Source organism: Channa argus, chromosome 13 (assembly GCF_033026475.1).
Source record: "Channa argus isolate prfri chromosome 13, Channa argus male v1.0, whole genome shotgun sequence".
Lineage (NCBI taxonomy): Eukaryota > Metazoa > Chordata > Actinopteri > Anabantiformes > Channidae > Channa > Channa argus.
In genome coordinates this window covers 19,888,100-20,140,697 of record NC_090209.1, presented here as the reverse complement: position 1 = coordinate 20,140,697, position 252,598 = coordinate 19,888,100, and the positions used below count along the sequence as shown (strand labels likewise).

The 252,598-nt window shown below is 39.0% G+C and overlaps 14 protein-coding genes and 1 long non-coding RNA gene across 48 annotated transcripts; 6 read left to right on the top strand and 9 right to left on the bottom strand.

The window, feature by feature from the left end:
• Window positions 1–2,011: 2,011 nt before the first annotated feature.
• Window positions 2,012–4,072, bottom strand: LOC137140306 (uncharacterized). Its single transcript, XR_010916439.1, has 3 exons — window positions 3,914–4,072; window positions 3,576–3,723; window positions 2,012–3,291 (listed from the first exon to the last, which is right to left on the bottom strand). It is a non-coding gene; the product is annotated as an uncharacterized lncRNA (long non-coding RNA).
• An 885-nt stretch (window positions 4,073–4,957) lies between these two features.
• On the top strand, window positions 4,958–16,874 carry cdk11b (cyclin dependent kinase 11B). 7 transcript variants are annotated; one of them, XR_010916378.1, is made up of 21 exons: window positions 4,958–5,095; window positions 5,885–6,018; window positions 6,459–6,598; window positions 6,799–6,926; window positions 7,012–7,150; window positions 7,530–7,666; window positions 8,005–8,127; window positions 8,259–8,363; window positions 8,883–9,029; window positions 9,117–9,191; window positions 9,892–10,103; window positions 10,216–10,306; window positions 10,400–10,521; window positions 10,619–10,724; window positions 10,864–10,985; window positions 12,187–12,294; window positions 12,941–13,057; window positions 13,460–13,608; window positions 15,213–15,259; window positions 15,486–15,664; window positions 15,758–15,897. XR_010916378.1 is itself a non-coding variant. In XM_067527283.1 (21 exons), the coding sequence occupies exons 2-20, from the start codon at window positions 5,908–5,910 to the stop codon at window positions 15,539–15,541; spliced, it is 2,235 nt and encodes a 744-aa protein (XP_067383384.1). In that variant the 5' UTR covers window positions 4,958–5,095; window positions 5,885–5,907; the 3' UTR covers window positions 15,542–15,545; window positions 15,758–15,893. The 7 variants fall into 7 exon arrangements, 6 of the variants coding, with proteins under 6 accessions (XP_067383384.1, XP_067383385.1, XP_067383386.1 ...); XM_067527283.1 differs by having other exon boundaries at window positions 15,486–15,545; window positions 15,758–15,893; XM_067527284.1 differs by lacking the exon at window positions 15,486–15,664 and having other exon boundaries at window positions 15,758–15,900.
• Window positions 16,875–17,177: 303 nt separating this feature from the next.
• On the bottom strand, window positions 17,178–25,054 carry mmp23ba (matrix metallopeptidase 23ba). Its single transcript, XM_067527286.1, has 8 exons — window positions 24,858–25,054; window positions 21,786–21,922; window positions 21,069–21,208; window positions 20,426–20,593; window positions 20,166–20,330; window positions 19,361–19,471; window positions 18,331–18,457; window positions 17,178–18,252 (listed from the first exon to the last, which is right to left on the bottom strand). Exons 1-8 carry the CDS (start codon window positions 24,990–24,992, stop codon window positions 18,078–18,080), a joined length of 1,158 nt encoding a protein of 385 aa, XP_067383387.1. The 5' UTR covers window positions 24,993–25,054; the 3' UTR covers window positions 17,178–18,077.
• Window positions 25,055–28,148: 3,094 nt separating this feature from the next.
• Window positions 28,149–32,151, top strand: ubiad1 (UbiA prenyltransferase domain containing 1). 3 transcript variants are annotated; one of them, XM_067528247.1, is made up of 3 exons: window positions 28,149–28,301; window positions 29,357–29,974; window positions 31,207–32,151. In XM_067528247.1, exons 2-3 carry the CDS (start codon window positions 29,413–29,415, stop codon window positions 31,692–31,694), a joined length of 1,050 nt encoding a protein of 349 aa, XP_067384348.1. In that variant the 5' UTR covers window positions 28,149–28,301; window positions 29,357–29,412; the 3' UTR covers window positions 31,695–32,151. The 3 variants fall into 3 exon arrangements, with proteins under 3 accessions (XP_067384348.1, XP_067384346.1, XP_067384347.1); XM_067528245.1 differs by having other exon boundaries at window positions 28,205–28,406; XM_067528246.1 differs by lacking the exon at window positions 28,149–28,301 and adding an exon at window positions 28,455–28,476.
• Window positions 32,152–35,387: 3,236 nt separating this feature from the next.
• Window positions 35,388–72,981, top strand: mib2 (MIB E3 ubiquitin protein ligase 2). 10 transcript variants are annotated; one of them, XM_067526557.1, is made up of 20 exons: window positions 35,392–35,546; window positions 41,301–41,422; window positions 47,002–47,397; window positions 47,815–47,986; window positions 54,914–55,020; window positions 56,282–56,476; window positions 56,882–57,024; window positions 57,230–57,337; window positions 57,465–57,569; window positions 58,229–58,391; window positions 59,056–59,189; window positions 60,333–60,481; window positions 61,039–61,195; window positions 62,064–62,218; window positions 66,943–67,069; window positions 67,232–67,492; window positions 69,288–69,466; window positions 69,556–69,749; window positions 69,963–70,028; window positions 70,380–72,981. In XM_067526557.1, exons 2-20 carry the CDS (start codon window positions 41,413–41,415, stop codon window positions 70,619–70,621), a joined length of 3,063 nt encoding a protein of 1,020 aa, XP_067382658.1. In that variant the 5' UTR covers window positions 35,392–35,546; window positions 41,301–41,412; the 3' UTR covers window positions 70,622–72,981. The 10 variants fall into 10 exon arrangements, 9 of the variants coding, with proteins under 9 accessions (XP_067382660.1, XP_067382663.1, XP_067382658.1 ...); XM_067526554.1 differs by having other exon boundaries at window positions 41,301–41,443; XM_067526559.1 differs by lacking the exon at window positions 41,301–41,422 and having other exon boundaries at window positions 35,388–35,546.
• Window positions 72,982–97,037: 24,056 nt separating this feature from the next.
• On the top strand, window positions 97,038–120,478 carry ttll10 (tubulin tyrosine ligase-like family, member 10). 4 transcript variants are annotated; one of them, XM_067526838.1, is made up of 12 exons: window positions 97,038–97,246; window positions 112,537–112,832; window positions 113,056–113,206; window positions 113,313–113,431; window positions 113,992–114,112; window positions 115,414–115,499; window positions 116,686–116,872; window positions 117,205–117,376; window positions 117,730–117,870; window positions 118,650–118,766; window positions 118,850–118,943; window positions 119,141–120,478. In XM_067526838.1, the coding sequence occupies exons 2-12, from the start codon at window positions 112,691–112,693 to the stop codon at window positions 119,782–119,784; spliced, it is 1,974 nt and encodes a 657-aa protein (XP_067382939.1). In that variant the 5' UTR covers window positions 97,038–97,246; window positions 112,537–112,690; the 3' UTR covers window positions 119,785–120,478. The 4 variants fall into 4 exon arrangements, with proteins under 4 accessions (XP_067382939.1, XP_067382940.1, XP_067382937.1 ...); XM_067526839.1 differs by having other exon boundaries at window positions 97,038–97,338; window positions 113,062–113,206; XM_067526836.1 differs by having other exon boundaries at window positions 97,038–97,338.
• On the top strand, window positions 119,844–128,953 carry LOC137139509 (probable pleckstrin homology domain-containing family N member 1). 2 transcript variants are annotated; one of them, XM_067526841.1, is made up of 11 exons: window positions 119,844–120,915; window positions 122,779–122,887; window positions 123,805–123,951; window positions 124,228–124,314; window positions 124,859–124,946; window positions 125,039–125,175; window positions 125,269–125,412; window positions 126,429–126,515; window positions 126,774–126,849; window positions 126,957–127,033; window positions 128,411–128,953. In XM_067526841.1, exons 1-11 carry the CDS (start codon window positions 120,821–120,823, stop codon window positions 128,432–128,434), a joined length of 1,071 nt encoding a protein of 356 aa, XP_067382942.1. In that variant the 5' UTR covers window positions 119,844–120,820; the 3' UTR covers window positions 128,435–128,953. The 2 variants fall into 2 exon arrangements, with proteins under 2 accessions (XP_067382942.1, XP_067382941.1); XM_067526840.1 differs by having other exon boundaries at window positions 119,901–120,915; window positions 128,407–128,953.
• Window positions 128,954–128,959: 6 nt separating this feature from the next.
• On the bottom strand, window positions 128,960–149,289 carry arhgef19 (Rho guanine nucleotide exchange factor (GEF) 19). 2 transcript variants are annotated; one of them, XM_067526827.1, is made up of 16 exons: window positions 148,932–149,289; window positions 135,543–136,254; window positions 134,961–135,449; window positions 134,475–134,607; window positions 134,001–134,086; window positions 133,643–133,899; window positions 133,397–133,557; window positions 133,129–133,281; window positions 131,873–132,002; window positions 131,624–131,698; window positions 131,437–131,526; window positions 131,172–131,335; window positions 130,545–130,703; window positions 130,370–130,449; window positions 130,177–130,281; window positions 128,960–130,089 (listed from the first exon to the last, which is right to left on the bottom strand). In XM_067526827.1, exons 2-16 carry the CDS (start codon window positions 136,231–136,233, stop codon window positions 129,935–129,937), a joined length of 2,928 nt encoding a protein of 975 aa, XP_067382928.1. In that variant the 5' UTR covers window positions 136,234–136,254; window positions 148,932–149,289; the 3' UTR covers window positions 128,960–129,934. The 2 variants fall into 2 exon arrangements, with proteins under 2 accessions (XP_067382928.1, XP_067382929.1); XM_067526828.1 differs by lacking the exon at window positions 148,932–149,289 and adding an exon at window positions 140,670–140,824.
• Window positions 149,290–151,312: 2,023 nt separating this feature from the next.
• ano11 (anoctamin 11) lies at window positions 151,313–168,079 on the bottom strand. 6 transcript variants are annotated; one of them, XM_067526833.1, is made up of 24 exons: window positions 167,581–168,078; window positions 167,112–167,238; window positions 166,811–167,004; window positions 166,587–166,694; window positions 165,609–165,745; window positions 165,456–165,513; window positions 165,256–165,366; window positions 164,994–165,159; window positions 164,303–164,393; window positions 162,657–162,753; window positions 162,428–162,571; window positions 161,630–161,767; window positions 160,776–160,874; window positions 160,489–160,591; window positions 160,197–160,308; window positions 160,062–160,116; window positions 159,782–159,879; window positions 158,514–158,650; window positions 158,158–158,363; window positions 157,929–158,065; window positions 157,555–157,645; window positions 156,409–156,592; window positions 155,701–155,723; window positions 151,313–154,767 (listed from the first exon to the last, which is right to left on the bottom strand). In XM_067526833.1, the coding sequence occupies exons 1-23, from the start codon at window positions 167,692–167,694 to the stop codon at window positions 155,710–155,712; spliced, it is 2,721 nt and encodes a 906-aa protein (XP_067382934.1). In that variant the 5' UTR covers window positions 167,695–168,078; the 3' UTR covers window positions 151,313–154,767; window positions 155,701–155,709. The 6 variants fall into 6 exon arrangements, with proteins under 6 accessions (XP_067382934.1, XP_067382932.1, XP_067382933.1 ...); XM_067526831.1 differs by lacking the exon at window positions 155,701–155,723 and having other exon boundaries at window positions 167,581–167,723; window positions 167,816–168,078; XM_067526832.1 differs by having other exon boundaries at window positions 151,313–155,723.
• Window positions 168,080–172,067: 3,988 nt separating this feature from the next.
• Window positions 172,068–189,952, bottom strand: plekhm2 (pleckstrin homology domain containing, family M (with RUN domain) member 2). Of its 4 annotated transcripts, none has more exons than XM_067527185.1 (20): window positions 189,357–189,952; window positions 187,663–187,769; window positions 187,317–187,426; window positions 187,092–187,191; window positions 186,805–186,892; window positions 186,534–186,708; window positions 184,674–184,733; window positions 182,081–182,366; window positions 181,192–181,983; window positions 181,040–181,109; window positions 180,411–180,501; window positions 180,046–180,110; window positions 179,631–179,719; window positions 179,158–179,290; window positions 178,546–178,775; window positions 178,081–178,146; window positions 177,220–177,379; window positions 176,732–176,911; window positions 176,329–176,445; window positions 172,068–176,193 (listed from the first exon to the last, which is right to left on the bottom strand). In XM_067527185.1, exons 1-20 carry the CDS (start codon window positions 189,414–189,416, stop codon window positions 176,056–176,058), a joined length of 3,117 nt encoding a protein of 1,038 aa, XP_067383286.1. In that variant the 5' UTR covers window positions 189,417–189,952; the 3' UTR covers window positions 172,068–176,055. The 4 variants fall into 4 exon arrangements, with proteins under 4 accessions (XP_067383286.1, XP_067383287.1, XP_067383289.1 ...); XM_067527186.1 differs by having other exon boundaries at window positions 178,585–178,775; window positions 189,357–189,951; XM_067527188.1 differs by lacking the exon at window positions 184,674–184,733.
• A 939-nt stretch (window positions 189,953–190,891) lies between these two features.
• On the bottom strand, window positions 190,892–195,312 carry ddost (dolichyl-diphosphooligosaccharide--protein glycosyltransferase subunit (non-catalytic)). Its single transcript, XM_067528151.1, has 11 exons — window positions 195,046–195,312; window positions 194,122–194,232; window positions 193,941–194,027; window positions 193,744–193,847; window positions 193,558–193,652; window positions 193,196–193,289; window positions 192,766–192,914; window positions 192,176–192,323; window positions 191,958–192,078; window positions 191,723–191,824; window positions 190,892–191,542 (listed from the first exon to the last, which is right to left on the bottom strand). The coding sequence occupies exons 1-11, from the start codon at window positions 195,278–195,280 to the stop codon at window positions 191,388–191,390; spliced, it is 1,401 nt and encodes a 466-aa protein (XP_067384252.1). The 5' UTR covers window positions 195,281–195,312; the 3' UTR covers window positions 190,892–191,387.
• A 329-nt stretch (window positions 195,313–195,641) lies between these two features.
• Window positions 195,642–203,210, bottom strand: zbtb17 (zinc finger and BTB domain containing 17). 2 transcript variants are annotated; one of them, XM_067528152.1, is made up of 15 exons: window positions 203,034–203,210; window positions 201,911–202,176; window positions 201,545–201,724; window positions 200,863–201,195; window positions 200,660–200,749; window positions 200,058–200,374; window positions 199,625–199,767; window positions 199,209–199,509; window positions 199,028–199,115; window positions 198,709–198,825; window positions 198,461–198,581; window positions 198,115–198,245; window positions 197,565–197,828; window positions 197,357–197,446; window positions 195,642–196,903 (listed from the first exon to the last, which is right to left on the bottom strand). In XM_067528152.1, the coding sequence occupies exons 2-15, from the start codon at window positions 202,113–202,115 to the stop codon at window positions 196,482–196,484; spliced, it is 2,802 nt and encodes a 933-aa protein (XP_067384253.1). In that variant the 5' UTR covers window positions 202,116–202,176; window positions 203,034–203,210; the 3' UTR covers window positions 195,642–196,481. The 2 variants fall into 2 exon arrangements, with proteins under 2 accessions (XP_067384253.1, XP_067384254.1); XM_067528153.1 differs by having other exon boundaries at window positions 197,357–197,443.
• A 1,805-nt stretch (window positions 203,211–205,015) lies between these two features.
• hspb7 (heat shock protein family, member 7 (cardiovascular)) lies at window positions 205,016–208,315 on the bottom strand. The gene is made up of 3 exons (XM_067528371.1): window positions 207,965–208,315; window positions 205,709–205,833; window positions 205,016–205,619 (listed from the first exon to the last, which is right to left on the bottom strand). The coding sequence occupies exons 1-3, from the start codon at window positions 208,128–208,130 to the stop codon at window positions 205,440–205,442; spliced, it is 471 nt and encodes a 156-aa protein (XP_067384472.1). The 5' UTR covers window positions 208,131–208,315; the 3' UTR covers window positions 205,016–205,439.
• Window positions 208,316–215,739: 7,424 nt separating this feature from the next.
• clcnk (chloride channel K) lies at window positions 215,740–227,988 on the top strand. Its single transcript, XM_067526950.1, has 20 exons — window positions 215,740–215,917; window positions 215,995–216,176; window positions 217,148–217,279; window positions 217,365–217,493; window positions 217,666–217,805; window positions 217,895–217,972; window positions 218,679–218,754; window positions 219,333–219,458; window positions 220,146–220,230; window positions 220,490–220,591; window positions 221,037–221,121; window positions 221,780–221,938; window positions 222,617–222,686; window positions 222,830–222,916; window positions 223,266–223,482; window positions 225,310–225,443; window positions 225,857–225,975; window positions 226,327–226,407; window positions 226,654–226,740; window positions 227,002–227,988. Exons 2-20 carry the CDS (start codon window positions 216,026–216,028, stop codon window positions 227,038–227,040), a joined length of 2,097 nt encoding a protein of 698 aa, XP_067383051.1. The 5' UTR covers window positions 215,740–215,917; window positions 215,995–216,025; the 3' UTR covers window positions 227,041–227,988.
• On the bottom strand, window positions 225,826–242,478 carry fam131c (family with sequence similarity 131 member C). 3 transcript variants are annotated; one of them, XR_010916344.1, is made up of 7 exons: window positions 240,299–242,476; window positions 238,638–238,702; window positions 236,850–236,934; window positions 230,757–231,002; window positions 230,420–230,509; window positions 229,275–229,737; window positions 225,826–225,957 (listed from the first exon to the last, which is right to left on the bottom strand). XR_010916344.1 is itself a non-coding variant. In XM_067526952.1 (6 exons), exons 1-6 carry the CDS (start codon window positions 240,327–240,329, stop codon window positions 229,466–229,468), a joined length of 786 nt encoding a protein of 261 aa, XP_067383053.1. In that variant the 5' UTR covers window positions 240,330–242,478; the 3' UTR covers window positions 229,129–229,465. The 3 variants fall into 3 exon arrangements, 2 of the variants coding, with proteins under 2 accessions (XP_067383053.1, XP_067383052.1); XM_067526952.1 differs by lacking the exon at window positions 225,826–225,957 and having other exon boundaries at window positions 229,129–229,734; window positions 240,299–242,478; XM_067526951.1 differs by lacking the exon at window positions 225,826–225,957 and having other exon boundaries at window positions 229,129–229,737.
• Window positions 242,479–252,598: the final 10,120 nt, after the last annotated feature.

The window sequence follows — 252,598 nt, the reverse complement described above, 5'->3', positions numbered from 1 at the left end:
TTGTAAATTTTTTAAATTAAAAAAAATGAAGAAAATACATCCATTGTATTTTCAATATTTATGGAATCTATTCCTCCAGTCCTCTTGGAAATATCACTGCTGTATCACTTTTTTAAAATGTATTTATTTCCAAGAACAATAAAAATATTTTGTTGATCAGGTATGAGGTTTTTGTACAATATGTGTCTCCTCAGTGTAAGCTTGTTTCTGTTTGGACACATGAGGGCAGTATGAGATTATTAGACCTCAGCCGATGTTTTCAGTCAGATTCTTTTTCAATGCTGCTGTAGGCATAAATCTGTAGGACATCTGGCATGTACTGTATAGTTTCATAAGCAGGAGGCAAACACATGCTACATACTTTATATTGCAATTACATAGTATTTGAAATGTAGATAATGGTAATTGATACAAATGTGTGTTTGATCTTTTGTTCTCTTGTTTTCCTCACAGGGGAAATTATTCTATTCTGTTCTCGATTAAAGTAAGACTTTATGTACCACTTTAGACAACAGTATAGAAATATAGAGACTGACTGATTGTTTTGAGAGGCTTTTGTCCATCAACTAATATAGCTGATTGGATGGGTTTCACAAGGAAAAACTGATTTATTGCTACCGGAATTATGCTTGCTTTTTTATTATCATAATTGAGTTCAGATAAGGGACTCTTTCAAACTATATGGTGTCCTGGTGATTTGAACCGGATACAGAGGAAATGATGTTAATAAACATAGAAACAAACTCAGTGGCCCAACTAATTTGCGTGTCAGCTTTCCTTATGCGACTTGTTTTGAAAGTTTTCCATAGTACAATACAAACATTTTATTTAGTATAATGCACATGTTTAAATGACCACACTGTTCAGAGCAGACAGTTAACCAAGGATTTGTTAAAAGGCAACTCCACCAATTTTTTATTTGGTTTCTATGGCTTTAGTTTAGGGTGTAAATGTACATTAATGGTTTTAAACTTTCCTCTGACTTCACTATATTAAACAATTTCCCTGCTTCTAGCTGAAAAGCTCCTACAGATGACAGCACCTGGAGGAGTTTTTCATCGTTAGGAGTTCAGATGATGTCATCTAAAGGAGCTCTGGAAAAGCAGGTTGCCCATGATTACAAACTCTGTAGTATGAGCAACGAGATTACATAATCTGAATTTAAGGTTACCCCAAGTGATGTGACCCAGAGGCATTTTTACAGGGAAGTTCATGTAGGGAAATTAGAGGGACATTTTCTGACATTCAGTGACACATACAATTTAAACTACAACCAAAAGAAGCAAGTTCAAAATCAGTTAAGGTGTCCTTTAATAAGTTTAATAAATTTACCTTTCACGCAGGACTGTGGAGGTATTATGGAAACTGATCATGGTAAGATATACTTCTTCTGGTCAATGAGTTTTAGGCCTTAGGTAATTGCTGTGTGAAGTATGTTACAGTAATCAGCACAGTGAAGTACAGTATTTTCTACACAGACTGCACTGTATTAATATGAGTGTCAAACTCACACAGTGGACTTTATGGGATATCTTTCATCTACATCATTACTGTTGGTCTTGATGGTATGGTCTTCAGGGTCACCGCTTTGATTTATACACATTTTTTTATCAGATTTATTAGAAATGTTTCTAAATGTGTAATGTAGAAGGTTTCAAGCACAACGTCTGTGTCTAAAAAGAATTTGGCAGGGAAATCATCTCAAGCGGTCAAAGGTCTGTTATAAAAAACATTTAAATAATCTTATAATTATTTCTTGTAGTTATAGTAATATAACCCCCGTTTAAAGTCTTCAAACTATAAAACATAGTCCTTAACAGGATGTCTCATTTGGTATTGCACTATAAACCAGTCATTTCCAGGTACTGCAAATCCTGTGCACAGTGTCAGTGATCAAATTTCATTTGTGGTGAACATTTCAGAGATGTTGCAAAAACAAACCCTTCTCTTAGCTCAAACTTGGGTCCTAGGTCTGCAGTGGGGGAATGAAAGGCATCAAAGCAAAAGCAGAGACAATGTAGTGGTAGATTTATTTGAAGCCCAGACATGACCTTTCATTTCAACAGTACAGCGTTATTGGTTTAATTAGTTTTGTTGTACACTTGTTTCACATAAAATATTTAGCAGGAGTGTTTTCATAGCATTTCATTTTAATGAAGCCAAAGGTTCTGAAGGTGGTGCTATTTTCTTGCATTAGCCACCATCATTGTAGGTGCTCTTGACTAGCTCAGTTCTTTGAAACATGATGTAAAGGTAACATACATTACTTTGATAATGATTTTCTAAATAAGGAAGTTATACATTTAAACCAAAAACCAAATATTTAATAATCTGGCTTCAGACCATCTGTTTGTAGTAAGTAAACCTTGCTTAACCTTTTCTGGTGAATATCATGCGTAAATATTTAAAGATATTGGTGTTCGAGGTTTGGTTGGTTTGGTGGTTGGATTTTCACCAAACTGACAGACCAAGTGTTGCAGATGTTAGATCAACTCAGTCATTCATTAACTTCCAGGTTGCTGCAAAATTAGCCAACCCTGCACAGGTCAAGATTTCCAGTGGGTCTGTGTGAACAAAGTCAAACTAGGACTGTTACAGCCTGTAGAAACTTCCTGCAACCAATCAAAATACCAAAAGGCACCTCTTAGAGAAGGAAACATACATGCCGCTACATAAATACACAAGATGAAATAAGCTTCACAAATAAGGGATAAGGGGAAATAAGGGTAAGTGTAGTGTAATGAATGAATAAAACACACGGTAAAGGAAAAGCCACTGGCAGCACCATGGTAATAGTCAAGAAAATATTGGCTCCAGCTGTCACTGTATTAACTCTTGGTAATCCAGACATCAATTGTAAATTAAATTCAAACATTATGTCTACCTACTGATTCTGCACAACAATGCAGTTTAACTATCACATACTATAAAAATTGAGATAATTGAGCAAAAAAGGTTTAGTTTCCCTGCATCATAATTTTTGATATGTGTTAAATGAAGTACACTCAATCCCACTGAATTGAGGAGATGTAATGTATATAAATCTTGAATGTATCATAGCTACACATTTTTAGACACAGCTGAGTTGATTGCTCTTCTGTATTAAAATGCCTCATTGTCCACATTGTTTTGGTCAAGCTTTTTCCTTTGCAGGCTAGGCTTACTCAGGCGCACTTATGGACGTAGTATCCGGTCACATAACCTATGATGTAGATGAACACCAGTGCGGCCAAAGCTCCTGCTGTTTTCACTACTATCCCAGTATTGCCAGTACAAAATCTGTTGTAGAGCCTGTGAATGTGCAAGAAAAAGAGACAGGAATGCATTTTAACAATAAAGCAACCTTCAGTAGGTTTAAAAGATACTTTTTAACATGTAATTTGTAACTTTGTAACATACTTTGAAATTTGTAACATGAAATTACCTTCTCTTCTAATGCTAGTAATGCCATGCCTCAACTTAGTCCTAGATTGTTTTATTTCATGAATATAACTTTATATTTGCTTATCTGTAACATCATAAAAATATCAATATGAATACTTAAGATTAGATTTTTGGGCATCTCTTTGTTTCACCTCATTACAGTAGGCTGTGATGCCCCCACATTCATGTTGATGTTGTCCTCATTCCAACGAGCATACTGCACACTTTCTGCCTGATTGGACTCCATTTGGGAAGTCATTCCTTTTCTCAGTGTTTCCCGCCTCAAACTAGACACACACTCTAACAGAGACAGGGTGATTACTTGTGCATGTCTGCAATAATAATTATAAATCTGGTGTTAAAATATATTTAAATATATAAATATTTTCTATTACTGTCCAGGTGTTAAACCAGAACACACACATAAAAAATCAGACTCAAGAAACAGTAATTTGATGATTGAGTTCAGTTAAACCTAAATTATGCTCACCTGTTTTAGTCTGGAGACAGTTGACAACCAGTCCATGCAGCTCTGCTCTGCAGCACTTTTAAAGCCACATCTAGCAGAGACCCATGCTTCCTGTTATGGGACCTTGGTCATAGTTCATGTGCTAACTGAGGTCATAAATTCTTGTCTTTCACCACCTTATATGACTCCTTCTCACTGATAAAGGGCAATTCAAGCAAAGTGCTTTCATTAGTCCCCAGTTTCACCACATCCTGTGCCCATTTTGCATCGCAAAGCACAAATAATTATGTTGAAAATTTTTATGACACTGATGAGGAGCAACATGTTTTAGATGTGTTAGTACAAAACAAGTGGAAGAAACACTGAACTCTGGTGTTTATAACAAAACGGAGTGATCTCGAGTTATTATCCAATAACTGTATTTTCGTAAAAAGGTAAATGTAGACTGTTGGGGAAACTACTTTGAAAGCATTGATTTGCAAGCTTCACACTAAAATAAGATGAACTACAACAACATACAAATATTTAAAATAAGAAAGCAAATTACACATCCAAATTCTAATGATTATTCATGAAAAATGTCTTCAGATGTTACTCGTGTTTTTTTATTTGTTTTTCTACTATTCATCTCTATTCTGTTTTATTCTACATACCGTGTAGAATAAATATATTAAATTATATTATGGGCTAGTCGTTTTTTTACACTGTATGTATTGTAATTGGATGTAATGAGGGATTTATGTCTGCTCCTGCACACAGGTGGGAGTTAATGAATATTGAAATAATGCTACTTTATTAACTGCAAGAAATGCACTGCTTAATAAATAATGTGACTTCTCAAATTTGGCAAAAAAACAAAGAGGTATGTTCTATTATCGATTCCAACCATCTGTATGTAAGCGAGCTGTAAAATGGGACTTACTTCTCTGTCCTGGTTATACTAAGAAAATGAAGGAACTGTACTTAAGGATCAACAGAACTCGAGTTTACTTAGCTTGGAGGGTTGAAAGAAAATAAAGAAAGTGCTGTGCTTTCTTCGTGCTGCTGGGCTGTAATGGGTATAAGCTAGATGGGACGTTCAATACGACACCGAACCTGAGGAGGACCGTCGTAGCTGCGTCTATTCTGCCAAACAGAGGAAGAAGACGAAGAAGAAGAATAAGACACTTCCGGTGTGTAGTTATACCGCTGCGCATAATTCAGGTATGTTTAGCCATATAACTGCTCACTAAATGTTGGCATTATCTTGTATATTTTTGCTTTTAACTACAAATAAAGCCGCAGCTATATTTTCGTTACTTTAAAGCTCCACATATTGCGCCAAGTGGTTATTTTAGAACCGTGGCGATAGCTAAAGTAGTTGTGTAGCAACAATCGAACATGCTGTTTGTAGCTAACTATGGTTAGCTAGATAGCTAATGTGTTTTGTAACGTTACGCTTGGCTCAACACACAGCGAGTTCATATATTTTATATATTAACACTAAGGTCAAATAACTAAATGTACTTTTAAATATACAACTGTATAATTGTAGGAAGTTCTTTACCGTTACGTCTTCTTAACTGGTCAGCTAACCAACTTGAACAACGTAACTTCAGCTAGCTAAACGCTGATTTAAACGCTATAAGTCTCATTCGTATCCCGTACATGATTGGCAGTAGATATGATCACCAAGCCGCATTTAAAATAGGTCGTCCGCACAGTGCGTTTTGGTTAGGCAGCAGTGGTAACATGAAAGATATAGTCTAGTTATTAAAGTTAACATTGCTGACATTGCTGGACGTGGTTTGTGCCTTGTGTCACGGTAATAACTAATTCAAATTTAGAACGAAGCCTCAGAATCTCACGTTTTTCAGTTAAGTTTTGCAAAGACTTAAAAAATGTCTGTCTGTCATTGAACCATTCGTTTTACTTCTACATAAGAATGGGACTTAATGATTCAAATTAAGTTGCACTGAATTGACATGTAATGAACTCTGGTGTCATGTGTAGCAGGCGGTGCAGAGTGGACGCTGATGGGGGACGAAAAGGAGACTTGGAAAGTTAAAACTCTTGATGAAATCCTACTTGAGAAAAAACGCAGAAGAGAGTTAGAAGAGAGAACAGATCTCAAGCGCCAGAAAAATGTAATGTATTTGAACAGTATTGTGTAATCCCACATATTGATAAATTGTCAATAGCAAATATGTATCATAGCTGTCACAGAATTTTTGCATTTAACTGTACCATGGCAAGACTTACAAATCTGCTTGTATATTGTTTATGCTTGAAAACATGGGAGTTGTAATAAGTAATCTACAAATACCAATATTTTTATCAGTTTGTTTGTGCTTTAATAAAAGATATTGGCAAACTCGTATTTCACGGGCCATATTGCCAGAAAATATGTAAAAGAATACTTTTTATGTACTTGTTTAGGAAAATATATATGTTCTATTACATAACATATGGTGCGTTTTTCTTTCTTTTTTTTTTTCTAATTTTAATAACTGCTTTTAATCTACATCTCTGTCTAATCTATATCGCTACAGCTTTAATCAAAAATTCAACGTTTGTTGTTTTGCAGTTTCCACAGAGCCTTGTTCCACAGGCGGATGATCGGGAATCCAAACGAGACACTCCGGAGGAAGGAGAACTACGGGAACAAAGAATGGAAATAACAATTCGTAATTCCCCGTATGCACGGGAGGATTCAACAGAGGACAGGTAGCTAATATAAACTAGTAATATATATTTGGTACATGGCTGCACATGTAGGAAAGAGTTTTTTTTTTGCGTGTGTGTTAGGGCATGTAATACTTCAACTGAAAAGTAGATATGCAATAACTTTTAAACAACCCAGTAATGTGATTGGAACTTTTTAGTGCGTCATTGTTTTTTTGTTTTGTTTTTTTCAATTTCTGCAGAGGAGAAGAAGATGAATCATTAGCAATCAAGCCTCCACAGCAAATAGCTAGGAAAGACAAATCTCACCACAGAAAGGAGGAGAAGAGAAAAGATAAAAGGCGTCATCGCAGTCACTCTGCGGAAGGAGGTAGAGGAGTACTGTTAAAGCTGAAAACATGTTTGGAACTGTTTTTCTGGATCTGGTTCCAACTCGGTGTTTTATGCTTTTCCAGCAGGAAAACATGTACGACCTAAAGACAAAGAGCGAGAGAGTGATCGCAGGAAACGTCAGTGGGAAGAAGACAAAGCCCGACGAGATTGGGAAAGGGCAAAAAGAAGGGAACAGGCTCGAGCTCATTCACGTAGAGAGAGGTGAGCATTGGCCCTAGAATGGCAACATATACTCATGGTCTCATGTTAGTTTATACAGTGATGAACCACTGTAATGTGTCAACATTTTGTAAATGTCAGCTAAATTCTTTTTAATCTTTTGGATAACATGAAACTTGATTTACAGCTCTATTTTTTTTAAATATCTTTGCAGTGCAGATTTGAAGTAGGGATATCCGAATAATCTTCACAATTATTTAGTTAATTTGTTAATAGAGCAGTAGTGTAGCCATATACCAAATGCATGTTTGAGTAAGACAAGATTTATCAACATAGGCAATGACAGAAAAGGGCTTTTGGTTGTCTGAACAGAATTTGAGAGACCTGTTTTTTGGGGGGGGGTTTTTTGTTTAACACACAGGGACCGACTAGAGCAGCTGGAACGCCAGCGTGAACGGGACCGGAAAATCCGTGACCAGCAGAAAGAGCAACGGGATTTCAAGGATCGAGAAAGGAGAACTGATGAGCGACGCAAAGAAAGAGGGTCTAGACGGGAAGGTCGGTGAATTAACCAAAACACCTGTTGGACAACAGGAATTTTTTAAAATGTTGTTTTTACTTTGGACAGAGCCAAAGCAGCTTTCCCCCTGTGCTATTATTTTTTTCTGCTAAGCATGGCCAAACACATCCTAATTCATTTTCTGTAGGTAACACACAGACAAGAATCCCACTGATAACTCTTACAAAACTTTGCACAAGAAAACAAATACACACATTTCCCAAAACCTTAAACATAAAGCATCCAGGGTTGGTGTCCTACCACCAACAATTAGGGTTGTGTGTAAACTGTAAAGTCAAGTATAGAGCGGTGAATAATAAGACATTCCCGTTCACAGTGCTGTCTCACCATCGGACGCAACCTGATGACTATGAGAAGCCAAAACAAAGTCACCGCAGCCGCAGTCCTACCCATGTTTCCCGGGACAGATCTGAACATAGTGATCCATGGAAAAGTGCAAGTGAGTGTACCATTATACCATAGTCTTTATTATCATGTTTTTAAGTTTATTCTTAATTGTGGGTTGTCTTTGTTTGCTGGTACAACGAATCTTCATTTGCATTAAATGCACTCACTGGGTTTTGTCTACAGCATTGAAGGAGGAGAAGCCAGAGAGCAAAGACCTTCTAGCAGACCTACAGGACATCAGTGACAGTGAAAGAAAAACCAGCACAGCAGAATCCTCCATGGGTAATGGTAATTCAAACTTTGAGAAACCAGCAGAAGGCATGTGCAAATTGCATATTCCTGCATACTCTTAATAGTACTTGGGAAGCGTGAAGTTGTTGGTAGTGCACAAAATGAAATGAGGATAGTCAATCAATTATTTTTGTTATTTTCAAGATTAGATCAGAAGCACAGCGGGAATATAGTGGTTGAAATAAATTAATATTGTTGTACTTCTTCTTATGTTGCACCCCAGTATGATTCCAGTAGCCACTTTGACCTTAATACTAAACATACAGTAGCATTATCACCTTACTGACAGTTTCAGCCTAAAAACTGAGAAACTATAACTTTGTAAAAGTAGAATTTATGGCAGAGCCACTGTATTGGATTGCATTAAGTTGCACAGGTGGTCATAATGATATGCCTGATCAGTGTAACACCACAAGAACCAACAATTGCAAGCTGACACGGACGTTTGAGACTTCTAGGTTGACTGCTTCAGATCATATTGTAAAATTGGTGTATAATCTTTGAATTCTTGTCTAGCATCAGCATCAGGTTCTGATGAAGAGGAGGAGGATGAAGAGGAATCCAGCAGCCAGAGTGAGGGGGAAGAAGAAGAAGAAGAGGAGGAGGAAGAAGAAGAAGAAGAGGAATCAGTGTCAGGCTCTGGGAGGTCTGAGCAGAGTGCAGGTGAGACTGTTTGTGAATAATGTGTCGCTATGATAGGTTTAATTTTACAGCATCGCAGCGGTAAAACAGCAGCTTCCTTGTTTTCAGAGGATGTGAGTGAAGATGAGCAATCAGAAGAGGACTTTGAAGAAGAGAGGGAAAATGGAAATCACATAGCAGCAGGTGAGTGATGCTGTCATGTCTGTGTAAAGGTGACATCACCAGTTCTAATTTGGCATTTTACTGAATGAGGAAGCTCCTTTAAGGGGCATTGCTGGAAAGTATTCTAATGATTCAAATGTTTTCTAGCTGAACTAAATTGTAGATGAGTCTTGAGTTTTTATGACAGTTTTGAAAGGTTGCATGGCCAGTAGCGTGGCTCCTCTCAATCCTGGACAATCCCTCCCACCCACTGCACTGCGTGCTGGCTGCACAGAGGAGCCTTTCAGCCAGAGACTGATCACAGTCAGGTTATCCACAGAATGCCACAGGAGATCCTTTCTTCCAGTGGCTATTAAACTGTTCAACGCATCCCCCTTCCCTAATAAGGAGTGAGAATGGTCCAAATTTAATTTATGTTTACTTCTCTAGCTGGGTTTTTTTCTTATTTATTTATCAATATCTCATGGGATAAGCCGAAAGGACCAAAAAAAAAAAAAAGATCAATATTTCGTATTTGTTGTCTTATTTTTGTGTGTGTGTGTGTGTGTTTTTGTGTGTGTGTGTTAGGTAATTGACAGCCCTGGTTTGTCTTCAATACCTAATCAGCAGACTGATAAATGATAAAATAATTATAAATAATATAATCATCATATTAACAATTGTTAGATGCAACCTTAAATTACCATAAAAAGCTACACTAACTTTAACTTTTGCCTTTTAGTGCCAGAATCTCGTTTTGACCATGACTCTGAGGAGAGTGGAGACGATGTGGAGGAAGAGGAGGAGGATGAAGCAGATGAGGGTGACCCTACCCCTCATTCTCAGACTCACTCACGCTCCCCCACTCCTGAAGGGAACTATGTCCCTGACTCTCCCCCAATTTCACCTGTGGAACTGAAGAAGGAGCTACCCAAGTATCTGCCTGCTTTGCAGGTTCGTAGCAACAAAGCAGAATTATCAGCATCAATATAAATTACAATCATGTATTTGTAATCATGTAATGCAAGTTAGAGATCTTCATTAACATTGTATGTTTTTTGTGCAGGGTTGTCGCAGTGTTGAGGAATTCCAGTGTCTGAACAGAATAGAGGAGGGAACCTACGGTGTGGTATACAGAGCCAAGGACAAAAAGACCGGTATTAAAGTTAACATGTGAATTCATTTGCTTTTACGATTCTCTCTTGTGGTTGTTGATGAAATAATAAATAATATATTTCATGTCATTTCAGATGAGATTGTGGCCCTTAAAAGACTAAAAATGGAGAAGGAGAAGGAGGGCTTTCCTATCACCTCTTTAAGAGAAATCAATACAATTCTCAAAGCTCAACATCCAAATATTGTCACAGTGAGGGTAAGGTCTTGAAAAATACTCAATTACATTTAACATAACATATACACACTTTAATTTGTGGTGTTTTAGGAAAATTATGTTTATTTCTCACCATCAGGAAATAGTTGTCGGAAGCAATATGGACAAGATTTACATTGTGATGAACTACGTGGAACATGATCTAAAGAGTTTAATGGAAACCATGAAGCAGCCTTTTCTGCCAGGTAATGTGAGATTTGCCTGTGTGTCATAGGTTGAACTTGAACATAGGTTGAATTTTGTTTTTCTTTCTTTTTTTTTTTTCTTTTAGGTCTCTTCTTCAATGCATAACACCTCTGTTTAAGCATGACATTTTTCTTTCAGGTGAGGTAAAGACTCTGATGATTCAGCTGCTTCGAGGAGTTCGACATCTCCACGATAACTGGATCCTCCACCGAGATCTGAAGACGTCCAATCTTCTATTGAGCCATAAGGGTATCCTCAAGGCAAGATTGAATTTGACTATTTTTTTTTTTTACAATACAACCACATCTTTTCAAATGGAAAACTAGATTTAGCATTTCCGTTGTGTTTGTTTTTGTTTTTTGTTTTTTTTAGTTTGGTTATATTGGTCACTAACTGTCCTATCCAGTATGTACCTAGCCATTCATCCAATGGCAGCTGGGATTGGCTCCAGCACTGCTGCAACCCCCAATGTGATAAACGGTTCAAGGAATTTGGGATTTTCAGCCTGGTCTTAATGAAAACTTGATTGGTATTTCAGTATTTGGAATAGACTGTTGGTCGCTACAAGTTTTCCTGCTTTCCACTGTATTTGCAAATGTTTCCACCCAGAATGTTACTACAGCATGAAAAATGTTCAGTTTTGTTCCATGAAATTGAACATCAAAGTCCACATGATACTTTCAGGTTCAAATTTCAGCAGTCCAAAAGCCAAATCCAATTAGACTGGCTTTCTCCAAGTAGTGAATACAGTTAACTTGGCAGATTTGTAATTTGCAGATTAAATTTGCATTTTGAGGTGTTGGGACACAAAAAAATGTATAAAAGTCGCTCCCAGTGTGGGTTTATTATATCTGTGTTTTTGTGATTTAATCCAGTGTTTGTTGGTTTTCATCCAGACAGCTGTTAACAGCTGGATTATGTTTGTCTTTTATCTTTTTTTTTTTTTTTTTTATTTAAAGTGCAGTATTGAAAAAAAATGACTTATTCCCTTTAATTTCGTGGATTGATCGATAGTTACTAACTTGTGCCACAATCAAATTAATGTTAAATCCAAGATGAAGATGTGAAACCTTAAGGGCACTGAAGAGTAAATGGTCTTCAGCCAGTTAGAGTCCTGTAATTAAGGTTTTGATAAATATTACCTCAAAGTGGTGTACTGAGAAAACACTAAAGAGTATAAAAACTCAAAGAATGGGTTCCTTTAATCCATCATTCAATGATGGATTAGCAGCAGCACAGTTGCGCAAACAACACATGATTACTAAAGGTCAATTAGTGCATGATTTCTGGCAAAATCCAAAACATAGTCAGACTGTGTCCATATCTTAAAAATAATAATAATAATAATAAAGCAAAATAAACAGGCTTTACAGTAATTTGTCTGTTTGTTTGGGGTTTCCCCCAGAATAAAATGTATTAGTCCCATAGTTCTTTTTTTTCTGTCATTGTCTTTTGCTGTAGATTGGTGACTTTGGTTTGGCTCGGGAGTATGGTTCCCCCCTAAAGCCATACACCCCGGTAGTGGTGACCCTGTGGTACCGTTCACCAGATCTACTGCTTGGAGCCAAGGTGAGAATTCAAGTTCACACTGCCTCCCTACATTGCAGGAGCAGATGAAATACCAGTAGTTGAGTTAGAAAGCAATGTCAGAAACTGCTGTTTCTCATTGAAATTTATTTTATATTAGTTGCCAGAGTTGTCTATCAAATGTGACTTGTGGTTAAAAAGACATGTGTGTTGGATACAGATTTAGCTCTAAACAGTATTGTGTCTGGTTGCCAGCCAGATGCTTTTTCTAAATAGTTTCCACAGTATCCTAAGCTGTTAGGAATATGAAAATGTGTTTCTACCTTAATGCTGCATGCATGTTTTGTATAAGAAACCTGTTTATGCAAAGGCCTCCACCACATACGTTAAGGAAATGTACTTCTATGTGCTAGAGTTGGTTACTTCATCTTGATTGCATGTTTTACCCAAATACATATTTCTACGAAAAGACATCTGTGAATCATTAAGCTGAAATGATAACAAATACCACAAAATAGTGTTTGAGTTTAACAGTGTATGATTTACAAAGCCATAAGGCAGAGATCCAGCAGTGTGTCGCTGCACATACACTTTCACAGAAAAGACAAATTCAAACACAGCAACACGCCAGAAAGACTGTCTACTTTGTTTCTGCAGATTGCCAATGTGTTTGCTCTTCTCTCCACAGGAGTACTCCACAGCTGTGGACATGTGGTCAGTGGGCTGCATATTTGGCGAGCTCCTAACCCAGAAACCTCTTTTCCCTGGAAAATCTGAAATTGACCAAATTAACAAGATTTTCAAGGTAAGTGCCCTCATCTGCCCTCATGCAATGAAGTAAATCCTCACCATAATGGGTGTAGCTTATATGTTTACACTGTGTAAATCTTAAGTGTTTTCTGTCAGAATATCTCCGCCTGCAGTTTGACATTGTACCACAGTGTGGAGCTGTTGTTGTCAACTAAGCTGATAATAATGTGAAACTGTGATACTCAACATACTGGGCAGGGAGACAGCAGTGTAGACTGATATCATTCAGGGCTCCTAAAATCTCCCTACAGTACTTAGCAATGATAAGTTAAAGTATTAAAATGTACTTAACCCCGGTCTATTGCCACATGTCTGTGGTTGATGAACACCTCTATCAAAATGGGAATATCTTATATCCATCTCTCAGTATGCCTGCTGGCTCATGTTTTGTCTGTAGGATCTGGGGTCACCCAGTGAGAAGATCTGGCCCAACTACAATGAGCTGCCCGCTGTGAAAAAGATGACTTTCACAGAGTATCCCTACAACAACCTGCGAAAACGCTTTGGAGCACTGCTCTCTGACCAAGGCTTTGACCTCATGAACAAGTAGGTTTCCTAAAGGCTGCTTTATTCAACAAAAGTCCCAACATTACACCTCACACACTGCACTGCTTGTTTACTACAACACTTCCAGCTGTTTTCTGTCTGCCAGTTGCAATAAAAGAAAGTGAGTAGTATTAATACAACAGCTTAAAACTATCTAGTTTCCTGTCTAGTTTCCTACATGTGGACAAAATTATTGAATTAGTCTTGCTACTATCCACACATGCGTTATATTAACAACAATTCATGACAGGGTTTTCAGTCTGTTATTGGTAGAACAATGAAGGGCAAATTCTCAACTACTAATATCAGTAACAATCAGCATGTCTCCCACAGTGGAAATTGCCTTACTTGGATGAACACAGTGCTGTCAAACTCTTTCCAGAGCGTTTTATTCACTCAGTGCATTTCTGCCAAGCCGACTTAGAACATGACAACAGTAGCAGACTGATCATTTATCAACTTGCCTCAGCAGTAATCGTGTTCCATTTCATTGTTCTGCTTTATACACACACACTATGGTGATGTTCCGCTCCACATTGAAAATGCACATTAAATACAGAAAATTAATTTCACACAATAAATTTCCTTAATATGTTTAGATCAGTATTATTTAAGGGTTCCCTCCTCTCAAATCTTCACCCACCCCCAGAGCCTTTTGCCTACACCTGTAAATGACAAAACCATATTGCTTAGTTTCCTCACAGCTGCAGAGAATGGTAACATGTCCCCAGTGCTGCACAGGGATCACGGTTCAGAGGAAGTTTGCGCCCGCCCTGCACTGCTAAAATGTTTCAGCTGTCAGAAGTGTTTACCCAGGGACATCTTCAGGCTACAGGAGGTCAACTCGTAGAGAATTGCCTCAGACAGAGCAATGGAGCAGCAGTTTAGAAGTGTGGTTTTGCAGGTAGTCACAGAACAGTTTGAAATATCACACCCCCCCCATGTAGAAAGTGTGTGAAAACCACTGCTCAGGCAGGTTACCAACCTGAGCAGTGGTATTGCATGCAATAAATTTTTAATTATTATTTTTTTTTTTAATCCTATGAATGAATTAATATTTTTCTTTTCTCTTTATATACTGTAAACATGTTTTTATGAATCAAATAAAACCCAGCAGGACTCTTTGGTGTTAAGGAGGAGCCCGTCCACAGGTGCAGAAAGAGCACACATTCTTGGAATCTCAAAAACAATAATTTTAACCCAATGCCAGTGGCCACATGTGTCATAAAGCTAATATCACTGTAATCACAGTCAATAATTCTTCTCAGGCATTCCTTCTACATAAAAACAGTATGCTTCTTTTTTTGTAAAATCTTTGCAGGTTGTTGTCATCTACCACACTCCTCATGCTTAGGGTAGATTCCAAAAAGCCAATTATTACAGTTGAGCAGATACTCATTATGCTGTGTCGATCCTGTCATGTAAAATTAGGACTCCTTGTACCAACCCACTGGCCTCTATTCTGTTCAGTGTGTCTGTTTAATTGTAATGTTATAGTGAAAGCATATTTTTACATTAGATTCCTACACTCACTATTAACATCCCATACAGTGTAAAATTCTTGTTTATTTCTTTGGGGTCCTCAAATGTCCAAATCTTAATAGGCAGACATCAGACAGATGGGGCAGAAACGTCCATCTCATTAATAAATGTATGTATCAATCCGATCGCATCTTCCATAGTTTGGCTAATAATATGTTTTTATGCTGCTGTGTTTAAGCGACTTACTATTTTTATTAAACACTTGTTTCGTACACACCGCTACATGATGCTTGTCTTTAAGATCTTTAGGGTCTTGTCCCAGTTTTATGCTTAATGTTTTTGCTCATCCTTTCCTGTTACAATTTATATGTTGTGTTTAATTGTTGTTTTTATAGCTGATTTAACATCTAACCTGAAGGACTGGCCTCAGGAAAACAACAGGTCGAATTAAATTGGTAAATAAATTAAGCCAATCAAAGCTCTGTGACCAGGTATCCTCTTTATCAAGGGAGACTCCAGTTTACAATTATAATTTTTTTTTTTTTTTACCATCACACTCCACACACAGGACTTTGTGAGTTACGTTGTCGCCCATACTTCTTTATTTTTAAACATCTCTGAAATGTTTAGCATTTCCATTTTAACCTGGCCAGTCACTGTTTTGCAGATTCCTAACTTACTGCCCCAGTAAGAGGATCATAGCAGACGAGGCACTCAAGCACGAGTATTTCAGAGAGACGCCGCTGCCCATTGACCCGTCCATGTTCCCAACCTGGCCGGCCAAGAGTGAGCAACAGAGGGTGAAAAGAGGCACCAGCCCTCGTCCACCCGAGGGAGGCCTGGGCTATAGTCAACTGGTAAGCGCATTAGGCTCCACTTTCTCCATTACATACAGCTACCAGCCCCTCCAAACACTGTTTGTGTTAAATAGAGTACAGACGTACAGGCATCACCATGTGAAGGTTTTCATTCTTTATCTCCATTTTATTCTCACTGTGGTTTCTCTACTGACACCAAAACAAAATAATAATACCAGTCATGATAATAATGTTCATGCATAATTGTAGAATACAATCAAAATACCTTGTTCAGGGTTTTCCAAAGGTAACCAGTGTAGTATTGATCAGTTCTGTAATAAATATATAAGAAATAAAACTGCATGAGGGGTGATAAAACTGTCTTTTACTGCAAGCTAACTTTAATTCCTGTTATCTCTCCAGGGTGATGATGACCTGAAAGACACAGGCTTTCACCTGACAACCAGCAACCAGGGAGCATCTGCAGTTGGTCCAGGATTCAGCCTGAAGTTCTGAGCTACAACATTTATGGGCATCTGACAAAAAGGCCGCAGAGGTTTCAAGGATTCCCCCCCCCCTCGGTCAATATCTGATCGATTCCAACTCTTACCAGATAGTCAGGACTGTCTCACAGCAAGACTGCTGGCTCAAACCTTTTGAATTTGCAGAATTCCCCACATTTTGGCTTTTCTGTGTTTTTAAGCCTTTACACCATTTAAAATGTGGCCAGTTTAGAAGAGACACAACCATACATTTGTTCAAACTATAGCTCTCATTTGTGACTTTTTCTTTTTTTCTTTTAAACTTCAAGAAGAAGGACCAGATTTTATAACCAGTAGGTATTTCCTGGCAGCATGAGCTACTGTATAATGATGCAGCACTGGCTGTGTTTTCCATCCAGCATAATGTTAGAATTTTTCTTCAGACTGTCAGCTCACTGGATGACCTGGGGACGAAGTTTTTGCTAGAAATAAAGTTTGAACTTTGTTTTGTCTGCCATCCTCTCTATATTTATAAACTCTGTCCAAGCTATGCAAACAACATCACATACGGCCAAAAGAAAAAAATGAAGAGAAGTCAAGTCCCCCCGATCCATAGTCCAAATGTGATGTCATTCTTGGCCCTGCACAGTTTGTCTCAGTACTTTGTACTCTGAGGAGAAAAGAACCTTTGACTTTGTCTGTCTTTGTTTTTAAATGGCTCTACAACTTCACTATTAACCTAATAAATTCTTTGACTTAGAGCCAAATAAAAATCAACTGTACAGTTTTGGTCTCATTAGGACCACTTGCTGCTTGTCCTGGAAGAGAGTGAGAAAACCCAACTTGTCTTAGGACATCTAGACACAGCTAAATGGAAATGTTTATTAATCTGTTTTAACTATTCTCTGCCCCCACCAGAGCCTTTCTGCAGAATATTGCACCTGATGTGTTGAATAAGCTTGGAAGAAAAGCTGCTAGTGGAATTGACTGCTCAGTCTCTGGAGACAGACTGCTGGCTTCACTGCGAAGCTAGTAAAGTAAGCTAGATGTCTGAGGTGTTCCATATGTGGTGTAAGATCCAAATGCTTCCAAAGGCTGTAGACAACATTGCTTATTCTGGCTTTGGTGTCTTGGTTTGATCAGTGTGTAAATTATGCGAATGGCATGCAGGGCTTCTGTAACTTTTTCAAACCCATAAGGGACATTTATTTTTTGGATAACCTTTTTTCCATGGGACCTGTAGGAGTTTATGGAGTCAAAGAGAAAATTCCCCAAATGTGCAAATATCTTTTGAAGTTAATTATTCCCTATTTTTCTGGCTACACCACAACAATGCCTGTGTGGCCTTGGACCCAATTACGACATTTCTAGCAAAAGCTTTACAGAAATCCAGGCTTGACGAATCCAGAGTAGACAAACCGCTGACGAGGGCTGCAAGGCTTTTTCATCACCACATAAAATGCAAACCGCAGTCTCTGTCACAAAGAGCTTTTAACTGTATTTTAACAACAACAAAAAAAAAACAACTATTTGTCGTGCAACATTTATTTGCACATGTGAAAACGCACTTACACAACGACAATAGACAGCAGTGTGCGGAGGATACATGAGAGACGTCTTTAACATACAGAAATATGTGCCCTTTTAATGAGGTCTGTTGGTGACCATTTGTGCGAGTGTCCTGTTCAGTGTGCAGAGGAAATGGCCTTCAGAAGCGCACACGCACCCTCCACGAGTAGTTAGTGAGGACTTTGTCTTTTTTCTTCACGATGCAGGTGTACGTGCCTTCGTTAATGGCATTGGCCACTATAGTAATGTGGTCATCTTTCAAGGAGATGTAGTTTGGGTGAGAGAACTCCAGCAGCTCCCCATCTTTGTACCAGCTGGAATGGGAGACAGACCTTAGACAGTGTCTCAGTGCAGTTAGGTGGACTAGGGACAGATCAGAGACAAATACTCACTATACTTTGCCTTTCCTTGATGCTATTTTCTTGCCACAGCGAAAAGTAAGCTTCTTGCCCTCGACGACCAGCTTGTGTTTGGTCCTTGGGGGAGTCGGGGTAGGAGCCACGGTGGGAAAAGGGAATTCTGAAGGGAATTGAAAGGAAACATTGTAACTGGTGTTTCAAAACTGAGAGAAAAAAAATGAATTACAACTTTAAGAGTGTTAAAATATTCCTGACCACTGTTTGCTGGAAAAAGTTAGTTAAGAGAAATATGAGCTTGCCGTGAGAGTATATTTCATTACCTGGAGATGTCACATTTATCACTGAAAATTATTACAATCAAAGTTTTTGATAGAAGCCAGTGCCGTGGCTCCCTTATCGATATAATCTCCCCCATCTGGTTTCTGACAAACACAACAGGCCGCATTGTGATCAACTCAGATTCTTCTAAAAAAAAAAAAAACAGTCGCTCTCGTTAATGCCGCAAAAATCCAAATTGACCTTGTGTGTCTGTTACCCTCAAGCCACAGTCTGAAATTCCAGCGGTTTGGACTCGCACAGGAATTTTCCACAGCTATACAGCGTCTCCCAATCAACAATGAGGAACCGATCGCTGTGAGCCAAGAGTCGTATCCTCTTGCCACTCTACACTGTTCCTTGTTGCTGACAAAAGTCTCAGACAGCCACAATATTCTAATGGCTTCGATGGTTACGAGGAGCCATTTCTTGTGCAACAAGACAAGTCAGCACTAGTGCGTCCCACCATGAGGCTAAAGAGGCTCAGGCTGTCAGTGTGTTATCAGTAGCAGGTACCTGCTCTGGAAGCGGTTATTCCCCAGAATTGCACACAAACTGCCTCATAGGCGACAATAAGCCCCATTTAAATGAGTTTCTTGAAACCCACCCCCCCATCACAGCTCTGCATGGCTGGACCTGTTGGCTCCCGTTGCGCCATCGGCGAACGGTTCACAGCAGCTCCTTGCGCTGCTCAATTGAAAAATCTTTTTTTTTTTTCTCCTCTTGATCTGCTGCTTCTGTATCTTACCGTAACAGAAATCACAGCTGGAGGGGCAGTGCTTCTGCATCAGCCTCCGCTTGCTGTCGCAATAGCCTTTCCGAGCCCAGGCTGGGCAGATAAATAACCGGTCCAAACATCCTGGAAGAAAGGAAGAGAAGGACTGAGGAGGAGGAGGAGGAGGATCAGTCAGCAGCAAAAGAATTTGGATCCCTGATCTGCTTTTGGTTCCAAAGACATTGACTCATCATAATAGGCACTAATGATGACTCATAACTACTTTATACAGTAATTAATAATGCCACGTTGGGCTTTCAGTGTCATTCGGCAAAGGCAGCCACTGTGGTCTACATTCAGGTTGGTTCTGAGCAAAACTGGATCACGACCTTTTACTGATGGTTTTTCCCAAATAGGTTTATTCTTCCAAAGCTGCACATACACAGCATATAACATCTGTGGCACGGGAGATTGCTACTTTGTCAGATTTTACGCCTCACTTTAAAACTTTGTGGCGCAGAGACATGGCAGACATCCCCCCCCCCCCCCCCCCCCCCCCCCAAAAAAAATAAATAAATAAGGAAACACAATTATGTTGGTGGTCTTTTTGTCAAATAAAGTGAGATTTTTCAGGTCCTGCATCATTTGTCGTCCTCTATGGTATATGGTGCATTCAATGCTCAATTTTGTTCCTGACACTTAACATTTGTCGGGCCAAACTTTCGAGCCTAATCTAGTATGATCCCAGCATGAGAACTGAGTTTGCTCTGTAGGAAGTTGTGGTAAGAATTTTTAAATGAATTGACAAAAAAAATGTAGGAAACGTTTGTGTGCATACCATAGAGACGGTGCAATCCCCACACTTCATCCTGAGTGATTAGCTTGCGCCCCGTCAGGGTTGCATTCAGGTGCATTATAGCTTTCTGGTCCATGGAGTGCATGAGCCCCAGGACGTGGCCAATTTCATGAGTTGCCACGTGGACAAGATCTGTCAGCCAAACCCCTGCAACAAAGATACTGCTCACTGACTCGATCTGTTTTCAGCTGCAGCATCACTCACCTATGGGGTTTCACCAAAAACACGATAAAGGCACACACCCTTCTTCCAGCTGAAGCGCATGTTTCCAAGAATCCAGTACTCGTGATCGTCGAAGTGGATCTCGCCTGTTGGCGGGAAGAATGCATGAGCCAATTCTCCTGTGATGCCGTCGAAACAATGGTGCAACTGAGACTGCAGGCAGTCTGTGTGGTTGACCGGGTAGAAACCTACCAAAACAGAGAGTGAGAGAGAGACATGCCTCAGAGCCAAGCAGGGAAACCCTCACTCAGTTATATCTGGTTTGTGCAGACTACAGTGGTGGATGATAAATTAGAAAAGACAGAGCTTTTTTTCTTCAGCCTTCACCCTGAGGCAAGACAACCATTGCTTTTACTGTCACGGGGAATTTATGTACGACCCTGGAGTTTGTATCCAAAGGGACAGATAAAACTTAATTTAGACTGGTTCACCATGTGCTGACATGTATGGAAGTTGTTAAGTAGTTAAGTGAATAATGAATCATGCTGGATATAAGCTTGGTAATATAGTTGCGGTTGTGTGATTTAATGAGTTTGGAGCCAAAGACATTTCGGCGATGACAGCACGGAAAGAAAAATAGAAAACGACAAAGCAGAGACATCTTGAGCTCCAAGCCAGTGAACATCTGCTGGACACTGACACGGCCACATGCTGGGGACCCACCGATCTTAATGTCCGCTTCTTGGTCAGCTGGCACCTCTCTGAAGCTGAACGGCGAGACGTCGCTCCACATGCCGAAGGCCTTGGCGAGGCCTCGACGCGTGTCGCTGGCATTTATTAGGTTTGTCGGGAAGGAGAGCAACCTGCTCAGAAACAACAGCATTATGTACTCAACACCGGCCTGTGCAGACATTTAAAACTGCCAAAACCCTATGGCTACTGTTCCCACAAGCTCCATTACGGACTTGATATGTTTAATACATATAAGTTAGTAAAAGAAATCTAGTTGTTCTCTACTATGCTGCCAGATTAATCTTTAATAAAGAATGTAGGATCAGTGAACACAGTTATCAAGTCTCCTTACGTCTATTTTTTAAAGGAATTAGGTTTATGGGATCATCTTTTTACTGCTCTGGGAAGAATCAAATCACTGGAACATCTCCAAACAGTGGAGCACAATCCAAATGTTTTGTAGCCAAGCAAGTGCAGGTCTACTATTTTCCTGTCTTTAAAAAAAAATGCACAGAGTTCTCTAAGGTGATCACACTAACTCCAAACTTTTTTTTTTTTTTGGTCACCTTCATTGGTAAGGAATAAGTAGACTGCATACTTCTATTTTAAGCATTTTCAACTACTTTCCCAAAAGGGATTTCTCTACCATTTCTCTACAGATACAGGTTTACTTTGCTGCTCTGTTGACTAGACGAAAAACTGGAATACTTGTATGTTAGCTTGAACTTGTCCCATTTGAGCTGCTCCGGCGTGAGGGTGTAGCGCTTGTTTCTGGAGAGGTGAAGCACTTGCGACCGGGCCTCTTTGCGGATCCCAATGAGCAACACAGTGGTGTGAGCTTCTTCCTTGGACAAAGAAAAACCTTTAATTAATCACCTCACACTATGAAGTAAGGTTAGTCAATTGAACAATGGCATTAGGCTGAGAGATGAGAGCTACACTCACATGAATCTCTATCAGATACACCTTTCTAGTACCAGGTTGGACCCTCTTTTGCCTTCAGAACTGCCTTGCACATCCATGATGCACATCTCCTGTGTTGGACCAGATCCTAAAAGCGCTCTATTGGATTGAGATCTGGTGACTGTTGAGGCCATTTGACTACAGTAAACTCATGACGATCTTAGTTTTGTGGCATGGAGCATTATCCTGCTAGTAGTAGCCACTGTGGTCATAAAGAGATGGACACAGTGCTAAGGGGCCCAAAGGGTGCCAAGAAAATATCTCCCACGCCAATACAGCATTGCCACCAGCTTGAACCACCGATATGAAGCAGGATGGATGGATGCATATTTTCATGTTGTTTAGGCCAAATCCTGACCCTGTTGCAGCCAAATTTGAGACTCTGCAGACTCATGTTTTTGGTGTATCCCATCTGCTTTAAGGATTTGACATCTTGTGCATTGAGAGGTTCTCTTCTGCATACCTCAGTTATAACAAGTGTTTATTTGATCTACTGTTGCCTTTCTAACAGCTTGAACCAGTCTGGCTATGCTCCACTGACCTCTGGGAGCAACAAGGCATTTTCGCCAGAGAACTGCTGCTCACTGGATAGTTTTCAGACCACTCTCTGGAAACCCTAGAGATGGTTTTGTGTTAGAAATCCTAGTAGATCAGCAGTTTATGGAATACTCAGACCCGCTTGTCTCTCGCCACCGACCGTAACATGTTCAAAGTCACCTTTCCTTTCCATTCTGATGCTCGATTTAAACTTCAGATTGTCTGGACTATGTCTTTATGCTAAATCCATTGAGTGGCTGATTTAGATATTTGTGTTAAGGAGCAGTTGACTAAGTGTAAACAGGTGCTTTTTTCATTGCAGACAAAGAAGGTGAACTCTTGGAAAAACCTAATTTTACTGGGAAGTTGTTCATTTTAGCAGAAGATGGTCTGTAAGTCAAATATGGTAAGCAAAAAGGTTGTGTGGTTGGGGTTAAGGGAAGCATTTGGTCAGGATAAGCTCCAGATAACTAAAAATAATGCAGCAGTCTGATGTTTTTCAGTTAGGCTGTTCTTTTTTCAGGTAAAGTTAGTTGAACATTTGCACTAGGAGGCTTTGCTGAATGATGGAGGGAATAACAGGTCTTATAAACAGAGCACACTAGGTTAGTGTTTGTCTCTGTTGAAAACAAACTCAAGCATTCTTATTCTTTATGTCTTGGTCACTCAGTCCTGTCATGTGTGGATATACAGATATACAGTAAGTGTAAAGGCTGCTGTATGTATCCAAAGTGCTTGGGTAGGTTGTGGTTAAATTAACTTCAGAGACTTTCTTCCACCACGCCTTTTTAAAACACCAGAGCCATTGGCCAAATCTGTATCTCCTGATTTTGACAATCAGTGTTTGGTTAAACTCGTAGACCTAGACGTACATGCTTGAGATTTTTCTAACTGAGGAAGAATAATGAAGATAGAGAGAAGTTTTCAAAGCCACTCCTTCACTTTGTATTCTATACTCTATCCTCTGGTTTCTGTTCCCGCTTCACCCAGTCAAGACAAACAGATGCAGAACTTCCTTCATTTCCTTATACAAATAGTGAAAAAAGGGTCAGGGAGTCTAGGAGGCTGTCACTGCTGCCGATTTGAAAGATGCCTCTTGGGTTTCTGTATTTTATATGTACAGGTCAATTGCATTCCTGACCTCAGTTGATTCACCTGAGTCTTGCAGCCAGTAATTTATGGGATGTTTAGGCGAGTTCATCTTTCTGTGTTGAGTCTTGTTGCATCCACTGAAAATGTATCCTCAGACTTTGGCACAAATCATGATGAACTATAAACCACGAGTGGTGAAAAAAATGATAAATGTATTCTCTAATCTATTTTTTACTTGTACCATATTTTATTCTGGTAACCACCAGTTTTCTTGACTGACATATTATGAGAATGTGTGGCAAAGGAAATGACATTAAGCAGTCCCACAGACTCTGTATCAAAGTGGGTGGGAGGCAGTGATTGAAGTGGATCACATAAGATATTAGTGTACAGGGATCCATTCAATAGCCTAGACAAACCCTGTTCATCTAAACTTACCCCAGTTAACAGATCATTAACTTATTGTGATGCATATTCCCTTGGATAAACTATGAAAGGGATTTAATCTGATAATGGCAACATAGTGATGCGTATAAGGAAACTAAAAACATTATTCAAAGTTTAAAAGTCTTTAAAAGCAATAAACATCAACATAAAGAAAGAAGATTATGTGAGTGGTTCACAAACATCTCTATATATTCATTCAGTCTTTTAATTCTGTTCCCTGATGGTCCTGATGGCTTTTATTCTCCACTGGGGATCATGCTTAAGTAAAAACTGCAATATATTTTATATTTTTTAATGCTGTTTAATATATACAGGGTATATAAGAAACAATAGGACAGATTATTCATCTTGAACTTCTTGTGGCAACTACCAGTCACCACTTTAAGTTTAAAGTAAACTTAATCATAGTGGGAAAAAGGAGCTTACCAATTTACTTGCAAAATTTTGCTGCTTTAAATAAGTTTGGTACCATTTAACAACAAAACCGCGTGTGCCGAATTGAAAAGTTACTTTCATTAAGTAATAATCATTTAAACTCATAGTATTACCTGCATGTACCGTTTCAAAAAACGCAGGGCAAATATTAAATGGCCAAAACGTAGTTGGGGTTGGTTTACCGTTTTTTACAATGATTCAAGACACAGCAACTGAATTATGCCAATCATTACAAACCAGACTGTTTATAGGATTTCACAGCTGGACTCCGAGCTTTATATATGTCATGAAGTGGTCACATCCTACCTCTAACCTCCAGGACGGAAACGCTGTGGTTTGTTGCATCTCTGCGAAGAGAAGACCGAGCAGCGCAGCCGCCAGCAAAGGAGCGAAGCCCCGATCGCTTCTTTGCAAACTTCTGGGAGTCTGACAGCCCATCATGGCTGCGATATCACACCTCCCGGAGAAAGAAACAAAGAATCCCTCAGCGGACTCTGCACGAGTTTATCATCTGTCTCACAGCTCACTTCCTGGCCATTGCACGTTTCAACAGTGTGTCTGCTTGGCGCAGAGTGCGGCAGCGCAGTCCAGCCTGCAGACCGGGTAGTGAAAGCAGAGCAGACTGCATCAGGGGCTGCTCGGCTCTCTGTCGCACAGTGCGCCTGCCAGAGGGCTGGTTTCACGTTTCTGTAGATGGGGCAGGGGGTCAGTGGCGAGACAATCTAATGAAAACCAAACGTGCGTCAAACCGCTTGCTGCAACCACTGGAGTTCAGTTAAAGCAGAATCAGATGACTTATTTTGAACACGTTTTTCGGCGGTTTGTGTAATGCTGATGGAAAATAAGTCGTTTAGTCTTCTCCATATCCTGCCGTGGCATGCAGACGCGAAAACAGGACATTAGACTGTGGAGAAATGGCTGTCCAAACAACCCAGGACTCTAAACAATGTCAAATTTACTAAGTTATCACATGAGACATTACACAGACTAAATAGAAAAGCAGAGTCAGTGTGTTTCCGCAGGATTACATTATTTTTAAGGCTTAAAAACTGAAGCCTCAAATGTGCTTTGGCTTTTATGTAGCAAGACAAACCTGGTCTCTGAAACAAATAGCATTTTGCCTGACAGCGTGACTATATGTCATATTTGGCGAATTTTTAGTTGAAATGCATATTTTTTTCAATCTGATGCTCAACAGTACAAATTAGGACTTTTTGTTCAAGTCTAACACAACTGATGCACAAATCAAACTTGTGGTGAACAGCAAGTCTCTTTCACAGCATAAATACGAGCATTTTATGTAAAACCTATCAAGTGTTGAAAGTCAGAAACTAGACTTTTTTCGGGGTGGGGGGCTTATTTTGAATTTGAAGCCAGCAATGTGTTTCACGAAAGAGATTTCTTTGAATCTTTTAAATGCAAGGGACAAAGCCAAAAACAAAAATGAATGGTCATAATCTTTGGGCTCTGAGGCAACACTGTGTTACAAACAGACATGATTCCATAGTGGAAATCACCCCTGAAAACCACTGTCAGTGAACAGTTTGTTGCTACATTCACAAATGCAAGTTGATACATAAACAAAATCCAAAAACACTGCCTCCTTTTTTGAGCTCAAGCTCATTTGGTCTGAGATAACGTGGAAATACTGTCCGGTGATCTGACGAGAAATCATGGACACTGCATCCTCCATTTTAAAGAGTAGGAACCATCTGATTTGATACCAGTGCACTGTGATAGTGCGGGGGTTGCCCTTATGTGCATGACCTATGTGTGTGTGAGCACCATTAATGCTGAACAATATATACAGTTTTTGGAGCAACATGTGCTGCCATCCAGATCTTTTAGGGAAGGCATTTCTTATTTAAACAACACATTGTCAAGCCACATTCTGCATGTACTCAGCTGAAATTCAGCTGAAATCCTGTATATACGAGTAATGATAAAAGGCTTAATGAACTATAACTGTTGGCTTCCTCTGTGCTTAAATGCTTACAGATTGTTGTTAAGGAAAGACGTGATCTAACACAGTGGCAAAAATACCCGGTTACCCTGGAATCAAATTCAAATTAAGCACATATTTTTCAAAAAAACAATCAAATTTCTCAATTTCAACATTTAATTTGTTGTAATATTAAAAATCACAAAAGAGATTCTAAATAAATTGCAAGTCATTGCAATCATAATTTCACATAGGCTTAATTTACCACAAACTCTGGTCCACATCCTGAAAGGTTTTGTTGGGTCCTGTACTGTGGCCTGTCACTGTCCCGATTCTAACCAGACAAGCTGTGCAGCCTTTCTCTTCTGTGGTTGTTTGGATGAGTTGGATCATCTCCATCTTTAATCTTCTGACATATATGCTATATCCACATTGCCCCATCCACTGATGTGCCCCCAACTCTCAATACAAGTCAGCCAGAAGAATTTTATTAGGGAGAAACATTATAGCAGCAGAACTGGCATAAGACAAAAACTTCAGAAGAAAGTTGGTACCATGCGTTCAGTTTAATCACGGAGGCTGCCCAAAAATCCATATCTGAACAGTTTCAAAGAGGACTGCCACATTCATTTCTGATGACATTTGTCAGTTGTTTTGGTATTGTGGCTACACCAAGACATTCTGGAAAGATATAATAAACATTGTCTCCTGTGTATCTCCACAAATGTCAGCTTGGTTTAAAATTTTTAGTTTTTTAAAAAGAACTCCTTCTCTTCTTTGTGACTAAAATAGTCCTGTTTCCAACTAAATACTATAACTATAATTCCAGATCTAATAAAGTATTTTTGTTTTTATGAAAGATGACAAACATTGTACTGCAATCATGTAATTTAAAACAGTGCAACATGTTACTAACTAAAATTAATTTTGTTTTTGCATGAGTTTTGCAGTATGTGTGTTTATGTTTAATTAGTTCGTTTTATTTGTCTACATTCATGTTCCGTTCACAAAATGTTTTCAGGTTTATCTGAACCTGAAAGGGTTCTGGGTTAATGAAATCAAGTCCATATAGTTATGTTCTTTTTGAAGAGAAAAGTCCCCTTTGAGTGTCCTGGGATACTATAATTTCAAGTGCAGTGAAAGACAGTAACAAAGGGGAAAGGATGCAACTTATAAATATTCCTACTTAGTTTGTCCAACACTGCATTTCCAGACTGTAAGAGACACAGTGTAAGAGACTGGTTGTTTTTCAATTGTTTTGCACCTTCATTTTGTCATTTTTGAAGTGTCTGTGGTCATTTTGTGTTGTGAGTTATTTAAGTGCAGTCTCTGAATACTTCTTGATTACTACAGCTGGTCACGTACTTTCTATTCGACATTTTTCTACGGTTTGTGGCCACTTTGTGTCTATTTTATTTTGTAACCTATCACTTTTTTAAATCAACGTGGCATTTAAAGCTGTGTGTCTTATCTGAGCTCTTTAACTTTCAAACGGGAACGTTTAACACTCAAGCCATACAGTGGACCAGGGGCCCAAACGGGACAAGAGGGCCTGGACCCTTCCGTTCGGTGATTCCTCCACTGGCAAACGCTCCAAGCAGCAAACGGCAGTATTGCACTTCAACGCTGGTCGACTCCTGCCAAATAACGACAGAGGAAGAAGGAGAAGAAGAAGCCGGAACCATTTGTACGAGCTGCCGTTTCTTCGACCTTTGTGTTGTGTTGCACTTGTAGCGCAGGAAATGGCGCCTATCAGGTGTATCGGGGTTTACTGTAACCAACCAGTGAAGTAAACTCGAAGTTGACACGTAAGATAACAAATTGCCTCTCACCGTTCCGGGCTCAGCGAGCACAGAAATATGTTTTTAAGCGAAGAGAAATCCACTTTGTCTCAGATGTTGAATACATAACAGGTAGGAAGTGCTGTCAGACATGTCCTCCTCTCTGTCCCAGGACACAGACCGTTAGCTCCGCGGCTAACAGGTTAGCTTTAATCTCGTAATCTCAGTTGTTAGCCTCAGATTGTTTGTCTCTCCCCGGGTTGGAGATTTTATACTGGTGACAGGTTTGGTCTCTCCCGACTGTTGTTTGTTCAACATTTCAGTGTGGGTGATATGAAACCAAAAGCCACGTGTTTTGGAAAGCTAAACAATTAGCCACTGTTGTCCTACACGACTGCCACACACAGCACCAGGGGCGCATCTAGGTTTTTGTTAAACATTATATCAGGACCCACTAAAGGGTATTGTTTTATACAGGCGGGGTAATTATGCGTCCAATATTATTTCACAGTGTTTTATTCAGACAGTTGTTACGTTTCACCAGTTATTCCCTGTTTGTTGCCGGCTCTACTTTCTTAAAATACATCCCACAGCACAGAATATGTAAATTTTTGTTATTATTTGTAAATTATTATTATTTGTAAACCTCACTAAAACTGCCCAACATTCATAGTAATAGTACTATTATAACATAGTAATCGATATGGGACCAAAGGCCGAAGTACCAAAGTACATCATTAGGTAAAGGTTATGGAAAAATGCCACATATCAAGAGTGATAAAGAAAGACGGAACAGTAACACAGAGAAAACAGTTTCTCTGAGTAGCTCTCAGGGTTCTGCCAATTCACACGCATACCCACAAATCAATCTGACCCAAACTGTTGGTGGGATCCTATGATACTGGATACCTTCACATATAAAATGCTGTAGGCACATTTTAATTTGTACTTACAATGTCAGTTTGCTGCTGCTTAGATAAATGTTACATCCTATGTATAATGTCATAATATTGCTGATATCTATCTATCTATATATCTATATCTATATATATATATTCTTTCTTATTTTTTCATTGCTACAGGAACACCAGAGTGACATTCGGAAGCATTGCTGTGTCTGTAGATAGCTTGCAGCAGGATGGCTAAAGCGCAGAAACCAAGCAAGGCAGAAACATTTGTACTGGCTGGATCAAATGGACACAATGGCCAACAGTGGCAGACTGGTATAAATAATTTGGTCAGTCACCCTCCAGATACTAACCACATGTCAAGAATGGCCCGCGTTGCTTCGGATGTGAGGCATAAGTGTGCAGCCTATGTGCTAGCTCTGAGACCATGGAGCTTCAGTACCTCACTCACACCAGTGGCCCTTGGTAGCGCTTTGGCATACAAACTAGGGGGCTCTGTGGATTTGGTCATCCTGATGGTGTGTGCAGTGGCTGTACTTGTAGTCCATGGGGCAGGCAACCTTGTAAACACCTACTATGACTTCTCCAAAGGCATTGACCACAAGAAGAGTGATGACAGGACTCTTGTTGATGAAATATTGGCTCCACAGGATGTTGTTATGTTTGGAGCATTGTTATATTCTTTGGGATGCTTGTGTGCCACCTTGCTCTACTTCCTGTCTACTCTTAGACTGGAGCATCTGGCCCTTATTTACTTCGGGGGACTTTCCAGCTCTTTTTTATACACTGGAGGTGAGTTAAATATAAACTTGGATTTCTTGAATTGCTGCCGCACTGTTGAAGTTGCACTGGAAAGCTTTGCTTGTCAGTGGCTGGACTTTAGGGTTTGCATATAGTGCTGTGAAAATACACAGCACATTCTATTCAAATAATTATATTGTCCTTATTACTAAGGACCTAAACATTTTAAGTATAACATATTCGATTCAGTTTACTGATATTTTTTAAAGCGCAAATTCACAACAGAAATCATCTCACTTAACATAATGTCAAGACAGATTTACCAAGAAGAACTTAACAGTTCCCTCCCTTAGCAAACTTGTGGGCCACTTTGCTGTACTTCCTGTCTTCCCTGTGGACACCTGCGGAAAGTTAGAGAGAGAGAGAAGCACTTATGGTTTCTAGCTATGCAATTTATTGTAGTTTAATGTTTCAGGGTTTAAGATTATCAACTCTTAAAGTCTTTCCTGCAAAAAGGCTTAGAACATTTTAATTTTTGGTGCTTAAAGCACTGAACATATTTCAGCAACGCTATCTGACATTTTACAGACCCTGTTCGTGTCTTAAATGTTACTTCACATCAATGTCTGATGGCCAGAGAATTGTTTATTGTACATGGTTCCTCAGAATTTCAATTGGCAACAATCTTGCACCCTATTTTAATAATGGATGCTTTTTTTACTATTGCAGCTTCACTTTGCAACCTAAGCTAATATTTTGTCAGTGTGTTGTTACATAAAATTTACTGCTGTAAATTTTGAGAAGTGGTTCGCTGTCACACAAAAAACACAGTACAGAGGTCAGTTTACTTGTCACCGTTACTCATTCTTTTGAGGCGGAGCTTTAACAAATCTGAGAAATCAAGAAGGAGGATGTCATCAGTGCTCCCTCACCCTGGACCCTGAGATAACAATTATACAACAAAACCCTGTGTTGTAACTTAAGGGCATGAAATTTGAAACCCTCTGGATGTAAAGGTCTAATGAAGGGATGACATATTTTCTAATCTCTGTGCATATAGGGAAGTAAAAGTCAGAACATCTCTGCACTATTGAAATTGACCAATCTTTGTTTAGTGTCTTGATGAGTTTGTCAAAGTAAATTGCATAAATGCTTATTTAATCAGTAGCACGCTCTCAATTTGACTTTGCAGATACTTTTGTGCTTTAGGGATTTGATCAGCAATTAGCTGGCAAGCCCTGATCAAAAGGATAAATGTGGCATCTTTTTACTCTTCTCTTCAGGGATTGGTCTGAAGTATGTGGCCCTGGGAGATGTGGTAATCCTCATCACCTTTGGCCCCCTGGCAGTGATGTTCGCTCACGCAGTGCAGGTTGGCTACTTGTCGGTGCTGCCACTGGTGTATGCCATCCCACTGGCCCTTAACACAGAAGCCATCCTCCACAGCAACAACACCAGAGACATGGACTCTGACAAGCAGGCAGGCATCGTAACCCTGGCAATTCTCATAGGTCCTACACTTTCTTATGTTCTCTACAACCTCCTGCTCTTCATTCCCTATGTGCTCTTCTGCATCCTCGCCACCCGTTACACCATCAGCATGGCGCTGCCTCTGCTCACTTTGCCAATGGCCTTCCCCTTGGAGAAGCAGTTCCGCAGCCGATGCTATGCCAAGATCCCCCAGAAGACAGCTAAGCTCAACCTCCTTATGGGACTATTTTATGTCTTTGGTATCATTCTGGCACCTCCTGGCAGCTTGCCAATACTGTGATTTATTAGCTTTGAAATTTCAAATTTTGTTATTTTATTACTAGTTTATTTACTTTTTCTTTTGTAACAAGTGATCTAAGGCATGTCAGGCTTTAATTTATTGTTACATGATTATGTTGAACAGAGATTTAGTTTTGGTCCTCTGTGTCAATGAAGGCATAATGGAATGTATTTGTTTCAGTATTAAACCCACTGTAATGTGTCGGTAAAAGAGAGAAGTGCTGGTGTCAATTTGTACAGGTTGGCAACATTTTTATCATAGGGACAGACAATAAACCTACAGTTGCCATATGTGTAGTTGTACAAACACAGTGAAACACTAATCCATAAAACATCAATAAATCTACTTTCACAGTTGTACACTGTATTGTACATACTGTTTATTTGTTAATGTGATTTTTGTCTTTGGAGAGACAAATAGTATCTCATTGAATTTTAATAAAACTCACTGATGCTGATGTGCCTTGTCTTCAATTTGCATCATATGAAGTCCACTTTTCTTTAAGCCTAAAGAAAATATATTGATACTTCAAAACATCAATTTTACAGTGAAGTAATGTTTTCATGACAAATGTAATATTTTCTAGTTTCATTTCTGATTTACACAGTTTCGTATTAAATGACATGTACATGCTCAGTCACAACACATTCCCTGTGTGTTGGCAAAAAGAGGCACAACAGCTTAAAAACTTGTGACATTGTGCTTCAGGAAAAGCTTCACAGTTTATCCCTGTGTAATTGATATGTGCTGCTGTATTTGACATTACAAATCACACTTTATAGCATCCAGAAATATTTATTTCTTCATTACATTTTGCAAATTCATTTATTAGGATAGGAAAAAAAATTCTTAAGAGCACATCATCAACCTTCTTTTATGCAGAACAATGTTCGATCTTTGAATATATATATAGTCAGATTATCAAGTTTAGAAGTGAGCTTAAAAAAAAAAACTTTCTTTGTGGTGCCAAACATTTCACAATTGTTCTGACCAGAAAACAAAGGACAATAATGAGCATAAAAGAAAAGCATATTTCAGATTGGAGTTACAATATGTGTGGTGGTTAGTTTGTCAGTAGGGGGTGGTATTTGACATGTGTTCAATAAGCAGTATCACAACAGGCTCAACTAGTCTGTAATTGTCAAACTCTGTATAAGTACAACAAATTTGATAAGGCTAGATGCCACAGCGGCTGTACAATGTCCATATGATCATATTTTGTTGTGTTGTTTAGAAACTTTATACTTTAATCAGATTAAATGAATTGTTTCAACATCTGATATCTTGTTTATGTTCTATTGTGAATAAAATATGGGTTGATGACACATGCAAATCATTGAATTCTTATTTTATTTACATTTTACACATCGTCCCAACTTTTTCTGAATAAGGGTTGTATTTTTATAGTCCACTATCAAATATCACAAGTTTGGGTCATGAAGCTTTAAATCCTAAATTTGGACAAGGTAAAAAAAAAAAAAAATCTTAATGTAAAAAAAGATGAAACTAACTTCAGAAAGAGCAATTCAGGATGGACCCCCTTGTCAGAGAGGAGCCACAAAGTAGATTTACATTATAGACATTATGGATTCATGTGAAGAATACGGTCAGGGAGGATGTCAAGTATCTTCTAGGTGCCACCAACAGGCAGGAGTGGAGCAACATGACATGGAAATTAGACTACACAAGCACATGAGACACAGTAACACCATCCACACATATGTACACACAGAAGAGAGACAGAACAACAAGAACAGCAGTTTACCACCAAAAATCACTGAGGCCAAATCATACTCAAATTTTAGAGCATGTATTTGTACTTACAGCACATATTTTAATATGATTTAGATTTAACATTGAAGTGCTCTATTTTGGGTGTCTTATTTAGTTTATATTCATGTGCAGGTTTTTGGGAAGACAGCATTTTAACAATGAGTGCATTTAGACTCAAATCCTCTAATTGGGAATGATTAATTTCTTAACTACCTTTTAGGATCCTCCTACATCTCTGTGGGTTGTCTGTTTTCCACCTATGGCAAGACATGTGGAGTGATTGACTCAGAAACTTAAACTTATTTTGATAAATTTGTTATTATGGTTTACAGTCAGCGCTTCACCCTGCGACTCTCAGACAAAATGAAAACACTTCATTCATTCATTTTGCATGAGGAGTATGAGAAAGAGGACACACATCAGGCCTGTGGCATGAATTGATTAAATAGTCATTATGGGTCCAACAAAGGAAAGATGTTGGGAATTGCTACTTTTTTTGTTGAGTTTATATTTTTTACATGTCATCTTTTTATGCATTCCAATGCATTAAGCAGTCTGTTGTTTTGGTGGTGATATACATGACAGTTGTTATAAAAAGTGATAATTTTTTAGTACCATTAATGCAACAGTTTGTAATGAGTCAAATGTTGCATTGAGCTATAACTGGGAAGGTCCTTGTGTCTTCTCAGAGTGCGGACAAAAAAAGCAAAATTAAGAAAGTTTGCAGATGCTCATCATGAATATAAAATCTAATTAAATGATGATGTATTATTATGAATTAGCCACAGTTTATGGCTGCACATAAACTGGCTAAAATTAGCTCCACATGTGAAACATTAGTGATGTTTACACATGAAAACGTCAATAAGTACACTGATAATCCACAACGAGATGTCTTAATAATGTAAGAGAGGACAAACACGGCCACAGTCCCATTCACAGCAAAATGTGATACAATGTCCAGAGATGTTAGAAGTACACAAACTCAGTATTCAAGTAAAAGTGCTAGTATCAGCCTAAAAGTACAGTTTAATTACTCAGGAGAAACCACAAAGAAGATCATCTACTTAAAGTACAAAAATAACTGTACTCCACTGAGGAAACAATGTATTTTAAACAATACTGATTATAGTAATTATGACAAAACATGCAAGGTAATTATTTAAAATTGAGACTCAAAGATCACTGTTGGTTAAGTTGCAGCTGATTTTAACCACTTGATATGCTGATAGATGGTTAACCTATAATGATAGCATTTATTATTATTTATTATTATCATTTATCAAAAAAAGTACTCTTCTTTTAGTAGTACTTGTACTTCACATGTAAAGCAAATTTCACAGCATGTAATCCATCACAAAGGAATCTGGAGTACTTTTAACCATGTTTTTACACGATAACTTTAGTATTAAGTTTTTCTGTTTTTTTTTTTTTTTTCCTTTCGGCTTATCCCGTGAGGTCAGGGTCGCCACATGTTGATTTGGCAGTTTTTTTTTAAGCCGGATGCCTTTCCTGACGCAACCGTCCCCAATTTCTACTGGGCTTGGACCGGTACTGCACAGCTAGGGATTGGAAATGGGCTGTTGGGGGTTCAGTGTCTTCCCAAGAGAAACTTCGACATATAGCCAGCACTGGGGATCGAACCCTAACTAACCCTGTGGTCCGTGGACGACTGTGTTTGTAGCTTCACACGCACGTTACTGAAGTCCCTGTGTTTGTAGCTCTCTGTTTGTATTGTACTAATTATGCATATGCAGCTAAATATTACTTCAGTTTTCTCCTTAAACGATGTTTATTCAATTTTGTGCTAAAATCGTGCAAATCACACCCGCTTGAATTTGATTTTAAACATAACACACTTAGATAAACTGACTTGACTCTTGTTTATTACGAGGCGCACCTGAAGGCGTCATTCGTAGTGACGCAAGGCATGGGCGTGTTGTCATGGCTGTGAGCTGCAAAACCTTTCAGTGTAGTAAATACTTGCATGCCCTAAAACAAGTCATGTCAGTGTTAGTGGAGGACACCTTCGTGGAGCTATTTTTTTAGCAACAAGTAAACATCCTTGAGAACGATCCGGTAAGTTGCTACACCATGCCATAAGTGTTTTTTAATAAGCATAAAGAATGGCCAAACATGAGTTAGCTAGCTAGCGTCAACGCCACGCACAGTCATCTTGTTTAATTATAACGCCACACAGAACTCAGTTCACTGTTTCGCCAATTTTACTCAAGCGTCCCAATTATCATTAGCTATAGGTCACAACATGTCGCTGACCAGATACGCTTGAATGTGATCTGCCCATCAGCGCCCCACTCCTTTCTATCAAGACGTATTAGGTAATTTCCCGTTGGAAAATAACGTTACTTTACCCCAAAAAATGAAAATCGTGGCAATTCATAGGCACGGTGGGAAGGTTGATAACGTCATCATTTTAGAAACTGGCATTTAAAATATTACAGGAAATCCTTTGGGTACTTATGTATTTGTCGATTAAAACGATGGATTTCTTCTAACGACTCGCCATTGATATGTCAGATTTATATAATAAGTTATCGGTGCCCTTCACGGTGACTACAGAAAATGTCTACATGTTGAATTACGTTTGGTCTTACTATGTCATCAAATGACAGGGTAGAAAGCAACTAGGCTTTTATTTGACAGCCCTGTAAGCTAACTTAGGCTAGCTGTCTGGGTGGGGGGTGGGCTCGTAGGTGTTAAATTGTACCTGTCAACACTGGCCAAGTTGTCAGTCTCTATATTACATAGTGTAAAAGGGTTAACAGTCGTGAAAGAAGCAGCACACTTAAACCCATTTGATCCCTGATAGGATCACTATTACAGAAGGAGTTGGCCCACTGTTGTTTTCTGAGGCCACTGTTGTATGTCTTACTGAAATGGACTGAAGTGAATCTAAGGCTTCACACCTGGCCATCTCTCTGGCCAGCTGGTAGTGATGAAACAGAGACAAAGTCCAAGTTGAACTCTCAGCCACACGTACTTGAGTAAGGAGAAGTTTCAGTTCTCGATTCCTTTGCTTGTTGTTACTTCTTGGATCCACATTTCTAAATATAGCAGATCAGTCAAGCTTGAAATGGTTGTTGGATTACATCCTAGAAATTACTTGGGATTCAGGGAAACAGAGGTGATCGGCTCGTGGTTGATAAGAAATTGGGAAAATGTGTGAAAATTCTCAGGGTAAGACTTGTAATTTTTTGGAAATGACTTAAGGTGGTGTTAATAGCTCTGTGGGTAATTTGAAGGCAGCATGTAAAAATGAGTGGCGATTGTTTAATGGCTCCTGTTTTTGTCTGCGCTGTTTTGCATCTAAATATTTTGCCGTAAATTCTTGGCATGTCACCAAACATCTTTATTTTATTCGTTTAGGACTGGAAGGCAAGTACCTTATAAATAATTTCTCCGATCTCTTTCTACACAGGACATATGTTTTCACATTTTCTAATCTTGATGCATTTATATAAAACACAATATTTGCAAATTGAAATGTTCATCTTGTGCATTATGTGTGTGACCTTGTGTTGCATGTATTAAAACTGACAGCGAGAAAAGCCTGTCAGTTTTAATACATGCAGTTTGTTTGTTGATAAAACTATCACACTAAAATTGAAAAGCAGAGGCATTCCTAGCTGGCAGGCTCACATAAAATTAGAATGCACACCTACCAATGCAGCCAATCTTAGACCCAGACTGTTGACCAGTGAGCTGCTGCACTGTTCCTTGCCTACTGCTGGGCAACATGACAAAATAAATGAGATCATAAAGATACTATAAACATCTTTTCTAATAACATATTTTGTTGTAGTAGGCCACTGCAGACACAATTATGAGTTAACAGGATTACTGTATGGTGAAACAGTATTTTAATAACCATGTGATGAAGCACATTGATTTTTGTAGTATCAAAATCTGCCATAACAAATATTCTGCTCTTATTTTTGTTTATAAACCTTTATCCGTAAGAATTCCTAAAAAGTATAAAATATATAGTGTATATCAAAAAGACAACACCAGATTACATATACAGTTGACACAAAGTGCAGAGCTTTAAATGTCCTTAAAATGTGTTTGTTTTTAATTTATTTTTATTTCCTTACCAGGATCCTTCAAGCTGGAAATAAGGGTCTGTTATAGTCAGATACATTACACTTTGAGATGCAGTATATATTACTTCAGTTAAGTACAGGGGGATGATGTACACTCAGTTGCCAGGTACACATCTGACAAAAACTAGGTCTTTCTAGTTCTGCATTACTGCAAGAATCCCCCACTGTATCTGTGAGGATGCTCAGTTGTTGTGTTTTAGAGAAGTGTCAATTTAACCGCAAAATCATTTTGGACAGTGTGGTGTCTAATTCTGTTTCATCATTGTTGTATTGCATCACATAACAGGGGTTTCTGATATTTCGTCCACCTTGCTTAAAGCACCCAAGCTAGAAACTGCAAAAATAACAGTTCAGCAGCCACACAAACTATGACATATGAACAATTGAATCAACTTCTCTCTAAGGCACAACTGAACTTTATTATTTTTTTTAGACTCCACGGATTCTAGCTAGGTGTACCCAATAAACTGCCCACGTAAACTGAATAAATGCCATTAATATCTGTGAAAACATTTGGTGCTTGCAGCAGAGGATACAATCCAATAAGAATAAGAATACTTAAAGTAGCAATAGCAGGTCTGTTTCTTTGAAGTTTGTGTTTTGTTGGAAAGAGCCATCCATCCATTATCATTAACTGCTTGTTCTGTTCATTGGGGGGGGGGGCATTGGAGCCATACAAGCTGTCATTGGGTGAGAGGCGGGGTACACCATGGTTTGGTCACCTGCCTATCTCCGGATTAACACAGGGAGACATACACAGACAGACAACTCTTGAAACTCAAATTCACACCTACAGGCAAACATTCAAACTCCACACAGAGAGGCTGCAGCTGATAGTGGCAAATGAGCCGAAAACCGTCCGAGATGGCAGTGCGGGTCACTCTACCTCTGTGCTGCCCTTTGTTTGAAAGATGACTGTTATATAATAATTGAGTTGAAGTGTAACTACATAATGCTGGTGTGTGTGTGTGTGTGTGTGTGTATGTATATATATATATATATATATATATATATATATATATATATATATATATATATATATATATATATAATTCACAGATGGTAGGGATAGATTTTTGCAATAATGGAATAAGTATCATATAATGTTCAATGTTCCAAATGACACTAGGTTACTTGCTAAAGGAGTACGTTGATCAGACACAGTTTTTCCCCAGCATCTAAGCTTTGTGTCTTTCCTGGCCTTCAACAAGGCCATATTTCATCTGTCCTCCCCATGTGGTGACTGACATGTTCTTCGTTCTGTGTGTCAGTGTCTACTGGAAGATGAGCTGTGTGAATGAATGTTTCCTTTATGTGACAGGGACAGCAGCAGCTTTGTTTACAAGATGTTAGAGTGGTGGATAAACTTCCCCTTTACCATGTGTCTCAACAACTTACTTAGCCCTCATTCATTCATTGTCTAGGGGCAGTAGCCGTATATTTATGCTTTTTTTTTTGGCTTTAATTTTAGAACCATATTGTTCATGTCTGCAAAACCGTAGCCACATTAAAGAGTACTGTTTAGGGCTAAACACATTGCACACACCAACCTCCTCTTCCCGCTTCCCTGCATGAGCCTGGAGGAGACTCGAGGCTGGTGTTGCCAGCTCACCAGCAGCCGTTGCACAAAACAGTTTGCGACTAAAAATGAACATCATGGCAGGTGACCATTCATCAAAATCTCCTTCAACCCCACCCCTTTTCTTTTCCCTGAGCACCCTCTCCAACCCCCAGAAAAAAAATCCAGACCCTCCCCCTCTGAAGCATGTGCCCCTCCCCTCTCCCCTCTGTCCTCTGCTTGTCGGTTTATTGCCAGAAGTGTGAATGGTGTCCCCGCAGGCTATGAAAGACAGGGCTGTGCATCCTTATGCAAAGCTTCATGCGTATGTGTTTGTACATATTGATCAGTAAACACTCTTTCGGCTTCACACGCACGTTACCGAAGCTCATGTAACCCTGGTGTGGGAATATAGCATCAGAGGAGTCCCATGCAGAGCAAAGCCCATTGGCCTGTTTTCATGCGAGAGCAGGAGAACGTCGACCTGAATGCAGCGCTCATCGTGCAGCCGCTCTCACTGTCCGTCCTCCTCCCTCTCCTCCTCCTCCTCCTCCTCCTCCACGGCGGTAATCCTTGCTGACACAATGCACAAAGGACTAAATGCTGGCTGCATCCTCCGGCAGCAGGGCTTTCTCCTCTTCCTCCAGCTGTGATCTTCTATCGCTGGGCGATTTTTCTGTACAGTGGGACACAATTTCTGTAAGGCTACTTGCAACTGTACATCACTTTTCTGGAATACTGGCCTGTCTGCCTCCTCTCCTCCTCCGCCCCCCTGTATCCCCTCCTCCTGCTTGTCCGGTTCATTCAGGGAGCACATCAGAACAGGGCTCTAGCCCTGGGGAGGTGTTTTTGTGTCTTGCTGGAAGCTGGAGGTAACACTGGTAGCCTTTTCTTTCTCCCCTTTCATCATCTAATGTGTTTATGTAGCAAGAGGTAGGAGCTGCTTCCTCTCTTTCTCTATTGTTGTCGGTCTTTGTCATTCCAACAGCAAATAAGTAGACCAACAGGTAAACCAGCATTATTTATCAAGTGATGCAGCTCAGGCTATTTGGGTAATATAGGCATGTCTTTCTTTGAAGACCGTATAATTATATTTTACAATTGAGCAGAATAAATTCTTCATACTTGTCTGAATCTTAATAAGAGTGGCATGTCACAAATAAAATATTCAGTGTCGCCCTGTCTTTAAATAAATCATGTTTACTTTTTATTATCAGATTGTCAGAGTGGAAAAATTTGCTTTACTCCCCAGAAAGGAAAATGATCATGTGCAAAAACAACACATATGCAGCTGGTGTGTGTCCATGGCAGTGTTACTACAAGTGTGCCACATGTCATTACAATCTGTCGTAAAGCTAGCAGACATGCTAAGCAGGCAGGCACACACCTGGCTGGCTTGGCTGCCGTTGTCACTGTTTGATCATCAGCAGGCTGTTTCACAAACAGGCAAAATGTTTGTCCTGACCTGTCGAGATACCAAAGTGTAAGCAGCTTCTGGTTTCAGTGTGCGGATTCTTGATTGCAGATGGCCTAATCACTGTGTGTTTATATTCGTATTTAAGGTTATTAGAATAAACTAGTACAACATTTGCTACTTGGTATGTAAATATATCATATCCAAAATGGCTATGGTCATAGATTACAGAACAAGCCCATGGGCCCAAGAGATTATGGGAGCCCTGAGTCTAATGTGAAGCAAGTATTAAAAGTTTTACAAATGTATGAAAAAAGACCAAAAAGAGATTTACAAAAAAACAACAACAAGATACATGACCAAACAAGCCCAAAATGACTACTGACTGAAGACATGATGGCTTCATTCATTCATAATTTCTTTCTCTCTCCTGTCTCTCTTTCAGTCTGGGGGACCTGTGGGATGATTGTATTTCTGAGAGTACTGCAGAGTTTCCCCTAACATGCCAAGAAAATTATTTACATGTAACACCATAGTCTTTTAGGAACGGTACTGCTAACAGTATGCTTGTTTCTTTTTTGTTTTAATGGCAACACCCTTGTTAAGTCCTTGAGCAGCACCAATCACACACAAAAAAACCCCCAAGAAAAATCATTTGAGCAGAAGAGGAAAAAACACTGCATGTTCCAAAACAAAGAGCAAAGTTCACCCCAAACTGTTCACTCCCCTGTTTGTAGGATGACTGCTTCATTGTGTTGAGGATTTCAGATGGTCCTGCTGGTTGACCTGGGATAAAAGCAGCAAAAGGCTCGTGGTGTCATTACAAACTGGAATCTCACAACTGTCAACATGTTCAAAAGTGGGTTGAAGATCATAGGGAGTGAGTATGATAATTCATGAAAATTTGATATGATAATCTCAGCACAGTGTACAGTACAGTCGGTGTTCTTAGGTAACATGGTTTGCTGCTGTCGAGTTTTTGTAAAACACTCCAGGGATAAAAGTTGCTGATCGGAACAATTCTGCTGCTTTTTAAATATACAGTTGCAACCAACAAGCTTCGTAAGGATGTAGTGCACTGTATATTTCTTGCAGTAGTTGATTGTGGAAATTATATATGATCACTCTAAAAAGAGTCTTGGTAAATGTGTTATTTACTTAGGCTACTTATTGATTTTTCTCTATGTCCCTGGCTCTGTTCTCATTAAAGAGTGAGGAAATAAGCCAGTCACACCATGTGTCACAGGATATAAAGCCCAAGTAGGTCTTTGCTGCTTCACGCACTAGCACATATCTGATGGCACTGGCTCTGCCAATAATAATAGTACTCATAAGGCTTTTTTTTCCAATTTGTAGCTCCTCAGTGATTTTTATCACAGTGCATAACAGAACTGGATCTGACTTAAGTGAGGTAACTTTAGCTGCAAATAATAGAGTTGATAGTTAATTGACGTATCACGGGCCCAGATGCTACACTGTGCTGCTTGGTCGCATTTTAGACATTGCTACTTTTATTTTCATTTACAATTAATTTACTTTGCGTTGAGAAAAGCTATTTTTGATAACAGTACCAATATACCTTCACTGTGCAGGTTCCTTAATGTTGTTTTTATGAATACCAATAGGTAAAAACTTATAAGAAATGGTATCTTCATGTTGTGATTTTAGTTTTCTTGTTTCCTCTCCTTCAGTGAATTTTAACAAGCTGATTTAAAAATAGACCTATTTACCACAGCTTGAAGTTGTCTGCTAACATATTATCAAAAAACAAATTTCCAACGGGAAACCTTCACATTACCCAATGACTGATGTACCTCCTGCCCCACTGCTGCCCCAACAAAAATATTACAAAAGGAACAAAATGTAATTTTTGGTGCGAACAAAAAGTTGTCAGTCTTTATCTAATGCTTGATACTAATGGCTCACTGACACTAAGTGTCTTCTTATCCAAATTAGGTACAGAATGATGAGGGCTTTTTTTTTTTACTACTACTACTACTAATAATAATAATAAAAAAAAAGCAATTTACTTGGGGACATAAAAGTATCAATACCCAGCCTCAGTGTTGAGTTATTTTAGAGATTTTTAAAATGTCATGTGTAGCTCAGTAGAACAATTTACCTATTTTTATGGCAGTGTGTGCCTTTGTTTGTGTGTATTTGCTGTTGTGACCATACGTGTGGTTGTTCGTGTGAAGGAGGCTGACGTTGCTTTCTCAGATTGGCCCTCAGCTGTGTGTCTGACGGAAGCCAGCCCATCTGTTATTGTAGGAAGAGCGCTGTAATCCTGCCTGTTTTAGCCCTTGGTCGCAGATTAACAGAGACATTTCTGCACCCCAGGTGGCCCTGTCTTCATGCCTTCTAACCCCCCCTCGTGTGCGTACACACACACACACACACACACACACACACACACACACACACACACACACACACACACACAGAAAATAGGTAAGGGAATGTACATTGGAATGCAAATCCAGAGAGGATGATACGTCTACACCTGGAAATAATAATGTCTATCACAGTTTGAACTCTGCATGGTAAATTTGATAAAGTTTACCTCTGTATAAACTGGCAGTAGGTTTCTTGTTGTTCTTTTCTTAGTTGTCTTTTGCTACTGTGAGACACTTGAAGACTAAACGGAAAAAGAGTACTTAATGATACATGAACATATTTTGGACAGACAGATATTTAATTTTGTTTAGTTTTCAAAGCCTGTGGCAAAAGTTTTGAATAACATTTTTAACGTCTAATGAACATTTGTATATGTGTTTTAAAATGTATGTTTGATGATAACTTTATTCATGGTGAGAGCTGCATAAAAATGCAGCTCAGGTAGAAAAAAAAAAAAACTGTACTTGTTGTCATCTTTGTTATCTGCAGCATCTTATCTATGATGTTTAGTTCAACATCTAATGCTAAATAGAAGCTAAGGTAACTAGAAAACATTCAGAACAAATTTTATCATCAAGTCATGTAACATTACACACAAGATGTGTATGAATGAAAGTAAACACATTAACATTTTCAAATGGCAAAACTTTACTTAAAATGTACTGAGTTGCTGCTTTAATGGTTCCAAAAATTCAACAAGCTGTAACAGCTTCGATGTGAAATACATCATGCTGTTTAAGATGCAGTTTTGGTATTCACTTCTTAATTTCTTCACACGTTCTGTGTGAATAGGATTTACTGGCCATCTGCCTCACAAAAAAATGATGCACACTAGGATTTTTATTTTTATTTTTTTTTTACCAAAGCCAAGTCAAGCTTGAACTGTGTTTTCACTCCTCTTTCTGCAGTATTCATATTTAGTATGCAATTGTAAATATGCTTCTTAAATATAAGAAACAGGTTTCCCTGTAGATTGGGATTGAAGGCTGTTGTGTAAGTTGGTTCATCCTTTAAATTCCTCATGTTTCGTCTACTTGTCTGTACCAGTCCTGGTTTATTTAATAATGATAAGATATCAGTTTGCTGGGGCTGACTTTCCCTGGAACATGCAATGTGGGGGCAGCATAGTGGGTGGAGCAGGAGGCAGTACTGTATGTGTGAATAAAAGAGTTTTAAAAGTAGGTGGTAGTTAAGTTTAGTTGGTCTGTAGAAACTAGTTTGTACGCCTGCTTTAATGCAAATTTTGATAAACATATTCTATATTCTGTATATTTATCAAAATATTCCCTGCCTGGGATTTCAGTGATTTGATGTAAATGAAAGTTTCATTATGACTGTATATCAGTTATTGGTAGATCCAGATTAACTTGGCATTTCCTGCATCCCTTCACACCCAGAACACTTGGATCTGTGTGAAAGCCTTCCGCCACCCGTGACATATCTCAACTGTTTGCACGCTAAAATGTTGATGATGACTAGCTGGGATATTATTCCAGTGCACAAAAAGTGACTAAGCTGTCATTTTGGACAGAATAATGGAGTATAAGCACCCTGCTTTTTTTCCTTTGAGCTGCTGTATCCCTTATGTTTTATGCTTAAGCAGATGCTTTTATACCTAAATGACATTGTAATCTTGATAAGCATGAAAGCATAATCTCAACTACATTGCAGACATTTATCTGTCCGACCTATTATTGAAAGAGTTTTTTTGAAGTAATCCCTGTGGCTTAACTGACAAACTATATACTAAAAACCATATTAGGTTCAAATTACTAGCTAAAATGAGGGTATTCGGCAAGATTAAGGGTATTTTATATGAATGTAGATAGACTTTCAAATAGTTTAAATGGTGAACATTTTCTGTGTACACCAGCATTGCTTATGTCCCTTAACTGTCCCTCGAATTTAGATCAGTGCTCGCCTTAAACAGGGAAATGATGGATTACCAACACCACCTGCTAAAGAATGTGGTCACATGTGGGACTGTTGTGACTTTTTAATTATTTATTTTGTTATGCAGTACAGGCAGGCAAACGATATACAGTAGATGCTCATACTGGTGTATCTATCTGAATCAGTTGCCTTTTTGTGCATTAACAGATTTAAACATGCAAAATACTGATGAATACTGAACTTTTCTGCAAATTCCTGGCATGTTTTTTGTTTTGTATTGTTCTTTTTTGGTAACATGTTTTTGTAAAGAGGTTAATCCTATTACAATCTTAAATCAGCATTTTCAAAAAGTAAAATTTCCTTTTCTACTCTACAACATAAAGTCTGTGGGGTAGTTCTGACACACACACACACACACACACACACACACACACACACACACACACACATATATACATATATATATATATATATATATATATATATATATATATATATATATATATATATATATATATATATATATAAAAAATAAAAAAAAGCCAATGCAGGACCTGTGAGTGTGAGCCTCTCTCTAGTGAGCGTTATCATAAAGTGAAAGGTGACAACAGTTGAGATGTGCGCTCCACTTTCTGGAGACTATGTATTAGCCTAGTTTAAGAGCTTCCCCATGTGGCTTATGTCAGATATAGTATGTAAACCTTCCTCTTTCTTTAATCCAGTTTTAGAAAAGTAGCTTAAACACAGACAGACGATCAAAAAAAGCATTCTGTGTGCTGTTATTTAAAAGATTTACTGTATTGTTGGTAGTGTATATTGACTGTCCTGCAGTTTTTTACTTTTATTTAGTTTTAAATCTATTTAATAACCTTAGTGTTGAAGGAAGGACACTGCACCAGAATATGTGTAATGTGTCACATGATTTTATCATTAAGAATGTGATTGGTTGTCTGCTGATATTCATGCTCCTCAGCAAAAGTTTCTATTCATATTGCTGACTCAAGCTGCCAAATAAATGCTGCTTGTTTCCTGTGTTTGTTCTTGTTTTTAGCACCCAATTGAATTTATTCATAAACTGGAGTCATCAGTCAGGGGTGGGAATGTGTGAGTTCTTGTACATCTGTCATTTGGATTAACTTTGCCTTCAATACTTTAACCCCAATTCTGGCTTTTCATGTTATTGTTGGATTGAGAATAATATGTGTACAATGCTACATTCTGCATAAACTTTTTTTTTTTTTACCTTTTCTATTCGTCTACTGTTGGTTATAGGTTAACACTAGATATTCTCAGTGAAGAATGTTCAATATCACAATTTTTCTACAAGATAATTTGCAGCCTTTGACACCTCTTGGTCAAATCTGAGAAGGACACTTCTACCAAATAAAACCTGTAGAAATCAGTTTGCTATTTTGTTTACTGTAGGATACCAGTAATGAATTATTATACATTTGAAAAAATACTATTATGTTTTGTTATATTACTTGTTAAAACCCATTTTTAGTTGCTCTGGTTGCATGTTTATATTCCATATTTTATGTATGTGGATGTTTGCTCTTTGTACTATGACATTTCTTCTAAAATCAGATGTTTAAAAAAAAAATATTGCCTTGCTTACAGTTTTGCAATAGATCAAATCGTAATGATACGTGATAGGTATCGTATCGCCAGGTAGACACTATAGACTGCTAAAGGTGTGTGTGTGTGTGTGCACGTGTGTGTGTCATGTCAGGGCTTGATTAGCTCAGCAGGGCATAGCCTTCGTGTCCAGCTGCTCTCTCCAGAAGTGTGCCATGACACACAGCAAGGCCTCCAGTGAATGATCTACCAGCAAAGAAAAAAAACACTGCAGTGAAATTAATGAGACATATGGCATGTTGCTTCATGATTCCCTCAGCAGCCACTGACAGACGAAGTCTAACAGCACACAGGTTGTGAGATTTCCTTGGTTAAAAGCAGTGGAATGGACCCAATATTTTCTGAAGCTTTCATGAAGCTAGGACATGAAATTTGTACAGTTTATAAAAAAGTAGCACTTTATACTGCATTGTAATCCATTTGTTTACCTAATTTGTACAGTATTCTATTGTGATTTTACTGCTGTGTTTTCTCTGTTTCTATTAAACCCTTATCTTCTCTTACCCCCAGTCACTCCTGATCTGTTCCCGGAAACACCCCTGGTGCCATCCCTGCCTGCAGTATCGTCAGCGCGAGCTGGCTCTGCCCCTCTGAAGCCCCAGAGGCGCAGCAGTGGAAGTAAGAGCGTTGCCAGGCCTCGCCAGTTGCGCTCAGCCCCCAGGGCAGGCCCCGACAGAGGCAGCATGGAGGTGGGCATGCGTGTGGTGCGCGGCCTGGATTGGAAATGGGGAAACCAGGATGATGGCGAGGGCCACGTGGGCACTGTGGTGGAGATCGGGCGGCAGGGCAGCACTACAACACCAGATAAGACGGTAGTGGTGCAGTGGGACAGTGGTACACGAACCAACTACCGCACTGGCTACCAGGGTGCCTTTGACCTGCTGCTTTATGATAACGCTCAAATTGGTAAGTATAACTTATAATTAAGCCAAACTGCATCTGTTAAAAACTTTCTACAAATCCAAGATGGAGAATCAGTTGTTTCAAACTTGTTTACCTTGAACATTTGGTATTGTGGCAGCATTTGCAAAGGATATTTTGAATATGCATGTTGCAATAAAGACTATTCTGACTTGACTTTTCAATTATTGGAATAATAAAGAGCAGGAGAAGAGATGATAGGATGGATGGGCTTTTTTTTATGCAGCTTGTGCAGCATCTCATGATATCATATGACATGTCTGCTTCAGTGACTTACTTATGGGAGATGCATAGTAACGCAGAACTTGCTATAAAGGAAGTAAGTTATTCCGGAATAGAATAGGAAGCGTGTTAAATTTAGGATCAAACTCACATCTTTAGCCACCTCTTCTTCCTCTCCAGGGGTGCGCCACTCCAACATCATCTGTGACAGCTGCAAGAAGCATGGCATCATGGGAATGCGATGGAAGTGCAAGGTGTGCTTTGACTACGACCTGTGCACCCAGTGTTACATGAACAACAAGCACGACTTGAGCCATGCTTTCGAGCGCTATGAGATGGCACACTCCCAGCCGTAAGTACTGCACTGCCGTTTTTCTTGCTGGTAGTCAGTATATCTTCTTATTTATCTGCTCCGATGCCAGTTTTATCATCAGTAATATTTATTTTCTTAAAGCAAAAACTTGCCTGCAACTTCACTGTTAGCCTACAGTGTAAAGATTTAGTGTCATATTTCACATGTTTACACTACAACAGAGCGGTTTCATCTCAGCACAAAAGCCTAGATTCAAAATTAATTACTCTGATCCCCCCTAGCACCTTTTCTTGCTGCTCTGCTGTGCTCTGCTATGTTTGCTGCACTCCACCACATACCTTGATATTGTTATGGAATTACATAAATAAGAATGGTGCAAAACTTACTAATCAAGCAGAAATAATGGCAACTTGGTTAAAAGAGCAAGCCAAGCACGTTTTAGAAGCAAGTATCTCGGCTGCCAGTAGTGTTCAGTGAGTCTGTCACAGGAGGCTTTGGCAACACTTTAACATATTACGTTTTTTAGCATATTTGCAAAAAAGTTTACATATCGTAGCTTTAATTTGGGTTGAACATAGGCCTTCAAAACATCAGGAAAAGAAACCAGCGGATTTTCTTCAGCTGTAGCTTTAATTTGTGTAAATAATGTTTAGTATTACATAATCAGCACCTAACATTGGTGCAATGATGGTTATTAGCATTAATATACTGCCAAATAACCACAGTCCTCATGTACACCATCAGCAAACAATACTAAATTATTTTTAATTGAAGCACACTGGTAGCTGCATGGTTGCAGCACATGCCACGTATCTACATTACTCAGGGTTTGGAGTCTGGCTGGGGATTGTTGCTGCATGTCACTCCCCCTTTTTTCTCCCTGGTTTACTGTCATATCTTCCCTTAAAAAGAGCTATCAAATAAAGGCATAAACACCCCATCTTCAAAAAAGTTTTATTGCCCTTAGCAAAGATTTCATTAGAATTTGCAAAGACACAATGTGTGTGTTTGTCAGTACTACGTGCTCGGCGTTGCTGTGAATAAATGTTCAGTGAGCTGATTCCAAGTGTCCCATGTATCCACATTTAGTGGAGAGAGTTCTCCCTTCAGAATCCACTCTTCTGCATCAGTTGACAGTAAAGCTCCAAACTGCTTTGGGCGCTGTCTGAATGTCAGCTGTATAGCCTGTTCTCATTTTAACGAGGTGATATGTATGACCCAGATTTGTTCTATAGTTTAGCCTGATACAGGACCAACACCACTTATTTTTATTTTTATTTTTATTATTAGTAAAGAATGCAAATAGGTGAGTGGAATCATGCATGGCCTGTTACTGTTCAGTTTTGAGTTGATTAAATCAAGCAATAGGGTTCAATTCTGGTTAGAAAAAAATAAACAGTTTGGAAATCAATATGAAAATATCGTTTGATTTATATAGTGATAGTATTTTAGGAATCAAATGTATGATTTAATATGTTGTATTAAACTTTAATCTGTGCAGCAGTGCTACAAATGACTTCTTGCTCCCTAGCTTCAAATCTTAACATTGTCACAACTGGAACTCAGTATCTTTGCCATTTGTCTGCTGTGTTTGTTTGCAGTCTCTGAAGCATCTTTAATAAAATCTCACATCTGACTGTGATGTGGAGTCTGAGGGTAGAAATGAAGCAGCAGATTTTTGCTTAAAGTAAAACCTGGTCTCTGCCAGTGAGACAAAATAGAGCAATAATCTTTTAGCAATATAAAAGTAGGTGGAATCTCATTTTGTTTCCCACCTCAATTTCTATTGAAGTATTGATTTGTTTTGAGTCCCAAACACATTATTGCCACTGCTTAGAGCAAATGTCTTTTGTTTTGATAAATGTTTAAGTATTAGTTATTTAGAGGTTGGGTTTTTGATGCCTTGGAACTCAAGAGATTGCCTATGTTCTTAGGATTAAGGATTTCTATCAGTGCTAATATTTAAATCTGCAATGTAAAGTAGTAAGTCATTAAAGTCATGCTATAGTGTAAGTAAGTGGCATTGAGTAGATAGAGGTCACAATAGAAGCACAATTTGAACGTGGATCAAACTACAGTTACATAGTTGTTGTTTTTTTTATGAGTACCAACATACTTAAAATGAGTGACTTCAAAACAATTTAGAGGGATTTTTTGTCAGAGATGACAAATCTGTTTAAAACTTTCTGATATTGAGAAAATGGAGCTCGAGTAGTTTAAATGAGTTGATGTCAGTGCCTCTTTGCACTGTAGCTGTCTTCAGGGACTGTGAAACTGGATGGTATACTGATGTCCATAGGTGGCAATAAAGATGGATTTAGCTGAAGTCCTAGTTTCTGTTGGATTGATGTTTATCATTGACAACTTTCGGTGTACTGATTCCATATTTGACAGCAGTGTTATTAACTCGTTATAATACACTTCTTTATGATTTGCCATATTTTTGCAGCTGTTTGGCTACATTATTGTTTGTTCTGCTCCGCTCAGTAATCATTCATACTACTTCCCCAACAATTTTCTTGCACATTTCAATAAAGTGTTGCATATCAGTAAACTAAGTGGATTTTACAGACTCAGTCAATCTTTGTTGAAATTGCAGGCTTTAGAAAAAAACCAAAAATCCTAAGTGCAGATATTGTTTGTGCAGACTTGTTTGTAAGGCTCCTGCATGTTTTAATGTCTGCTTCAGGATTTTAAAAACACAAGAGCTTTTTAATTAGAGAAAAAACTTGTTTGCTGTTATGTTGCTGTTGAAAATGCCAATGTACCCCCAGTTCTCTAGTCTGATACTAGTCTCTATTACTAGTTGTTAAAAAGACATTTCATTTATGCTTTTTCTATCACAATATAATCAGTGTTTACCTGGTGTGATGAAGAAACAAGTGAATGTCTGCAGATTTTCCAGCACAACAAAGAAAATAAATCAAGAAAGAGCTTGCAATCAGTATCATTCTCAGTTTGCTGCTCATAATGAAACAAATGATCTGTTCACAGCATTCAGCCTGTGTCTTCTCTCTTCATCATTTTTATCTAAGAGGCGCTTGCATAATCAGTGGAAAAAAAAGGAGTAATGCTTGTCATACAGCACTGAGACAACGTGTATATCTTGGAGAACATCACATGAAAGTCACTTATTTTCCTGTCAGTTGAATAAAATAGGGGGTCATGGTACAGTGTGTGGTGTCAAACACAGAGTACCTCTTTATTTCCAGACCACATTGACCCATATTTCACTGACAGCACTTCAAAAGACTAATTTATAATCTGGCAGTCATGGGACACACTGATATTTGCCCGGAACAGCAAAATTAGCTTGGTTTCATAATTAGCATGACATCTTGTTGTGCCAACAGTGATTTATATGAGGAGATTTGGAGTTGGGCTTGGACTCCTTTCATGTGGACCAAACATGTTTTAGGGTTTAATAGCCATTTAAAAAAGGTCTTTTTGAAGTTTATAGACATACTCTGGGCCAGGACTTTATTAGTGTTCTAAGGACACAATGGGAAATTGGCACAAACGCTATAATCTGCTGCAGTGAGCTGACACTAGAGCTACACAATCAGAAACACAGTCATAGATCTGAGCTGGATGTGCTGTACATGAGTGTTCCATAGTAATTATAACAGATCTTCTGTAACTGGATTAGCAGGCTAGCCTTCTCAGCGTGTTAATGTTTGCAACTTCCTGGAATACATGTATTAGAGAACAATTATTGGATACAAACCAAATTAAGGTGCAGGTTATATGTGCTGTTCATGAGGTATTAAACTGTTACATTCTTTGAATCCTCAGGATTTCATTGTTATTAAAATATTGTTGCAGTGTAATAATTCTAATGTATAATAGATGCATGTTTACTGCGTTGTGTTCTTAATGGCTTAGTGTCCTGCATTTTGTTAAGACTCATATGTTACATTAAGATGCACGTGTGCATGCAGACAGTACTCGGGGCAGCATATGTGTGCACCATATGTTTACGAGGAGAAGGTTGGTATGCAGTCGGGTAATCGGCTCTTCACCACTCAAACAATGCACATGCCGTTCAGCTCATCTCAAAGCATAATCCTTTCCTTGCACATCTTGCATTCCTTTACCTGACCTTTTCAATTCTCTAACCTGTAGTCCCCTTCAAGGCACATACAAACTTCCTAGTACTATGTGCATCAATGATGGAGGCTGCCCTGGTCTGAGACAGCAAAGCTGAGTCGAATCATGATCATCATGTTGATGGACAGCAATGTTATTTTTTGGAAGTTAGTGGCTTGCTCCTTGTACCCCTGCCATGTACACCATTCTTGTTCAGGAATGTTCTTGTGATGAGTTCATTACCCACGATGAGAGCCACTGCAAAAAAGGCGTTTTAAAATTATTTTATAGACATCATCTTAGGGATCCGTGTGACCTCCCAGAATATTTCACACTTGGTTGGTCCTTGGTAGAAACCTTGCATGTTAACCACTCCTACATTCTCCATCTGTACAAGATCTTCCTGACAGTATTTCTTTATTTTTGTACCCTTTTCCAGCCTGTTCCGATGCTTGACGATCAACAAATCTTTCTAAGCTCTTTAGAAATCCCTTATGTGTGAGCCATGACACACTTTTTATAGATTTGTGTTGTCAAGATCAGACTTTGATAGTAAAGAATGCTCTTCTTTAGTTGGTGCAGGACCTCCCAGACCAGTAATGGCATCACAAAAAATTAATTGATCCTCCAGGAGAATCACATACAGTGCATTTGTTACACACAAATACTGTACGTAAGGTCATATTCCTTGGTAAAAGTGTATTTTCTTTGTCACATTTGTGTAAATGGGTTTATTTGGTTTCTTTTGTTTCAGAAGGTGCATTAAAAGCTTAAAAATTCTGAAGCTTTCGCAAATATTCAAGCACCACAGTAAATGCATAGATTCACTGTGCTTTTTTAATTTTTCTTCTGAGACCATATTGGCAATTTGTCTTTTCTGTAAACGGATCATTTTTGCAGATTTATTTATATTTTTTTTCCCTGAAATGTAAATCCAACCCATGGCTTGTTGTCTGTAGGCTTTTGGTCCTGATCCTGTCTGGATGCAGGATATTTGACATTTGGTGGAGAGGGATTAGAAATCTTGATCCCTTGAAAGAGCTGCTCAGAGTAGCTACACCAAGAAAAACATTTCAAACACTGAAGTCATGTTTCATTTGTTTTGACATACGGACATCTGTCACTTTTCATCTGCTTTTTTCATGAAATAATTTGGGGTTTTAGGAACAGTCTTAGTAGTTCTCTCATCAGTTTTCTTGGTAGCAATTAAATACTTTGGGACAGAGCTAAATCTGCTTTCATCTATCCGGAAATTGGCACAGCTCTCTACATTTTCTCCCTGACCTTTAATACAAGTTCAGGAAGTCTATCACTGTAACCAGCTTTGTTTTTAGTTGGCTTGATCTCAATTGTAGCACGTACATCCCGAATTCCTTGAAATGCTCTTAAATCTCCTCACCAGCAATTTTCAACATCAGAACAATGCAGAGCATTGTTTACATTCATATTGTTTTGTATCTAGAGTATTTTATTTATATGTTGTTTATATAAACACACACACACACAGACACACACAGTACAAAGTTTATTCGTTGCCCTGAGGTGGCCTGCTTTCTGATAGCACTGCTGTCCAGGGATTAGACTACACACAGTTATCAGCACAGACATGTCTAAGCCCAGTCCCACACTGAGATTTACCGTTAGTTGGCTCTAAGAACAAATGTACGACACTTCCTGTTATAGCACCCAGGATCCTGAAGAATCTGGCCAGTGTCGAGGGATGAAGTTAAACAAGGTTAATTTTAAGCCAAACCCTAATGCTAGAGAGACACGTGGGAGTGAAGTGAAGACAACAGCTTCAGGGCTCCTTTTTCTTTTGATCACTCTGGATTTTCTATGATTTTGACTTTATCCAAAACCGCTTGTTTGAAATGGAAGCTGGTGTTTGATCTCCTCACAAAACTATGGGAATAGGCAGCTCCTTTGCACCAAGATCTGATCAAATCTTTACAATAAGGTACGTCAGGTTTTGAGGATATGCATTCTTAGTGAATGTACGTGAAGCTGTAGGTCAGCGTACTAGATAGTAGATCATGGATGTGTGATATAAGGTTGAGTTTATCTGTTCAAAGTCCTAAAATCCTATTAGGAAAATATCTTGGCTATCCTGCTTATTTATCCCTTGACCACTTTTTAGAGAACTACCACAGAAAAGTTATTGTTGAGCAACCTGTGTGCTGGAAAGTCATGGTATTAATGGTTAGAATTATAATTAACTAAAAGTAGTAGTAGCAGTAGATTGACGTAATGAAGACCATGTGTTTCAGAATCTAGTGTTTCAATCCCTGCTGTACATGCATAGCCAGTAGGACACTTCAGATGGCTTTAGATTCTGGGGAGAAATGTAAAGCTTGTTTACACAAAATTTCTATCTTTCAGTCTCTTGTCAGGAGATCATAGCAGCCTGATTTATTTTCAGCTTGAAGTACAGCGAGACTTTTCTTTGGCCCAAAATGGATTAGTCACATCATGCGCATTTGTTCAGGAAAGCTTGTAAGCTGTATAGTAGTAATCTGTTGTCTATCTATGGATTTTTTCTCCCTCTGTTGTTCAAAGTGTGCCAACATAATTTTGTTGATTTGATTCCATGCACTAAATTGTGTTTCATAAGCTTCCAGTGATGCAGTGATTATTACTTTGCAACCTAATTGAAACCCACATAGCATCCAAAATCATGACCTGTGAGTTTTATATTAAATGTATTTGCTCAAAAATATTGAGAAACCATTATTTTTGGCTTGGGTGCTTGCAGATTGTCACATTTGGCATTTCTTGTTGTAACATGTATTTTTGATCAAAGTGTTGGATTGTCTTGACATTGTCTCAGATGGTCCTCAGAGCAGTTTGTTCAGCTGCGTCTCCCTGCTTTTATCGCAGAGTGAGCTTGGCACCGAGGCAGAACCTCCCGAGGGTCATCCTTAAAGGAATCTTTCAGGGGGTTAAAGTGGTTCGTGGACCTGACTGGGACTGGGGCAACCAAGACGGTGAGTGGTGTGGGTGAATGGTGTGGATGCGTGGGTGTGTTGAATCCTGTTCTGCCAACTCAGCAGGCCCCCTACCTTGTTGTAGCTGTGCCTCTTCAAAGTGTTTCACCACCCACAATCCAAAATAACATTCTAACCTCACATCTCATTAATCTACAAAATGTTGAGTCTGTGTGCAATTAAGTTGTCAGTGACACGTCTGAGTCTGTTCCACAGATGTGCTTGTCTGAATGTGTCTTCACCAAGTCCGTGTTTTAATTTTTCCCTAGCCATTTTACTTGTTGAAAAAGTAGAGTATGGAGATTTGTTCATGGCTTCCAGGAATGTCTGCATTTTTACATGCTAACCACGTGCCTACACTACTGGTGTTTTGAAGAATGCACGCTCTTTCAGATACAAACAGCCTGCACTGGTAGATGTTTGTAGTTTAAGTAGTAGTAGAAATAGTGTTCCAGCTTGTGAGCTAAATTAAAACCCTTAAATGTTCCCTTTAGAGAAGGAGCAAGTTTTAGTATGTCTTTATGTTTCCTGGTTTGGGGTCATTGTTGTCTCAGAATAGCAGCGCTCCCTTTTCTGGGCTAGAGCGAATGAGTCAAAATGTCCTTTTGGTGTCTTTGAATTCAGCGCCCTGGGGTTTGGTTAAGTCACTCATCAGGCTTAAATGGTGTATGCAGTAAGTGCATCCAGGATGTTCTGGGCATGCTCAGAAACCCCCCAGCCCAGCATGTAGCCTTACGGGTCACTGGTTTAGTTGGTGTGGCTATTTACTGCTACCGCCAGATGAATTTACTGAGGGTTTAAGGGTTTTGTTTTTTTATTTTTTTTAATTTAACATCATAAAATCTGACATGAACAACACAGCACAGATATTGAAAATATATATTTTTAATGTAATTCTTATTTTGTACTTTTTATGTTTTGCATTTGAATCAAAAAGGAAAGTGTTACCTCTAAAAAATGGAAGTGAATGACTTTGACGGCTTACAGTATGTCCAGGCAGGCTAAATGTTTCTACTGTAACTCGCCTCTGTGTTTGTCAACTCATTGTCTCATATGTTACAGTTTTTGTCTGTCCTTCTTACTAGATGTGTACATATCGTGCATGTCAGATTTTCATAATGGATGACTACATGTTCACGCATTCTCTCCCAAATAAAACAAACCACTATCTTATCTAACCTAATTTTTTCTTTGATGAGCTGATGTTTTATTGTTTCCTGCATATTTGTGTGTGTTTGTTTGTATTTATGTGTGCGTGTAGGAGGGGAGGGTAAGGTTGGGAAGGTAGTGGACATTCGAGGCTGGGACACAGAGTCTGGGCGCAGCGTGGCTAGCGTCACCTGGTCTAATGGCACTACCAATGTCTACCGAATGGGCCACAAGGGCAAGGTAGACTTAAAATACGTGTCTGATGGCCAGGGAGGCTTCTATTACAAAGACCACCTTCCAAAGCTTGGTAAGATAGACACATTCCTCTTATGATTTCATTATCATGTCATTGTTTACATAGTTTAGTTGATTACAATGCAAAATTAGGTGTCAAGCAGTGTATTCAACCGATTTAAGCCTTGTCTGTTATTTCGCTCCACTGTAACAAGTTGAGTTCTTCTTTGCACTTCATCACTAATCTGCTGTATGTAAACTTATATGTGTGATGGAGGAATAGATAAATCAAAAACATGTGAGAATAGGTTTCAAATTCTTGGTTTGAAGAGCTTCCCAGAAGTACTTAGAGTTTTTTGTTTTGTTATTGTTATCACAAAATAAGAATGTCCGCAGAAAATAGAGACGTTTTAAAAAAGTTTAAAAAAAACAACACAAGTCAAAGCTTATTTGTTGATTCTGACACGTGTCCAACCAGGAGAACACGCAGAGCTACAGCGTCAGGAGAGTGCCGACGGCCACTCCTTCCAGCAGGGCGACAAGGTCAAGTGTCTATTAGAGGTGGACATCCTGCGACAGATGCAGGAGGGCCACGGAGGATGGAACCCCAAAATGGCAGAGGTATTTGAGTATTCCCCAGTTTTACAAATGTTATTGTACTGTGCATACAGAATATCTTTGCAAGTGGCTCAGATAGATGCTGGTGTGCAACAGAGTGAACATAAGCAGAGCATCCAACTCCTAAACTGCTAAAGGGAACATTAAGGTCACAACCATGTAGAGGGAGACCCAGGGTGAAACGGCCTGTTTGTTTGCTTGTTTGCAGTACATTTGCCGGATTGGGACTGTTCATAGGATCACTGACCGAGGAGATGTCAGAGTCCAATACAGCAACAACATCCGCTGGACGTTTCATCCTGGGGCCCTCACCAAGGTACTAAGTTCTAGATCAATATTACAATAGGCTCTTCCACAGTTCAGAGCTGTGGTTCAATCACAGCGTCTTCAGTGACATTTTTAAAAGCTCATCAAATTAGGTAATATGTCTGTCTTCCCTGTAGGTGAACACTTTTGGAGTTGGTGAACTAGTACGAGTGCTTGAGGACATAGAGAGCGTGAAAAGACTGCAAAGTGGCCACGGAGAGTGGACAGACAGCATGGCTCCTGTATGTTCATTTAGCCTGATAATGCTAACTCTGATGGGGTTTCACCTGGACTGAAGTGACTTTGGACTTGACAAACACATGGTTTTGTCAAGGTCAAATAACCTCCAGAGACATGGTTTTGTCTGTTACACTAAACATGTGACTTGACTTGGACTTTAGTCTTTAACTTATGCATGTATGCAAGCAAAGAAAACATGCATGTAGGGGAGGACTCTACACAGAGAGGCCGCAGCTGTCCGGGGATTCAAACCAGTGACCTTCTAACTGAGAGGCAGCAGTGCTAACCACTCAACTAACATGCTGCCCGAGACTAATTTATCACTCTAATAGACTAATTTATTTATTACGCTTCTCACACTTTATGTGCATGATGTTAACTGTGTTACTCGCTAAAGTAAGGCATTTATTTGGCAGACATTCCTCTCAAACTAACAGTGACCTACTTTACAAAAATTGGGTGCAGGAAGTAATCAAGCTTAGAGCTGCCTGGTTATTTATTTATAATTAAAGAGGAAGAGAAACAGTAAAAATGTGACTGGTTGCTGGTAAGAGTTTTTTTTCCACTCTTTTATTTCTTCATTTGATCATGTAAACCCTTTATCCTTTATTTATTCCACATATGCTTTATGTACTGTTCCAATTTACTGTTGTTTCCCTAGGTGCTTGGTCAGGTCGGGAAGGTGCTAAAAGTATATGCAGATGGTGACCTTCGGGTGGCATTTGGAGGTCAGACATGGACGTTCAACCCAGCGTGCCTCTCTGCCCAGCCTGTGGAAGTAGATGCAAACCTCATGACGACTGAGAATCCCAACGAATCTGGAAGTAAGGCCTCTGCTTGGACGAGGGGGCTCATTTCGATCACTCCAGCCCCAGCTTTTCCTTCTGCGTGCAGTCATTCATTCTTCACTGCCCTCATTCCAGCACTGTCTCTGCCATGTGTGCTTTTCACATACAGGCCATAAATGTGGAATAATGGCCACGGTCACAGCCATTTGCTCTATTTCTTTTCCAGCAGTATGTGGACATGGTGTCCAATTCTTGAACTGTTCTTCTCTGTAGCATGTCATGATCCTACATGTTGACAGCACAAGGCTTTAGCAGCACGGCAGACATTTGCCATCTTGTCAGTAGTTTTTACCAGTCTCTTAATCATGACTAAATCTATTATATGCATGTGCTTGGTGCAGCAGATAGAGGTTGACTATAGAGCTCTCTGTGTGTGTGGTCAGAGTGTACTGCATGGAGGGACATTTTGACTCATTCCTGTGGTTTTGTAGCTCATCCTTGACAAACCCATTAACCTGTGTGACCTTGCAGAGGGTGAAAGTAGGACCACAAAGATTTGTGACACAATTTCTAATCAAGTTGTTCACATTAGACTGGTTAAGCTAAATTAATCCTTTTGTCTCTCTTGCCTCTCGCGTTTTCACATCCATTTCCTCTCACATCTCCCCCCCTCTCTCTAATTTACTATATCTATGTTCAGGTACTGTCATCTCGGTGCTGGAGAAACTGCTGTCTCAGTCCACAGAGCAGGACAATCCTAGCCGGCTGGTCATTGAGGCAGCACACGGCAGTGCCAACAAAGTGCGGGAGCTGGTGCAGAAGTACCCTGACAAGGTTAGTGCAGCACTCCTTCTCTTTGCTGCAGTCCACTGCCTGTTCCAAAAGTTTCTTCCACCAGGGTAACAAGATTGTTGTTGGGAAATGTAAAGAAGTGACTCACTGAGAAAGATATAGTACTGTAAATTTCAAGGACTCCCAAATAAAAGATTAAGACACAAAAAGACAACAACTTCTTTCTTATTAGGATGATGATTAAAGGTATTGTAGGGGACAAAGGATGCTCTTGTTGTACAGACTATGAAACCCACTGAGGCAAATCTGTGATGTGGAAATTGGGCTATAGAAAGAAATTGATTCTATTTCATATACTGGATGTCAAAGATAACTCTGTCTATTAATACATTATGTAACTAATTCCCATAATTTCCCCAGCCTGTTTTGGTCAAGATACTATGAATAGAGTTTATAACCAATGGTGGGAGAACAAGCGAGTTGGTGAACTTAAGATGAGAATTTAGATCAAGCTGACGATTGAGTGATGATGTTGCCTAAAAAACAAACACTATAATAGTTGTATATTTTACCTGATGGAGATTTAAGATTAATTTTTGATAATTAAATAGCATTACTCATGCTATTGCATTAAATGACATACTGTACAGTTAACACATGACCTATCCCATGGCGCTGTGCATGGCATCATAACTGACACGACACACACCCAACCACTCTCAGGTTTCAGCTTCTTTCATTAGTTAACAACCAGTACTGCTAGATATTACAAAATATTTTTATGGTGATTGTGATTATTCATAATTACTTATTTGAGGGGTTGTTATACTTGTGCTTAGACGTAAACAAACTGTCAGACTCGAAGAATCTCAGTCAACTGACAGGTTTCTGACAGATGAATCGACCCATCAACCCTATTGGGGCAGCCCTAATATATTAGGTAAATCACATTACACACATTTAAGGTATTTTTTCATATTGATCCAAAAATTTCCTGTTGTGTGTCCTCAGTTACTCATCTTCTTCATCATGTTGATAATTACTCTAAGGATTATGTATTAAGTGTATGACGAACGTGGTTGTTGTTAATGCTCGGATTATTACCAGCCAGTCAGTCTAGCTCTCTTAGTGTCCAGGCTGCAATCATATCAAATAAGTCTTCAACCATATCTCTGTTCCTGGCAGGTGGATATTAAGAACCAGGGAAAGACCGCACTGCAGGTCGCAGCTCACCAAGGCCACATGGAGGTGGTAAAGGCCCTGCTGCAGGCTAATGGCTCCATTGAGGTCAAAGATGAAGATGGAGACACAGCATTACACTACACAGCGTTTGGGTAAGGACGCATATGCACACACAGTTTTACTGCACACGTACACAAAGGTCCAAAGATGTTTGTGCCTTTAAAAAAAAAAAAAAAAAATGTCACTGACAAATAGATTGATAGCTAGAGATAGTATGTTAATAATCCTAAAGAGAAATTGCAGCTGTACAGCATCCTGCCCGCCTTTCTTTTTCAATGTAATGTGATAATCCATTCACAGTAGTGACAGCAGTGTTGCTCAAACAGAAATCTTGTCACCCCTTTAGTACATGTTCGGAAACTCAACAGTTGGCAGAATCTCTGTTTTATACTTAAAATAAACTTGTTGTGTAAACCTAGCAGCACTGGTACACGATGTAAACAAAATGGGAGGATTTAAAAAGATGTGTGTATGTTGACGTGCAACCCGCAAGATTTCTGATACTTCCAGTAGGTTTACACAATAAGCATGTGGGACTTTATAGGAACTTATTTAAAACACCATACAAACAGTCACTGAGTCACTCATAATAAATAAAAGATGGTGATGACTTATCTGCTTGTCTTTTCTGTTCTGTCATTTGGTTTAGTAATCAAGCAGAGATTGCACGTTTGCTGTTGAGTAAGGGGGCAAATGTCAACCTCCTAAACAACTCTATGTGCACGGCGCTCCACATCGCCGTCAATAAGGGCTTCACTGACGTGGTGCGAGTGCTGACTGAACATTCGGCTGACGTCAATCTACAGGTGAGGGGCCCTAGCATGCTCTGTTACTTAAACTAATGGTCCTACAAATCACAGTCTGAGATTATGGTTATTCTTCACTCAATGTTGAGTGTCATTCCATATGTTTTACTAACTAAAGCATATGATGGTCCTAAGTGATTCTGTAATTTGTTTGTTTTGAAACAATAACCAATAACTCATCCAATTTATAGTTTAGCCTGTACATTTGGTTTGCCATGGACAAATATGTATACGAACATTTATTAATTACATCTCCAGTTTCATTTCTATTTTGCCTTAAACTAATGTTTGGAAAAAGTATTTCTGAAGAAATAACTACTTCCATTGGCAATCCCAGAAACAAGCTTTTCTGTCACTGTTGTTGTATGCGTCTTAAGATGCTCACACGTTGCCCTTTCCGACGTTTACATGAACACAAATTGAAACATTTATGATATTTGACTGTGTCCCTGTTTCACTTCAGCCTCGGCCTCATTAAGGCAATTAAGAGTCTCTTTTAGGGCATTTTTCAGACTGTCTAACATGCCTGCAACCAGGCTCAGAATTCACTAACTCAGTTTTTTCTGCTTGAGTAGAGTTGCTACTAAGCCAAAACAGGCCAGCCCAGAGTTTGTTTGTATGCAGCAAATGTGAATTATGATCTTGTCAAAAAAAAGCAGCATTATGGTTAAATTCCAGTGAAGACAATTGTGCTTACAGAGGATAATAGTGCAGATATGCATATGTGATTCATGTATTTCGCATAATAACACAATTCCTTGTTTTGCATTTTGCTGTCGTGTCACAAGAAAAGGCTCAGAGTCCTGCAGCAACATACAACAGTCACCCACATTGCTGTATGTCCATTTATTTCTTCTTTTCCAATCAGGATTCATATGGGGACACTCCTCTCCATGATGCCATTGCTAAAGATTTTCGCAATATCATCGAGATCCTGGTCGTGGTCCCAAACATTGACTTCACCCAACAGAATCACAGAGGCTTCAACCTGCTGCACCATGCTGCCCTCAAAGGAAACAAGCTGTAAGTAAAAGGAAAATAAAATAAAAAATTGGAACTAGATTTCAAGCTTGCATGCTGTTTTGTCCCAGAAACCAGGGGCTTCTTGGAGGGGGGCTTCTACTTTCATTGTGACATAGACAAACACAGGTGATTCCAGCCATACATAAGTGTCCCGATAATTTAAACAGACACATCTGATGTGTGCATTAGAAATGATGATTATAGGTGTATGTGTGTGGGAATCTCTTGTGTGTTCAAATGAGGACTCAAAGGTCAACTCTAAACACAAATAGAGTGTTCATCTCCCACACAGTTTCTGCTGTTAGCAGGCATGCAGTCAGTATCAGGCATTTCCCTAAACATTTACTTATTCTACAAATATTTCCCAAACTACATTTAATGTAGTCATTATTCTGGTCTGCAGGTTTGGGAATTATGTTTATTTAATAATTTCAAAAAGTGCCTAAACAGTGTGCCAGATAGTATTTGCCAGAAAAGATTTGAAGCAATCTCAAAAGCCTTCATGACTTGGCTACAGGGCACATGGTTTATTGAGAGGCAGAAGCCACATTTGTTTTTGTGGAAAAAAACACAAAGTTTCTGAATTCTTGTGAGAATTGCAATTGCTGCAACCCAGTCCAAAAAGATAATAAAAGATAAGCTCAGCCTATCTTCAACGTGGGGCTTGTGGCCAGACATCAATGCTTCCTCACTGACACCTGTCACAAACCCTCCATTGTCTTCTAACTGTGTTGGTTTTAGTTTGGTTGACACTGAAGCTGATCCTAGGCAAGGCACTGAAGGGCAGACAGAAACGCAGTAGATAACTGAATGTTCTCACAATGATAAGATTTATCCCTCCAAAGACAATTGTAATGTCTGGCTCCTTTGTGGTGCGCCAGCATCGTCCTCTGTGCATGTTGCATCATATCAGCCTCCACACATCCTGAACAGCCTAGAATAGATGGGAAAAAACGCCAAAAGTGCCTGGTCGCTAGTGTCTTTGTTAAATCTTTTGACAGTGGTACTCTGAGTCTATTTCGAAACCAGGCTATTCATAACTTTGATATAGAATATTATGATTATGTTTTCAGCTGTGCAGTGTTTGACTTCCAGTACAATCACACAACAGGTGAATTATTCATTATTTATTAAATATAAATTCCTATTTTTGAAATTCAAACTGAGTCAAGAAACAAGCCAAAGTAGGATACAATCAGTCACTGCGCTTAGATTAGGAGAAAAACATTTTTGAATAATAAGACAGCAAGTGTTTTTAAAGGTGATATTTTTCATAATGCATTACATGTCACTGTGAGCATAAGGTTCCTGCTTCCTTGCTTTTCTTTGCTCTAGTGACTTAATGACCTTGCATGAACTTTCCATTCCAAATTAAACTATGCAGTGGAAAAGTGTCCCTAGCTGTTATTAAAGAGGTGAATGAAAAGGAAGACTGGAAACCGCAGCATCACCATAGATTTCATCACTAAAATGAAGTAACTTCATTCAAGGTTTCAATGAGAGACTTTTAAATTGTACCTTATGTAATTTCATGAATAATGTCCTAGAATTTTCTGTTTCAAAGAGTGGGAGTCCTGTTAGTGTTATCAGTGAAGATCTTCAGTCTTTTTGAGTACATTGTCACAGCTCGGTCTTCTGATTATTTGCTGGCAGAGCAAGGATCAGGGCATTATTCATTTTAAGAAAGGCTCTAAACTGTTGAATCTAGATTTCCAAACTTCACCTCCTACATTTGCTCATCACCTGCTCCTTTCTTATATTGTACACACCTTGAAAATATAATCTCAGGACTCCCCTGTAGTTGAGTGAATTATGTGGATAAATGTCAGCTGTGCATGGGGGGAAAGACGGTCTGCAAAGCAATAGCTGCAAGTGAAAGAGGGAAAGGAATGGGACTGGAGGGTGCAGTAGACGGTCGTTTAATAAATGTCTGATCTGTTCTGGCAAGTGTCATATGTGCACTGCTGGGAGTTCAGGCTGCACTACCCAACCTTCATTTAGCCTGATATCAGCCTCTGTGCCAGAGGTTCAGACACAGGATTTACAATGGTTAGGATCAGCTTAATTTATTCATATATCATTAATTAGGACTATCGATTTAGCCCAAGTGCTGTGTGCGTGTTGTATTATTCCCTAGTTTGTTTTTGGCTTAAGTGTAAATCAGAATGACAGCGGCTTTAAACCTTGTGAGTTAAAAATCAATAGTAACTTTTAAGGGTTTTATTTATATTTATTTATAGTTCGCTATTAGTGTTAGTAATGTATTAATGTTAACTGGCAATAATTCACCTTTTTATTTACCTGAGTACAATCAGTACATCTGTCTGCAATGTTTCACCTTTGGAAAATGGCTGGTTGTTTTATTGTCCTCAGCTTTGAAAGCAAAGACAAACCCATAAAAGTGGATTTTTTTGTTTAATGCTTCTCTGTTTGGAGTTCATGTGAGCAGTTATGGTCTTCCACTGTTTTTTGTGACAGAAAAATAAGAATGCTTTGTTTATTAGAGTATTTATTTATTGTGAGGAAATGGAAAAAGAGGACCAGGGGCCAAGTTCACAAACAGTCCTGGGAAAGAAAAGAAACAAGGCAAGCAGCCAGATTTCTTCTGGAGTTTTCAGCTTGACAGAAGAAGCAAATGAATGCACAGGATGGTTTAGTCTGTTTACTGTGTACTTGAAACGAAAGAATACTTGGCTGGATTTCTCTGTTTTCCTGTAGTTTGTCCTCCTCAGACAGTAACCTCTTTGTTTTCTCCAGCCTTTCACCAGATTGCTTTTGTTCCCAAACAGTTTCTTTCCTTTTTCCTATTCTTCCAACAGTCCTCTTCTAATTATCTTCTGTCTTTCTGGACACACATTGTTCATAATAAAAAATCTAACACACACCATATAGATTTGATAGCACACACTTTTATAGCTAGCTAAATGCTAGAAACCAATATCCTTTATTGTGATTTCCAAGGACATGACATTAGAACTTCTTGGTGCTTTCATCAAGTGTTGTAGAAAGCTAGATGGAAACAAATGTTATGCAAATAACCAAATGATGACCAGAAAGGTCATCACCACCATGCCTGAGATGCCCTCTGGCTGTTTTGTGTGAAGGCATGTTTGTACAAAACATCATGAGGGATGATTATGAAAATAATGCAGAAAAGTGAGGTGCAGCGGGAGGAGAGGAGACGCCAATATTGCTGGTATCCATGAGAGAGGCTAATTGTGAGGAATTGAATTACGAGGGCAAGCTCTTTAAAGATAAAGAAGGTGCCCTGGTGCTTCCAAACCATGAAAGACATTTCCTTCTGTCAATACCGCCACCACCAACACACCAACACACACCCATTCACACGGACCTGCATTGCACTTACCAATGACAACTGTCATCCTTAGTAACACACCAATAGGTTTATCTCAACCATATGTGACAACACATGAAATTACGCAGAGTTAAATTGTTATCATCAAGCAGCAGCTAATGATCATGTAAAAAGTTATCATAATTAAAGCTACATCAAAAAGGTTCCTGTTGACCTGATGCCAAAATAATAGTTTTTTTATGTTTTCTTCACTGGAGTTGGAATGTAAAACAATAATAATAGGACTATCTGCAGAGGTGGCTCCGAATTTGGTTTAATACATCTGTCATCCAGTTCACGATGGTTGTAACTAACAACACACTACTCACAAATTTACCCGGTTCTTATTGTTTCTGATTTACTCATTAGGTAAATTTTAATTGTTAAAAATAAAGAAAGAAGAATTAGCAGATAAAACTAGGCCATACTAGTCATTTTTACCTATAAACATTAGGGACACCAGTGTTTACGAACAGTGAAATCCATCAGAGCTAACATTAAAATTCATCTAACTTCCATAAAAACATCCATGGGTCACATCACACGGATGCCTCCATGGTTCCCTGCAATTGTCCTCTGTGCTCATGAATGCTGCCAGCTTCACTTTCACACGTCATAAAGCAGACTTGATAGCTACAGAGCAGAGGACAACTCAACAGCGCAGCACCAGCTCGCTGCATGAATCACAATAAGAAGTTCTAATAGTTGAACTTTACTCAATATGGCCCTGTAATCCACCTCAACTGTGCTTCGTCTTGTGTTTGCCCTAATTAAAGACAAAATGCTGTAATCTGACATTACTAGTTGCATGCCAAAGAGGATGGGTACAATTTTTGCCCTTGAAACCAGCTAAAGTCCTTAGGTATGTCACATGTCAAACTCTGAGACATTTCTTGGATTGTTTAGGATATTTTGTCCATATTATTGTACAGTACACAGGTTAAATGCTGTTGGATGTGGTGACGGATACAATTAAATTAATGGTCTATTGTCAAAAAATTGACCTTCAACACATTGGGTATAGGAAGCAGGGAAAGGTCCGACCCTTTTAATGTTGGTTAGCTGCATCTTGTGGTCAGTTTGCTAAATTTATTGTGCACTTGCTGCTTGTTGTGCCTCAGCATTTTCTTTTTAGAGTGTCTTAATAAAAACAACAGCTGTTTCACTGTCCATGTCAAGAGCACTGTGACACAGGATAAAATTAGCATTATATTCTAAAATCTTTCCTTCACATGTTGCTAATGGTGATGTTGCACTATCACTGTGTTGTACATAATGCTATCACTATCACTGTTTTTTTTTTCTTTTCTCGATAATGGCAACATTTAGAAGCCTGCAATTAAATTTTGTGGTTCTTGTCTTTGGGCAGGGCCACAGAGAAGATCCTGGGCCGAGCACGGCAGCTGGTGGATGTTAAAAAGGAGGATGGCTTCTCTGCACTTCATCTTGCCGCACTTAACAACCACAGAGACGTTGCGGAGATTCTCATCAAGGAGGCGAGTTCAGGACAATAACAAATCAGAGTCTTACTATTGTTTATTAATGCTTAGATGTGCGCAGAACAGTAGTAGCAGTGTGAATGCAGCTACAAATATTCTGCAAATGTAACATTTAAATAGTAGTTATATATAATAGTTTCCCCTACTTGCTCTTTATAGGGACGCTGCGACGTCAACATCCGCAACAATCGCAACCAGACGCCACTGCAGCTGGCGGTGACGCAGGGCCACACTGACCTGGTGCAGCTGCTGGTGGCTGAGGGCGCCGATGTCAACATGGAAGATGAGGACGGTGACACAGCTATGCATGTGGCCCTCCTTCGTCCACAGCTGGCCAATGTCATGCTTAACCCCACTGTGGGAACCAGCAGCACTGAAGAGAGCAGCGAGGGGTGTTCGTCCACGTCACTCTACTCCAGGGTAAGAACCAGCAGGAGAGGCTTGAGGGAAAGAAAGTTGTTTTTTTTTTAAAGTTGTTATTTATCTTTAATCAAATAAATATTCAGGTTTGTTAACTTGCATGAATTGCAATTACTGTCAATATGATTTGAAAGAATCATATTGTGACTACAGCTGTTAAGTGATGTTTTAATGCTGAATTCTGGGTATTATTGGGACAGAAGAGAGACGAGGGATGTGAAGGATGTGAAGAAATAATGGCTAAATACAGACTGGTGAGTGGATAAATTAAGGCTGAAAACATGGTTACAAGGGAGAGAACAAAAATCATTTAGCAAGGGCAAAGTACAGACTGAAGGCAGGAAGAGGAATTAATACAGTCTTAAAGAGGTAAATACAAATTGAAAGTCGGGTAAATACTGTTGAAAATAATAATACTGAGTAAAAAAGTCAAGCGTCAGGTGGGAATAGAGTTATCAATACACAGTTAAATCTGTTTTGATCTACAGCATCAATGTGCTGTCATAAATCTACTGCACCCTGCTGGATATAATATTGAGTTAAAAGAGTTTGTGGGTGTACATATGCAAAACAGAGGTTCGTTTGAGTACAGATGTTCATATGTAGGATTGTCTGAAAACTTTAGGGAGGGTCCAAAGCTTGTTTTTGGGATCTGCTGAAAAGCCGTGGGGATGAAAGAGCAAACACAATATTTTGTTCTTGTTTGATTGCTTTTATATACACAGCTCACATTTTGAAACTTTTTTTTAATTCTATACATCAACATAAGAGCGAGGTTACGACAAAAACGCACAACTAAAGGCAGCAGCCGACACACTCAACACAACCCTCCATGAATTCCCTATAGTATCCCCAGCCACTAGCATTGTAAGAAACCACACATCTCAGCATGTTCAACCCATCCAGTAACCTTCAGATCATCGTCAGCTACGTCATCTCAGGAAGAAACAAAGCATCCAGCTCTGTTTACCTACTTAGCCAACTAAGCTTATTAGCGCCTGAGCAACCTATTAGACCAAGCAACAAGAACATTAAAGAGAGGGGTTAAGTGAGGACACAGTAAAGGGCTGTGTTGTTTTTCTTAAAAGGCACAGAAATCACTGCGTGACATTTTGGATTATAGTCTGGCTGTAGACATGTTTGGGGATAAAAGGTTCAGCTCTTCACCTCTGCAGGTACAACATCTTATGGACCTTCACATAGTCATGATGGAAAGCTAGGACAGCAAAATCCAAAAGTAGTCTGCTTTACATATAGACACTGATTAAGATGAACTAGTTTAATAGTCCTCATTAGACTTTGAGTTCTTGCTTTGTGCAGTACTTTTTATACAAACGCTCTAAATACTGTACGGTTATATCAGCTGGTGTTCATGTCATTGTGCCAATGAAGAACGTCCTTTCAAGTCTACATGTCCGCAAACGCTGCTGATCCACTTCACATCCTGGACACCTGCCAAGCCAACACACACACAGTTTTTAATGTGGTGAGACTTCAGTGCTCAGAGTTGTTTCGGCCACTGTCAGCAGATCAGTTATAGGGGGAGCTGTGCTGATTAGATTTGGGTTTATGTGCCAGCTTTGGCTGGATTGTGCTGGCTTTACTTCTTTTGCAAACAACTAGCTTTGTCTTTGAGACAGAATTTTCCAGTATTATGAACTTAGACTTTTAGCACAAGTTCTTAGTGTTGTTCTTAGTTGTTTTTTGTAGTAGGGTCTGATTTATTTTTATTTTTTAGAGGTGTTTTAACTCCTCCTTTCTTCTCTATTCCCATCATCATTATGTGTATCCACAGCTGAGTGCTTCAGGTCTTCTGGGGAATGCCGAGCTTAGTGTTGGTGCTGCTATTGCTTGTTTTCTGGCACAGGAAGGTGCTGACATCACCTATGCCAACCACAAAGGCAAGAGCCCTCTGGACCTGGTGGCAGACAGTGCCATGCTGCAGCTCATTAAGAGCTTCTCTGAGAAGCACAGGTAGATCAGCAAAAACAGGGATAAGAGTTATTAGATTATTTTGTTAAATATGTGACATTACAGAAAAATGTTTTGAATGTTTATGTCAGGTTGCAGCGTCTTCAGGCCATCACATGTGGACAGGGCCTGAGCAGTGCCAGCCTGCGCCGGGTCCACACTACACCCAACACCATGACCAACCTGGTTCTTCCCACACCACCGGGGCCCAGTGAATGCCTCATCTGCTCTGAGCTGGCTTTGCTGGTTCTCTTCTGCCCCTGCCAGCATAGTGTGGCTTGTGAAGGTGCGTAGATGTTGGAGTGAAGTGGGTGGAAGTGAGGATTGAGCTAGTGATAGCAAAATGTGGAGGAAAATATTACAGTGTAAAAAGGGAGAAAAAAAAAAACAGGTATAATCAAATTCACAAATTAGTTCCTCAAATCAGGTCTTTTAATTGTGTCATATTGCACTTTTGTGTTTCTTTGGTTTGTCTTTGCTGACCTGGTTCTCTGAACAGAGTGCGCCCATCGAATGAAGAAATGCATCAAATGCCAAGTCACTATCACCAAGAAAATCAGACAAGGTGACACTAAACACATATTTTTTATGTTACGTTATCTGCATGTATTTTGTATCATTGTATTATGACAAATTGTTTTCCCTAATGTTCATTCATGACTTTGTGACTTTTAGAGTCACGTACAATATACACTGCATATTTCTTTCATTAGGAAAGAATTAACCACAGGCCTTAAATAAGCATTAGCGGAGAAGTTTTGAATGGTTGATTAAAGCCCGTCTGTGTCAAGATTTTCATTTTTTTCAACATGCAGTCTTATTGCTGCTGAACAGATACCAGGACACTGTTGTCTTTGCACATGACTGTACATTGACAATAAGCTACAGTTATATACTGTGTCTGTGTCCTCCGTAGACCAAACGGAGGTGGATTGTAGCCCTGGCAATGAGAACTCGGAGCAGCATAACCTACTGGAGCAGCTGCAGTCTCGCTACAGGCAGATGGAGGAGCGAATCACCTGTCCCATCTGCATTGACAACCACATCAAGCTGGTCTTCCAATGCGGTCACGCCTCCTGCATCGACTGCAGCGCCGCGCTCAAGACCTGCCCAATTTGCCGGCAGACCATTCGCGAGAGGATCCAGTTATTTGTCTGAGCATCTCACCTCTTAACAACCCAAAGAAGCTGTTGGAGGGGGTTGGAATAATTGGAAGGTTGGAAGTGGGGGGTGGGAGTGGGCCGGACCCAGTAACCTCTATGCCTCTGGTACCCACATGCTCATCCCCATCCCTTATAAAACAAACATAAAAATTAGTCATTGGGCCCATGTTGCTTTACATTGAGAAGCTTTACTTTAAGTTTCAGTGCTTAGATTCCACTGTTTGTTACATTTCATATGTGTCTCTCAAGTGGTGCAGGCAGTGTTGTTGTTTTTTTAAGAGTATTTTCACCATCAGAAATGGTGTTTTGCCAGTCAGGGCAAGGTTTGCCAATGGGGGGGAGAAAGGGTCCCCTGCCTCTTCTTTTTCTCATTCTCACCCAGCCTCCCCCTCTCGTAATCTGTCCTATCTTTGCTGCTTTATGTGGATGTCTGTTACCCATCTAGCTGTCTGGCCTCTTCTGTTTACAAGGGTGCACAGAATATGTCCCCATTTTCTTACCCCCCCACCTGTCCTGTGAATAATGTTTGTTCTCATTTGTATCAGTCTCTTAATAATCACTGTTAGTCTCTGCAGAGGGCATTGGTATAAGTGAAGGCTCTCTATATAGTCCCCAACAACTCGCCTGTATGCAAGGGGAAATACGCACTATATATGCATGAGTATATGCATATTGTAAAGCTAAAATGACTTGTGTTATCATGGGTGATTTGTTGTTATTTTCTCTCTGGTTACATTTGTGGTTTTTAATTTACAGATAAGTACAGATTTTTATTTATGTGTGGGAAAAGTATTACTATGTAAGTTTTAAGTTGTTTGCATTGCAAAGATTATTTTGTTCCTACTGAATTTCACCCCAAGCCTATGTCCTCTACTCAGGGTATCAAATTATTGAAAGCACTTGTGGCATCCATCAATGGTTAAAGATCCCGCGCCCAACACCTCCACCATCACCAAGCTACAGAGCTTTTTAATGGAAAGTCACAGAAAGAAAAGCTCACACATAACTAAAAGTCACTCAATTCACCTTATTAACCCTGAACTTTCTTTCAAAGTAGTGAAATGAATAATTGCAGAAGGATTTCTGCAACAAAGCTGATATTTATTTAAAAAAGAAAACGTCCTTAAGCATCCCAGGATTACCAGTCAGCTATGTTTCTGTTTAATTTTGAACTTAAAGACCACGTTGGTCTGGCTGTTTGTGTCTGAAGACCACAGTATGTCTGTCATCTGTCTGGTTTAGAAGATGATCGTGTTGTGTTATTTATCCACCAAATGTATTATTGGTTCTAGAATCAGAAGGGCAAAAACATGACACTGTTGTGTTACATCTGTAGTTCCTTGTCCACCTTCCTAGTTAAGTAATTTAATATGAGACCTCTTCACTGGAGTTCTGGATTGTATATCATCTTCATTCTTTCTAATGTTTTGGTGTTTCTTGAAGGGCTTATGAATATGAAAAAACGTATCTATATCAATCTTTATTTAATTTTATTTTTCAAAAAAAAAAAAAACCTTCCAGAGACAAGAGTTTTTTGGTTTTCATTAGATCCCAAATTTGGGAGAGCCAATGTTAAACATGTACATTTGAATGTTGGGGGGGATGTATCCTGTCTTACTTTGCCTTTTTTATGTGTACAAAAATGTAAGAGAAACAGCTGGAGAGTCTGAAAACGAGAACCTCGAGGAAAGAACTTCTACATCCGTGCCAAATCGCATGAGGATGTGCATGGGCATGCACACCTGAATTATCTAGACACCGTATGCTAAACCTCTCCAAGCTAACAGCTATTCTAGGTGTGTGAAGTAAACTAAAACAGATTTTATAAATGAATATTTTAAGTTAAAAATCAGAAGTATTATCTCAGCACATTAGCAATCAGGCTAATGGTGTTAGCCTCCTAATTGTAGCTGTAGTGCTCTGAACCTCCTCATGCTCTCAATTCCAAAATAATTCAGTCCTATATTGTTTGAGGCTTTTTACAAGTATATATATTTATATTTTGTGACACATTATCAATAGAGTGACAAGTTTCTTACAGAAATTTCAACATTTTAAGGATTGTCTAGTGATGTTGTAAGTCGGTGGATTTACAGGCAAAGGCAATAACGTTTTAGAAAAATGAGGATGATATTTGAGTTCTTTTTCTCCCCCTTTAAGGTTGCTGCAAGGTCAAAAAACAATTTATGTATGAAAACACAAAGCAGCAGATGTTGGTTACTATTGGTGTTTGTACAGTTCAGCTCTTGAAGTTCTGATGTTGGCCTTACTGTCCATTCCTCCTCCGTTGATGTTTTTTCAGTTGTATTCTGTACAAAAATATTTTGCAATAAATATAAAACTGTTTTCTAAGCACTTCGTGAAGATTTTTGCGTTTTATTCATTTTTTTTTTTTTTTTACCTTTTCAGTTGTAGCATTACTTATTCAAACTAATGTTAACAGTTGAAATCGGAAAACATATTGTCTCATTTTGTCTGAATTCAGAAGTGACTGCACCAGCTTACCTTATGTCAAGCACTGTCAAAGCTTCTCTAATGTTTTTGACTTGCATTTTATCCAACACAAACCAGAACACAACAATTGTAAAATGATCAGTGAAGTAATGTTAACTCAACGTCATTCTTTAGTTAGCAAATGCAAGGTCCAATTGTTTAGCTAACGCAAAATTTTAAGTGTTTTACATTTAATAAAGGTCAGCGTTTGTTAAGTTAGCTTTTTGTTTGTAAGAAGAATTTATTTCCTCTTTTAAAAGTTTACATGCACAGATGCTGATTTAAGAGCCATCGAGCCACCATCTTTGTTTTGAAAAAAAAAAAAGAGAGTAGCAGTGCGGGATATAAATGAAAATCTATTTGTCTTTGAGTTGGCAAATTACTTATTTAATTATCCAGGTGGTTAGAAGAGTTTATTGGGGATTTTAGAGATAACTTCCTGTTTGTAAGTGACATGTACAGTTCTCAAACCAAGTTGTTTAATTACCTTATAGAGAAACTGTTGGTTTCTTCTTTGAGCACCAGTGTTTCACTAGGGGCAACTAGTGTTGGATCATTCCAGGGAGGGAGTTTAAGAATGCAGATAATGGTGACAATAATAATAATATGCATTAAAATAAATATTTTTTGCTGTGCTAAGATGTTTTTCCTCTATCAATATTTCATTTTATGAGATATTTATTTGGAGATTTATTCTGGCTTGCATCTCATGAAAAGCTCTTCTTCTCTGCAGTTTGCTTGAATGTTTTTCCTTTCTTTGGATTTTTTGTTTGCCTTGTTCCTCACTTGTCAGTTGCCTTGGATAAAAGCATCTTCCAAATGTCTAAACATAAATTTGTTATTTATAGTAAATAAAGTAATTTGAATTATCTTTGTTGTAACCTGCTATTTTCCCTCTAGTGATGACAGCTGAAGGCAGATAAATACAGTAAACAATGACAATAGTTAAAATAATGGTTTCCAAATAACCATTATTTAACATTTTTAATAGTGTTGAGTCTTGATTCTTAGAACCCTCTAATTTTTGTCCCCTGCCCCATTAAACCCTACAGCAAAACTGTTTTTATGTCATCTGTCCTTTCTTTCTTTTTCTTTTTTTTTTTCACCTGGATCTTCTCGTGAATTTCTGACCCATTAGCCTACACCTTGAAAAATTCAATAGGTTTGTAACCAAATAAAAATGAAAAATGCTTGATTGATTGATGATGTGCAAGAGCATCAAAATTGATGCTTTAATATTTTGTTACACTAGAATATTTCTTGAGCTATTGCATATTTACACCCCTACTTGTGTTTCTCACCAGGTAAGCAGTAGGCAAACGGACTGTGTGTTGTGTAACCCGTTTAGACTGACTGTTTTCGTTCAGCAGTCTCCTGTTAAATGCTGCGGTGTGCCACTTCTTAGTCCTAATTGTCTTACAGCTCACATGGCTTTGGCATATGACTCAGTCCTTCAGCAGTGACGTGTTTTCTGAGGACAGAATGGCAGATTTAACACAGTGGCAACAACCACAAAACCGCAACACATTTCATGTGTTTTATTTTATTATTCACAAAGCTAAAATGACATTATTGTAAATGTAAAATATACTGTTACAAGTGATGCATTCAAAAGTATTACCAGCTAAATATACTTACAGTACTAAAACCGACCCTTATCACAGGGGGCCTCATGGGTCAGTGGTGCATTGGGTTGTAATGCAGAAACTGTGAGGGTTCGAATCCCACTCAGCCACCAAGGGCCACGAGCCCGGATAAAAATGGGAGGGTTGTGGCAGGGAGGTAAAAACTCAAACTGAATCAATGTGCAGAACACGTTCTGCTGTGGCGACCCCTGAAGGGAAAAGTCAAAAGCCGTTGATCTTCTGATCTTAGTTTGCTTATCATATACACTGTTGCTGAGTTATAAAATTTCCCCCCAAGATCAGAAAGTCTTAGTCTTATCATAAAATGTCATCATTTAATTGTTGATTAAATTGTGTTTTATTGACACAACCTCAACTATCATACAGTGAAAATGTTGTTGAGTAAAAAGTGTAAAACATAATAAAAGGTAAAAACTCAAGCACAATACCTGAAAATAGTACTAAAGTAAATGTATTTAGTATATGTATTTAATGTATTTAGTTACTTTACAGTATGTATTCAGTTAGTTGGTTCTGCTAATACACAGCACTGGGAATTGATTTTTTTTTTGGGTACTATTGTTTAGTGACTTTAAAACGTGAAAAGATGATAAAATTGTAACAGATTTGTGCGTAGAATTTGAAAGCACAGTTGCATCGGTGTGACGGGACATCTCCTAATGATCAAAGCACTGGCCTAGATTTGCTAAATCCCTCTTAATGTGGAAAATTATATGCACAGATTCCACAAGAGTTATTCAAATGAATTTAACGGTAACCAAATCAATGCCGATACCCCTTTGTGTCTTTAACCTTGCTGTATATTTTCAGTCGTGACATAAAATGAAACATGAACCATGTTAATCTTAGATCAAAGAGAAAAGCTGGTTATTTTTCCATACACATTTCAACAAAACTATAATCCTCAAGTTTTGCCAGGCAATAGATGATTACAATAGGGCCTGGACCATTTTGTTTTGTAAGAGAATACAACTATGATAACTAATCTAACTTTTCTAGGAATATTTAACTTATAAGTTGTGTGAAACTCAGACAGTTTTATGATATTCTCAATAATTGTTGTATTTTACCTTTTCTTTTGCTACCCATTAAATGTTTTGGGAATTACTTAGGCATGACTTTAAAATATATAGGTAGGCCTTTAAATGAGGATATGACGTCATTAAATACAACAAGAGGCAATGTTATGTATATTTTTATATTTCATCCTACCCCAGTAATAAAATCTTCAATAGCATGACAGAAATAAGTTAAAGCAGCTTAACATTTATTTCACACTTTGTTTCAAGTAGATCAATACTTTATAGTTTTAGAAAAGTATATTTATCTAAAATTTACACCCACCAAAATCGAATTTATTTAGGGGGGAAAAAGAGTCGTTATTTTTTTCCATTCATTACAATAACATTTTCCAGGGTGGTAAGAATTTAGCATGTATTCATAATTCTTTAATCCTTCCGTTTTACATGTTTATATAGAAATAAAAATTGAAAACAATCACAAGTAGCTAAATCAGCTCCTCCTGCATACGGGCTCGACAAAGCAACTTCCCGATGCGATGTTTGGAGGTAAGATGTTCCCATTTTTGCGTGTGTAAGAGTAGCAGAGCTTGTGTCTCAGGATGCGACGAGAGCACCATCTAGTGGTACATGAAAAGGAAAAGATTTAATATCGCTTCCTGGTACTGATCAAACCAACGGTGATGATGGGTAAGGTTACTGCTATGAATGTGACTGTGGGGGAAGGAGTACAGCTACTCTCCTTAGGTAAAAGCCGTAATACCAAAGTTTCAATATACACAGTTACAAGTAAACTGCTGCATTTAAAATCCTACTAAAATCAAAGTGTAACCAATTCTTATCAGAGAAGCAGAGCAATGTCAACGCCTTACAGTCAAGTCTCCTTTGGGGGGCGTACCTGCTCACAGATCTGCTCTCTGACCCCCTGGGCTGAGGTGGCCTCATCTCTGCCTTCTTGTCTCTGGGATGTTGGAATAAACGGCTTCTCTTTATTGGCATTTTTCACTGGGTTCGAGCTGATGTCACTTTATTTTCAGGAGGTGGAAACAAATGTTGGTATCGTTCTGAGAGTGGAGCCAGGTCTCATAAACAGCTGAGATGGGCTTTTGTTCATATAACTCATAATAAAAGGCAGAAAGGTGATGATGATGACGATACTTTGAACACGAACACTTTGTTTATGTGTGAAACTGAGAGGACTGATACCATGATTTCATTTGTAGTTAAGTTAAACATGAAACTACACCTGTAAATCTGTTAGATTAGCTAAGCACTGTTGACAAAGACTTAACCTAAATGTAGCCAGTTACCCTAGTGACACTTTAGGTCTGGATACTACTGTGCATGTGTCTGTCGCACAAATCTATTTATCTCTTTCCTATTTTAACTATCTTGACTAATTAGCTGCAGCTTGCATTCAGAATACACTTCCCACACTAAAACCATGGCTGACTGAATCACGACCCCATCTAAAAACTCAGCTCTGTTCACCTCATCACAAAACATAAACCCCTGTATTTCTGGAATAATTCAACCGTTTTGTGGGAAATTTAAGAATCAAGGAAGAATTTTACAAAACAGCAAAAGCTTTTCAAAAACTCCGTACCGTCTTGTGGCGGCCTTTACAGTTTTATCGTTATCAGCAAACCACAAATTATGAGCCAAGTTTTCCACGTTTTTTGTCGGTTGGTGCCACTAGTTGTTACTATGGAAACAAAGATATACACTTACCCCAGGGTGGAGTGGCTGACCATTTAGGCTTAAGATAAGTCACTTTTTTATTTTTTCTAACTTTCGTCTGTCCAACTTGTGTTACACTAGTCTGAGAGTTTTACAAGAAGTGTGTCTTGACAAGAAATGTGGCTTTTGGATTCTGTTAACGCTACAGATCAAGGCTAGGCTAACCCATGTTCCCATGGTAACAACCTGAAAAAGAGGGGAAACACGGGTCATAAACTTTGGTTTGCTGACAATAATGACCTACTGACAATGCTGTGGAGCAGTTGAGAGGAGCTTCACACTTTTTTTTGTATTGTACATTCTTTGCTGAATTTCTGCTCAGCTCCATTCTCAGCTGACTCAGAACAATACTTTAGACATATCTGCCAAAAACGTCTATTTCAGAGGCTAAATTAGGGAAATGAATAGACCATTCTAAACAAATATTCCAAAAATATATCTATATTTAATACCAAATTACTGACAGATGGTATTTGTTTTCTCCTAACCAGCCTATACTGTTGGTTGTTTCTACTTCCTTTTGGAAGATATATGTTTTGATGATTATATTATTGATGTTATGTAACATTTACATACATTTATACTAAAAATCTTTTATGCATGAAATGGTTTAATACACTGATGACAAATTTATCCGCATTTGCATGTTTTTGCACTTTATGGTGAAAACCGTCATTAAAAAAAACAGATGAAGACGCATGAATCAAATACAAAAATCTGTGTCCCGTTGGTTGTTGTGCTTAAATGGGTCATGATCTTGATGTGGTTAAAATAATCGGATTATTTCCTTTAAAGAATCGTTTCCATATCTGGAGTGTTGCTTTAATCTGATTAATACATGTAAATGTATTAAATGTGAAGCATAAACTGCTACAAAGCTGAAGCTAGAACCACTATCTCCTGAGAATCAGCTGTGTGCAACAAGGTGTTGTACCCGGAGTAAAGCCACGTTTGTTAGTGAGTTAGAGACATTTGTTTGTTCTTTTATCACACTGACGAAATATCCTCTCATCACTGTTTGCTCATTGGAGTTTGATAGGGTTTTGAAGTTTTGGTGGGAAGTACAGAAAACTGGGATTTGTTTTATGTGCAGCTTCAGTAAATCGACTCTCCTGCAGCGGGAACAAACCAGCAATTCAAGATGAGGTGGCTTTGTTTACACTGTCACTAAACACCTGTTGTTCCATAAACAAGTTTCCTTCCACATACAAACAAAAAAATCACCAGCAGTTAAAACAGTTGCTGAGGATTTGCTGATGTGGTTTGTGTCATGAAACTGGGCTGTCGGGGTGGAGGGAGATGGTTTAGTTGCTATTATTTCCTGAACACAGCAACTGAGTGTTCCCCACGGAACCCCTGAGTTTCACCTTACATGTCCAAAATGTCAGAGATAAAAGAGCAGATAAGTTCTTTTTTTTTTTTTTTTTACCTGGATTTAGTGAAATAAGACAAAAGGTGGGTGATGAACAAAGAAAGGAGTAGGTAACAGTAGTGCCCATCCTCCACCTTTCCAACACAACGAACAGCTTGAGGTTAACATTTTTAGTAATTTCTGCCAAACAGATCATAATACATTAATCAAATACATTGTATCTGTGGGGCTATTATCTCAAATAATTATCAGTTAGTGTTAACGAGAGCTTGTATTGACATTTCTAGGACTTTTATACTGGTTCAGAGAAGCTTGACTTCACTCATCTGCTCCACTAAAAGGCTTTTACTCATTTATTTGTTTTTAAATTATGTTTTTCATCATTCTAAAAACCAGTTTTTAAATGGCTTTTTTTTAATACATGGTAGCAAAACCTGGTAGTAGTTTTTTTTATTACACAAACATGCACAAAGATGCACGCGCTGTGAAAATGTCTTCACAGTTTCGCTAGAAATGTAACACATTTAAACCAGACAGTGAATAGTGACGCCGGCAACTGAGGGTGTGGAGTGTAGATAACACACACAGGGAAAGGCTGTTAAGAAAGATGCAACTGAGTTGTGTAAATGTAGGATACAATTTTACAGCTTGACTTTTTGACTTGGACTAAAATTGGCTGCTTCTCTATGAGTCTCTCTGCAGAACTGTCATTTTCACTCTGCACATGATCATCATATAAAGACATGAATATGACTCAGCTGCAACACGGAAACTAAAAGCACTTTATAGGTATTGTAGAAATTATATAAAGAGAAATATGAAGCTTGACCCTGGAACAGTCACAACATGTGTTTCCACAGAAGGACTGTAAATTTTAAGAGGGAATCCATTCCTGGGCAGTACAAACAGGAGGTATAAGTCCTGCAAGCAAAAGCCCTTTCAGCTTTCATACAGTATATGCACCTGACTATTAAGTATGGAGCCGAAAATGTGTGAATTTTTCATTTAATCAGTCACCTCATCTACTTTATTTGTGAAGTAGCATCAATGTTACATACAGGAAATAATAACAGCTTACGGTCAATACCCTAATAGTCATTCAACCTTTGCTCAAAAGAGTAAAGACCATTTGGATAAGTCTGAACTCTGGACCAAAGTGAGTGATATTTATGGCTCTAAGTTATGTTTTTACACTGAAAAAGTGTCTTCAGTCTTTGTCACTGCTGGTTAATGATCAATGACCCTTGGGTTAATTGTGCTTTGTTCTATGTTCTTCTGCCCAACTCACAGTACCAGCAGTATTTAAAACAACTACATTCACAATAGATATGAATAAAGTAGCAGGTTTAGTATATGTCGCATAGGACAAGACGAGCCTGTTTAGATCAGGAGGTGAGATGTCCGGTGAGCATCTTGTTTTTCTTCTGTCTCCATGCTCTCTGCATCCTCCCAGGCTTACTGCAGCCACCTGGTTGCTATGATGGGATTCCCACTGATGCAATATCAGCCAAGAGCCAAGAGGTGTTTTGCTCACGATATACCGGTGGTTGTGTAAGGACTACAACGGGAACATGTTTCTTTGAATGCTTTCAGGCAACAATCGATCATTTTTATATGTCCTGAATTGCTCTAAACCCATTTCACATCTTTAATCTACATTAAATGCTTCACGTCACCTGAACAGCCATGTTTCCACATATAACCTCCTTTACCTCACTGCAGACCCGCCCCGCCTTTGTGTTCCTGCTTTACACTTCAATAGCTCTCCCCCCAATCTTGACTTAATTGTAGTCAACCTGCTGTTGCCTCAGCCCAAAGGCCTCTGTCACTACAGATTTGTTAAGAAGGTGTTCATTACATTTCCTATAGGAGAATACAGCACATCTGTAGAGAGACTCACCACAGCAGATGGGTAAACTGCATGAGAAGCAGGTTCATTATGGCCTGGTGAGACTCAAATGACATGTTTCCTTTTCTTTGGAGATTTCTTAAATGAAATATATATTGTTGGGAGTTAAATGTCCAACATCGGAAATGTTTGTAAGAAAGTATATTAACTAATGTCTCATAACGATTGCCTTGCTGGGGCCTTTCTGATTCACACTACATTTCTTTTAAGTCTCACTTGCTTTTTCATGCATTTCCTACACGTTAAAGAAACAAAACAAACAAACAGCTTTTTCATCAAGGGTCTATTCAGAGTCACCTCTGTTCATATCTGCTGATTTCCATGCATTAAACTGTAGCAGACAAATGGAGTTGTATTAGTTATGCCTGCTCCTGAACCCAGTTTTGCATCTTGGTTTGATTTGTACAAAAGAGGTCAGGGCCACACCTGAGCACCACAGCTCGGCCTTGTCTCCTGCAGCTGCTACTGCATCCGCTCAGTGGATGCAAAGTTATTTGCATAGGAAAATACAAGTGAAACCTTTTGGAGTCAGGGAGTGCAGTATGACCCTTCACTGGAAGATTTAGAAAAGCTAATGTGTGTATATACTTTGTAAATTGTTGTGCGGCAAGATACATACAATAGAATTTATTAAATATCTTATTACATATTACTGACCTCTGCTACTGGCACTTTAGCCATCCTTTCTCCTTTTGAAGCTCAATAAATGCAGTAATAAGTGTTACTGTTACGATGGGAAAAGGTGTTTCCGATTAAAGCAAAATAAATGTAAGGTTTGTAGGTTGTGCAGAGTAGCTACAGCGCTGCTGGTAGACACACAGTCTCTTCCACTCAGAGCGGCTGACTGATTTGCCTCTGATGCAAATATCAACTGAAGACGTGCTGCAGTGATGACGGAGCACAGACGGCAGAAAAAAAAAAAAAGTTGCTCCAGGCAAAAGAGAGATGTGACTATCAGACAGGGATTTTACGTTCACCTGTCATGTCGGAGAAGTCTATGCTATCACATTAAAACATCAATATTTCAATCGACATCACGGAAGTCTTTAGACCTCTGACTGCAGTACTTATAGGTGTGTGATCATTTGAGGTGGTAAATTGCAGCTCCTAGTTTATCTACTTTATTGTTTTTCTAAAAACACTGTGGTCGTTTTCACAGGACCATCACTTTAAAGGAACAGGAATCTTGAAGTTTTCTGCCCAGATGAAGGCAACAACATTGATATCAATATGATCTTTGTGCATCACAGACAGTGCAATGCCTTAAAGAAAAATAAGACCTGTTTGTCTCATGCCGGCAGAGATAAAAGTGCAGCTGTTCTGCGTGTAAGAGATATACAGTACAGTCAGTTGGCAGTTTATTAGGTACACATAGCTGAAGCCACGGTCCTGATATAAATCCTACCTTCAGGAAGACATTTATGTTCAGTTTTAGAGATGCTGATTTGATATTTTAGAAGTTTCTGTGATGCTGTTTAGACCCCTCTCATAAACACTGTCACTTTTATAAAGGGACTATATAGCAGGACTGTTTTATTACAGTGGAGATTAGCTAATGAGGTGTCGTGTGTACCTGTATATCTATGCTCCACAAGCCTCCGATTGTCACCACCTGCTTTATGTAGATGTAAGGCATCGGTATGTTTAAGATTGAATGCTTGTCAAACAGCATCCCAAACACCCACCCAACCTCTCTGTGTTAGACTTAGGATTTCTTTGAGACAGTCACAAATGGAGAGCTACTACCATGTCAAAAGTTCAAATTCTCTCTCTGAAGCTGCTTTCATTTTTGCTCTACACAGAGCTCCTTCTACCACTCTTCAGGGGCTGTCACAACTTCTCTCTTTCTGCAAGCCCTGTTTAACTTCTCCTTTTTTTGGCGGTGCCTGCAGGAGCATTTGGTACATTAACCTGACCCGTTTGTCCCCCTGCGTGTTATAAAGCATAAACTGGTTTGTTATACCAAACCGAAGATAAACATGTCTTCAGGAGGTGTCAACAGGTGCTGGATGTGCAAGTGGTTGTTAATAAATATGGCAGTCCCAACACCATCTCACCTCTCTCTCACTTCAACAAAGATGTACAAGATATGCTATCTAATAGAGTAATTGAGGTGTTTTGTGCTTTGTGCTGAACTACCCCAACGTGTTTGCTCTACTGGACACACAGAGATGAAGGGGTGATATCAGTCTCTGTGTGCAGGTAAGACAATAAACAAGGGTATTTCCCCCAATGTTGGACTGTGTCTTTAAAGTAGAGGACCGGAAATAAGCCACACCCAATAATAAAGAGAAGTACCTTAAATGTTACACACCTTCCCTGTAAATAATACATGGGTGACATTAGAGTTATGTTAATAGATATGTAGTTGTGATTACTTTGTGAATAATGTTGTATGATTATCTATGAGTGTCTGTTGTTTGGAAAAGCACTGAGTTATACACACATACACACACTTCAAAGGAAGGTGCACGTTCATGTGTGTGTGTGTGTACGTTGGCGTGGTCTCTGTCTGCGGTCCCCCCCACATGAATAGAGCGGGGCCTTGTGCACTCGACAGCTGTCTCCTTTGAACGCCCAAAGACAAAAAAAGCCTTAAATCCAGCGACCTCCCTCTTTCATGTGTTCATCTGATACTGCTCTTCCTCACCTCGCTGTCACTCTGTTCAGCCCTGTGGCCAGAGGCTGCAGCTTGTTCTTAGCTGCTGATGTTAAAGCTTGTGAGTTTGGTGCTCTTTAGATTAGAGCCCTTGTGTAAAAGGAGACACCAAATTCACTTTTAATTCACAAACACTTCTAAGTTTGGTGGTTTTGCTGTGATTCCAACACATTTGCTTCCAACATATACTGTACATATATATCTATATATGTATATATCTATGTATAGATATCTCTTTCTATCTCTCTTTATGGAACCAGGCAGATCCTGCATTATTTTATAAGCTATTCTTGTGGAGCTGCCTAAAGGAGGGATCTTAAAAAGGAGCCATACACAGGTTTCTGTGTATGCCTTGTGGGTGTTGCATAAACCTAAACATCCAGTCAGTGTTAATTTCCTGTCATTCAGGTTGAGTGATCAAACCTAAGGTGGCTGATGAGTTCATGTGGAACAACTTGTGGTCCTGCCTTTTCCTGTGCTGAATGGTTTTTGCTGATGAGCATCTATTCTCAAAGATGCCAGGGACTGTAAGTTGTGAGAACACTTTTTTTTCACAGAAACATACCTTTTTATTACTTTTGTCCCCACACTATGACTCCAAACAGCCTCTTTGGTGCTTTTCTATGTATGGACCATTTATCAAATTACCATGGCTGAATTAACACAAAACCCTGGTATTAAGCATTGATGAATAAAATAGCCACAGGGCTTGTCTGGGGCCTCTTAACCTGTTAATCTGGGATTGCCGTTGAAATACAAAATGCACCAGTAAAAAGTTAAAGCATCTTGAACCACCTACTCCTTGTCTACTGTAAATGCAGTTTTACTTTTGCAATGTATTCTCCTTCTATTGCTGACTTTATTTGCCTGATGTTTTCTGTAAGTGTTCTTCTTCCACTTCAGATTGCTTATTCTGAAATGTCAAGACTTTGGTTTATTCAGAATAACTGCTAGCTTTTCTGGGACAAATGCTGAAGAGTTCCTCTGTGAAGGTGAAGCAGTGCTTTAAATAAAAAGCCTTCATTTTGCTTGGACTAGAAAGTTGCACTTAAACATGTCTTTCTCTAACGATGCCTCCCATACACCTCCTGGCCTCTAAGGAGAAAAAAAGCCATAGATGAAAGCTAAAAATAGGATATTTGGAAGAAATATGGGGAGTCCTTGTGGGGTATGTGATAACCCAGGCAGTCCGCCCTGTGTGTGTCCGACTGCCTCCCATTCATGCAGGGCAATTAGAAAGTCCTCAGGGCAGGAACTGCTTGGCTCTGTGTGTGTGTGTACTGTACGTGTGTGTGTTTGGCCTGTGCAAAAGGAGGCCGAAGGCCTAATACTGTACCAGGCAATGGTTTCCACCGAACTGTTCTTGCATAACTCCGTGAGTGATAACACTGGTGCATTCCTCTCAACAGACATCACAGCTGCCAGCATCTTTGCTTTAGGTTTTTCCTGGATCACAATTAAATACAGTCTGTCTCACAGCCTAGGACGAGCTGGAAAGTATAAGTTTTCCATTCTGAGGGTTTGGAAAGGAGATAGGAGTTGAGGCGACGTGTATGAGATTCCCTCTCAGCCTCCGTTGTCCTGAAGAGATGGAGAGACTGGGTAATCCACCAGGCTGGGGGTCACATTCATTAAGAGGTAGGTCAGCTGGGGTTAAAGCTGAAGGTGTTGTCACATCTTCAAATGTCTATACCCTTCAGCCTGATGGGATACAGACTGTGGAAACAGAGCAGGGTGGTTTGACTCATGGGAAATGCACAGACAGGGGCTGTGTTGGCAAAGTCTGCTCATATTTCATTCTTAAGATGCTGGTAGAAATGGTCCTTAGAGGTATAATAAATAGATGACGTTAGATCATATGCAGACCTGTGTAAATGAAAGCTATTATATGGTGCTTTGGATATGTTTGTGCTCTTTTGATTGCAGTCTATTGTGCGGCTAGCTATCAAATTGCTGAGCCTCTTAGACAAGGATAAGACCCTATAAACACTCTGCTATGTACCGTGTACCAGCTATAAAACGCCAGCTTCCCACCACGTCACTGTATACACTCAGCTTGCCAAAATGCCAGCTTTACCTGCTACCTAAACTGTTCCTCACCCATCACTGTTCTATGAACACCTGGTCTCCACGGCTCCTGCTCTTCCATAGATTCACAGGACCGTGTCACACCCTTGTTGCTTCTTGTTGACTGGCTGAAAGGACTAGATGAACTTATGAGCACAGAGTTTGGAGACAGCGATGTTGACAGAGCGGCACCCAAATCCAAAGGGTGTGTTTGGAGGGTTGTAAAACCCTGGCTTTGAAAGCCGGTGTGCTGAGTGTGTTAATGTGTAGCTCCCATACAGTGACAAGTGTGTCTAGTAAGGAGGCTTGGGCCGCTGGACTTTGATACTTATTTCTTCCTTATTCATACAAAAGAACGAAATCTGCTGATCATTTACTTGCATACTGGCCCAGCACAGATTCATTATGGGTCAAAGCTGTCAAGAGATTGTATCAGACTACAATGCCTGTGTTTAGTTTAACTTACATTTATCAGGAAATCTGCTTTTGCAAGAGATTCTAGATGAGAAAATCAAATATATACAGTATGAACATTTCAATCGCCTAACCTGAAGGTGCTAAAAGTAGACAGTATTGGGTAAATACTTAAGTAAAAGTGCAATTATGCGTGTAAGAAAGTACTCCTCTATAAACAGAAATGCCACTTCAAATTTTTTATTTGAATAGAAAAATTAAGTACATGCTATAAAATGTACATAAAGACTAAGAGTTTTGAACCAGAAGCTGTTGATAACATATATGTGAAAGTCTAGTCAAGATTTGTTGAAAAAGTCTCAAAGGTGAAAAATATGGTACGGAAAACAAATACTGTGGTAATTCATTAAACTATGGGCCAAAAATCTCTGCTACCCAGTGACTTGGTGTAGTGCAAAAACATCCCTGACTGTATGTAATATGATAGATTACAGGTGGTTAATCTATAATAAAAAAAAATTATCATGTATCAGCATTTATTATTATATTGTTAAAAAAATACACTTGCAAAAATAACTAGTAACTAAAGCTGTAAAATAAATGTAGTGAGGTCAAAAAAACAGAAATAATCCAGCATTACAGTACAGTAGATAACACACACATTTGCTATGGGATCAATAAAGCTGTTGAATCTTGACTCTTACATATAGGCTACTTACTACTTCTACAAACATCCACTGCAGCAATACTGAAAACAGTCACAAATATAATTCACTGAATTAAAATAATAAAGCTTTAAATTCTCCAAGAGGAATAAATGTCTGTAATTTGAAATTGTGCTGCAGCTCATTCCAGTAACAAAGTGTATATTACTAGAAACCAGCTTTCCCCAGATCAGAGTTTTATATGATGACCTTTTATTATCAGTCTCTCCTGTGATCTGTTTTTTTACAAGCTCTCAACTCAATTACAGATGTTAAATGTGTCAGCAGCTTAAACAACATAGAAGGCCCCTGAGCCTGGGACTGTTAAAATGAACCCAAAGAGACAGGAAATTATTAAAGTGAGTCAGAAATGACCTACAATAAACAGAAAGATACAAATGACACAAAAAGTGACCAGAGATAAAAAATGACTCTAAAGACCAAAGGGGCAATAAATAACTACAAACAACATGAAGGCTTCATATGTAGTGGTTTTGTTTCTCATTGAGTCTGGGGGTCCTTTGTACAGTTCAAGGGGGATTTTACCTGTCTGTAACCAGGGACCCATTTTCCCATGATCCATCCATTCTGTAAGCTCATTATTCTGTGTGTAATTCATGACTACAGCCCATTCATTACATTGCACTGATGGTTTTCAGCTGAAGCTATATAAGCACAGAGGGGTCATCAGGTTTATCTGTATAGATAAGATCGGCAGCACATTCGCATAGGCTGTCACTTTCATTTTATAGTAACTTGTTCAAGACACCAGTGATTTCCTCCTTTGTTTTTAAGGTACAGACTCACCAAGACTGACTGATAATTATAATCAGTATGGCCCTTTTTAAAAAGCTCTTTTCATATCGTCCTCCCCAGAACTAATTTTGTTATTCTGAGTGGGTAACTTAAATATCTTGCTCAGCTCAAATATATATCACATATTTGGCTGAGGTGATCAGCGTAACCAAGAACGGTAAATTTCTCTGTGTTGTAAATCCCACTTAATTGGTACGGTCTTGCCATTGCAAGTAGTGATGTACTGCCAGCAGACGGTGATGAGAAACAATGCATTCATGATGATTTTATGTGCTGACATGCAGAAACATACAACACAAATACAGGGACAGCAAGAAAAGATTACTTGTTAAAAGTAGTTTCAGATGTAATGTACAGTTTGTTGCTGGCAGAGTGGGTTTACATGGGATTTAAGGGAGGAAATAATATTGCAGTCACCAGATCATTCAAAAGTGGATTCAACAAATGAACCATTTGCAAACGGTAAGACATCACTGATAATTTAGCCTGATGCAGCAGCTGCACCATCTCAACAGGCTGGTGATTAAATGGAAAATTTGGTTATTTTAGTGCATTATTATGCTAAGAGAAACTTTTTTCCATTAATGAGATTCCTAGCAACAAATAGGACAAGAAGTACTTAGCTGTTACTGTAACGTGGCCCCGATGGGCACAGACAGGGGAGGGGCTCTTCTCTCTTTTCTTTATGCTAAGTTTGATAGTATTGATGTCTGTGGTTGAAGTCATCTGGTGTGGATGTTTTGTGTGTATTATTGGTCATTTTGAGTCTGCTACCAATGTGCTCAAGAGGAAATAAGACAAACACTATGATTGACAGCTTCTAGACTATATTTAATTTTGTGGTGGCAGCTTGCATGTGCAGGTAATTCTTTTGCATAGCTTTCAGACTAACACAGAGACGAGGGGTGTTGTTTTGGTAAAAGGTCACTGGAAAATTTGCCCTAACATAGTATCTGTTTTGAGTTAAGCAAATGATAAGGGAAGAGCTGTGGAGAGTTCTGGGAAATATAGTCCTGTGGTAATTACAATGAAGCAACACTGTTTATTTGACAATGACGTGTTGATTTTTGAACGCTACACATATTTATGTAGTGTTTTACAGATTCTGTAGTGACTTTAAAAGTCTGACAAAGTCTTTTTGATTTTTGTTTTTGTCATGGCTCTCATCCTGGCACACAGAGGAAGTGGTACAGGGCTGTGTTACATAGTAACTGGTCCCAGTGGGACACTTTCTGGCTCTGTCTTCACCTGAACCCTGCCTCCCTAAAGAGCCTCCACATCACAAACACATGTTTCATCATGATCCTACTGCTACCTTGCATCCAGGACCCGTGATCTTTACCCGTGTACTGAAAGTACTGTGTGTAATTATAAGTGATCAAAACCTTTATGTAAGTAAAAGTACAAATTCAACACCGCGGAAATATTAAGATACAATTAAAAGTCCTGCATTCAAAATCCCAATTAAGTAAAACTAAAGACTTATTATTAAGAAATTAAATGTCAAAAGTTTCTTAAATTATTTTTTTATACTGTTAAACCTTTTGGAAAAGTGTTTAGTAGCGCAAAAAGTACTTTGCTTCAACCACACTAGATTCAAAGTATAAAATAGCATTAAATTAAAATAGGTTCCTTAAAACTGTACGAGTACAGTTCAGGTAAGTTCCCGAGAAACCTGATGTTTATATATTATCATCTATGGTCATGGTGTGGTAAATGTCTTTATCAGCTTCTCTGCCTTTGTCCCTGAACCTCCAAAAGCTCTTCACATGAAGTATTTTGTTAACCCAGGAACTGTCAGTTTGGAGTTTGCTGTACCCACTGTTGCTACTGACAATTGCTGACTGCACATAAACAAACCTACAAACCTATAAACTGATACTACAACAGAAGCATTAATTCAGACAAGAAGACGGTAAATAGTACCTGCCAGTATCAATAAAGGAGGACATGCCTCGTACTGTTTACTGACATTAAAAACCCATGGGGTTGTTAACTTCCTGTCAGTTGTGTTATGGTAAACTACAAGAACAATGTGTTATCTCTTTGTTTCAGCAAAAAAAGTTTTCTTTCTCTCTGTATTACACTTCACATGTTAAGCAGGTGCTGGAGACCACCACCTATAATTATATTATATATGCACCTTTTCATACACATTGCAAACTTATAAACAGTACACAAAAATCCCCTTTTTAGTAGTATTGACAGCTAATACAGCAGAGAAAGTATCACATGCTGAGAGATCTTTATGCTGTTTCCATTCCTCCTGTTCAGATTTATTTAGTTGTGTATATAAAGCTAACAAAATCAAATTGATCTCCTTCAAATTAAGTGTATCTTAAGAATCAAACTCCCTTTGTGCAGCGTGTCCCTGTTGAGTTGCAGTGGAATGAAAAATAACCAAAAGTGGAGATTTGTATTAAAAAGACTGCAACTTTGGAAGATATCCACTTTTATGACGTTGAATCCTTTTTCTTAATAAAGTTTTACACAGGATTGTGTATAACCATAACATTTTAAGACTAAATGAACAATAAATTAAAGATATTCTTTTGAACCAATCTCTAGAATTGGTTCTAGAGATTCTGTTATTAAAAATCTGTTTGTGATCATTTCTTGTCCATTAGGGATCTTTTTGTGTGTTTTCAGCAGCTACTGTGTGTCTTATTTTTACTATGTTCCTCGTTTTGGCATGTTTTTGTATCTTCGTGGTAATTTTGTGTCTACATTCTAAGACTCTAGAGAATCTAAAGATGAATTTCTGATTAGGTAATCCATCTATGGAGTATAAACTTCTGATCATTTCACTTTGCCAACTTTAAACATTCCTTCTTATAACCTTGTTTCCTATAATGAAAGCATATCTTGCCAAGGCTTTTCTAAACTGGTTCTGCTTCCTGAACCAAATGTTTAGCATAAAAACAGTTCACTGGACTAACCTGAATTTTTTCAGTGTGTAACTGCTAATCTATTACTTCATATTTTTTGCAGCTTTTAGTTAATATAATAACTGTAATTCACATATTGCAATTGACTATTGACCCAAATTATTATCAACTGTTTGTGCAGATTTGCTGCCCTGAGGACTCAAAAGCCTAATGGGCATTCATCTTCTGTTTGGGTCATTCATATCTTTTCATGCCTGGATGAATTCAGGATACAAATACATTAAAGCATATGGCTCTTTTCCTGAAAATCATTGTCATTCTCTGCATGCTAATGCCTCAGTAAACACATTAGACAGTGGGCTAATTACATGCTACCAAATAAAAAGTCTTTTGGAATAAACAGGCAGGTGTGTTTGAAGATGTCATGCTACCATAGCACTTCATAGTGCCCTACACTGAACACACATAAACCCTTTGGTCATGAGACAGGTGAGGCTGACAAGCTATTTAAAGTCAGAGACAATGAATGATGACCTTGAGGTCAGCATTTACGCTCATTTCCTAAACAAACTGCAACGTCTCGACAGTGAATGTCTGAAACTTGATCCAGCCAACAGCTCTGCAGGTGTGTTTGACAGGCAACAAGAGTCAAACTTTTGTGTGTGTGTGTGTGTGTGTGTGTGTGTGTGTGTGTGTGTGTGTGGGCAAATGTACTGCAGGTTTAGGAAATACATAATCAACAAAGACTTTGAGATGTTTTAGCTCTCATACGTGTATAGTGACCTTATGAGGCCATTGTGCATTTCTCCACTGAACTTTATGTCTCTGTTTAAAATCATTAACTAAACAGTTCAACATTTGGTTTTCAACAGGTCCCAGTCAGAAATATTACAGCTGTCCTAATTAAATATACACTGAGCTGCACATTTTTTCAAGCACCATTATGCATGCGAACTAGAGGCTCTGAATACTGCCATATTAGCCTAGTTTTAACCTGTATGATGTAAATACAAAGCAATTATATTTCTATAGGACTGGACTCCAAATGCAAACACATTTTGGTGGGGAGCATGGCACAACGTTGCAACCGGATTAGGTTTTGTATTACCATAGGGGGTAATGAGGATAATGGTGATAATGAAACTATGCAGACATCTGAAATGAATGGCAAATTGCAAATACTTTGCAAATGAACATGCCAATAAAATAATGCCAGAAAAAAAGACAGCCCTGAGCTTTATCTGCCCATTATCCTCTTACCCATCAGTTCCTGTTACTAAATGTAGTGCTTTGTTCAAAAAAATATGCTGCATCAAAATATAATCATCCCCACAAAAAACGTAACGATGCTGCAGTTTGGTTGCATAGAAACGTACTATGTAGGAGGCAGGGTTGCAATAATACAAGGTCACAACTAAGGATCAGATCATAAGATCATAAGTCTCTCTCTAAGCATGCAGAGAAAATAGATTCATCACACAAGCATTGTTGAACTACAATTACCAAATCTCAAAATATTATTCTTGAAGTTCTTTTGTAGAAGTAATGAGGCCTTGTGCACATTTTTGGCATTTTGTCTGTTTGTTTTTAATTCATGGAAAAAGGAAAGGAAGTGAACCAAAACTTCTCAATCACAAAATAGAGACAGAAATTAATAGTATCCCCTTTCAAAATCATTCATCGCAAAAGGCAGAGTAATGTTTAAACAGTATTCACATTATTCTATTCCGTAGAGACAGTTCGTTGGAGTATTTGTCTTTGGCATAAGCGTTCTATATTTTGTCCTGTTTCAAACTAGTTCCTATTTAACTACAATGACAGCAGCAATTTTGGAAGCCCACAATTCAATATTTAATTTACACCATAGTTACATTCAAGGAATAACCAACAAAGAAATGTTAATAGTTTGTTAAATGTTTTTACAAAAAGTAAAACTGATGAAAATGGATGTATTTCTTACATTTGGGGATTACATACATTTAACAAGCATGAATATTTAATAGTTTTTTTTGTCCTTTCGGTTTATCCTGTGAGTTCAGCATCGACACAGCGGATCATTGTCCGCATGTTGATTTGGCAAAGTTTTTACGCCGGATGCCCTTCCTGAGGCAACCCTCCAAAATGTCTACTGGGCTTGGACCGGCACTGCACAGCTGGGGTTGGGAAAGGGCTGTTGGGGGGTTCAGAGTCTTGCCCAGAGACACTTCGACATATAGTGGGGACAGGGGATCAAACCACTGACCCTGTGGTCCGTGGACGACTGCCTTATCAACTGAGCTACAGCCGCCCCCGTATATTTAATAGTTTGATAAATGAAAATAACTGAATATTTATTTCTCTGCTTGCCACTGATGTCAGAATGATCCTTCAGAGCTGTTTGGCTCTGGACCAACACATGAGCCAAACAGGTGTGTTGTGGAAAAAGATGCACTAATAATTGGTATGCCTCACTCTGCTTCTCTATGGCAACGTGCCCCATTGGAGATTACGGGATACGATCGCGCCATCCACACACAGCATCCCGCCCTAAATCCTTCGGGGCCAATTACCCGCTGCTGGTGGCAGGCGGCAAGTCAGAGCACGGCTGTGGCTGCTAGACCGCTTGTGTGCACGCTGCTCCCTTGGTGATTCTTTGGCTTTGTAAAATGAGATAAGGCTTGTTTCTTCTTTCCTCACAGATAAAAGTTCAACATACAATTTGAAATACTACAATTTACAAAATTTCAACTGCCTGAAAACTAATGAATTCCAGCTTTTCTATATGTACTCTGTGATGGCGACAGGGTTTGATGCCCCGGTAGCGTGGCAGACAGGGAGCTAATTGGCGAGAGACTTGGTAAAAATCAGTGGTTAAGTGCTGATCAGTGTAATGAGGGGCCTTTAAACATCACACCTGGGCTAAGTCCTCCAATTTCCTCTAAGACAATGTAAATCTCTGTAATTATCCCACAGTCACTAGAGCAGAAGGGAAGGACAAGGAGACAGGTGGATAAAACAACAGAAGGGACTGAACAGACATATGCTGCACATTGATCATATTGGGGAGCATTTAATGGCTTTATATTGTTGTAAAGTTGTCATGCTGGTTTCAGTTTATTGCATAAAATAACTTTACCAGGGCTATAACATTATACATTTTCATCTCATTTACTCATATATACAATAAAGCAATGTCTTGATATTCAGACACTTCTCAAGGAACATTGGAGTTTTACCTGATGAATGTTTGACAGCTAAATTAAATAAATGCGCAGGATTATTTGGTTTATTATAATGAGGTGATGCTTCTAAAACCATTGATTAGATTGAATCCATTAATGCACAACAATAACATTCGAAAACAGGTGAAGTAGGTGAAATAGGTCACAGGTGATGATGGGACACATTGGTACAGTCATGCCTTTAAATCCTGTTGGTCCTAGATCACGCCCCGTGCTCAGAGATCCAGCAAGTTAAATGCTGAATTGCCTAAACTCTGCTTCTATACAAAGAATGAGCATGCCCTCCATGGCCTCCCATAGAGCATATTTTTACACCATAAATGCTACGTCATCATTCAGTAAAAGGCCTGAGAGGAAATAAGTGTACAGGGTTACAGTTAACCTTGACCACTGAATGCAGATTAGTGGAGGACTACATGGAAATATTCGGCAACAGCACATGGAGAAAGATAAAACAAACATGAGTCACTGTTTTCCTTTTCTCAGTTGACAAGCTACAACATGGCTCCAGACTGTGATCCACACGTCAGCTGTCAGGTTTAAAGACTAATGTGTGTAAACCTGTCAAACTGTCCAGTGGCTTGCTGAATCCGTTAGAGATGTTAATAAACATCGAGCGAGGTCACAGGTTTGTCCCGTCTTATATTTTAATCCCCAAGATATCTGGTCCTGTAGATACACAGACCCCATTCAGGATTACACTGTAAATAGGAGAGGAAATAAAAGCAAGAACTTAAGCTTTGGGAGGTGAGTCCGCTTTGAGAAAACTCCACTATACAACATTGGTTTTTGAAACGATAATTTATACATATACATTATTAATTTGTGCTCCTGAATGAATATGAAATGACTGGAGATCGCCTTCTTCCGTCTTTTATAGGCAGAGGTGTAAAGTCACTAAGTACATTTTTTAACAGGTTTGAGGTAAAGGTACTTTACAGCACATGAACAAATACACTATGTGCCACTTCCTTCTACTTAACAGCACTTCACCATAAAAAGTAAATTTCCGTCTAAATTAATATTTGACTATAAGACACAAAAAACAGAAATTACTAAGGTTTAGATTAATACTAAGTGCAATACATTCCTAAAGATCAAATAAATATTTCCCTACAACTTTGCTCTGTGACTCCTTACAACAAAGGCTCAGTCTGGTTGAGGGCCTTTGTCATGTTCCATCTGACTATGAGCATAGTAGCAAAGTTTTGAGAAGAGTCCAAACTCCATCAATCATCTCAAATGTTTATCTTTTGAACTGCCCAGTAGATAATATAGATTAATCTTTAGTCTAGGTTTATAATAGTTTTAATAGCAGGACTTTTACTTTAATTTACATTATTGTATTGGTACTTTACTTAGGTAAAGAATCGAGAATCTGTGCAGTGCAGAAAACGTGCTTGATGCACATATACAGTACTGTATGACCATATACAGAATATCACTTTATGACAAAACAGCAATAAATCCAAGATAATACCTATAGTCAGAGGTGGAAACATGCACACAAATGGCATAAATGGGATAAGTAATGCTAAATTAAAAGCAAAATGATCAATTAGGAGTAATTAAAACATTATTTTCTCCGTGATCATCACAGGCTCTATAATTCTGGGCTGTGTGTGTATGTGTGTGTGTGTTTGTCTGTCTGTTGGGGGGGGGGGGGGGGGGGGTCATGTACTTTTTAATAAAAATCTTGAAGCATCATATTGTCAACGAATGTAAGTTTTAGCATTTGTACTGAAGCAGAAATATTTGCTTGTGTGTTTATTGTTCGTCTGATGCTGTTGAGTCAGTGCTGCTGATGGATGTCCTTACGTCCTGACTTGCGTGACTGGTTGGCCAGATAGCCATCACTACCCAAATAAGTTCAGGTCAGGCCCTTGTGTTTCATTCCTAAGCTCATTTGGTATGCAAATGAAAAGTCCTAACAAAGCAAACCTTTCAGAGCAGAGAAATTCACTAACTGCTCCCTTTGAAGAGACTGAGCTTCACTCAGGTTTAACTTGGTTGAAGACGAGAAAAGGTAATAAGTTACTTTAAATGCGTTAGCTTTTTGTCATTATTAGGAACTCAGGTAGCCTAACTCAGAGGTCTCGTAGCCTCAGGAAAATGGAAGTTTTTTTGTATACCATAAAGAATTGTTCTGATACCATAGGCTTAGGAATAACAAGGATACTTCTATGGCTTTAACAGTTTGATTCCTGTAAAGCTGGTTGCTAAAACTCCGAGGCCCAAGAGCCACCTTCATCGTACTCTAAAAAGCATTTTCTGCTTGTTTCGTTTTCTGAGATTTAGGACACCGTGCTGCTGTTTTAATGTAGGATTTCTGCTGAGGAAAGACAACCACACTATGTGAATTAACTCGCTTTCCATGGCAGAATTTGACTTAACATAGAGCTTGTCTTTGAATGTAAAGGTAAAATTGTTTAATTGGTGGATAATGGGGGATTTTAATGTAGTGTGTAGTGTGTTTTACATCTCACAGATTCAAACAATTACCTTCGTCCATCTTTGCCAACATAGTTCTGCAGCAACCTGTGCCACGCCCCACTGTAACAGGATACAGTTCTGGCATTGTGCTCATTGTTGAGAGACTAATCCCGACAATTACACCTCGAGACCAAAAGTGGCTGCCTTGCCCAGCATCCAGCCAAGCCGTGGCCAGGCTTTGGATTAGGCCCCTGTATGCCCCTGGGGCCCAAAAGCCCCACCAGCCTCCTTGTGGCTGCTCCCCCAACTCCCATTGCTTAGGCTGACCTCAAAATGCTGATGTGTCCTTCTCAAGTTTTACTCACCTGCACTTTGTTCACCTGTTGCTCTCGCTGTAATTCATCCGGGTTATTGTTAGGACAAAAAAAGGTGTGTGAACACAAAGAGAGGCAGAAGGAAGACATGAGAGCAAAGGGCAGGTATTTCAGGTTATGGCGGGCTTATACAACTAGGTAAAGGTTTATGCACTTGATATCTCACAGATACATGTTTTTGAATATTCGGCCTCTGGGATTTGTCGGTCCTCATCGTTTATTTTCTCTGCTCGTACAGGACGAGTGTGTTTGTCAGTTGAGGATGACGGTAATTTAGCTGTTATCTGTGTTGTAGGAACATAGGAGGTTGTTCCCACAGAAGCTTGAGCTGACATCATTAAAAAACACACACACACACACACACACACCCACACACACACACACACACACAACAAGGTACCTGGGGGCTGCTGGGGAGGGCGGAGGTGAGCGAACCCGTGAGGTAGGAGGCAGAGGGTAGGAGGGTGATGGTGGGGGGAGGTTTTGTCTCAAAAACTATTGGCTAAAGACACTACAGCGGACACACCTGTGAGCGCCAGAGGCTAAGGAGATTGGCTGCGACCTGAAAATTACACCTGTGGGGGAAAAGGGGAGGAGGGGGGAGTCAGGCTACATGTAAACCAAGCCCTTTACAAATTCAGCCTCTGTCTTCTTGAAGAGCTTATCCACCTAACACCGCCGACAAGTGCTCCACGAAGAAAACAGGTTTTGCTCTGGTAGCAGGAAGATAGCTGACGCGCATCAAACCGGTTGGTTCGGCTGCGGAGTTTGTGTACGGCTGCATCTACCTGAAAGGAACGGCTTCTTTTCTTTTCCTAACCGCCACTCTAGAGGTCGACTGTCCTTCAGCAGGAGCAGGAAAGAGGTAGACTAGCCAAAGGGGCGTCAAGAGCGCTCATACAATGGTGCCTCTTGTCTTGGTTTCTGGCTTCGGTGACCACGCCTGGGAAAGACGGGGTAAATTCACAATTGTGATCAATTCTTTGTCTTCATTCTCCATCTTTAAGACGAGCTGTCGTCATAACCTGTTGCTCAGCGACAGCATAGTTAAAACTTTAAGGGATGTTTGCTCATCGGCTAAGATCAGGAAATGTGCGGCAAACAAATTAGATCATCGTGCGAAGCCCTCGGCAATTGTGTGCCGATATAGCAGGGTTTAGGTAGTTTCGATGGGAAGCGAAAATAATGTGTATCAAATTCCAGCTCCATTTAACCAGAGAGAAAGAAGAGGAAACAATAGAAGCCAACGCTCATTCCTAAACTGGACAGACCAGTTGGGGCAGGTAGAGGCAAACTGCCAGACTTGTCAAAGGATATGAGGAAAGATCCTGACTCCTTCTTTTAGAGCGTTACAATGTGCCTTACAAGCGGACATCCACGGCATTACGGTATGAAACAGCTTTCCAAATTAAAGTACTAATAGTATAATACTTTATTAGTTTTATACTAGTTTAACAATTTATGTTGTTAAATATTAATTGTACAAGTTCAGAACTCATTTGGCAACTTTTTTTCTACAACCTGTTGAATTATGAATTGTCTGGTTGGTTATGTTGTCAGGTATTCTCTAGAGATTTAATCTCCAGAGTAGAACTGTTGGTGCTTTTGCTGTTTAAGCTTTTTAACATACAGACTTTAGTGAACGCTGCCTTTTTGTCAACTTTTCGTATTGAAAAAGGGGAAGTCTCTCATGAGGTTGATGTGTGTCGAGTGTAAAATGTCTGCTCATCCTTGCCTCTGAGGTTTGGCTGCAAGTTGAGACAAACAACAGCGATGGACTTATCAGAGCAGAGAATTTCCACTGGATAGAACACAAACGTACAGTCTGGGAAGGAGAAGGGAAAATGGAGGAAGCATGTCGACCGCATACTGTAGAGCGGCGGCTGTAGTTTGAGGTGGAAGTTTGTGATTGGTGGAAGGAGAAACATTTGTTCATTTCTTTCATACACCTGAATAGCGTCAAGTCACATGGGTGCCAGTCACTGTGCTAGTGTGTGGCAACAGGGCGGGAAGTTCAGAGTAGAGTTTCAACTAAAAAAAATTACATTTAATGATTGGCAAGCGAGATGAAATGGTAGACTGACTTGATGTTTGTGCGTGTTTGAGCCATAGGGTTGAAACGAAAGGAAACGGTAGCTCTTGGTGAAAGGTTAAACTGGGTTAAAGCTGCATTTGGATTCACTTGATGCCAATGACACTGCATTACAGGCCCGAGCCATTTTTAAAAGCTAAAGCTGCAATATTTTAAAGTTCAAAGAATGCTGTTCACTATTTTCATGGAGGAGCCACCACAATTAGGTGACATTTTTCAAGATAATAGGTAAAAAAAATTATTAATTATTTTTACCATTATTGAACATTTAACAGATGCAATAGTAGTACTTGTGCCTTCAGGGAGGGGACAACATACAAATATGAAACTAGACATGTAAGTACAGGTAATATTAATTATAATCACTCTTACAGTTTTTTTTTTTTTTTTTTTTTAAACACATTCAGGATGAGTAAAGAGGACAGGTGCATAGCTAAATGAAAATAAAGGTCCAAATTACTTCTGATAATCAAATACTTTAAATATTTTTTTTTTGGATTTAAAAAATCCAAAAAAATTCAAAACAGAAATATGAAATGGCTCCTAGCTTGGGGGAGGAGGGAGTACAGTATACATTAAGAAGCCAAGTAGCTGTAGAGGCACAGGAAGAAGAGCAGTATCATGACCTAACTACAACAGTCACCGAATGCTCCTCAGCAGTCTGAAGGCCCTGTTAGGTGGCGCTGAAGTAAGGTCAGGAGTTAAATAAGGTTTTAGATTTCCTTGCCATTGTTTTCTCACAAAGACTGGGACTATTGATTAAGGGCCAGGCCAGTTTACCTATCGGGTTGTTCACTTCACAGCAGAGTCACATTCCAGCACAGGGGGCAGAGTTACCTGATCACGCCTCCGACTTCCAACAGACAGAAGGTGTAGGCAGCTGTTAGCGGTAAACTCCAACTGCACGAAGAACCAGGAACAATGGCAAAAAAACTCGGCAGTATATAACAATGAATAGGAGGAGAAATGGAAATACTTGGACCAATGGGAGATAAACTGACAGGACGTTTAATGGACGAAAGATTTGTTTAAATATTCGACAGGTAACATAGGACATGGTCTACTTTGATCAGGTACTGTTACTTTCATTGCTTGTTTCTAGTAGCTAGAATTTTCTGGGCTAATCTTTTTTCCCACTCTTTCTTTCTCTCTCTCACTATATTCTTCCTCAGAGGGGCCTGCAGCACTGGTTTATAATGCTGATGATTAACTAAATAGAGTCTGGGAGAGCAGGTCTGCTTGGCTTTCTCATTTCATGGGGCCTGGCTGACCGAGAGGAAGACGGAGCATTCTCAGGCAGAGGGCTGGAAATTCAAGATCTTTTTTCTTTTTCTGCCCCTCCCTCACTTTACTTTGGTTTTGTTACATTCTTTCCTTGGGGTACCTTTCATGACGGTAAGGTTACAGGTGTATTCTCCATTTTCCTTCTCCACCTTCTTTCCCCGAACCTTTTCCCTCCCTTAACACTCTCTTTTCTTTCTCTCTTCTTCTCCCTCCCCCTCTCTCTAGTGTGCTCCACTTTTGCATTGCTTGCAGGATAACCGGAGACCTGTTCTTTCCTAATGGGCAAAATATTTTATTTTTACAATTTGGTTTCTGTAGAGAGGCATTTTTGAATGATTTCAGAAGGGCTTCTAACATTAGGAGAAGAACTAATACTATTTTTTTTAGCCAGATCTTTTTTTAAAGAAAAAGGGGAACTCTCCATCACTGACAATCATGTTATTTCATAAAGCACAATATGTAACTTATTCAACTGTAATGCTACTATAGGACAGTTTGATGGATGAGTGGATAAACTACTTCTTGTTTAATTAAGAGAATAATTATGATCATTACAAAGTCAGGGTGTGAGTATTTCACGCGCTCTACCTGTGAATGATCCATGTTATTCAGTAAACGAGGGTTGTTGTGACCTTCTGCATACACAGCGTCTGCTCAGGTCGTGCTGAGTAGCATTCCATCAGCCTTTCATCACTCAGCAAACACAAAGACAATGGGCTGATAGGTCCACCAATGGAAACCAGAAAAGAAAAATTAGCTTTTTCTTTCTTCTATTCCACAAAACATCTGTTGAAAAGGATGTGACAACGGTATCTTATATTGCCACATAACAAAAAACAGCTAAGCTGGTTCCAGTGTAGTGTGATGTTCAACAGAAACAGCTCCCTGAGGCCTCCGGGTGACATTCTGGATTAAACGTACAGGACATGTTTGAAATTAGTAACTGCCATGTTTTGTGTGTCAAGCAGCCACTCCAAGCTTGCATAGATTTTAGACTAGCTGGAACAGGTTTGGGCAATCATTAACAACCACTGTGGCCCACTCTTCTGTGACACTGAGTTTAAACGAAAAACCCCAACCACAAAAAAGGCTCTGCAATTATACTATGGAGAGGTGGTCTCCAAATATGGACTTCCCCGGCTTCTATTTACAATGCTATTTTTGGGCTCACTTCGTTACAACTTTGCTACAGTAAAACTACAAAGCCTAACTAATTTAGTATTACAGTGTAGACTGAGCACTTAGCATGCATCTGATTTCCCCTTTTTCTTTTACACAAAGAGGTTTGGTGGCCTAATCACACACACACATTCATTCATTAACCTTTAATTACATTACCTGGTATCACATCATGTTTTACAACCAAAATTTATTCCAAGTAAGTAAGTAAGCACTGTTCGTTGTTTCCAGATGTTTCATGTTTGGGTGATTATCTCCATCTTACGAGGCAGCATTGGATATCATCACTTTTTCTAATACTGCCTGGTAATGATGATGATAGTCATCTGGAGACTTCAACCAGAAAAAAACATTTTAGCAATGTTAGCAACAATGCGCTCCAGGCTTTAGGAGCAGGGGGCACCATGATCGGCTCAAATACTTGAGCAGCAGCAGAAATGGCTCTCAGGATCCATCTTACCTGACAGTGCTGGATTGTACAACTGTTGTTCTAACACTGTCTGGTAACGATGTTTTCTGGGTGACTGAGAACATCAATTGTTGTTTTGTGGCTTAAATGTTATCTTTATATCCAAAAAATGTTAACAGCCTTTTGTAAATTTCTACAAAAGACTCCTTGGTTGTTGAAGGGTAAACTTAATAAGCAGGTTCGGCTGTGTCTCGTCACATAAATAGAAAATAATTTTTTACTATGAGGTTAATTCCAAGAAATGGTTAGCTGTCTTCTATTTAGCATGAACTTATCTTTATAGTTGTCTCAGGCCATTAAGAATGTCGATCAGCCAAAACTAAATAGTACATGTACAGGCGCTGACAGATTAGCTTCTGTGAAAATATATAAACATTAATATGTGAGCCTTTTATTTAAAAAAAAAATAGTTTGAGAAATGGATTCCTGTTAGGAAGAGTAGATCTTTAATGCAGTAATATCCCTAAAGGTCACCCTTTTTTTCCCTTCTTACTTTACTTCCCTGTCCTTTTTTACTTTTATGGCAACCCCACCCCACCCAGGTTAAAGAATAGCAGTCGGTTGATGGTTCCACCGGTCCTGCAGGGCCTGCTATTTCCTTGTTCCCTCCCCGGAACAGCATTGGTCTTTGTGTTTTGTGGCAGTGATTGGTCCAACTAGCCTTACCTGCGTGGCACATCCTGAAACTGACATATGAGCTCACCTGAGAACATTTTACTGGTACAAAAACAGCTTCTGACGCGGCAGCCTCCTCCCAGGCTTTTATCGACAGAAAGACAATTAAGCGATACCTCAATCCTTTAGGTAAACACAAAATGAAGTTGCTACAGCAAAAGTAGATTTTAGGTGTGTAAAAATGTAAAACCGTGTTGATTTTAAAAACTGAAGATTAAATGTAATTTAAGTGAAGACAGAAATGTGACTTTAATGGGTACAGCTTTTAAACAGACATAAAGAACAAAGACAAATAATAGACATGGGGCAACCAGAAACCTAATGTTGGTTTAAGGAGGGAGAATTACCCCGCAAATACAGTGCCACACCTTTATTTGCCCACCCAGCACTATTATCCAAGCCACAGAAACATGAAATGGCTTTTTCCCAGTTATCTGTTTTCTTTGTGCTGGCGTCACATATTTGTGTATTAACGTAATAATGTAGAAAGATTGAAACAGTAAGAGCTCACCCGGCTTACTTTGCTTCTCTCCTTGGTCTGTTTACTCATGGCTTTTATGCTCTCTCTCTGCATGCTCAGTCAATTTAAATGTACAAATAAATGACAGTAGAGTGTAGTGTATGCAGAATGTGTGATTGCAACAAAAGAGGAACTGCTGATTTCAGACTGTTGCTGCTATACTGTTTTGTTTCCTCTAGCTGTCTTCTTCCTCTTTGCACAGGTGAAAGCTCAGAGGTCATCCTTCCAGCCTGTTGATAGATGTCTTACCAGACATGGTTAGATGTAATTATTGGTGTCTAATACTGTCTGGTAATGCCGTCCATTAAATGGCATTACCTTCTGCTCTCTTGCTTCCCTTCTCTTGCTCTCGTGCATCTGACATGCAGTGTACTGACCAAGGACAGTCAAGGGAAGCACATCAACATATTTAAGTAGTGTCGGATGGTGATCACTATGGAACTATGATCCTTGCACTGGAAGATTGATTGATTTTTGGGGGTTTCTTCCATGTGACTTGAGTCAGAGTTTCTTCACTGTGCAGCAGTCCAGGATTCATTTGCAGATTAAATAAGTTTCTAGCAGGGATTTTAATGACTTTGCCATGTAAGTGTCATAATATTATAGAAAATACTATCACCTTTATCTGTTTAAAGATCTGCTTTGCTGTAGTAGCTGAATTCCTTCTAGGAACCTGGCCTTTTTCCAACCTAAGTTGAACAATGTGCTCAGTTTTTGGAACTTCATTATCTATGACATACTCTGCACATACTGTTAACTGGATTTATCATGATTATGGTGTTATGTAATGTCCACAAAAAGATTAAATAAAGTGGGATTGAATTTTAAATGTCTCTCTTGGTCATTTTCTCTACGTTTCCAGAGTCAGTGTTTTTAACCATTTATCCAGATCTCCTGTGCTTTGGCCCTTTGTAGCAGTTTTTCTGTTAATAGTGAACTCTTCCCTCGACCAGACCGGAATGCCAAGGCCCAGTCAGGTGTGGATCAGGTTACCACTGAACAGAGCTTCTTTTTAAATGCCTCAATTTACCCATGAGGTCCCCCCCATCAGCTTAGCCCTCATTGTGTCCTACTCTGTGGCAGTACACAGTTGGCTAGCTTGATAAACTGAGAAGCAAAAGGAGTATTTCACTGCCAGGTCCTGTGGAGCTTACAGTAGTACTGAAATCTATACACTTAGTCAATTTGGTCACTGGTGACATTGTGCTGACTTAAAGGGGAAGGTTTTATTTAGCATGGGTCTCTCCGATAGCTTGGTGATGGTGTTTAATTAGGCCTAGTAGCTCAGGAGTTCAGTTGACCAGATAAACACAGCGCTGATTTTATCACTTGGAACACAAACAGAAAAACCATTTAGAGGTTTAACATAGCAGGCTCTAGGCCTCATTTATCTCTTAAAAAGGGGGGGCTATAGTTCATGATTTTCATATTGGAGCTCAATAAATGAGCAGAGGGGAAGAGCTTATTAGTCCCACAAACCAGGACATCCAAAAGTGTGTTTTAATTTATTCGATGAGGGAAATATTTGTAGTAAACTCTGTATGTGAAATTTTGCTTACTAGCATTGTCAGCCTATTTCATGTTTGATTTATCATTTAACTGATGAGCAAAACAAACTCCAGAGGTTGTAGAAGTACACACAGAATTAAATATAAAGTAAAGGTACATATACCTAGTTAAAAAGGTTCTCTAATACACAGCCTCTAAAACTTACTTAAAGTCCAAAAGTACTAACTAATTATTGTAAACAACTAGATATGTTCCACAAACTTACTAAGGTGAGAAATACGGCCAAGAAATGTTGTAGTAATTTATATATATAAAATATAAAAAATATATAAAAAAGGGCCTGCATTGATGACCATCAGCATTAGTTGATGTGCAACAAAAACAACAAGCTGGTTAAGGTGGAGCTGATTCTAAGTACTTTATGTGCTGTCAAAGGTTAATCCATAAAAAAACATAATAATTCCTTTGTTGATTATATTTTGTATTAATATACATCTGCAAAAAGTAACAAGCACCAACAGATTAAAACTGGTGACTTTAAAGTACAATATTTATATGTACAGGAGTAAATGTTAAAGCAACATACAATTGGAATACTCCAGTAAAGTCCAAGTACTTCACTACTTGTTTTTTTATTTAGTTTTTTTTCCTATATGATCATAACCCCTTTGATTACTGGGGTGTTATGTAAAACCTATACCAATGGAGAATCAAATCCCGAAGATGACCCCATTAATCTCTGTTAGCATCCACAGTAAAGTCACATTCAAAAGTCAAAAGTCAGTCGCAGTCAAAAGGGAAAAGTTGCATCTACAGACATTTTGCCTTATCATTCTCTGTGTAGGCCACAGATATGCTACGAGTATGCTCATATATTTCTTTTAATATCAGGTAGGTAATATAATGTCTGTTTGTTCAGGTTTAACAGGTTTTTGTTATGGAAGACACTCTGACATGTCACACTATGAAAACATACAATAAACAATTAGATTATTATTGGCTGAATTTAGCTTCAGGATCCTGGTATTGTGCATGCTGGCTCATTGTCATGGCCTATTGGAGGCCACCTAATATTAGTAATACATGTACTTCTCCTATTACAGTATGTGCAACTGTTAAAGTTTTACCGTTTTATTCTACTTCAGTAGGGGTGAATGAAATGGATGTGTGTTATTGGCTTCACACTTAATGTGTACCAAGCTATCTTCAAACAGCTATATTACAAATAAGTGGATGATAAACAAATTGTGCATTTTGTTTTTTTACAACAAGTTCTAAGCATACAATAAAGTACCAATTTAAAATGTAGGTTTTAAAAGAGTAAAAAATATTCCACTTCACATTATTCAGTTGGGGTACTACTAACACACATAGGCAGACATAGCAGAGAGGGTGACTCCTTACTAGTATTAGTAATAAGCAAAAACATGTACTTATGGAAAGATTTGTTTCTCACAATAGCAGAACAAATCATAAACTACTGTAAATGTCTTTTCATCGGTTAAATAATTTTACCTATTAAGTAAAACAGCACTTTAAATAATTATATCCTTCCATCTATTATGTTACGTGCTTATCCTAATCAGGGTCACAGGGTGCAACAACCTATCTCAGCTGTTATTGGGCGAGAGGTGGGGTACACCCTCGACAGGTCACCAGTCTATCTCAGGGCCAACACAGAGAGATATTCACAGACAGACAACCAATGTATGCAAACATACACATCTATGGGCAATTTAGAGTTACACACTAACCTAAAGTGCATGTATTTGGACTGTGGGAGATGGCAGATGGATTAGAATCAGGGACTTTCTAGCCTTGAGGCGGCAGTGCCAACCCCACCCCCACTGTGCCCACTACAAATAATTATTAATTAATTCATTAATAAAATAATTTTGCTCCAAATATATTCTTGTATCTCACCAAATGGTCAAATTGTTTACTTTGAGAATGAAAGGGTTTTACAATGCAGCAAGTAGAGACTCTAAAGTTACGACATGTATTGTAAAACAACCACTTCAAAAACTGGAGGTAACTGTAATTAGTTACTTCCCCCCTTGGTGACGCCACACCACTGAATCACATTCCTGACTGGCAGCGAGCCTGTAGAGAATTCCTGCACTGGTCTGTGCATGCTTGGTGCAGTCAGACCAGATTCCTGCACCACTGCTGGCTGTGGATTCACTTAACTATGCTTATCACTGGGGTGGAACAGAAGCACAACAGAGGCTAAACGGCTGTGACATACGTGCAAGTGTGCTGACGTACATCAGAACTAAAGCTGTCTTGTGACACCAGACACCTGTGTGTGCAGGGAACTTCTTTAAAAGGGAGTGAGACGATATATTTATAACTAATACAACCAATATAACAGCTAAAATGCGGCACCTGGGAGAAACTCCAGTTCTGAGGTCAACAGCGTGGTCAAATACAAAGGTACAGCAGGAGTATCCTGAAGCAGCACAACAATCTCCCTGTGCTCCTCATACTTACATACAGTACCTATTTGGCCATTTTCAGATGTGTTAAGATACAATGTTATAAACATTATTATCTAATTGTATTTCTCTTTCAGTCCTAGACAATGTCAGGCTAATAAAAACAACAAAAAAACCCACAACCCATCTCTATTAGAAAATGTCCTCAGATGTGATGTGTGGGAGGCATAAATAATACTGAAATATGAGCAAGAAAAAAAATCTGTTATCCGTCAAGGTTTCAGCACAGTGTGACCGTTTGTCTTATTTCCATCTTTTGTGCTCAGCCCATTTCTGGTCTATTGAAAAGGCATTAAGGGCAACACAATGGTGCCTTAATGACTCACAATGTCACAATTGTATTGCACCATAATCAAACAGTCACTGTCAGCTCAGTCTCTTAACAGAAGAATGTAAAATAAAAGCTGCCAGGAAGAGACATATGAGATGTTATTTATGCACTGTGTGAGACTGGGCAGTCTATTACAGGTAATCACATAAAACTGGAGAGTTTTTGCTTTTTACTTACCAAGGAATTTGAGGTGGTGGTCCTCGTGTTAAAGTTATCAACTTTGTTCTGCTTTTCTGTTCTCCTTTTTATTTTCCATCCTAGAAAAAACAGGTTTCTTTCATTATTGAAAACATTATGTCAGCTGTACCTGTTCATCTACTATTGCCCTCTTTTTTGCTTAAGCATTGTCTGTAATACTGTACAATACAAATTATACAAAGTATGTCTACTCTGGGGTAATGATACTTTTACTTAAGTAGAAAATACTAATACTTGTGTATTTCCTCCACCACTGAGATGGCAAATAAAATGTTTTCACTTCCTGTCGCTTTACAGCTATTCCAAACTAAGCAGTTGTAATATTTGTCAACCAAGCACTTACTTTTACTTTTACACCAGGGGAAAAAAATGTGATACTTTTTGTTACAGTACATTTATCTGTATTGTAGCTGTACTTCCTTTGCAGATGCAGATTCTTAATACAGAAATTAACCATCTAATAAACTACGATGAATAATTTATCACCTGTTTCGACATGTAGAGGGGTACTTTTTAAGGCAAGTACTTGCAATTTTACCTGAGCGCCTCTGGGCGTCTAATATCGCTGCACTTGGAGTTAATTACAATTAGCTACACCTGTGCTCGCTGCCTGACATGAGCTTCAGTAGCTGCTGGAAAAGAACTGTGAATGTGGCCTCCTTCAAAACAATGAAACGTTAGCGTAGCTAGCTAGCTAGCAGCCACGAGCGTATATTAGAAATCTTGACCCGAACACAAGCAGCGTTGATGTAGTTACAGAAATATGTTACTTAGTAGTCACTAGCCTTTTTGCTTGCACTGTTTTTGTTTTGTTTTGTTTGTTTGTATCACTTATACTGTCATGAAGCGGCAAGCTAATCCCGACACAGCCCGTGTTATTAATTGGAAGAGCTGCTCTCCCCGTTTCAGACGTGTTGCTTCGGTTCAACTCGCGCCACCTAGAGAAACCATCCGTAGGTACTGCAGCAATTTAAGGACTAAAACCAAAGTATTATACTTGCCAGATGTAGATAATTTAAAAAACTATGAACGGCCTGGGTTTGCAAGTGAATGATGTGGTAACGTTAGACCCGTGAGTTATGGCGTTACGCTGAACCATCAGGGTGGATGCCTGCTTAGTTAGGTGTCACGTTAGGGCGTGAGTTCATTTTCGCTGACATTTTTCAAACCACAGAAATTGAGCGATGGTTCGCTTTTGGTAAGTTTTATGTTGGCGTGTAGCTGTTTGCTTGTTTTGGTCAACTACACCTAAAATAAAATTGCAGCACACAGCTACTTAAGCTAGTAGCTGGTTTAGGCTAACGCTGACAAAGTAACTGCTGTCCATCAAACAGATGTTAAATTAGCTATTAGAATTAAAAACAAAACACATCACATAACAATTATTACAGAAGAACAACTAAATGGATGAAAAGAAGTAGACATTAAAACATATCTTGGAATTGTCCTGTCATGTTATTTTGGTGTGTTTGGAAGTAAAGGGTGTGAGGTAAAGTTGTGTACATAAACAAACCTAAGTACTTTAAAGGCATTAGTACACTTGCCTGTGTGTTTCTAATATGCTCCTGCTTTCATTTCGTACATTCATTCTGCAGAGTTGGCTGCGATGCCTTTACAACAGCTGGTAAATTTCCATAGTAACTGCTTTCTGAGTAAATATGGAAATGTTATTGCCTACAACAAAGAGAGTGTATGAGAAATACTGAGTTTTCATGTTGTAAGAATGTATGTCACTTTACAGAGCTGAAAAGATGACTTATGGTTTATTTTAAGTTTATTGCAAGTTTTCTGAAATAGCACCTCTCTTGTTGCCCTCTATACACAAACTCTACTGCTCTCTTCTGTCTGTACTGCTTTCTGTGTGGCATTCCCACTGTGTATTTTCATAGTTCTAAAGGGTGTTCTAGGAGGTTTCCATCTGTATGTCTCACACACACACGAAAAAAAAAAAAAAACAAGGCGCCAAACATGCTTTTCTGCATTTAGAAGATAGAAGCTCAGCTGGACGGGGGTCATGTCTGTGGTCACTCATTTCTTCAACCGCCTTATGATTGTGGTACAGTAAATTCCAAATCTTCATGGAGTACAGACTTAAGAGTCATGCTAGTTAAAATCGCATCTTTTCCCCATGTTATTATACTTGGCAGGCATTTATGATGCTGGCATCACTCAGCTAATTTATTTGACAGCAGTTTGTGATGATTAATCATTATAAGAAGATTAAAGTGGATCTGAGAATGTTAACTCTTAACTACATTTTGATTTACTACTTTTAGTATTATAGGCCTGTGGAAGTATTCAGTGAGCACAAATACCACACATACACTTAAATAATTTTAAAAACCGTAAAGATTAGTTTGAAGGCTGTACTGACAGGACTTATATGGCCTTAAGAAACAGCTGTTTAAGATATGACATTTGAATATTGCAACACCTACAATTTCCCATCTTAACGTTAGTCTGGGTGAAATTTGATGTTTTTGTTGTTTCTACACTTCATTTATCACCTCTGTTTTACCAGTGTAATTTTATAAGAACATCATTAATAGCAAGAGAGCGACTCCTTTCCTTCCACTATAACATCTTGACAAGGAGATTCCGTCCAAATAATGGGTTGTGTAGGGACACCATTGCTGCAGGCTACATCCCTGTAATTGCCAAGCACTTCCTGGTACAGATGGCAGTTGAGATGACATGGGAATGGGCGAGTCTCCAAAAACACACGCCTTATGGTGTCACTGCCCTGAGACAGACAGGCAGGCAGGCAGGCACACACTCATATTTACATCTCAGGTAATGCTATACATTATACATGAATATATAGAATATGCGTAGTTTCTTTGATTAGATACAATATCCTGTTTGTGAAAACTCACTTGTTTTCTGTGGAAAATCTATTGATTTTTTTTTTAAACAGATTTAAGTACTGTTAGTGTGACTAATAGTAGCTACCAGGGGAGTCCCACCTGCAGAAATTACACAGTTCACAGTTCATTATCACAAGTAAAAGAAGATGTAAAAGTTGAAAATGTCACATTTCTGCCCACACAACAGTATTTGATTAATGGAATTCAAAGTTATTAATTACCATTTTAATCATGAAATACAGTATGTAGTGCAAAAACATTGTTGGCCAATAAATTATATATACATTTCAACATTTCAGATATACTGTACACAACACAGACACAGCTCTTGGCAGATGGTGAACCATGAGGTTGACACGGCTGTAAAACAAGCCTGTTCTCTTTGTCCACCTACGCAGTACTTTGCACAGCATGTCTATCAGATGGCAGCTCTTTATCAAGGTGTGGCTGACATTGGCTCAACACAAAGCTCTGTTAAACAGGAATATAGAAGACCTGCTTCTAATAATTGGGGTGGTGTGACTAAACCTGAATCATTGCCAAGTAGCTCTCTCTTATCGCTGCCATTTTGCTCGGAGACCTACGTTAAATGGTACATTTACAGCCATATGTGTGTTAATGACTCAAATGACAAATGAGTCTGGTGATTTCTGGCTTGTAAAATCAGTCATGCATAACATGTGCGGCAACAAATGCTACAGACAGGGTGTGATAGCAACTGCAGTATGTATTTATTTAAACCATGAACCATAAAGGAAGCCATGAAAGAGGAAACTTATTTATTGGGTTTGTTTAAGTGCATCACACAATTACAAGCTGACCAAAGTCATGTGGTAGTTGAACCGAATCAAACTTCAACCATGCACTTTCTTCTTCTTTCCCTTATACCCACAAAGCCTTGCACTTTAGGGGACTGTTCCCATTTTGTTGGTAACTTTTCTGAAAACAGAAATTTTGACCTAAATCTATGTCTAAATGTATCCTTAAAACTGCAAGTGCACTTAATCTAAATTGGTGTGAGATATATGCGATGCTCATGGTTACCCTTCTGTATGTCTAATTATACTGTTGCATGGATGCTGGTTCTAAGAGGCACCCATCCCTGTCAATTATCAGGCTGTTGGGAGGAAGAGGGGAGCTTATGCATAATTGCCAACTGTGGCTGGTCCTGGGTGTTTCCTTCTGAGTCAAATCACTGAGACAGAAGGTGATTAGTGGATTTTCCATGTGAGCAGACAACTACTACATTGCTCAACTGCATACTTGCTGCTGGATTTGGTACTAGACAATATGATGTCTGCCATATAAACCAATGATTTAAGTTATTATTAAGCTAAATGTTTTAATTAATTAATGTTCACATTAAAATGCTTTTTGAATGTAGAAATAATTTTGATGTTTTGTGCTTTAGTTAATTATCCCCATTAAAATCTTCTCACTGAAACTTATAGGAGATGCTGTTTCAAGCTTGAATAAATAAATAATGGCTTTACAGTTTATTGGTGCTATAGATATGGTGCAGCACAAACAGTTTACTAATGTAAGATGCAGGAAGTGGAACCATTTTCACTTGAAAAACAAAAGTCATTTTACCCCCTTTGTGTTGCAAATATGATTGACACTCTGTTATCATGTTACCATAGGTTTCAAACAACAGAAGCTTACTGGGAATTAAAATTGAATGAAGCTCAACTTTGAGGGGTGGGGTGGGTGTGGGATACATAATCTTGAGTTCGTGGAGCTTGAGCTGCTATTGTTGTTGTTGTAAGATTCATTAGACGAGGCAACAGTTGCTAAGGTTCCCATTACCCAAGCAACCGGTGATTGTTTACACTGGTCTAGTGGGCTTTCTCACTTTACTGGCTGACTTCAGATGGCTAAACTGCCAACAGACCATGTGATTTCACTCTTTGTCAAGTCTGTCCTTCAGTCTGTGGTTTTGCTTTTTGACTGGGACTTGAAGTTGGAGTACAAGGTTGAGCACACATGGTAGAAGAAGCATAGGCTGAGTGGGTTTTTATGGAGTTTGGCTGTCCATGTGTGTGATGCTGGAGTTGCAGGTAAAGCTTTCTGAATGTGGCTGAAACAACATGCTGAATCAACTCTTGCAGTCTAAAACATTATTTTACAATAACATTTTCTTTACATCGGTCATGTTATATTGGATTTGAGTGGAGATAAACATGAGTATAATGCCACAAGCTGGTATTAACAACCCCTAGAGACTGAAATGTTCATTAGACCAAATTAAAATTAACTGTGGGGGCTAAAATGTTTATCACACAATTAAGTCATGCAAATATAATGGGAATTTGCTTGTTAAAGTTTTAGAATTTGACATTTGCAGTATTGTCTAGACCAGTTTCTCAGAACTGATTCTTACCATGTTTATTGTACAAAAACATGACTATACTATGTGCAGCACTATTGAAATGTAAACTGCTTCTCTTTTTGTATTTATACTTTTCCATATCTTTAATATGCTCTGACTCACAGTAAAACGAAATCTAATTCACAATCTCTTCTTCATAAGTGTCATCGCTCACCAGAGAGGGGAGTGCTGGGTGGAGCACTGCAGTGAGAGCCTAGCAAAGGAGACCGCACAGAAGGAGCAACAAAGTGAGGTATAGCAGAAGGTTGATTATCCTGTGTGAATAACAAGCCTGCAGAAAGCCAGAGGCAGGAGGATGCAGGAGGATGCAGGAGGAGGAGAACTGCCTGCATCACCTGACCATAGTGGCGTGTCAGGAGTGACATCAGATGATGTACCGGAGACCAAAAGCATTTCCCACATGACTGTCAGCAAGGAGAAGCGAGATGGAGGGTCAGGTGTGTGTTTATGTGCATGTGTGCAAGACTGGGATGTCAAGTGTGAGTTCCATGAGATTCCCCTCTTTGCAGAGATACTTTATTGCAGAAAAGTGCACATTTTAGCTGTAAAATAAAATTGCACTTCCCTTCAGAAACTATATAAGGCCACTGATGTTTTGTATTTATATATGGTACGTGCTACTGTGTGACTGGCTACGTTAATGTGTTTGGAAATGTAAAGTAACAGGTGCAGGCCTAATGAAACAATACCTCTGGAAGTCCTTTCCAAGGAGCTTGCCGATCTGCTCCTACCGAGACAGGGAGCAGCAGGCAGAGGAACCCCGGGGGGCTGGCCCTTTCTATTTCATTGGAGGAGCCAATGGAGCGGAAATGTATGTGGATAAATATCTGATTTATTCTTAGTTATTTCAAATAACCCCCCTTCCTTTGGGCTGTTAAATTTGGATTTTTTTATTTTTTGTGATACTTCATCTTTAGAGTGAGCTGTTACTGTGAGAGCAAAGGATGGAGGAGGATTTACAACAAAAACAGGGAGGATTTCAAACTCAAGTGGTGTGAGAACAAATCTGCATCGAACTACTATAACTTTCGAGAAGGTAGTAAGAGTGCACAGGATATTATTTGGATTCTGTATTTTACTATGTTTACAACCTCCTAGAAAAAACAAAAAAAAACATTACCACAATGATCTGACATCTGTACTGTGTCTCATACACCCATCGCGCATAATATTATGATCTGCTGTTTAATTTTATGCATCCAATACAGTGGTATTCTACTTGAATTCTACTTTTATAAGGTTATAATTTCTTAGTTTTTATGTTGAAATTCTCAGAAAGGTGATAATTCTACTATGTGTTTATTGTTGAGATCAAGTGTGTAGTGGAGTCATACTGGAGTGCATTATAAGAGGAGGTGGTTCGAATGTTTTAGCCACCTCATTCATTTTTACTAGGGTGGCAAAAACATTATAAATTATAACCTTGTAAAATAAGAATTCATGGCAGAGCCACTTCAACAGATTGCATTAAATAGCACAAGTTGTCATAGTGTTATGCCTTATCAGTGTAAATACAACTAATGTTTCAGTCATTTCATTTCTGTTAGGATTTTTGCTTTAGTAGACTCATTTGAAATCCTCTTGTTTTGGTCCCAGGTGAGCAGTTGCTGTACCAGATTCCTAACAACAAGGTGCTCACGACAAAGATCGGCCTTCTCAGCAGTCTGCGGGAGTACGAGCGAGTCTGCAGCAAAATCAATCACGGTCAAGGATTTAGGTGGAGAGCTGTTTTTCTGCTGTCTTTGTCTGTCTGTCTGTGTTTTGCATCTTTCTACAGACATTGACTTACTAAGTATTGACTTACCAAAAATTTAACAGAAGTACCTCCAGCCCTTGGGTCTCCTTACCACTTTGACCTATGGGCCTGTGCCTGATTGGACTATTTAGTCATCCATTCACATCTATAACATACAGCGTTCCCCTATGTTCACTACTATGGCAAAGCATTCACTGGGGCATCGTTTCATTTAGCTTATGCAATGTCACAACATTTATTTATGTTTCAATAATTTTCCAGCAAAACCGCATATTGTTGATGGGAGAGTCAGAACACTGTCTAAAATGGTAAATGTTCTGCACTTATATAGCGCTTTTCTGCCTATTGGCATTCAAAGCGCTTTACACTGCTTCTTATTTACCCATTCACACTCACAATCACACACACACTCATACACCGATGGGGGAGCTGCTATGCAGCTGGCCAACACTCATCGTGATCAACTAAGTTGGGGTTCAGTGTCTTGCTCAAGGACACTTCGACATGTGACCGGAGGAGCCGGGGATTGAACCAACAATTGTGAGATTGGTGGACAACCGCTCTGCCTTCCTGCGCCACATTCTCCAGCACATCCCCAATCTTTTAAGTATGGTTAAACAATAATTTGACCCCTCTTATACAGAATTACATCTTTTCCATGACCATAAGATATGTCTGTATAATTTAACCCGTGTTCAACAACACTTGCACACCGATGCAGTGGCTGCCATGCAAGGTGGTCACTTGACCCACCGGAAGCAACTTGGGGTTCATTGTCTTGCCTGAGGACACTTTAACATGTGGCCAGGAATCGAACCACTGACCCTGCGGTCCGTGGACGACTGCCTTACTGATTGCATTTAGAATTTTCATTGGCCTTCATTCTTTTTGGAAAATTATTAAATCAGATTTAAAACTGACAACCCATCACAGTGAACGCTCATGTCAATATACAGCCACATTGGATTGAAATAGTCAGTAAGTGCATACAATCAGTTGTTCATTACAGAATGCTTTTTAATGTGGTCTGCATTAATGAAGAGTCTAATTAATTTGTAGAAAATAATATGCATACAATTTTTTTTTTGTTGTTGGTACTTTTAAAATATATAATTATGATACGTTTAAACAAAAGTATATGTTTCAGGCAGTTTCTGTTTTCAGTGTATGACAGATTTTTGTAATTCTCTCTTAAAGGCAGTTTAAAACTGTTGCGCAAAAACTAATGTATATCATCTTCTTTGATGTTTTGTACTTTACAGGAGGTTGAAAATGGAAGAGTTCATTCCCACTACCTTTCGCATGGATATCAGAGAAGAGAGGGAGGCTTTCTTTGCTCAGCAGAAAGGTAAAATGCGCAAACACATTTGCATTAATCCCACCATGTTAGTGTCTTGATGCAACAACAATGCAACCGTTTCAACAACATTTATATTTAGTTTGTTGGGTCCATCTATAATTTAGATACTAGTAAATGTAACCAGTCAAGCATCCAACCATGGAAGAAAGCAGAGTAGTTTGCAGTGGTGTTTAGACAATAGTTGTCTTAGTGATTGTTTAATCTATTTTGTGTGATTGTTTAGTGATTGTGATTACAACAGTTGTCTTAGTGATTGTTTAATCTGAGGATATTGGAAAATAATGGACTTCAGCTCCCATAAGGCCCTGATAAAATTACCAGGGGAACACGCTGTTGCCATAGAGACAAGTCAGTAGAGGGCAGGGCTGAGACACAAACACAGTGAGAAATGCTCAGCAGGGTCTGGATGCAAAGCTGCTGCTGTGCTGGACACAACTGAGCCAAATGAAATGCATTTATTTTCCAAAAATCTCTTTTCATTAATGTTAAGGACTGGAGATGAAATAATGTTCTCGGCTGTTCCCTGCAGTTTGGTTTAATACTCAGTGTTATGATTGCTTTTTCGGGTTATGACAAACATGATTATCACTAAGTAAACATAGGAAAACACAGACAGGTGGTTTGTATTTCTGGGTGCCAGATGAATCAATGTCAGAGAAGAGTAGAGAAAAGAAACAGAAGTAAAGTTTAAAAAAAAGTCTGAAATATTTTGCAGTTCGTGTGTCGTCATATCCTAGAACAGACATTAATTTTTTGTAAATTTTTATGACTTACCAAGGTCTTAAGTCATTATTCAACATCATTGGTCGAGGAAGGTGTTTTACTTAGCGAAACTTAAGGTAGTGCTAGTATGAGCTCTCTCCTGCTCAGGTATAATCTGCTACATTCACACTTCAAGACGTACAATACTTGAGTAGATGCCCTTAATCATATTTCACTATCACATAATGCAAACTTGCATGTGTAGCAACTTTAAATAATTGCATTGTGGTAATTAAAGCAGGCCGTAGAGTGAGATTCCACACACAGCGTAAGTCTAATTAATAATAGGTATTCAATAATAAGTCTGTGGTATTCAATAGTAATTAAATACCCCAGACCTTGTATTTCATATCTGCACATGGCATTTATTTTTAAATTAGCATTTATCTGATGTAACTTTGACTGTAACCAGATATGTGTAACAGTGAAAGTCACATGTGGATCTGTAAGCCGACGGGTCTGAACCAGGGCAGAGGGATATTCCTCCTGAAGAATCAAGACGACGTAGCTGCCTTCAGATTAAAGCTGCACCACATCGAGGACAGCCAAGCCAACAAGAAGATGCACCACCTGCAACCTCAGGCTCATATTGTTCAGCAGTGTGTGAACTTTTGGTTTTCAAATAATATATTCTTTTTTCGTTTTTCTTTTTTTAAACTACCATCAACAGACTCCTGATGAGTTGGTAGACCCACATGGAGTGTAACATAACTGATGTAATGAAGTGATAGGGAGTTACTAAAAGTGGGTGGACTAAATTTGCATGCATACATGTACAAATATTCACCAACAATTTAGAAAATTTTGTTTTGTCTGTTGTACTGGTCATTTAACTCACAAATGACAAATTGCATTTTCCTTAGAAAAGTGTTCATACTATAGATTTTGATCTTGACTGTTGTCTTGAAGGTAAACTGACATTTACCCTCAGTTACATCCAGAATCCGCTGCTCCTAAAGGGGAAAAAGTTTGACGTACGATCTTACCTTCTGATCGCCTGCACTGCACCTTACATGGTCTTCTTTCGCCATGGATATGTGCGACTGACCTGTGACCTCTACGACCCGAGCTCCAACAACCTTTCTGCCCACCTGACCAATCAGGTAGTATACTGTGCACACACTGTCAAAACACTGAGTATTACAATACTTTTCAGCAAGGCTACAGATGTGGCCTTTTTTGACATATACATTAAGAAATCAGCATATGGTATATTAGCCATAAGAGAGGACAATTATACCATGGGCATGTCCTATTTTTTTAAGCAAGAAGTCAGTTTGGATAGTAGGGTTTTCAAGGTTTTTAACAAACTCAAAATTATTTGTAATGATGTTTCACAGTAGTAGTATTAAAAGTTCTAGCTGACTAGCTCAAGCATTACAGTGGCACCATACATTTCTTTCTTTCCCTGTTGATTACTTTGTGTGTCTCTGGTCCCCCTGCTGTCTGTATCCAGTACATGCAGAAGAAGAACCCTCTGTACAATGAGCTGAAGGAGGACACTGTGTGGTCTATGGAGAGATTCAACGCCCACATCAACGACGGGTTTCAGGTTGCCAAGGGTCTGCCCAGGGACTGGGTGCTGGGCACTTTTGCAGTGAGTGCTGCTGTGTGTTACAGCTCTTGGGGACCAATTACCATTAGAATAATACTAGTTGTAGGTGCTAGCAGTTAATTGAGCTTGAGGTTAAGTTTGGATGATCTCATCGCTGTTTGAGAATACATCACCTTTATTAGTAATAATATGAAAAATCACGTTCTGTTTGTTACACTGTACATTTAGCATTATAACTTTGGTTGGATTTGACAGAAAGGAACCTCAGTCCCTTGACAGTGATCAGCCAGTATGTTGTTTTCTTTATCAAAATGTGCTGTTTACTCACAAACCATACGAGCACCATATACCAAGTAATAATATGTCTTGGGATGTTTTAAAAGTTTCCTCACAGTAAAACTTGAATGCTTCACTGGAAATTAGTATTGTTTTAACCACACTAAATGTTAACTGCAGTTTTCAGTTTGTTTTTTTTTTTATCTACTCCACTGGGATAATTTGCTTCTTAAAGGGTTTGCTGACCCAGTAAAGAACTGCTCCACCTGAGTTAAGACAAAAAGCTGGACTTCTATTCATTCTGTGGCCATAAACACAAGTCCAAAAAATGTGTTTCCAGCTTGTTCTGCTGCCCCCAAGTGGTTGATAACATCAATTCTCAACACATAGCCTGTTATTTTACAATATTTTGAACAAATGCAGCCAAGCATTTTCAGTTTTTCATCCTAAGAGAGCAGACCTCCTGCTGTAGTGTATTTTGTCATCACTCTAAAGCTCTGAACCCTTGATTGACTAACTGGTTGTTTGCTCCTACCTTTCATCAGAAGCGAATGCAGCGGATCATGATACAGTGTTTCTTAGCAGTCAAATCTAAGTTACGCTCCCGCCTGGGCTTCTTTGACTTGATTGGCTGTGACTTCTTGATTGATGAGGAATTCAAGGTGGGTGATATTGTTGACGTCTGAATAATGGTCTGCGTTCATCACATGTATTGATGATGTTTGCATGGTCTTTATACATGTAGGTGTGGCTTCTGGAGCTAAACTGTAATCCAGCTCTCCATACAAACTGTAAGGTGCTGAAGGAAGTGATACCCAGCACTGTTGTAGAGACACTGGGTGAGCTCACAATACAAATAATCATCATCCTATTACAGTTCACAGACTGGATACAAATATTCAGCTGATCATGATGTTATTTTAATGACACTGCTACAGCTGTGGTTTCCTTTTATCAAATGTGTTACTTATAGGTGATAAAGGCACCACCCACATATATATTTTATATGCTGTTACTCTTTCATGTTCAACTCTAGATCTAACTCTAGAGATCTTCAACAAGTGTCGTCTCAGGCAGAACATTCTTCCTTTGGCCAGTCAGAGGGAGTTTGTACTGATTTATAATGGAGTCTTTTCTCCTATTTCAACACTGGCTAAGAGCAACACATTGAGTGAATTCCAACAAAAAACAACCCAAAAAACTGAAAGCAGATGGCATAAGTCAGGAAAAGAGGAAAAATGTGTCCCCTTTGCATCTTCTAATAATTCGGAGAATGTCTCAGTGAGTCCTGAAGGAAGTGGCAGTTCAGTGTCCGGCCAACATGGCAGCTGTGCCACTGTGACCTCACCTCTCCATCAAAATTCATCATCAGTGCAGGGAGGTTCACATTTACGTGGCAGCAACAACAGCAAACAGACTGTCAATAAAGTAAAAACCCAAAGGAGTGAAAAGCCCAAGCCTCGGGCCGAACTCAAGATGAACAAATGTATTTTGCGTTACCATGTGAAGGTGGCAGATGACCCAAAGAGTCAGCAGATGAACATGATCCTGCCACTGTCATCACCAGCGCTGACTAAAGGCACTTCCACCGGTGGTGCTCCAGAGACAACGCAGTTTCCTCAGCATCCTAGATGTTCTGTGTGTGTGGACAAATGTGAAAGAGGAGAGGAAATCCAGTAAAGAAGAGTGCAGAGTGGATACACCTAGTTTAGTATTTGAAAGAAAAGAGGAACTGTGATGTATGCGAACAACTTTTATCTGAAAAGCTGTGTCCCCATGTTAGACATTTGGTACTATTTAGTTTGTGTTAAGAAAAATTTATTGTGGAAATAAAACGTGCAATTATTGCTTCAACACTGATAGCAGTAAAAGTATATGTCTGTCTTTTTTTTTTAATTGAAGCACATGAACTATATTTTCATATAGAAAATAAATTCATCTTATATCAAGTTGTACCACTTCAAAGAAAGAAGAGCCCCTGCCCTGTGGACAAAGACTCAGACATGATTGTCTACAAACCCTCCCAGTATCTTACTTTAATTCTTACCAGGAAGATCAACACAAGGCTCCGCTCTGCAGTTGTTTTGACTGTAACCCTTCACCTCTCCTTTCATAACTTATAATTATCTCACATGACTGTCCATAGCCAGGCTCTGCGTCTGTGTGTAAACACAGGCAAGCATGGTCCCATCTTTCCCAACCGGACGCTTACTTCATCCACAGGCTCAACGAATAGGGAGCATCAGAGAGCCTGGTGTATGTTTGTCAAACTTGTCTATGAATGACAACAGAAGCAGTTTTTATTAGTCATGTTGATGTGTCAACAGGTTCCCAGTATGAGTGTAAAATAACCAAACTGAGGAAGCGACTCTGCTTTTTGCAGACAGCCAGCTGACAGGAAGGAAGGAACAAGTACTACGCTGCGACCAAACTTCTTGCTACTTTTATCTTCAATTCCTCTTCAAAAGCTTTTAAACCTTTCATTCTTGGCGCTCTGGAAATGGTTGTTACATGCTGGCAAAAAGGGGGAACTAGAGCTTAGCGGCACCCCCTCCCTCCCCTACTCCAGCACAAAATATCCTCTTTTGGATTCAGCCAGCCCCCATTTTTTATGTTATCTCTTTGGTTTTAGTGTGTCTCATACACACACAGTGGGGATGTTTGCCTGGGCAGATGGTGCTCAGTGTGTGGACTAGAAGCTGAAACCAGGACCATCATGGGATGCTGTAGTGTGACCCAGAGGCATACTGGAGTGGATGAGGTGGGCCCTGATGAGATTGAACTGCTGGAGTTGTCTGGAGACGGTTTAGGGTAAGACACAAATACAAGTTAACTTTTTAAAGCTTAAACATGCTCAAAAAATAGACCGTGGTGGTTAACATTTATAACAGTTTTTTTATATCCTCATACAAAATACTACAGTGAAAGTAAGATATATCAGTATTAACTTATTGAAAATAAAAATTAAGTAATCTTTTGTGTGCTTAGGTTCATAGCTGTATCTTTAAAGTTTGTTAATTTGGTTTTGTGTACCTGAGTTCTGGAGTAGGAAGTGGTGACAGTCTGTAAAGGGAAAGGGCTCCATCCTTTTTCAGCTTTTCATTCAACCTCTGTGGTTTCCCTTGATTTACGTTATGGAGCTAAAAATGCAAAAGCCAAGATCGGGTCTTCAACTTTGTAACCAAGGTCATGGCTGCAGAGCATTTACTCATACCAGGATGTGCATGTTTTCACACAGTGACAGGATGTCTTTTCTCACAGAAAACTTCTAGATTCTGTAGTGAAGATAAAGTTCTAATTTAAACCCTTCAACTGCCACAAGAACACGCATAAGAACAGATTACATCAATATGATTTCCACCTGTCAGCACCCAACAGAACAACAAGGCAGGAGAACTAATTGGCTCCTATTTACGCAACATGAACATGGGAGCTCAGTGACGCTGCACTGATGTGATTAGTAGATTAATGTAAGACAATGGCTGCAGCAGCAGGGGTTTACAACAGAGTCAGGGCGGGATGAATCCCTGCTGCTTCCAGGACTGGAGGATTAGAAGAGGCTAATCTCAACAGTGGCTACTTGTGCTTATGTGTGACTGGTTGGTTGCAGACCACTGTTTTATTTTACAAAAAAGATAAAAATGTACAGTCTCGAACTTGATCACATAGTGTGGTGAGCCCCAATGTTTTACTTAGTCATAGTTTGAGTGCATGCAGAAGAACAGCCTTCATGCAGTTGTGTCTACTCTTGCCAACAGGAAGTGATAGTATTTGCATACTAATTCATACCACAATTTGAAAGTTTCAAATCTGCTTCCCCTACTATCCACAATTTGTTTGTTTATTTTTATCTGTTTCCTGTTGTTATGTTTTCAAGTCAAGATAAAAGCATCAGTGTCAGACCAGAGCAAAAAGAGTCTTTGGTCTCTATCGTAAAAAAAAAGCACTTTAAATGGTACAATCACATTTCTGTGAAAACTCATTGTCAAGCATCACGTCAACCATGGTTACCGTACATGATTAATCCTCACAAAATGTTGTTTTTAACTTGTTTTAACACTTTAAGCTCTATTGGTGAGTAATTCAAATGTTGATCTCTCAAATGGAGAAAGATTTTGCAGAAGGAGAATTTAATAAATTACACCATATAGTTCATCATAGACATGAGTTCCTGAGTCAAAACGCCAGTTTAATATGATCACAGCTTTTTAACACCGTGGCAGTTGTCAGATCTTATTGACACCCCCTCCCCTTTTGCTACAGGAAAAGTTGTGACTAGTTTCTATCTTTCTTTTGTTGTGGTGTTTTTTTTCACAGCAGCAGACGATTAAAACCTGCTTTCTTGGTATGTAGTATGATAAAGGTAACAAAATGTAAGTGGATCTGTCTCTTCTCTGACTGCTTGTAAGCTGTTTTTTGGGCTGCTTCTTTGACTGCTCTTCTAATTTTCTTTCAAGAGTTTGGACAATCTATAGTCAGTGTCTGAACAGCAGGGCAAAACTAATCAGAACAAGCAGTGTCTGATGCTTTCACACTGAAAGCATCAGACACTGAACCCACATCCGTGGTATAGTGAGCCCATGAAGGTAACCACTGAGCCGTTGTGGCCCCACAGCAGTGACTGCAGTTAAATGACAGTAAATGTTGGCATTCACATGTGATATGTTTCTGCAGGGTGTGGAGTCTGGGTGAAACCAGGTTACAGCTGTCAGTGAGGTACAGCAGAGATGAGCTGTCACCGCCTCCATCGTACCCTTCATCACGACAACTTGAAGAAGACACTGTACGTTCACTGCACATTCACACACACAAAGATGCAAGTGGAATTTTTAGCCATGCAAGTTACCCAGTAGGACAATGGCTTATATCTCACTTTGGGAACAAACACTGACACCTTTTATTATTAGGGCAACAACAAGTTTGGTGAGATGTATCTCCCATGAATATTAACAGTTTCCACTCTGTTGGCCAGCCAAAATAGTATGTACTCTGTAGGAATTTCCATGACAAGTAAGAGATGCTCCATTCCCTGTTTGTGATTCAAACTTTACAGGAAACAAAGGAGGGAGGAAACACTGCAAAACAAAGGGTTGGGTTTTTTTTTTCTCTACTTAAATGACAACTTGTCCAAGAATCCAAACCACAAGTAACCCAATATATTCCTAATGTGTTCCTCAAAGACACTTTTTAAATTCACCAGATCCCTCTCATAGTGCAAGATTTTATTCAAATGCATGAGTCTTTGCTCTGTGAAAACAGGGTAGCCAAAAATATAAGTCCCAAATTGAGCAGTAATATGAGGAGGCAACACTAGGATCCTTATTTTTTTGTAATAACGTTTTGTGACACGAACCTGTATTTTAGAGACAAAAAAGGTCTCCAGCTGGACTTGGACCAGATAAGTTGCAGTTATGTGGCATTGTAGCCATCGATCTACCGGGACAATCCCATGATTCTTACTTTGAACAAAAAGCATACAAGGTTTACAACAACTTGGAGAAAATAGTCACCCTCTCGAAAAGAGATAAATCTCAAATCTCAAATGTGAATCTGGAATAGATCAATTAAAAATCAAACGCAACTGTCCTGCTCTGTCCTCTTTTTTTTTTTGATGAACTGATATTAAAAAGGACGACTAATTTCACAAAAATCATAAAATCAGTGCTGAATACTTGAGCTAATAGAGTTGTGTGTCTGCAGGTGGTGCTGTGGGGCAGGAGCAAAGATGAGCTGCAGCTCAGGATTTACTCACAGCAGCCAATCAGCGGCTGGGAGGGTCAGCCTGCCCACACCTATGGGGAGATTATCTACGCCTCCCTGGTGTCTCTTTACAACAGATACACAAAGGTAACATGGCACCACGCACATTCGGAGGCAAGAATCCCCTGAAACCCCACCCTAAGATCATGTGACGGTCCTCAGAAATATTATGGAAGGCCACAACCTGGAGACCCCTTTTTAATAGCTCGTTGCATGCAATAGTGTTTTTGAGGTTTCTCCACTTAAGCTCTTTGACAGCTTTTAGTGCTGTTCAAAATTTAAAGTATAATATAAACGCAGTTGACGATTAATTAACGAACTGTTAATTTGAGTGTTGATGTTGCATTATGTGTGTCTCTGCAGGGAACCAGTGAAAACTTCCTGGTGTTGTTCTCCTTTCACCTGCTGATCCTCTCTCTTGACCACTCTCGACAGGACTTCATTTATGAGGTAATCTTAGTAGCTATAACTTCAGAAAGACTATTGCTCAGAAATGTCAAAGGGTTGTTTGACAAAAAAAATAAATAAAATCCTTTCTGCTCTTTCTCGCACTTGCATCTTGCGAACTGTGAACACTTTTCTGATAGGATGTTTTGATGTTTTCTCCTTGACTTAGATTTTTGCTTGCCTTGTACCTCACTTGTAAGTCGCTTTGGATAAAAGCCTCTGCTAAATGACTAAATGTAAATGTTAAAGGAAAAGAAAATGAAATTTATGTTAACTTACATTACTTGGAAAATGTAGCTCATTTGCATGAATGCTGGACACAAATAATGTAACTTGCTGTTAAAGCAATGGCCAGGTGCCTATATGAACAATTAAACAGGTTTTGTCTGCTGTCGTCTTTAGCTCACAAAACAATTTTGAACAAATTGAAAGAGTAGGTCTATGTAGATGTGCATGAACTTTCATTTATTGTCTGTTGGACATTTCTTGCTTAATAATCTTGTTTTGAGGAATTATAGTGACAGACCTGAATTGTTTTATATCACAGGGCGTCCTTCCCCTTTCTGGACTTTCCTTCCAAGTTGTCTCCCAGGACCTCGACACGTCACATTCAAAACACATGTTTGAGATCAGCAGTGAGTCAGTGGAAATTATTTAGCTCAAATAACATATGACTACATAGTATTCAGTACTGAGCATGAACATGTTTGTTCTCTCTTTTGTTCAGGTCCAATGGTGGAGCCAAAAGTGTTTCTGTGTGCCAGTGCTACCGAATTACAGATGTGGATGCAGCACATAGAAGACAGGAGATACAAGTCGATAGCTCAAACCATGAATCCCTCTCACTGCGCTCTCTCCTATCTTGTAATTAAATGTTGCATATCTGTTTGTAGTTCTACTTGTTATGGTGGCCGTTTATGTTGTGGTTGATTGTTTGTTCACATACTTCCGGCCTAGTTACCATGTGATGAGCAATGGAAGAGAGAAGAACTGAAAAAATACTTACTACAAGCTCCAGTATGGCAGTGGGAGGGCTCCCCCATACAGCACATGGGTCAGCCAGTATACCTATCTATCGTCCATATTAATTCACAGAGACAGGTAATCAGTTCTCTCTCACACTCCATCAATAAAGTGAGCTGTATTATTATTTCTTTAGAACTTTGACATGGCACCAGATCAGGATGTAATTGCAACATTCCGTGGGACTTTATCAGTTCTTATCAGCCTATTATTGCTGTTCAGCAGGTTCAGGAGGTTGGTGTCATTTAACCACGCTGTGATAAGTTAAATCTGATGCACATGTTGATGAGAGTGAAGCTTCTAAGCTGTTGTTGGTACTGAGATACATATAGCAAGAGGTCATATAGTGTTTTTTTTTTTTTTTACAGGAATTTATGGCACACTGAAAAATGCTTAGCCGACACCTGTGCTTAAAAATAAGAGAAACATTTGTTTTTTGATCCTGTCTTCTCCAGATTTCCACCCTTACTGTACCACATTGTGCCAGATGAGACTGTATTTTATTAACCTTTCTAAAGTGAAAAATCTATGCTTTTGCTTCCTTGTTAAACTTGTTTGATTCATTAGAGGCACGGTTTGTTTATGGTGATGCTTATTTAAAAGAACTGTACTAGTATCTCAACATAGACTTGTTTTGTTTTCATGCTAAAGGGTAATTACGGTTATGGGTCTCATTTTAGGTTTCATTTTCTGTCAGTAATTTTCTCTCTATTTGTATTTTCTCTCTCTTATATACTTGAAACTGCCAGTGTCCAAAAGTCGAGAGTGGCAACAAACATAATAAATGGGTTGTAAACAACAATAGAAACCTGACCCACTCCATTTGGAAATAAACTGAAAATGATAATTTTGATAACAATTAATCAGATCAGATTTTGTTTTAGTGAAGTTGCCACATCAGCAAGTCTAGAAAATACATTGTTGTAATTACCAACATTAGGATCACAGAATATATATTTAAGTTGTAATAATCCACATTTTAATTTTAAATTTACTTGGGGCACATAGAAATACAGTAAATGGTCATAAAAGATATTGTTCTCACCCTATTTTGTCACCTGTGTTGGATGTTAATAGAGACTTTATTGTTGCAGGGGCTCCAAGAAAGGCTGATGGTTCTCTTCCCGCAAGATGTCTTGCTGTTGTCAGTCGACAACAAGCGACTGAATATAAGATATGAGGTAGCGTAGAATGATTATATGGGGAAAAAAATCCCTAATAACACCTGCTCAACTTCTGTGGTGCAACTACGTGTCCCCATAATTATAACACAGGCCTTTTTCGTTTGACAAATGTCATGAACCTATAGCAAGGGTGGAACATTTCGTAACCTAAACCTGCTGCCTGAAACGCAGGTGAATGGACTCAATTCTGTTATTATTTAATGGAAGTAAAAAGTATTGTAAACCTTCTCGTTCTTTCTGTGACTTGTCTAACAGGGCCGACTGCCCCGATACAGCATCAGAGCAGTGGAGAGGTCAGCGTTGACTGGACACCTGGAGTTTGAGCTGATAGGTGACTAATACTGTGCAAACATTTTAGCTAACTGTATTGCAGGCTTATAGCTGAACTCACTGCAGTGAGTAATGCATTCACTTCGAAAAATTATTGTTTTGTGTTAGGTGAGCTGGTGGAGCCCCTGCAGGTTTCTTGTACATGCCTGGAGGATTATCAGAACTGGATTTTCCAATTACAACAGGTCAGAAATACACTAAATTACTAGTATGGTGTTTAGAGGTGAGCACACAGAATATAACGGATTTTAATATTGTTAAAATAATCCACTAATACAACAATCTGTTATCTATTTGGAGGCAACAGAACAGCCTGAAAGCAAAAATATCTGACATATCATATTGTAATATTGAGTCTTCTACAGTACCTTCTTACATATGGAAAAACATTAGCATTTACTTGTGTTTCTTCTAGCGCTGCAAATGAGGTTGATTGCAAGAGTTTGTAGAGCATATATGTAAAACAAGCTAAAAAGCTTAGTAGAGCTGAGAGGAAGAGCAAGGTTGACGAGAAACACTGACACCTCTAATTCCAAAGAGTAATCCGATCGATCGTTAAATTAACAATACTAATACATTTACAGTAGGGAAATAGACATAAAATGTGTTTATATTTAGGTTTAACAATTTAACCGTTATTCGTATTTTCAGACATGTTCTAGCTACAACCTGAGACATTCTGCACAGTAACAATATACAGTATGTGCTGTGGGCGGGCGGGTCTATCAGATTCCAATTTCTCACTTTGATTATTTAATTTAGTGGGGAAGCTACATTGGGTTTAGCTGGGGGTGACCAAAACAGAGCTGAAAAAGTGAGTACAGCGGCATGTCGGCAAGTGGCAACTGCTAACTAAGAAGTTTACATTAAAACAAATAATTTACAGCTTGTTCCTGGTGCCCCCCACTGTCTAAAATATGTTAATGCAAGGCTACAGTCACATTACAGGCTTTAATGCTCACATTTTTATTTATTTTTTTAATATGGTGGTTCCCTTGAACCACATTCACATTGAAATTGTGTCAAAGTGAACCAGATCTCACGTGAAAACATTAGATGTGGCTTCTTCAATTTTGGTGAAAAACATCAGGTCTCTGTCACTTGGGGGCCACTTAAGGTGTACTGTAAACATACTGTAGCCCAGACCCCAGGCCAAGACCCATTTACTACACATCATTTCTAACACACTGTACTGCTTTAGAGTTCTACATGCAACTTTCCTATCTCCTGGGCAGCTGCTAGTTTTGGTTTGGTATGAAAATCAACTTGTACAAACTTGTTTGAGATCAACAGCATAAAGTGGTTTATGTTTTTGGCAGTTTTGTTTAATGGCTGTGCCATGGAAATACAGCTGGGAGCACAGATTATTCTGAAAATCCTTGAAGTTGTTTAGTAGATTAATACAGTTTGATTTGGACATCTACCCCACTGAACTGTTAGTCTGTCATAATTTTCTCAATTCAAGGAAAAATACTTTTTGAAGCTGTTTTCAGAAATATTTACATGTGCCAAAGTAAAGCAACTATGCCTCATTAAGGTTTTTGTTTTTGATGTCCAGCCAGACAGAAGCAGCCACATTACTTTGAGTCAGGTCGCACCTCCGATCATGCCAAAGCTGCACCGAAACAGGACGGAATCCCAGGAACCAATCGTAACAGCCGACCATCATCACATCAAAGCATGCAGCTGACACACCAGAATGTTAAATTGTACTTAGAAATCTAATATTAAATGTGTAGATAGTGTACATATTATTTTGTTTCCCACAAAATGATGATGCAGCAGAGAAAATGTTTTCAGCTCTAACTTTAAACTATTTTAGTTATTTATGTTATTTAAAGGTCTGAGGGACTGAAAAGATATACGTCCCCTTCATGTGGGAACAAGTAGAAACAAGGCCATAACCTGGTTTAAGAGTCCATGAAATGTTTGATATAGAGATTGTGGAGTTATGAAGGCTACTTAAGCAGAACTGAAAATATACAGTAGACATTAAAATGTTGTCCACAATAAACTGATTAAAAAGTCTAATGTGCAGAGTTAAAAATAATTTATTCAACACAACATAAAATTAAGTATCTATTTAATTCAGTGGTTAAACATTTACAGTAGTGTGGAGAAATCCAGTAAACATCCAGTGTATTACAGTATTTATATTGTGGTTTTAGAAATTACTTTTTAATTTACATTTAGAATCTCCTTAGAGAACAACCAGCCAGAGGAGTATAAATACACATGCTGCAACAGCATCCACTTAAATTATGACTAACAACTTGGGTATAGGACAGAAATTTACATTTAAACATTGATTATAGTGGTTCATTAACACTGTGCTATTGGTCATTTGAGGATTTCTAGGTGGGGAAACGATGTGGATGATTGAGTCTTGGAGCACAGTGCTTACTGTGTGGCAGTACAGTAAATTTACATACAGTATTTAACTTTTACTAGTTGGTGGTAAACGGAGTAATCCATTTTTAAATGAGTACATATGAAGCTAAAACATGCACATATGGCACATAGGTTAATGTAAATGCATAGTTAATTTTCTGGGTTTAAAGGACAAAGCTGGTAGTATTATATATATTTTTTACAGTGTTGCACTGTGCGAAAATCACAAACAAATGCGCAAAATCTGCTTTAGGTGATTTTCTGGGCTGCATCTACTGGACAGGACAACACAAATTAGACATGGTGGATGAAAAGAAGTAGTGACAAATTGTACATTAGCCTAAAGTGACAAGTTTGTTAGTTTCTGATGTTTAAAGGTAAATGTTTATCATGAAATGTGTTTAAATTGACTTGCTGTGCTAATAAATGTACATACTTGTTTTCACATTTACCATAGAGATGCCTGAAATTTCAGATGCATTATGCAGATGCTCCTACAAAGTTCAGGAACTACTGGTACAAAACCTTCCTGCTGTGAACAGACTTAAATTAAGATTGTAAGGGAGCAGTAAAAGCCTTACATATAATTTCAAAAATGTATTCACAGCTAGCGCGCTGGAAAGAAAATTACCTAAGAAAAAAGCAATGATTGCCATCAACTCAAAGGTACCTTTGATACACATGTAGTAAAACAGTTAGGCCACTCCCTCCAGTTTCTTTGTGACACATTTGATGCGTATATTTTCCCGGAGGTTGCGGAGTCGCGCGCTGCGACTTGTGATTTCCTCCACGTACGTTTTGGGGAACCAGCCCCGCTCCCCGTCTGACAGTCTGATGCCTTCCACCCAGCCTGGTAGAAAAAAAAAAAAAAAACATTCCTGAGTTGTCCATAGATTTGATAAATTTAGAAGCGGGAATGCACATTATTTTACCATACCATCACTTGTAATGGTCTTAGCGTGAAGAATGTCAGCCTTTTCCAGTGTTAACTCATCATGCTCCTGGGCTTGGTAGCTTTTGATGCACTGAACCTGGGATATATCTAAGAGGAAAAGGGGGGGGGGAGACAAAAAGGATGAGTGGGAGCTCAAAAATGTCATTGATTAATAGACTTTTAGCTCTTTACTGACCATCGTTCTCACTGGCCTGCCCAATGTGTTCGAGTGGATCCGATGGAAACATTGCTGTAATCCATCTCTGCTTCCCACTCCTTGGTGGACACAAAACCAAAAAAGGGCACTTAGAGCATTGTCTGGTGAAGTAAATCCATTGTTGACAGTATTTTGAGTAAGTGGTGTTACTCACTCAGTGTGTGACTTGAGCAGGATCTGGTGTTTGAGCTGCTGGCCTTCACACAGCTGCAAGTGAAAGATAAAACCTGAGATGCCCTGCAGCTTTTGACTGAGATCCTTCACTTTCAGCTGTCCTATCTTGGCATGGACAAACACCATGAACTTCCATGTACTGCAAAGAACATGCATAAATATGTTACATGTCATCGCTAATGCAAACATGTGTAGCATCATATTCTAAAGGTGCATGGGTTTGCGAAAAAAAAAAAAAAAAGAAAACTTATGCAGTCCATGTGTAAATGTTTAATTTAGAGCTGGAGCATGTAACTTTTCAAATTGTTTAAGTAGAAATAATGGATAGGGGTGCTGTCAAAGGCTTCTGTGACTCAAACACATTAAACAGCCTGGCAGCAGCTCAGGGATATTTCCTTAGGCTGGGGCCACACTATAGGAGCAGTGTGTAAAACAGTGTTCAGTGGGACGCGAACCTCTGTCCCCGGTCGATAGGCAGCCGCTCTACCAACTGAACTGCTGCCGCCCCACATTTCAACTTAAAAGATATTTTAAGTAATGTTCATTTGTATGTCAGAAGTAATTAAAAATAGTGTCTTATTAAGTATATTCACTGTATGTCACTCACTCCTTCCTCCTAGACAGGAGCAGACAGTCATTGAACAGGTGGAGGTACACAGGCTTGGTGGGTAACTTGAGCTTGGATCCAGAAATGGTCATCATCTGAGTGTCCACTTCCAGGAGTTCACCATGTTTCACCAGCCAGCGTGACTGAGAGATCAGAGGAAAGATCTAAAAAGAAAAGAGCTTTAACAAATTGCAGAATAACAAACACAGTTTAAAAAAAAAAAAAATTGAGACAAAATGTGAAATACACTGAAGACTTCAATCACCTTTCCCTCAAAATGAATTTTCTTGTTAAGGTGAATAAGTTCCTCCATCCTTTTCATCGACTGCACACTGGAGTTACATTCTTTGATGATCTAAGACGACACACATTAATAGGGTTATTACTGTTTTACCACAGCAGCGATAACACTGCTGCTCATCCAAGTGTCCTTTAGGGACGATAATCACTACCTTTTTTAACTCATTGAAAGCTTTTGTGGCAGTGTCCTCATCCCGAGAGCCTGGTGTCGTCCTCTTTAGAATATTCTAAAAAATAAGATACTTTTTTTGAAGACATACCAAAGAGTAAATAATACTCTTTGAGGCAAAACATGCTCTGGCAAAATGCTTGGCTGGTACCAATATCATCACATTTACAGCTTCACATAATTGGGTTTCAAGTCCAAACATGAATTCTGCAGTGAATGATTAATTATGTACCTCCACTAGCATTTTAAGCCGTGTGATCCGCTGAAATGGGAGGATTAGAAAAGAGGTCAGAGGAAGTCTTTGGCAGATGGGGTCCTCCTCCAAACGAGCCAGGATGCCAGGGAACCGAGGGTTGTCGTGCCTAAAAGTGCAAGATGTGGGAATTTAGAAAAAAGCTTTTAGGAAAACTCACTGAAAATTCCAGCCTGCAGTTTAACCTAAGAAGAAAAAAAAAGCTCAGAGTACTTAAAATGAACCATGTGCAAGTTAAGTCATGCAGGTGTAAAACAACACCTGAACACCCTTAGAGGAAATTATGGACATCCAGGCATGAAACAATTTTTATCCACTACAGATGTAAATTCCTGCATTCACTAAAATAGTTAGTGTTAAAATACCACAATGAAGAAGACTAAATAATATCTTATAAGTAAACATGTAAGAGTTAGGCCGAGTGGCCCTGCATGTGTCTTCAACCAGTGTAAGATTTATTTACAGTGGACCAGACATAGAAGCAGTTCAAACTGCATATGTGTACAAAGTTATATAAAAAATTATAAAAATAACAATGAAATAAACCTAAAACTATCCAAATCAAATAAATAAAACTGAAACTCAACACAATGAGAAAAACTAAGTTAGGCCCATTGCTATTGGGCAACTAGCAGCAGCACCACTCTCTAGGAGGTTCTACTTCTGGCATCGTATACCAGAAGCCCCTCCTACAAAGACAAACCACAATCAATTAAGATTTCTTCAATACATTCCATACAATACAGTCTCACACCAGAAAGTCAACGATGGATCTTATTTACTCCAAAGACTATTTTGTGCAAATTATAAAACCCTGGTCACTTACATTCCCCTATGGTATAGCCTAATTTCCCCCTGCTATAAAGAGCTATGAAACCTGTTTGACAGCCTGGGCCAGTGCCTTGTTGGTGGATGGAGTGGAGCACACATGGACAATTGGTAAGTATCATAACTGGCTTTAGAAAATGTGTCTAAGGTTATCTGGTGAATTAGATTTGTCCACACAGCTAGACGACAACAACAATTTTATTCTTGTGGCTAGATGAAACAAACTAGTACGACTGGAGGTACTAGTGTAACATGGCAAACATACATCCTAGTCTTTACAGGACATGGGCTATGACAGGACATGCCACAGTTAATTTTTCGAGAGTATATTGAGTATAGTGGACACATTTTTATGATCTTTAGCAGGAAATATGTTTACATACTTTATGGTGAAAGCATTTACTCACAGCAAACGCTGGTATGTCTGCTCTTGATATGCCTGGTTGGTTACATAAGGTAAATAAACCCTCCGAAGAGCTGGGCAGTGATCCAGGACGATGTCACACACATCAAAACGCAGAATATCTTCCTCCAGCCTGTGCTCCAAGTCCTGGAGAAACCTACAGGGCAGAAGCAGGAAGTACACTCAGAGAAGTAGACGTGAAACCTGAGAGGTTAAAATAAACACTATTGCCACACGGGGAATAAAGGAACATCATCTGCATATTGCTTCACCTCTCACTGACATCTTTGACTTCCGGCAGCTTGGAGAAGAGCCACTGTTTTTCCTGAGCTCCAAGACACTCAGAGAGTTCCTGCGACAACATGAAGTGGTCCACTGCAATTGTCAAACTGCGAATGTATGAGGCTTCAGAAGTCACCAGCTCAAACTTTGCCTGAGTCGAGACAGAAACAGTACTTCAGCTTCACAAATCAGCAGACAGCTGTGGTAGTTAAAACAGTCTGAAACATTTTATTCACCTCCTGTAACTTCCGCTCCTCGTTGCTGAAGTTGTCGAGCTGACCACTGGTTCTGACATCTGGTATGTCCTGCCACAGGGCAAAAGCTGAACCTCGCGAAGACCGAAAGGAACTGGATGGAGACAGATTAGATGGAGACGGGGTCCCATCGGAACCTTCGTCCCTTAGCCCCTCTTCCTCTGTGCCAGGCTCCTTCCCCTGTTGCCTCTGGATCTCTCTGTTGATGGCGACGTCACTGTACTCCTGGTAGAGAATCACTGCAGGAGGAAGACGGAGAGACACCATAACATGTAGAGAAGTAAGAGGGTAGACAAAGGGAAAATGTTTCAGAAAAAAAAAACATCTTAGGGAAACTTACAACTTGGCAAAAACCGTGACAAGCGATTTGAACTGGCAACAGTTGCAGGTGTGCCTGAGTCATCTTCTATGGATTTCTTTCGCATCCTGCCAAAAAAAAAAAGAAAAAAAGAAATGAATTCAATACATTCTGTATTTTTGTTACTTTGAAGACATCATACAGACTCAAACCAACAATTTTACTCTCAGCACTGTCCCTAATTCCGAAACTGTATTTTAGGCTATTTGTCTGTGGTTTAGAACTGTGTTGTTGAAAAACAGTTGACCGTTTTTGTACTTTAGACGCTATAAAGAGAAAGGCTCGGCCTCAGCCTTTAGACCCCGTGTTTTCCTAATGAAGAATCATGCCAACCAGTGCAGTGGTGTGGCTCCATGATGTGTTTACAATAGTTCTGAAACAATAATGAAAGTCTGTTGCACAGACAAATGAGATTCAGAGAAATAAATAAAATGAACAACTCATTTTTATATTTACCCAAGTTTTGTGCTCCACCGGTGCAAAGGCATCCCACTGTCATTGCATTGCAAAGGAGGTGAGGGTCCCACAGGACTCTGGGGGGCACTATCACTAGAGCCTCCTGAGCTCCGGTGCTTGGAGTTGGACTTATCTGCAACAGTAAAAAAAGCAAATGATGCAGGGGTTTAGAAGCAAGAGACATTATTATTAGATATTGTACAGTAATAGCTGCATTTAAAGCCTTTTTAAATGTTTTGCAGCATTTTCTTGACATTCTTTGGTGTTTAAAGCTCCCCTTCTTTTTAAATAATGTCAGTAACATACACATTTTATAGGAAAGTAAAGCTGCACACAAAAAATATTTTACTCCTTAGACAGTACACAGAAGGGGGAGGGAGAGGATCTCCAGTGAGATGCTGCAGGAGGTTCACATCTCTCCAGGTTTCTTTTGGACCAACATTTATTGAAATGTTACCCATGATGCTGGGTGTGCTGTCTACTCACAGTCAGCACTAGGACTGAGGCTGCTGGAGTTCTGTCTGTCTCTGGAGGCTACTCTTGCTGACAGCGACTTCCCCAGCTTCAAAGTGAAAGAGTTTTTCCTCTGAGACAGCTGCAGCCTAGATATCAGCTCTGAAGCTGAGAACCGCCGTCGCTCTTGGTCCCCTTGACGGCTGCGTGACAAAACGCTTCCTCCTGTGGCAGTTGACATTTCTACACCCCCACTGTCTTCCCCGACCCCTGTTGTTGAGTCCTCAGTTATGTGCAGTGGTTCTGCAGGTAAACTAAAAACATCTTTTTGACTGTTTGGGAGATCTGGAACACTATCTTCTGATGAGAGGCTTGAAATGGCTTCCAGGGAAGATATTCCACTTAGGTCTTCCTCCAGGAAAGATGCAAAAGGTCCAGGGAAGATGTAGTCTGCATCCAGGATTGGGCTGCTGAGAGACTCATCACTTGGGCTGTCTGGAGAATAAACCTGCACCTTTCGCCCTGAAAACAAGCAACCAAAAAAATTATTTGATTAAGATGATGCGTATAAAGAATCCACAATTTTGTCCATAAATAACTAAAGGCCACACTCACGGATAGACTTCTCTTTCAGTGAACACTGGGATGTTCTCCTCTGTGGCCGGCGGGATTCTAGGCTCTGAAACCCAGGACCTTCAGGCGGGGATGGTGAGCAAGGTGACTGAGATTCCCAGGAGTCTCTGTTTGCGTATAGAGAGGACAGAGGGAATGACAGAGGGAGGCTAAGAGCTGCATGGAGGGGGCGAGATACAGTTGTAACAGATCTTGGCTTTTCAGTCTGCTCCTGCACGGTGGTCCAGATGCCACTGTGGCACTCAAGTTCATCGTCACCTGCAGGTGTGTGACAATTCAAATTCAGCATTGTCTCATGTTCATTGTCTGTCCTGTGGCAGCTGTTCCGCTGGTCAATCACTTCGTTTATTGTGTGTTTGAAACCATTCGCTGGTGGGGAGTGTGTCGTACATTGTGCCTCAGGAATAACAGTTTGCCTCGGAGAGCCAAAACCGTTTAGTCTGGGAGTCACTGGTGGTTGCAGCTCAATGAAAGCCAAGGTTTCCTGCTGGCACACAGCGACATGCTTGTGGTGACATGGGTGGAGCAGAGACCTGTCCTCCTGGGCCTCGCTCGGAGTCTGGGACTCTCCTGAGCCGGGGATCCACATGCTGGGACTCTCTCTTCGACAGCGAAATGCGTGAAGGTGGGGTTGGAAATCAGGAAACGGTGAAAATCCATACCCAGGGAGCATGGCTGTACAAATGCATGGGAACTGCAAAAAAAAAAAAGGAGATGAAAGTAAAACTGATCTTCAAGCTCCATTAATTTTTTACGATGTTTTTCAAGAATCAATATTAACTCTGATGCCTAAAGCACACACAACAAATTCTTGATGTATTATCACAGAACATGCCTGATTATATAGTCACCTTATCCTATGTAGTGATATAACATAGTAAGGCGGAAAGGGAATCTCATTCATTAATTTTGTTCTTTGTTTTAGTTGTTTTATTTCAAATATATCAACATGTAGACGATACATGATCTAACCCAAAGAAATACAGTCTTTTCACTCCAAGAACATCCAGACAAAAACTTCACAGATGGCTTATGTACTGTAACTGGAATAATAAGACAAAATGTTATACAGTAGGTAAAAAATTCTGCATAATAATCAAGTTATTTGATGCCAGAATAGGAAAAATAAGAACCAACTTGTTGTATTTACTTATTTTTGCTGACTGAAGTCCGTTATTTGCATTTTTGTTGGTGTGTTTTCAATCTCTTCAGTTGCAGAGTGCAGCTACACTGAAACACAAGTTCCCACTGGGCAGACGATTCCACTTAAGTGCCACAATCTGCTGCACTTAAATGTTAAGTACAACATTAATAACTTAAAAACAACCTAGTAGGGGAATGACCATTTATGCAAAATATCTAATTTCACATTATTATATATGATGTTATTGGTTCAAAGTATTGATGCCTCACTGAGTTCACGGGTTTACTGCTGTGTAGTAGAAAAGGAAATGGAAATATTTTAAAATTATACATAAGCACAGCACTTAAATAAATATACTTTGTTACTTTCCTTCACTGCCCTTTGAAAAGTTCCCTGAATGTTCAGCTTCATTTAATATAGATTAGACAACACAAAAGGATATTTAGCAAAATTTGGTTTAGTGACCTTTGCCATGAAGACATCATACCTGTTAATATCTTTTCTTTTTTTTTTTTTTTGTGCTATTATCTTTTGTTGTGTAAATGTAAACAACCCCAATTAAAAAAAAAGTGGGGATGATGTGAAAACCATGAATAAAAAACAGAATGCTACAAAAGTCATCAACACATTTTATTCACAATAGAACATAAACCATATATCAGTTGTTGAAAGAGACATTTTTTGCTTATTTCGAATTTGATGGCAGCAGCTCATCTCAAAAAAGTTGGAACAGGGCAACATTTGCTATTGTGTAGCATGGTCTTTTAACAACTGTCTGTATACATCTGGGAAGTAAGGAGACCCGTGGCTGGAGTTTTAGGAGAGGAAAGTTGTCCCATTCTTGTCTGATGCAGGATTCTAGCTGCTCAACAGTTCTGGGCCATTATTACTTGATCTTTTGTTTTATGATGCACCACAATGTTTGTATTGGTGAAAGGTCTGGACTGTAGGCAGGCCAGTTCAGCACGCAAACCCTTCTCCTCCAAAGCCATGCTGTTGTGGTGGATGCAGTATGTGGTTTAGCATTGTCTTTCTTAAATATGCAAGGTCTTCCCTGAAAGAGATGTAGTCTGAATGGGAGCATATGTTGATCTAAACCGTTCTTGTACTTCTGCGCCTTGATGGTGCCTTTCCAGATGTGTAGGCTGCCCACACCATAGGCACTAATACACCCCCACACCATCAGATGCAGCATTTTGAACTGTTTGCTGATAACAAGCTGGATGGTCCCTCTCATCTTTAGTCCGCATGACACAGCATCCATGGTTTCCACAAACAATTTTAAATTTTCACTCATCTGACCACAGAACAGTTTTCCATTTTGCTTTGGCAGCAGCAGCATTTCTGGGTCGTGTTTACATTTGCCTTCTTCTTTGCATGATCCAGCTTTAACTTACATTTGTGGATTGCACAGCTATGTTCCCGGAAAGCGATTTCTGGATGTGTTCCTGAGCCCATGCAGTGATGCAGTGACAACATGCTACACAATAGTAAATGTCGCCCTGTTCTAACTTGTGTTGCAGCCTCCAAATTCAAATGAGTTAATAATTTCCATTAAATGGGCCATTATCTCAGTTTCAACATATATGTTTTATTGTGAATAAAATATAGGTTGAGTTTTATAAATCATTGCATTGTGTTTTTATTTATGTTTTACACATTCTCCCAACTTTTTTTGAATTGGGGTTGTACATTGTCCGAGATGCCTGAAATGTCTACTTTTTTATGGATGTGGATTGAGCACCAAAATGACCTGGTGTGTCAGTCTAAGCAAATGCAGAAACAAACCACTTATCCTGCAATCAAACACGGTCGACTGCACATAACACACTGTTAACGACTCACCAGAAGATTCCACAGATTCGACTGAGTGTTACACACTATAGTCAGTCATAATTAACAGTGTGCAGTGTGATGTAAGTTTGTTAAACTCCTCATGCTTAGCTATGAGTTTTTAAAGTGGTTTGTGTACATTTTTACTTCATACAGCCCCATTTAAGATGTTTAACACACACACACACACACACACACACACACACACACACACACACACACACACACACACACACACACACACACACACACACACACACACACACACACACACACACACACAATGAATTAGCAAGATGCATGCTGGTGCTATTAACACGCGCAGGAGGTTTCTCAGTCAAATCCAGCCTTCACACACGGGCACACAATTGCACACACTCACATCTGATGTAATGTGTCTGCTGAGCCGTGTCTTCCTGCTTTAATTAAAGACCTCTCTGCACACAGCATTCTACCCCTGTACTTAACACACACACACACGCACATGCACACAGACAGAAATATCACAGCAGGGTAACAGACAGAGGTCAACTGCACATCCTCACTGCTCTCACTTTTCACCTGAGATCTATTCCCATCTATCACTCTGGGTGTCTGTCTATGTTAGGGCACCTTTTGAGATTGATCAGCGTCTGTTGGAAAGCCAGCAGCAGGCTGTTTAAACACACACCAGTTCAGTCCCTTCTTACCATCCTGCTTCCTGAGCTGGTAATCCTCAATGTCTGACTTAAATACCGGGTAAAATGAATGATGCACACTAACATAAAACATGTCTCACACACACACACACACACACACAAAGAGAGGAGTGCAGAGTTGCATAGCAGCAACTGATAACAAAAATATGACCTTTTTTTTGGATAATTGTTCAAATTAATATAAAGCAGATCTTATACGTCTGTGTTTTTGTGAAGCACTGGGTTATGTAGCCAATTAGACTGGCTACTTTCAGTGTTGCTTTTCCTGTACAGATACATACAGTAATGACACTTTCACACATATACATGCAACTGAAAGTGTGAATCAGCTGCCACATTCAGCCATCACTGCACCACTTTAGGTTTTTTTTTAAATCACGTCAGCTTTATTTTTGTGAACAACATAGTCAAGGTACCACATTAGCTTAGCCACAAAGCAGGGTGCTCAGATCCACTGGCATGGAAAACTAGTTTCAATAGAAGGTCAAATATTCTTTGTTGATGTTGGAGTTAAATAATTTTCACTAAAAGGTCTATTAAGGAACAATTTCAGAACATTTTGAGCATCTCAGCAGATATGTTTGTCCTATATTTAAAAAAATGTTTAAATTGATGTTTTCCTGAAAGTTTAGTTGAGAAAAAAAAACACTTGTACTGGTCTATTTTATGTATAAATAATACAATCGACTGTGAGTTAAAGGTTAATATAACAAGAACAATGTTAACCTGTAACCAAAGCTGTGTCACCACTTCACTTGGCATGTTTCACTCTACTGTCACAAAATATCACAAACCAAACTTACACTTAAAAACAATTTTGTTTAAGGCTGTACACTGACATACACTGTAATGTCCTGCTACAATCAAAACAACATTATTATGGAGAATTTAAAAATTTTGGATGCAGTCACACAGTGAGTATTAATTTTAAACCACTTCTTAAACACACACACACACACACACACACACACACACACACACACTCTTGGTCATGAATAAGATATACCCTTCAATAATACATCTTTATTTGTAATTTAGATTTTTTTTAAATTCTGAAAAAACACTGTAAATCTTTGAGATGTGACTTTTACATTACAGTTAGCAATATCACATTAAACTGAACACATAATTATTGTCAAAAGGGTGAGTGTGTGCTGTTTCTTCCTGAAAAGTACAACTTTGTTTATAATGGTGTTTGTTTTCCTGGTGAATCATAGTTTACAATGTTTTTCTACTGAGCGCACATGAGTTGTGCGCTTTGATATGAGGCTGTTGACAAGCCACACCTGCTTTTGTGCCAATGGTACTGTAGGCAGCACAGTCAATACTATCTCTCTGTTTGCCTCTTATACACGCAGACAAACGCACGCAGGCACGAACACACACACACACACACACGAGCACACACACAGCAGCGCCAGCACAAATGGTTACCTGTTCCCTGCTTCAGACAAAGGAGGCCTTTATGTGAGTACCTGGGCCAGGCTGCCCTGAGCACAGGACACCTGAGAGGGTGTGGGAACTGCTTATACGGATCCAGTCACCGTATAGTGCAGCCACTGAGCCATACGAACACATTCAGACCACTGCTGCATAATGACACAAGCTTATTGGTGTCTGGGTGTGATTACTGGCTGGTTAAACTATAATCCTGCTGTAGATGTGCAGTATTATCTGAACTTTGTTTCCTTCTATCTAAAGTCTGTCGCAGGAGATTAAATATGACTTATTTCCTTGTTTACTGTGTAGTGACTAGGAAAACTATGTTTTAGTTTCAATGATTATCTATCAGCACTATCCTAATGAATGAATGTTTGCATAATCCTCCTCAAACACCTCAGTGGTCGTAAATCACCACACTCTTTGCATGAAATTAGTTATCTGTTCATTTGTGTAAAAAAAACAAAACATCAAAGATCCCAAAAACTGGCAAGAAGCCTCACCACAACATTTATCAAAATACGAGCATCCGATTACACGTTCTCTGCATTCTTCAAGCTGATACAATTATATCAGGCTATTAAATTTTCAATTCCAAAGACATGTAATTTCCCTTGTCATAGTAGGGTGTCATTTGTGACTGCTATGGACTTTGCTGCCAGCAGCTCCCCCCTGTAATTTCACTAGGCTTCTCTAAGACAAGGTGTCTGCATACGGCAGCTAATGAATGGCACTCTGGTATGCCTTTAATCCCAGGAGCCATACAAAGAGCATTTTTAATTGTGATATTTTTCATCTTTGAGGTCTGAGAATAATCCTTTAATGGAGTGTATCGCATGAATATGAGCATAAATCTATTGCTGATTCAGCTTCAAGGCCGAGCCAAATGTTGAGTAATCACATAATTTAGGTTTGTTTGATGTATGCTAAAGGGAAGATGAGGGTGTTAAAACAAATGGATTCACTGTTGGAGCTGTTTGTGGTTCATGAAAGGTGAAGACACATTTCCACACTGTTTGCTTTTCTAGTGTCAGGGAGTGTGATGCTTTTAAGAGGCAGGATGCAAGGTGCTTAATGTTTCATGGAAGACAATGCATAGTTGATAAAAGCGGTCAACCGCTGAAAAGAGTAAAACACAAAATAGAATAATCCTATGAACACTGTAACCCATTTCCTCTCCTGATGCTGTAAATTCTCACCACATCTAAAAACAGTCGACAACAAAATGCATTATTTTCTATTGTTTAGTTACGTTTGCAAAAAACTAATGTACCCTGCACATCTGTACAATAAATAATTTAAGTTAAAAAATGAAACTCTATGACATGTTTTAGACCTACTTGTGGTTCCCAGAATTTCCAAATGTAGAATGGGAGGCCCCTCTCTTGAGAAACCAGCTCCCAGTTCAGATTTAGGAAAGCGGACACCATCTCTACTTTTAAGACAAGACTTAAACCTTCCTCTTTGATAAAGCTTATAGTTAGTTATAGTCATGCTGCTATGAGCTTAGACTACTGGGGGACCCACCCCCCAATGCACTGAACTTCATTCCTTGTCTCATCCCTCTCAACCAACATTTATATGCCACCACTGTATGACATTAACTTTGTGTCTTCTCTGTCCTGTAGTTGTCCTTCTCCTTCTCTGTCTCCCTTTTACTGTCTCTTTCTGCTGGTGTCCCCTGCTTTGGAGCTGTGGGCTTTCCAGTGCGCAGCTATTGGTCCTACAAACCCGACCAATGAATGAATTTTGTTGCTATTTTCTTTTCTCTCTCCACTTTCCACTCATCCCAACCGGTCAAGGCAGATGGCCGCCCACGCCGAGCCTGGTTCTGCTGGAGATTTTTCCCTCTCCACTGTTGCTTATACGTTTGCTCAAGGGGGATTTCTTGGGTTTTCTTTACATATCTGTATAGTCTTGACTTTATTATGTACACTGCTTTGAGATGACTTTGTTGTGAATTGGTGCTATATAACTAAAGTTGAATTGAATTCATTGTTTACTACGTCATAACTATTTTATCTTTACAGATTGGGACACAGTACCAAACACACACACACACACACACACACACACACACAGGCTATAAATGTCAGATTGTAAGAAGAGATGCAGAAACACAGAACACCAAAACTGGTGATTCAGGGTTGATTAGGGTTGATAATGTTACCTGACCTGGAATTCAAATGCGGTGAGAGGGCTTTTCTGTTACATTGCTCCCCTGAGGTCTTATACTGTCAAACTTATGATTATGATTAGTTACTGTGTGTGTTTGTAATTTGTGTAGTCTATGTGGTAGATATAGGGTTTATAAGTAGTTTTGGAAGCTAGGTGCCATTTTATTTTGTTTTTTGTTTTGCTTTTGCAATGGTCACCTCAGTTTGTTTTACCTCTCAGTGAATGTTATACAGGCTAAAATAGAATTTTCCAGGTCAGATATTTCACTTACTACTGTACTACTACTGTACCTACTGGAGTTGGAAGCCTGTTTGGTAAGAAACATTGGTTTAATATCAATATCACAGTTAAACAAAATGCATCTTTTAAACAGCAAAGCTTTGAATTTAAGATGAAATTTAAAAAATTATTTATTATTCAGATGCTACAGATTGTAAACAATCAAAGAGACGTAAACTCTACAGGCTTCAGGTGAAACATGCAGAAAAAGGGAATGAAATCAAAAAGTTGCCAAAAGACGTGTGTTCACCAGATACTAATGTGAATAAAATTGCCACCAGGAAATTGCTCTGATGATAGCGAAGTTTATAGAGAAAGACATGATTCCCGTTTACACAGTTACCAAGGCTGTTGTTAAGGCCTTGGTGAAGATACAAAATAAACTGTACAGAGGGTCATGCAGATACATCAGTCATACATCAATACTGGACCTGTATAAAGCACAGAGAGTATTGTATAATAAAAGGTAAACAAAGAACTTTCTAAAAAATTATACTGAATTACAATATTGCTGTACTTACTTAGAAACATTGGTGTTGCTACAACTAAGCAACATTTGACATGACCTAATTGAAGCTACTTTATCTGATTGAAAAACAGCCAATGAAAAAGCCTTATAGGCAGGATTGGAAAGGTAGAGACATGATCTACTGTGCCAGAGCCAAAACAATTGCGTCGTCCGCGAAAAATACATGAAGTCAAATCAAACAAATAAGAGTTTATCTTTCAGGTCAACTTTCTGGTGTGCTGGCAGTTATTGATGCATGTGATTCCTACTTTTTCCCCCATTTCCTGTCAACTGTCTGATCTCAACTCAAGGCAAGAATAGACACAGAACATCTCAAATCTGTTTCCTCAGCTGTGTTGAGAAATGTTAACAGCCCTGTAAGCTATTTGTTATGGGAGGAATTCTATTTTCATTTAACGTTCTCTGAAGGAATCATACTGAGGGATCATTCAGAGCAGTTTGTAGAGTTGAGGTATCCAGCTACATTTCACTGTAAAAATGTTAAGCAAAATACACTTTTTTTTTTCTTGTTTTGAAAAATCACAGCATCTGTTCCTTCCCCCCCCAAAACAACTTTTGTCCATGAGCGCAAGTCTGGTGTGTTTGGTCAGACAGGCTCGAGTTTCCTAACAGTGTGGTGCGACCAGCTCAAGTGTGAGTGTGAGATCACAATTTAACTCGGTCACATCAGACCACTAATTGCCAAGCAGTAGACTTAAGAGCCCCAGAATTGTCTACCGAGACAAGACATGACATCACTGAGAGCGTCACTTCTCAGAAAACCATCCACCCAACTTCGGTGTTTTGCAAAACCAGGTATTGTAAATTGTTCTGTGAATGCTGGGACAGTGAATAACTTGCCAACTGAAACAGCCATTAAAATCTAATAAAGTTGAAACCACACAGTGTAAGAAAGGCTGTGTCTAGCACTGAGTTAATAGCATTTTCCTCCTGTTTACTGAATGGGGGACAGCTGTAGATTTACGGTGAGTATTCTAAAACAGCTTCAATTTCAAATGCACAACACAGATTTTGCCAGTTTAATAATTTAATTAAAACATTTTGCAATAAGTTCCTACGCTTGTTAGAGGCAGTTTATCTGTCAGTAAACCTCATTTTAAATGTGTGTGCAGTTGTTCCACATCAGTTCTGGAAATGCTTTTCTTCTTGTGTATATATTATTGATTGACAATGGTGATGAATGTCGATTAAATTTTATTCTGTCTGACATTTCAATGTATACCTAAATGCCACCTAGATAAGGTGAGAATGTTCTTGGTATTTTAATGGGCTTCATGTAAATCACTCACACAAAACTAACTCTTTAGCGAGAGTCAAATTCCAATCACAGAAATCACAGCAGATGTCAAAGTGACGCGCTAATCTGCATTTTTTGTGAGATCAAATGCCTGAATGGTGTGAGAAAGGTTGAGTGAATTGAGGTCAGTGAGTTTCTTGGTATTCGTTTCTCTTCCAGCCTCCACCCACTGAGACAGGTGAGCACCCCAGAGGGTAGAGAGGAGGCAGATGGAGGGCGGGGGGTGGGGGGGAACTTACCCACAGGCAACTTACAACCTTCCGGGACACCACGCATGCATACTGATAACCTGGCTTACAATCGCACAGACCTACCACACACCCTCACACCTGAATGTGAGTGTGTGTGAGGTGATCAGCCTTTATCGAAAGCGACAAGACGTAGAGAGGGCTTCCCGGACCTCATCTCACCCAGTGGGTTTCCTGCTAACAGAAATAAACAAACAACAGTCTCTAATTTTGAAGCCTGCAAAATGGTGACCATCTCACATGTAAACGCAAAGGCATTGGACCTTTAACTCCCCCCTTCACTTAACTGCAGTCAGATGAGTACAGGAAACACACAACAACGATAAAGACACAAAGGACCTATTGACAAACCTATGGAAATATCCTGAAGTGCTTTACCATAAATTGCACAAGCAACCAAGTCGGTTGAGGGCCACAGGTCTGACACGCAGTAAATCTAGAAAATCTCATAATCACCACCTTCTGAGTGATGACAGTTACCTGTATACAGTGAGATTCTAAGAAAAGTTATGCTGATTTACAAGGTTTAGGCAGGTGACATTAAGATTTTATTTAGATTTTCTAGAACGCCACACTTGTGTTTTTCACCAAAGCTCCATGACGGAGAAACTGTGGACTGACGGGATTATTCCCACAACTGCTGGGACTTCCAGGGATTTTTGACACAGGAGGCTAGAAAATAAGCACTGATGTCCCACAAGATTGAGCATATTCTAAACATCTAATGTGGTAAACAAAGTCATTGGGACATGGGCTGTCATTTTAATGGCATTTGTTGAAATGTTGAACATGTACAATATAACAAACCTCATACATTGAATGTTTCCACTGATCAAAATCTAAAAAAGCCAAATATGATTCTTTTTGATGTCTATGCATCAGCACGAGAGCCTTTGCAGTAAGACAGCCATGCATGTGTTTTCACTGGTTTAATGTCCTTTTTTTTTCCATCTGGCTTAAATTAATAAAAAAAAAAGGAGCCAGGGTTTGCTGTACTCAAACTGTCAATCAGAGCACTTTGATTCCAATCAGATCCTTTGCCACTGAGCTCTGAAGAGGCTGACCTACTTTACAACAAACTGCTGATGCATCCCTAGCATTCATCTGCTCTTGTGTTCACTCGCACTGTCTTCCTTCCTTCCCTGCTCCACTTTCCCCAGCTGAGCACGAGCAGTTTCTCCTCACATCGCTCCTCCTCTAACCCCACTTCTTGCTTTTATTATCTGGACACGTATGGACAAGCCATTCACTGGGGTGCTTGTTGTTTGGAAATGTGATAAGGTAGAAGCAGAGCACACCTAACAAACTGACCATTCAGAGACAAGACTGCTTTAGCCCAGAGCTAAAGTTTTAAACTATTCAAAACCAAACTATGAATACCAACAGTGTCAGCAGGATTAGAGCGATGAATTGAAAGGGAGCTAAGAGGCCTCGAAGACACACGTGAGAGAAACACCTGGTTTATGTTTTTTCTCTTCCAGGAAGAGCACATAAAAAGGCACAAAAAAGCATTTTAATAAAGAAGCAACATCTAACATGAGTATAAATGTGAAACATGCCGCCTTAAATTTGCTAAGTCACCATGTGACATTACCTGAGGGCTACAGTGCTGCAGAGGTGTGCAGCCAGGGTAGTAGTGCTTTGCACACATTGCCTCAGGGCTCTCATTTTAACCTCATGTCTGTTTAAACCTTCATACACAGGCCTCTGACACGCACATTCTAATAAACGACAGATTCTGTGCACTGCAGCCTGAAGAAAGAGACAAAACAAAGAAACTCACACGCAAGAGCCAATAAGGACTATTATTATAGGCTATTAAAGCCTCTGCTATCTAGGACACAAGCCACAATACTAGGAAAGTGACAGAACCTCCTATCACTGTCACTGATGTTTAAAGGGCAGGCTGCTTTCAATCAAAGATGCCTAATGATTTTAGCCTAGTTTCAACAAAAATAGGTGACTGCAAAATACAGGACATAGACACAAAGTCACTTTCAGGTTAGCACATGAATGCATACACCTGAGGTACACAGGTACCATTCACATTCAAGGTTAGCAGAGGGAGGTAAGGGGTGGAATGAGGGTGAGGTGTGTCATCCTGGATCGCTTCCCCTCAACACACACACACACACACACACACACGCTACCTGCCACTCAGACAGCCCACTGTCTGAGTGGCAGGTGATGGGGCAGGTGCTCTCCAGACATACAGTTGTGGTGGGAGGGAGGAAGTGGGAACAGGGAGGGGCTGTGAGCTAAAGTCTGCATGCTGAGTGACACCAAATACCAAGTAGAGGGCTACTACTAGTTATAGGAAATCAGTAACCGTAAGTCGAATTTATCCAATTGGATGAGTATTGTAAACAGTAAATAGCTTCATCAGAAATCTGGCATCATGCTGGGGATTTCCAGCCCGTAGTAAAGTGCAGTAAAACAGTTCAAGGTCCTGATTTATACTTTGTTCTGCACATTTACCCAACGTGCAGGTGGTACAGACATACCTCTGTAAATCATCAACACCCCCGGTATCTTTTTCTGCTCCAGCCAAAATATAATGAATATCGAAACACAGAAGCAGCAGTCAAAGCGCATGACAATAGACTTACTCATCAGCCAGCATCAGCCGTCACCTTAGCTCACCCCCATTCTGATGATGTTTGGAAGATGTAAAGTCTAAAGTGTGGTTATCCGAAATGGACATGGGTCACAGTCACCATGTTGAGAGGAAGCAAACAACCTCTGCAGTATTATAAAACTAAACTCAGCCAGTAAATATATTTGTGCTGTTGTTTATCCCTCATGAAGGAATGTCAACAGCTCAGCCCGTCTCCTCTACATTACTGAACAAACACACACACACACACACTGAGACAAAGTGAAACAACCACAAATTACTGTGTCCTTCTTCTTCCTCTGGGAACCACACAGTCATGGGTTAACTAATACCTGAATTCACATGTGTGAGAGCACATTGGTACACAGATCCACACACATGCCTCAGTTAAAAACCCGAGGCTCTTTCATCGCCTGAAGCTACAGGCAGAAAAAGGTGCTTGAGTCTTACGATAAAATGTCTCAAAAAGGAGAAAAGATAAGTGTGTGTGAGCTGCAGCGCCAAGTATCACCCATGTACAGTTTTTAACAACCCCTCATCCAACATACTCCAGACATGCACTTACCTGCCCTGCTCTGCAACAACTCATTGCTGCACTGTAACCATCACATTCACTCTGCACTGTCTGATGCAAGCAGCAGCTTCTTCCAGGAGAATAAATTAATACAGAATCAAATGTCTCCATTGGCAGGATTTATACATCTAGTTCAGATGGATTTCTCTAACTTTTGCATTGCAGGAAAATGAAAAAAGTCTCTTTCTAATCCTGTATTCCACTGTACTGAAATAATGTATTTAACCTGTTTTGTTAGTAGCTGTTACCGTTATATTTCTACCTGTATCCTATGAAAAAAGTACCTATTTGTTTCCAGACCATGTACTGTAGATACAGTCAGATACTCAAAATGCACCTGACACAAAGCACACTCTTCACTCACAGCTTACACTCTCAGGCAAATACCACAGCTCGACTTTCACTCCAAGCAGCAAAACCCTCAAACTTCGAGGAAAACGTCTTAAACAAGTGGTGGTGAAATTTGTGCCTAGTTTCTCCATTTCTCTTGTTCTGGTGTGAAAGAGTTACAGCTTCGGTTTTTTGGAACTGTACCTTATTGGCGTCCCCGCAGCCTAGTGTGTGTGCTGGATGGTGGCCAGCAGCAGTGTGTGAATCCAGGCCATCCCAGGGTCAGACCGAGCCACTCTGCTATCCATTGCTGCCTTGTGTTCCTCCTGGTTTCTTTCCTGCCGTTTCCTCCTTCCAACTACTTTTTACAAAAACACACAGCTCAGCCTTTTCAAATCTATGCTCTTCTGCCCATTTTTATCCGTCTTCTTGTTGTCCTCCTCCTTGAGAAAACAAAAAACAGGTTGGAAAACAGCCACCACTTGCTGCTCTCAGAGCTACTTACAATGCAGATCCCCTCTCTAAGCTCCTCTGCTCTCCCTTCCCACTGTCTACTTTTCCCTCCCTCCCTCTCTGTCTCTCTCTGCTACTGTTGGGGAAGTGCTCTCTCATTTTCTTTTTCTCCTCCCCCTCTCTTTTGCCCTTCCTCTAACACTAATAGTTATTTTGTCTTATTTCAGAACCTGCTTTGAGACAGAAAGCAACAGAGAGGGAGAGAGGGTGCAGACCAGGTGGGGAACAAAGTTACTTCACAGTGGGAGTGTGCACAAGTCAAAGTGTTCACATATTTAACTGTATGACTCTAACTGCAAAAGTGTATGCATTTTAGTTCTTGTACTGTATGCGATGTGCATTTACACAATTTAAAACAAATGCACATTGCACTTTAGATCCGGTCCAAATGCATATGTGTGCAGCTTCCACTAAACGTCAGAGTGTGAATTGCTGAAAGAAAGAAGCTGCTACGGCATGCTTGAACTCTCATCTCTTTCAGTGCTCCCCGCTTGCTGCTGTATCAACTATTTTCGCTAATCAAACATGAAAAGAATGGTGGTGGGTGATGTGGTGGGGAGTGGGGTTACCTTGGTACACTAGTTTACTTTGCGGTAGCAAAGGTCTAATTGACCCCATTTGTGGAAGGCTTGAGAAATGTTTTTTGATTGTCCTTTTGTTTCATTATTCACACTGAGGAAACCATTTAGTAACAGGATGAGCCCTCTCTCATACAAATCCACCATAACACAGTAATGTAATACTACATGATACTCTGTGTACAGATGTGGTAGAAGTATACAAACTCAGGCATTGACCTAAAAACCTCTACACTACAAGAACCACTTCAAATCTTTGACTTAAATAAAAGTAATAAGGGGACTGTCTACATTTTACTGAAAGCACAGAAGTAAAAGTACTTCACTACAATGTCTTGTAGTAGAAAATGTCTTTTAAACAGGTGCTGTCCAGGTATTCATACGGTATGTGGTACTCCTTACTGAATGTCTGCCATTTTGATGGTTACTGGATCTCTTTCAGGGAGGTTGATGTGGCCTGCTCACAGGTCCACTAGCCATTGAGCAATGACTTTATGTGATGCCTCCTTCTCCCATGTTTTTCCAGTACCGTTCAGTCTCCAGTCTCGGTATTACCCTGCCACTAAGAGTACACTTAGGATGGCATAAAGGACAACACCTTGTGCTTTTATGTCTCTGGTGTAGCTCTTTAGCTGGGTTGCTAGGGCTGTGAATCTTTGCTCAGCAGTCTTCAGGGTCACTTTATTGTACTTCTTAGGGTATCCCTTTTCACACCAAGCCTTTCTGCAATTCTGACAGCTGGCTATCATCTCTCCATGATGCTTTGATCTTAGCCACCAAACTCGTTCTCCTTTTGGCTCATCTTTATTTTTATCTTCATCTCAAGCATCACTGTTACTGTCAGCCCGTTGGTCTGATGCTTCACAGTGGGAGTCGATCATAGTGCTGCATTCAAATCTTCTGGTAGAAGATATTTTATGTTGTCTATTTCTATGTTGCTGTCCATCTTAGTCACTTTAATCAATATTATATTCAGTAATATTTTCAATGTAATATAGATTCTACATAGAACTGAATAATAATACAAAATATTTATCAAGTCAGTGCAAATGCAACAAGATGATATGCTTGATTAATATGCATGGTTATTAATATAGCTATTGCAAACATATCATGATGCCAATTTCAGATATATCACAAATCTCTGCATTATACTTGAATCAGTCTGATCAAAAATGCAAATAAAATATGGTGTTAAAAGTAGGTTTGTATTTCATGTGAATGTCCTTCATATGTACATGCTGCAATGTTTTGTTCACTTCACTGTTACCTTGTAGGTGATTTGGAGCTCTGTTTTGCAGCCTCTGCATGTGGGCGTTTCAATCTAGCAGCCAGTGAATAAGGCAGTCAGTATCCACAGCGCATACCTGTGCTTGCTGACATGTACTAACTCACTCTTCCTGCAGGCCATGGCAGGAGAACGCACAGCACAGCAATCATAACAATCTGAAGATCGATGTGACCAATAATAATAAATTAATTAATATAAAAGGATGAGACAGGAGGAGTCTGGTGAAACAGGGGTGAGGAAGAACAGGAGGGAAGTATAAAATAAAAGTCCCGAGTTGCCCAAGGCTGTTGGAGGAGTTTGTGATCAGAGGAGAGGAAGAGAGAAATCCTTAATGAACACCTGTCTGTTTCTGACTCCTAATAAATCAATTATCTGTCTGCAGATTGGTGAGAAAGACAGAAAAATAGATGAAGAATCATCCCAAAAGCACAGTGAGTAAAACAAGTATGTATGAGGCATTGCTAAAGAGGCATTTGCATTCATCGAACTAGGTTTATTTTGGTCTAAAATTCAAAACAGCTCACGCACAAATAGAGGTTTCACTCCTGTTTCCTGTAATGTACATTAGCAACTCAGAAATCCCCCCCACATAAACACTGTGCATAAAGAGCAGGCATGCTAAACATTTAAGGACCTGTGCAGCAGAAGTGCATGTGCATGTGCATGTACAGTACATTGTAGTCTGTTGTTTTGTAGATTTTTCATTTTTCATTGGGCAGATAACACATAATGTGTATTAACAGCTCACAACATTATTATTAACAAGATAAAAAAAGCATGTTATCAGCCAGTCATAAACCGAAAGGTGCACTTTAACCTCAAGCAGACGAAGACGATGTCAAAGTAAAGTCAAAGTAAAGGAGCACTCCACCACTTTTACACGAGAGGCTCATTTCACCCGTAAAGAGAAGTACTCAGCCTGCTTTTTGTTAGCGATTTGTGTTAAATAAGAGAAAATTGAAACCATAAAGCAGAGAAATCCTCCTGCTAATCAGGAGAGTAGATATAGTTCCCTCTTGTAATTTTCAGAAAAAAAAACCCAACAACTTTTCTTTGTTCTTCTACATCAGCGTGGAAGATATATTTAAATACTATGATAACAATGAGCCTTGGCCATTGTTACTACAGGCAGTTACATGCACAAATCAGGGCAGTGGTAAATTCAGAACACTTCATTATTGCCCTTTAGAATAAACATGGTGCTGCATTAAATATTTTTGTCATTTACCACTGATCTAAAAAAGGTCTGTGATTAGTCGTTTCCTACCAAAATGCACCTTGCAAGTCAAAATTAAGAGTTTGATCCACATTTTGGCCAAAGTGAAGCTACTCAACAGTCTTCGTGCAAAAAATAAATTAATTAATTAATGCAGGATTTAAGTTGCAAATATTAAAAGAAAATAATGTAGTGAAATATAGAAAATCTTCAGACCCACACTGATACTTTTGATCTATTTTCACACAGTGTGAACCGCTGTACCACTTTTAAAAAAAATTACACTACAATTTTCTTTTTTTCCTTTCGTCTGTTCCCTTTCAGGTGTCGCCACAGCGATGTGCCTCCATCTAACCCTGTCCTCCGCATCCTCTTCTCTCACACTGGTCACACTGGTAACTAACTTCATGTCCTCTCTCACTACATCCCTATATCTCCTCTTTGGTCTTCCTCTAGACCTCCTGCCTGGCAGCTCCAACCTCAGCATCCTTCTACTGATATATTCAGTTTCTCCTCTGAACATGTCCAAACCACCTCAATCTGGCTTCTCTGACTTTATCTCCAACACATCTAACATGATCTGTCCCTCTGATGTCCTCATTCCTGATCCTGTCCATCCTCATCACTCCCAAAGTGAACCTCAACATCTTAAGGTCTGCTACCTCCAGCTCTGCCTCTTGTCTTTTCTTCAGTGCAACTGTCTCTAAGGTGGACAACATCACTGGTCTCACCACCATCTTGAACACTTTTCCTTTCATTTTCGCTGATACTCTTTTATCCCACAACACACCTGACACTTTTCTCCACCCTTTATAACCTGCTTGCACACGTTTCTTCACCTCTTTTCCACAGTCTCCATTGCTCTGAACCTCTGGCCCCAAGTATTTAAAGTCCTGCACCTTCTTCACCTCTGCTCCCTGTAACCTCAACGATCCACTTGGGTCCCTCTCAGTCACACCTGTATTCTGTCTTGCTGCTTCTAACTATCATTCCTCTGCCTTCCAGAGCAGACCTCCACCTCTCTAGATTTTCCTCCACCTTCTCCCGCTGCAAAATAAATAAAGAAATAACATCAATTTAATATTCACTGTCTTGAACGAATTTGTATTTGGGTACACACTTTCTAGTCGACCTCAAATTATTTCTGACTCACACATTACAACAGTAAGATAGCATTACCAAAACTTGCTGCAACTTCAGCACAACAAATTACTAACATTGATGTGGTGTCGTTACGGTCGATCCTGTCGGAATTTAGATTTTCAAATTAGTTACATTAGTACATTTTACTCTTAAATTTAAGACCCAAGACCTAAAGTAATGAAATGCCATTTAACATGCACCAGTAACTTCTAAGTAACTGTAATTTATAACTGTAAGGGTGCAGAGGATGAAATTCGTCACAGCCCTCAATTTTACTAAATAACTTTTATACATCACTGCCAGGTTTTGTTTGTGGTTAGCACACACATCATACTAGACAAGATTGTCACAGAAACAGTGATTGCATCATGCTGCTGTTAGTGTTACTCCTCAATGTGGCAATTATTAAAATTATCTAGAGTCATTAAAACCCTGTAAAACTACTGTAACATGTCACTCAGCATCATTGTTTGGCCGCTGATGCTTTTCTTTGTTGGTTCCGTAATAGCTTCAGCTTGTAAACAAATGCACATGTAGTGCTGCTCGTGAGGAAGACACAAGCTCCAACTGGTATTTATCACAGCTGTGTAACAGTGCATTACTCTCAGCAACAGTAGAGACATGGAACAAATTGCCTTCAACAAGAGAAGCAGCATAGAATATGAATGAATGCATGGATTAATCTGACTTTTTAAAGATGTTTTCATTTCAGTTCACGGTGACTATGGCTCAGGAGGTAGAGCAGTCATCCACAAATCCAAGGTTTGTTGGTTCGATTCTTGGCTGCGACTGTCACTTCGAGTGTCTTTGACCAAGACACTGAACACGAGGTTAGTTACTCCAGGAGGGGGAAAGCCAGCCAAACAGAAGCTTCTCTATCTGTGAGTGTATGGGTGAATGAGAAGCAGTGTAAAGCCCTTTGGGTACCATTAAGTTAGAAAAGAGCCTTGAGTGCAGACTGTGTAGTTACTAAAGTCAACTCAAGCAAGGGCCCAAATGCTGCAGGCCAGTACCCAGGTGGTTAAGCAGGTAGATTGATACAAGACTCAAACATATGAAGATCGCTCAGTTTATCAACCTCCAAAATTTGAAGTGTATTCTTCCGCAAATCTGCTTATCATAACATCTGTGCAGTAGTGTTCATTAGTGAAATGATGACAGAATCCCGGAGCAAAGACAGTATTCCACTAAGGATGAAAGTTCGGTCATGTTATGCAAGTTATTTCTTTAATTTTCTCTTCTATCACTCCTTTTTCACGCTTGAGTCCTAAATCATGTTTCCAAAGGACGCGTTGCTTGCTTCAGGGGAGGCAGTGCAGTTGCGTTTGGACATAGAAGGAATGGGGAAGGAGCAGAGAGACAGAAGAGAGTATTAGTTCTGTCAGACTGGCTAGTATAAGAGGTATGGAACAAACAAAAATGCTGACACATCGACTGCCTTTGCTGCAACATGCAACTAAACTACAGCTACTGTAGATGCCACTGTACTATCTCCTTATGGTATATTCAGTGCTGATCAAAAGAGTGACACATCATTGACAATATTTACTTATAGCCAGTGCTTATTTGCATTAGAGTGATACTAGAAAGTCAGGGTCATGTTCATGTCTGTGTGTTAAGTATGAAGCTGAAGTCACAATGTGTTCAGCTCTGTTTAACATAAAGCAGTGTAGCAGTTTACTCTATCAAAAGTTAAGTTTTGAGAAATAAAATCACATTTATATGTTGTGGCGGGAAATACTAAGCGTAACTGTACTGCAGTAGTGTATGTACCTTTGGCTTTAAGGTGACTGAATTCCACTGTCTGTGGACATTCTTAGACATCCATGATGTTGATTGATGGTATTTTTTTTTTATTTTATAGAGGTCCTTGAACTGAAGCTTCATCTCTTATCTGAAAAGCCTCTTTAGTTGGGACTTGTCGAGAGTCCCAGGTATTTAAGGGTCAGAGGTCATATGTGGGTTGCTGTCCTAGCCGGCCATCATGTGTGTCACTGGGGGTCGCATGAGATGTGGTGTGAATGGGTGTTACACTGCCTGGGGATGGACTGGCTGCATTGTAACAGGCTGATAAGTTCAGTGGGCCATTCCAGACAGCATACAGTAGATTTTCGTGAAATGTAGGCACTTTAGGAAATGCCACATAACGTGTCATTTTGGTTTTATCATTTCTGTTGCCTTTACTGAAAATAATGACATTTTACTTACTGTGTGTAGTTCTGTAATACTCACCTGTCTTCACTAGCCAACATTCACTACATTAGACACACAACAACAGCATGGGTCAGAGCACAGGGACACACACACAGATGAGGATGACTGTGTACTCTTTGATGATTTATTGTCCATAAGCAGACTGTGAATAGAACAGGCTCCAATCCTCCAGTGCAGAACATAAACTTTGTATTTAAACTTATTTAAATAGTCTTTACTTTCGGTTTTAAAGGGTAATGATTTTTTTTATTCCAGTGAAATCATTCTGTAACATCATTCTGTTAAACTTTGACAGCAGTGTTGACAGAGGAAATAAACAACGCCAAGAAACATCAGTCCACAAGGTTTATGAATGTAATCAAACTCATATGACACCGATATTCTTGGCTCCAATTCTGCCCAGGTTACACAACACAATCATTAAAAGGTAAAGAGTAGCAAGTTTATGACAGCTAGTTAGGCCACATGTGCTTTGGAAATGCTATGTGTAGGATTGTGTAGGAGCTTTGAATGGGCTTTAAAAGCTTTAAAATGTGGAATTTATTTATGGAAAATGACAAGTCTCAGTGACATACTTAATACTTTGTGTAACCTGTGAGGACTGCCAGCATATTGTGTTATTGACCACCTATCTGGAGCCACAGAGACAACATCAAGGTCAAACATGTATGATATGACACTTAAATCTTGGAGTCGAAACGTGTGTGTGTCCCATGTTCTACTGACCTGGGCTGGAGACGTCTGAAGTGGCAGGGATGGCCCCTCGGCCTCGACTCACCAACAGGGCCTCCTGGTTTTCAGCCAGAGCCTGCTTGGCCAGGTAGCGCTCCCTTTTGATCTTCAGCTCCAGAGATGCTGGGACATCAGGAACAATCCAGTCGATGGCCCGCAGAACAAAGAACACCACATGCTGGAGGAGGCGAGACATGCAGATAGCGAGATACTAACCTCTCCCATCACAATATCTGACATTTGACCAGTGAACATACAATTAAATAACTGGACATCACATGTAAACGATGTGGAAAGGTTTTTTGCTTGAGCGTGAAGGTGATCTTGACACGGAAATTGTTTTTTGATTTAAAACAATAAATCAAATTAAGCCACACTGTGTACATTTCTTCCAGAGCTTCCCAGATTTAATGACTTTTCTGATAGTTTTATATTATTTTATCATTTTAAACCCTCACCACTTTAAAATGTCTGCAGTTCCTCCAGAACTCCCTGATGGCTAAATACTATAAATAACTAAATGCTACTTTCTCTTTTGCTTTTACTTCAATCCTAATCTTAATGATTACTTTTCTTGTGTTCAATGGTCCCTGGGAAAACTGCAAACCCATGTGTGTCATGTTTAGCTCTGGTTGTGGGGAATTTGTTCAGTAAATAAATATCAATTCAAGTTTATTTTACTTGTGCACCTTGGATTAAAGAGCCAGCTACATGTAAATGCAGGAAAGGTCAGTGTAAATACACCAGAGAAGAGAACCAGACAGAGAAGTGAGAAAGGAAGGAAAATCAAAGTAGTGATGGATGTAACTGGACAATTACAGTAAACACATCTGAAAGGAAGATGAAGTGAAGGAACAAGCTAGACAAAAAAACTTGAAAAAGAGGGAAAAGGAAAAATTGTCACAGAAAGACAAATGAGTAAGGAGACATAACAGTCAGCTAAAGGATATAAATGATGATTTGTGAACACCACGCAGAATCACACTAAGGAAACCATTTACTCAAAGACAGCTTAATGACCAGTAGGTCCAGATCTGGGTAAAAAGGTAAAAAAAACTAATAAAAAGTCAACCTCAATGGCCAGTGAAACATGCAAAATAAAACAAATAGAATAAGTAGAGCAGTTGCCTCATACTGTACCTCAAAAGCAATGATAAAACCAAGTCTGACAGCAAGAAGCTCCCAGTAGAACAGTGTGTAGTTTCCATTGTTATCTCTGTACGCTTTATATCTAAAAACAAAGTTTTGTTATTGTAGAACATATTGTGTGTATAATATGCATATTACTATTAAACACCTGTAATTCTACCCTCTGTTGGTCAAATCTATGACGTAAGGGCTGCTAACCTAAAAGTGAAACTGATTTTTTTAGACATTTAAATGTTTTCTGAGATTTAGGCAAACATATTAAAAGACAAAAATAGCGCCTTTCAGGCGAACATTTTTTGAATTTCAACCACAGAGTGAATCCACATTCCCATATACAGTAACATGCATTCAGACAATCAGCATACCTGCACATGGGGTACTCCGTGTAGTTAAGTGGGGCGTAAGCCAAAGTGAAGTTGACGTATCCGGTGAGATCATTACCAAACTTGTACTGGTAGAGCAAACGAGGCAAAAAATCCGATGTGAAGGCTATTAGGAAGGCCTGCAAATGGTAAATAGAAGAACGTGATGCAATTTTGTACGTAAGAGATTTTTATCAACTCTCGTGTGGACATTGTTTTTCCATCTACTCACATTGGCGATGACGGACAGGTGTGACAGGGCTTCCAGTATGTTGAACCAGACACCAATGTTCTGGGCGCGCTCAGCCACTGGTCGGCGGTACTCGCATACAAACTTGTGGGCATCCAGACGGATCTCCACCCAGTTGTTGAGGAGAGCAAAGAGTGGAGCGAGAGGGAAGGCCGCCACAAAGATGGTGATGAAACCAAACTGAAGCACTGCAGCACAACGAGTCCTTTTTAGTTTTCCAATAAAGTACAGCAGAGTATTTGAACTTCTTCACTGGGTATTTATTTATATATTTGTATTTTTTTTACATATCTTCAACATGACCCAATGCCATTACATCAGGAGTAATAGATACTGACCCATCTCCAGGTACTCTTCAAATAAGCCCTCATACTCCACCAGCTGGTAGTCTTCCTCCCAACGATGAAACTCATGGGATACCTTATTCCCCAGCACTTTGGCTAAAGTTCTTTTCTGGCGCCAGGCCTTCACTTTACTACCAGGACAAAGACAAAAAGCATACTTGTCAATGTAAAATAAACAACAAAGTGTTAATGTAGAACTTTTACATTGAACAGATGAAGGTGAGGTTCACCTACAAAACAAAAGCCTGTGTTTTAGAGACTGGGTTTATATCTTTCACATATTTCACACTGCCTTTCGCTTGTGTACACATTTACATTTTGTACACCCAGAATGCAAAATCTAATTTACAGATTACTGAGGCAAATTTACCATGATGATGCCTTTGTTTTTTGTTTTTTTCATTTCTCTAAAGTTTGGAGCTGTTCTCAAGGTTTTGATCATTCTATTTTGGCTTTGTAATTGGCACTGTATTAGTTCATTCTCTCTGAAACAGCTCTGCCTAATCAGAATCATATTAGTGCCATGAGAGTACCAGCTGTTGTCCAGGCTAGACGAGTACCCTTCCCTGTGGCTCATCAGAAAGATAAACAAACTTGTAGCTAGATACCACAGATATCAATAATAATTTCATACAATATGTACAGAATACATTGCGCTGCTCATCCTATGTTCATGCACAACATGTCTTGCTCAAAATGGCTGGATGCTAACAAGTAGCTCAATTGAATTAAGGAAAGCAGTAATAAAGTATCAAAACTGCATGTTATCTGTGTTTATGGAGCAGGATAAGTAATCAAATATTGCAAGCAGTCAGTTTCGGATCTGTGTGTGTCAGGCATGGTTTTCCAATTTGCCACTACAAACTCAATGACACTGATGAGGGAAGGGCTGCATTACAGAACAGCAAGGGGTCAAAATCTGAAGGAACTGTGTGTTGAATATTTTTAAACGCTATCTGTATATCTGCCCTGAATCTGCTCTATTGTGTGGTGAGCTTTGGGTCTGGAAACACAGACAGTGCTGCAGAGCTACAGTAGTGACTGTTACTGCACTAAAAAAGCTGCAATCAGGATGCAGAGCAACCTGATGCAAAGCTTTAAGTGATGATATCATAGATAAATCATGTAACTGTAAATGCTTTATACAAGCTTTACATTTTGACATGATGCTACTTATTTATTCTGGCTCTAAGAGGTCAGCCCAATCATAAACAATGATAAATGTCATTCTGATCGAGAGCAACACTGGTCTATAAACATACGGGATAATAAACTCCTGAACGTTGTTGATGAGTTGCTTTCCCACCATGATGATGAAAAGTTGTTCAGCCAGTTCAATGAGACAACCCCCAGGACCACACTGCAATATGAAGACACACATACGGAATACAAAAGTGGAAAATTGAGATTGCTTTTCCATTCTTGAAAAACAACAACAACAACAACAACAACAACAACAACAACAACAAGGTCTATACATTCTCCCTATGACATTTCTTTTGAGTTTATAGGCTACAGTATACAATTGAGGAAGGGACTCACATCTTCATTTCTCATTCCAAACAACGTCCCATAGTTGGTAGGGTAACCCACAAACCTACGCACACACAGAAGTAAGACAGTTAAAATCTGCTCTCCACAGAATCTTTCTGTGTATCTGAGTGACTTGTGACTCACCGGCCTTTAAAAAAAGCCACATAGAAGGGAGATGAATAGAAGTTGACAAACTGGAAGATGAACACCTTGAAGATGAAGGCATTATCATACTGTGTTTGGGTTCTGTGCATCTCTGACACAAGAAAACAAGGACATACAGTGTTCATTTGAACCGGAATAATATTTTATACTTTTCATTGTTACTCTTTGAGGAGTCTCACCTTTTAGTTACAGTAGTAAAGATTTGACAAGAAGCTGAAATCAATTCACAACACTCTAAACTGAGGTGTTAGAGAGCAGTATTGATTCCTACCCCATTTAGTGAGCTGCACAGCTAATGCAGTGTAGACCCTGCCCATCAACAGGATGAGGCCCAGATTCACAATACTGCTCGAGATGTTGGCTATTGTCCCTGCCTGTGGAGGACATTACACAAATGACCGTACGGTCTGCAAACTCAGAGGAGCTGTTGAAGAGGGTCATGAACTGATGTCTTTAGAACAAAGATTTCAAGCAATAAATTAATGAATGCTTTTAAAGATAAACACTAGAAAAAATCCAAACATCCACTGCACACACCCTTTGATATATGTGATATACCTCTGTACGCAGAACAGGGCTCCCAGTGTGGAACATCATTATGCTAATGATACCGCGGCACATGACCACTGTGACCAGGAAGATCATCACCACACAGAGCTGAGAGAAAGACACAGGGCTATTATGCAAAAACAAGAACATTTTCTGAACCTTAAAACCAGGAATTCTTTGGATGGATACTGCTTAATCCTATGTGTCTTTATAGACTATGTCTAAGCAAAAGCATCTTTTTAAAAAAAATGTTCAATTTCTCCATTCACCACCAGGATGGAGAAAAACTGCTCCACAGTTTTCAGATCCCTTTCCAAAAACAAGGTAATCCTGAGACTGAGCATGCAATACGTGGTGGAGTTTATCAGGTCATATCTTGCCCTGTGGGCAAATGACCTAGATTCAAGATTAGAAAAGGGTTCAGTTACCACAGCAGAATTCAACAGAATAGCACTGAGGTGAAAACCCCACCTCACTTTCTTTGCAGAATAACAAAAGTGAAAGTTCAAAAGATGCTAAGATCAGATTGTCCCCTGAAACCAAAGATGATAAGATTGACTGTTAGAAAAAGAATAAACTTGTTTGAAATGATGTTGGTGGATAATTAATGAGAATCAATTCATTTTGTGATTCTACCTACAGTAGGTGTAGTTATTAGTCACAATAATCATGCAAACTGCATAGTGTTACGGTGCTAAGAAGTTGGGGACACTGAGTTGCCAGTGTTATGCTCATAATTAGTGATACCAGAAAACCAATACATGGATCAAATAAAGATCACATTTATCATTTTGACCACAAAGAGAAAATGTTCTGTTAACTCCAATACTTTGACAAATTCAGCTGCCAAAGCACTGTCTCACCATCATAATGATGACCATGGAGCCAGTAAAAATACGGGACGTCCTGGTCTTTTCTGGAAAGTAAGGCTCTTTGACTCCAGTCACTGGGTTTTCCTCCATAGTTGGGGCCATGGCTGTGAACTCAGGTCGAGGACGCTCCTGTGGGAACACAGTGATGGCATCAGAATCAATGGACACACCCTTTGCTGCAACCTTAGATGCAGCGACTAGAGGTGCATAACAACCTTTTTTTTTTTTTTTTTTTTTTACTGTGTTGCTTGCTCCAGTTTCCCAGGATGAGAAAATAACCAGATCAATAAAATCAAATTTAATAAAATCCGATTTTATTAAAGGGCAACTACACCAATTTTCAACTTGCTTCCTATGGCTTTAGTTTACGATGTAAATGTACATTAATGGTGTTATACTTCTAGCTGAAATCCAGATGACATCACCTGGAGGAGTTTTTCGTCTTTAGCAGTTTAGATGATATCATCTGAAGGAGCTCTGGAAAAGACATTTGTGTCATGTAGGGAAGTCAGCTGGAACTTTAATGGCATTAATGATACTCTTACTCGAACCACAAGAAGCAGGTTCAATATCAGTGAAGGCATCATTTAACTTATACACCACACATTCTGGAACCCAAAGAATGTGATCCACCAAATTCTTATACAACCCTATTCATGCAAACATGGGAACTCAACACAATGTCAACAGATGGACCTTGTTGGGAATGCTAGCCCCCATCATACTGTAACTAAGAACTATAAACTGTATGACCAGTATTATCATGAAAGCAAGCAAGAAAGAGGGGACCTCTTCTTCGTGGAAGTCCATGCAGTCCCAGTGATGAGCCAGAGTTGCCATCTTTCGCTTCCAGTACTCCAGAAAGGTTACCGCCCAGAAGGACATGAACACACTGAAGAGGACTGTACCTGGGTGGTCAAATAGGTAGCCCAGCTGCAAATACAGTACATAAATTAAAACACATATGAGCTTGACGTCTCTTTGCATTTAGTCATTAAATGTTTGCAAAGTTGAGTACCTCAGCCATGGTGCAGATTTCAGACATGTTCCATGCCTTACATGTATTACAGAGAGGACACATCAGATAATTGGCTCCGCTGGTACAGATTTCTTTACTGTTTTCAGACACAATAAACACAGATCAGCTACAGTTGAGAAAGACACGTTTTAAAGCCTCAAACCAAGACTGGTTTTCAGATTTTGATTAATCAGGTGGCCAACTGGTTGGACATAAGCGGAGACACTTGGGCCTTTCATCACACATACCCAGATATTTATGTGAAAGCTAAGGGATTGGGGTACTTCACTGTGATGCACACAAACACAGGGTCTACTAAATCCAGGATGAGTGAGAAAGAAAAAGATGAAAGGTGTTGAAATCACTCTCACACAGCTCCAGCACTTTACTTTATTAGAGTTATTAAGCAAGATCCTAAAACCATGACTACACACACTGCACAAATAAAGCCTGGTGTCACCGGGAGTCATCCATCTCCCTTACTTTAGTAATGGGGAGATTATTGTGCACTAATTGTCCATTATCACATGAGATGGCTGCTCCAAGACTGCTCTCCATTCATTCTCCACTAATCAATGGCTGCACTACACTGTGAACAAATGAACCTTCTAAGTCTAAAACATTTGATTGTTTTCTTTTCCAAGATATTGATTTGTCCTCCATTCTCTCTAAGCTTCCGTGTTACTTTATAGTCTGATGGATTTTATGTCACTGAAACCAGTGGAAGGATGCGAAAGGGTTAACGCAGAACAGTTGATGACTATTAGGACTTAAAGTGTGTAAATCCACAGTGCTGTGTAAGTTAACCAACTGTATTAAGCTTTGATCTCAAATTGTGCAACTGTGTCTGAAACAATTTCCTTTAGGGATACATTTTGAGAAATACACTGATTTGCTTTCTTTCTGACAATAAGATGATTAGATCAATGCTAATCTCATGCCTGTGCTTCAAGTACAGAGCTGAACTATGACTATAGTGCCAGATATCAGATACAGTATAATGTGTAAACACAGATTTTGGGCTGTGTCTGTGCAGATACATTGGTAACAAATTTGACAACTTCAATGACAACGAGACACCTGGAATTAAGTGGACTTAGAGGCTCTCTGCCAAGAAATAGTTCACCTACTTAACTCACTCACAAGTTCTGAGAGTTAGAACATATAGAAAGTGCATATATAGTAAACATTAGCCACCTTAAGTAATCGGTTCTGCCAAGTAAGGGTGAAACAGCATGGGCATGATTACCCAAAACCTGATACATGAGCATGCTCATCACTACATAATCACTGCGAGCAGAAGCCAAGAGACTGCTCGAACATTTTGTCAAAAGATAACAGCAGTCATTTTTGAGTTAATATCGATGCAGTCTTAATTGAACATTATATGATATCCCAGAACATCTTATTGTGTTTTGTTAATAATGCATCACTGAATGACAGTAACTGGTAAATTATGTAAGGGCTTCTTGTTTGTTTTGGGAATTCCAGAAATTTAAGATTTTTAAGGCTAAGAAATTTTGAGCATCACGTTACCACCATTGGGGGGTTTTCTCCCTTCATTTTTGTGATGCTATGTTGCCTCTCGACATTTACTTTGTATCACACAATTGAGCATGTATTTTGTGTGTAGTGTGTGGACTCACGCTGGTGTGTTGGTTCCCATAGACATGACCCCAGACACAAAGACCAGGGTTCCAACTACAGCTGCTGGCAGCAGCCAGGCTGTGTAGAAACCTGCAAAGACATAAAGTTCCATTAGGATGATGCAGGGGGATATGCACTTACTGGAATGTCCTTGATGAACAAGTCAGATAGCCATTGCAGGCATATTGTCTCAAGCTTGTACCTACATTTTCAGTTTGCTCCTGTGTGCTACACTCATGTCTTTGTTCTGCAAAAAAATTACTTGTTTCTCATGTTAACACTTCAGCTAATAACATGCAGGTATTGGGCATTTATCTGTACTGTAAGTAAAATCTGCCCTGCCTGCACCCTAGGGCAAAATTGGCAAACCAGCTGTTGGACCTTCCAGATACAGATTGGATCTCACATTACTTGTGATAACTTGGTTGCACACAAGTGACTTAGCTGAATAACATCTGGGATGTAGGCAGTGATTTGAGTTCTGTCTCCAGGCTAAAAGTGATCTCCATTCAATATATTATGCAATGTGTAAAGAAATGTGGGTCTGTCATTGAAGATTAATGTGTCATAATCATAGTGGAGTAATATATATGCAATCAATTATTTGTTGTATATTTACACAGAAGTTAGAGATATTGGAGTTCTCGCAGTTGACCAGTATCAAAAGTCAGAATAAAAATGTTCATTTACCTAACCAAGCAAAGTAGAATGCAATTTTCTCTCCAAAGTACTCTTTGATGTGATCCAGTGGCTGGTATTTGTACCATTTGCACCAGCGGGCCCAGTATTGGTAAAGAACCTGCCTCTGATTTATCTCATCTGGACGGATCTCAAACCTTGGTAGCTGAAAAGGGCCCTGTGGAAATAATAATTACAAAACCAGGATGCTGGTAAGAAAAAATAAACATACAAAGGTTTACAAAAGATTAAAAGCAAATAAATAATATCTGACCTCGTGCAAAGGGAAAGCCCCGGTGTACGCCCCTTCATTTACAAGTCTGTCCACGCCAACTTCAGCCCTCTTCCTTTTGCCATATGCCGTCCTGGAAAGAATCTCATACACCTGAAATAAACCACAAATCTTGCTCCACTAGACAAAATACACAACAAATATATTCATATCCATACTGTAGTTGAAGTCTTGAAACTCACAACACGGTGTCTCTGTGTATTAGTGAAGTACGTTTCATGGTTGTCACAGCCAAGGAATCTGGAATCATTTACAATTTTACTATATCCTGCAGCAGTACAATGTGTGCTATTGTGTTGTAATCCTGTCACCAACCAAAGTTAACCAGAACTCACCTGCTCAGCTTTGACTTGCGAAAGGCACAGGTGTAGTAGTCCACTGGCCTGTTTGGCACAGACTCTCTCATTACATTAGGTATGCATAGTCTTTTCAGTACCCGAGCAGATGTGTTCAAGTCCAGATGTGGTTGTGCCTACAGGGAAAAACACAATGCTTAAAATTTAATTCAATTTGGTGACACTTCGTGTTACTGGAGTGAATTAAGTGCATTTGTTCAAAAGGGCATATAATATCCACTTTGGGTGTCAAACAAATCTTGAGAGGCAGATCAGTCAATAATGCAACACAATAAGTGCACTTACTAAACCACATCTTAGTAAAGATGACTAAGAACCGTCTGACACATGCTAAACTTTGCACTCTACTCAGCACATGCTTTTTTTTATGCACCAGAATAAATTTGAGCTGTGTCCTAATGTTTAGCAGATATAAAGTGTACTATGCATTATATACTTAGTGTAATGTGTTAACATGATCAGTTTAACACCTTAGCAAGCAAATATTTGCTATTTGCTTATTTGCTAATTAGCACCACACAAAGTACTGCATCAAGTGATGGGAATGTCAGAGGTTTGTTGATCACTAACCAAAGTTTTGGACAAATATTGACCTGACAATTACACTGATTGAAAGAATTAAGATAACACAAAAGTAATATATTTATAATATAATTCATTCTGAGGGGCCCCTGAATTTATCTTGATGATTTTATGGCATTTCATCCAATAGCTTTCAAAAATATGTTGTAAAAGAATAAAATGAATTGAACTTTATAATGGTGCAAAAAAGGTTTATTTAAATTATATACACATTATCTAGGGGCTGTGAATATCAAAATACAATTTGAAATATTTCTGAAAGTTTTTGAGGGACGCATGGCAACTACACAAAGTATCCATGCACTTCCAAAAAAAGTTAAAAACCTTGAATATTTCCAATGTTATAATTCTTAACTATAAAACAGCAGTCTCAACCTGCAGTGGAGCTCTGAGACAGAGTTCTTCAGCATAACACACCAACAAATCCCAGGGTGCACTAAGTTTCAGAAAATGTATTGTCTTCTTTTCATTTGCTTTTTCCTCCTGAAGGAAAGAGAGGCAACATAGAGAAATTAATAATAATTAAGTTAACAAAAATAATGAGATTTGAAAATAATAATAATACTAATAATAATAACAACAACAGCGATATATAGCACCTTCTCCATGAGTAATCCAGCAGTCTCCAGATTCTGAACAAACCTCTCCCTCCACTGTGCTAGCTGTGCTTTTCTTCGTTCAGACCTGCTATTCTCCTCACAGGGCACAGCCTCTCCCTCCTTAGTGCTGGCTTCACTCTTCCCCTTACCTCGCCGTTTCCGCCGCGAGCGGACCTCCCAAACTAGTACAAAGTCTAAAGCCAGATTAACCAGAATGCTTTTAACTTACAGGTTAAACAAAAGGATCAACTATCATTCATCAGTGAGCTTGGGACATCAAATATTTGCTTTCGCTACCTACCAATTTTTGTTCTTCCATCTCTGAAGAAATTCCCCAGCTGTGGAACTGGCTGCTTACTTCTTGCATCACCGTGAACATAAAGAGGATCATCACCATCCACACCATCATCAGCAGTTGCTGCAGAAAGCTAAAACCATCCACGCAGTTATTATCAAAATCTGTCATTTAAAAACCTTTGTGAGCTGTTGACACTTTCTTACATCTAAACCTTTTGTTGTATTTGGCATAATAATAATATTAATACTAATAATAAGCATAATAAAAGCTTCCACTTTGCAGTATTGAGTTCAAAACATGCAATGGAAAATGATCCCTGAACATTTTGCAGTGTTATGGAGAGCAATCAAAAACATAGAGGAAAAAAATTCCTCCCAAGTCTTCTGCAAAATGTATGAGAAGTCAGTAAAGTATGAAGGGATGAGGCAGAGAGGAGACTAATTATAGAAGGGAAGATTAAAAGGGTGCTTACATATCTCGGTGGTATGAACACCCCGTTCTGCAGACTTCCATAGCCGTCTGTGTTTTGTGCTTCACCTCCATAGTCCAGATCGAGGAGAACCTCTCTGTCTCCCTTCCTCAACATGATGGATGACAAATAGTCCTGTGGCTGGACTAATATAGTGAGCAGTCACATGAAATTTCACTGCATTTCACAGATGCTGTGAAGAAAGGCACAGAAAAGGGGGGGGAGGCTCATTGTGTACCTCTGTTCCAGCGGAGATAAGCCTGCTGCTGCTAAATTGATCTGGATTTCCAACAATCTGCGCTCTGCTTGGCCTCTCTCTCTTCCCAGACTCTGCATCTGTCGGGCTCCTCTGCTTTACTGGTAGATAGCTGTGGAATACCGTAATGGACCTAGCGTGCAGGCAGCAGTACCAGCTGCTGCCTGCACGAATGGATATGTACATCAGGACCTACAGTACAACACACCCACACCTCATAAATAATGTAAAAGTCAGCGAGGGGCAGAGGATATGAGAATGACATCTAAGCTCTCTCTCTAACACACTCAATGTGAAAGATTTACATTTTGATGTTGATTAGTTTTCCTTCATCCATACAAGCCATTTAGCACATTTCATGTAGTTGTCTCTAAAATGTACACACAGTTTCACTCAAGTACTAAAACAATATAAACACCATCATTTAAGGTTTATTCCCTTTCGTACGATAACATCACTGACATGAGAGCCAAGATTGACTCTTGGCTATCACACAGATATCCTCTGATCTGACAGCCTGTACATGCATCTGCACCATAGATGACAATTTCTTTTCAGCTCGCTGCACTGCTGCAATCAAAATAGAGAGGGCAAGAGTAAAGGGGGTCAGGAAAAGGCAGTCAGTTGGAGGAATCGGGAACGTATAGGGCTAGAGGAGAATGAGGTATTAAAACTGCATAAGAAAAACTGCAGAGCACAGCAAATGCACAAAAGCAGAGAATGTTTTAGTAACATTTAAAGGGTAGAAATACTGACTGATGTCTAGATGACAGTAAAACTACAATCACCTGAAATACAGCATTGCAACTAAAACTAATTGTGGCAGTGGGAATCTTCCTATTTTTTAAGACTGCCTTTTTCCAGGGGTCTTCTCGGTCGATACAGTTTCAACTGAGATTCTGAGCAGCTCCACAGACCATACAAAATAGGAAATACAGTAGAAACATACAGGAAAATAAAAGCATTTGGGTGGGAGGACTATACATTTTACACTAACATTTCTTTTTATTTTTGTAAATTCTCTGAGAAAATAAAGACATTTTGTAAAGAGGAATATCAGTTATGCAGCACAATTAAAGGGGCACTCAAGTCAATGTGTCCTGCTAAAGTTATAGTAAATGAGATCCAGCATTATTAGAGTTTGACGCAAACTACAGACAATAAATCCAGATAATTTCACCTCTACTTTAATTTTACCCATATTAATAAAAAAATAATAATCTCTGATGAACCTCAAATGAAATTGCTGCAGTTGCTCTTTAATGTGTACTTAGGAGGAGGAAGAGGATCACACTAGTGCGCAGTGTTAATTTGTGCACTGTTCAGCACAGTTTGCACTTGTAACTAGTATGAGATCACTTTTATTTTGACGAGGGCCTCAGGTTTGTTTCTGTGAACTAAGTGAGTGTAGACAGAATCTCTCTGAATCATCAGTATGCAGTTAATTCAACCCAACACTTACATTTCTGCAGTTGACTGGTTTAACGGTTTGTTAGCCGTTGCTCCTGCTCCAGAGCCCCAGATGGCATTATCTACTTTTTATTTAATTTCCTCCAACTCTAATGCTTCCTTTGAACTTCCCAAAGAGATGCAACTCCCTATTTTTCTTATCTATCTCATCGACCAGACAATGTCTGGCTTCCCTGGCTGAAAACTTCTCTCTGCTGAGTCATTTGGTGATCATTTCTCCACTAACAAGGACTCCTCTACATGTTGCTACATAGATCAGGTCTGGCACCTTTTGTTTTAAAATCTGTGCTACGTTGTAGATTTATCGGATATTCTGTTCTTCGCCAATGACAACTACATTTGTAAAAGTCTGATCATATCTCCTGCTGTTTTGTCTTCTTAATACATTTCCAATTCTATAAGGAATCAATAAGCCTTTACTTCTCTTCTTCCCTTTGCTCTTGAAACTCAAGAACACTTTCTGCTCTGATCAAGATCTGCATTGTTACTGCAGGGAAAACAATACAGGCAACACCACAAGTTTACCGAAAAATAATATAAATGCATATGAGCAGGACCAGTGATAACTATGAAAAGATGATCAATATGCTGTAAACACTACCTGCTCTATGCTGTGTTGGATGCATGTATGCATTTATTTTTATTTTTATACTTAATTGTTAATAACATCTGCAATATGGGTTAAGTGTTCCAAACCCAAATCTATATGATCAATCCAAGAGAAGGAAGCTTGAGAGACACAAATTACATATTTTGTTATCTACTTTCCATAGAATGACTGCATAAAGTTATGGTTATTGAGTCACAAGGGTATTGTTAAAGGTCAGCTACTGTGCAGCCTTTAGCCCTGGCTCATCTGAGTACATCCTGAAGGGTTTGGTTGGGGGCTGAAGTCAGGGCTCTATGTCTCTTTCACATCAAACCGAGGAAATCATTTCTGTATGGAAACACATTGTGCATCTGAGCATCAGTCATAATGAAACAGAACAGGCCTTTTCCAAACTGCTACCACAAAGCTGGAGACACACCACTTTCTAAAATATCACTATGCAGTTTCCTTAAAAGTTCTAATTAACTGGAACTACAGTAAGATGAATCCTAATTCCTTTTGCATCATGTAGACAGCCGGGTTCATGTCACATACCTCGGGAAGAGATAGCACCAGAATGCACGGTGGGAGTTCTTCTAACTTACAGGACTTGAAAGATATGTACTCAAGTCTTTGTGCCATAAACCTGAGGAGAATTCTTCACATTAGGGGGATGATTTTAATGTTGTGACTGCTTGATGTATACAGTACAATACAGCAAACATCCCATAGACCTATGAACAGCTTAAAAACAGATTTAATGAGAAACTACATCCTGTATATGACCTCTAGTGGCACATTGTGTGAATTGCAAACTTCTGAACACTGTCCGCATTGGTTCTAAATGCCAGAGTAAGGGAAATTTCTGTTTCAACAAATATGCTGGATATTAATAGGTACCGAGTGATTGGCACCAATCAACAGTATCCCATCCACAGATATATCACAGGACATTGCCTTTTGTTTGTAGATAACTATTGTTTTACATGCTTTACACTACAGATGTTAGTAAAAGTACACAATGAAGACTACATTTTTGGTTCAATTGCGTAAAAGTTAAATTTTCCAAATACAGTACTTTTTTTCTTACCTGTGAATCTTTGGTCCCTGTTCTCAATTCAATACAAATCACTTTATTTGTGCCCTGGAGACAGTTCTAAAAAGGGAATAATAGTAGCTAATAAACTGTCAATCAATAGATGCAAAACCAACCCACACAGTACAACAAACAACCTTTACAGAAAAGACACATTTCATTAGAAGAACTTTATAAATTATAAAGTTCTTCTAATGAAATTTGCATTTTTCTAAGATAGATATTTTTTTTTAAATAATAACAATTAAAAATCAGTAAAAAGAAAATTGTGAGGCAGTGTAGTTGTACCACTGATAGGTCAGTGGGAAGAAAGTTGTCTTCCTCCTTTGTGTCCTACATCCAGGACAGCGAAGTCTATGTCCTGTGGGGAGCCACTCAAAACGAGCAAACAGAATATGGGAGGAGTCCTGAAAAATCAAGTGGGCAATTTTCAAAGTCTGCAGGTCACATAAGAGGAGGTACTGCAGGTGGTAAGAGATCAAATAGGCCACTCAATGATTTTTGATGAATTTAGGGGCATCTGGGAATATCAGCTCAAATTTATTTAGCAGAATTTTGATATGTTCTGTGGCTATGTATGCATTTGCCCTGGGGTGGATTTAAAGCAAAAGCAAAACAAACAAAAACTCTTGTGGGAAGTTTGATTGATTGATTGATTGATTGATTGTTTTCTACTAGTGAGGATTGATGTAGAGGCAAACGCCACCTCTAAGTTGTTTTCCTGTCAATTCAGTGACTCGGTCCAACCTTACAGGTGACCCAAACCCATCTATATGCAGGGTATCGCTATCATCATTTTTGTTCAATCACGTGTCAGTAAAAGCAAGAATGGAAGCAGTCTGATATTCATAGATATGAAACACATTTGCTTGCAGTTCAGTCTTATTGCGCAATGCACGCACATTTGCAAGGATAACTGACTGCAGTGCATGGTGGCGTTTACCATCTCCTCGCTTAAGTCTAATATGACTGTTCTTATGTTTTCAACATGCAGGGTTACACTGGCTTTACCTACAACAGAAATGTGAATGTAACAGTATCAATGCTTTAAAAATTAAACACCTGTATCACAACAGGAGTCGGGGTTTCATTTCAGTTTATTCAGTTATGCTGTCCAATCACAATGATTTTTTCTTTGTACATTCATTACCATTATGAAGAGTATAAAAGCTTCTGGACATGCACATCTTTGTGTGAATTTTTAGTCGGTTATATTCTATTAGTGCCCCATTTACAATACAATAAAATACCTAAACATAATACAACATGTATAAACAAAATCAAAAAAGGCGCCTTTTTCACAATGCACAACTGAAAAGTTATCCATCATTGGCCAGCAATGTCTCTCACTCAAAACACTGCTCAAAAAGACCAACTTTATATACACTTCATAGGCCACAACTCTTTTTTTTTTTTTTAAAAGCATAATCCAACAAACACTTCAAGTACATCCAACTACTGTAACTCATCTCTCTCTGGTCTAAAACTCCTATTTTGGAACAGACTGAATTATTAAAAGGGACATAAACCCATTTCCACAAATTCATATCACTTTGCAGCCTTCTCTCTGTGCGCAAAATAACTTCATAATGCTGCATGGAACCAAAATAGAAAAGAGGATTTAAAATGATTGAATCATAGACAAAAAAGCAGCAATTAAAATAAAAGCATGGTGACTTTTAAGGTTTTGAATCTGAAATACCCTTTTTCACCTGAGATTAGATTTTTTTGTTAAGAGCAGAGGATTGTTGAGACCCGGCACTTAGAAAAGCTTAAAGCACTGATTAATGCTGACATAATAGTGTGTGATATAAGTGTGACTGAGACGGATAACAACATTTTTTATAAATTTACATAATTAACATATCATTTACAGGATTTATCATCAGGAACACCTACTTGGTACCAATGTTTTGGTTAAAAAAAAAAACCCACTAGTTTTTCAGTACTGTAATTTGTATAATATAATATAATATAATATAATATAATATAAAGAACCATTATGTCTGTACTACGAGTATTAGGTTTGATACCCCGCCCATCACGGCATCGTTTTGACATGTCCACAGAAAAAACAAGGGCATACAGTTTAGTAAAAAAAGTTATGCATATTCAGCTGAAAAAGTTGTGTTAATATATAATAAATATTATCAGTGCAAAACTTGACGTTCCCTTTATGAAATGTTCTCTAACACTTTATGTCCTCCCTTTGCCTTTCTAACCTCCAACCTCTTTTGGTGTCCCCTAAGCAGCATTTGTATACTTTCAGGTATTATTTTAGCCCAATAATAAATGAGATAAATTCTCCAGGTAAATAACTTTATCCTTTAACATGTAAAATCAGCAGTCAGATCTTTAAAAAGACAGTCAACATTTAATGTTTGATGAGTGGCACTAGGTGAAACACTAAGGCTCTTCCAAGAAGTGTAAGACCAAGACAAGTAACTGAATGAGGCACTAGGAGACTTGGTCGAGAGCTATGCATGAATCCAACTGGGAGGCCACTGGAATCAAAGCCCACATCTCTAGTGAAGTGAAACCACTACTTACTTCTAGACATAAGGCAGCACACTTGGAGACAAACCAAATGAGTTTTGAAACAAAATGATGTGGTCTAATTAGACTAAAGTCAAATCCTGACTAAATTTCATTGATGGTTTGTGGGTATGTGTCTGCATCAGGGACTGGAGATCTTAAGCAAAGCCTCCTACCATCTGTCAAAGAGCTAAACATGAAAAGGCAGTCAATCTTTTAACAAGACAATGATTTAAAGCACAAAGCAAAGTCAGCTCAGTAAAACAAATAAGTTAAATATTTTACCATGGCCTTCCTAGACTGCAGATTTAAATATCTTGGAAAACCTGGGGATAGATTTGAAGAATTCTGTACACGCAGGACACCCAAGCAATCTAGTACACTTGGAACAATGATGTGATTAAAAATGGGGCATAATTACACCTGAAAGTACATAAACACTGTTCAGAGGGTAGCCAAAAAGATTTGAGGAGGTTAAGAAGGAAAAGGGAAAAAATACAAGGTTCTAAAGAACATTTCCTAAACGGGGACGTAAATGTTTGCAATGATATAATTCATTACTTTACTATAACTTTCTTGTTATAGTTTATACTATTTAAATCTTTTTGTTACTTCTGAATGAACATTTTTACTAGCTGAATGTGCATAAAATGGGTTGATGAAAAGATTTTTACTCTTTGCATCCTCTTCCTTTTGAAATGTCAAAGATTTGCACTCAATTGTAATGTAAAATGATTGTTTAAGCACAGTCAGATAAACTGTTCAGTGTAGGGAAACAAACAATTGGCCATTTTTCCCCAGTTAACTACAAGTTGTCAAAACGGCAACATTGTCATTGCTGGATAAGGGAAACCTTACACATTTACCTTGCAATGAGAGTTATGCACCGTTACAAACAAAGTAGTGATACTCTAAACAGTACTTATGTTAGACACATTGTAAGACATGCATTACTATCTACGGACTTCAATTATTACAAAAAGGCTACATTTTTCAGTTTTCAAGTCATTTATCCTGTCCAAGAAATGCTTTAATATTAGAGGATATAAATATGTTAATTATTAATCTGCTGATTCACTTGCTTGAAGCTGAAAGGCTATTTAAGAATTGTCTAACCTTAAACATAATCCTTTAGCACTAAATGAAGACCAATGTGGATCAGGAGGTTCTAATCTGGTGTATAGCACCTAATAGAGGAGCCAGATCGTATTGAAAATGACATTACCCCAACAATTACTTGTGTAAAATAAAAAGAATCCAAGACAACACATAACCGTCAGTCTGTCCTTAGTCAGACCATCCGTCAGTTGATATTTGCCCCCACTAAAGGGAAAATTACTTCGGCTAAAGCAGACATAAGAATGAATATCAATATAATGCCTGCAATCAGCTGAATAATTTAGTAACAATTGTTCCCACTTCCTTGAAAATGGAAATAAAACACCACATTAAAATCTTAACACCAAGCCACAACAGGTACCATAAACAAAACCTATCGGTAATAACACCGTGCAACTCTGCATGAAAGCCTCCACTCATCTCTACAGATTACAGAAAATGGCAAATCTGTTGAATTTCCTAGTAGTTATTTTCATGAGTGATGACAACACATTGGTAAAGTCAATTCCCACAGCCACGAGCGTGTCATGTAATAGTGCAAGTGATACTTCATACTGAGATCATTACTCTTTGGAGCTAATGTGCAATATGAGACTAATTCAGTGGATATGAATGAGAACAAGAACGGAAAAAAAAAATAGAAAGAAAATATACACAACAGCCAGTAACTATGTGTTGATACAGTATAACACTATATTTGCTTTAGAATTATATTATTACAGTTAGGGTTCAGTAACTTTGTAAACAAGCAGTGACTTATGTTCAGACAGACGTGGGAGGCTAATGATTGATATAGGGAAAAAACTTGGCAATATAGGAGAGTGTAAAGAGCTGCATATGGCTTTTCTGGTATACATCCCAAGAATCATCCAGATTAATATTTTAAAGAACTTATTAATATCTGAATGTTCAAGGAAGGTAACCATACCGAACACTTATCTTGTGCATTTTTCAGCTTCTTCTATCAAAACATTTTACACCATCTGACAACAAACTTTCCTTTCATTCTAATTTTTTTTTCTTTTAACACAAAGAAAAAAGTGGTAACTCATTGCCAGGCTCAAGCAAAATACTCTTACTCTGCACGAGGTTCATTAGTTTAATTTCATTTCAAGTGAGAATGTCTCACTGTAACATGATGTGCGATTTGCACTGCTACTAATGCATCTTTTTCTGATTGAAAATTGAAAACATTTTATCAGTGAATCAGATATGCGTCACAAGCTTACACCATATAGCAAGTTGATCTGTGGCTTTCAGTTTAGAATTTCAATGGACTTGAAATAATGCAAACTGTTAAATCCACTATTTGCTTTCGCACTTTACCATGGAACTATATTAGACTGTAACTGTCAGTCAGTCTCATTTTGTACCCACAGCTAAGTGTATGTGTGAATTATATGTGTGTGTCCGTCAGCACCAGGGTTCACGCTGGGCTCTGCCTCGTGCCAGACTGTCTGCTCTCTGCCAGGCGATCTTCATCAGGGCAAGGGCCTCACTGCAATGCTTCTGCACTGATGTATCACACACATCTCTGTGGGGAAGATCAACCTGTGAAAAGTGAGAGCACACACGAGGATTCCACCATTGAAAGCCTTGCCAGTAGCTGTTAGATTTGCAATCTTACATGCTAATATTCTGTGACATTAATATTATAATTGTCATCATTCTGCAACATCCTCCAACCTGGAAAATTGCTTTCCAAGCATTGTCAAGCACCTCCAGTAGTCGATCTCTCTCTTCACAGCAGCTAAAATATATGACCCACGGAGGAAGGAACTGGGCCCTATCTGTTGAAAACTCCTACCCACAAAACAGAGGGAGAAAGTATAGGGAAAAAAACTACGGTGAAGGCTGAATCCTAAACATCACATAGATTGAAACATACAGTACGACCACCAGATACAGATCTGTTCAGAAATCAATACGAAATCAATTGCCCAGGGTGATGACTGTCTTGCTCAATGACACACTGCTAGATGGGCTCCCAGCCAGAAGCTCTACACATTAAGTCACCACATCACATGGTATAGATTACTAATTAATACTAAGTATTAAACAAACATAAGGAGGAGCTGCAGGCACTCACAATGATGCAGTATTCCTTGTCGGTCTCCAGGCTGACATTGGTCACATCAGGAATATCAGCGCTGCCCAGGGAACGAAAGAAGCTTGTCTGACAGTCCTGATGGCAAGTTAGCAGCTTCCTGTCTGTCACCACCAGGCAACATGGGATACATGGGGTGGGGGCCACACCCTGGGGGATGACCTGGGGATAGGATGGTTGAATTATACCTTAAGTTTTAATGCTCCTGTACCTCCAGCACAGTACATGCCCACCGAGATTATTTGTCAAGGTGTGCAGTCACCAATCCAACTCGTGTTTGAGGAGCTTGAGTTAAATATAACGTACACAATGGGTGTTATTGTCATAAGAAAAAGTGCACAGTCTGTTCTATTCCAACATGCTTGAGTTTTATTTCATTTGATTAACCTTTACCTTGAGTTTGAGGTACATTTGCTCTACAAAAATACTCTCACAGCATAAGATATACGTAACATTAGAAAAATATTTACCCCTTTGGAGACAGATTGGCAGAGTAGCTGCATCCAGTCGGCCATATCCAGCTCATTGTTGGCACTGAGCTCAAGTGGGGGGCGATCTGCCAGGATGACTTGGAAGGCATGGGGACGCTCTGTTGTGTTTGACCGCCGGCAGCCTCCACAATGCTCTCCTCTGTAAAGGAATGAATGAAAGATTGGATGGATGGAAAGACAGATAGACAATTATTAATTCACAGGGAAATTAAAAGCCACACGCCTTTTAAACTGAAGAAATTCTGACATCTCCCAGTTAGTGAGTGTATGTGGACTTGCCAGTATACAATTGGCTCTGTCTGGAATACTGACTCTTAACTGTCATATAAAGGGGATAACTGGTTTCTGAAATCTGGCTTGAGGATTAAAGAAACCTGATTTCCCCAGGTAAATTACTGATGGAGAATGCAGATTTCTTTGCCATGTACACACCTAACAAGGTTTCTAATCGGCTTTCTTCAACTGCGCATAGGCTGCAGACAGGAACACGAAGCAAAGTGAAGAGTTGAATGAAAGGAGGGATCATTAATGGGGCAACGCCACCCCATTTTTACAACAAAGTCTGCCTAGTGTTTGAAAGAAAATGTAACTGACACAAAGTCCCACGTAGAAGTCTAAATAAGTCTCCCACTTTTATTGCTTCGTCATGTCTAGAGTTGGTCACAAACCCCCTGGACAATACACTGATCACAAAGTTGCTTCTAGGTCACGTGAGAATCTTGCATCGCAGCTGCCATGATTGGTGTGTAAGAGTGTGTGAATGGATGAATGTGAAAAAAAAAAAAGTGCTTTGAGTACCAATTAGGTAGGAAAGATAATTTTCAGCCAGCTGCAGCTTACCCCATAGTAACTGACAGCTGAGGTGTCACATCAGTTCTTTCTGCATACAGGTACAGAATCCCATTACTGCAGGAAAATTACATAGATTTTAGTTCATTAACATTTTTATCTTTTCATTTTTTTTTTTTTTTTTTTTAAACAGAAGCTTGACAGAAAACAGTTTCAGACATTTACTTCAAAATTACAAATACAAAATCAAGCTAGCCCGTAGATTTAATATTCCTGCACATTTTGCAGTGTTTTCTTAAGATAGGACTGACAGGGAACCTGTTGGCCTGCTATGCTCTACACACAAACAAAGCTTAGCATAGCAATAGCAGATGGTGAAAGGAGTGAAACGCTAAAGGAAACATATGCTCCAATATGTCTGGCATTTTTCACCAAAACAGAAGTGTTAGAATGGGGAAGGAGTACTATGGATATTGGTATTGTAGTCCAATGTAATTTACAAGAATATAAAATTACCTTTGAACTGGGGAACTGATGCACATGACCTGCTCATACCTGAGGACGAGGTAGCAGCTTTTCCACAACTCTTTGCCTAAATAGGTGGTTCCAGCGCGGTACTGCAGAGCCCCTTCCTTGGTGCTGGAAATTAAACCAGAGCTTGGTGGGCCTCCTTGTGGTGATAAAGTAATGTCCATAGGATCCTCCCAGTGGACCAGTGAATAAAACTTAATCGATACTTCAGATACCTGGAAAAACATAGAAACATTAATCATCCCCATTTGGGATAACTCAGCCAAAGACTATGACAATAGTAATCCAGTGACAATGACAGTACCAATAACACATTAGTATTTCTAAGTACATTAGTTAATATAATTTAACTCATAATATAAATTACTGTTAACCATTTTCAGTAGCACACTGCAGTATTTTTAAAAACTACCTACCTACCTTTCTAAAAACCTTTTCGTGTATTTATTAAAGATTTAATTTTTTAAAAATTACCAAAATGAAATACACCAACTATGAGTTTGATGAAAGTAATTTTACATGCATGTTGGCCTTCTCTCTAAAACCCTGATCTGTGATGGAGAGCTCCTATGTGTGTACAAGTCAACATTTATTTACATCACAATGAGACTCCTGGGAGACGAACTTAGTGAGCGCCAGCTTTTCCATGGTAGCGTCAGTGAGAACAGAGGGGTAAGGAGGCTCACGACAACCGTTCACCATGGCTGACTTGAGAACAGATAGGAACCACCTGCATTTAAGGAGAATGAACTGCATCAGGTCAGAAGCTGCAACAAGTATTGTGAGTATCGCATGTTCAGTATTGCCCCGTTAAGTCAATAGTGTAATGCAAAATTGCGTTCATACTGTATGTCTGTGCACTAAAACAGTAGGTGGGATTGTGCCAGAGTTTCCTATCTTGAATGTAAATGATGCACGTTTTATTGCAGGATTCCTGACACGTAAGGCTATAACCGCACAGATGCGTAGATTCAATTTTGTGTGCAGAGACGTGCAAAAGAAAATTTGGTGTAGAATAATGTTTATGTGGCATTTTGAGGGACAAGGCAGTATTAAAAATGTACACTCACAAAGTTAGTGAGGCATCAGCTGTGTCCAATAGGAATTTCCTTCGTCTGTTGGTACAAACGACTGTCACTGTCTGCTGGTCAAGGCCAACCTAGATGAAAAATAATATTACTGCCACTTTATTCAACAAAAAACTAGCAGTCACATCCTTCTTGAGTCTATAAGCTTCATAAATATCATGTAATTAACTCAGCTGTCTCCAAACACCAACACAACACTAAACTGGATAAGTGGTTTGGATAATGGGTGAATGGATGGATGGATGCTTTACATTCAGGAGTTTAAATTTATAGTTGGGGCAATGCAGTACTGCATAAAACATACAATGTCAATGTGTTGCAACATCAAGCTGCTGCCCTTTAAAAGTTAAAAGGAGAACAAGAAAAATGACAAACCCTTGTAGCAAAGGACACTTACTGAAATATAGTCCAGCTCGTTATAAGAAACAGCATCTTCTACTGTGTAGGGTTTCTCTGCTGCACCTGTGAAAAAAGATATTATTGATTTATTTTTTGCCAACTTCTTAATGAGATTTTCCTCCCATCCTGGAACACCATACATGTCTTACAGTATTAAAGTAGCAAAATTGTTACAAATTGACCGAGGATAAGAATTTGCCATTTTAGTCCCTGAATTTTAGGAATACAAGAGCTCATGTCTTATCTTCCATTTGTAAACACATATTGTGACAACTTTTGCCGTCAGTATATCCCAAATTTTCAGTTGGCCCAAACCTTTCCTACCAAAGAAAGCAAATAAATGCCTGGATTTCAGCCCCTTACCCTTCCTTAACAGGTAGATATAGCAGTCTGTCAACAGGAGGTATAGAGGTTGCAAATCCCCCTCCATATGGCCTGTACTCATCCTTAGCATCTGAAATCACAGATAAAGAAACTCAGTTGGAAACCTCCATATTCATTTGTTCACTAGTGATGGGTCCTGGCAACTAGTAAGGAGACTAGAAAAATGTTGCTACAAATACATAAGATAACGGACTATAGATTGCTTTGCGGATTTAGCACATTAGCAGTAGTTGGTTTTTAATCACTTATCACAAACTCAATACGTGTTTATTTAACAACACACAGAATAAATCTGCATTTTATGTTTTCACAGTTTGATTCAATGTCAAACAAAACAAAAAACTACTGCCTGAGTAGGAACAACAAAAATGCGTTTGGCAAACTGAGCCTTGCAACACTTCCACTGAGCAACAGTCAAACCACTTCTTGAGTGTCAAAACAAATTTAAATTTAAAACCAGAACCTAAAGATGGGCAAAGAGCACTTCTTTTCAAACCAGGCCTGCTTAAAGCTACTACTATTGAACTGCCTTATTGAAGTTTATTTTGGCATTTGATTGTTATAGAGTACAAATAATTGGTGTATAAAAGATATAAGTACTTTCTCACCTTAAAGAGTTGCTCCTCATTCTCTCTGAATACATGGATCATGAGAAGCAACAAATGATTGTTGTCCACTCTGAAAAATCCAATAAAAAGAACATTAGACACAGTAAACAACACTGAAACAGCAAACAACTGCTTTTCTATAAACTTCATACTTAAACTCTGCAGGGTGAGAACTTTCTGAAGGACTAAGCCTCTCTTCTTTTAGCTGTTGTTCTGCTTCTTTGGTAAATGTATTTTCATCGGTTTTGTCTCCTTGTAGGTCTTCAACCTCCTTCATGTTGGGTTCCTGTCCTGCTGATGTTTTTGTCTCGCTTTCATCTTCAAGGCAACCTGAAAGAGTCTGTGACTGGCTATGCTCTGTAGAGTCATTGCAGCCACCACCTGTGGGAGCAGAGCCCTGACTGTTGGAGGTAAAGCAGTGCAAGTCTGCAGGCATGGGAGAGGTCTCCAGGCAGTTGGGGGCTGTGGCCAGAGGGGAGACAAATACCTCTCTCTGGGAGGGGTCAGGGGGCTCACCCCCTGAATCCTCCCGAAAGGGCTGCTGTGCAGGAGGCTCTAGGCCCTGGTTACAGCTTTTGCCATTTTTATCCCCTTCGAGGGGCTCCCAGGCCTCCTCCCTATCCAAAGCCCCATTGAGCTGGTCCACAACATCACGAAGTGGTTGGCCAACACTGTCCATAGAGGTGTCTGTCATCTCTGGGAGCCTTAGTAGCCCTTCTTCATCTACTTCCTCCACAACGCCTGATCCCACCCTGCTTCTCCTTAACTCGCCTTCACCATCCAGCTGAATTATAGTGCAATTTAATGAATCCGCATCCTCTGAAGCCACAGGGCTGTTGTCCATCTCCATGTGCTCAGATGAAACAGAGTTATGAATGCTACTGCTGGAATCTGTGGAGCCCTTCCCACGTCGCTTCTTGGCTGGTTTCCTACGTCTGGCCATCCTGAAAGAACCCAGTGGTTAGCAGTATTCCCTCTGTTGTAAATACAAATTGATGTAGTCAGAATGTGAACTTATTACTGCAGCTGTGGCTACTGTACCTGATGACCTCTAGTTCATTGCTGGTGCTCTCTGTCTCATCTTCAGCGGTGGCGTTGTGGCAGCTTGCCACATGAACTGGGGTGACATCGGCTGAGGTGTTTGTGGTGTTGGTGTCAGAGTCCTCGTTGAAAGGGTTGTGTCTATATGTGGGGCTGTGTGGAGAAAGACGAGCTGCTGCCTTCACCTTCACACTTCTGGCAGAAGCGACCACCGAATCACTGATGACAGTTTGGGGGTCAGAACCACTGGATCGTGGGCAGCTAGCATGGTCAGTCAGGTCTCCTTCTACCATGACAAGCCACACAAAGACACAGAGTTGCAAAAATGCTAATACACCAGCTGCTCACATTGAATTAGTCAAAGAAATACACCCAATTTTTGGTATTGTCTCACTAATAAATTTAGTTTGAAATTTGGTATGTCTGTAGGATCCTCCCAGTGGAGGTATTTTGTTTTAACAAGTAAGCTTTACATTTATACTAGGGCTATCAATTAAAACCTTTAATCACAATTAACGGCAGACTGATCGTAGTTAATCACACATTAATCAGACATTTTATCTAGTCAGAATTTGCTGTAAAGGAACTTTATTTTAGTTTTAATACTAAATACTTGGCATAGGAGTGGACACGTGGAATGGAAGGTACTGCCTTGGTGAAGCTAATAAACAAACAACTGAGTGAAAAGTCATGAATATTTAATAATGAATAATTATTATTTTCTACAACAGCAAAGTCAAATATAATATCTCTGTTATCCTTATCTTAAAAACAGATTTGATATTCATCACTGGACAAGGTTTAAAATGATTATAGGAATCAGTCCCCATTACTCCGTGACTGTAGCTTAGTTGGTAAGGTGGTCATCCACGGACCACAGGGTCTGATTTAACATTTATTACTCACGGAGTCCTTCTTTTTCTTCATCTTATGTGGTTCACCGGTACAGCTGGTAGAGGGAGATGTGCAGTTTTAATATGGAGGCTGCTAATAGACACCACCAACTCAGTTATTAAGTTATGTGGCAAATCAGACTAGATCTACTCCGAGCCACATCTCACCTGTGCAGAGCTCGACAACAGGTCATCATAACTGAAGCTGCTCTAAGAGTCAGAAAAATTTGTGATGTTACTAAAAAATTGTGTTTGTGTGTTATTATCATGGTAACATTGACAGCCCTAATTTATAGATTTTTTTTTTTAATGGGTTTTCATCAGGATTAGAAATCTGCTTGTCTACGTGACAATTCACCAAAACTTTGTGTATTTCTACAGCATTGCACATAAATAAATGTTAGGGGCTGCAGTGTTCTTTGTAGGTCATTGTAAGAGGGTCAGAGAGACACAAAACACAAAGAAATCAAGTAGATTCTTAGGCAACAGCTTTCTTTGCAGTGGCACAGGTCTAGGTTAAACATTACTGTAGGGTTTGCATAGCATTGTTTGTAGAATGATTTTTTTATATGTATTTGATTTTATCCTGAGTGGACAGTTTAAACTATTTTATTTGACTGAGTTCCAAGAGATATCATTGAAAACTAATAATTTCTTTCATTCAGTGTCTACTAACTACTTTTATTAACAGTTATGTCTTATCTCAGTCAAGTTAAGGACAGAAGGTTCCAGAGTGGAAACTAGAATTTAAAGCTTATTCATTCCACAAGCCATTAAAAAAAAGCTTAATGATCCGGCATTAAAACATGTGTCATAACATTAAACTGTTTAGCTTGGATTTACTTTGCTTATAAATTCTCTTTACACTACAGTTGATTTGAACCTTGGCCTGTGCTACATATCACATAGGCACAGAGGACATTACAGTAAAAAAGACAAAACATAATGCACCAGACAAACAGAAACACACTGTACTGGACAGAGACTGGATGAGGTGAGTACCAGTTGCGTCAGGCATTTATCTTGTTGTGATAAATAATCAGGCCAAGTGAGCATTAAGATCATTCCCAAGATGAGCAACACATGCAGAACACAAGAGAGAACAGTCCCAAACCCACCCAACACTTCCCACGTGAATAAAACTTACCAGTCAATTAACTAGTTGTGCATAATGACACTGTATTAGTGTTTAATCTCTGTTTATTAACTTCACTTAGAACATTTTCATAAAAGCTTTACTAAATAAAATAGAGGTGTACTGGCTTATGTATTGCAAAATGTTTTTTAAACTCCACGATCTTTAAGTTTCTTTGATAAGTTTACTGACCAGTAAACTTTACTTTGATAATGGCCAACATACAGGTTTGTTTATAAAACAGTAAAATTAGCTACTGGTTTATATTCTACTGTTCACTGAATCCAGTTATTCAGAATCATAGCCATGTGCCAAACAACTTTAGATTCACAACCAAAACCCTTTCTACTGAATCCATTAGCAAAGATCCAGTTCTTGTCCTCCAATCAGCAGTGTTCGTGTCTGCTAGCCATTTCTTACATATGAAAATGTTTAGGTACTGACTACAATACCCAGCATACATAAAGTACAATGTTAAAATAGTGGGATGGCCATGCCAGAGAGGAGGGAGAGAAGAAAGGAGGGATGAAAGGGCAGAAAGGGAGGGGTTTGACCAATTTCCCACCTTCCCAATCTGCACTTGGCAGTGACTGCAACACGGGGAAGATGTCACCGAAATCATAATCTAAAAAAAGGAGGGATAACATTCAACATTAGAGAGATGGATTGGAGACAGAAGAGAAAGAAAGATAAAGGCGGAGAAACAGAAAAAAATATTATACATGTGGTATACAAACAACTAAAATAATGGGGAAAACAGACAAATGGGAACTAAAACTGCGGAACTGACTCAGTCTAGTGAAGAGTTATGAGGAAAGCATTCACTGAATGCTGCAATTACCCAAAAGGGAAAATTCTGTAATCATCAGCTTCTGCACACCAAGTGATCCGTTTGATAAAATGCACTTTGGAATCAGTGAGTCACAATCCAACCTTTGTTTCGACATGGCATTAGAATGACAATACTGTATGAATTTGTACAACTGCGTGGGGGTCTGCCCCAGCAACAGCCCCAGATTACATCATAAACCCTAAAATAAAAGCCAAAAAAAGCTCCCTACATAGAAGCAACTTCAATGTGTAAACACCCATTTCACTTTGCAACAGCACAATAATTAACTATTCAGACCCCCTTCACTTTTTTGGGGGAGGGTTTGTTAGGTGTCCGATACTACAATTGTTCAAATTCAATCTTTTCTCTCAGTAATCTACGCTCACCCCATAATGAAAAAGTGAAAACAGAAATTCAGACATGTCTTTAAATTTATTAAGAAGGTAAAAACTGAAATAATACATTGGCACAGGTATTCTGTGCCTTTGCAACAACATTTGGAAATTTAGCTCAGATGCCTCCCATTTCTTATGACTATTGCTGAGATGTTTCTATACCTTTTTTGTAGTCTATCTGTGGTAAATTAAACTGATTGGACATGATCTATAGCTTTATGGCTTTATGGCAGAATGGCTAGATAGAAGCCTCCCTCAGTCCAAACACTTATAGCCTGTTTATAGCCTGTATAAGCCTGTTTATAGTTTGCAAGAGCACCTGAAGGGCTCTCAGACTGTGAGGAACAAGTTTCTCTGGTCTGATGAACCAAGATTGAACTCTTTAGCCTAAATTCTAAATGTTATGTCTGGAGAAAACCAGGTACTGCTCATCACCTGCAGAATGGTGGTGGCTGCAACATGCTGTGGGGTTTTTTTCAGCAGAAGGTAGTGGGAGACTGGTCAGGGTTGAGGGAAAGCTGAATGGAGTAAAGTACAGAGAAATCCTTAATGAGACCTGTTCCACAGCACTCAGGACCTCAGACTGGCTCAAACGTTCACCTTCCAACATGATAACAATCCTAAGCACACAGCCAAGACAACACAGGAGAGGCTTAAGGACAACTCTTTGAATGTCTAGAGTAGCCCATCCAGAGCTCGGACTTGAACCCTATTGAATATCTCTGAAGAGACCTGAAAACGGCCATTCTCCAACCGTTCCCACCCAGCCTGACTGAGCTTGAGAAAATTTGCAGAAACCAACCAATCCAAGCTTGCCAAGCTTTAGGCTGTAATTGCTGCAAAAGATGCTTCAACAAACTAAAGAAGTACATGTGATATTTCAGTTTCTTCTTTCTAATTTAAATACATTTCTAAACTTCTGTTTTTACTTTGTCATTATGGGGTACTGAGTGTAAAATATTGAGAAAACAAAAGAATTTAAACAACTGTAGTATCAGGCTGCAACTAAAAAAGTGAAGGGGGTGTGAATACTAACACTAAATATTTGAATGGTAGCAACAGTGATTGTCCAATCTCAATTAAGAGGCAGTATTAATGCGAACAGCTTTCAAACCAGTTAGTCCGTATATGCCTCTGCTAATATTGTGCAACAGGGGAGCAAACTGAGTAGAAAGGGAAAATGGAACAAACACCTTACCTTCACTAGAGGGGGCAATGGCACTGTCGTCCCACTCCAAGTTGGTGGATGTGAGGGAGGTGAAGGAGTGAAGTGACAAGCTGTCTGAACTGGGCAACCTTTCCTCAAAGTCCAGCAGGTTCTGGGGTTTGTAGTATTCTGGCATGTAGGGGGCCACATCCAGATAGGGCACATCCTGAACCGGTAAAACGCAACAGAAATGGTACTGATACGCTACTAACGTCTAACAGCTGAATTTCTATTGACTTTGGAATAAAGTATATATGCTAACCAGCTCCAGATCAAAGCGAATAAACTCCAGGCCAGAAACCAGAGTTAGGAAGAGTGTGAGGTGGTCATGGCTGCAGACTAGTGCATTTCTAGGAAAGATAGAAAGTAGTTAATGTACTGTGAGCTACATTTATTTTGAAATAAAAACATGTATTATTTACTGTAAAAGTGAAAACTATTCATGGCAGGCACTAAAACGTCAACTCATTTCACAGCATTTTCTTAAATGTCTTAAATTAAATCTTCCTTCTACTAGGTAATCTAGATCAGGATAAGAGGTTGACTTACTTGAAATAATACTTTTGCAGTAATCCTTGGTTCTCCTGGAAGAGGCGCAGGTAGCTTTCTAAAGAGCTCTCACTCAATGCTAGGTATAACCACGCACGACCTAAATGGAGACGAGGGAGGGAGGAGAGGAGCAGTACAGAGCAGAGAAGAGGAAAGGAGAGTTATTTTTCCTGCTTTAATTTCCAACTATTGTACTGTGTTTGACTTGTGAGAGAGATGCCTCACTTCGACCAAGGTTTGTTGCTATATGCTGAAGTTCATCTATCTGGCGGACAGCTTCTCTCCTAGTGAAGTGAAGGACAAGGACCCAGTAGCCCGAGGAGATGTCTTGCAGCCTGCACATAGAAAACAGTTGCTAGAAATACCAAGCCAAAAGTGGGATTGGGGTGAGGCAAAATTTACACAGAAACCTAACAGTAATATTCAGTATCCACAAACCGTGATCAATTATTTGCTGAGACTACTTGCATCTAAACACTGTCAAAACTCCCCTAAAAGCACGTAGGATTTATTAAAGTAAATTGTACAACTCTATCTCCAGTGTGCAATTTACATTCAGTAAGACCCTTACCCATACAGCAGAGCATGGTCAAGGTGTTCACAGAGGCGCTGCAGGACCCGGTCATGATTACGGATGGCTGGAGTCTCATCTTCACAAGCAGCAAAGTAACTCTGCAACTGTAGAGAGATACGAGTTCTCTGTTTTGTTGAAGGACATTAGTCCAATCTTAGTAACAACATTGTTACTACTTCTCTTGCAAACAATAGATTGTGTGCCTCGAATCATAACTGGCTGGTTTTACTTGCATGGATCCACAAGGGAATGGATTTATTATTTGCCTTGCATTATGAAATTGTTTCAACTGTCCAACAAGCCAGGCAAGTTTGTTTTAGCTATAATAAATTGCTAGCCTGATATGGAAGTCATTCAATAGTTTTATCCTCTGGATATCAGTACACTGAATGCAGGGGAATTCTATTAAGTTTTAGACATAGTCCCAAAGATTTAGGGCAGTGCAACAGGATGATGATCATACATTACAACATACAGATTACTTAAGTAATTTAAGTTTAGACATCAAACAATTCTGACCTAAAAATCCCCCAAACGTATGCATGTTATTGCTGCGATTCCAGTGTGTGGTTGCTCTTTGTCTTGCAGTTTCACTGATAAAGACCAAAGTAAATGTAAGAATAACATGAAAACAAGCAGCAGGAAATTGGCTGCAGCACAGTTCATAAGGATGTGCCGTGTCGCATTTCTTTAAACAATGAAACCATCTTATTGGACTGGACCAATTAGAAAAAATTTGCTAACATGTGCAAACATTTCTAATAGCACATATATATAAACACATTTTTAGAGACAGATGATGCTAAATGTGTGTCATACTGGTTCACTTTTCAACAGTGATATGGAAAACTTGCTTAAAACAGATCTAATCCATTGTATTTAAACCATGAACCATCACCAACCTAAGCATAAGTTGGTTTTGCTTTGAGGTTGTTTTGGTTGAGCTGTGAGGTCTCACTCAAAGAAATCGAACCTAACATCCTTGAACATCCTCTAGGTCTGTTTGCAATGTTTGTCTAAGGTCAGTGCCATATCTTCCCTTGTAAACATGAGACATACAATTTCATAATGAATTAAAAGTAAGTAAGACACAGTAATGGGATCCCTGCTTTGAAAACACTGGGTTTCCCTAATGCTGCCAATGAATAATAACTGAGAATGACACAGATAAGAAAAACAATAAAATCTATAACATATAACAAAACGTATAACATGCAGGAAGAGGATTTGTTTTAAGGTTTAAGCATACTTTCACAATGGAAGCCAAAAACTCTAAGGTTTTTCATAACCTAAACGGAAATTAGGAGCAATTATCTATTGATTGACCCTTATGTTTCAAATATGTGTCGTGGTATGAAGGCAGGTGTGTTTACACTACAACATATGCCGCAGTGAGCGAACAACAGAGGCTTGTCACCACTATTGTTCATTGTAAGAAAGAGAAACTTAAATATGACAGCTGTAAAACACAGAAGGGTATAAAGAAGGTTTGTAGGGAATAGTTTAACGTAATATGTTCATTAAAGGCAAGGCCCTTCCCTGACAGGGAGCTGGTAATAGCCATCTACTTCAAAGTTGTTCTCTGGCAAATAAAACATGACCTAACGTTAGTTAGCTATATTAGTTCAGGCATGTGAGAATACTTCAGTGCTGTTACAACTGAGTCTGAAGAACAACCGATCAGCGCTCACCTTTTTGACGGACAGAGAGATGTTTTCCAGTATGCGATCCTTTACTTTTAGTTGATCCATCACTGGTCTGTTGGCAGCTTGCAGCAGGCTGTCAGCTGACTCTGGGAGTACGGTTCTTGTTTTGCTATGCTAACGCGCTCCGCTTTAGCTAGCCTTAGCTAACATTCTCTTACTCTCCCCAGTACAGTGGATTCGCTACCAAACTAGAGATAGGACTGCGGCTGTTAGTTGTAAACAGTGTATTTGTCTATGACGCGAATTCCTAATCGATATATAACTGTCAAGCAAGCAACGTGATAACGTTATGTCTAAATACCTCGGTCACCGGATCCAGTCAAGCCAAGAAATGTTTGGCTAGCTTGGCTGTAGGTGGACTTCTTAAACGCTACTCAGCCTCAAGGGGTGGCTAGCGAGTCTATTCCTGGATAAGTTTTAGCAACGATTTATTTGTCATATTCTTCCCCCACAGGTTAGTTATCGTAAAAAGGTTTACATCAGATACTATTATACCTGCCGGCGAATGGGCCGGTCAATTACTTATTATTTAAAAGTTTTCCGAAATCAGAAGGACTTCTCCGAGTGAAAACCTCCAGCCCGGTGTGATCAAAGTTACGTCACTGAAATAACGTTACGCGTTATACGTTAAATGCCCGCGATGAAAAGGTATCTGATCAGCTTCATTTACTCAGGTGAAGGTGTTAAGTATTTCCAGTTTCAGAGGTGGCAGAACCAAACCAAATCAAACCAAAACACACACACAAAAAAAACAGCGACTCACTTAAAAATCTTTACTCAAACCGAAACATATGCTAAAAGAAAAATGATTAAAAATAATGATCCTCTCTTACTTTTGGGGCCTTGGTATGTCACAAAAACACCACACCTGGTAAAGAGTGAAACTGATTGTAAACACTTAGTACGTCAATATTTATTAGATAATTATTTTTAGTGTCGAGAATCTATACTTGCCAAGTAATTAAACATAAATAAATGTATTTAAGCAAGCCTTTCCTTCTAAATTGGAGTGAATAAAAGTAACTAAAATGCAAATATTTGAGTAAGGTAACTAAAATTATAATGTTGTACCTGAAATAAATTTATGCTACTTCATACTTGTATGAAATATTTAATGTACATTCAACAAATGTACAAATGTTTCTGTATCAATAATTGTTAATTTATTGAGGGGTTGCAAACTTTTTCACTGATATAATTTGCATTATTTTTTATAATGTCACTTTACTATTTTGAGTTGTTTGCATCACCTACATACCATTTCAACATCAAAACTTAACCCCAAATCTATTGGTTATCTCATAAAAAACTGTAAGCACACCGGTTAACAGCATGATGGATAAGCTTATGGCCACTGAACAATACTAAAGACATCACAGTTCTAATTTAAGCTATGCACAGCTTACTTTTTTGGAAAGCAGCACTATGACTGATGATTTTAATGATTGAGGGTCCATGCAAACAGAATTTAATGCATTGCATAAATTACATGTAATGTTAAGAAAGGACAGTGATGTCTGTTTAGTGGAATGTCAGCATTTTATTGTAAAGATGACTTCACCCTTTAGGGAACACACCGAAAATCTTATCAAAAACAAATGAACTGTTGGCATAATTCAGTTCATATAGTTACCACAATAATATTTTTTGATTGAGATAATAAGGGTCAAACTTTTATGTGCATTTCTTTCCTGGCCCAAAGCAAGTGCTCTCCTTTTATCAAATGTAAAGCAACTTCATACAACAACACTGACAACATAAACAAGACATTGAGAGATTTCAAAGTAGAAAACGAAAAATCCACTGCACTCCAGTTATAGTCGTTACCCCTTTTTGCCTCCACACCCCGATTAGCTGAGTGCCCCAATAACTGACCAGAAACAGTATTTTTACAGAGGACTGCAGTCAAAGTCCCTTTGTGAAGATTCAAGCCAGCAAGATGTTCAGCTTCAAATCTTTGCACCACATGTTCAATCATCTTATCTTGTTTTCCCCTCACCCCTTGTTTCTTTGCATTTAGTCTGATTTCTCCTTTTCTTTCATGTGCAGGAAGACTATGCTGAAGACAAAAAGTCCTGACATCATAGAGAAGACGCTGGCGTAGTATGGGAAGGCTGAGGGAATGAAGCGCTCATACTGAGTGTGCTGCAGAGGACGCACTGACACCTGTGGTTAAAAAACAAAACAAAACAAAACATTGTCACATAAGTTACTTTTTTTCCCCTCATGCCCATAAATATCAATCCATATTTTTATGCTTGTCATTTGTTACTTTACATGCATGGAGATTTCGCAGTATTCTGGTTTGGATATGCCCAGGTGTAGTGAACCATCTAGATAACTTGCCTGAGTGGTGGAGTACAGATGTGTGTATCCCAGTCGGTTGTAGTCCACCTTGAATTGGAAAACTCCATACACATCAGGCAACTTGAACTGGACACTGTATTTGCCTCCTTATAGAAATTAAAACATTTATGGTAGTTATAGTTGATGACAGTGAAGTAGCTCAACCCCCCCCCCAAATCATATGTTTAGGTATTAAGAGTAATTAATTAATATAGGTGTTCCTGAAACACAGCTACCTACCATTTTTCTTAAGGTAAGTCCTAACGAAGGGGTCAATCCTCACAAACTCAAGCTGAATATCATCTCCGTCAAAGGGGACCCAGCGGCCCTCAGACAACATCTCAATGACAATGCTGTACTCCTGCAAGATAAAGTACAAATATACTGTTTGGCATTAAGGTGCAAAACAAATATCTACAGGGTTGTGACTATTTACATAAGTCCTATTTTAAACTCACCACAAGGTCAGTAATAGTGTATGCTGCAGGAGGGGTTGTCTCTCCCACAGGATGATGGGTAACTGCTCCCACCCTGAGGACTCCGGCCTCTTTGAACACCCAACGAGACAGAGCCTCAGCCAGCTCCTTGTTCCCTGTCTGCTCATACCTAATACAGTCCACAACAAGGAGGGGATGGCTTAAAATGCAGTAATCTTGACTGTACTAAATTATTAGGAAATTTTATTTTTTCCACAATGTCAATAACGTGATAGGACACAGCTGGATTACAGATTGCACAGTACAATTGGTCATTGTTAAATGTGGATATGAGTAAATGTCAACTCCTTCCTCCTTTGTTTCTGTTTGGGCACTTTCTATTTGAACTTTAAACGGTCAAAATTAACAAGACAAATTAAACAAAAAGCTGACAACAGCAAATCCTCAAGATCAAAGAATGCATTGTTGTTAATATAGTTTCACAATTGCTTAATACCATTTGCACGTGGTCGTAAGACTGTGTAAAGACTTGCAGACAACTGCAATATAATGTAATAATCAATAATGTAAGAGACAGTTAGAACAGGTATGTGTTGAAAAGAGAGGCCCACCTCTGGGACCCGGGGGTGGCCTTTTGAATGGCTGAGTTGAAGAAAGCATCACTGAAGAAGTCAAGAGAGCCACTGAATACCACTCTGGCATTGTTTCTGGCCTGAAGGCCAGCGATCAGCAGGGTGTTCTTGCCAACAGCATGGGGATACTTAAGAAGTAAAAAAGTAGCTATTAGTTTAAAATAAAGTAAATATGTTATCTAGGGCTTTTTGAGATTCCAACTAGACTCTTGAATTTATTAAGTTGATCTGCAGATAAGGATAATACAGTACAATGCATGATTCAGGTAATTTCCCACTTCCTTATCTTGTGAAGTAATGTCAAAGACAGGACATATTTCAATTAATATAATTTAAGGTAGAAAAATATCTGTAATAACTTGTTCTAAAGTCATCAATGGACCTTATGAGGATATGTTAGTGATGTTACCTGAGAGATGGGCCTGTCAGGGAAAAAGGAGTAAGAAGTGGAAGAGCCAGTAAGGATATCCAGTACAAGAGGGTTGTCTGGGTCTGCCACCATGCTGGAAGAAGGAGACGTGACATGATTAGAAAATATTTATATGGTTTGTATTTAGCACAACTCATCTTGTAACATTACCAAATGGATGCAAAGATAAATGGCATCTCTTACTCCAAAAGTCTCTGATACAGCCAAGTACATGCTCAAAGTAACAATTGGGTCAATAGTTCAAATCTAAGGCAAACAACTATCAGCATAATACAAAAACTGAATGTGTCAAAGAGGGGACCATAGCTTCTCCTATTTTATTTGCATTAACTTGTACTTACCCAACCCCCTTGAATAAAACAGGTTTGTTGGTGGGTTTGCCAACAATGGTGGGAGCCTTCAGCAGATTCCCTGGGTCAGCAACAATCAGGGTATGCTAGAAATGAGAAATATGACTTATAAATACCAATGTAAAAAGTTTAAAAAAATGGAGTGTTTGCTTTTGTCATTAACTGTCTTCTCTTTACCTCTCCAGGATCAGACACATCATAGTTGTGGTGGTCGATGACAGCAGTTTTCTCCTCATCAAACTCAATACCACACTCACTGCCCAGCTCCCTCAGAGGGTCACCTGTGTAACAGGAGAATAGCATGATTTATGAACATAATTCAGTATTTTAGCCTGTATGTATGTTGGAGCAAAAGCTGTTTGTGACCAACATACCAATATCTGAACTGGCAGCAACCAGAACATTGCCTCCACCATCAATGAAGGATGTAATAGTCTCCACATTAATATTTCCTCCAAAGTCTGCATATGGCAAAAAAGAGTGATATTTACAGATTGCTTTAACAAGAAAATCAGGCAGAAAATAATTAAAACTCATTCTGAATTAAGAACTCACCCTCAACTGATGGTGAAAAGATGATTAAATGGTCATACAAAAACTGGCCATATTTGATCAGAGATAGGGAGGGATCATCAGCTGTCTTGAATGTAATGTCAAAGCCACGATCTGAAAAAAGAAATACATTATCACATATTTGTACTGCACTTTTGCAGTAACTTGAACAAACTGGCCATGCACTGCATTAAGGGTCCAAAGGATTATGGACCTCAGTACTACAACTTCCAACAGCCAGTTCACAAGCCCTAATACCATAGATAGGAAAAGTGTACATTAGTGTGTCACATGAAGTCAGTAAGTATTAAAAAAAAATTAATCAGTTTGTAAATTCCAAGATGGAACAGTGGACCATCTCTAGAAAGCAGTGTACCTGCTCGCAGATCAATAAGAGAGGCAGAAATGCAAGGGCAGGTTTGTTTACAGTAACGTTATCTTATATTAATAAATGAATTATTGCATTACTGTTTAAACTTAAAATTAACATCATGTTAAGAGCAATATTTATAACAAAATTAAGTTACTGTAATGTAGCTTCTATTAACGACATTGGCTACAAGTGAATCTTTGCTACATTCATATGAGAATAGGAAAATAGAATTCAATAATTTACTTTTTGATGTACTGTACGTAAATGCGATGTCAGTTAACATAGTAAAGTACTTTTATAATCATTCCTTCGGAAAATTCTTTAAATTACAAGAAGCTTGAATGAAGTTTTGCGACACAGCGAACATACTATAGCTAAGCTAACGTTAGCAGTCTTACCGTGTTGCGTGAAGTTAATATCTAGTTACGTTACAAGCTCAAGTCTCAAATGCCCTACATTCCTCGTCGGCGACAGGTTTGCAACAAAGATGTATAGCAGTGCCGGCTGAGAAAATTGTGAAGTAAAAAAAAAAAAAGCACAAATCTTGGACTGACCTGCCAGACTGCGGAAGAACATTGAATGGGTGTCTCTGATGTTGAGGTTGTCCAGCAGAACCAACGTCTTACCATCAGCCAGGGCACAATGCAACATGGAGGCTAACGACAGAAATAAAAGCACATTATTGCCCAAAAGTCTAAACTTCCTTTGGGTCATAATTCCGGTTGTTTTTTTGGACGATGACACAGAAAACGACCGGCTAGTCTGCATGACTGCTGTCAACGCCGCCATTTTGCTGCAGAAGTCGGCGTCAGCGTTAGCACTCGAGCTTAACTTTGACCCCGACATCCAGCCAATCACGGAGGATCAGGAGTCATCCCAGTATCCACCAATAGGATGAGAGATTCGTTATAAACTTGACAATCGGATAGAGTACAATTCAAGGAATGAACCTCTAGAAATCATCAGTTGAATGGCTTATCATGAGTTAAATGCCTTAAAGAACTAAATGTTTGTGTGTTCTAAATAAAGAAAATAAATTTTAAATTCATTTAATTTCACTATTAAATGTATACATTTTGTTTCGTCACACATCTAATAGGCACTTTTCCAAACTTGAACTCACTTATCAATATAAACAGCACAAGGCCAGTCAGACTTAGGGGACTTTCTTTATTGATCTGAAAAGACTTCCAGTGCGAAACAATGTAACTAAGGTTTAACAGAGCATCTGCATGGTGTTACATACAAACAGGCAAAAGAATTACACAAAACCATTGATGACAGTCTTGCTATCAAGGTAAGTGGTAATTATTAGCTGGTTTGTCATCTCCACAAATATTTCTCTTAATCCTTTATCGGAGGTAATAAGACATCTTGACAAAACATACATTCAAATATTATACATGCGCAGCATTTACAATTTTTGTCAGAAAATAAACACACAACATGACACTTCTTGCAAAAAAAGAGGAGGAGAAGACTAACCACATTTAAAATTTTATATTTCCCCTTTATGTAAATAATCTATAGATAATGTGCTTTTCATGAAAATACTTCAACCAGGTACAATAAAATAGCTTGACTATTTAAGGAAAATGTACATATTTCATGACATGGAAAAATAAAACATAATTTTCCTAGTTAAATTAGGTTAAGACTGAATAGTGCTCTAATTTTAAGGATGATGCATGCTGCTTCATTTAAGTCTAATTATAAACTACACAAAGTAGTATAACCATCTCTGAAAGAATTCTCAACAGTGTTAACTAAATAAATGGATCTCCTTTGCTGGACGTAGGGGAAAAAAATAGATTAATGGCCATGAATGTTAACATAAATGTTACACAGTTTACGTAAAGTTTACTTTTAAAATCATAGCATGTTGAAACTCTGAGGCCTCACCAAACAAATTTCCTGTCTTTTTTCCTTCTTTATAAATAAAATTTATATCACAAACAAAGATTCATACACCGTTCACAAATCTGGCCCACTACGTCTGTGTCTCAAATTCCATTTCCTCTTCTGCTGCAGCCTTGTCTTTACTCTCTGTTTGCAGCTCAGCGTTGATTTCCTCCTCCCCGGCCTCTCTCCCATGCATGTGAATCACCACTCCTGGCCCTTCCTCCTGTTCTTCTGTCTCTTCCACCATTCCCTCTTCGGGTTCTCCTTCTCCATCTTGGGCACGGAAAATGAGTTCCCCTTCCTGGATGACCTGTTCAGCTGTGGGTTGCCATGTTGCTGAAGTATCCCCCTCAGCAGTGGTGGCTGTGCTGTAATGGTAGAAGTCAGAATCTGCCTGAAACATGACCAAGGCCTGAGCTGTGTGGATGCGTACATGCTGGGCAAGGGAGCTTGCATCCAAGAATTTATCACCACATGAATCACAAGCGTACAAGATCTGTGTGTTAGGATCTGGAAACACAAGAAGAATTGATTTAGTAAGTAACTGATATCTGTTAGATATACAATGTTTACTAAGCTAGAAAATGGTTTTATCAATGAATTAAATACTATTTGTGACCACAAATTATAATAAAATTATTTTCTAAAATATTCTATTTGGAGCATTTATTAATTAAACACATGCAAAACAATGCATTAAATGCATGTCATATGCAAGAGCAATTTAGTTTTTTTTTAGTTAAAATTTTCTATATTTAAGGTGTTAAAATGTGTTGTTAAAAGTGTTTATGACAGCTGCATTGGAGTTTATGTCTTGTATGTACTTTCTATGCCAGATCTACACAATTTCTCCAAATTGTGCTCTAGTACTCTAAAAGACCATTTATAAGCACATTTCATTTGTTGATTATTTGTATGGTTATCGAATGGTGTTTGAGTTCATATAGTTTCCTGCAATCTTACCTGCTTCTTGCACCTTCTCTACTGCCTTGGTAATTTCAGCTTTCAAAGCCTCGGTCTCATCTGCAGACACCGTTGTAGCCACTGGAACTACTGCAAACAAACACATGATACAAGGCAATCAAACACTTTTCACTGTCTAGGCCCTACCCAGTGTGCAGCATAATCCTCACAAAAGTTAGTGAACTTGAGAGTAAAGATGGGGTCTGACCTGTTAGCTGAGCTACAGCACTTGCTGCTAGGGCCTCAGTTGCCAGGGTGACGATGTCCTCTGTAGTGACAGTAACTATGTTGATCTCACTGTCAGAAGTGGCTGTCCCGGCACACGCATCAGATCCCTCGTTTGCACTGCCCCCAGCTACAATTAGCCGCTTCATGCCAGCCTTGCCATGGTGGACGGTTTTCACATGGGAGCGTAGATTGTCAACTCGATTAAATCCTCGGCCACATTTATCACATAGGAAAGGTTTCTCCCCTGGGAGATCAAGACAGATTAACCAGATTAAAGAAAAAAATCAGTTTAGTTGGATGTAGAGAAGCAGTGTCTACCTTATTGGTACCCAAAGTTCTTTACACAGCTTCTCATTGACACACACACACACACACACAAACACACACACACACGAGGGAGCTGCCAACTGGCCTAATTTACGAGGACTAACTAACTTAGGGTTCAGGGTCTCACTGAAGGGCAATCAGGATGTCTGTCTCTTTCATTAGCCTGAAGCCCCTTAATCATTTGATACAAAATTTGCCTTTACCTGTGTGAATGATGATGTGCTTTGATAGATCTCCTACATTGACAAATGCTTTGTTGCACATGTGACACTTGTGTGGGCGTACGTTGTCGTGATGCCGAATGTGATTGGCCAGTTGACTAGACTGCACAAACCTGTTGAGAGAGAGAGAGAGAGAGAGAGAGTATTTACCCTGATGCAGTAATAAAAAGTAGGCCATTTGGATTTATGTGGTTTGTGTTTTGTACTCGTACATGCTCATCTCTCCTTGAGACATAATATCGCGTTTTATGTTTTAACAGGTATGGGTTTGTGAAAATGAGCCAAACACTACAACATTATTGTGTCTGCTATCTTGTGCTGAGCTGACCTTTTGCCACAGCGATCGCACACGTAGGGCTTCTCTCCCGTGTGTTGGCGGACATGAGCGATAAGGGAGCTGGCCTGGGTGAAAGCTTTGCTGCAGATAGGACAGACGCAGGGCTTCTCTCCTGCAAGGCAATTATCATTTTCTCAATAGAGTGGAATATAGATACTATTCATGTGTAGTTTTAACTTTATAAATGAGAATAACATATGTTAATCATACTCCAGTTCTTCTGATTATTGTAGGATTACCTGTGTGGATCCGCTCATGCCGCTGCAAAGCTCCAGGGTCACTGAAGGCTCTCTGACAGTGCACACAGATATACGGTTTCTCGCCACTGTGAACCCGCAAGTGTCTCTTTAGATTTCCTAGAAAGCAGGTATCATCACTTAAAGGGCAGAACGAAAAATTCAAAGCAAACAAATAACTACATAAGTCCACTTGATTTTGGAGAGCATGCACACTAACTGCAAGCAGCTGGGACTGGTAAAGAGAAAATGGTCAGCATTTAACTGAGTCTTCTTTTTTACAGATTGCTATTTAACACGAGTTAGAAAAACAGAATCTTACCTGAAGTGGTAAACTGTTTGCCACATTCTTTGCACTTCAGAGGCCCGTCTGAAATATGGATTTTTAAGTGAGCTTTCAGATTTCCCACCTGGAAAGAATGTAAAGCTCCCTAAGAAAATGTATGCAAATATGGCTGTGGTTTTTCCTAAGAAAAGCTAAACATTCGCCAATATCCTGCTACCTGGTTAAAACGTTTGTCGCAGTGTGGACATTTGTTGCCTTTTTCTGTGTCATGCGTCTCCAGATGTCGCATCTTTGCAGTGGGATCAGAGAAGGCTTTCTCACAGTAGTCACAGTGATAAGGCTTCTCACCACTGTGCACCAGCTGGTGCCGCTTCAGGTTGCCAGAAGTGGTGAAAAGTTTGCCGCACATGTCGCAGCTGTAGCGTGCTTCCCCTGTGTGGCGTTTGCGGTGCAGGTTGAGCAGGCTGATCTGGCGGTAGCTCTTTCCACAGGTAGAGCAGCTGTATGGCTTCAGGGGGCTAGGAAACAACAAGAACAAAATTTAAAACACAAATCTTACAGACCTCAGGAGGCAGGTGTCGTTAGAAAACAGTGCATAAAAATTTAGGGTCTCTGAATAAACAAGAAATTCACCTGTGTGTTTTTTCATGGGCTTTACAGGCTGCAGGGTCAGAGAAAGCCTTGTCACAGTCCCGACAGGTAAAAGGCTTCTCTCCTGTGTGAATGCGCATGTGTCTTTTGAAATTACCAGTGTGGGTAAACTTCTTCCCACAGTCCTGAAAAGAAGAAAATGTGTCATGAGAAGTTAGCTGAGAAATACCGTTCTTATAAAAATAACCTACATTTGCACAAAGACTTTCGATGTCCTTGTGCAAATGCATCCCCATGTTTAATGCAAATGTATGCTTTGATGTCGCCACAGACTGTATGAAGTAAAACAGGTAAATGTGCCTGGGGCTGTCTGATGCCAGCATGTCAATGATAAGCAGTGGTATACAAAACGCTGAAGAAAAAAAAGGTAAGTACTACCTTATTCTTCCCTCTGGCACAAAGACTTGTTCCTCACCTCACATTTGTGTGTCACTGAGCTGTAAGGCTTTGACTCAGATCGGCTGCTCATGGATGCTGTCTGACTTTGTCTCCCATCTCTCTCGCTACTTGGATCGACTGCTCCCCCCTGCAGGCTGTCTTCCTCATCTTCCTCTCCACCACCATCATGTTCATCATTATCATCATCATCATCATCATCATCATCATCGTCATCAGCATGTCCATTGCCAGTCTCCCCAGAGTCGTCGTCGTCCTCCTTTCCTTCAGCCACCTCTGCTTGCTCCATCACCTTCCTCTCACTTTTTGTCTTTGATGTGCCGTCATCCTCATTGTCTATAAGGACAACAATAAAACAGCTAAAATTACATACTGTTGTCAACTAGAAATGGCAACTGCCAAAACAGCAAAGTCACTAACCCTGTTGCTAAATACAACAAGCTAAATATAAGATCCAAAATCAAACAAATCAGACGATTATATTGACTCTAAATGAAATGCTGTTGATAGAAATCCTGATGAGATCCTAATTGCATTTGTATAATGAACACATTTCATAACAAGAGGAATAAAGTGTTGTTTAGGTTGATACACCAGTGGAAAGCTGCACAGCCTGCTCACCAGGAGGGAAGTTCCGTCGAGAAGGTTTTCTAATTCTTCTCCCTCGAGAGCTCATGTAGGATGAGCTGCTGGCAGATTTCAACTGTGATTCTGTAAAAAAATAAGAATTTTCCCAAGTTTGTTAGTCAATTAAAATGTTCAAAACTTGTTACAGACATTGTAAAACACTTGCCAAATTAATGTTCTATAAATAAAGTATTTACTGGGCATGTAGTCAGCGTCAGCAGGGTCATCCTGAAATCCAGGAACATCTTGTGCTGCACTTTCCTTCTCCTTCTTTAAGGGTATCTTTTTTTGAGAAGAAACTGGGGAGGTTTTGGGGGGTCTCCCTCGGCCTGTGTATGTCCTGGTGGGGGAGGGCTGAGAAACAGGTTGCTGTGTCCCTGTAGTGATGTCTTCTTGTAAATCGTTCAGATTTTGTGTGGGCTCTTTATCTTCTGTGGGAATGTTGGGAGGATTCTCCTCTGCTTGGGACAACACATCTGCTGCATTACTCTCCAGTGCGTCTCTCGGCTCTTTGTCATCCTGTTTTTCATCTTGTTTGTAAGAGAAAAATCAAAAGGTTTCAATTTAATAGCACATAGTGGCTAGTTACCAGATATCAGGCACCATATTTTATACATTGATGATAACATAGAATCTAATTAAAATTATGAAATTCAATCAGATGGGGTTAATAGTTTAACATAAACAGCAATAATTGACCAGTGACACTCCATTTTACAAAAAAGGTGCAATTCATTAAATTGTATCATAATCACTATATCACAGATAGGCTTTACCAGATGGGATTTTTTAAATAAAAGTATAAAACAACTTAATATCATATAATCCTAATAAGTATAATATCATTATGTATATATCAAAGTATGTGGCCTCACTTACCAACAGCAAAGTCCAGTGTGATGAGGGAAGGAGCTGGATTTGCCATTGACTGGTATGCCGAGCAAGCATTTACAATCTCTTGCATTTGTAGAAAGTTAGCAACAGCCAGCACGTCTTCTACATTCTGTGGATTTAAACTCAGTTTAGCTGTGTACATAAACTCCAGGACGTGACCCAAACCTGCAATCATAATGAGAAATAAAATGGTTAAACAGCAGAAATAGTGGGGAACATTAAATATTATTTCAGTGTTGTGATGGCAGGCAAAATCTGAACATTTGAAGGTAAGAGAGACTTAGAATTAAGTTCTTACTATGAAAATAAAAATATGAAAAAACTGTTGTTAACAGCCAAATCAAAACCCACCTGCTGCATTGCTGATGTCCAGATGCACAACATCTTTCTGGTCCAGGAAGAGGCTGCGGAAGTACACACTGCAGGCAGCCAGCACAGCTTTGTGGGCCTTAAAGTCCACCCCATCCACAACAAAGGTGCAATCACACAGTAGGCCCTGCTTGCGTTGCCGGTTAAGCTGATCCAGAACCTTCCCACTGTGCCAGGGGAAGTCCATTGTCCTGATGGTTTGCAGACTTTGGAAGAGGCTGACAGGCTGCCACACACTCTGTGGACCACTGACAAGTAAGAAGTCCCATGTGGCACATTAGAAAGGACTCGAATGGTCAGCAATATTCTGCATCAGCTTTCAAGTCATACTGTTCCAACTTCATTGAAGTTCAATCACATAAAAACAGTACTCGGGTTCCTTAACAGATGGCTAGATTTTTTCCCTTTATTTATCAATTAATGGCAAAAGCTTTACTCATACCTAGTTATAATAAACAGAATTAGTGTTTTAGTCTGTACCATCTGGTCGTGATTAATTATCTGACTATGGTTAATGTTTATGCTGAAATATTTTGTTTGTGTTAATATAAAAGTCAAACAAGTGAGTTTGGTTTTGCTGTAGCGTTGGTCAAACGACAGTGGCACCTGCGCTTAATGTTTTGGACACTAAGCATCGAGACAGAGACAACAAATCAACACAGAACTGTGCTTTAACAGCAGTAAAACAACCAGTAATAGCTACTGTAACCTTACATTATGGCATGATGGAATACAATGTACCAGACATTTAACAGAATATAACTAAATCAGTTGTGGCTAATGCTAAATTAACCAGAATGACAACACAATGCAAGTGAGCTAAACACAACTGTAATCGGTAGCACTCCGTAACTCCAAATTTACGATATTTTGTCTAAAACTTTTGACTGCTTGGTTTGACAGTGCAATACATCGATTACAATTCCTCCATCCTTGTAGCTTTGTTATCAGGGATTAATTTAGCGTGCCTTGACATGCATGTAGTCAAGGAACAAGATGGCGGAACGTAGTGTGGCCCATCTTTATACCCTGTTGTTTTCACAGCTAGCTCGCTCTTTCAGCTTAATGGAAGCGCCATTTTAAACCAAACACATCCCTGATTTACCTCCTTTTTGTCCCTTCTTCAATCCCAGTTCAAACTTCTGCGTTTGAAAGTGTTACGGAGTGTTTGAGTCACTTAGAAAACACAACCCCAATCGAGTTATTCGGTGATCGATATTGCCCCGCTAACTCCATCCACCGCCATCTTCCTCTCTCTGATCGATTGATACGGACCTGCCGGATGTGTCACAAGAGCACGCGCAGTGTGTGCACGAGCTATGGCGGTAATGACCGCGTGGAGGCGCAATGGTCTAAGTACTCAAGTAAAAGTGCTTGAAGCCAACAAAACGACAAAAGTACTTTATCACTTATAATTTCCACAGTAATACTAATTGGCATAAGGTCTGCTGCCTCATAAATATGTTCTTATCAATAAAATAAAAAAGGTATTTAAAATCCTGAATAAATTATAGCCTTTATTTCATTAGAAAATTCAAAACTGACTTCAAAAAAGATCTTTTCCAATTTTAATGTTAGATCAGCTCATGATTTTTAATTTTTCATAAATGTTTTGAAATTTCTAAAGAGAAAAAACTATATACAAGGACAAATATATAAAAACAAATATAAACAGAATAAAATTAATAAAAGTTAGACAAGGACTCTGAAAATAATACATAATACAATAATAATACAATAATACAAAACATAATTTTTGTTTTGCCGTACTCAACCTGAAACTGTACCTCATTTACCTTGACACTGTTACTCAATATTTGCTCTTTTATTAACATGTTATTTACTGATTTTGACATGTTCTTTTTGTCATTTAAACAAAATATTCTTAAAGAAGCCTACATTATCAATACATTTTGATCTTAGCAAAAATTTATATTGAAAATGTAAAATGACAATGTATTATTTTCAGTGTCCTTGTCTAACTTTTATTTATTTTATTCTTATTTACTTATGTATTTTTTGGAAAATGACTTTGGAAAAATCACTATGCAAAGATATGGGGAAAGTTTTTCCTATAAATAAAAATAAACCATGAGTCAGCCAACTCTGGAGTTCAAAGCCTGATGAGTCGATTTTTTTGTATAACAAATCTGTGATAAACTGAGCCCGACATGTGAATGCACTGTGCTGCAAAATTTATATATAGCAGGTCACTTTAATTGAGGAATTGGTAAAAAGGTGGCAGCAAGCAGCTTAATAAAAAATACTCTAACTTCAGTCTTAGTTCTTACACATTAGAAAACACTATGTACTTCTCAGTGCTGTGTATTTTGAATCTGTGTATGTGTATTATAATAAGAATGAATCCCTTACTCTTTAAGGGAACTTAAAAAGCATTCATTTTAAGGCTACGATACAGTCTGTTTTTATTACAGTGTCTGTCCTCAATGAGAACTTGAAGACCACAGCACTGCTCAAACACAGTAAATTATAGCCACATAACAAAAGAATCTAAATTATTTGCTTGAATAGCACCTTTGAAATCGTTTTCTTATGAAAACGGGACAGATACCTGACAAATGTCTCCACACACAAAAGACTGAATAGAAGGGCCATCCATCCTCTGTACAGTAACTAAATGCAGACCTGTTTCTATTGATCTGGAGATGAGTTTGTCATGTGGTGCTCAGGCCTTACACAGCTTTACATTTCTCAATTTTTTTCTTTTTATCTGGATGCATGCTGAGGAAAACAGTGGTAATATGCCAGCCACACCTAAAAAGTAGTTAATTAACATGAGCATGTATGAAGACAGTGATAATGATACTTCTGTTATAGAATAAAACATGATGAGGACAGGGTATGAGGACCCCATATACACTGTCCACCACCCACAGTAAAAATTGTTAGCGCCCCTATTTTTCTTTGAATTGCCTAATATTTCTGGTAATTTTAATCTGTCAAAAGGAATCGATGCAGGTCTTTCCCCAAACTCCAGCCTTGTGTGTTTATTAATATAGTATGTCATGACATACATGAATCAAAAGGCTTACACAGATTGTGATACACAGGATGACAACACAGGAGTTTACTGTCAACGCTGGAAATTTTATTCACACAAATATTAATGCACAATAAATTATTATTAATGAGAAAATAATCAATTTTGGCAGTCTGTATTAAGTACAAGAATAGTATTAGAGGCCAGGATTGATACAGTAAACATATCTGTTAACTGCTGTGTACTATGGATGTCAAACATTCTGTACATTTCTCAGGATGTTGGGTGCAGATTTGAACTATTATTGCTGTGTACGGTGAAGGAACCCAGAGCATAAATGAGCAGGAACAGGGTTTTTTGCAATGGGAGAAGAAGAAAGTGCATGATTTATAGAGCATGGCAACAAATGTAAAATTGTTTATGTGAAACAGGAAATACAGGAAGTAGCGTAAAAAAAAAAAAAAAAAAACACAAAATGTGAAGGGTTTTGTTGTTAGAGTCAGTCCCTCTCTAGATCTTAATCTCCGTACGGAAGGTCTGTACGAGCTCGTGTTTGGCAGGGTGTCGCCGTGCCTGGACTGTTAGGGTCCCCTCTGAACCCAGTGATGATGTCACTGAGGTGGGGTCCACATCCTCAGGTAGCTGGCACTTATGGGTGAATGTGTTCATCACCGAACCATCTGGGGCCAACTGGAAAAGAAAAATGAAAAAATGTTTTAGTCCCAGAGCTGCTTACATTGCTTTAATATTGATTTCCAAATCAGAATGAAGGCTGCCACCTTTTCTGCATGAACTTCTATCTGGTTGTTGGATGTGGTGACAATGACATCCTCCGGGGAGAAGTCTCGCACGTCAACTGTGAACTGGTATGAATCCCCAAGGGTTTTAATATTTCCAGCTCCACCTGAAACCACCACAATGGGAAAGGATGGTAGACCACAGGAAACAGCAGCTAATTTTCATTGAATTTATAGTTCTTTGCTTATAAGCATAAACTCACAGCTGAGCTGATCTGTTGAACATAAAATATCCAGTCTGCCATAAAGTCACAGTTCAGATGTAGCTATAAAATGTGATTTCAGTTTTTCTATTTGTAAATATTATTTATTTTTATGTACATGTTCCTCATATATTTCAGCATATGTCTTTGTGTACTTCACAGCAACCTTCATTCTATAGTTGATAAAAGCGTCTGCTAAATAACTAAATGTAAATCCCCTTGCTACTTGCTGAAAAACATCTGGAGGAGTTATTCATTTCACTTCGAATGGTGTCATCTTGTAGCTCATAAGACAGAGGTAGTAGTGTTTTAGTGAAGTGGTAAATTGGTTTTTAAAGCTATATTCACGAATTAAAATTTTTTTGAGGGGAAAAAAAAACTCTCGTGTTAGAGAAACAAACTAAAACCAGCATTTGAAATTGAGTACTGTCATTGAATTTTATGCTGAATGTATTGTTGAAAATAATTAAGAAAACCAAAACATTTGTCTAACAGTCATAAAACGTCAGAACTACTACAGCTGGGAGACGCATTTTATTCTAAACAACCACAATACACAGAAAATTTAATCCATTGTTAATATACAAATATTGACTAAACTCGCTTTGCTAGCAAACACTAGCGTAATACGGTAATACTTGTAGTCATGTCCTTGTCTCCCTCTTTTCCTGTTTGTTTCTTTCTATATGTGTCAATGCTGTGCTCAAATGGTGTCATCTGTAGTATGGTGGAGAGGATGTCATGTGGCTCAGCTTCTATCTTTTGGTGGTACCTTGAAGTTTGCTTGATGTCCTTCAACATATATTCAGATATTTTCATAGATTTGTCCTTGTACCCATATTTTAATTTTAGCGATTTGCTCTAATTAGGACACACAACAACTATTGCACATCTGTCTGTCCTGGAAGATTGACTCTTACTGTAGTTTTCATTGTGTTTGAGGAGTTTCTCCTCATTCCATTTGAAGTACAGAGCAGATTTGTAATATTAAACTATATAAAAAATTTTTACCAGACTAGAAAAACATAAAATTTATGTAGTGTGATGTATTGTCTGCTCAGGGAAAACGTCTGTCCTCTGTGACTGAGCTCAGAACATGACCTCTATGCTGGAAACAAGAGTGATTTTGGGTCTGACCTCATGTATGCAGGTTAGTTTATGTGACATCATTCCAACTATGTGTATATATGTGTGTGTGTGTGTGTATGTGTGTCGGTCACCAGGCAACCATCTGGTCATTCCTTATGCAGGCGTCATCTCAGATATTCAATGTGTGAAGTCACACTGCTGGCAGTCAGGCCAGCATTCCTGAGTTTGTGTGTGTGTGTTTGTGCGTGTGTGTGTGTCTGTGTGTGTGTGTTTGTGTGTGTGTGCATGTGTGCGTGTGTGTGTGCGTGCTTTCCTTTTAGCTGCACCCACTCTTGGGCTCCAGTTCTACCTATTGAATACCAAGCATGGTCCTAAATCAATTCTGCTCTGCCCCTGAAACATTGAATACACAAACTCAAGTTCCCACCTTCACACATCTGTGTGGACCAGAAGAGACCTGACACAGAACAGTTCACACCACCTCCACACATTACTAAGCCAGAAGATGAACCAGATGCTGTAAAGTGAAGTGTCTGCTGACACTGGTTTAAAAACACACACAAACCTGGAACAGAAAGCCGACCAAATATGCACCTTCAGCTTAGATCCTGTTCTCTCTGTTTTCTTTCAATCTTTTTTTTTTTTTTACATTTCATTTACTCCATCAGTCAACTTCATGGCTACACTCTTGCTTAAGAACACCATTTTCCACACACACCAAACACACGAGAGTCACTTTACTTCTGAAATCAGCCCAGGCTTTTTGCCTATTTTATAAACACTTTATGGAGAAAAATGCCACACTGCACACTGTAAACTCTTCCTAGCAGACTGATAAATCTATATTACTCTCAAATGTGTCACTCTGACCTTCTATTGCCATTAATATCTTACCACTTTTGTATCCAAAATTAGTTACAGTGACCTAAAATTGCTTTGAACTTACCGGAAAACCCCAAGGCATCGCTCCCAGGCCTCATGAAGGAGCCAAAGTCCTCAGTGAAAAGTCCACGGCTTTTCTCCATGTATGGGTTACCAGAAGACGAGGAAGAAGATGAAGTCTGGTGGAAACTACGCTCCGATCGATAGGCAGAGGAGTTGGTCACATTCATGGATGGCTGTGAGTGTTGGGTAAGGCAGAGGAGGAGAGTAAAGAGGAGAGAAGAGGGAGGTGGAGAGGGTTGATTCTTCTGCTCTTATACACACAGCTATTCTTGCTTCTTTTTCCTTCTATTTGTTTTTGTCTTGCTTGTGTTAGCTTAAATACCTTATTTGCCCTCTCTCCTGCAGCACCACTTCTATCGCCCTTATATACTGTATGGCCCCATGCGTGGCTGGGAGGTGTGCACGTGTGTCACAGCTCATTTTGAAAGGGTAATAGTGTTCTATATTTATCACGAGACGCACAGAGCTTGTGCAGAGTTTGTGGTCGGAAAAGTTCTGGGCGTCGAAGGGCCCTGAGGTTAAGAGCAGGAGAGAGAGCAGGATCAGATAGAGAGGTAGATAAAGAGAAAGGGGTAAGTAGGGGGGGTAGTTGTCATTCCACATGCACAACAGCCCTGAAATAGCTTCACTCTCCTGTCTTTAATTCTCCCTGCACTCCATCTGTGTCTTCTTAATATTCAATACCACTTCTTTGTCCTGAAATTGGATTCTCTCTGGAAATTGAATATCATTCTATTATTGAATGACATTGAATCTAATGTTTTTACAACATGGTTACACTTCATGCCTTTTTCAGGGCCTATTTTCAACTAAAAGTCTACTTCAAGTCATCTGTTTGTTAATCTAATGTCTAATGCCTCTCTGTCTGAGGATGCAACATTAGGGCCAAATAATTTGCCGGCAAATGTTGTTTGCTCCTGTTTAGCTGGATGAAGACAGGAAATTAAATGTGGAAAAAGGAGGTTAAGTTAAGAGCAAAACAAAGATGGAAAGAATGTGCTTGAATACAAAGCCGTCACGGGGAGTACGGGACTTAGTCGTGGCATTGCTTTGTGGCTATTAATATCTGCATGGACAGCACGGACCATGGTAATTCGAAAACACTCACTGCTCTACTCTCTTGTTGGTGTTGCTGATAGCTAATCCATTAAGATCCATTTATGGGCTCTGTCTATTACAACATTAAGTATTTGACGTCACCTTTGACTTTATTCCATCAAAAGTCACCTGTTTAGCAATGTTCTATGACACATGGAACATGAGCTAATACCCCAACCCAGTCATCAACATCAAAAATCTGCCGTCACGCTTAGGCTGAATTTGAAATTCGAGGCAGTACAGTGTTGAAATAAATGATATTTTGTTTGGGAGCCAGGTTTTAAAGGGTAGGCAGCAGCACTAATGACAGCACACTGTGCTTACAGTCTTATCAGTATAGAGCTCTGGGCCCCCTGCTGAAAGTCTAAATCCAACCCAGCAACTCACCAGCTCCCAGCCAGTGAACACACAGGGCCTCCACCCCTCCCTGGTAACAACACTAATGTCATGGCCTTTTTTGCAAAATTAGATGTTGACCACCTCCGTCATAGAGCAGAGCCGAATGCCCAATCAAATGTTAGTGATGTTATTCGTTTTGCTCATCAGTACTCAGTTAAGTTTGTTTGGGACCGTTTTAAGAAAAGAAAGGCCCAACTGATCTCAATTGAAGTTTCTCTAAATAAAAAATAAGAATTTGTTCAAATCAATGTTTTATAACCTATGGGGGGGGGTTCGCAAAGCAGTAAAACGTATAGGGTCACAGCATGCTTAACATAATAAAAAATAAAAAAGTAGCATATCTGACAAATACATACTGTTTATTGTTTTATTTTCTACACTTTGCTTTTTTGTATAAATCTGAAGAATTTTGCTGAGGTTTTGTCTAATTATGCATCATCTTACCCAAATAATGTAATTTTAAGATGTTACACAGGAGGAATTGTAGTACTTCTTGTCACAGCACCCGCTCCTCCACCTCCCTTTCCACAAGTTGCCAGATTGTCTCAGTAAACCTCATGGTATCAGAGAAGTCTTGCCTTTGTACCTGAGCTCCTACTACAAACCTTGTCTCTCACTGTTTCTTTTCTATTACAGTATCTCCGGCAGCTCTGCTCCACCATTCAAGGATCTACGACTCCTCCTACACCGTGACTCCAAGCTCCTCCAGGCACTCACCTGTCTCCCCCCCTGTGGACAGTGCCCCCCTCTTGTGCTCCCCTCCTTCCAATTCCTACTTGTGCAGTGTTTCAAAAAACTGCTCTTTTACCACCTTTACTGCTCAGTTCCATCTCTCACTTTGGGTCCACTTAATAACTACTCTACACTCTGGAGGTGTGACACTTTTAAATGATTTCTTGAGTGTGAATTTATGGATAAAGAATCTAAGATGTGGGTCACAAAAAAATTACTTTTTATGCTCTTAAACAAGTCTTGTATTGGTAATCAATAAAGATAAAGGATAATCAGAAAAAAAGGCTCTCTCTTGATTTCATGTAGGTGCAGGGATGCAAAAAAGTTCTTGAGCAAAAGATCTTAGAGAGTTCAGAGGATTGTGGTGAATGTAAGTTTTTGTACAGTGCGATAACCACTTGAAAGCATCCAAATACCTAAGTAAAAGTGATTCGAGATCATCAGATATCGTAAAAAACGTAAGTGTGTGTGAGAGGAAGGGAGGTAAAACACTAACTCACCAGTAAATAAATAAGATATTGAAAAGAGAAGCTGTAATTTCAAGGAGCAGGTCAGCAATTGTAAAAATGAGAAACTGGGAAAAAGACAAACATACATTAATCATATCCAGTAAATTCACAATGACACATCAATGACATTGAGTCACCTCTATATGTATGCATATATGTCTTTGTGTGTGTGTGTGTGTGTCTGAATGAGTGTGCATGTGCACGCGCGCTTGGGTTCTGACTGCTTCAGCTGCTGTGTGTTATATAATGTTGCCAACAGAGGGGCAAATTCCACAGTGACAGACTCTAGCTGAGCTGGAAGGTGATCTCACCACTGTTAACTTATATTCATACAGTAGATAGTGCTTTGTATGTACATGTTCATGATAACAAGACCCTTCGATGCAATTTATAACACACTCTCTGTATTTTAAAAACATTTACATGAAACATAAAAGTTTTTTTTATTTAAGGAAACAATGTCAACATTTCAGATTTATTGAAGAAAAAAAAATCTTAATAAAATAAATTCAAGTGATTTGTTAAATAACACGCTTTAGATAAATAATTTACAAGTAAATGTAAATTTCATTTGATGACATTAAGTTTTACTTCAAATTTGATTGAAACTTAACCTCCTAGCTCCCATTTATGCTCAGTAAGTTATTGTCATGCACTGTGGTGAATCCACCTTTTATGTCTCCGTTACAAAATGAACACAGCTACAATCCTTTTATTACAAGCTTAGGTTTAGATGCAAAAACAGTTAAAAAGGGTTCGGTTTGTGCAAATAATAACAGATAAGGCCTCGTTGAATGGTGTGGTAAAGTAAAATCGGTTGGCCGTAGGATCAAGTTTCTTCTGAAGCAATAAAACACACCGTATTTAGTTGATCAGTGCGTTTTTTTAACAAAATTTTAAAAAAGCAGAAAAAGAAATAAATAATGCATTTATTTTTTCTCTTTTCAGCTTATCCCATGAGTTCAGGGTCGCCACAGTGGATCATTGTCGGCATGTTGATTTGGCACAGTTTTTACGCCAAATGCCCTTTCTGACGCAACCCTTACCAGTTTCTGCCGGGCTTAGACCGGGACTGGAGAGCTGGGGATGGGAATGGGCTGTTAGGGGTTACTTTTTTTTTTTTTTTTGACAAAAAAAAAAACAAACAAATATAAATTGCAATAATATATGTAAAATTTGTAAAGCCTATTTCTGCTCTTTCCTGATCAATCCAGGGCAGGCGTCTCAGCAAATCTTGCACTGAAAAATTCTTTTGGTAGATGTCATGTGGAGGGGTTTTTCAGCTATGAGGAGTACTATTTTAATATAGAGGAGTCACAGGAATGGTTAAAAGCATTAATGTACAAAAATAAAGCCATAGAAAGAAAGTCTCCCTTTATCATCTCAGGTGATCACAAGTGTAGTTTTGTTTTTAATATTAAAATCAGAACCACTTGTATCCTGTGTCTAATCTGTTTATTTGTATGTAAGCAGAGCACATTTAACTAGGTGGTTTGTGCTCTCTAATAAAGCTCTGTATTTACTGTGTTAGCAGATCATCATATTCAGATTTGGTTTTGATTTTAAACTGTTACAAAACTTAATCAGCTTACTTTCCTTTATGCCAGAGGGAAAACCTTTCAGGTCAGATTGTAAATTAGAGAAAAGTAAAGTATAGCATCTGTCTGGCTCTCTAGACACAGCAGTGTAGCGTTCCCATGGAAACATGTTTTATTATTTATATCTTGCAGATTTTAAACCTCTGATACAAGACAAGTGTTAATTGAAGAATTAAAAGGGAGGTGGAACTCAGGAAAATAAACATTAACTAAAGCCTCATTTAAAATCTGATTATGTCTCCAGATTTGAACAATGATTACCTTGACCTTGAGCAGGCCGCTGAATTTCAGACAGTGAACATTCGTTTCCGTCATTGTGTTAGACATTTAGAAGATTCATGATTATTGCCTCATGTGGAATGTCTATTTCTGATCCTTGGGCACTTTTCAAATTAGGGTCTCTGGAGCTAATCACTGACATAAGGAAGGTCAAAGCAGCAAAATCTGTTCATATTCACCGGAGCTGTGAGACATTAATTAGGTTGAATGCTGCTCTAACTGTAATAACAGAAAATAATTCAAATGAAAATGTTTGTTTCCAAAACATGTTTAATTATTCTGCCACTGTGTGATAAAGTTGGTCTGTTCAGAGCATCTGCGCCTCATGTCTTATATATTGTATAGAGCAACATTTTTACAGGCAGGTCTCTGAGATTCCCAGCTAAACCATTCATAAGCACCAGGTGATAAGAAAGTTAGCGACATAACAACAAAATCAAGAAAGAATTGGACTGCTAGTTTGTAAACATGGGCGTGAATAAGCTGGATAGTATGGCAAAGAATTTATTTGCATATGTTTTTTTGGCAAGACTTTGCTCCACCAGGACCAACACCTCACATGTTAACAGTCTTAATCTACCTTTTGTATGTCGATACATAAACCCCACATGGTAGCTTATTAAAGAACACACAAAAAAAACAATATGGCTCCATGTAGATGATCTTATAGACACTTAATGCCAACGCCCCTCTTGAGCATATAATGACTGATTTAATACATGACTCTTACTGTGACAATTAAAAAAACACACAAATCGTATGAATAGGAATGCAGTGATTTATCAGGTTTATCGTAATGTTTTTTTTGCATATTTTTGCATATTAGACATTTTGCATATTAGAAGTTTTTTTAATCAATGAGACAAATTCCTTGTATGCAACAATGTTCAAGAATTTTGATTCTGAAATACATTCCACACATTTATAACCCCTCAAGGAGGAGAAGAAATATGAATGAGACAAACATATCTATGAAAATATGTCATTCACCATTTTTTTCACAGTTTTCTCATAACAATCAGGAGTCCGATATTGAAAACCTTTGCTTTTACTATTATAAAACACTGTTCACTGTCATGCTCTACTGCAGCTGGCAGGTACAAGTAACCTATAGGCTACATTATTATTATTACAAATATTATGTTTGTGCCTGTCACACACCCTCTCATAATAGTTTTCCTCACTTACTTCTGTCACAGCACTGCACAGCTGTAATACATTCTTCTCAGCTTTATGAATCACTGCTGACAGTTAAATCTGCTTGCTGAATCCTGACAGCAGAACTCTGAAGCTCTGTGGTGTGAAATTCTTCTTTTTTCTCTTCTGGTAACAATATTGTGAATGAAGTTTGCTCACAAAAAGGACAGAGCTTTAACGTTTTATCAAATGCATTACATATGAAAAACTGCGTTTTTCATGTAATCAGACACAACTGTGAAAAAAAAGTTTGATAAAAAAAAGTCAACATGTTGCTTAACATGACTGTGTCACTGCATTAGACCCTTTGAATTCTGGCTATCATTGCAAAATGAACCGTGTCTTTACACATTATTTTGTATGCATGTATCCTATACCATCTTCTTTTAAACTACCACCTGTGATAGTGGGAGGATTGGTACAAAAACCTGTGTGGTGTTGAGAAGATGACAAAACAAGTAATAATGACTGGGGAGCAGCTCTCGACAGGATGAGCTTGTTCTTGATTGAATGAGACGAGAGGAAAGAAAAATGTAAGAAAATCCTACCTTAAGGCCTGTATTTTTACTTAAACTACACCGACTGGTGACAAATTCATCCCAAACGATTTAAATCAGGATCCGCCTTGCACTTTCAAAAGGATGTACAGTATATGCAAGGTGACAACTTTGAACCATAATTCACACTTTGCAGTTGTAGGACGATATCCGTCAGCTGTCATTTTCACCGCATTTTTTTTCATCTTTTAATCTTTATTACACTGAATGTTCTTTGTGTGCTTTTACAACGTACAACTTAAAACGTAAATAAAAAGAGAACAGAATGCAATGATTTGCTAAACTCATCAACTCATATTTTTTCACATTAGTAGACCAGTTGCTGGACTTTAGGAGAGAAATGTCCCATTCTAGTCTGATGCAGGATTCTAGCTGCTCAATAGTCCTGGGCCATTATTACTGGATATTTTGTTTTATGATGCCCCAAAAGGTTTCTATTGGTGAAAGGTCTGGACTGCAGGTGGGCCAGTTCACTTCTACTGCAAAGCCATGCTGTTGTGGTGGATGCAGTATGTGGTTTAGCATTGTCTTGCTAAATAATGCAAGGCCTTCCCTGACAGAGACGTTTTCTGGATGGAAGCATTGTTCACATATGACTTCTTCTTTGCATGATACAGCTTTAACTTATATTTGTGGATTGCACAGCAAACAGTGTTTACAGACAGTGATTTCTGGAAGTGTCCCTGAGCACATGCAGTGATGTCCAGCAGAGAATCATGCCTGTTTTTAATGCAGTCCCACCTGAGGGCCTGAAGATCACACACATCCAGTGGACTTGTCCTTTGCACACAATCTTTTGATGATATTATATACTGTAAATGGTGTGATCTTCAAAGTCTTCACAATTTTATTTTGAGGAACATTTTTCTGAAATTGTACCACAAGTTTTTGGCGCAGTTTGTCACAGATTGGTGAGGCTCTGCCCCTCGGCTCTGCCTCTCTGAAAAATGTTCCTTTTATACCCAATCATGTTACTGACCTGTTGCCAATTAACCTAATTATTTGTCAAATGATCCTCGTTAGTTTTTTATTTGCAGCAATTACTTTTACAGCCTTTGAGATGTGTTGCTGCCATCAAATTTAAAATAAGCTAATCTTTTTCATGTAATGGTAAAATGTCTCAGTTTCAGCATATGATATGTTGATTATGTTCTATTGTGAATAAAAGATGGGTTGATGAGATTTGCAAGTCATTGTATTCTGTTTTCATGTACGTTTTCACATCTTCCTAACTTTTTTGCAAATTTCAACTGCAGTTTTTTACAATACCTTTATATTAAGTATGAGTTGACCTTGGAAAGAGTAGTATATGTCTATACAGTGTGTTTATAGTCTTGCTGAGAATATCATCAAAACTCTATTAAAAAGCTGAGAAGCTAGAAAATATTTGCTTGTACTCTGCCTATCTGCACTCCAGATATATGAAGGGCAATTTCCAACGTTCCTCCACAGAGTTAATATTAGCTACTCTTTCAACCATGACTGCTTCATTATGCAAATGCCTTTAATAACAGAGGTCAGTTGTGCTACCAGCTCACCTGCACTACATACATATACCCATCTGGACAGATATCGCACTCCCAAGGTAAGTCTATCTGTATTCATGTTTAGAAGTAATTGTAACCTACTCCTACTCCTGGTATTTTTGTTTGATTTTCACAGAATTTCCTTGAGAGTGTATTCATTAGACACAATGAAGAACCTGGACGAAGGCCCCGAGAGAGGAGCAGACGTAGAGAACAACAACCAAGGAGGAGAAAATCAATCAGAGACATGCCACAATAGGAGTCCGCTTCTTTCAGATCCATGGAAACCATACGAACGGCCCCGTGCAATCGTCAAAGGTCAGACTGATGAGCAAAATCATTATGATGTGATCGAAACTGACCAGAGGCTTGTATAATAGAGGCTTTATAATAGATCAAATCCTGTATAGTGAGAGTTACAGGAACTGTTATTCAATTTGTAATGATTTAATATTTCATTAATATTGATTATATATTCTTATTTATGGTCTGAGACTGTTACTTTGCACGCTTTGCACAATTTCAGTCCCATATTGTTCTCACTGTATCCTGCTGTTTGCATACAGTATGATCCCAATTTAAATCCTTGAAGCATTATAACCTGTTTCCATTGCAGGAACTCAACAGTTTTAAGAGCCTTGCAAAGCTTTTGGTACTAAGTTGTTTTTCCTCTAAATGTTACAAACCACGCCCTTTGTTAACAAAGCTAACAGTGGAGCTGTGTCATATTTATTAACTGTCAGTGAGTAAAGTTAGCAATTGTGTGATAGACAACAACGGAAAATATGTTCCAATATCTTTACGACTTTCTTCTCTCTCTGTTCGCTTGTGTTAATAAATCTTTGTTCCTGATAGAAATATTTCAACTGTTACATGGATTGACATGATTTTATGTACAATATATTTATGGTGTACAGAGAATGATTAGCATGACCTGTGTGATCCCTTTTTCATTAGGTGCCACAAGCAGGTCAAACCTACTCATCCAATAAACAACTACTATGAGTTCCCAGATGATGCATTGTACTGAAGAAACTGTCAGTAGTATTAGGTCCTGAGCTGGGTAAACAGTTACTGATAGATTATTATTCTGCAAAATGTAGTGAACTTATATTAAAGGCTCTGTAAACACATCTGAGTTGTTGTCCAGCCAGTTGTCTACACTGTTTCACAAACTCTATATTATTAGTTCTAACCAATAAATGCCACTTTAATGCATTTTTTGAATGAATGGGGATCAGAAACATATTAAACTATGATAAGACTGTTACATATCTTTGTGTCCACAGATTGGCTGTTGAAGCTGAGGTGTTGTTTCGGAGCAGTGTGTGGGATGGAGTGGTACGGCTACGCAGCTTTAGGCATTTTGACGGCTTTCCTAAGTTTCCTCATGGACTTTAGTGTATTGAAGCTGCTGAATGGTAGAAACACACAAACACACACTCACAAAAATGCACACACACGCACAAAGAAGGATAATTAGTCTCTTTATTACTTTATTTACAGCTCACCAGTGGCTTTATGAGAAGCTAGATGGCAACCGTCTGCTGCAGTTCTTCTGCTGGACTCTTTACCCAGTCTGCCTCTGTGTTTTTGGATCAGTGTTCTCCCACAACATTTGTCCCTTCGCCACAGGTCTGCCCACTGCAAATTTCACTGGTGACAGACAGACCAGATTAGAATGTTTAATTTTCAGTTTGTATTCAAATATTTAAAAAATCATCACTGGGTTTTCACTTTCATGTTCTTTATTGATCAGGTACCTCTGTTTATTTTTATTTGGTTCTTTTGATTAATTTCTCCCCAGGTTCAGGGATACCTGAGGTGAGAACCATACTGGCTGGCTTCGAAATGCCTCATTTCTTGTCTGTCACTCATTTGTTTACCAAGTTCCTGGGCCTAATTTGTACACTGGCAGCCGGCAGCACTGTTTTCCTGGGCAAAGTGGTGAGAGACATTTCAGTAAATCTGAACTAGGAGAGTATTCTTTAAAACTACATGGTCTTTGTATCTATATGATGTGTGTCTTCTATCAGGGTCCATTTGTGCATCTTTCTACCATGGTGGGGGCGTACGTAAGCAACCTCTGCACTCTTATACAGCCTAACAAGAAGGTAAAAATACTGTTAAATTATATAAAGTTATAAATTGTTTCACATATTTCCACTTCCACACAGTTACTTTACTTTTCTTCTCCATTTCATCCATTTGACCCATTATGTACGGCGGCCCTGAAAGTTCAAAGCACTACACTTTGAGAAAACATATGCAAACAGACAAAACTCAAAGAAATATACAAAAACAACTTCACCAAATTGACAACACAGGCGCAGCATTAATAAGTGCGCCGCAAAAAGCCACAAGACAACCAAACTGAGAAAAGCGTTGCAAAAAGAGAAAAGTGTTGCAAAAGGGGAAAAGCGCTGCAAAAGCCAGTCACAACAAAAATGGCTCCGGGAGTAACTACAAATACATTTACAAATCTAAAGGTCCGTCCGTCACTTTTTCGGGTCCCCCGAAACTGTTGTAGACAACTGTTGTAGCCATGTTTCCAGAGACTCATCACCAGACCCTGCAGGTATCCTCAGGTTGGTGCTGATGTTTAGCCTCGTTTAACTCATTGTTTTTGGTTTTCCAGCCTAAACACCTCACTCTCCTGAATGGATCCCAGCAGCGGCAAACAGCTGCTTTTTGCAAAAAAGCTCAGATACTCTGCTCTAGTCTGTAAAGTCAGGGACAAACCGGTAAACACAGGGGAGCACCTAGTAGATCGAAATATTCCCTTCAGTTGTTCATGGAAACCCTTTCCTTCCCTTTTAGGACAACGCAACTAGAGAAATGCTGGTTGTAGCTGCTGGAGTCGGAGTAGCCAGCTGCTTTGGGGCTCCTGTCAGTGGTGAGAGAGACCATTCTGTAATGTTCAGCATTAAGAATCCAGTACTTTCTGTATTTCTCACACTGTGGGTAATGCATTTCCAGCTTTACATATCTTCTCTTCCTTTCTATCCTCCCTCGCCCTCATGCTCCTCTATTAGGTTTACCCGTTAATCCTTTTCTAGCTGCTTTTCCTCCTTTGATCACCTCTCTTCGTAATATTTCGATTTCTCACCTCATACTTTATTTAATTTTTCCAACCTTGTCCAGGGTTCAGCTCTCAAGGTACAAATGCCATATGCACTCAAACTGTAGACAAAATTAAAATGCCACAGTTAGATCAATCATTTCACTTTATGCACATCTTCTGTATTTTTTTCCCATTTATTAGTCCTCATGGGGAAACCTGACAGACCATGAATATTGTAGCTGCTTTTTTAGGTGCTGGGGCAACTTCTGATTCACTATCATACCCAAGGACGCTTTAGCTACTTTTAACACTGTGATTAGTAGGATTTGACAATTCCTACTGCCGTTTTTTGTGTACAGCCACTTTATCGCACTCATTTCCTTTTGACCTCCCCTCCTCTGTTCCTTTAGGTGTGCTGTTCAGTGTTGAGGTGATGAGTTCTCACTTTGCCCTGAGGCAATACGTCCCTTGTTTTTTCTCAGCTGCCTGCGGGGCTTTGACCTTCCGCCTCTTCTCATTTTGGAGTGGAGAGGGAGGTAATGAAGGCCCTGATTCGCCCCCTCGTGGTGAACAAGAAAAAGGTCCCATCTTTTTGAGTGCCTGACACTGTGACCCGAACTAAAGGAGCGCTTTGGCTCGGGGGTGTTTGGGCACTTCATTCTAATTAAGACTTTACACAACGACATTTTAGACTGCATGGTGCTACCAAATTTGTGGCAACAATTTTCAGAAAGCCCTGTCTTGATTTAACATGAACAAAGCCAGATCCATAAAGACATTTGGTGGGAAGCATTTTCACAAAAGTGGATGCCCATAGTTTTAAAATTTTATGATATATGGTTGCAATGTTCAGGTGACCATAAACTTTGCTGGAATCAATACACAATTGTAAGAATTAGAAAAAGATTAAACACTTTGTTATATGCCTACTTACTTAATATATTATTACTTAATAATAAATAAGGTCTGGGCTAAGCAAAAACTGTTTCTTCCCGTAGGAATAAAGATGCCACATTTTAAAGTAGACTGGTGATTTTATTTTAAAGTGAATGTCTTTAGTCTTCAGTCTGTCAATAATGTTGACCGCTAAAAGCTAAAGTGAGAGAAACACCAGGGAAAAATAGTAATAACTGACACAACAAAATTTCTAGGATAATGAAAGGATGGCTGAAAGGCTGTGGAAGAAATTGGAGCGATAACTCCAATCTGTTTTGCATTCACAGAAACTCTTCAGGCGTTGTTTAAAACTAATTTCCCCAGTTCTTTACCTTTCTACCCGCTGGAGATTCTGCTGTTTGCTTTGCTGGGGTAAGTTTATTTTTTAACAGCATCTGCTTGTTTTACTGACATTTTGTAGTCATAGTGATTTTGATCCAAATGAAAAGCCTTGGCCCAGGACTGTTGCACTATTCTTTTGTTCTAATTAGCACTTTTCATTTGTTCAGTCATTTCCTTGCCTCCTCTTCATGACTTCCTTTAATGACTTCCGATTTTCTATTGCTGCCTGGGTTAAAATAAGCCAGTCGTCACTCATTGTGGATTCGTTTGGCTTTCTGTCTGGAAACAGGCTGCTGTGTGGAGCTGTGAGCTGCTGCTACCTCTTCTGCCATCGACGTATCCTGCAGTTCATTAACACAAACTCAGTCCTCGTCAAGATGCTGGCAACAGAGTGAGAGCTAATTTCTGACAATGTCAAAGTTGGGGTGTGATGCACTGATGAGTCACTGACTGTGTGAGACAGACTTGTGAGAGCTGAGTTCACTTCAAGCAGATTGATGGGCTGGGGTCCCAAAAGCTTGTGAGTTCCTTTAAGGGCAATTCACAAGATGAATTTATTTTAGAATGCAGATATTTTGCAACTACAGAAGCAAAACAATGAAGCAAAACCCAAAACTGATCTAAATAAGGTCTAAAGCTATACTGCTCAAAATATTTAATCTACAATAGTTGGTGTAATGCACTGTAAACCGTATAGACTATAAAAAAGCAGAGCTGAGGTCACACGGAGCAGAACAATCAATAAAATACAAATTTCAATGTGTAGGACCCAAATGAGGGTGTCATTATAACAATGGTGTGTGTGTGTGCATGTGTGCATGAACACCTCTTTGCAGCAAAGGACTATATGCAGGTGCGGTGGCCTTCTTCCTGGCATGTGTGACGTTTCCACACTTTGCCGGTCGATACATGGCTTCTAAGGTAGGAAACAGAAGTTTTTCAAGGACCAGTATGTTATTTTGGGGGTTAAACCCACATATTGAATGAGTTGGAGTCACACTGGATTAGGGATATATTATGTTTGTTAAGAAAATGTCACTCTTGTCACAAAATATTAGTGATGCACTCAAATTTTAATTTAGTTTTGTTCTCCCCTGTGTGATCATCATTAGTAACATTTCTGCCTGTTGTTTCAGTTATTGCAGTTCCTAAAAGTAAACAATGTTTAGTCATAATGTTTTCTTAAAAGAAAAGGCTCAGGTTGTTTTTACGACCAAGCAAACAATAAGCAACAGTAATAAAAATTGTGAAAGAAATCTTTCAGCAGTAGGAACAAGGGTAAATAGCTACAGATCCCCACCCTTCAAGGAAAATATTGCACCTGAGCAGAGTCTTGCACTCTTGATGTTTTTAATATGAAGTGTTACATTTATCATCCAGTTTTGAATATTTAGTTATTAAAGAAGGAATAAATGAACTTGTGTGTTATAAAGTACTGAACATACTGAACACACTGAACACACATATTTGTTGATTGTATAAAAAAAACGCTGCCGTATCTATTAATGTTGAGCTTTTGTTCACACTAACTGCTCTTGCATTTTAGAAAATTATCTCATGACAGTCATCCTCTTTGCAGTGTACAATGAAGCAGCTCCTCACCTCCTTATTGAAAGGTGGGCAGTGGATCTCCCAGTCCCATAATGCCTCTGTGCAACTGGAGCCTGACCCTTTGTTGGAGTGGAACTCATCAGAGAGTCCGCTCTTCTTCACTTTGACTTTCTTTCTGCTTATGAAGGTACAAAAAATGCGAAAGCAAATTAGAGAGTCTTTTGTCTCTGTCAGCCTCACAGATTAACCAGAGTAAAACAGGAGGCCTGGCTACCCTCTCCTCTTGCTCCCATGGGACATAGTGACTCATAATGGACATACAGTAATACATTTTCACAACAGAGTAGGCAAATTAAAAACAGTTTTATTATTTGAGGCTGCAGTGTCTTGTGAGAGCTGATGCTCAATAACAGCAACACTTACGCACAGGTTTAAGGTGTAAGCCAGTCAAGAGAATAACAGAGTCATTGGTATTGATCAAGAATCCCTTCAAGCACCCACAAATTTATCCCTAATTCGTGTTCCAGTTGGAAAGCCAACCTTGTGTAATATTGGAGAACAAACTATGTGGAGATTTCTGCATTAGGAACAGTTACGCTTCTCCAAGTGAAGCATCTCTAATGCAATAAACTCTGTGAGAAATTCCTACTCAGTCAGATCCACTTACTGTGACACACTTTAAAATGCAAAGTAATATGAAGATTGGCATGATTCAATATTTATTTATGCAAAAGTGAGTTTTAAGCAGGGCAAACATTTTGCTGTATGCACACAGACTTAGTGAATCATCTGCATGCATGTGCTATATAAACTGTTCAGATGTTTCAGAAATTTGACAGTCTGTGTCTCTGTTGTTGGCTCTGAGCTGTGGATGTTGGTCCTTGCCTGCACTCTGCCTGTGCCAGCTGGATACTTCATGCCAGTCTTCGTCTATGGTGAGTAAATGGAAAAGACCTGGATAAGCTTATTTTGCGGAATATCTGAATGTTTTCATTTAGGTGAGAGGAATTTGTTTTTCCTGGAAAAAGGGCAGATTGAAAAATAAAAATCTGCTCATGTGTTTCTTTCTGTTTTCCAGGAGCAGCTTTGGGCCGTTTAGTTGGGGAAGGAGCAGCTTTTTTGTTTTCCTCGACTTCAATAAATCCTGGGGGCTATGCACTGGCCGGTACATAGTGTTAATATATTAATAACATGCAGTTCTGCAAATGCAGCATTTAAATTACTCGTAAATGTACCTGAATATAACTATAACCGGTACAATATTTTGTAAGCTGCATAGTAGTTTGGTCTAACATCTGCCAAGAGTTCATAGTCAAAGAGTTCATATTGTAGAATAATAGCCATGAATTAGATAATTTCTGTAAGATTGCAGTTGTTAGATTGTTAAGACCCTGTGCTAGTATTTGCTCCTGTGTTAATTTGGGTATATACAGTATGGATATTATGCTTAGTGAGTAAAAACATTGGTTTACAATGGTCTTAATATGGACCTCAGTTTATTTTCTGGCTTGCAGGTGCAGCAGCTTATTCTGGGGCAGTGACACACACCTTGTCACCAGCTCTCCTGGCTATAGAGGCTACTGGCCAGTTCAGTCATGCTGTACCTGCTCTCTTCGCCACCCTGATGGCAAATGCTGTTGCTCGTTCTCGGCACCGTCCATCTTTTTATGACGCCCTCACTATCTGCAAGAAGCTCCCACACCTGCCCTCTCTGAAGAAGGCATGTCCTTGGTAAGTGAGAAACAGACAGATTAAAGGGATTCACCATGTTTGTAGTCAGCTCTTAAATAATAACAGCTGGGCTAAATAGTTGAGTGAAAATGTTTGATTCCCTTTTCATTTAAACTTTAAAAAGAATGAAATTAACATCCTATTTAATGCACATTCAGCTAGTTCAAATGTCCCTTCTTCATCAGGTGTAACAAAATGGTCAAGGAGTGTATAAAATAATTATAGTAAAATTACATCTGTGCAAAAGTTTGCATTTGTATAATATAACACGTTTTTATACTGGGGCACTCCAATGTTTGTGAACCCTTAAAATGTTCTCTATTTCAGCTTAAATAACACTTTTTTTTATGTATTATTGAAAACAATTTCCAACCTTAAATATTTGTCTGACAAACATATGTACTAACTGCTGTCAACACATTTTTAGCAAAAATGTTAACTGTTTATTCGCCCTGCATATTAGCTTATAGACAAAAGGGTTCACAAATTTTTGAGCACCATTTTGTATGACTTGGCAAGAGAAGAGAATTCTCATACTGGAACTCCCCTGTTGTATAAGTGAAACAGATCATAAAGTAACATATAAAACTATGTTATTGTGTCTATGAGTCACATACAGTCTGTCATGTTTTGGTTCTTTAATGTCTTATGAAACCTCAGGTTCGCTCACAGCAACACTGCAAGCAGAAAGGCTGAAGTTTGTGATTTTTAACAGATAAAAATCTAAGCAGCCAGCCACAGTAAGTAATGGCTGAGTCACAGAGATTGATTGAAAACCACATCAACTACGCACAAATGTATTTCGTTTCTATTCTTCTCCCAGGGAGAAAAACTTGGCAATTGCTTGAGCAGGCAAAAAAAAATAAAAAAACAACACTTGCAGTGTACTTGAAGATTTGTGCATTAGAAACAGTTTATCACACCTGTTAAATCCTCTCTAGTGCATTAAGCTCTCTGAGAAAGAGAGAGACAGAGAAAGAGAAAGAATGATTACTACACCTCATCTATCACCTGTTTTGGTTTTTATGTGGTCTTTTTGCAGCAAAATAAATATATATGTCACAATGTATAATGGAAAAACTGAAATTAGACAAATCAGAACTTAACATCTGGAATTATACAAATATGAGTCCTTACATCACCAGATGTTCCACTGTGACTGTGCATTGAGAGCTTTGGTTAAACACACAAATAAAGAGTTGACTCACTGCTGTTGTGGCTGAAAGTCACATAGATTATGTGCTTGAATCTATTTAAATGTTTTGTTTCTTGGAGTGTGACAGTAGCATGGCAAGAAATGTAATTAAGATGCAAAATGTCAAAGCAATCAAATAAAATGTGCATATGACGCCATTCTTCATCTGTCTCAAACACAGACAGAGGAGGAATGTACACGTACAGGTCCTCGTTGACATGCATTCAGCCTGACTCTGCTTCAAGTGCTCCTCTGACAAACCTCTTAAACTACTTGAAAATGTTTGTGGAACAAAAATAAAGGTTCAGTAATGGTTTGACGTGCAGCACGAACTGCACTGTCTGAGCTTCCAGCCTGCATTTAAATGGGAAGAGAGTGACATTCTCGGATAAGAATATAACTTATTGTTATTTGTTTCTGTCTGCGCTCAAACATGTCAGAGCCCTTTATTCATTTGTGAATAGATTTGTGAGTGAATTATTCTCAATCAAAAGAGGTCTTTCAATATTGCATTGTTGTCAAATTAACTAGTGCACCTGTTCTCCAGCTCCTGATGCTGCCAACAGATTATTAATCTAATTTAGCCTCAGCTGCTTTTGTTCCACATGTAACGTGATTGCTGTCTTTTACAGGCTTCCCTCCACACCAGTTGGACAGGTTCTGGGAGTGAAATCAGTGCGGCTGCAGAAAGCAGCTGGGCCAGCGGAGGTTCGACATGCTGTCAACAGCAGCACAGAAACACAAATCCCTGTGGTGGACTCACATGGTGCGCAGATATTTCAAAGTGTTGTAGCTTAGTTTTTTGGCAAAGCAGTGTTCTATCGGAATCTTCTCATGAAAAACATAAAATTCAAGGAAGGATGTGGAATAGTAGCAGAAGGATCCTTAAGAAATTGTTTGATTCATGCTTGTTAAACACACTGTTATGGCACCACTATAGAGCTCATGAAGGGAAACGAGGTAAATGATTACAGAAATAATTAAATGAATTTGTAGCTAAAAGTGGCTCAATAAGGAGCTGAGAAGTTTGAGAAAAATAGTCAGTTGACCAGCTGAGCCTTTCAGCAGCAATCCATGGATGATTTTTTACATTTGCAACAGGCAACACTTGAGGCTGCATGTGCTCCTAACTGCAGCACTGACTGTGTTGAAGAAAATTGATTTTCTCTCCTCTTTAAGAGTCACAGGTTTTACTGGGCTTTGTCCTGCGATCAGAGCTGCTGATGTTTTTGCATGACTCGGAGGCTGAGGTACACGCCTGGATGGACTCCGTCAAGCCGCTGCAGAGTGAAGAAGAGGTAAAGGAGTGAACAGTTTGATGCTGTTTCAAAGGCAGGTCGTGTCTTTTCCATTTGACGCCGACTGAATGTAAAACAGTATAAAAAAGGGAACAGGATGCACCAACAGTGTCTGGCTGACGTAAAACCTTTTTTTTTTTTTTTTTTGCCAGCACAATTCCATTTTACAGCGTTATCTGGAGACAGAAAAATACTTGTTGAGAATTGAAAGAACTTGTAGAGCAAAGAGTCACAAAAAAAATGAATAAATGAAATCAGTTTTACCGCGAATCATTTCTCCAATATTGCTGAATGCTGCTGCATCAAACAGAAACTGCCTACAAATGTAGAGATTTTTGTGCTGTTCTACAGAATCCAGAGAAACATCTGGATGAGGTCTGCAGTATTCACCCAAACCTCGTCCTGTTGTCACCTCACAACACTATACAGGAGGTAATGGACTTAAGGAAATGGCGTTAGACTCTTTGGTAGAGGCTTTTTAGTAAGACTTCTAACACCATTCCCCTACTCCCCCTAAGTGGTCAAGCAAATCAGGTATTGCATCTTTAACAATATGAGAGTTGTATCAATCTTGCCATGGAAAGAAAGTGCAAAAGCACATTTCCCAAAGGGATAAATTTATACAGTATGTTTTTAAATTTAGTAACTTCTAACCCAGTTTCCCCTGTGTCCTGACAGGCCTACAGTATACTGAGTTTATTTGGAGCCCAGACCTTGTTTGTCACAGATGAGGGGCGGCTGGTCGGGCTCATCACCTGGCCAGAGGTAAGGAGTTTTTGATTTTATGTGTGTTATCACACTAACCAGCACTCGCACATTTATTCTTCAATATAGTCCTAATGACGCACACAGCCTGACTTTGTTAAAGTCCTCTGCTGCCATTTGTGTTGTATATGCACTTTGCACAGAAGATCATATTCCTGTTTGGTTTTGTTAACATTATGCACGATGTTGGAATAAAAATAGCTACTTAGGAATTTAAAGCAGTCTCTTCCCCCCTCCCTTTCCTCTTTTTTTCTCCTCCAGATGAAAAGAATATTAGAAGACTTGCTCAAAGAAACCTAAGCAGCAACACACAGGAAATAAGCACATGTATTAACATCAATACATTACTGTCTGATTATGTGGTAGCACAAGCCTGGCTCAAATAATGATATCACTTCTACATTCCCCAAACCTGTAATTGCACAAACTGTCATTAGCTGGAAGCTGCAATGATAACCATTTATCAGAGCTTATTGTTTCGCCTTTTACTGTAATTAGCCGGATTGTGTCCACAGAGGAGAAAGCACTCTCATTCATTCTCAGTCATTCAGCGAGCCACACTTCGTGAACATGCAATATTAAAATTTTGTGTCCACCCAGAATAATTTACAGTGAGAATGAAATAAAACTGTAAAACAGAAACTGGTGTGTTTTCCCTGCAAAACGTTCACTGTACTGTATGTGTTGTTTCACAGACTGTGTCTAAAGCAGGGGCCTAATCAACAAACTTGAAACAAACAGTTTGTGTTTTTGCAGTTCATTCATAAATGTACAGTCATCTCAATGGTGTAGCATGTTGCTTTAAGTTGTTGTAAAAATATGATCATTTGACCCAGACTCATTGAATAGCTCTTCTGTTTCTGACCACTCAGAGAATTCTAATGGTTTCTGCCTCACCAATACGTTTTGCTGCATTCTTTTTTGGCTCCACATCCATGATCTGAATCTCCCATTCCACTAAATCCCAAAGGTTTTCTACCTTCTTTTTTTCAGACCAATCTCTAGATGGTTTAGAATGAAAGTCCCGGTTGTTCAGCAGTTTCTGGAATACTCAGACCAGCCCGTCTGGTGCCAACAACCATGTTATGTTCACTGAAATCACTCAAATAGAACATCAGGAAGCTGCCATGTGTTGATCTGAACATTTCAGCATCAATAAAAGCATGAGAATTATTAACTGTAGAAAAATATGGACACAAGCACATTTTGTCATTGGAATAACGTCAAGAATATAGCAAGTGTTGCCATGGTAACAAAACCGCTGATTGGCCTAATTAAGTCTTGATTGCAGGTGTGTTGTTTTAGTGTGACAGTTAAAATCAAGGAATCTTCTGAATAATAAATAAACATCACAATTGTTAAAAAATGTGTTATTAATGAATCTAAAAGAAAAGATCTGAATGAAGAATAGAAACTGAAAGAATCTGTTTCCAATCCAATATACCTGTTGCTTAAAAAGTTGCTTGTTTAGTGGAGACATAGTTACATAGTTTTTATTTCTACAATTTTGAAACATTTGAAGGACATTTTAGGATATTTTATTTAAGATTAATATTCCATAAATGAAATCATTTGCTTTTCCTATACGTTTATTTCCTGTTGTTTCCAGACTCTCAGACACTGTGCTGGTATTGATAAATCACTTTGCTTTTATGCATCTACAGTATTTCTCTAAAACGTACCTAGATGCAATACAATAATAGCTGGCAGCTTGTCAGGGGATATCTCAAACTTGACACTGTTTTTTCATAATGTTTCTCTGTCAGGTACGTTCTTCAGGCAAATAGAGACATAGCTGCACTACAGTGCTACTTAGACCCTAAATCAGGAGTGTTCTTCTGAAGAGTTTTGTTTCATGGTGGGTGTGGTTGTTCTAGCTATGCACAGCCTTTTGTTCTCCTGTATCTGCACTAATTGAACACCATTCAGAGTCGCACTGAGATAACAAAAAGGGGACGCACAGCACAGCTTTCTGTTTTTGTAAACCTGTGCTAAACCAACCCCATGACGCTTGAAGTGATGATGCTTTAACAGCACCATTCTCCGACCATTTCACTCAAAAACACGCATACTTGCTGTCACACATGCAGAAATACACACCACATGCGAGCAGACAGATTCTCTTCTCCTCCCTTTCCTACACACTGCTCCCCTGCACCCATCACTGCAAACCGAAAAGTGTGAATCATGGCTAATGAGTAGGTGGGATAATTGGGTGTAATTCTTTGCAAAAGAATTCTTGTGTATGGGTTCAGAGGAGAAACATAAAGACAGACACATTTTCAATTAGTTTGGCAATATCTTATAAGCAGATTGGACTTGTCCCTTCACCGAACACATCTTTATGTCTGTCAGTATGAAAGAAGAAGGGAGCCAAAGAGACCTGGACGGGCTTATACAGCACATATATTAAAACTGAGGTTTTATCATAAGATATTTACTTCAGCATCATTTTACTCTTCTGGTTCAGTTCTACATTAACTACTAAAACTTTTATGTACATTTGATAAAAAAATTAAGATGGGGGGAAATACCATTTGAATGCTTTGTATCTGACCAGGCTTAAATCCTTCCAGATAGGCCATTTCAGAAATTGTCTCTTGAGACATCTCACAGAAGTCTGTGTGTATTTTTGTATCAGTCATTGCTGGTGGCTGAGAGTCAAAGGATCTTAGTAAGAGAGATTGAAGTCAAGATTGCTGGCTTGTTTTCCTGTTAACTCTCTCTAGTTGTAAAAAACATCATCCTCAGAGAGCGAGCTGCTGTCTACATGTCGGACAGCCACCTCTGAAGTCACCGTGCCTCTGTCCTCGAAGGGATGCTCTCTGTCCTGCTGTGTGGTGGACGTGAGGGACATGGAACCAGCTGGCAGTTGAGGGACCAGGTTGGCCGCCCCGTTGTTGGCATAAGTCTGGGCATGGATGCTGTACAGATGCTGAGGAACGCCGACGCTGCCCCCGTCCAGAAGGAACTGAGACAAAAAATGGCTCTGTGCTGCTAAGGAGTATAAGAATATCAGTCAAGAAAAGGCATATTTCATGTTTTCTGAAATGGTAAATGCTTGCGGATCACACTCCACATATGCTGCATTCATCTCAAAGGAAATGTTACATTTCCAAATGTTTGATGTCTGATGTCTGATGTTTGAATCTGATAGTAATAAGTGATCAACATGTAAGATTCATCCTCTAGTGACCCGGTAGTTGTATATACAGTTTCATGGGAAACATGGAGATTCTTCATTCTGTGCCAAAGTGTTGAAATGAGCTATGGTTCCCTTTAGGCATTTCAGCTTAAATTAAGGGAAATATCATCAAACTTGCCCCCTCCTGCAGGCAAAAATAAAAACAATTGTTGCTACTTGACATTCATCTGCTTAATTGGGGCTGCCATTTTTATTGTGTTCTGATACCAATATGCTAAAATTATGCCATGTCTTTAAGAAATTATATTTGCATAAGCCTGTGCTGAAGCACAAATTAATGCAGTTATCTGTCTCTATAAAAACAACTTTGGTATTACCATGAAACCCAAATAGAGAGTATCTGTAATTCTGCAGTTGTTTTGCAAACCTTGCAAATCCCTCTGTCTGTAATAAATGTTTTTTTTATCTGCAGGGTTTGCAATATAGAGTCCTTGAAAATTCCAGTGACATATGTAATGCTTTTACTTGACTAACCTTGTAAGCTGGTGGAGGGCTGCTCTAAGCCTTCGTTCATGGACCACACATTCATCGCTGCCTCAGCCAGGGCAAACTGCTCTGCCACTCCTGTGGAAAAAAAAAGGCACACAAATGGTGCTAAACTTGAAAGTGGACCCCCTGTTGTTGGGCACCACATCACAAACAAAGGGAAATCGAACAAGTGCAGTAGATTTAAGTCACTGTCATGGGGAGTATTAAGGGCTTTTGATTTTAGTAGACACTTGCTCTGAATAAGCCAATGGAATGACAACTATTCCCAGAGGGACTTGAGCATCATCATGTGGGCTGAATTAAATCCATCAGTCTATCTCACCTGCAGCGAAGCGAGCCTCCTTGAACTCGTCCGTCATTTGGGAGTAGAATTGTTCATCTTCCTGCAGCTCGGCCTCCATGCCCCCCCAGCTTCCACCTCCTTTGCCCCTGGCACCACTCCAACTTCCCCCACCTCCCCTGGCCTCGCCGCCTCCACCCCAACCTTTCCACTCAATCAGGTGAGCAACTCGCCCTTGGGCCATCGCTGTCGGTTTGGTGATGTGCTCTTTTATTGTGGCCACCAGACCTTAATAAGGCGAGGACAGGAGGATACATTGTTAAAACGTTTATTAGATAAAGGGGACCAGACTGAAAAGATGAGATAAGTGTGTTGGCAGAGAAAAAAAGGTGATTAATTATCTGGTGAAAATATGGCCATAAGCTCCATAAAAAGACCATCATTTTCTATATTTTTAATAATTACGTACATTCTTATACAGATATTTAACCTAACAATACTTCTGCTCAGGCTTTGTTTTTTAATTTAAATTGACATAATAGAAAAGAAAGGTGAAATCACAGAATGTTTATACTTATAGAAGAATTTCATAATTGTTAGCATAACACCTGCTTAGAAGGTGAGCAATTACTCCTGTTTTGCACAACTTCAGTCATGAAAGGAAGCATTTCTGCTGCTGCCTTCTGATGTTACACACACCAGAAAACAAATAGGAGAAGATTGAAAATGAGAGTCTCTAAAGTCATTTGGGTTATTATTTTACCATTTCATGTTTATTACTGACTGCATTTCAATAGCAACATGTGAAGCTCAAAAACTCATTTCATTCTGGAGTTACTGGTTTAACTAGAGGCCTGACATTCCTTATTTTGTGTTTTTGGGTATTTGGTTGAGTCCCAGGTCTTCAGATGCCTCAAATGCAGAGGTAGAGGGCTGGACAGGACTCAGGTAAACAGACAGTTACAGGCAGGCAGGTAAAAGTTCTACAAGATTTATTAACTAACTATCACAGCTGACAGTGCTGGCAAAAATGAAAAATAAAGAAACCGAAACAACTGTGTCTTGAACAGAGTGGGAGCAATCAAACAAACTAAGGCAACAAACAACATGATGATTTCATAATTAAGGAGGTGGAAGGGATGATGAATGAAACAAGCTCCTGTCGAGGGTACCTGAGTAAGCAGAGGGACAGCAAAGCAAAGGAACTGGAGGTAGGAAAAGATTAGTATGAGAGCAGACAGAGACCACTGTATGTGTGCAGTCATATATAAGACATGCAAAAGCACAAACTCAAATGTATTTTAATTTATCACAAGTTGTGTCATCTAGGTTCGCATCTTTTCAGTTACTATTTCACTATTAAGTCCCCCTTTGGCTCAAATGATACTTCCTGTGCCTTCTTTGCACATCCAGACATGTGTCAGGGCATTTATGTTTAATTGTTGTGGTATTTTGCCAGATATAATCTTGAAGCATACATGTTTTTGTTTTCCCAATTTCAAGCAAGCTTGTTCTTGAATAAGAGCGGTCAAGTCAAGTCAAGTCAAGTCAACTCAGATTCAAGCATTTACTCAACAGCCTTCAGCATTTACTATTTATGTGTCCCTGCATCTCTACAGTAATTATTCATTATACATAGAATCACTGGACAAAAGTACAAAGATCTCTTGATCACTAGAGACGATGATAGACCAATCTTGTAAAATGAAGAGTGACTGCAAATGTAGTCATATTGAACAGGGAAATTAAACCATGCAGAAAGGACAAAAACAAAAAATGGAGGAGGCAAAGGTTGAAAAAGGAATAAAGGAAGAAAGGTTATGGTTAAAAATTATATGGGGGAAGGCAGAGAAATGTCAAGAGCGGGAGGAGAAGAGGACAGGGTATCAGATGAGAAAATCAGGGAACAGATGTGAAATTGAGATGGTTTCAAAGTGACAAATGGATACAGTTGAAAAAAGAAGGAAGCCAAGAGAGCCAGCAGCCTGGGCAAACTGAAACTGAGAAAAACATCATGACGTGTTATTTTCATTTGAGCTCAGCACCTAGAAACTGTGTTTTGTTGTGAACTGTGACACCCACTGCTGTCTCACGCTAAATCCACACTGCGACAACTCAGTTATGAATCTCTGTTCTAGCTGTGGATGGAGGCGAGGAGGCTATGTTTGCATATATTAAGTGTTATATGCACACTGTTGGAACATTTGTTTTTCAAATACGATATTTCAGGCTTTCAACAATATAATGTGAAAAAGCCCAATTCATATTAGCTTAGCCTAGCACCCCAAAGAATAGTAAGGTAATGTATGTGTTCCCAGTGTGCAGTGAGCAGCAAGAAACTAATTAGCAAGATTTCGCTCATGGCTTTTATAGTTTTACAAAGGGTACAAGGCACTGATGCACTCAACACTGTTGGGGGCTTTTGACTGTGCTACTACATGTTTCTATTCTCATATTTGTACAAAAACCATATGCAAAACATATTCTAAAGGGTATGGGCTGAGAATTTTTAACTTAGATGTTAAAATGTCCCATTGTCATAATCTCTGTGTGAAGAAAACTGAAATATATCATGTTTTTAGTTACATAAAATCATAATGTTTTAATGTGGAAGATGTGGAAAGGCATGAGATTATCTTTCAAAACTTTATTTTGCCCCTCTTACGTTTGTTTCAGATTCACTTTGCCCCATGTCTTTGCTGTGCAGCCAATATATTCCTGATAAACACAATAGCCCAGGCAAATATACAATGCAGGCTAATCTACCCCAGTGCTGAAGTTCTTCTGGTGCTGCATCCTAAAAGTAACTACTCTGGGCTGAAAAGGGGAATTCATCCTTCAGCTTTTTTGAAACTCACACTGTGAAAAACAAGGAAATATTGGGCCTAACAATGCTGCCAACCCTCTTGTCAAGAGGGTCACAAAACAATGCAGCAGCTACAATATGTTAATTCGCCAGAAACAGCAGATTTCAGGTGGTAGGGGACCTCTAAAAACCAAACCTTTGGGGAAAAACAGAACACACATGCAGTAGTCATGAAAGTCTGAATGGAAAGAAATGGAGCCTTTCTACTGATTTCTACTGTGCACCTCCCAAGATTTGCTATTATTCATTCAGTTAATGTAATAGAAACCAGGAAGTGAAATATCTAATATGACTGGTGACATCTTCAGTTACTGAAATTCAAAAACAGCTGTATATTACAGTATGTGAAGCATTGATCCCCGCTGCATGTGAGGCACAGACCACCCTGTGAAAACTGTAGGAGCCACATTCAGAAATTTGTTATTTACCAGCTAATGTGGTAATAATTGTAGAAAATTACCTATAATAACATCGATCCATAATTGCTCTTATTTGACAGTTGGCAATTGACTATGGGTTCATTTCGAGCAGCAGCAGAATGAAACCATAAAAAAGTACCAAAACAAAGCTGCACCGGTGACTGAAGTGAAATTAGGGTTTAGGACTTTAAAGCCTAAAAATTCAAAGCATCATTTAATATAGTTTAAAATAAAATAATGCATCTAATGATAAAAAATACTAGAGGATGTTAAATGTTAAAAATAAATGTTATCACAGTTGCAGTTTAGTCACATACAGATGCACTTTTGAGATGTTGATGAATGTAAACATGGACGTTTGTTCCAAATTTCATGGTAATGTGTTCAATGGCTTCTAAAATATTGAATTCAAAGCAGCAAAGGGAAAGTCACCAAAGTCAGGACCATCATGCATAACATTGTGTTGAGGGTGCACAGTTTGACATTCTCATGGAATTAATACGATAAGTTTAAATATATCATACAACACTAACTTTACTTCCAACATAGACTATAGTAAGTCTACAGGTGTGTTTACAGATTTCTGTGTGCTACATACAACTGTTTGAAAATGAAAAGCCCTAAAAAGTCCAAATGTTTAAAGTACAGCTTTTTATTCATTTGTGTTTTTTGTTTTTCAACAGATTTAATTTAGATTCAAAATCAACCCAAGTCGCCCACATTGTGCAACATCACTTCTAAAGTACGGTGGCCCATTAGTACTTGTGCTTGTCCCTAGGGTACTTTTTTAGGCCACTGGGTAAAAGATGCCCGCTATGTCATGTCTGATTCCTTGTTTGCAGAGTTTTCTGCTATGTGGCCTGATACCACTAAGGCATAATATGAGATCTTGTGACTCCACTTCACTCTGCTGCAGTCTGCATGTTTCAATTAAAATCAAACATGACTTTCACAAAGAAACTTGTAACACGTAAGTTTAACTCTGGCTGCACTAACCTGCTATGGCTCTCGTCTCTGCAGCTTAGCCAGTCCACCAATCATGCTAAGGTCACCTTAAATAAGAAACTTATGAAGTTCTTAAAGGTTTACACATTTCTTCAAGTCATACATTTTTTATGTTAAGAGCGGAAATTGCTCATTTGTATTTCAGACTATTGTTTAACATTCGAGCGACTGCAGCAGCACTGCTGTGCGGCTCCACTTGCTTCGCTGCTACTGCAGGAGGCGCTGTCCTGCTGGCAGGAACCAAGTAACCTGACGAGAAGGGGGTATCTGTGTGCATCAGCCTGCCTTATATTTGACTATACAAATAACTGTATTGTCATCTAAATATTATCGCTAACACAAATTAAACAGATACTGTGAAAACATAATTGAACCCTTTCCATGACCAGGTACATGCTCGCTCAGGTTGAATAGGCCCACACTATATAATTTAAACAGGAACCAAAGCTGTGGAGCAACAGGCTGACATTGCTATCCCCATGACTCTGCAGAGTGTCAAAAGACCCGTGCAGCATACTGCATCTTAGCTGCTCGTCCTGTTAAGAGTCGCAGTGGAACAAAGCCAATCCAAAGTCACAAGGTTTGTCACAGGGTTTAGAGACTATCATTCACGCTCACATTCACACCTATGGGAGAGTCAGCTGTGGGAGGAAACCCTCACAAGCACAGGGAGAAGTGCCAATCTGTGAAGTCTCTCAACATTTAATGTGCACATTAGCGTTAAATGTAATCTTGCTATTCAAAATCCCAATTCACAGAAGCTAATGCCTGGTACATGGTTCTCCAAGTATAAGCAGATATCTATCTCCCCTAACCTTTTATAATCTAATTGCTACAGATTTTTATTTATGTCATTAATTCCCATGAACTTTTGCACACAGGATAAGTTAGTCTTACAAGGTGTTCATGATACTTGCCCAGCACATTCAAACGATAATAGCATTACATTCGGTTAATTTAATAACCATGTAACCCACCTTCATCTCGTTAGCTTCATCCAACACTATTGCATTTGTGGAATCTAATGAACATTTCCCTTTCTAGGAGCCACGAGCATGAGTTTAGCCATTAAATGTTAATAAAATCACATCAGCCTGATATATGTATCAAACAGCATTTTACAAGAAGAATAGAAGCAGCAATGTGGTTATGATAATCTTCTAATGCAATTATGTTTATAAGATAATATATGCATTTACATTGTGATCTTATTTGAGCATTCAGGCTCTCAGTTGCACTTAGAAATTGCTTTGCCAATTGAAGTGATGCCTTAAAACGTTTTTTTTATTTTTGTAATGCACCAATTCTGTCACTCCTACAGCAGGTGTCAACCTCTCATGCATCTGCCTGAACATCTGTATGTGTCCAATGTAATCAGGTTTTCATGGGCTTTATATTTGTACTGTAAGGGCAATAAGGGCGCCTTCACTGAGAAAGGTTTAGCAAGGCATAACACATTAACTGAGGTAATTATGTTCACGCAGAGAGAGGGAAGCAGACAGACGGAGGATGGAGGGCAGTGGATAATAAAGGAGTGGGAGGCAGTGACATGAAGAGCCACAGAAAAAACGTAGAAGAAGATTTCAATTCTCCCTTTTTGACTGTGTATGTATATGTACCTGATTGTTAACTCATATCTTTCTGGGTGTAATGGTATTACAGCATGTGTGTGTGTGTTTGTGTCTGTGTGTCTGTGTGTGAAGAGAAAGAGAAGGAAAAAGGGAGGAAGCAAATTGCATTGTACCAATTTCCCAGCTTGATTTTTCCCAGCGTCATGTTTGACTCATAGTGAGTGACATCATGAACTACGACTGTTTGTGTCTGTGTCTGTGTGGCCAGTCTCACCCATCAAAGTGGACGTGGCCAGCTCAGCGATGTCGTAATGACTGGTTTTATCTGCCACACTGTCATTGGAGGGATTCTGGCCATCCTGCAGAAAAAAGTTGAACATCAATGAAATTAAGGAGTATTTCCAGTAGGACCTTTATTCTTAGCTTGTAACATTAATGCTAACATTCCCTTTATCCCCAGGGGATTTATTATATCTTGAGGAACAGTGCTGAACCATACCATGGTGTATGATCAAGACTGGGAGTATAACATTTTGACACAAAAGGCACCAAATACAATTTAAACACACACAAAAAAATTATCTTCCTCTCTGGCAATCAAGTCCTGTTTCATGACTGAATCATTTTTTCACATATTTCCGACTTTTTCTTTTCAAGGAAAATGGTGATAATGACAATAACGGCCAGTATTTGCTGAAATTGTGCTGCATTCACACCAGTTCTGAGTGAGCTGCAATGAAACAAAGGTATTTTAAACTGTAGCCCATATGGTGTTTATTCCCAAGTAGCTCTGATTGGTACAAAGGGAGAAGCTGCATTCAGTGTAAAATAGATTTTTTTGTATTTTAGTATTTTCAGTGGGAGTGAAACCTTGAAGCTTTGTCAAAGATGATAAAAGGGAAATGGGATAAACAGGGATCCCTACACACCACTGCACTATTTAAATTGAAAGTGCAGCAAAACATTGCAAATTAAAGTTTTACAGATGATAAAACTCCGCAGGAAAACATGCAGAGTGTAAAATAATCAAAGAAGGAAAACCAGGGTCCTCTAGAGCAAATCTTTTCCATTTCTGTTTTACCAGACTTTTCTTTCATCGCTGGATGTTTATTAACTACAAGCCCAATTCCAAACACTTGGGGAATATGTGTTAAACATAAATAAAAACAGAATGGAATGCAAATGCAATTTACCCTGCACACCAACCTGCTAAAACAAATAAAAATCTAATCAAATCAAATCATAAATCAAATACAAGCAAAACAATTTTGCAATTTGTATATAAATTATTATTCTTACTTACTTTAAAGAAATCGATACAAGTGTTATATATTTAACTGATTAAATTGAGACATGGGAAATCTGAAGGCTAAACGTTAGCGTGCTACACTTTTTTAAAAAGATTGTTTTGTCTTATTAAAGCTGGTAATGTTCTTTTTAATTGTTGTTTTATAGTTTAAACTTTATTTGTCTTGGTAAAAAGCAGAAAATTTCACTCCAGAAGGATCAGTGGAGAGTGTTTTGGTGCCTGAGTAAGCAGCACACTCAACAATTTATGTGTTAAAGTGAAATTGTCCATAAAATGGAGGCACTCTTCCTGTCCACAGTTACACTTCATCTGACTTAGCGATAAACATGTCCTAGGCAGATAAGCAGCTGAATCACAGATGAATTATAAGCTAAAATCGAGTCCTTCTATTTGTGGTTAAAGAATTTCTTTTGAAGTGAGCCGCTGTTCAAAAACTTCATTAAACGTTCAGCTTATTTCACTGTCATTCAATTAAACCTTTGTGACCAAGCTCCCTGGTTTAGAATTGTCCATATTTTGAGGGTACTCGAGGAAAGTTTTCTTCCTCAAGCTCAACCCAATTTATGGGGATAGAGTTTTGGTAAGAACCTGCTAAGAACTGCTAAGAACCCTTTAAGTCAGGGCTGTTACATTGTGAACTGACACTGTAAGAGCTAATATATCTGGCTTTCAGCCTTCTTATGCGAGGGGGAAGCTGGAAAGGCCAATGTCAGGTCAAAACATACAGGGCGAAGGTTTAGGGCTTCTACTAACCTTGACAGAGGATGGCTGACCCTCTTCAGTCTGGCCCTGCAGTGCTGTCATGGGAAGGTGGAGCTCTGTAAGGAATCACACAGATTTATGTTCTACGTGTGTGTTCTTCTGTGCATTGGTATATGTATGTTTCTAGTCAGATGTTGTGGTCTTTAAAGCCAAATCCCTCTCAGAAGGCCAGGGGTCAAACGAAGCTCATATATAATGTATAAAAGGCAGGGAGAGACAGAAACATAGAGAGAAAGAGAGAGATAGTCAGCGCTCCATCTTCATAGAGCCATTTACCCAGACCCTCACAGCATATTTAATTTTGGGCTGGGTTACACTTTCTATTTGTTTTCTAAGTGATGGTAATGAGGCCCATATGGATGGCAAGAGCCAATGAAGTGCAGGTCAGTGCAATGGAGAGTTAACATCACTAGTTAACATCACAATATATATATATATATATATATATATATATATATATATATACATACATACATACATACATACATACATACATACATACATACACACACACACACACACACACACACACACAGACACACACACAGGAATATAAACATACTCTTGGGGTTTCCCCCGGGAGGTGTTGTCAAGACAATTGGCTGTTGCTATGGAAACAGTACAGCAACAGGAGGCGAGTGATACCCTTTCATTTACTTAAGCCACGGTCACCTGCACACACACACACACACACACACACACACACACACACACACACACACACACACACTCACACAGATAAATACATGCTCTGGTGCACAGAGCTGAATCTGGTTTCTCATCAGATGCTATAAGTGAAGAACCCTTCTGTACTTCTGGGTTTAAATCAAACAGTGAGCACAAACACATAAACATATCTCATATCTGTTTGTCTGGAGCCTCACAGACAAACACAGCTGCCTTCCTGTTTTCTTTCTCGGCTTAAAAGCGCTGCTCACACTACCTTCTACCTCGCTAAAAGCGTGCCTTCCTAAACAAAGGCACGCTTGTCTTACAAATATATTTCCAGACTGCATTACAGATTTAGGCTGGAAATAAAGCGTGAGAATAGAATGTGGCTTCACAGTAAATATCATGTACTACTGCCAAAACAACAAGCTTAAAACTATCACAGCAGGCTGTTACCTCAAATCAACTTTTAAAACTAGTTTTGTTTTTTTTTGACATCACACTTTGTGTTCTTTTAAAAAAATGGGCCCTTCTGCCAGCTGAGCCATTATGATTTTGTCCATACAGCTTTTAGGATACAAACAAACATCACCATTCCTGTCAAGACTAGGGACAGAGCATAAATATCAGAGACAAATTTACAACCCAAATCACATCTTCAAGCCATGACAAGTTGGACATGAGCTTTAGATGGGTCAGTCATATCCTAAAGCCACTGTTGTCCTCCACTGATCCTCAGAATTACGCTTATCATCCTTCTGCCCCCTGGGCCGTTCCGAAACAGATTCACTAAAATATTACAATAATAATAATAATAATAATAATAATAATAATAATAATAATAATAATAATAATAATAATAATAATAATAATAATAATAATAATAATAATCGTTTATTTTCCTGCTGTCAACAGTTCCTGCAGGTTGATCCAGCTATCAAACAGACCCACAGACATGGACACACAAACAGGTGGACACTGACCTTTGTGACCTTTGCAGAAGCAGGCACCCATGATCTCAGGACAGCCAGGCAGTTATCTGTTCACCATGGTGGCTTGAGGATGAGGAGGATGAGGAGAGGGTAAAGAGAGGAAGGAAGGAATGAAAAAAGGCAGCAATAGTAGCAGAAGTATCGGTCAGCTGAGGAGAAGAGACAAGTGAGGAGCCGAGGCAGGGGAAAAGTGAGACCGGATGCCAGATGAGCTGTAGGCTGACTTCTCTGTATAGGAGAAGGGAGGTGAGAGAGTGACACAAAGAGTGGGGAGGGGGACAGAGAGTGCGAGAGAGACAGAGAGAGAGCAAAATGGGGATAAAGCATAAATGTCTGTTTGCTGACGATTTTAAATCTCCTCCCCTCCACTTCTTCTGTTCTCCTCCCCTTCTGTTCTTCCTCTCCATCCTACTGTACAGTATATAGAAAACTCTCACTGTCAATGGAGAACTCAGTGATGAACCTATAAGGGTGAAATGTTACATTTGTTACTACATCAATCTATGCAAAACTTCCAGTGTCTTGCTCTGCAATACACTGTAATCTTTACTTCTGCCACCTCCTAATATACAGTGAGTCCTGAAACTGTACAGGGTGTATTAAGTAAATTTTCTTTACCACATGATCAAAAAATTGAAATCAAACAAATTCTTGCTTGCTAGTTAAATGCTAACTAGGTTTCTACACTAGGGCTTCGTATAATTTGAGAATTGTCGATATTATTGCAATTACAATATGTACAAGATGAATAATAAGAGTTTAAAACTGCCAGTTAAGTCTCAGTAGACTTCATAAATTCTGATATACACCATACTTAGTCAACCAGGCTAAATATTACTTATTGTAATACAGCACATCAAAGTATATTCAGTATATTCTCCTCTAAAGTACAAAAAGAGTTTTGGTACAAGAGCGTTTTAAATTTTACTTTAGGCCGCAAATGACATCCACAATATGTAATAAATAATCCAATAGCACAACAGTGTTACATTTTTTAGAACAGGCTTTACTGCTTTGAGCCCATAAACATGTAAATCCACTATTGGGTTTTTTATACTTGTGGTGTTTATTAAACATAATTTGTTTAAATGGTTGATATGATGTTTCTGCTTCATTAACTCTGAGATAAATAATGCATTTCTATTTTTTAAAGCTTTTTATTCAGACATGGTAGAATTTGTAATGCATTAACACCTTCATGCAGGTCATTAGGTGTCTCCTGTGACCTTGTTAGCTCACAAACACATGCACACACACACACACACACACACACACACACACACACACACACGCACACACACACACACACACACACACACAAACACACTTTGAAAAAAATAATCAAACGCAATAGCCGGCCCTTCGTCGACTTGTTTCCTCCCTGTTTGTCTCAAATTCCTCCTGGTATGGATAATTCATTATTTCTAAACATTATTTGTGACAAAAGTCCTCTCCCCTTCATAGTGGGGAAAATCTTGTTGCCATGGCAGCCAAGCCACTCCGTGCTTTTGAAGATTTTTTTCTCACCTAGCCAGAGAAAAGAAGAAGTGAAAACACTTTTTGATGGACATGGAAAGATTGTGCTGATAAAGTTAGCAAAACACTAGACATGGATGCTAGAAGAAAGACAGATGTAGAAAGGAAGAGCAATGTGCTGTGTTAACAGATGTTTATTTTCTCTAAATTACCTTATTTAGAGAATTAGAGACCCTAATAATTCATTTTAATGGTTTGCAAAATGACAAGACAAAATGAACAATATCCATTAAGGAGCTGGAGGCTTGGATAGAGAAGTGATGGTGATGACAGAAGAGATCTGCACTAAACAATATGGATACCAGCTCTATGATTTTTATCATATGGAAACCTGTTTGAGAACAAATACGTGAAATGACAAAAGAAAAAATACCCCGCTAAGAATTAGGAGCCACCTCATGCATTGATTTGCTCCAACATTAACACTGGTGGTCTTAACAATGTGATGTAGAACAAAGTTCAGCGTAGCCAGTTTAAACAGTCTGCAGCTACACAGTGCTGGACACAGCTAAATGTGATTCACTGTAAGCAGAGGTAGTAGAAGTAAACAAACTCATTACTTAAGTAACAGTGCAAGTGCTGACCTAAAACACTTCTTCAGTACAAGGAGTATTTTAAATCTTTGCTTTAAGTAAAAGTATTATAAAAACATTATCTTAATGTTACTTTAAGTTCAAAAGTCAAGTAACCCATTCTGGTAAATAATAATGCTATTTTTGCACTGCTACTCAAAACAGAAATCTGGTTAAGAGTAGTCTGACCTCATGTGGTCAAAAGCTAAAAGTGCACCAGTTTATTTATAGTATATATCTATATACTATATAATGTTCTTTTGGCTCCTTTGAAAAATGTTATTAAGTAAAGGTAGGAGGTTCAGGCTCTGTGAGATAGAGAAAGTGCTTTTTAGAGTGTGCCATCAATAATTCAGCCCAGCAGGAGAAGGGAGAAACTCAATGGGTAGAGCAGCATGATGGGATGCAGAAGTTGTGGGATCAAATCCGAGCCTGAGCCACCAGGTGTGTCCTGGCCACCCCCTCACTGCACACTGCTTCTCCCCAGGCGGAAAGATTAATTTAAAAAACAGAGGTTGTTCTGTAAGCTCCTGGCTCTCACTGAACATGTTGCAGAAAAGTTCATTTGTCATTTTGGAGGTATTCACATTTCCACATCACAATCCCTAAACACGTCTAGACACCAGCGGTTGTGTAAACCTCTTGGTGCTTACTTATGCGCAATTGTTCTGATCTATATAATGGTGTTTCTTTTGGACCTTCTCTGTAACTTTATATCTAACCCTTTTTAAATCTTCCACCAAACAAAATTATTCTAGTTTGACATGAAAACAGCTTTTGCTCAGTAGATGAAGAGAGAGAGAAAAAAGAAGAACTTATGTTTAATGTCTTCATGCACTGTAATGACCCTCAATGAGACACAACAGAAACAGTCCTGTGTGGCAAAATGGAAGCTTGATCATTCTCAGATTCAAATTATACATCAAGCAGGTTTTTTATTTATACTGTCAAGGTATGATGGAGTAAGATTACTGTTGTTCTTTAATTGTAAAGACAAAGGGAATTAAATTTCCTACATAGAGAAAACAACTGCAAATACAGAAAACACAACCGAATAAGAAACATGCTGCTGTTATACTTGCAGTATTTCTACTTCATTGTGCTTTCAGTAATTGTGTTTTCTGTATTCACAGCTCCAAGTCTACCTGGTGTATTTTTCTTCAGAGGGGACAAGTACCTAAGTACATTTACTCACGGATTGTAAAAATTTTACCTGCCCAAAATTACTTGTACTTTACTGGCTATTTTGATTTTCTGTTATTTTATACTATCTTAAAATACAGTGGGAAATAATGTAATCTGTGATATTTAATTTTATTGTGATTTATTAATTACTAGAAAAAAAAGTACTTGACATATTTTCACATTTAGAAAATTGTTAAACATATTTGGAGCATCAGAGTTAATAGTGTTTGAATTTTTAGTTTTTAAGTGGAAATTGTAGCTTACATTTGTATTTTAAGCATTTGTGCAGTATGTAGTCTAGCTAGTTAGCACTTAGCAGTTGTGCATATAGTGAAATACAATTTTTGCAAGACATTTCAATAATAGCTTGGGTTTGTGTACCATTACTCTGGTGTTCTGTAGATTTTTACTATCTTTGCAGTTTATTTCCGAGTTTTTGTCTTTTACATCTATAGGACTGTATTTTTTTTGTGTGTGTGTTTGGTTGTGCTTTCTCTTTGCATATTTGTTTTCTATGCTGCACTTGTGGTGTAAATTTGAAGAGGATGTCTCCTCCTTTTTCCTCGGTGCATAGGCAAAGACAGAGAGAGAGAGAGAATTATATATAAATATATAATATATATAATATAAAACAGTCCATTCTTCTCTTTTGGATTATTTACTTGTTTCTTACAACAGTAATGATATTCCACCTTCAGGTTTTTAATACATGACAAGTGTCTCTGAACTACAGTCAGTTCCAGAAGTAAGAGTGGACTCTGCTCACACAGCCAACTGACATCCTCAGCTGCAGGTGCCCATTTAATCTAAAATGCTAATGCTTGGTTGTGGAAGTACACTACACCTACTGGTGGAGGGACAGTGGCAAAACTAAGCAGGTCTCTCAATTGTTGATGATGTTTAAAATAAAAATTAGATGGATGAATGCTGCCCTTTGATCCATTCCTAGAAAGATTAAGATCTCTTCATGCATCCACCTTCAAGGGGCCACACCTAAAACTCCCCTCCTAGGGGATTGAAGGGTGTCGAGAGTCGTGATCACTACAGCCCGATACAATGAGCATTGTCTATTTTATGAGGCTTGACATAAACGCTACCTATCATAGTTGCATATATTTAAAGAGTTGAGAAGGATTTTTAATTTGAGACTCATCCAGGACCTTATTGGCACAAGCATTCAAATTGTCAACAAGAGATTTACTTCGTTATGTTTTATGGACCAGGTTGAAGCTGCTTAACACATTGTGGTAGGATGGGTCCTATTGGTCCTAGTCATCTGAATTAACTTGAAACTTACAGATATTATAAAAGAAAATACATGTATACATTTGATGTTCTTAATGTTAGAGTTAATACAATATTATAAAAAATGAAAACTTTTTATAGACCTTAAAATAGTCTGAACGCAGATTGGTGGAAAGCGTGTTTAGGGAAAATTGTGGATTTTATCTTTTTCTCGTGGAAGGGTCACATCAATTTCCTCCACATGTGTAGATGCCCTCAGTTCTTACCATGATTTTGTAACTAAAATGTAAAAGTTAATGAACTTTGCAGATGTTCATGATTAAACTAAAACATTGCAAATAACTTGCGTTACTTTCCCAAACTTCAGTGAAATGCGTGGGTCAGCTGTCCTTCTCTCGACTTATTACATTCTCATAAATAATTTTTGATACTTGAGGATCATGAGATAAAACACCCCTGATTGTCATTACTTATACAGCCACTAGAGGTCACTTAACTGTAAAAACTAACTGTGTGATAATAAGCTGCTTGCACAAATTGCCTACAGAGTGGCTTTTTATGGTAGGACAGTGTCTTTCCTAGATGAATATTATAAATCATTTGCAAGGTCAAGCTGACAGACCACCATGGCTTTTATAGAGCCGCCCTCCTCCACGTTCACTCAAATCCACATTTTCTCACTCACCAGTGAAGTTCTTCACTATTGGTCAGTGGGAGCTGAGGAAAAATGCAGATCCTTGAGAGGAATAAGAGTGAAAGCTAAGCATGGTTTGGCTGCAGTAGCTCTAATTGAGGTTGTATGCAAACAACAAAATCAGCCCCGATGAGCCTCAGAGACTTCTTTTGCCTTTGGTTTATTTTAAAAGTGCCCACTGCAATGTGGGAGAAAGAAATTGTTTTGATCTGTGCATCTAAGGTTAATGTTAACTGAAAGCAGAATTAACCACAATGCAATATTCAAGTTGTTTCAAATTTGTCAAAATATGATCTGAATAGAGTCAGAGCCAACATTCCAGTTACCAATGAAGAAAATTTGAAACTTTGACCATCTGGGATGACAAAGTTCTTTCTCTGGTAGTTTAACCAGATTATATGCTGCTGACAAAACCTGATGGTCAAAGTCTTAAGTGGACAAATTTACTTGGAGAACATCATTTTTTTCTCTTTGTCTTTTGGCTTATCCCGTAAACTCAGGGTAACAGCGGATCACACGTTGATTTGGCACAGGTTTTTATGCCAGATACCCTTCCTGACACAACCCACCCTAGTTTTACTGAGAGAACATGCTTATTTGAATTGATTTGCTTACTTGCTTATTCTATTTAGATTAGCAGGTCTGTGCTGCTCTCTTGCCTGTGTGTTAAGAACCCAGCACAAAGTAGATGTGCAGTGAGCCTTGTTTGGCATCAAGACTTTTTATTCCGTATTCACCATCTAAAAAGGGAAAAAGAAAAGGTTTTCCCTCTTTACTTTCTTCGATCCAGATGTTCAGTGTTAGGGGGTAATGAACTAAATGTAATTAAACTAGTAGTTTGACAGCTTTTGCAGTACATTGTTGGTAGCTATACTACATTTGTATTTGCATAGTGGTTTCAGTACTTAACCCACCATTTAACCCATTGTTCAAGCTGTTCGTATTGTATAAAAAGTTTTTTTATACGTTAAGAGCTATGAGTGAGACAAATGGTAATTTGGGATTTTTTATTTGTCCTTTCAGTTTATCCCGTGAGTTCAGGGTCGCCACAGCGGATCATTGTCCGCAAGTTGATTTGGCACAGTTTTTTACGCCGGATGCCCTTCCTGTCGATTTTATTATTTATTTGAGTGAATTCCAAGAAGCTGGATATTATTGTAAGTAATGATTATTGTTATTTAGTAAATGTGCAGACAAGTTGCCTGGCTAACTGAGTAATCCTGCTTTGTGCAATGTCCCAACCAGTTTTGTTTTTTTGGGTTTTTTTTCAGAAGGCAGGTGTCTGACTGATGGACACTGTAGACAAAACAAAGGTGGAGGTAGCTCTTAAGCATTTCTCTCTAGTGCAGCTTTGCTGTTTACGTTCTTCCAGTGTGAAATCACTGGTAACTTGCAAAGAGCTAAGTGGCTTCACTAACATTCCCTCCACTCACACTGTACATGGCTAAAAGTCCTGTGCATTGTGATATTATCTTCAACTTGCAGGATTTGATACGTTTTTCCCCATTTGTGTGTTCTGGAGTCATTACAATTTCCACATATCACTATTACGGGACTTTTTGAGATGACAGCAAAGAAAACTTGTGTGGAGCTACTTGTTCCTTTCACTTTTGCTTTCATTGCAGAGGTCAAAGTCACATGCGCCAAGCACAACATGAAGAATGCTGGGAAATACCACAACGAAACAAAGGAGAACATGACAAAACATACGAAACTCTCTGAGGAAGTGAGAGGCACTTCCCGTGGCTTGCCTGCACATGTGGACGGTGACTGGAAGTCTCAGTTCCATTTTTTTCAATAAGTAATCCCGGTTTTATGTATTGTGTGTTAGGACCTCAGCCTACCAGAACTCCCACTGTGTAAGGCACAATGAAATCATAATATTAGCTCTAGAATCACATGATAGAGTGAACATGTTGAAAACCACTGTCTGCATATTGACCACTCGTCCCTCCCTTTCCTGCCACTTCTTATCTTCCTTTCCCCCTCTCAGTGTTTTGCCACACAAGCACCAAAATAGCTCTCTTAGCATTGATCTTAGCACATAATTTCATGACACCAACAGAAATGGCTGCTACACGCCATAACAAAGATGTGAAGATGAGGAGAACTCCTGCTGGCTAATGGCTCAGATTACTAGGCCTGCAGCGAAGTTGGCAAGGTCTCTCAAGGCTACACCAACAGGAAATTGCATTAATCCAGAGCTGGGTTGAAGTAATTCACTCCCTTCTTTATTTAAAGCTTTGCCAGAGTTTTTCAGCAGACCACCTTGGCTGTCCTGGTAGAGAAGAACAGGAGTGGCCTCAGGGCCTGACTGAAACCTCCCTTCCCTGTGCTCCCTAATTGGTTTAATGACCATAATTATCTGCTGGGGTGCCTGTTGTGCATAGGACGATTAATGGCCTCCTAAACATATGCAGACAGGCGGAAATTAAGAGAGGGGGGCACAGGGACAAAGAATAGCTCCGCAGAAAAGAATCCATGAAGTTGTAGAGAGAAATGCATCCTGCTGTAGAAGAGAAACAAAATAATGACCCAGCACTTCTGTGTTTTTCCTTCTTTATGGGAATTTAAAAATGTACCACCTATGTAGTTTAAAAGATCAACATTATTGCACTAGAACACATTCACATACAAGTAACCACCACGGTGACTCAAAGCTGAATTACTTGTGTTACTTTACTTTACTATGCTGAATTAACAAATCTTAGCTTTTCAGTTGACTATAGTGAATTTTACTAGTTTTTCTGAGTGGGTTCTTTTACGACATGTGGTCTATAAAAGTTTGTCCTACTCACCTTTTAAATCCTAATTCACTAGCAAGGTTCAAACTAAAGACTGCTTGCTTAAAAATAGCTCAAACACTTATTATTTGAATTACCCACTTAGATTTTCACAGAAAATCTAACAATGATCAAACTGATCATTCAATTATTAATTTTGAGCATTACTTACATCTTTAGTGTTAGAGAAACAAGCTGTATAGGTGTAGAAATAGCTTCTCCATCAACAAATGTAAACAAACCAATGGTCAAATAATGTAGAAAAACAGATTACAGACTTTGATCAGTCTTTGCACTGGCCTACATTAAATACAACACCACAATCCTGTTTACACAGCATATTTGTATAAAAGTCCTGTGTGTCCTCTCAACCTTGTAAGTTTCTTGTTGACTTTGGCTGGCACAAGGGAGCATATGTAATCACATGTAAATTTGTCTGGCTCCGGCAGTTTGCAACAATGGCGGTGAGCAGAAATCTTAAATCCAGTCTTTTTTTGGGAAACAGTTCTCTACTTTAATGGTAGGACTTCAACAGATGCTATTTTTAGGAGCTGTGGCCTCATCTATTAATGAGTCACGGATTTGATCATCATGAGCACAAATAAGGCAACACTGAACCCAGCCTTGCATTTCACTTGTAAGGTACTTTGGATGAAAATGCAAAATTACTAGATTTTAATGTTGTTGTTTTTTTATTAATACGAAGTCAATCAATTAATTGGAATCAGAAAATATGACAAAAATGCCTAAAAAAAACCAAAAATTTGAGTGAAGGGCAACAATTCAATAATCATTAAAGTTCAAATCCATTTAAGTTGTATTTATATAAACCAATTCCCAAATGTGTTCATTGAGCTTTACACTGTTCTAAGATCCACGATACAGAGTCTAGTTTGTATATATTTGGAAAGACACAATTTGTAGTTTTGTTTCTGTACATCACCACAATAGATTTATACTAAAACAATTGAGATGTGTTTAAAGTGTTGACTGTCAGCTTTGATTTTTACTATACAAAAATATTGGATAACCTGTCCAGGAATTAAAGCCATTTTTATGTCATTTTATTTTTTATGTTTAATTTTATGTTGATCAACTAATTAATAATGTATCAACATTTACTCTAAATGGGTTTGATATTGAGAGCATCATAGAATATTGTGAGATCTGGTTTGAGTTTCTTCTTGTTGATAAACAGTGACAAAATCTTGTCATCATGTACATTAAATGGAATCAGCTTGTTTAGAGAAATAATTGCAGACTGCAGATGTTTACTATTAAGATTTATTTATTAACATTCATTCATTAATGGACAACATACTCTTTTTATAACTACAAGTGGTAATTCAAAGTGCTTTGATTGTTTTTGCTGGGTTACACTGTCAGTGATTGTCTTGTCCTGTAACTGTTGTAGTTGGGCCTAAACCAGTTTATCTTTTTTCTTGGTGTCTTATTTGAGTTCAGCTGCAAGTAAATAAAAGAGGTTAAACAAACAAAAAAAAAATAAATCTGCATATGTGCAGACCTCAGAGGAACTGAAATAAGAACCATGTGACCTTTTTTTTATAGTGTGGCCTTCAGTCCAACCACTGTGAGCTGGAGTTGGGACCAGAACATTTCGAAGAACAGTTTTAACAAGAATTTAGGTTTACTGAGGATAAGATTCAGAGTTTAAAAAATGTGTACAAATCTCTCCTTGTTTAAACCTTCTTTTGACCTGCACCAGCCTGAAAAGCACCTAACAGATGTTTAAAGATTGATTAAGGAGCGTTTTTTATGTGTTGAGTGACATCAGTGGTTTCATTAGAAGAAGTATGGAGTGAATTAGGCTATTTCAAAATATACTGAGTCTGCAGAAAGACAAGGCTTATGTCAACAGTGGATTGTGTTTCTGCTCTCCACTCCCCCTCCTTTCGCCTTGTGCTGACATCAAACAGATCTCTGCAACACTGTTGGGAAAACTGGGAATTTGCGCCTCACTGTCCTACCAAATAAGTTCACTGCAGCATTTAGTTCTGGCAGCTTTTTTTGTCTAAAGATGCAACCTGGAGAGGAGCTGAGCAGCATTCAGAAACTAGTCTTTGGATCAGGACATATACAATCTTTTTGTTCTGAATGCAGTGAAAATAGGAAAATTGAGGGTCTTTTGTGGAGACTTAGAGAGCAGAATAATCTGCAACAGCCCTTGAGTGCTGTGAGAGAAACAGCAACGGAAAGACGCAGGAAGACCAATATAGACAGAAATTGGAGGATGTGTTTTCTGGTCAGGAACCCATTGCTAAAATTAGCGAGGATGTAAATTCCTCAGTGTTGCCGGTTTTTGAATCCGCGCATGACCCTGAGAGCTGCCAGGAGATCATAAAACAAACAAAATAAAAAAAATGGGAGGGTGGCGTTGTAGGGAGAGGTCATACATGAACAGTACCACGGTCATGTTTTCCCTTCTTTCTTTTTAAATTGACCTTCGCCCTGAGAACAAAGACATCTAACAAGCCACAAGAAGGAGCGTAAAAACTCTTGAAGCGAAAGCCGCGGCCCCCATGCACAACAGTCCTTTGGGGGAGGCTCGGGCCCTGGACGCCAAGCCTTCAACACAATCACCACACATGCTATTGTGGCCTGCAGTAAAGCCCTGGTATGGCTCAAATCTCCAACTAACCCCCTTCCACCCCCACCCTCACCACCAGTCCTCGCTCTTCCCCTTACTTTTTCTCTGTCTCTGCATGCATCCCTGTCATTTACAGTCCTAATGACAAGACACAAACGTCCACACATTCAACCCCCACAGCTTGAGGATAATCACATTACAGCTGACATACACCAAACTCCTGCAGCAGTCAGCCTGGACGCACTCAGGCGTAGAGTTTGCATAAGTTTAAACAGTACAATCGGTGGCTAAATGTGTGGCTCTGCTGCTGTTTTTCCATCATGGATGGAGGTAAGAAAGTAAAAATGTCCACCACACTGTGCAGCGTTGAGGGAATGGATGGATGGAGATGGAAAATAGTCTACAGTGTCCATACAAAGCCAGAACTATTTCTAGGCACTGTATTAACTCAGGCAAGAACACACAGCCAGCTGGTAGTAGAGTGTCACATTTAAGTTCCCATGCTCCATCAGCATTGGGATTTTTCTATCCACGTCTCTATTGACCTGCAGATTAATTCAGTACCTAAATATTGACATTCCTCATGCTAGAGTGTTGGTTTTATCTAAGGAATGCATCTAAGGCTTTGTCACTTACATCAATCAACCCAAGCTGATAATTTTCAAAATGTTAGGCGCCATGAGGGACTTCCCTGCCACTGCAAGGTCAGAGTGAGCGTGATAAGGGAAAGTGAATCAGTCAAGGTGAAACACAAATTCAGCAAAGGCATGTTGGGAGTTGCTGGATTTTCTGGCTTTCACAGTCACAGTTTATTCAAATTTTTGTCCTTAGCAGGTGCGAGCTGAAATATGAGTATCTAACTGATGCTACATGTTCATGCCACATTCGACATCATCTCCCCAGCCGACCTGCTGCTATGCTGAGACTGTTAAAAAAAAAAAAAAACACCATAGTCATATAAGAGCTGTGGTGGCCACAGTATTTAAGATGAGGGAACATCTCAATAATATTATATAGTTCAATGTCTCATATAACAAATCAACAATTTGCCCGACTTTGTCCCTACTAAATGTTGTTTTGTTTTTTTTACCACATTTGTCGCTTCAATCACAATGAAAACCACGATCTTTCCCTGCATATAACTACATATAATTTACCATATTTTCACATATTGTTTTTAGTCACTGTTATGTTGCTAATTCCAGGAAAACTCCAATAAGCTGTATCACATGGGACAGGACAGAGGCCCTGAGTTGAAAGATTTCTCGGTAAGGATGCATTTCTTTATTGTCAGACATTAGAGGTTCCCAAATAAGGCATCTGATGGGAAAAAACACTTTACAAATCCACATGACGACAGAACTGGGCATTGAATCATGTCTATTTACAGGTTTGTCGCGGTTAAGTTTAGGGATCTGGGCCAGGCTGGCTCCTGACAGAAACCATACTCCCATACTGGTGGGATGAGATTTAACGGACACGACTTGGGTCTTATCCTGGGAGTTATTTTCGAAGTTCTGGACACTGTCTCTAATGGTCATGATAACTTTACCCTCACCAAAATAGATGCTAAGATCTGGGAACAGAGCAACATTGTTACAAGAAAGGTTGACGGGATGAAAACCATGCGGAGACAGATTATCTAAACAACTTAGCTGTAAATCCGTG

What these genes read in the sequence shown, in the direction of transcription:
- arhgef19 (XM_067526827.1), bottom strand. Translation starts at nt 136,233, where the DNA reads ATGCTCCCTGGGTATGGATTTTCACCGTTTCCTGATTTCCAACCCCAC. An exon ending in CTTTCAATGAGTTAAAAAAG is followed by an intron (nt 131,527 to 131,623) that starts GTAGTGATTATC and finishes GTGTCGTCTTAG; the next exon opens with ATCATCAAAGAATGTAACTC. An exon ending in CTCCTGTCTAGGAGGAAGGA is followed by an intron (nt 130,704 to 131,171) that starts GTGAGTGACATA and finishes TGTTCTTTGCAG; the next exon opens with TACATGGAAGTTCATGGTGT.
- clcnk (XM_067526950.1), top strand. Translation starts at nt 216,026, where the DNA reads ATGAAGAACCTGGACGAAGGCCCCGAGAGAGGAGCAGACGTAGAGAAC. An exon ending in TTATACAGCCTAACAAGAAG is followed by an intron (nt 217,973 to 218,678) that starts GTAAAAATACTG and finishes CTTCCCTTTTAG; the next exon opens with GACAACGCAACTAGAGAAAT. An exon ending in GGCTCATCACCTGGCCAGAG is followed by an intron (nt 226,741 to 227,001) that starts GTAAGGAGTTTT and finishes TTTCTCCTCCAG; the next exon opens with ATGAAAAGAATATTAGAAGA.
- ddost (XM_067528151.1), bottom strand. Translation starts at nt 195,280, where the DNA reads ATGGCGGCGTTGACAGCAGTCATGCAGACTAGCCGGTCGTTTTCTGTG. An exon ending in CTTTTCACCATCAGTTGAGG is followed by an intron (nt 194,028 to 194,121) that starts GTGAGTTCTTAA and finishes TGCCATATGCAG; the next exon opens with ACTTTGGAGGAAATATTAAT. An exon ending in GACTTACCTTAAGAAAAATG is followed by an intron (nt 191,825 to 191,957) that starts GTAGGTAGCTGT and finishes AATTTCTATAAG; the next exon opens with GAGGCAAATACAGTGTCCAG.
- cdk11b (XM_067527279.1), top strand. Translation starts at nt 5,908, where the DNA reads ATGGGGGACGAAAAGGAGACTTGGAAAGTTAAAACTCTTGATGAAATC. An exon ending in AGCCAAGGACAAAAAGACCG is followed by an intron (nt 10,307 to 10,399) that starts GTATTAAAGTTA and finishes ATGTCATTTCAG; the next exon opens with ATGAGATTGTGGCCCTTAAA. An exon ending in GAAGCAGCCTTTTCTGCCAG is followed by an intron (nt 10,725 to 10,863) that starts GTAATGTGAGAT and finishes TTTTTCTTTCAG; the next exon opens with GTGAGGTAAAGACTCTGATG.
- ubiad1 (XM_067528247.1), top strand. Translation starts at nt 29,413, where the DNA reads ATGGCTAAAGCGCAGAAACCAAGCAAGGCAGAAACATTTGTACTGGCT. An exon ending in CTCTTTTTTATACACTGGAG is followed by an intron (nt 29,975 to 31,206) that starts GTGAGTTAAATA and finishes TCTTCTCTTCAG; the next exon opens with GGATTGGTCTGAAGTATGTG.
- LOC137139509 (XM_067526840.1), top strand. Translation starts at nt 120,821, where the DNA reads ATGGGATGCTGTAGTGTGACCCAGAGGCATACTGGAGTGGATGAGGTG. An exon ending in TTTACAACAGATACACAAAG is followed by an intron (nt 123,952 to 124,227) that starts GTAACATGGCAC and finishes GTGTCTCTGCAG; the next exon opens with GGAACCAGTGAAAACTTCCT. An exon ending in ACACATGTTTGAGATCAGCA is followed by an intron (nt 124,947 to 125,038) that starts GTGAGTCAGTGG and finishes TCTTTTGTTCAG; the next exon opens with GTCCAATGGTGGAGCCAAAA.
- mmp23ba (XM_067527286.1), bottom strand. Translation starts at nt 24,992, where the DNA reads ATGATGGGCTGTCAGACTCCCAGAAGTTTGCAAAGAAGCGATCGGGGC. An exon ending in TTCCGTCCTGGAGGTTAGAG is followed by an intron (nt 21,923 to 24,857) that starts GTAGGATGTGAC and finishes TCTTTGTCCAAG; the next exon opens with GAAGAAGCTCACACCACTGT. An exon ending in AAGTTCAAGCTAACATACAA is followed by an intron (nt 21,209 to 21,785) that starts GTATTCCAGTTT and finishes GTTTCTGAGCAG; the next exon opens with GTTGCTCTCCTTCCCGACAA.
- ano11 (XM_067526831.1), bottom strand. Translation starts at nt 167,694, where the DNA reads ATGTTGAGGAAGGGAGACAGAGAGGTTCTCCTCGATCTGGACTATGGA. An exon ending in AAATCTGCACCATGGCTGAG is followed by an intron (nt 162,572 to 162,656) that starts GTACTCAACTTT and finishes CTGTATTTGCAG; the next exon opens with CTGGGCTACCTATTTGACCA. An exon ending in GTGGCTTTTTTTAAAGGCCG is followed by an intron (nt 160,117 to 160,196) that starts GTGAGTCACAAG and finishes GTGTGTGCGTAG; the next exon opens with GTTTGTGGGTTACCCTACCA.
- zbtb17 (XM_067528152.1), bottom strand. Translation starts at nt 202,115, where the DNA reads ATGGACTTCCCCTGGCACAGTGGGAAGGTTCTGGATCAGCTTAACCGG. An exon ending in GGACATCAGCAATGCAGCAG is followed by an intron (nt 201,725 to 201,910) that starts GTGGGTTTTGAT and finishes TTATGATTGCAG; the next exon opens with GTTTGGGTCACGTCCTGGAG. An exon ending in TGACGCTGACTACATGCCCA is followed by an intron (nt 200,750 to 200,862) that starts GTAAATACTTTA and finishes ATTTTTTTACAG; the next exon opens with AATCACAGTTGAAATCTGCC.
- plekhm2 (XM_067527185.1), bottom strand. Translation starts at nt 189,416, where the DNA reads ATGGATCAACTAAAAGTAAAGGATCGCATACTGGAAAACATCTCTCTG. An exon ending in ACGAGCTGGACTATATTTCA is followed by an intron (nt 179,720 to 180,045) that starts GTAAGTGTCCTT and finishes TTTTTCATCTAG; the next exon opens with GTTGGCCTTGACCAGCAGAC. An exon ending in GCCAATCTGTCTCCAAAGGG is followed by an intron (nt 176,912 to 177,219) that starts GTAAATATTTTT and finishes TCCTATCCCCAG; the next exon opens with GTCATCCCCCAGGGTGTGGC.
- hspb7 (XM_067528371.1), bottom strand. Translation starts at nt 208,130, where the DNA reads ATGAATGTGACCAACTCCTCTGCCTATCGATCGGAGCGTAGTTTCCAC. An exon ending in CGATGCCTTGGGGTTTTCCG is followed by an intron (nt 205,834 to 207,964) that starts GTAAGTTCAAAG and finishes TGGTGGTTTCAG; the next exon opens with GTGGAGCTGGAAATATTAAA. An exon ending in TAGAAGTTCATGCAGAAAAG is followed by an intron (nt 205,620 to 205,708) that starts GTGGCAGCCTTC and finishes TTTCTTTTCCAG; the next exon opens with TTGGCCCCAGATGGTTCGGT.
- ttll10 (XM_067526838.1), top strand. Translation starts at nt 112,691, where the DNA reads ATGCAGGAGGATGCAGGAGGAGGAGAACTGCCTGCATCACCTGACCAT. An exon ending in GGAGCCAATGGAGCGGAAAT is followed by an intron (nt 113,207 to 113,312) that starts GTATGTGGATAA and finishes CTTCATCTTTAG; the next exon opens with AGTGAGCTGTTACTGTGAGA. An exon ending in TTTCTTTGCTCAGCAGAAAG is followed by an intron (nt 115,500 to 116,685) that starts GTAAAATGCGCA and finishes GACTGTAACCAG; the next exon opens with ATATGTGTAACAGTGAAAGT.
- fam131c (XM_067526951.1), bottom strand. Translation starts at nt 240,329, where the DNA reads ATGGGTGCCTGCTTCTGCAAAGGTCACAAAG. An exon ending in GGCCACGTCCACTTTGATGG is followed by an intron (nt 231,003 to 236,849) that starts GTGAGACTGGCC and finishes CGCCTTATTAAG; the next exon opens with GTCTGGTGGCCACAATAAAA. An exon ending in GGAGGCTCGCTTCGCTGCAG is followed by an intron (nt 230,510 to 230,756) that starts GTGAGATAGACT and finishes TTTTTTCCACAG; the next exon opens with GAGTGGCAGAGCAGTTTGCC.
- mib2 (XM_067526554.1), top strand. Translation starts at nt 41,413, where the DNA reads ATGTTCAAAAGTGGGTTGAAGATCATAGGGA. An exon ending in GGACTGGGGCAACCAAGACG is followed by an intron (nt 55,021 to 56,281) that starts GTGAGTGGTGTG and finishes GTGTGCGTGTAG; the next exon opens with GAGGGGAGGGTAAGGTTGGG. An exon ending in AGCTTCTCTGAGAAGCACAG is followed by an intron (nt 69,467 to 69,555) that starts GTAGATCAGCAA and finishes TGTTTATGTCAG; the next exon opens with GTTGCAGCGTCTTCAGGCCA.